General features: G+C 39.8%; 11 protein-coding genes across 30 annotated transcripts; 6 read left to right on the forward strand and 5 right to left on the reverse strand.

Moving 5' to 3' along the window:
* Window positions 1-826: 826 nt before the first annotated feature.
* On the forward strand, window positions 827-68566 carry arhgap24 (Rho GTPase activating protein 24). 4 transcript variants are annotated; one of them, XM_019253699.2, is made up of 10 exons: window positions 827-1309; window positions 10041-10265; window positions 25496-25583; window positions 55649-55771; window positions 60356-60563; window positions 63275-63407; window positions 64308-64381; window positions 64468-64589; window positions 64676-65861; window positions 66392-68566. In XM_019253699.2, the coding sequence occupies exons 2-10, from the start codon at window positions 10056-10058 to the stop codon at window positions 66654-66656; spliced, it is 2409 nt and encodes an 802-aa protein (XP_019109244.2). In that variant the 5' UTR covers window positions 827-1309; window positions 10041-10055; the 3' UTR covers window positions 66657-68566. The 4 variants fall into 4 exon arrangements, with proteins under 4 accessions (XP_019109244.2, XP_019109246.2, XP_019109245.2 ...); XM_019253701.2 differs by lacking the exons at window positions 827-1309; window positions 10041-10265; window positions 25496-25583 and adding an exon at window positions 39500-40007; XM_019253700.2 differs by lacking the exons at window positions 827-1309; window positions 10041-10265; window positions 25496-25583 and adding an exon at window positions 46646-46861.
* A 950-nt stretch (window positions 68567-69516) lies between these two features.
* On the reverse strand, window positions 69517-105094 carry mapk10 (mitogen-activated protein kinase 10). Of its 9 annotated transcripts, none has more exons than XM_019253705.2 (14): window positions 104727-105094; window positions 93507-93578; window positions 91586-91755; window positions 88030-88159; window positions 87608-87666; window positions 87105-87243; window positions 86299-86464; window positions 82024-82095; window positions 80844-81026; window positions 78897-79021; window positions 78014-78040; window positions 76942-77005; window positions 76699-76776; window positions 69517-74080 (listed from the first exon to the last, which is right to left on the reverse strand). In XM_019253705.2, the coding sequence occupies exons 1-14, from the start codon at window positions 104727-104729 to the stop codon at window positions 73938-73940; spliced, it is 1431 nt and encodes a 476-aa protein (XP_019109250.1). In that variant the 5' UTR covers window positions 104730-105094; the 3' UTR covers window positions 69517-73937. The 9 variants fall into 9 exon arrangements, with proteins under 9 accessions (XP_019109250.1, XP_010738644.1, XP_010738646.1 ...); XM_010740342.3 differs by lacking the exon at window positions 82024-82095 and adding an exon at window positions 85421-85492 and having other exon boundaries at window positions 104727-105091; XM_010740344.3 differs by lacking the exon at window positions 82024-82095 and adding an exon at window positions 85421-85492 and having other exon boundaries at window positions 93481-93578; window positions 104727-105090.
* A 5142-nt stretch (window positions 105095-110236) lies between these two features.
* ptpn13 (protein tyrosine phosphatase non-receptor type 13) lies at window positions 110237-153390 on the forward strand. Of its 4 annotated transcripts, none has more exons than XM_027282088.1 (50): window positions 110237-110798; window positions 116466-116585; window positions 119500-119666; window positions 121326-121391; window positions 122433-122618; window positions 122922-123009; window positions 125485-126117; window positions 131836-131928; window positions 133709-133808; window positions 134561-134771; window positions 135819-135893; window positions 135998-136169; window positions 136433-136583; window positions 136659-136718; window positions 136760-136838; window positions 136964-137116; window positions 137658-137840; window positions 137958-138120; window positions 139039-139474; window positions 140184-140290; window positions 140725-140778; window positions 141315-141404; window positions 141574-141681; window positions 141829-141960; window positions 142219-142706; window positions 143151-143282; window positions 144467-144560; window positions 144696-144781; window positions 144879-145047; window positions 146029-146243; window positions 146354-146452; window positions 146534-146916; window positions 147006-147165; window positions 147246-147401; window positions 147822-147993; window positions 148127-148337; window positions 148454-148539; window positions 148646-148707; window positions 149019-149174; window positions 149401-149566; window positions 149736-149825; window positions 149934-150040; window positions 150132-150187; window positions 150269-150366; window positions 150554-150702; window positions 150788-150878; window positions 150970-151307; window positions 151392-151607; window positions 151685-151747; window positions 151848-153390. In XM_027282088.1, exons 2-50 carry the CDS (start codon window positions 116471-116473, stop codon window positions 151923-151925), a joined length of 7743 nt encoding a protein of 2580 aa, XP_027137889.1. In that variant the 5' UTR covers window positions 110237-110798; window positions 116466-116470; the 3' UTR covers window positions 151926-153390. The 4 variants fall into 4 exon arrangements, with proteins under 4 accessions (XP_027137889.1, XP_027137890.1, XP_027137891.1 ...); XM_027282089.1 differs by having other exon boundaries at window positions 143151-143267; XM_027282090.1 differs by lacking the exon at window positions 143151-143282.
* Window positions 153391-154436: 1046 nt separating this feature from the next.
* On the forward strand, window positions 154437-160660 carry sdad1 (SDA1 domain containing 1). Its single transcript, XM_019253651.2, has 22 exons — window positions 154437-154643; window positions 154753-154857; window positions 154941-155039; window positions 155154-155264; window positions 155957-156028; window positions 156125-156225; window positions 156316-156373; window positions 156473-156547; window positions 156682-156783; window positions 156876-156945; window positions 157032-157135; window positions 157719-157776; window positions 157858-157916; window positions 158005-158081; window positions 158211-158308; window positions 158409-158485; window positions 158841-158970; window positions 159070-159161; window positions 159249-159439; window positions 159823-159907; window positions 160214-160375; window positions 160479-160660. Exons 1-22 carry the CDS (start codon window positions 154554-154556, stop codon window positions 160524-160526), a joined length of 2064 nt encoding a protein of 687 aa, XP_019109196.1. The 5' UTR covers window positions 154437-154553; the 3' UTR covers window positions 160527-160660.
* A 1400-nt stretch (window positions 160661-162060) lies between these two features.
* On the forward strand, window positions 162061-170415 carry klhl8 (kelch-like family member 8). 2 transcript variants are annotated; one of them, XM_010740337.3, is made up of 12 exons: window positions 162061-162180; window positions 164330-164549; window positions 164779-164840; window positions 165114-165279; window positions 165366-165686; window positions 165840-166026; window positions 166199-166342; window positions 166809-166920; window positions 167273-167441; window positions 167527-167686; window positions 168100-168301; window positions 168564-170415. In XM_010740337.3, the coding sequence occupies exons 2-12, from the start codon at window positions 164352-164354 to the stop codon at window positions 168685-168687; spliced, it is 1845 nt and encodes a 614-aa protein (XP_010738639.1). In that variant the 5' UTR covers window positions 162061-162180; window positions 164330-164351; the 3' UTR covers window positions 168688-170415. The 2 variants fall into 2 exon arrangements, with proteins under 2 accessions (XP_010738639.1, XP_010738640.1); XM_010740338.3 differs by lacking the exon at window positions 162061-162180 and adding an exon at window positions 162209-163596.
* A 1480-nt stretch (window positions 170416-171895) lies between these two features.
* Window positions 171896-188318, forward strand: LOC104926484 (macrophage mannose receptor 1). Of its 2 annotated transcripts, XM_027282134.1 has the most exons (50): window positions 171896-172053; window positions 173671-173816; window positions 173911-174023; window positions 174123-174262; window positions 174796-175019; window positions 175109-175215; window positions 175302-175420; window positions 175543-175678; window positions 175805-175887; window positions 175986-176105; window positions 176179-176280; window positions 176371-176529; window positions 176655-176737; window positions 176825-176969; window positions 177059-177103; window positions 177186-177353; window positions 177933-178052; window positions 178175-178285; window positions 178361-178393; window positions 178486-178620; window positions 178746-178892; window positions 179767-179901; window positions 180278-180435; window positions 180557-180701; window positions 180809-180863; window positions 180958-181024; window positions 181131-181264; window positions 181352-181395; window positions 181502-181675; window positions 181766-181920; window positions 182028-182141; window positions 182274-182389; window positions 182727-182878; window positions 182954-183159; window positions 183249-183426; window positions 183503-183727; window positions 183895-184064; window positions 184153-184223; window positions 184640-184740; window positions 184851-184970; window positions 185514-185651; window positions 185735-185889; window positions 186013-186112; window positions 186225-186463; window positions 186692-186875; window positions 186969-187217; window positions 187333-187515; window positions 187607-187672; window positions 187988-188130; window positions 188222-188318. In XM_027282134.1, the coding sequence occupies exons 1-50, from the start codon at window positions 171993-171995 to the stop codon at window positions 188264-188266; spliced, it is 6519 nt and encodes a 2172-aa protein (XP_027137935.1). In that variant the 5' UTR covers window positions 171896-171992; the 3' UTR covers window positions 188267-188318. The 2 variants fall into 2 exon arrangements, with proteins under 2 accessions (XP_027137935.1, XP_027137934.1); XM_027282133.1 differs by having other exon boundaries at window positions 181502-181920.
* A 346-nt stretch (window positions 188319-188664) lies between these two features.
* Window positions 188665-207950, reverse strand: aff1 (AF4/FMR2 family, member 1). Of its 2 annotated transcripts, none has more exons than XM_027282135.1 (20): window positions 207572-207950; window positions 203900-204020; window positions 202080-202925; window positions 199467-199508; window positions 198177-198263; window positions 197637-197670; window positions 196319-196376; window positions 195488-195629; window positions 194331-195356; window positions 194153-194241; window positions 193823-194051; window positions 193562-193656; window positions 192625-192688; window positions 192394-192530; window positions 192212-192283; window positions 191833-191926; window positions 191647-191690; window positions 191314-191552; window positions 191053-191168; window positions 188665-188875 (listed from the first exon to the last, which is right to left on the reverse strand). In XM_027282135.1, the coding sequence occupies exons 1-20, from the start codon at window positions 207622-207624 to the stop codon at window positions 188807-188809; spliced, it is 3657 nt and encodes a 1218-aa protein (XP_027137936.1). In that variant the 5' UTR covers window positions 207625-207950; the 3' UTR covers window positions 188665-188806. The 2 variants fall into 2 exon arrangements, 1 of the variants encoding a protein (XP_027137936.1); XR_003462865.1 differs by having other exon boundaries at window positions 188763-188875; window positions 190908-191168; window positions 207572-207949.
* Window positions 207951-210577: 2627 nt separating this feature from the next.
* gsdf (gonadal somatic cell derived factor) lies at window positions 210578-217342 on the reverse strand. The gene is made up of 6 exons (XM_010740333.3): window positions 216992-217342; window positions 215949-216106; window positions 215734-215826; window positions 215542-215654; window positions 212310-214472; window positions 210578-212142 (listed from the first exon to the last, which is right to left on the reverse strand). Exons 1-5 carry the CDS (start codon window positions 217099-217101, stop codon window positions 214329-214331), a joined length of 618 nt encoding a protein of 205 aa, XP_010738635.3. The 5' UTR covers window positions 217102-217342; the 3' UTR covers window positions 210578-212142; window positions 212310-214328.
* Window positions 217343-219379: 2037 nt separating this feature from the next.
* On the forward strand, window positions 219380-224849 carry ppef2b (protein phosphatase with EF-hand domain 2b). The gene is made up of 18 exons (XM_010740351.3): window positions 219380-219419; window positions 219522-219539; window positions 219674-219682; window positions 219794-219921; window positions 220285-220339; window positions 220477-220652; window positions 220770-220884; window positions 221013-221059; window positions 221137-221303; window positions 221459-221495; window positions 221959-222108; window positions 222237-222581; window positions 222661-222846; window positions 223360-223502; window positions 223595-223701; window positions 223825-223988; window positions 224085-224172; window positions 224665-224849. The coding sequence occupies exons 1-18, from the start codon at window positions 219380-219382 to the stop codon at window positions 224847-224849; spliced, it is 2160 nt and encodes a 719-aa protein (XP_010738653.2).
* A 1090-nt stretch (window positions 224850-225939) lies between these two features.
* On the reverse strand, window positions 225940-235212 carry nup54 (nucleoporin 54). Of its 2 annotated transcripts, XM_019253696.2 has the most exons (14): window positions 235075-235212; window positions 234575-234688; window positions 233343-233426; window positions 232556-232642; window positions 231715-231873; window positions 231202-231428; window positions 230924-231111; window positions 230597-230793; window positions 230454-230508; window positions 229946-230039; window positions 229347-229454; window positions 229004-229123; window positions 226777-226887; window positions 225940-226235 (listed from the first exon to the last, which is right to left on the reverse strand). In XM_019253696.2, the coding sequence occupies exons 1-14, from the start codon at window positions 235163-235165 to the stop codon at window positions 226107-226109; spliced, it is 1764 nt and encodes a 587-aa protein (XP_019109241.2). In that variant the 5' UTR covers window positions 235166-235212; the 3' UTR covers window positions 225940-226106. The 2 variants fall into 2 exon arrangements, with proteins under 2 accessions (XP_019109241.2, XP_019109243.2); XM_019253698.2 differs by lacking the exon at window positions 234575-234688 and having other exon boundaries at window positions 235075-235208.
* Window positions 235213-237345: 2133 nt separating this feature from the next.
* Window positions 237346-253664, reverse strand: LOC104926482 (lysosome membrane protein 2). Of its 2 annotated transcripts, XM_019253683.2 has the most exons (14): window positions 253411-253664; window positions 253140-253273; window positions 248762-248919; window positions 247842-247989; window positions 247450-247641; window positions 247149-247240; window positions 246814-246933; window positions 243042-243220; window positions 241149-241267; window positions 240657-240730; window positions 240501-240552; window positions 240082-240234; window positions 239884-239925; window positions 237346-239603 (listed from the first exon to the last, which is right to left on the reverse strand). In XM_019253683.2, exons 2-14 carry the CDS (start codon window positions 253260-253262, stop codon window positions 239493-239495), a joined length of 1563 nt encoding a protein of 520 aa, XP_019109228.2. In that variant the 5' UTR covers window positions 253263-253273; window positions 253411-253664; the 3' UTR covers window positions 237346-239492. The 2 variants fall into 2 exon arrangements, with proteins under 2 accessions (XP_019109228.2, XP_019109229.2); XM_019253684.2 differs by lacking the exon at window positions 239884-239925.
* Window positions 253665-276227: the final 22563 nt, after the last annotated feature.

Here is a 276227-nt window from a genome sequence, read left to right on the forward strand (position 1 = left end):
AGGGTTTGCATGATAACCATACATTGGAATGTATAAGAGAGTACCATCTTTTCACTTCATTTTGCCTGTTATCTTGTCATAAATCAATAGTCCGTGTCAGAAGATGAAGCTGAGCACAAGAAGATCAGCGACAGCATGATCGAGCTCAGGAATGTACCGTACATGTCAAACTTCTTTAGTTTGTAAATGCATAGCAGACACAGCAATTTACTGAAACCCTGAATGCCTCACATATATAACTAGGCTTTCCCTGTCATGTCCATTTATTATACACATTTCACAAATAAAAAATGCTCTTCTTTACTCAGATAGACAAGTTCTTCAGAAAGAACCACTGCGACTGTGGAATAGGATTACATTTTCCTCTCCCACAGTAAACAAGATGCACTTTTCACTGGTGTGTATACAGCTGGGCTTGCACCAAAGTGAGGATAGTGTCACTGAATAAATGTTTGTCGAGCTGTGCGCACGCAGTCATTTGTATATGTCATCTTGAAGACACCTTAAAACTGAGGCAGCTTTCTGTGTTTGTATGCTGCATTACTCACACATGATATGTGGGAAATTCAGGATTTACATTTCACTTTATGAACCTTTAGAAAGTTGAGTTTAAAAGCACAGAATCTGAAAATACAAGAAAAAGTCAGTTTCTCTGCTGGAGCACCGCTCAGTCGGAGCTCCCATCTTGAGACTTCCTAAAACATGCTGTCTCTCTCTCCCACACACACACACACACACACACACAAACACACTCCCCCCTCCCTCTGTCCTCCCTCCTCCTCTCTGTGACCAACATACACACACACACACACACACACACGGTCTTCTCAGACAGAGTGTGAGCGTCTCACCAGAAAGGATGACTGGAGGAGTTAGGACTGCATAGGCTGCAGTGCTGGGAGAAAGAGAGAGAGAGAGAGTGTGTGTGTTTGTGTGTGAGTGCATGTGGGAGTGCATGTGTTTGGGCGGACTCCCGCTGTAATGGTGCCCCATGTGTGACTGTGCTGACCACGACAGCCATCCTGTCCACAGCGGAGACTTTCTCAGCATGCAGATGGTGTGAGCAGTCAGGGGAAAAGTTTATAACAGCTCGTCTGAGCCTCAGCTAACTCAATCCACTCTGTACACACTGAGTTCGTTCTGGAGGGAAACAGCAGCTGAGCTGGACTACAACTTCAGCTTGTCTGAGCTCAGGATTTCTGTTGATGTGATTGATGTGACCTGGTTACCTGTCACTGGATTGGATACAATAGTTGTGCATCACCACACGTCAGAGCTGAGGGATTGAACAAGGCTGTTTATTGGAAAGGTGAGTCTGCTTATATGGTATTTTGTACAATGTTGTTACATGTTGGTGATTTTGTGGCAATGTCCCTATTGTTCTTGAGCCACACTTTGGTAACAGGAATACGAAGATGCTGTGGGCAAATGTTCTGAATCTGTTTGAGTGACACTTTAAGTTATGTAATTTATATTTTAGGCAGGTATCCCTGAAGCTGAACGTTTATATAAGATTGCAGCAGTAACACCACGTTTAAGTAACACCAGCACAGAGGGATGTGGAAGTAGCTGTGACATTTGGGGGTTCCTGGATCTGCTTAATATTTTGCATGTGTTTCTTGTATTTTGCAGAGGAGGTGAGCAAGTGGCTTCAATTTACTGAACAATGAACAAACCTCCGTTTCTTATGGGTTTGATCACTAAGTTAGTGGTTCATTAATTGGGTATATTGCCATTGTGTTACTAGTGAGACAACTCATCCAGCTGTAACCATCATAGTGAGATTGGCACAGCAAAGCATGTGTGGAAATTAGTGTGCATAGATTATATATAGATGTGTCATACCTGGGTGTGCCTGTAAGGAATCTGTGAAAAATATTGCAAAAATGACTAAGAGCTACAACATTTATCTAAAGCATATTTCTGTGTTAGCCTACACAGCAAAACTGAGATACCGACTCACTGTAACTAGCAATGATTTTTTGGACAGCTGGAGAACATCAATTTTCTGTACTTTTCAGGTAGGTTTTAGTCATGTCATTAAAATACAGCGCTGTACTTTTTTACTGTACTATCTCTGTCGCTGGAACAGCATTTTGCGAGGTCTTGCTAATTCTGGTGCAGGACATGCAGATGGCGAGACCGTTGCATATGCCATCCAAAACCCTGACCCCCTGCCTGGCTGTTGGCTGGCCAAATTGAAAACTAAATCATGTCTGGATTAATGTGGTACATGTGTGCGGTCTGTCGCTGTTATGCTTTTGACTGCATACTAACAATGGAAAAAGTTGAAATTAGAAAAGATTATAAAGAATGTGAATTAAAGGTCGAGGGAAAATGATAAGGAGGGTAATTGTTGATAAAAAAAATGGCAGGGATGACAAAAAAATGTATCTCTGACAACTTGTTTCACCTAGTGTGTTAATGGAAAAGGAAGATGTGAAAGCAAACAGGGCACGAGCTGAGGTAGAAGAGGGGGGGGAAGATATGATGACCCCCATGTGCCAGGAATGTCTGCAGTGCACAAGCTGTGCTGCTGGAAAACCTAGGGATCAGGTTCCCAGTGTCAGCTGCCGCACTCGACTGTTCCCAGGTCTAACTCTGTGATATCTGTTTATTGTGAGTCAGGAAGGGATGGAGATGAGGAGGACTGGAACTGCAGGAAAACTGGGATCATGATCAAAATGGAAAATCCCTCTAGGTAAAAGAAAGAGTTGAGTTGGGAAATACTCTTAATTGCTTTCTGGCAGACAGATAATATTGATACCACTCTAATTTCTGCATGTTAAATATACCATGCCTACCAGCACTTCTGAAGCTCAATTATGAACGTGTTTTATCTCATTTGATTAATCTGTACAAAAACTGAAATGTAAAGAACAACAATTGACCATTTCTCCGATTATGTGCCAGTCTATGCCTGGCAAGAGGCAGGAATAGACTGGCACATGAGGATTAGATGATGATTAGATGTTTTTACACTTTGTATGAATTAAACAAACAGGATATTACTGAGCTTTAGAGGTGTTGGTAGGTGCATTGCGTAGAGAAAGTGGTAACAATCCATTTTAATCAAGTGTTAAAATTACTCCTTCAACATCTGCTAAATTGACTTGACACAGGCCAGTTCACCCAAATCATCTATAGTAAGGTGACATTTATGAAGGTTAAAATGCAGAGTCAGCTTTCCGCAAACTGCTAGAGCAAACGACATCTCTGGGGGAAACGATCACCAGGTGTGATTTTCAGCTCGCCCCTCTCACTTTGTGACCATAGCATCTTGTTTTATCTGGAAAATATCTCCTTTGCGTCCACATGCATTACAAAACGATAGCCACATCAACGGTATCATTCATTCAGTTGTAACACTGCGTCAAACATGTGGAATGAGTCAGCGGTCAGTTTGAAGTCTTTACCCTCGTTTCTCCACCAAGGCTGCCGTTCAGTTCCCAGATATAACGTGACACATGGCACAGGGGAAAATTGAGAGGGAGGGGCGGCAAGTGGGTTATGAGTGTATCATACCAAAAGCTTTGCATTGTAGACTATGAAGGGGGTCACATATGGTACTCTAAATTGGTGCACAGACAAAATAGACACTGACTCATCACATTGAATCATACAAGAAAGCCAGAGAGTTTATATGGCATTTCAGCAGCGGGATCAAAAAGAAAATTTATCTCCAAGAAGAAATCCTTCAACGTTCGTGATACGTTAACACCCCTCCCTCACCTCTCTACTTCTCTTCCTGCTCCCATCTGCGTATACACCTATCTCTCTGTGACTCATGGAGGATTGTGTAGGTGTAATGAAGGATAGCTTCCTTTCGGCGTTAAATCACGATAGACTTGACTTGTGCGTGTGCAGCTGGATGGAGTTAGGGTGTGAATATTTCCATCTGCGACCTTCCTCTTTCACATCCTCTCTAACGATTAGCACAGCAAGAAACATGCCCTCCTCTCACCTCTGTGACTTTTCAGCAGGAGTTTAACAGAAACAGACTGCTCTCGAGGTAGCAGCTTTGGTAGCGAAGGGTTATATTTGTCTTTAACACATGTGGGTCATGGAGGCCCTACTGTGCAGACTTTAAGGGGGAAGGTTACTTAGGGATATTTAAAGGGTCGACAGCATTGACTGGCAATGTGAAGTTCGTGTTTCCTCTTTTGCATGGTTTGTGGTGTTTTGCTACTAGCAGGGTACAAAGGTTGTTTCAGGGTTTCGATAACGTATCAAATGCTTTTATCTGAATTAGTCTCGGAGAGATGGTTGCTAATGAAACACAGACAGGCACAGTTGGCAGTTACCGAGTTTGTGTCATTGCCAGGTGGATTGAATCAGCTGTCAAACATTCTGACTCGCAGACACAATGAGGTTTTCACATTCTGTAACTTACTGGTGTTGTGGCGGTGCATTGGAGAAGAGGGTAATCATGCCAATCAAGTTGATTTTTATACAGAATAGAACGCCAGGCATCAAGAGATTAGATAAGATGAGATCAAATTAAATGGTAGCACTGTTTTGACCCCACCATAGTGACTTATCTGTTTAACGCATCATTGACCTTAGCATCATCCAAGGAAAGTTGGCACAGGCTTTATTGGCAAGCACTGAGGCCAACGTGGTGTGCAGCAGCTGCTAAAAATGCAAAACTGAGGACTGAAAAGAGACAGATGGTAATAGCACTGTGGGCCACATGTTAAAGGACACAAATAAAGATTCATGTTTTCTATTCAGCATTGAATCATTATGGCTTCAAGATTATTTGCATCACTGTCACCACTGCTAACCAATATCAACACAAAATGCATGTGACTACTATATGAGTTTTCATCAACAGCATCACCACTCTCCTAAAAAGTTGCAGTTGAACTGCTGCTTAGCCAGCATAAGTCGTGGCATATTGAAGTGCATGGGGCTGTAGCCCAGCAGTGATACTCTTTAACAGAGTTTGCAGGGTAGTGTTTGTTTTTCCTACCAAAATCAATTAGTCAAAAGCAAAAATATAACAAGTGGATAAAACTGTGTTCATCCACTCTAAAATAAGCTGCAAGATGCTTGTTAGGATGTCAAGCTAACTAGTTAACTAGCTCCAGTTGCCACAAAACCTTCCAAAATCCACATCATTAACTACCTTGGTTTGTGGCATTATAGGTTATGTTACGTAGGTTATCATCCCTGTAAACTGTAGTGTGAAAACAGACAGCTTCACAACACGTGTCAACAGTGAAAAACAAAGCTTAGCACATAAAATATGCCATAAGATGTCTGTAAAATGCACTTGGTACACTATTGGTACATCAATTTTGGCCTGCGTTGCTTTATAGCGACCACAGGATGGGAAAGGCAGTAGATCTAAGTTTGTTGAGTCCAATTTTCTCTCGACAGAGTACTCCCTTGCCGAGTGACCAGTCACTTCCTGTGGTCACAGAAGATTTCCTGCCACTGTCCCTTTCCGACACCAACATTTTTGACATTTAAGCAACAGCCTGTAAAGTCTCAGTTAGGAGAATTGAATACTCTTCTTTTTGTTGCCCATATGATTTAGGTTACTTTAGGTTACCCCCCAAAAGTCTTCCCAAACACATGTTTAATTTCCCAAAGGATGAGCCAGACTGTGAAGAGAGGCCTCATTACTCTTTCCTCCAAACCAGTTCAGTTCAAACAAAGATGTGTCAAAGACCAATTCAGCCTTTCTGTGTGCTGTTAGCTTCAGTACTTTCCCATATGGGGAACAAAACCTGTGTAAGCACTGAAAACTAGCTGCCTCCCAATGCTGTGAAAGGTGTCTTGTATGAACACGAAGGTCTACAATCACATTTCAGGGATTTCACATTCTCATCAAACTTCCTTTCTTGTTTAGACCTCTATGCCCTTATTTCCTCTGTGTATGGGTATAATGTTATTCATGTCATCCATATGGTGCTTCTGCTTCATTTACACATTAAAAAAACTATTTCACAGATGTGTAAAGGTTGCTATCACTATATCTAAGCCTTCATGCATGCTGAATTATCATCCCATAGCGCTCGACAAAACACAGGACCCCTTTTTATCATGCATAGGTTCATCATAATAAGTATCTGTTTACATCAAATGGTTTTGTCCCAGGCAACACATGATTTATTGAGCAATTCAGTCTTGTTCTTGGCTGCTCTGTATTTTATGATTTAACAGATGCACATTTTGAAACCAACAACAAAGCGACCATGATCCTGAGTTAGGCTGGCTCAGTATCCATTTTACTGATAGATACAGACAGTGAATACTAATACCTCGGTGCCATTAATGGTGACAAACACTAATGGATGGTTTGAAAGATTTGTACCCCTCATAGAAAAGTCAGTCCATCCCATCTTTTCTCTTTTATATGTGGAGTTTGAATTTATTCATTTTTATTCCAGTGCCACAGAGCCCTCAAGATATGTTGCAGCCTGTTAAGAAATTATAGCCTGTGCCAGTAATTCGTAAGGGGCAGATTTATGACTATCCTGTGTTGTTCTTTTAAGTGTACAGTGTGTGTGGCTATCTGTGCTGCATACTGAGCTGTTGTTGTTTAGAGGGAAGGTCAGGGTGTCTCTTCCCACTGACTGGTCAAAGTTCTCAGACACACTGTGAGAACATTCTTCAGCTCAAGATGTCTTGAATGTTACTTGACAGTTTAGACAGAAGGAAGTGTTACAAGACAGGGGCAGATGGTAATGTAGAGCTTTAATTGCCGCTTTGGAAATGAAATCCTCCATCATACTGTCAAGTCCATTATTCTAGAGATCAGACTTGATGTCATCACCAAACTTAAAAAGGAATACAGGGATTCATATCAATCACTGTTTCTGTCTAATATGTACAAACGTGTTCTCCTTTAGCAATTTGATTTATCCTTTTTCCATCCTCAGTATTATTGTATTACGTCATGATCAATATTACATATCTAGTTCCACTGCTTATTTTGGAGACTGACGCCCAAATAACATTCATACTGCTGCCACACATAAAGATACAAAATAGACACGTGCACGTGCAAACACAGGTGCTTTACAAGGACATTGAACACACCTCTGGGAGGCTGTTTTCAACGTGCTGAATGGACAAAACAGTGAGGTAGTAATGTGTTAAGGCAGAGGCACTGCATTTACATCATAAATGTGCTTACAACCACATATGGCACCATCAGGGAGTTCATTGGTGTAGTGTATTCAAAAAGAATGGCTACATATGAATAGATGTAGGTTTTAAAAACAGATAAACTTGCTTTTAACCCATGTTGGGTTTGTTGCTTTACAGAAATCTGGTATATTAACCGCAACAAATGAAAAATCATTGGCCTGGGTAAAGCACTCATGATTTATTTTACAAGCACATGTTATAGCTTTTGTTCGAGTGAGTTCATAAGAAGACTGTGATAGTTGTGCTTCCTACCAAACAGTCTAAAGTAGGCAAAAAAGGGGAGTGAGTCAGTGAGAAAGTACCCAGTTCCCTCTTAGATACAGCGAATATTTCCTGAGTCATCAGCTTTTCAAACCACAGCAACTAAGAATCCATAAGTGTGAATTCAGTATCATGGTAATGATAAACATGGTAAACAAAAAGGTAACTTAAATGATTGAAGGAAGGTGGCTGAGAGTCCACCATTGAGCAAGACTAGCAGGAATATGGGGAGGCTGCACAAGGACTGAGGAAGAGACACTAATCTGGGGAAGAGAATACAGAAGAGTTTACACAGGACTAGGGAACAGAACACAGGACTCAATACTTGAAACTCACGCAGGGACTAAATACAAAAGACAGGCCAAGAAGACACAGGTGAAACTTATAAAGCTGGAACAAATAATCAAACAGGAGGTAAAGTAACACGTAACAGAAGGAGAAAGGATGATTACCAAAATAAAACAGGAAACCATAAAGCATGACAATGCAAAGTGTTTTGGAAAAAAAGGTGATATTCTGTTTCAGGCTGTTTTTTCAGCAGACTTCAGGCTCAAATAGTCTACAGACATCCATTTTCATCCAGTAGTTGTTAGATAGATATTTCACTTATGACCATAAATGTTAACTTCATGGTAGCACTACAGCGAAAAGTTATGAGATCACTAAAGTCATTAGGGTATCTGTGTGGAATTAATGGTACGACATTTCAGTCTGGACCAAACTGGTGGAACAAACCATGAAAACAGTAATATTTAAATTAACATTAAAAAAAGTGTTTCATCTTTCGCACTGTGCACAGATTATATGAATTTTTAATTTATCCATGACTGTTACATATGTCACAACCCACAAACTGGCCTTGAGCAGGAACATAAATATTAAAATGAGTAACCTTCTAAAGGTCATAATTCATCATGCTTTCCTGCACAGGCTATAGAACTTTTCCACTAATCTCACTCCATTTGTCTGCTAATTTATAGATTTAGTCATGATTATTCTTTTTATCCCTGTATGGCGATTTATTACCTCTAGACTAGACCACAGTGTAATGTTAATTTTAAATAGTGTTCCTGCTCTCAGCCAGCAGCAAGTTTCTCACGTTAAGAAACCCCTGATGTTATTTACCATTTCAATTCGGAGGAGTACAAGCCAGTCCCAGCAGTGCTGTTAACTAGGCCCTGTGCAGGAGCCATGAAATTGTGAAGGGGCTGTGGCACCAGACTGGCAACACAGCAGGTGACTCCGTCAACAGATGGGTGTACCCACGCTAGACTGTGATTTATGCTGTGTGTGTGTGTGTGTGTGTGTGTGTGTGTGTGTGTGTGTGCTAAGAGAATCAAGTGTGTAGGAGGCAGTAAGGATAGAGATTATTATCTTCAATATTAGTGTTAAATGATCTCACACAATGAAGAATTTTCTCTTGAACTCATAGCTTTTATCGCTGTTGAAGTATGAGCGCTGCCCACTTTTCTCAAACATGAATATAGCCTGACAGTAGAGCAAAGATGGACAAAAGATAATAAGTAAGTTATGGCCACCACAAAAAAAATTTTTATTTTGTCAGAGGGTTGTCGAGAAGTGAGCAAGTCTGTGCTTGCTTAGGACACACGTTCTTGGGCTGAACACCCTTACTGCACTTGCTCCCCTGCTGCACGGAAAAGTGTTGGTCTGCATCTGGTCCTCATCTGGACCTGTGGGCTGTTTGGACTTTTACCAAGGCAAGCTTAACCAGAGCCACTGATAACATGGCAATGTTTAAAGCTCACGGCAGCAGTCTTCAAGTGCTAGCATATGTCACTAAATGATGCAAAGGTTTAAATAATCTATTATACCTGTGGAAACAATATGCACAGAGTGATTTATAGCATATATTTTGTTTGTGACTGCATGTATGTACTGTGTTGACGCATTTTAGTTTGCATTTGATCAGAGGTCATAATATGAGTTTTGTCATATTACAGCTTCAAAACAGTTAAAAGGTTGAGGGTTCAAATAGACAGAGAGACAAAATGTAGGTGGGTGATGCAAAACTAGTTAAAAGAGATTAGAGGTTTGGTCTTATTATCTGGTTTATGAATTCTTCCTCCCACGTTTTCCCCTATGCCTTTGTCTCTTTGCAACTCTCAACTCTGCCCCAAATTCCGCAATGTTCCATGATTCGACTCCAAATCACATAAAAGTAGCGAATAGCTGCACAGATACTGCAGTATGCCAGGTGATGCGTTTTGTTAGAACTGAAATTTGGAAAAACTTAATTCGGAATAATCCACAGACTGTACTGGAGGAAAAAGTTTTCCATTAAATGGACTGAGTGAATAGTTTAAAAGAACACAGGCCACATTGGTGCTGTGAATACAATTATTACTTTATTATTACACTCTCCATACAAGTACATTCCTCTATTGGTAAAACTGCCGCAGAATGGGAAGTTAAGTTTGGAGTCATTGGACTTCTTTATAATTTCTGGTCTAAAAACCTACACTGAGTTTGAAAGGAGAGCATTTATGGATTCTGCATCATCTGTTTGTAATCTGTTTGCTGTTTACCTTTACCTATTTGCCTACTTGGAACTTGCAACTTCTGTGAATCTAAACAGATTTAAACTGTTTTTGCAGATTAGAGTTGCTGTAATGGACGACCAGTGTGTGTCCCACAGCAGTCCCCAGCGCAGCGGAGGTCAGGCCAGCACAGAGATCCAGAAGCAGGGACGGCCGAGTGTCATCAGGTGTGGGTGGCTCAGGAAGCAAGGAGGTTTTGTCAAGACTTGGCACAGTCGCTGGTTTGTTCTGCGAGGGGACCAGCTTTACTATTACAAAGATGAAGAGGAGACCAAAGCTCTGGTAAGGGTGCAAACACACCGGAAGACTACTCAACAACACATAAAATGATGGCATAACACACACCAGATATTATAGACTGACACTTGGTGACAACTTATCAAAGGCCAAGTCCTTAACTATGCCTGAAATTGCATAATGGAGCATGTATTAATATGATGAATATTCATATCAATATGTTGTGCATTGTTAAATACAAATTTTTTGTTTGTTTGTTTTTGTGGGCTGCTATACAACTGTCTACTGTTGTCAGCTAAGTCAATAAATCAGTGTAATCCCTTCTGAGCTGATCAAACTGGCAGATTAATTTCAGTGGAAATATTTGGTCCATATGCACTGCACCAGCTGCTGTACCCGGTCAGTCAGGTTAATTGATTTAGAGCCCATGTGGCAACCTCTGTTGCTCTGAAGTGAAGCCAATGTGAAAGTGTCAAGACTGCAGTTCCTTAAACAACCACTTAACACGTTCAGGACTGCATGGAGTCATGAACTCATACAAATTATAATAAGGCTTAAAGTTATGCATTATTAAAAGTTAAAAACTTAAAAGTTAACACAGACGCACATACTGTTTGCCTTTTAAGTATTATAATCCTCTTTGTCACCAGCCATGGTCAGCCTCTCCTACATATACATACACATTCTCTATAACCTGAATTTAACGAGAAAATAACACACTAAAAATAAGTATGATTGCCATAAGACAAACATGGTTAAACACTATTAAAGATCTGTGTTTTATGTGTATTTTGAGAAGATAGATACACACACACTGCACTGACCTTTAAGTTTCTAACTAATGTAAATGAAGGAAATGGGATGGGATGGGACATGTTTATTTACAAAGCTTGAAGGTTTTATATGTCTTATTCAAATTGCTTGCCAAAGCCCTGAATGCATGAAGGCATAGCGGAGCGGGTAGGCTAATGTCCTACTTTCCTGACATATGTGAATGTGAAATTACTCTGCTGTACATAAGGGCCATATGTCTCTATCGAAAGCTTCAGTTCCTATAATTATGTTATTTTGTGCAATTCTTTTAAAATAGTTGCTACTGGTTTTAAAAATACACACACAGCAAATGTGAGAAGGTTTGTGCACATGTTTGGTCCAGCACACAAAATAAATCAAAAAACCAAATGTCTCTGAAACAATGGACACCTGGGGTCTACACCACAGATGGATCTTAAAGCCAAATGAGATGACAAGATTCAAATGAGCCAGGCTGTTTTGACTGTTTGACAAAGTAAACTGTTGTGAGTAAAAACAACAGTGAAGCCAATGCAGAGAGCTACTCTGAAAGAAGAGGAGACAATGAGTGATGCAGACAATAAGGCCGTCTCTAACGTTACTGTAACCAGGCAGCCTCTCTCACTGAGCATGTGAACAAAGAAGGAGAAGCAGACGTTTGATTCTCATTACAGAGAAAAATCAGACATGGAAATGTGCAAGAGAAGGGATAAATTATTCATTTCACCAGGTTATTTTGGAAAGGCTCTGCGGATGAAGTTGAACTGACAGCGGGGAGAGAAATTAGAATCTGTTCTCATTGATTTACTTCTGTTTTAAGGCTGCTCAGGGATCAGTTTGTTTTTGCGATTGACTGTCAGAGAGCCAGGGACAACTGAATACAGATTTCATGGAAAAGAGGAAACAGAAATGTTATTAAAACAGTAGTTTTACATCTTGGGAAATATTATTCACTTTCATATTAGTCAGATATCAAAATGGTCAGTCTGTTAAATATGAAACTTTAGCCAGGAGACAATTACTACCTTATGTTACTATAAAGATTTGAACTGAGGGGAAACAGCCTTCTTTTAAAAAAAGAAACCTACCAGAGCATCTAACATTTAATACAACATGTTAATTAGTGAGCTTTAAATGTGCTGGTGTGTGTTTTTGAACTTCAAACAGAGCCACAAAGACTAGCTCTGTTTCTGCTCTTGTTTAAAGCAACATTATGTAAGATTTGGTACATAGCACTCCCAGTTTCAGAGTGCAAAACCCTAGCCATAATTATGGACAGTTGTACATGTGTATTTGTTATGTTTTATTACTTATGATCCAAAATTAGCAAGTCAGCAAATTTGCTTACAGCTGAACATCAAACATGTGCAGCCAGCTAATATTACTCACTAGCCTTTTATTACACAAAGTTTTTGCCAATGACTAAAAGTCAGTCCCAGATTTACTTTTGCTTAGTCAATCTTTTTTTTCTGTTCTTACTTCCCTCCATCAACATCCTCTTCATTTTCTTTACCTCTGCCCTGCTCTGCCTTTGTTGGGCCTCCTCGTCTGGCTCTGAAAACCTCCTCTTTCTGGTGGTCCAAAATGGCTGTGGTACAAACACTAACACTCCCCTGGTGCTCTGAGCTCACAGTTTGGGCAGCACGGCTAACAAACTGAGCTGACATTAGAGAACAGCAGCTATAATTTGTAGCAGTTTACTTCACTGTCAATGAGGAAACTCTGTAAAACACAGAGAATAGATGCAGAGCAGCCAGAGGACATCAGAGTTAAAAACAGAAAGCATCATAAAATATGATCCAATTACTGAAATAGTTGGTGGTGTGACTTAAGGTATTACGTACTTCTCTCAGGTAATCATACTGGGAGCAGTGCAAGAAAAGGCATACAAGTCAGTGTAGCATCGAAGTTACATAATGTTAATGTTAAGCTAAGACCTGAGACGTGATTATGACTCATTATGTAGATTCACAGATATAGATAGGTACTAATCAATAGGTAGTTCATTAGGAGTCTGTTTACATGCACGTATGTAGTATAATCACTGATTCTGAGTTATTTAAAGTAATTCAGTTAATTATCAGTTCCCTTGTTCACTCATTCATCAGTGTATTATGGAGTTTTACCATTTTGCATTTCTTGAAGTCTGATGTTTCACACCAGAACCTCTGTTCTTTGTGTGGACAAAAAATAAAAAAAAATACACAAAGAACTACAACTGTTTCTAATATCTGTTCCACCCAAACAATATCCTCTTTTTCCAGAGGAAACTTGAACACTTGAGCACAATTGAAATCCTCATTCTACTCATCTACCCACACTCGTTTATCTGGCTGATTTCCCAGCCAAGTTCAGCTCAGCCAAACCCAAGCCACATCAGCAGCAGCAGTCTCTGAAGGTTAAAGCTCCAGACCTGAAGGTGGGCCGCTGGCCAGACAGACGGAGAGGAGGTATTCTTCACTGCTATTTCTGGGTAGCTCTGGTTCTGTTGCATTAGTGTGGTCTTATATCAGGAGCAGCAACAGTTTTGCTTTAGTTCTTGGTGCTGTGAATATCCCGAGGGAATGATGCATATTCTGTGGAGAAGTTTTTCATAATCATTTACAGAAAATGACAAGAAACTATTTATTTCCCACTAAAATACTCTTGCCATCTATATATATCCACCCAGAAATGTTGTTCATTAATGTCCCTACGACTTCAGCGACCTATTCTTTCCTGCTTCTAAAACTGCTACTTTTTGCACAGAATGGGAAATTTCAATAAAACTAGGTCAGGCACAGAGCAGCGCATTCAAAGTCCTTAAATCTCCATGACCTCCGAAGCAGAGCAGCATGGAATAGCACAAAAACAACACCCAAACATGACACAGTACCCAACAGAATACAAGATAACTAGTGTAGAGAATGTCCCGAAAGAATGAACACAAGTAGGGCAAAGAGGAGAGAGGGAAAGTTCTTCCTAGCGTCAAACAATGATGTTCAAGATCAAGGCAAACACGCACACACAAGCACACTAACACACCAAGATGTGTCTTAACGTGCAGTGGAGTTAAATCTCCCCATCCTGAGCTGTGAACCACAAAACGCAGAGGTGTGAAACCATATTTAGATCAGCGATTAATTAATGCTCTGACGTGCTGTGAAGTCTCCATTTGTTACCTGTCACATTTGCCTAATTGCTACCTCCTTAGTGGGAGCAGAAACATCTGCCCCTCTCTGTCGCCTATGGAAACGCAGACGCCAACATAGCCTGACATGTCACATATTTAAACACAAAGCCTGCATCAGAGAAATGTCTTTTTCTTATAACTCCACTTACAACAACACTGCAATGCTTCACCTTTGGTCCATGTGTAAATGACAGTTATACAACTGATGGCAAAATATTCATATTGCTAACTTTCGAGTAACAATGAATGTCTATTATATACTGAAAAAAAAATAGGTCACTGACCTCCTTTTTACATTTTCCTGTAAGCTCCCTCTTGTCGTCATGCAAATAATTACTATTGCCTCCTAGAAGCAAAGGCAGAAAAAGTGTGTTATTGTTGTAGCTCCAAAAAAAAATTAGCATAGAGGAGGTTAGGGTGGAGAGGTTGGCATACAATGTGTCCAACTTTGATACTAAGGCCACTGTTCCCTTTCAATTTTCTGCTTAGATATAGAAAAGACATTTTATTTCAAAGTTGTATTTAGCTAGTTGTTCAAAGTTTGTGAAGATTCTCAGTCATCCAAGTCATCTTTCTTCTTTCTTTCTTAAATCTGGGGCAACTGGACTTGATTGTAGATCTTTGAGAAGTTTCAACTCATAAGAGGCTTCTTCAGTTCTGACTGCTGGGTAGATCCAAGTATTGATGAGTACCTTGAAGGGATTGTTGCCATTTTGTTAGTGCTCCCTGATGTTGCAGTTGTAAGTAAGTTCGCAAGTAGCATACAATGAATTTTAGTGTTTCAAAATATGCTCTGAGAGTGCTGAGGGGTGAACCAAGACAGTAAACGGACAGATCATACACCTGAATCAATGAGCTGAGAGCAGTTATGAACCTAAGAGGACCTGCAGAGTCAGATGGTAACTCTGTGGGTTCGTCAAGTGATGAACTGGGGCGCTAGATCAGCAAACACTCAAAGAACACAATACTGGTTATAGTGGGAAGTTAAGTAATAATTAAGTATTCCATTGAACCGATTGATATTATTTGATACGGGACTGTTTTATTGTTTGTACGCGCAGTGCACATTACATACATACATAGTGTACTGAATTAATCCTAAGAAAATAAAGGTTTTACAAAATCAAGATGAAATTTAATTTATTGCCGCTAAAACAAATTCTGTTTATAGACAACTTTATTAGAAAGAGCATACAGTATTATTATTATTGTCAATACAGGGGACCATGTTGTGTCTTATACAGTAGGGCCAAACCTCTCTGAGCAACGTGTGGAATCTGAGGAATGGGAGTCAGATGGAGGTGAAGGGTCACCGAAACGCATGCATAGGGCACGGCACGTGTGGGCTTAGCATCAACATGCCATCTGCCTGCCCTTACTCGTCCATGGAGATGTAGGCACGCACAAGCATGCATGTACTCACTCACATTCTCTCTCTCTCTCTCTCACACACACTCAGATTTCATCTGGCTGAGCCGTAAACAAAGACAGTATTCATTCAGTGGTTGAAATAGTATGATTATTGTAATTTAAACCACTTAGCATTGCATCTGTATTCAAGTGAAGTAAGTGAGGTAGCATTATGAATGAATGAGAGAATTGCGAATGAATACATTGAACTAATTTGATTTTATTATAATGTTTTAAGAAAAGAAAGACATATAAAAATTGAATTATGATGTTATGAGTCTGGTCCCTTCAAGCCTTACAAGTTAGTTTATTAATATTCATACCACGAGGGGGTCGTGTCCGAACTCAGACAAAATGATCTGAAGAAAAGTAGTTGGCTTTAATGAGAAATTGCATTGAATCAATAATGCAACAGTGCAATAATGCCCTGAAAACTCTTTGTTTTCCCAGCTCGAGCTGTTTGACCTTGGCATTTAACAGAAGTAAATAAAATGCCACTGCAGCTCTGTAATTATTCATACTGCAAGACTGTGTCGTCTTACTGCTGGTTTGATGAAACATTAACACTGTACCATTTGTCTGACCTCCACTGCTACAGTAACTCACGCACAAACAAAGACAATGGTCGCACTTCTGATCTTTACAATACCATCCGATTGTAGCAGAACGTACGCTTGTGAAGTGTGAAGAATCCAGAGAGTCACATCCCATTCAGACGTGATCTGACTCGCATTGTATTTGAATGTCAGAGGAATGAGGACAATCATTTGGACGTTACCCAAACACCCTCTTGTCTACGTCAATAAATGCATGTCTGACATCATCTTCTGATTACAGATCAACACACAGGCTTTGTGTGGACATGGTCGGGCGCATGACTAGAAGACAATTACTGCATCTTCTTTTATTTCTGACATTATTTCTCCAGCAGGCACAATAACGACAATAACAACGAATGATAAATGGGAGACAGTTCTGGTTGTCAGTATTCCTCATAGGCACTCTAAATACAGAGACTATACCCTCTGACTCCTCTATGGTGACTGCATGTCTAATAAGCTCTGTATTGATGGATGGAAAAGTCAATGAACTCTCGCTGGACTTGCAACAAGTTCCTGCAAGTTGTGTTTTACAGGCACTTTCTCTCTATCCAGTACATCAGTTGGTAACCAGGTACTACTATGTTGATCATTTTAGGTATGTGCAGGTGTAGTGGTATTTGTACAAGTGGGGGAGTACATTCCCTGAGTATGCAGCTGGTGCAGGAGCTGAATCACATCAAAATTCCTCATACACAACAACAGGGTTTAAGTTGGTATCCTCTGCAAAAGAAAAAGACCCTGTCTATTTCCCATGGCATCATGTACTAGCCTGGGTATTGTCCCACATAATAGACTTACAGGTCTTGGTTGATGCCTGCAACTTTGCTAATTCAACTTAAAGTGGCTATATTTATTGTTTGCTATTTGATTGTTTTGGTTTTGTCTTGCCTGAAACATTTTTGTTCAGCCTTGACATCAATCTCAACCATAGCGGGCACCTGTTTTAAACAAGATCTAAAAACACAATGTACCCACTACCTGCTCAGCACACACGTGTAGCATGATATTTCCTCAGGAGTTGTTGGAGACCAAAACATAAATAAAATATTAGTCAGTATAATAAAACTACTATAATAAACTTCTACATGAATGCTAAGTTTCTGTTAACATAACACGGTCACCATATAAACTTTAAAAGTCTTAGAAGTTACTATCCTAGTGTTATGAGAGTTGCAAATGAGAACAAGCTAACAGAGACATTTTAAGGCACTACATGCAAACTAGGTGCTTCTTATTTTGCGTGGCGGGTCACTGCTCAGTTAGTCCCCAGTCAGCAACAGAGGTGACCTGTCAGACAAAAATGTGAATCAGCAGTATCAGTTCATAATCCACTCCACAGTGTCCTCTAAGGCGCCCTGAAGGGAGGTCTGAGAGCATGAATCGGATATCAGAAATACACAAAAGATGTCTGTTTAAATATGTTTTCATGCTGCCCTGTGGCTAAGTATATTTATGTTCACTCAGTCCTGATTGGTAATATTCATTCTGGACCTCAGGGAGCCCTTTAGCCCCCTCTAAGCATCAACATCACTACTCAGACCACGTTATGTAAAAAAATAGTAACTGCCCTTTAAGATTTCTCTGTCTTTGGCTGTTTGTGGAAGTCATCCACTAATGTCATATTGCTATCTTGTATATCTAAAAATCTGATTCTATATCGTAATAATATAATGTTAGGTTTGAAGCTAGAGATGATGCAATAGCTGGAGTGATCTGTTTTTCTATGTGGTTGTAAAAATACATGCAACTGGTTGCGGTGGTAGCATGCCCTCTTCACCAAATTTCTATCTTGATATCTCATCACATGGGTAACATAGGTAGTCCATAAGTTTATTTCATTATTCATTTCCGTTGGCAAAGTGTGTGGTGATGTAAGGGACCAATAAATCAAAGCCATGCTTGAGGTTTGGTATTATAGTATAGAATGTCTCAGTAAGGTACTCCACATCATCAGCTTCAGAAAGACCTCAATGGATAGCAGGAAGGAAAGAGTTTAAATTACCACTAAGGGTACATCAGGGTAGAGCACGTGTGCATAGGGACATATCAATGCACACAGACGCAGAAACAATACTAAAATGTAATGGATTTCTTTAAACTTGACTCAAACAACCTTTTATTGCTTTGTTGCAATACACTGTTATACTGTTTAGCAAAAGGTACTGGGTCATAAAGCTTTTATTTTTGTCACATGTTGTCTGACATCTCTGTTGTTGTACTCTGTAAACAAATGACCACATTTGGTGGGTAAACTGTATAGATATTCGTATGGCGTACACTGTAGGATATCTACTGATATGAAGCACTGTACAAAATGAATACAGTATTTTTCTATGATTTTGTTGTTTCCATGTTTTATTTACAAGGTTTGGTGTCTTAAAAAGACGCAATGTGAAAAAAACTGTTATTAAAACTATAAATCTCACTATTTTGCAAATGGAGTCATACATTTTTTTATGTTTCTGTCAAATGAACATAGATATTCATCTTGACCCCAGAAAATGAATGGTCAGATTGAATTCCTTGTGGGTATTCATGCCCTCCACAGGAAGAAATATCTCATACTGTTGGCGGACTGACGGAAATTTTCTGAGCATGTTCATGCTTGTATATTCACATACTGTACTCATCTGTATTTCTGTCTACCTTGTATCCACATGACCATGATAGTGGTATAAACATTTATTATTAATGTTTTTAATGAATTTACTGTATTTTTTTTTCTTGAAACATCATCTCTATGTGCTGATGGGAATAATATGAGTTACAAAGCATTCTTAAAATCTACTAACTTTGTTTCAGTCTGTGTCATTAATTTCCTTTGGTATAGCCAAACTAAATGTCATCATATTATAACTTATGAAGATATGCTGTATACCAAGGCTTAATTCTAGGATACTCCCCCCCACTTTGGTAGCCCGTTGTCTTCAAGTCACAAGGATGTTTATCATCTAAGATGAGAAGTCTGCTTTTTAGATGTCTCACTTTACTCCGTCCCCCTGCCTTTCTCTCTGGCTTAATAAAATAAAGCTGTGATAGTCAAGTTTCATTTGTGGACTGTGAACCATTTTATTTATCGTAGACTCAATTTAAAGTCACTGCAGCTAAAGTGTTCAGGGAGGTTTCACAGTATTTGTTGTGTATTACTGAAAGTACATTCAGTCTAGGGCTGTATAGGACACAAAATACAGTGCAAGAATAGTTAAATATAAACAGGGATATCGTTTCTCTCTCTCTGTTCTGTGGATGGTGCAGCTGTGCTCTAGATTTGAAGGTGGGACTATGCTGTAACAGAGCGTCCAGCTGAACTAGCTGCGAAACTAATTGGAAAATACATTGGAAAATAGTTGATGATCAGGAATATGCCTCCTGCCTGTCCTGTGGTTGGTTATTTGTATACTTTGCAAGCCAAAGTAGTGATGCCTCCTGCAGCTGTGCTCCAGTTTTAAAGGTGTAGATATACTGGAGTTGTGAGTTCAGCTGAATAAGCTATAAACAAAATTCAGGAACCTTGAAATAGGTGAAACTCAGTATGCCCATAATATATCCATACGCATCCACATCTATAATAGTATTTTTTTAATAGAAACCTCTTATTATGTTGGTCACAGATTATACCACAACTTAAAAATTGTAAGGACAACATAAGACTAATCAGCATCAGCATGCAGCACGAGACAGTGTGATAGTGTGTGCCCTTAATGGCAAGATAAATCCATACAACACACAATGTCAAAGGAACATGCTGACTTTAGTAAGGTTAAATAAAGACTGCACTGCAGAGGACAAACCCTTATAAGTGAGATAATCAGAGTGTACATTTTGTGATACTTGCCCATACATATACAGTTTGTTTCTTTGAACGTGGTTTTATTGTAACATGCATGTTGTGTAATGACAAAAAATATGGTCACAAGGTCAAAAATCATCACATTTTCACAGACGGCTTTGTAGCTTTCAATCTCGCTCCTTTTATTTTTAGGTGATTTCACAGTAATTGCTTTGGCTTTATATTCTCTTTCCTTACATTTCGTGATTTGAGACTCATTTCTTTTTTCAGAAAGCAGTCTCAGTTTCGGCAGAGGACATTTTATGAAACTTTATATATGGGAGTTCTTGGATGAATATAAAAGGTTTTTGGCAGGCAGCAACAGCAACAGCAGCGGTGATAGGTATTCCTGCAAGAAAGTGACAGGACACTGTGCGTTTTCCAGCTGCTTGCACATAAATCACTGGGGCGCTTTCTTGTTTTTTTGTCTTAGGGATCTTGCAATTTTAGATGGATTTATTATGTGTGTGGGTGACAAAGAAGCATGCTTTAGACCATTCCTGGCCTTGTTGTCTACTTCTACAGCTCTCTGTCCCAGTTATTGTTGCACATTGCACATTTATTTGCTAGAAGGTCGAGTGTTGTGTTTGTATTTCGTGCCTGGTTTTAAAATCACGTCTCTCTGCCATTCACTGTTTTTAGCAAACAGCGCACATACTGTGTTTAATGGTTACAGCCTTGTTTTGTCATTTCCCCAACTTTTTAATTCCTTCCTCTTCCACGTATCATCTTCTCCTGTTTTATCATGGATAACTTCTCACATCGTTCTCCCACAGTTAATCCACCGGGTAAATAAAGATTAATGGAGAAGGCCTCTATTTTTTCCACCCCATTACATTTGACTGGCATATTAATATTTTAGTAAACGTTATATAGTCGCAGCTGTGGATTTACTGTGCATTTTACAGTGGCTTTTGAAAGAGGCTCAGCCAGTCAGCGTTAAAGACCAGAACTACCTGTTATAATGATGAAATAATGATGACATTTATTGCAGTGATGGACTCAGTGGAGCGATAAGATGAGGAGAAACTGTTAGTAACACTTTGCCACTTGAATAGACAGGTCATATAGCAGGCACACAGGCTATAATAGAGACGAAGACAGGCTTACGATAGTCCACACAGGAAAAAAGCATACATACCGTCTCCAGGTCTCCCACTGAGTGTCACTTCCTGCATCTGAGAGGTCACTGAAGCTGGAGAACAGTAATTATTGGATAAAAGGAGCACTGATCAACCAGACATAGTTTAATGAGCACTTAAATGACCTGTTAGACCAATAATTTCCAGTTAATTGACTTCACTGTGAGCATTTATCTGCTGTTTGCAATCTGAAATCAATTTCTACAACATAATATATTGCCCTATTCTTTATTATGTTGCCAGATGTTCTGTCTTCTACGCTCACTCATCAAACCAGATCATTATTTAAGAAACTAAGGTAACTTAAACTTCACACTTGATGTTCTACTTGCCTTGAACACATTTTGCTCATGCCAGGGACACAGTCTCCAATGGTGTAACCATTTTCATTTACATACAACATATTTACACATTTAGAAGTATATTTGGAAGCACGTAAACCAAGGAAAATTACAAAATCTGAGCAAGTTAACAAAATCTGGTGGGCTGTCTTCTTCAGACCAAAACAGTGTTGCGGCCCCGACGTGACAGAGATGTGCCTGGAGGGGTTTTGAATTAAGTAGCTCCTAGCGAGCAAGTTTGACTTATAGCTTGTTTTTGTGGGCCCCAAGTGGTAAGAAGAAGAATGTTTATTGCAGATTGAAAAAAAATTGCATTGCCATTCATAGGTTATGCCATCTCACCACCTCTGTTGTTGACAATTACTCCGGAAAAACAAGGTCTGTATATTGGTTTAAGCAGCAGACACCTTATAACCCTTTTCCAAATAAAGGTTGGATGGATTCTCCATTTTCTTTATCATGTAGAGGACACACTTTTAATGGTCATCATCTTAAATGTTAACACTGTGTAGCCTATCATAAGCCATTGTGTACAAGCTGGTCCCATAGTGTCTTCTTGTCATTTTAAAAAGCTTATATGACCTAAGGGACGACAAATGAAACATCCAAGGCTGCAGGCCAGACATCCCACAACTGTCAATATGCTCAAAACAAACCTGAATGTTCACAGAGGTAAAATGTTTCATGCCCAAAAAGAACATCACATATGGATTTAATTGCTGCAGTGAGTGCAGGCTGGTCCAACTAGTGTGGATGCCATTAAATGAACAGAGCTGGAGTCGCAGTCAGTATTCTGGTATTTGCTTGCAGTCTGAGAAAACACACAAAGTTTGATTTCATTTTGGAGCATACTGTTGGACACTGCCTCAAAATCAGACCCCTGACAGGCTGGGCTGCTGCTTAAAAGCCTGAGCCTCCTGCTGTCGCTTTTCTCAAAAAGATTTATCTGAGACTTTTCTGTCCCATGTGTGTGTGTGTGTGTGTGTGTGTAGCTTTTTGGTTGAGAACAAAAGATAATTGGGTTTATGTCATTACACGCTTCCAAAAAATGACCTCATTCTAGTTAACGATGATATAAAAATGCAGAAAACACCCCAAAATAGGTTGGGTTTTTTTGCCCCCGTCGGGTTGGGCCCGGCTACCGTACTCGTTGCTGGGTAAATATCACTGTGTCTGTGGTTGGGTTTGTCTGGAGGAGAGAAATGTCAGTGGTGTTGTGGTTTTACAGTATGGAGGGACTACACAGGTCCTTTCATTCTTTTTTTTTAATATACACAGTTCAAACAGCACGGATTTATGAAGTCTACCTCACCCACACACCATTCATTTAAGTCATCTTCTGTTTCCCTGGAATCAGTACAACGTGCATAACAAATAGATCTGTGTTCACCAAAAGAAAAGTTCTCAAAGAAGCCTTCCAATCCCGTGATTCTCATGCTGACAGTCACATCAAACAAGCTCTTTCTCCCCCTCATTCCTCCACTTTGGAGCATGTCTGTCCCATCTTTATAACCCCCTTTAAAACACTTCATCTGGGGCCTCAGGTAGAGTTTCCCCTTCCTGGTTGTCACAGTTATGGCTCATTAAAGAGCTCTCTCTCTCAGCAGGAAGGAAACTGACTCTCCTCAGATCCTCTTAATGTGTGTGGGTTAATAATACTGATACTGTCACCGCTGCACATCTTGTCTGCATTAACATTAACTCAGATAGAGCGCGCTATAATGGCTCTCAGATGCTGCATTGTGGAACTGATGTCCAAGTTGTAAATCAAGTGAAAAGGCACTGTTTGAGTGCATGAGGGATCAACCTGCAGATGGTCGTGTTGTGATCCTTTTTTATAGTCACTCTAAGTAGGAGAAAACAAAAGTAGTTAACTAATTTGTGATTTTCATACGATTACCAAGTGGTTGGTAATTTACTTTGTCAAGTTACAAATTGCTGTTGTTTTTTCGAATGATTCAGTTTATTGTTTTGCCTGTAAAATGACATTTTTCACAGTTTTGCAAAATCCAAAGATATTCAGTTTGTGACCAAATATTCAAATTGGAGCAATCAGTGTGTGTTTTGGCAATTTTGCTAAAATAAATGCATTAAAGGTGCAGTGTGTGTCATTTAGTGGGCTCTATATACAGATTGAATTATAATATGCATAATTATGTTTTCGTTAGTGTATATTCACCTGAAAGAGTCTTTGAGTTGCATTAGAATAAACCTTTTCTATCTACAGACACCAACAGGTCTTCTTCTATGAAGTCTGCCATGTTGAGCTGCCATGTTGAACTACACACTGGTTGCAGACAGCGCATGTTTTTGTGGCCACCAGTTTCTCCTTTAGACTAGAAAGGAGAGGATGAGATGAGGGGTGATGAAACTACACTGCCACTAAAGCCTACACATGGGTCCTTGAAAAATGTCATCAGGTTATTTTCTATTCGTTGTTTTGACAGTCAATTGGTTCATTGTGCTTATAAAAAGCAGTAAAACAACAATGCAGTTGCAGATACAAGTCCAGCTTTCCTAAATTTACTGTGCATAAAGTGCATAAATATTATCAGCAGATGTACAGCTGAATGTCCCCTGTGACACTAATATGACCCACAAAGACTTTTCCAAATCCAGCAACATTAGAGGTGAATGAATCCTGCGTCATCACTGGTAATGGTATCACTGGTTTAGTTAATGAGCGTGTTCGTCTCTCATGATGCACTGTGAAGACCCAAAAATCTGCCCCACAGCCTTTCTAACAGACAGTACGTCTCGACAGACTGCTTGTTGAGTGGTCGACTGTGGAAAAAGCTGATGCTGATGCTCCTGCTATTTAAAGCAGAGTATCTCTGGCCTTTGGTGTCACACAGATGATGTATCATTATAGACAGAGTTGAGCTGGAGAGATGGTGATCCTCTATACTGCTGCCACTTTGCCACATTTTATAACAGCTCAGCTCCATCATTCAGACCTGTCCCTGGGGTCCTATACGCCATCTTCTCAGAGCAGCAGAGATGCTGATGCACATGATGACGCAAAATCCTCTGACAAACATGTCAGTACTTTTTCATGCTGCTGAGCTCAGGAGTGCTGCTGTTGCAAGAGAAGCGTAGGAAAGGTCGTCGTATAAAGCGGACTATAAAATCAAAAGGTTACAGTTTTAAAAATTGTGTGGCCTTAAAGCAACATTATGTAGAAATTAAAACTTCTTCATCCTTGAACTTCCCCTTTGGTCTTTTACCCTCTGTTGTTATGTCCATAGAGGTTGCTGAGCCCAGTTACATTGCCCGCATGCCCAGCTCCTGTTCTGGCATGTTCCCTCCCCTTCAGCACTCCCTGAACTGAGTGAAAAACTCGTCTTCCCATGGTCCACTCCCCTGGAACTCTGAGCTCACAGTCCAGGTAGTCCGACTAACAAACTGAAACATTAGCTAGCATTAACTAACAGCAGCTAGAGTTTGCTGCAGTTTACTTTACTGTCCATTAAAATCAAGAAACTCTGTAAATCACAAGTTGATGCAGAGCAGCCAGAGGACATCAGGGGGAAAACCAGAAAACATTTTCTCCATAAATTAATGATCCAGTTTCACCAAAAACCAGTGAAACAGTTGGTGGTGTGTGACTTAGTGCTGTAAAGTGTTATGTGCTTGTGAGTACGGAATACAAAGTTACATAGTTCAAGAACAGATGACGGGCATGGTGAGGGCGAAGGGGAATGACAGAGACACCATTCACCTCATTAACCATCAGTGGCTTCAACTGCTGATACTGTGACTATAAGGCATTAAAAAAGTGTTGATATGTTTAAAAATGTTTGTTGGATATCATAAAAAATCATTGCGAGAACACAGAACTATACGCACAGAGGAAACAAAGCATTTTGATCTATTCAGAATAAATACTCCTTCCTTTAGCAACAAAACTAACATTTAGTCACAAATGTTTGAATCAAAATACTGTTTGGAATAATAACTGATCAGTCTGTTCTTTTTTCCTCACAGGGAACCATTTTCCTACCTGGAAACAAAGTTACAGAGCATCCAACCAGTGGCGATGATGGGGGGAAATTTCTTTTCGAGGTCATTCCAGGTAAGAAAAGATTAAATCAATTTCATCACTTTTTATATTTTGCTGAGCACAACATGGTGATTGCAATGTTGACTGGAGGGCGTGCAGAAACAAAAACATCAGGTTTTGATCACTCTTGTCGGCAGTAAATCATCCATGGGAGAATTTTGCCATTTCCTGATTTTATACTGACTGATTCCTCTGTTAACCCTTTGTCTGCCTGCAGTTTGCTGGGATTGTATTACTGACTTTATTATATAAATATATATGCTTTATGAGCATATAGGATCTGACAATGGGTTTAAATGTTTGATAGATGACCCCAAAAGATGTAGTTCAACATATAATATATTTTTAAAATGTATAAGAGAGATGAAATAGGCAGTGAGGGTTGTAGAACCGTTTGAAAGCACATCATTAAACAAAATGGATTATGTATTAGGCTGTCGATGCACTATTTGCCCAGGAGGCCCTCACAAAACACACTGAGTGCGAAATGTCACAGTGAAATGTCACTGGAAAGGGAGTAAAGAGGGAAGTCATGTTGTGAAATTGTGCTCATCGTGATTTTACAACATTCTTTCTCTCCTCCAGCACTGTCACTTTGTTTTTATTCCACTGAAATGAAACTTTTTGTTTCCGAGTGTAAACCCTTTTGCTCGATTGTGGCACTGACGGAAGTAGAAATGTTTAATTTTTCTTTAGAGAAAAAGTTTGGTTTGTTTTCTTGCCAAGACTTGGATGAGCTTAGCTTAGCATACAGACTGGAAGCTTATTTTCCAATCACATTAAATCCATATCTTACAGGAAAATAGCCACAGTTTATGTTAAGCTAAGCTAATTAACCACTGGCTGCAGCCTTATATTCAATGGACAGATATGAGAGTGGTATTGATCTCCTCATCTCTCTCTGCAAGAAAGCAAAAAAAAAATAAAAAAGTTGAACTATTCTTTTAATTCAGATTTCAGGAGCTTGACTCAGAAGCTGTGACCACTGGCCACACACACACACAAACATGCTGTACTCCCACACATAAGCTCAAAGACGAACACATGCACAGACGCCACAAGACTGTATGGAAACACGGTGGAATACAACACAAAGGAATAGTGGGGTATTTTCCCAAGCAGAGCAATGCCAGGAATGTGAGTCTATGGAATAGATATTTAAAACACACATGCACACTGGGGAAATAGAGACAGCTGGTAAAAGATACAGTAGCAGAGTGCATCAACAGAAACAGTTGATCCATGTTCAAGCAAAACCCTGTAGAAAACACAGGATGTGTGCAGTGACTTCTTGCATTTTATTTATCCTTATCTTTTCCCTGGTGTGTATCCACCACAGTTTTTCTCACATGGTTTGTAGCTCCCACATAAACAATGTGACCCAGCAGATAATGGAGCAACTTTGGCCCCAACATTTGTCAGCAAAAGGTCGATTAAAGGCTACCCAGACCGAGCCAAAGTTAAAGAAGTAATTTGGGCAGTTGGCCAGAAGCTGACAGATGAAAAGACCAGGTGTGTCACAGGTTCACATGAAAGATGCTTTATGTTGTTTTTGGATGCTAATGACCTTGTTGTTTATCAGTTTCCACATTAGATGAGGCTTAACAGTTCCCTGCAGAGATCGTTTCAGGCACTTTCAGTTGCAGCCGTATCATTTTACATTGAAATGAGTCAACTTGTCAAGTTTTGATTAATAGTTCTCATAGCTGGAAGTGGTTGTGTTATAGGAGGAACAATGCTTGTGTGCCTATGCTGTGGTACAGTAAATTTTTATGTGTCAGCACACATGTTTTCTCAATATAAGGCAGCATTTGGTGTCTAAAATAATTAGATTATTAGATAATTATTATGAAGTATTTTAACGCTTTTTTGATGCTATTTCATCATCCTATGTTGCATAATTGGTTGAGACATTTTGACAGAGAGATGTAGATAGTAATTCACAGATTGGCTGCTGTGAGTTTTCAAATCTCCGACATATCAGTCATGGAATTACTGCTCTAAAACCATGATGACAACCTGATTTCAATCATATGGACCAAGAAAGTGTCCATTTTGTCACCACTTGGCTAGATAAAGCACCAAAAAGCTAATTTGTCTAGCAGAAGGAAGAAAAGGGGAAGTTTCAAAAACAAAACTTTTTTTTTTTTTTTTTTGCTTCTCTTTTCTTTTTTATTTCCGTGCGCTTCAGCTGAAAAATGCCCACAATACAAATAAAATGAGTTGTCTGTTTTTAGAAAGGTATTTTTATGCCGTTGACGGGACACAGAGCTGAGGTCCCACACCCAACAAAACTTAGAGAAATGCACAACAAATGGTTTAAAGTCGCAGAGGACTGGTGACATCTCAGACAGTCAGTGTTGAGATCCATTTTAACTTTAACAACTTTTATCTGGAAAAATGAAGATGTTGAAATAGTTCCAGTTGCCGAAGACACTGCTGAATGTGATCTTTGATCACTTTATATATTTCGATCAGTCTATTTATCATGTAATTTACATTTTGTAGTACACAGTACTTTAAAATCACATGCCTCACTGACTCATCGTGCCCCCTTTCAGTTTTTCAGTTCCCCCTTCCCAGGTGTTACAGCACATGCTCTTCGAAATACATCATCGACTGTCAAGCTGTTTTGCAACATATAGCCTGGTGTGTGGTTAGTGTGTGGTGCGTTGACAGATTTTCATTTTCTCTTTGCATATAAGGCTTAGTGTTTGTGTTTTCCATTCTTTATCACTGCAAACAGTTGTCATCTATTTCCCCCATAGTGCAAAAAAAATCTAGTGACTCAATTTTCTCTACCTGCAATAGAGGTCATAACATAATTTTCACAATTTACAGGGTGCTGTTCACAGCTGCTGTATTCCAATTGAGTCACCTTAAAGGGCGTCAGCTGCTGGAGTATTGTTATCAATGTTGGATTTGAAGGTTTTTTTGAAACAGACTTGTGTCTTTGTGGCGCTTAGTGATGGTGAATGTGGTTAGATATCTGTCAGGGAGCAGCTTCGACCTATCATTGGTTCACAGGTATAATATACTACTACTTAATAAAGACAGAGTAAATCAAACGTTGATATATTGATATAGTGTCATATGATGCATTTTCAGTGCAATGTTTGAAATAGCTTAGTTAATGCAGAGAAATGTGATTGAAGTTCAAATTATTGGAAAAAAGTCATAACACTTTGAGGGAAGTGCTAACGCAGTTGTAGTTTAAAAAAGAAGTGGAAAGCAGAGAGTTTATCCTCATTTTGTCCCTAATAGATGAAGAATATGAAACGTATGGTAATATATTAGTTAGAATTAAGAAATAAATAAGGACAAATGTTATTCCACTAGCTAGTTTCCTAAAATGTTTGCGCAGTGTTCAAGTTCAAAATTCAGGAGCGGTTACCAGTAGGAAGCCCAAAATAATTAATGACTTCACCTTTAGATCTCTGTTTTTTGAAACCAAGGTTACCATTGATTGATGAGGCTTTCTTTATTGCATGTGTAACATTTTCATTGTTTTGTCCTCATCTATGTGTTGTTTAACTGTATTGTTTTAATAAAAAGCTCTTATGAAATAGGATTTAGATGTTAGAGGTGGAAAGCCTTTGGCATTGTATGCCCCAAAGTGCATATAGCAGCAAGTAGAGAGGAGTCATAAATACAGTGTTACAGCAATATTTAGCTACATAAGGCTGAGGCAGCCAATCCTGAGTGTACATTTTACTGCTGAAGAATGCGTTTGTTGCTTATTCTTTCAAAACTGACCTACTAAAAAAAACATTTTGGAAAACTCAGTCGAGACCGTTCTCATGTCTAAAGGATGTTACAGCTAGCAGCTGGTTAGCTTATAGTGATGTGTCGGTTGCGAACGAGCCGGTTCAAAGAGCCGACTCTTTTAAGTGAACGATGGGAGCCGGCTACCGTCCGTCCGTGAGCCACACAGGAGTGTGGTGCAAAGATCTATTATTTTTTACACTATACCAAAAACATTTTGGTTTTATTTGTCCAGATGTCAGTGGTGTCAGTGGTGGGCATTAACAAAGCACATTGTGTGTGTGTGTGTGTGTGTGTGTGTGTGTGTGTGTGTGTGTGTGTGTGTTTATATAAATATAAAAAAATAAAATGTCAATAGCTGTCCTTTTTTAAAATTTCTATGCTTAGGTTTTTATAGGCGTTTCTATCTGCTTTGTGTAGCAGAGTGGTTCTTCAAGCAAGTTAGTGCATTCATTGGGTGGTTTCAGCGAGTTACAAGGGATTTTACAACTGTAAATGCAGTTGGCTAGAGCAAATTATTGAAATTCAAGTGATATATGCGTTCAAATACAAATCACAAGTAAAAAGAGCGCTAAATTTGCCTCAATTATAAAAGGTAAAATGAAGAGCCGAAAGAGCCGGCTCACTAAAAAGAGCTGGAATTCCCATCACTATTAGCTTAGCATAAAGGCCGAAAAGCCTGCCTGCCTCTGTTAGAAGATAAAATCCAACACTTGTAAAGCTCAATAATTATGACATAACACATTGTGACTCATTATTTCATCTGTACAAAGGTTTTGCTTTATGATATTTAATTCCTGTGTAACTCTTCTTTCTAGTTTGTTTCTGTTAGCCTTTTTATAATCAGATACAGTAATCTCAGCGTGAGATATTCATCTAACTCTTTCTAGTAAAGCAAATTATTCAAAATACTGTTCATAGTATTATTGTGTAGTTCCAGTACAGAGTGTTTATTCACACACGATTTCTCTGGTTTACACACATGCCGTAGGCTCACACTCACTCCACTGACCACAGTGTCTGTAGTAAACTTTATTCTTTAAACTATCAAAGGCAGTGTTTGTTATGGCTGTCCCAGATACTGTAAAATTACTCACACAGACCAAAACTCGTGGATTAGAATATGACTACCCGCATGCTCACTACAAGGATCTCGTTGGGCTGTTAAAACACATCACGGCAGATTTGACGAGAGTTTCGGCCGAGTATACCACCACTGAACATCCACCACTCCCTCACGCTGATGGAAAACAAGAACATGGCTTGTTATGAGGCAGCAAATAAAGAGGTCTAAGAGAAGCAGAGAGAGAAAATGAAAGGAAAACACAACACATATATTCCACTGGTCTAAATGGGGCTCTGCAGTTTGAACACAACACATGGACAGTCTTTGGCTGACAGACAGACGGGAAGTAATGAGGAGGAGAGGGGGGGTGGAAGTCAGAGTTGTACAGAGATGTCCGTTGTCTAAGGGTGGTGGTGAGGTCTGAACACAAGCTGGCTATCTGGTGACTGCCAGAGGCTTGAATAGCATCATCAGGACATCTATACAGGGAGGGAGACCCTGCTCTCAGATGAACAACTCTGTATTTTTAGCTTTTCTGGAAAGTTTTACTTCATTACTCTGTGCCTTGAAAAATGTGCAAAACAGTTTAAAAAACATCTCTACAACTTTCCGTGCACGCTCTGATGCTTTTCACTTTTCTCTCTCCTGATGTTCTCACCCACCTCTTGCCTTTGTCTCTTTCACTGTGCACATCCACATCTGGATGATGTGTGTTAAACCCACAGAAAGAGTCACTGACGAAGGGAGAGGGGGCTTAAGAAGCGGACTCACCGCATGGCTAACAGTATTTAGACTGGAATCATGGTTATGTCTTTATTGTAAACTCTGACAGAGGCACACAGGTACAGACACAATGGGGCTCTTGTTTTGCCTGCGCAAACCGAGACTTTAAGCACCAGTGACGTTGTCTTCTTCACACTGACATGTTGCAACATGTGCAAGCACACATGGACCTGAGCTAAAGGTAGGAGGAATAACAACAAGAAATGCATGAATACATGTGTCAAAATCTTTTGGATTTAACTCTTATTTTGAAGATTACCTGCAGGACATTTTCACAGTCAACTTGAGGATGACATTTTCTGTCCAGCCATGTTCGGATGTGCCTCCAACTATTCTGATACTTCTAAATTATCACAAATACACAGGAAGCAGTGACAACAAAAACTGCATTTCACATATCTGGAATAATCATCAGAACATCCTGCTGCTCAGGATTAGTGTTTAGTTTTATCTGATGTTGTTGAATCCTCCCAAGAATGTCAGGTATCTGTACGGTATAACACAACTTGCACTGGGGATCTGGGTTTTGAGACTTCAACACAGTGAGCGAGCAGAGCCTTTAGCAAATTATAATATCAGGCTAAATGGCACAGACTCTTCATTTTATTTAACCTGTCACTGTTGCATGAATACCTGCAGCTAAATGTCAATCCCCGTGGTCCAACTGTGATTAATCATCCCACCCCTATAAAACAAGAACCAACACAGGAAACACTCCCTGCTGTGTATTTGATGGAGAAACAGTGTGTTTCTCTATCCCCAAGCTCTAATAAATACAAGGCCTTGGCTCCAACATGAGTTCAGTATGTCAGTATCTCTCTCTCTCTTTGCCCTGGGCACAGTCTTGTGCTCTCTCTCTCTCTCTCTCTCTCTCTCTCTCTCTCTCTCTCTTTTTCTTTAATTTTCTCTTGGTAGCCTGGTTAAAGTAGCTGGTCAGGCCACAGCAAGTCATTATTATGGGAATATTTCCCTGCTCATCCCCTGAAGCCACCATCCTTTCATTCACGAGAGGACCTTTGGATCATGTTGCCATGAGCAGGTGGACGGCCTCAAGCATGAATGCTGTTTACAGAGCAAAGCCTGAGTCTATAATACTTGAATAAGTACAAGAGTTTCCTCTTCACTATCAAAGATTATGTTTGGCTTCAGCTTATTCTATAAGTTGAAGTAGTGTATAGACATTTCCTCATGAGTGAGATGACGTAGTGCATGTAGTGAATATATGTGAGCCTCTGTCTAAACAAAGGTGATAGTGCCCTCATGTGGTGTTTTAAGTCATTACAGTTCTGGAAAAATCCTCACATCCATTTCTGTTTAAAATCAGTCCTTCATACATTTTCATATTGTCACGACTGAACTTATGTTGTAAAATTGTGCTGAGAGTTAATGTCTATGATGACTATAGGAGAGCTGTCTTAAGCAAGCAGTTCTGTTTCTTTCAAACATACAGAGTTTGAATTAGTTCTGGTTTCACAATTGAAAAGTGCATATTTTGCTTATTTTGATCTAAATTTTAAATGTTTTGTAGAGCATTATAGCATCATTCCAATTGTTTTTCTTATATGTTGGGATTGTAGCAGTGTTATAGTCAAGACCACCTGAGCCTAGACCAAGTCATGACCAAGACCAGACTGTATCGAGACTGAGACAAGACCAAGACATTGAGGGGTTAAAACTGACTCAAGACCATACTAAGATCAGATAGTATTGGCCTACTCAGGTAGGTAGCTAAGACGTAATATCTGCTTAATCTATTTGGGTGAGGCACGTTCCCAGATGTCTCAGTAACCATCTTTGATTAAGACCAAGATACCATTCAGAAAGGGGTCTCAAAACTGGTCTTGAGACCACGACTGATCTTGAGCACTACAACACTGGATTAGAGTTTATCCCCCAGGATTTCGTTAAGATTGTTTGGTCAGATTTACTGACTGAAATGCTTGATACGTTTTAGTTTATTGCAGTTCTTGGTTTTATTCCTGCTTTGCCGTCAGCACAAATCCCCTCAGTGATAAACTTCAGTGAGTTTCATGTGTAAAGTTTTTTTTTTGATTCAGTGCACCTGTGATTAATGCTCTTGATGATCCTGTGACTGTTTGTTTGACATGCATGCCTGATGGGTCGCCATAGGTAGCCTTCTGTGTGACCTCTGCAATGACTTATGCGTGTCATATGTCACTGAGGTGCATGTCTGATTTACACAATGTGACTTGTGTGGTTGAGCTATGATAATCACATTATAAATATGAGTAGGCAGGAGAGGCAGAGTGACAGAAGACCCTTTTTATAGTTAATTAATCTGGCTAATGAGAAAATTGAATACAAACGATGATCATATGATCGGTCTAGGAATGTGCTTTATCAGGACAACATGATAATCTTACCTAAATCTCAATTGTTGCACTTCTTATTAAACAGTAATGACTGAATGATCACTATTGGAGAGTGAAGACAGACGTGTAATTATAAGACCACAGACGACTGTACTGTTCTTTATGAGGAAGCCAGAGGTTACTTATAAACCGGCCTGTAGAGTAGAGAAAGCAGCTGAAATGATGATGGATGGATGAATATAAAAAAAAAAAAAAAAGCCAAAGGGAGCAGGAGGGGCTTTAATAAACCAAACAATTATTCCACTTGTTCCTGGATGGTAATAAATATGGCAGGCTCAGAGTATTACCCCCTAGGCATCGGTGTTTAAGGTTAAAGAAGCCCCAGTAGAGTAATTGAGGAAGCATATCAATCTGTAGTGATGACATTTCGGTGTCAGGATGTATGGAGGTGGTTTTCAAATAGACCCCATGTCACATTAGTTATGAATAACTCCTGGTGCTGGCACTAGCTGTGCGTGTGTGCGCCCCTATTGCATAAACAGAGTTTCAGTAACCACTGGTGCTGCTATACTTTACTTTAATCATGTTTATTTAAGAGGGTTGGCTGAATAATCCATTTCTATCAGCTCTTGTTAACTGTATGCACATATTATAACAGTGTTTATTGAGTGTCTGAAAGACCGTGGATTATTTAATGCCACAACAGGCTCACAGCTTCACTCGCAGGTCTATTTCAAGGTTATGTTTCAAAAAGAAGCTCCACAAAATCGGAGTTTTCAAACATTTGATTTACTCTTTGTTGTGCATTCATTCCTTTGGCGAAACCAAATGTCACACACCATGGTCTTTTAAACATGTATGGCGAGGTTTATATTGTGCCTCTTGAGAGGAAAGAGAGGATGAATTAAGTTATGACTAAATAAAATGGATTAAACAGGAGAATATTAATTATAGCACCAGGGGAGAGAGAGCACCACCCTGAATTCATTGACTAAAAAGCTCCAGGAAATCAAATTCACACAAACACCACCTCCTACACACATCTCACTGTCATATATACAACATATATTAATCCATACACAAGTTTGATCAAATCAATCCAACAAGCAGCTCTCTGTTCTGTACATTTTTTTATATATATTGATTTCATTAGTGGTTGGATGTATGGCGCCCGCCCAGCGTCTAATGCATCATAAATCCAAGAGGAGTAGATCTACAGACTGAAGGCATGCATTAAGAGGGAAAGCAGTGGAATTGATGTTATGAATATCACTGTGGTAAAATGATGAAGCCCGGAGAGGCATGAGAGTCTGCTTTGCATATAAAAGTGTTGTCTGTGTCTGTGTGGTCAGCGCTTGTGGGATGTCAGTGTCCTTTCCCTCTCAAGACTTTGCTTTGTGATATGACATTTTCAGAAAGGTCAGAAGCTGAACTTCTCTTTCCTCTCTTCCTCAGTGTATGTTTGTATATGTGTGGGTGTGCAGACATGTTTACGCATATCCATGTTTTCCCACTGTGCATATAAAGTCAATAACCCGCTGTGTGTGACACAGCAGCATATGGCCTCCTGGAGGAGTTGTGGCCTGACAATCTGGTGCTGTTGACATTTCTCATATGGAGCTTCTGAGATTCACTTGCTGTTCTCTTGATAGCTGAATTTATGACCCCAAGCAATCAGCAATACAAAGGGGGAGAGGGCCATCTAAGAGACACGCACAGCATGAAGTAAGAAAATCCAGAAATGGTTCAGTACCATGCAAGAATTTCACGCCAAAGTGTGTCACTAAAATGTATGTGTGCTTGATGCTTAGAGATTTTCATGCATCACAGACATATTTCATCTTGAATTATCTCATGATATCAGACAGTTTTATATTCCTTAATATTCTAAACCCACAATCCAATAACTGAAGAGTTTTCTCCTCTGATGCAACATTCAGTGTTGGAAACAGCCACCCACTGGCTTCATTAGTGAGATTTTACTCAGGGAGGGATCGCAGGGAAGGATGTTTGTGTTTGAGATTGTGACAGTTTATTTGGAGCTCAGCACTGTGGAACAAATTTTGAAAAACATTTATTTCCCAATACAAGAGCAACCTTTTGAAACAGGAGGTTAAATGCAATGTGTTGACATTACAACAAACACACACTGTGTCTCTCTTTCAAATAGAGACATTTATAAGAAGAATTGCCAGGTATGAAGGAATTTGGTACATACTCCCTTCAGGATGATCTATGTTAACTTTGCTGCTCTTTCAACTTCTCCTCTAGCACCATCATCCGATCAAGCTTTAAAGGTCCCGTGTGTAAGATTTAGGAGTATCTATTGGCAGGAACTGAATATAATATTCAGTGGTATGTTTTCATTTCTGTATAATCAGCTGAAAATAAGAAAGAAGAGAAAATTTGTCATTTATATCTGCAGCAAGAGCAGGTCTTCTTTCATGTTGAACCGCCATTTTTTTTTACAGTAGCCCTGAGCAGACACTGATCTAGATATGGCCTTTTGCTTTTTATGTGATTTTTGCAGCCAGAGTTTTGTTTGAATTTAGTTTTGGGGCATGGGAGAGTATTCAATTTGCAACTTCACTGCTAGGTTCTGCTAAATCTTACACACCGAACCTTTAAAATTTGTGCAGTTCACTGGTTTATGACTAAATATGTGCTAAACATTCCCATTACACACAGCTTTACTTTATTTTGTGTATTTTGCCATGCCTACAGTGCAGCCTCACATGGCCATTAGCTTATCTAAAGGCTTTTAGTCTGGTTCACAGCCTTATCATACAAACTTTGAGTTCATTGCAAAGACCTGGATCGCCTGACACAGCTTTACAACAATGTTTGTTATGGCAAGCAACACAAGAGGCCAACAGCTTGTAAAGAAATCCACACTGCAACTGTATTATTCAAACAACAGACGGAGCTAGTAGCCAACTAAAATGTCTGTCACCATCCTTCCTGTTCAGATACCTCTGTCAGGAAAGTGGCAAATCGAAGTTGCTCAAAAGCTAGTTGCTGGTGGTAGCTCAAAGTCCTGCTGGTTGATGCCAGTGAAGACCAGTACCAGTCTAAAATAAGAGTCCCCCAGTTGGTACTCCTTACTCTGAAAGTTATTTGCAGGCCAGCAAATAGGCAAGGCTGCTTCAGCCAAGTTGCTAAAACAGAGGCTTGGGTTGGAAGCAGATAATAGAGGCATGGGAGAATGATTTTTACATATTCCTTATCGAGCTCTGGAAAACTATTCAATGTGCCAGAAGGCAGAGGCAGAACGTTGCTTAGTGTGTCTTTGTAGAAGCATGGAAATGCTGACATTGACGGGAGAAATAAGTTGGAAGGTGTAAGAAGCAGTTTGAGAAAGAAAGCCCTGTAGACACATCTTTTATTCAGGAGAAAAGGGAGGAAAATGTTGTACTCTGAGAATATTTCCTTGGCAGTGGTGGCTGAAATAGAAATCCATCAATGTCAAGGCAGTGGGCATGGATGCAACCTGTCTGGATAAGGTTGAGGTGCCGTGATTGAAAGGACTCTTCAGTGTCACACAGAATTTAGGAGCTGCTCCATTAGCAGATGTTGGAAGGAAAACATTTTGGTGATTTTGTGCTCAGACATATTGCTGACAACTCAAACTCCCTTCCTCTGAAAGCCCGTGACAAGGTGCTGGAAAGGAAACTCTGGCTGCCTGTCAAATAGATTTAAAAGTAACAACGTAGACTGTTGTTGGTTTTCAAAGCAGAGGCAACATCTTTTTACCCTTTCACAGTCTGTTGAAAGGTTTGAAGTTTGCTTGCTTTGTGGATTAGGAAAAAGGTCACTGACCAAGGATCCCAAGGTATCTTGCAGGAGGTGATGTGGGAGTCTGGACTCTTGGGGCTTCAGCAGCCAGCTGTTCAGTCATTGTGCACTCAGATATACTTATTATTAGTTATTATTATAAAATTATTAGTTTTATTAAGGGAGCCACTGGACTCTCTGACAAGGAGGCCTCCCTTCTGTGTGGGATTTACACATTGCTCATTAAGGAAGGAGGTCTGGAGAGTGTTCAGTTCAGTGATGAGTAAGGTGACGTAAGATATTATAAGATACTATTTTTGTGTGCTCAAATGAATTAAAAAAATGGTTGGTGATTTTTTTTTTTTTTTCGCTTTCTAGCCAGAGAGTTATATGAGAAGATATCTACTATCTGTTAAATATAAAGCCACAGCTTGCAGCCAGTTAACTCGGGTTACCATAAGGTTGTTGTTTTACAAGAAGTTTATGTGCTGGACTATTTCAGCAACTTCCTGGAGTCTTGTCATCACAGAGGTTGCCAGGCAACCAGCGGAAACCTGAGGAAGTCATTACAGCTGACAAGCTATAGTAAGCCTGTTACCTAGGACAGACCCGAGCCGGCTGATTCCCACTGTCTTCATGCTATGCTAAGCTAAGCTGGTGGTGGTATTGCTCTTCCCATCGAACTCAGGAAACCAAATAATATCCCAAAATATTAAAATATATCTTTATTTCCCCTCTCCTTTCCACAAGCACACAAACATTAAATATGATTTATGGTCAGTATCTTCAGCAGAAGTCTGATAAGTGGTTACAGTCCTCTTATATTTCACTGTAATAACACAAAGTGCAGTTTGTGTATTTTAGTGATGGGACCAAAGCCTGTGGGAGCAAACATAATGGCTCAAAAAGCTCCGTGAATGATGAAGCCCATTTTTCATCAAGCCATGATTGATCAAGCACTAAATGGGAAATGGCAGCTGCAATAACAACGCAAGAGGATAACGTGTGGGATGAGTGGACATGCAATGTTGCCTGCTATACTTTTTATATTGTACAGGAGAAGTGTTTCACTTAATGATGCATCCTCCACTAGCTCCAAACAAAGCTGTCATACCGTTGAAAGATGATAAACTAGTAACTTGCAGTGGTAAATGGTTTTGTCTCTGAGGTATGAAGGACAACGAAACACAACTTTGTAATCTTACACACTTATTTGACCCCATGTATCTCAAGCGGACACAGTCTTTTGTGTGATGAGCTGTGACGTGCTGATTCAGAAAAAAAAAGTACGTGACAAAACGCAGAGGAGTGGGGAACTCAGCATATCCAAACAATAAGCTGCATACCTTTTGTATGTGGTAGATGTTGTTTGAAATATCCGCCTCATTCTCATTTATGTTAAGAGAATCCCAGGCCTTCTCCTTCCTTTTCCTACGTGCGAGTCTGCGACAGTGAGATCCTCTGGAGGAAATGCACTGAGGCCTGCAAACAGGCCAAGTCTCAGGCCAAAGAGGGGGGACAGGACAGGAAGCTCAGATGCTTACATAACAGCCCTATTGAGGGGATTGGTATTTGACCTGTCACATAGCAATCTCTTCCATCAGCCTCTTACTCTCACCCCCGTCCACAACCTCTGCTCCTACATGTATCAGGTTGGCCATGCCTCGGCGAGAGCTGACTACAGTATGTTTGTCTGATGGGGACTCTAGACTTTAACGTTCAGACCAGTGGTATGTAAACTGATTTCTGTCTGCATAAATATTTAGATGTCTCCTCACTACCATTTTTTCCCCCCTCCGGAGTTAAATCCAACAGGTAGTGTCGGCCTTAAATTTGATCACCCTCCAAGCATGGGTTCAAAGGGGCGCTCTGCCATTTAATAGAAGCCAATGATGTGCGGTTCTCCTTTAAGTCTGGGTGAGATTGAAAAACGATAAGGAGGCTATTAAAGACCTTCCTCCAAGAGTGAGAAATCCCGGTGTCTCAGGGCTTCTTGGCTACCAGTAGCAGCAGCCTTGTCGACCCCGCACGGCTGTATTTATAGAGCGCTGCGGATGAGTCATTTGGCCGAGTGCCCACTCTTCGTTCGCCAGATTTACAGGTCCCCTCTTTGGGGAGGGCAGCTTGATTTACGAGGCACCCCCTCCCCCCTACACCTCCACCACCACCAGCTCCCACCCCACCCCTCTCACTTCCTTCAGAGACAAGCAGACACACCATCTTGCCTTCGGCTTGCTGTCTCACTCAGTTTCATTCGCTCTCGCTCTCTCCTACACTTCTTTTGTGTGTTTCTTAGAAATATGCTCTTTCAGCTCCTTTGTCAGAGGTGTGTGTAGAGGAAAAAGCTTCCTGAGAGGCAGACGGACCAGCCATAGACTAAAGTTGCCTAAGTGCGCCGGGTTGGTGTGTCACATTGACCTGCCTTTGACTTGACAGAATGAAGTTTTAGGGCGAAAGAGTTATATGAGGTGGAGGAAAGCGAGAAGCGAAGGAAGGAGGGGGAGAGTAGGAAGGACAGTAGAGAGAACAGTGGAGTGTGTTTTAGGAAAAACAGAAGGAGATAAATCTATCTGTGGCACAGATCAAGAACAGATGAAGAAGTGGCACTGGGGGGCCAGCGGTCAGCAGCGACAGCGTGGCTTTTGCTCCCTCCACCTCCAGCTGAGAAGGGAGCACGTCTTCCTCTGCACCCCATGGATCTTAACTCCAACCCAGGTTTGTCTCTTTGCATAACAGTAATGAATACTAACACGTTTGCATCTGGTTTGGACCGTTTCATCACGATGGCAGTGATATTCTTAGACTTTGCACTGTCTTTAGTTTCAGTTCCGACTGACGGAAGCAGTGGAAGGATTTCTCAGGCAGCTTTACTTGTCTTAAACTTAAGACACAAAGCTATTTGCAGATGAGTTGCAAATTACGCTCTCTTCTCTTCTCATTGAGAAAGTGTCTTTTCCATGCGCTGTCCATTTGTCATTTCAGCAGACGGATGTTTGACAAGTTACAGTTTATAAGCTTATGTTTATTGCTGCTGTGATTTCAGATGAGCAGTTTATGATGCTCACATTCCTGACTTTCCTACAGTCGTGGTGACATCTCTGCAGCTTCCTTTTTATTTGTCCTCTATACCAACATCTACAAACATGCTTGCAACAATATTGGAGTTATTATTTCTGACAGTATGTTTCATTTTATATGCATTAATGTTAACAGGCTTTGCTCTGTGCTAAATATCTTGATTTAGCTCGATGACGAACATGTCTTTATTTTAATTTTCAGTGCATTACATTTTCTACACACTGCTGTTCTACTTTTTATTAAGGAGATGGTGTCATTTGGTGTGGCTTATAACTAAAAAGAATGAGAATATGTTTTAGTTCTTAGGCTACCAGAAACTGCACGCAACATTAGGCGCATTAACAATGTCGGACACAGATTAGACATTTAGAAAACAGAGATATCAAGGCGTATTTATTCCACACATTCACTCTCAAAACCTGGCACCTGCTCAGTCAAAGATTGAGGTGTGCTAGTAGCGGAGAATGTAACCATGAACCGTTTGCCTAAAGCAGAGATGATGAGTGAGCTACAATCTTGTATCACTCAGGTCAATTTATTAGATTTCACGCAGCTCCCTCTGGAGACACAAAAGGCTTCATACGATTGTTTTCCCAAATATAGTAGCACTCTCTAAGACCTGTACACAGACTTAGATGTGTAAAATCAGCAGAGTTCCCAAAATTTTGTTAACCTGTTGGGTTAAGCATCTCCAACAGTACATAATCGGGATACTAAATACAAAGTTTAGCAATTCCTATACGCTAATAACCTGTAAATATTAAGTTATACTGTAGGGTTTTGTCCTGCACTGCACACTGTGGAAACACCACTGAAATGGTGTGAACAAGTTTTAACCATTGGAGCCTTTTGAATAACTTGTATGACAACACAAGCTTTTAGTTCCCCTGTAGTTTAAAGGCCACCCACATGTATTGTTCTGGATATGTAGCTTTTAGAAAAAAAAAAAATCTTGCCAGAGGAAGAAAAATCATGCTTAGCAAAAAAAAAGAAAAGAAAAGAAAAGAAAAAGCTGGGTCAAATTTCACTTTGCTTGGCTGCTTGGGGCAGATAACAGAACACACTCCTGAATTCATGGCTCCAAGCCTCCCTGTAAATCTAAAGCTGCTCTCATGCAAAACTTTGAAGCAACAGATGGGAGAGAAATCGGACAGAAGAAATACTGTATATGTCGAATGTTCAGGCAGGAATGAGACTTCAAGAAAGAGGAAAGACGAGAGGTGTTTGAAACATTGAAAACAGTTGGTAAGTATAACAAACCGATTCCTATTTAGTTTGAAATTGTTAAGCTAAGCAATTATTGTGAACACTGTCCAAGGATTTCCTAAGCCTCACATAGTTGTAACATCTAGACGAATCATTCTTGGCTGCATTTGAATATTGGCCTGCATATAACCAGTCTATGTGATGATTGAACGAGTAAAACATCCAGCAGCTTAGTCTCTGGAGTTTCACAGGAGATGTTTGTGAAACTCTCCACCCATTGTCTGGCAAAGCAAATGATTCGGAGGCCAGTTTGTCTCATACTGCAAAATCTACTGGTTGAATTCAACACGTCTCATTACTTGCCTGAGGCGGCAGCGAGTAATAAAACTAAGTGACAATAAGTGAGCATGCCTAACAGTATTAGCCAATGAAGCTTAGTTGTGCTAACTAAAAACAAAAGTATGTAGAAGAATGTTTGACTGGTATGATCTGACAATTTAGAGACTAAATGATTCATTAACTGAGGAAACAATCAGCAGATCAATCAATCATCAAAATAGTCGCAGAAGACCATTTCACTTTTGCTAAGGGCATCAAAACTATATTCTGTGATTCTGTGATGGATGTGCATTAGTAGTAGCCACACCAGAGACTGTAGTTAATGAAAGCTTTATTTATAGGACAGCTTTGAACCAGGAGAACTGACCGAACGACATCAGCAAAACTCCAGCGATGCGCTCTCAAACACACACACAAAGAGCCAACCTCGTCGTCAGCATTTCTCTGTCTCTCCACTTAGATCACCACCAATCTTTTTCTTTGACCCAGCTCCCCTGCACTCCGTCTGCACTGCGGCCCTCCCAAACCGGCAGTGCTTTGGCCAGCTTTGTCAGAGAAAACAACGAGGATGTGGAGCGGCAACGTAGACAGGATTGCTGCGATGGCCAAAATGAAAACACGCTTATCTTGCCGGAGCTGATGGGCGCTGTCCATTGGCTGTCCAAATAATTGGGCAGTGAGTCAACAGGAAGTTTTATAGTGCGTGCCTTCTGGGTTTGGCCAACAAGCAGATATGTGTGTAGAAACACACACCAAGAATAACTGGCACAGACAAGCCTGAGTTTATTACACACATGCTTCTGCTCAGGGAACACATTCACTATTTTTGCACTGAAAATGGTGTCATTCGTCCGTGTTCCACCTCATCAGTCACTAAGTGTAGATATGAAGTGATGGGAAAGGCTCATGCAGGGTGATGATTGATGAATGTCAGATTTATCTTTACTTTCTATCACAATAATGTTCACCTCTGGCAGCCCCTTCAATCTCCTGAAGCAATCTAGGAAATGAAAATGTTGATTAATGCTTCTGTGACACATAACCAGAGTGAATTCATTTTATAATGAAATTACTTCATGTGAATGAAAATCATGAGAAGCATTTTTCTTAAGGAGCTGTCAGCCTTTTTTCTTTCCTCCACATCTTTGTTGCATCTCTCTGCACCCCCCCCTTCCTTCTCTTTGGTTCTCATGGGGAAAGACAGAATAAGTAAGTTACTCTGCCTCAAGTAGTCACACACTAAACCAGAAGTCAGGTTTCTATAACCCTGTCTGAAAAGTTCAAAGGCCAGGCTGACTCAACCTGCCAATTTTGGCTGCGGGGAGTGCAGGTGTGCATCTGCCCTGAAGCCCTCATCAGTGCTGAAAGGTGATATTAGAAGGTATTAGTGAGCGGAGCAACAGCTACTTTGTGAAGTCCACTCCTTGTTTCATTCTTCACTGAGAAAGCCAGGATGTTTGTCGACATCTTTTCCTTCCAACATAATTGTCACTCGATGTTTTATCTTTTTCTTTATCGTAGCAATCAAGATGGAAGCTGTAATATCACAAACATTTGTAAACAAAGATGCTGATTGAGGTGAATGACATGTTACCCTGCAGAAAATCTCACCCTTTGATTTATGGAGCAGCAACCGTACATGCATCTGTGCACATATGAGCACTGACAACATCCTGCATCTTAATCAAAACAGATTCACATATCGCTCCAACTTTGTGAGAGATCATTCATTTTGGGTCGCAGAGTGCACGGCTGAGTATGAATTCCAGGCGTGCACAATAAACACACTCACAGTCTCACGGCTCTGAGTGCGTGATATATACTTGAATTGGTGATCTGTCATGGTGAGATATGTTTACACAACCTCACATGCATGTTACAGCACATACACACAGCGCAGAAACACTTACTCTGTCAAACACATTGCAGCCCAACAGAGAGTATAACTGTTTACTTTAAGTGCGTCTGGCTGTACCTGAATCATGGATTCTTTGACAATATGGTGATGACATGTGCATTAAAAGCTGGTGTCGGGTTGCCTTTAGAGAGCTCTCCTGCAGAGCCACTCAAGGTTTTTACTCTTGGATCTGAATGCACTGCACCTTTCCAAGAGCTTCCTCTGAAGTATCAGTCTGCCTGTATCACTGATGTAATGTTTCAGCCTTCCAGCATTGCGTGCAAGTGTTCAAGTGACAACAGCCGCCAGCCCTCACCAAAACTCAACACTCCTAACATTTTAATGGGATACTGATCCCCCCCACAGTCAGTAGTCGCTGAAGCTGTCAGTGGTCTAAACGGCTCACTCGTAAGGATTTTGGTATTTTAACAAACCTCAAAGTGTTGTCATGCATAGTTTAAAGATGTTTGGAATTAGTATAGAATTAATCTCACGTTATACTGCGAGTCACCACTGAAATAAATAGCTGGAACAAAATGTTTGTGGTTTCATGCCAATGGCTAAGAGCTTCCATAAATGTCATTTGTGATTTATACTTACAGTTGTCAGTTTTGGCTTTAAACAAATCAAATACACATTGTGTATGTATGTGTATTTACTACAGGTCACGTATACTAATGGCCATGACAATTTTCCAAAGCAAAACAGAGTTTATTTTAGATTGTTTGATTCAAATTTCCTGCCCTAAAGGCTGCCACTGGTTTCCATTTCAATGAAGTATGAACACCCCCTTTAGGAAACTAGCTCAAGATAATAATCCATCATAGCAAACATGATGTACTGTATTCTTTTCTTGTCAGAGTAACATTGGAAAAAGAAGGTGGCAGCATGATCAGTCTCAAGTCTTATCATATTAATTTATGTTCCAACACAAGTTCTGAACTATAAGTCAAGTCTGAAGTGTGTTTCCTTCGAGTTGAAGTTGAAATTGATTCCCCTTACATAATGGTATATTTACAGCAGGCTTGGCAGGACACACAGACATAGCTCTTAGCTTAGTTGGCATGAAATCAGAACAGAGACACTTGGCTTTTTGACAACCTTGTGACCTCCATGAACGGACTGACCCATTGCTTCCACGACTGCCCTCACAACAACTCATTATCTCGCTCATACTCAACAGCTGCCTTTGACCAGTGCAGTTCACTCCCTTGTGTTTGAGAACATGGAGTGACTGAATAATAATAATAATAATAATTTGTTTTTTTATTAAGGAGATTCTTTTGAAAGAGATTTAAAGGCATTGCGTTGAAGCTTTAGAACCAAAGTAGTAAAGGGCATCAGGTTTGCCTTTCAGTGCCAAAAATTATTACTGTTCTCCATTTTTTTTGGTGCCATGATTACCTTCTTCCCCATGGGCGCCTATAGAGGGACAGCCAAACAACCCTTATCCCCTTTGACCTCCCCACTCCTATTCACTCTGTTACTCACTCAGCATCAGATTGTAATCGATAGCCATAGTAACTCTATGGCGTCAGTGTTCTCCACCAGACAATGTCTTTGGGGACTCAGGTGGAGGCTAATGTTGTGGTGTCTGCCTTCAGATTATGTTGATTGACAGACAAGGACCACCGTGACACCAGGAAGAGAATTAGCCATCGATACCTTACAGGGGGTCAGGTGGAACCGGACACCTATCGATTCATGCAGAGTCTGTGCAGAAATGTAAAAATGTACAATGTAAAAGTTGTAATGACAGTTTTGGATATGAAAGAGTCAGATTTGGTATCATCATTTGAATTATTCTGTTTTTTTACATTTTCATATCATTATCAACCAAATATATTGTCATTTACAATTGCAGCTTACATCATTATCAGTTAATTTGTCAAATATTGTTCCGATCAAGTAATCCTTTATTATATAAAATGTCAAAAAATAGGTGACATCCACAGATTTTTTATTTTGTCTGACCAAAAGTCCAAAACATAAAGATATTAAATTAATGATTACATAAAATGGAGAAAGTAAAAATAGTGGTTATAGTAGTGGTGGTGAATGTAGTTACCTAATTTCATGTTTTCATATAATTATCAACCATCATAATATTCAGATGATGGAACTTTATTGTCATTGTAGAGCTGCAACTACCAATTATTTTTTCATTATTCATTCATTCATTCATTCATTCATTCATTAAATTATTATTATTGATTATATTTTTAATATTTCTTTCAACTAATTAAGTAATCATTTAGTCCTTTAAAAGCCAGAAATGTTGATTAATATGATTATTATAAGCCCAATTTATTCAATTTTAGTCAGTCAGATTATTTGATTATTTATTCAGTATTGTACATGATTCTTTCTGACCTTTTAAAGTCTGCACAAACAGTTAGTTTAGATTTGTTGATACAAAACAGTATAATACCATACCAATGTAACATACTATTCAGGTAATAATATTAATGATAATAATGTTGTGATGTAAACTGTTAATGTTGTCTATAACTCATATTAAGGCTTATTTGAGTCCACGTGCAAAAAGTCAATATTACATCATTACGCTCTGAATAGTTTGAGGTTGAGGATGTTCACAAAGCACTGCAGTGTGAATGGGACATCTCATGTTTGCTCACGGGGTCATGCCCTGTGTCAAACCAGTGGCCTTTTTAAACCCAAGCCTTCAGAGAGATCTGCCTATTGTTCCCATTACAGTGCTTAAGAGAAGTATGTGCGTGTGTGTGTGTGTGTGAGTGTGTGTGTGCGTGTGTCCTCCCCAACCCCCTCTTCAAACCTCACCTCCCTCCCCTTCTTCCCTTTCTCTTTCACACCCTCTCAGCTGTGCTCACTCACTCATTCTGAGCCAGGCCACAAACTGGCAGCGTACCTCCCCAGTCAGGAACTCCCGTCCTCAAGTTAACCTAGGTGGCCGGGACTTTGTAACTTCTTCTTTATCTGGACTGTGTAGGAGACATGGAGATGGTTCATCAGGCGAATTTTAGTTTACCACAGTACGGATTATCTGATTTGCTATCCTCACATCAAGGTAACAGTGCATTATTTGACTATTTCGAGCCTGTTGATAACCTTATATGTATCTCTTTACTGCAAGGCAATGGATGAATTTCTCCAAACGTACACTGACGTCTTTACTACAGACTTCTTTGTTGTAACAGCTGCACTTTGCAGAAGGATTAGATCATGAATGAAACTCTGTGAATCAGGGCACTGTCATTTGTAAAGCATAGATGAAAAAGGATGTAGATTTTGTCTCCACTTTAAATCCTCGTCATCATTGCGTATGAATGAACATTTTGCATTGTAGTCTGGTTTGTCGCTCGGTGAGTGACTTCCTGTTCTGTTGGAGGTATTTATGATGTGTGGACTTCTGAGAAGACTATCATTAGACACAATATTGAATCTCAACTTGCCCCTGCTTGCATGCAAACAAGAAGACTCATGCAGACAAGAGAGAACAGACACTGATGTATTCATTTAATCTCCCTCTGTACACACACACACACACACACACACACACACACACACACTCACACACTCACACACTGGGAGAATTATGACACATATTTTTGTCATTTAAAGCTAAACAAGGTAGTTACAGTGTCTGCATTGTTTTCTGGGCCAGCAGCAGCTGCTTCCTCCACTTGGCAAGCAACACAATCAAAGTCTGGAAGAACTTAACATTTTCACAACAAGTCTCCCAGAAAATGTATTCCACTTTTCAGTATACTGAATCATTTCAGGTCATTTTTACCACTTTAACACCCACTCCCTTTTTGGGTAATGTCTGCCGAAATGAAAACAAACCTACCATTTTTTTTTATTCTCAGACCCATGCAGTGAGGCGAAAACAGGTTTTTCATGGATTTGTCACATTGTTGGACTGTTTTAAAGGTAATCTCTAGTTTTTCATGCAACTGCTCTGTTGCCTTAAGAACTTTTTAGTTGTTGTCTATTTCTGTTTTTACTCTGCTCTGTGAAGCTCTTTGGGCTACAATTCTTTATGAAAGGTGCTACATAAATAAATAAAGTTGAGTTAATGCAATGGCATATTTTTAAGGTTTCAGTCGTATATTTTGTATCGTGCCTACATACTTTTGACAACCGTGCTTTCTTTTTTAAAAGTAACCACATTAGAGGAATCATTACAATTCAAAAATATGTTTATTCACTTCTTTTTCTTTACTTTAGATGAGGAGATCAAGACCAATTTTATATCTGTTTGTTTGATATAAAGCTACATCCAGGAGACAGTTAGCTTAGCTTAGCATAAAGACTGGAGGCAGGGGGAAACAGCTAGCCTAGCTTTGTCCAGAGGTGAAAAGTTGCAAGTTCAATTATTTTTCGGGTTTAAAAAACAACGGTTTATGTGCCAGACAATTTCTTTGTGCTAAGCTAGGGTAACCGTCTCTTGGCCATAGTTTTATATTTTACAGACAGATTTGAGATTTTCTCTTCTGGCAGTAAAGTGAATTTTCCAACTAGTCTAATCAATACATACACTTTATATGTCATGTTCTATTTTACAGTACTGGCAATCTGTGGCAGTTTTTCATACCGTGGCATCCTGTGATGGTGACAGTGGATGCTAAAAGATGAATTCACAAAATTGAACTATTATTTATACTGTCACCCAGTTCAGCGCTCTACATGTTGTGTTGTTTTACAGGACCTACTTACAGACGTACAGGTCAGAGTGAAGTGTATCGGGGCTCCAGGTATTTGTGAGCAATTACAGCACAGTGGGATCCTTTGTTGTCTCCCACCTGTTTTGAGCCATTTGTTAAAGACTGGTCTGCAGCTGGGTTTGGCCACTCATTAAGGCCGGTGGTCAAAACTGGAATGAACAGTTGTTAGCTGTTTGCACTCAACCCAACTCTCATAGTAATTATGACACACACACACACAGGGGGCAACTATAAATAATGGTAAAGTTAGAGATAATTTAATATGATGCAAGTGATAAGTTTTGTTTGAGGATAAGCTGTTATGTTATATTGTATGGAGAATATTGTAAATGGAATTACAGTTCAGAATTGAAAGGCATTGTTGCTTTTCCTGAACTTTTTCATGAAGTCTTAAGGTGAATAGAGAAACTTTTCTGTGTGTGCCTTCTTTATTAAAAGCTGTACCAGCTTGCACATCTCTGTGAAGCTGATTGTTCACCGCATAGCTCATAAAACTTTAGCGCAGTGCGCCGGTGCGTGGTGAATTGGGGGAATTGTGACAGCCGTCATGGTTGTCTCTTCAGGTACAGTCGTGCTATAAGTAAAGCTCTTCAACTGTCGCTGGCAGCGGACTCCTGCTAGGATTGGTCTCATTTAAGAAGAGATGATTGAGGGTTTTCTTTAGACACAGTGCCAGTCACACTACAAGCAGTCTGAGAATTGCGTGGTGGAGAATAATGCTTGCAGGCAGCTTAACCACAGCCGGTAAAGAATCTGTCAAAGACAAGCCTCTGGTCATTTTATTTAGAGGACAGACGTGGAGGATTTACCCACAGGCTCAGCTGGTTTTATCTTTCCACAGTTAATACTTAATTGGCTAAAATCTGAAGCTGTAAAAGTTGCAGACCAGGGATTGAAAAGCTAATATTTGCTCTTCACAGCGATGAGGTTTTTCCTGATTATCTCTTTGTCTGATGGTGGTTTTAACCTGGAGTCGAAGCATTGATTGACCTGTCTGAGATCAGGAGACAATGCTAAGTTATCTTGGAAGGCTGTGTGTTTGTGATTGAGCTCAACAAAAGTCTCCAAACGATTAACACTTGTGCACTCAAAGATTATTATTGCATTTGGCTATAAAAGAGGTCCCATTGAGAGCAAATAATGTTTGCCAAGTATGCAAATGGAACACTATTCATTGATGCCTGGAGCAGTTTACAGCACCTATGTCATTCACAAAGTCATGACTCAATCATTGCAGCTGCTAGATGTAAGTCTGTTTTTCATAGAAACCCCTTTGCTCTGTGTCACAAACAAAATGTAATGCACTTGGCTGGAAGCTTACTAACACATTTCTGCCATAAAGCAAAAGTAACACACAGTAATATCCACGCTAAGACAGCCAGTATTAGTTTATCCTCTAAAGTAAGTCTTGATTGATTGTTTATTGGGTCAACAGTCTGAAAATGGATGTCTATCCTTGTGCTGCTCCTGATATTTGTGGATTCATTTGATCTGAAAAGCAAATGTGTTCTGGCACTACATTTGCATAAGATTAATACTTCATATGGGTTCATAGGTAGCGAATGACTTTTGAGTTTTGTCCAGAAAGTTGTCCACGTGCTAAGTGAGTTTGACATATCGCCCATCTTCATAAACCAAGTGGTCATTTCAGCCACTGTGGAAGAACGCTGAGCATCAACAGGAAATGGCAGGAGGAACAGGAGTGTGTTGTAATAGCCATGGTATGCTGTATAATCCTGTTGCACGCTTGTTTAACAGCTTCACAAACGTTTCCAAAAGGAAATGCTGTCTTTCCATTCAAGTAGTGGAAACACAGACTCTATGTTAGGGGTTGATTGATTTTTAAATATGGACAAAAGCACTCACAGGGGCACTAGAAAAACACAATTACTTTGCATGACAATCAATGCAGACAATGCGGACAGGGTGGAAATGCCTGTGACTGAGATACGTGTGCGTGGAAAATTGGTCAGTGGAACTAATTGGTGTTGGTGAGGAAACCATCGGACAGATCCACTTCAGTGATCAAAACGTGAGCATCAGACTGATGGGGGTTGATTAATATGACATTTTGATAAAAGTGTACATAACTGAGCGTTCTAAACAAAAGGCAGGTCAAGCATTTGAAGGAGATATTGACAGTGGATTTTGCACTCAGACCACGTCAAAATCCGATTGATATGCAGATTTAATTGTTGTACGCTTGTATGATAACAATCAACTTGGTTGTGTTTGCGGCAGAACATTTTCTGAACAGGTTTTGAAGAATTTTACAAAGTGCATGTTTGACAGCAAAAATGTATTTTCCAACCTAATGCTGCAAAAAATGCCTGCACCTGCTGTGACGTGGTAACTTGAGATGTCACTTATATAGAAGACTTCCTTAAAGCTCCAATGTGTAGAGTTTAGCGGTTTCGGATTGCGACGCCTCACCTCCCCCTCCAAGTGTGTTCGAGAAACTACAGTGGTTGCGAACGTCACGGATAATGTAGAAAGCCCTTTTGTCAAAACTTGTCATTTTCAAAAACTTCTTAATGTGGCATGTGTATTACTTTGATAAAGTTGTGCACTTTCTACAACAAGGCAACTGCATTAAACAGTTAATGTTTTAAAATGTACATATTAGGGGGAAAAACCTTAAAGACGTTACCTAACTTAAAGGATAAATGTGGTGACTATTTTTCTTGTTGATGACCAAACCAACAAAACTACCAAAAATACTAATATTTACCTGCGTATACAAAGCTTGATGCAGCACACTGCACTGCGGGACATGTTACATCACTACATACCAATATATCTACCATATATCTTATTGTGCTGTCACATGATGTAAGACATAAGTAACTTCACAGTTGACAACATCAACATATTATCCAGTAATCTTCACTGTGTATCTGTATATGACAACTTAATCTACATTATTTTGTATAGTTTTTATATTTTATGCAGATTAAACATGTAATATTGTTATAGACAATGCCATGACAAAGATGGTTTTGTCTTTTTCAGGACATATACAGCACATGGCAGAGCTTGAAGAGTGTTAATCCACCGCTGAAAATAGTCCACAGTAAATGAACTATTTACTCCTGTTTGAGTTGCATTCACTAAAGTGAAGTGCAAAACTGTTTTCAAGGTTACTCCACCTTTTTTAAGAAAAGCCACTTTTATGTTTGGGAAGCATTTTTAAAGAGTTCCATGCTCAGTAAGCAACAGGAGGCTGGTTTGCTTCAGCCCCTGAAAATCCTTGGCACGGCCCTGTCGGTCTCACACAGTCTCCCTCTCACAGCGGACACACCAACACATCGATATCCTCGCTCTCTCTGAATGAAATCATTATTCTATCAGCCGCTGTGAACAGTTTATTACACGGAGGACTCCAAAACGTGAGCGAGTATATTTAATTTTCCAAAGCTCCTGAGGAAAAACTCGATGCGGATGAAGGTGAGCGGCACATTCACCGGTTAGTTCATCGTTTGTTGACAAACTGGGAATCTGTTGCGCGTCGCGGACAGAAATGACATCGTAGGTGTGAATCCTGCACATAAAGAGGTGAGCTGGAGGCTGAAGCTGCCTCATTTATTTATTTTTACTCATGAATGGACAAATAACAAACGTTTAAATATCAGTATTTGAATGCAGATGTAGCTCAATCATGAATGCTGCTTTGCATGTTCAGGTCTAAAGATGGGGGGGGGGGCTGTGATTGACAAAGTGAATCAATCGTGTCTGCTCCATGTGAAGTGAAATTAATGAGAGCTCTAAGGGGAAATCAATATCGGGTACTGACTAATGACTGGATCTGGAACAGAGGGACACTAAGCCTGCTGTTTAAAGGAAGAGCTTGTTTCCTGGAAAACTTCATTGATGGTCTGTGCAAGCTTTATTCATGCATCTTCACTGTTACTGCTCATATTGGCTGTTTAAAACTATATGCGCAACATTAATCTGCTTTATTATTATTATTATTATTATTATTATTATTATTATTATTATTATTATTATTATGATTATCTGCGACTTATTATCTTGAACCTGGGATATATGAACTGTCAATGTCATAGGTAACAAAAACAAGCATGTAGGACATGTAGTGGTGAAGTTGCATATTGCAACTAACTGGATACCCCTCACCTCACCCTCTCCTTTCAAGGAGGAGAACCTATAGTGGTCCCAAAATTTTGCGGACAATGCAAAAGGCTCTAGTGTTTAGAGTCTGTGTTTGGTTTATCCGTTCTGGGCTACTGTAATGGTGGACTGTGGACATGGTCCTGTGTTGTTAAAAGTATGTAGGCAAGATACAATTAAAAAAATATATGAAACCTTAAAAAATATGGCATTGCATTACCTTTACAATAATCCAACAATGTGACAAATCCATGAAAAACCTGTTTTCACCTCACTGCATGGGTCTGAGAATAAAAAAAAAATGCTAGGTTTGTTTTTCATTTCGGCAGACATTACCCAAAAAGGGAGTGGTAAAAATGACCTGAAATGATTCAGTATACTGAAAAGTTGAATACATTTTCTGGGAGACTTGTTGTGAAAACAGTGACTCCTAACTTAAAACCTCTTTTGACTCTCAGAGACGTATTGGCTGCATTAACTGTAGGTTCATTACTGTCACTTGAGTTTACATTGCCGGTGTTTGTAAAGGGAGCCTATAGTGGATAAACACTGTGAACATGTAGAATGCCGCACAGGGCAAACACTGGCATCTGCTCCCTGCTAATGAGATTTCATCAGGTCTGACAGGGAGCATCAATCGAACTACAGCAGCTGTCCAGGGCCTCATTCTTCATTCCTCAGATTTATCACATTTACCCAAACTTGCAAACGTGCAGGTTTATTGACAGGAAAACAAAAAAGGTTTTAGGGTGAAGCCATTACATTGCATTACATTATAATCACTTGGCAAGACGCTTTTGTTTGTAGTGGCCACTTAGGAGCATGAGATGGATGTCATCCAAAATTAGGAGCCTATTCCTTTTAAACAGATAACTAAAAGCATCTTCAGTGCTACAGTATCTGTGCAAGTGTTTTGAGATATATTTTTTAAAGAAACAAAACCATACATGAAGAAATGTGTGTGTGTGTGTATATATACAAATGGCTCACTTCTAGATTCATGATGAAAGAGTGTTGCACGCAGGTTGTTGCGAAATCACAGTGATTTGACGTAATTATCACAATTTAATTTTCTTTTCATAATGAAGAGTAACCAATACCTACTGTATTTGTAATAAAATATACAACAAAACTAAAATGAACCAAGCCTTATTTAAAGCTGGTGTGGGAGTCTGGTTTCTGTGGGGACATTACTGTTAGTGATACGTTTTACGTAAGCCGGCATTGATTGGTGGTTGAATTGGTGGAACAACCTTTGCACCGGAGTGGGTTACAGCAACAAGAGGTACAGCAGAATCCATGGCTGGTTCTCACTGCCAGAAGGGGGAGACAAAAGTTCGACACTGTAGGTTTAATTTAAAATACTGAGCAAAAAGACATAAACTCAACTAAGATATTCACACTGTTAACATACCAGTGGAGCCAGAACATAATGGATTTTAACCTGACATTAAAATGGGTTTTAGTATAGATTAGAAAGGTTTCTTCTTCATAGCAGGTGTCTGACTACCACTGTATAGTCTCCATTGGGAGCCACCAGTAGTCATGCACCATTCAGAAACAAAAATTAGACATATGTCCAGTGACATAGCGTGCGTGCATGTTCCCAACACACCACACACCAATACTGATCAGTGTTTTAATCTCTACTCATTCTGTCTGTATTTTCAAAATAAGAGCACACTGTTTTTAATGGTTCACCTAATCCAGGATTAACAAATAATCTTACTAACTAACTATTTGGACGAGAATAAACATTATATTAGCCTGATGACAACATGGTAAACTGTGCTCCTTACTAAAAATATTGATATATTTACCTTAATTACATAGTATTGACATTGTTAAATTAGTCTATAAATCTCAATAGTAGTAGTATTTTTCAAGAAGTTGTTGAATTCAATGAGAAATGTGTCTCTAGTATTATATTTAGTTTTTTTACCATCAGAGATGTGGTTATCTCATTTTAGCAATTTCAACTTTAACAAATGAATGACTCTTTTGGTTTGTGTCATAAAACAGTTTAAGTATAGATTTCTGCTTCATTAGAAGTCATTCGGGCTTCACGGTGGCAAACCTTTTCCCTTCGCTGGCCTTTCATGTTGCGTTGTAGCAGCTAGTCTATAAATATTTTTTGTATGCAGCACGCAGATCTGATCCTGTGGTGCAATCAATGGAACAGGATCCCTGGTGGTCAAAGTCATGAATAATTCAACCATTGTGTGACACATCATTTGTCTCTTAATAGCTCATCTCTTCCTATGATAGAGCAGGTGCATCGCTGTGAAATGCCACGAGTCCTTGTTTGTCTGTTTGTTTCATCTTCATGAAGCTGAGGTAGAGTGGTGCAAATTGTTCTGTTGTCATAGTAATCGCTGCAAGCGTATTCGTCATGTGATACAGGTCCAGACCCTCCACTCGGATCTGTCCGGTATCACATGGCAGCAGAGTGCTTGTGGCCATTATCCACAAGTTGAATCAGGATAGTTGAGACTGCCTCTAATGGAACACGTACTTCTGCCCAGAGATATAAACATTTCTTTTGATTTATTACAGCGGAGCAGTTAAAAGGGCAGTGTGTGTGCATGTGTGTCCAAAATTACCATTTTTAGAGACACCTAGTGGTTAGTTTCAAGTAAGTTATCTTGCCATTCAAGGACAGAAAGTCAGTGCTGTGTTGGTCACTGGAAGGTCAGACATTGTCTGAAATCTTATTATTGAACTTCACTTTTAGAGTATTGTATGCTCAGAGATGATAATCAAAGGATGTTTTTAGGAAGCAAGTCTCACTTTAAATCTGACTTTTATGATTTTGCTGATATCAGAACTAGTTTGTAAACCAGTCAGAGTCCAGTACACAACATGCACAAGTTCAATGTGAAGCCTCCAGCACACATACACTTAAAATGAACAATATTTTTATATTCAAAATTCTTGATCAGCTTAGCAGAAATGCTTTGTTTGTGATTTGTTTGATCCTCTGTGTATTTGAACAGGGGGAGACAAAGAGCGGATGACAGCCAACCATGAGACCTACCTCCTTATGGCCAGCACCCAGAATGACATGGAGGATTGGGTGAAGACGATCCGAAGGGTAATCTGGGCTCCTTTTGGTGGAGGTTAGTATACATGCAAGAATTTAGTGTTAACTTAAAGATGTGAATGAGATCTGATTCGGCGTTCATTTGGATGACTTTTAAAGTGTCCAGTAGTGGTGCTGGAGGATGGATGCGTGTGTTTATTCAATGTGTGAGCAAGCTGCTGATTTCGCCACCGTCTCGGCTCAAGGCTCAACCCCACCAAACTGCTGACTGCGTGCTCTGATCCCACTGACAAAATACTTCCTTTATGTGCCGAGACTGTGTTTAACTAAGCATTGAGAGTTGCTTTGTGCGCAATAATAATGGTGTAACCTAAATCCATTTGTGGGTGCATGATACAGATGGGACTAAGCAGTAGTTTCCAGTAGCTGAAGTACTGTATCTTCAAAGTTCTACTTACTTGTTTGCAGGTAAAACAACAGTTTGCCTTTTCTTCCTCCACATTTTACTTCACATGTTGTTTGCATTCACTTGTACTTCTAAAGCTATGATACTTTTCATATAGAGCAAGTCTAGACTGTACTTTTTATAATAATATTATTATTATTAGATTACTTGACGTCAACATGACATGATGTGTAAATAGCTTAAGTCATGGGAATACTTTCTTTAATATTTTCCTTTAAGTTGTGAAATGTTTGTGCTGCTTAAATCTCAACTTTCATATTTGTGTCATCATCCTGCATGTTTGTTTCCTCTTCCTATCCAGCCTGTTCATGCTTAAAAAAACAAAGGAAATTAAATAATGTGTAAAAATCAACACAAGTAACCAATTTAAAGTAAGGATGTAGTAATCATCAAAAACGCTGTGATTCACAGCCAAAGCGCATGATGTTCTCATGAAGTTGTCCCCGACTTTGCTGGGATCAGTGTGCTGATTACCGAGTCCCCTACTGCGCCGCTATGGTTTGTTATTGACTTTACTGGCAGACAGTGTCCTACATTGTGCATGAACAGGGCGCAAGCGCAGCGTTTGTAGCCGGACGGGCAGTTCAGGCAGCTCTCTGTGACAGTGAATAGATGAGGCTGAGCTGCCCCCTCTGTTTTCAGTGCAGGGAGTTTGATGTCTATTGCAGTTGACTGCTCTTCAAAAGGACGAGCCATTTGTCAAAGATGCCACAAGAAAGGTGGCTCCAAGTTGGAGCGGAGCCGGGATTTCCCTGTCCCCCCCGCTCTCTCTCTCTCACACTCACACACACACACACACACACTTTTTTATATTTTGCAGTAGCAGCAGAGACTAACTGAGCCCTGATTGGCTGGTCTGTGTCCATGAAGTGTGATTAAAAATTCTGTCCAAACAGTGACAGACAGGGAGGGAGCTCTCAAAACGAAGCCCCTGTGTTTGACCCGCAGAAGAGCACGGAGCCCCTGATGGGTTTGCTGTCATGTTGTGCTGAACACTTGCTATGATGTTGAATTAATTACTGGCTAGCTTGAACAAACAGTTGGACAAGAGGGAGTTTGAAGTCAGACCTTTTGAGACATGTGCAGCTGTGGCCTCTCCATCTGGATCTTTGGAGATTTACTTCATGGTAATTAAATGTTTATTTGTGAAGGCTTTGCAATTGAATTTGAACTTTTGTAACGACTGATGCTACACTAGAGACAGTTTTTATTGATTGAATCCATTTTTGTGTCATGGTTGTAGTGCAGTGACAGTGATAAAAGAGGTCATGATAACGTCAATTCAGCCACCAGAGACACATTTTTTTTTGTTGGTTTGGACTAAACACATGTTTCAGTCTGGCCTCAAAAACTTTTGACAACTAACTTTAGTTTAATCCTTTAGTTTTTTTGGTGTAACGTCACAGTTAAAGGTACTTACTAGTCAAATATTGTTTTACTGCCCTTTGGTTGTAGATCCGAGTTCTCCACACCAAACATGACCTCTACTGAAACTTAACTGATAGAGCTTGAAAGCTTCTGAAAGTCCTTTCGTCTTTCAGCGTTGAGCTGATATGATAGTTGACATCAGATCACTCATTATCTGTAATTTGTATTATGCCTCTAAGATCTACGTATTTTGACGCACATTTTGAGGTATCTCATTAGAAAAGTTCGATGGAAACGTCAAAAACCCGAAATAACTTTGCCTCAAAGTTGCAAAAAGTTTTTATACTTGCTTTTTCGAAAAATAGTTCAAACGCTTCATTGGAGATAGAAACACTTTTTCCAACTAAGTTCTGGCATGGAGAACCTTTAACTCGCATGGCTGATGTGATGTTTCAGTCTCCTCATTGCTCCCATGGCTCTATAATACATCCATGATTGCTCTGCCCAGATCTGATATAACCTTCCTCACAGAAATACACGAAACAAACAGAAATGTTTTCTGCATTGTTTTTCTCTGTTTGAGGTTCAACTTTAATTACGTGATCTTGTGTCGACCTCAGTTTCTGCAGTGGTCTGACTGGAGAATTGGCACCACCTACTGCTTATCTCAATGAAACAACTCCTAATAATGACAGTGTATGATATGGCATGTTGATTTGCATTTATTTTCTCTAAATTTGGTTGCAATTTGCGATACATTTGGATGGAAACACAGATGTTTGAGTTCATATACAGACGTGATGAAACATTGTGATAAAATTATGTAACATCCTTAGGAAAATAACATATTATTAAAGGCTGTCTGTGATATTGGATTGAAATATTTAGACATATCTGTCTTATTTTTAATGACATGTTGCAGATTTTATAACGTCATTCTAATACAAACTACAATTCATGCAAACATCAATGCAAAATAAAATATTTATTGTTTATTGTGAGCCTTTGAGGGTTTAGGCCTGCGTGAGTTTGCTTCATCTAATGTTTGAACATTGTATAAGGGCTTCCTCTGACTAATCATAGTCACATATTATATATTTTTGGAGGTGATTGATTTACATGAGATAGTAATATAAGATATGTATAAGCAATATAATTAGACTTGTTTGGGTCACTGTATAGTCTGCGCACAGTTGAGGTTTTGTTGCACTGTATATCTACAGTATATGGTGGGAGTAGCAAACAAACATATGAACACATGCACACATTCTTCATAAGCCGGTCCACACACGCAGCTACATGTGACCCCGGGAAAACATTCCTAGACTCATGACCAGAATGTCTGGAGGGATGACCTTGTTTTCAGTCACTTTTTCTTCATTTCGATACATGTGGATATTCATCACTTTTTACTCTGGGGGAGCTTTACTTATCTATATTTCCCTCTGATCTGTCTAAGATTTTGAAAATGGATACACAGCTTCAAATATATCTCAGGAATTTGTTTACTGTTTTCTTTTATTTGCTGTAAAGATTGAAGTGGAAGAGTCCCTAAAGCAATTTCAGCCAAAGGAGACAGAAAACGACTCCTGTGTTAACTTCTGAGCAGCTTTTTTTTTTTAATGAAAGATGATTTTCTGTGAGATGCAAGTTTGACTGACCTGCTGTCTGCTATCTTTTCTTTTCTATTTTTTTCCTTTTTGTCATGACTGCAAATTCTGAGGCTAGTTTTTGGAAAATGCTAAAATGTAAACACTTCAAATTCTGCGCCTCTGGTATGTTACCTTATCACAAATTTATTAATAGGCGTTTCTTCCAGAAGCTTACAAGTTGTATCAGTTTCAAGAGGGGTGAGTATGATAAAGTACTGCCATATTATTAAAAACACAACTGTTATTATTATTGCATCCACTTGCGTATAATGAATACTGTCCTGAAGTTTAGTAGAAAAGCCACTTTCTGGGTAATTGAACGCAGTGTAGTGATTTTCAACTACAATTTGTTCACATCAACACTCATTGTTTTGAAGCTAGATTTCTTGCTGTGTCAAATGTTGTCAAAAGCACGAGGATCCTGGTAAGCTCAGTCTAATTCAGTCACCGTGCGGTACCTTGTCGTACCACGTGTGTGCATTTGTGTGAGTAGCCTCTGTCTGTAGCTGGAGACCGGAAAAGTATGCAGATCCAAATCTCTCAGGAAGGCTGCCTTAATCCCCTCTTGTGTTGCATCCACATGAGACGGCTGCAAATGGAAATCGGTTTCATTTTTTTATTTTTTTTTTTCTATGTCCACTGCCTCAGACAAAGGGCAAGAGGTGCTCAGCAGGAAGTTAGAGATTTGATCATCAGACTAAAGCTTTGTGGGTGTACATATTTTTTTATTTAATTTTTTTTTTCAGCTCGGACTGCCTAGCCGACCTTATCAGAAACATTTTTTTTTCATTTGATTTAACTGCGCCCTTTGAAGTGCCTTAAGCTGTAGATGCAAGGCTAATGGAGTTTTTTCTTCTAATGCTTTGAAAAATCCTCCTTTCACTTTGGGAGAGAGAGTTTAAATAGTGCAGGATATTAAACATGATTAATATTTCAAAAGAAACTATAATTCATTCAAGAATCAAACCCCAAATATCATACCCGCAAACGCTGGTGACCTTTCTCTCATCTTCTTTGAGATGTTGAAATCCTTGTGGTTAACAGTTGTGATAAAATAAAAGCTTACCCGTTATAAATAAATGTTTCAAAAAAATGAAAACAGAATCATCCAGCGCGGATTTCTTGTAGATTTTCCATTTATCAATCTCAAACCATTAAACATTTTGTGTTTCAGGGATCTTCGGTCAGAAGTTGGAGGAAACTGTGCGCTATGAACGCCGGTTTGGGAACAAGCTTGCCCCTATGCTGGTAGAGCAGTGTGTGGATTTCATTCGGCAGTGGGGCCTTCGGGAGGAGGGTCTGTTCAGGCTGCCAGGACAGGCCAACCTGGTCAAAGAGCTGCAGGATGCCTTCGACTGTGGAGAGAAACCCTCTTTTGATTGGTAAGGAGCGTATGGCTGCTTAGATTTCCTCAGTGCATGTTAATGTGAAGGTGATATCTTCAGACTGGTCAAGTTCTACACCTCTGAAATCACATGGGCGCTCCCTGTTGGCCTGGAACAAATGTCCCAAGAAGTTTACAAAAAGAAACTCTTATCAAGACATTGTGTTAGGGTACATTCAGACAGAATACAGCACGGATCTCAAACCAAATGAAAACTTCTCCGTGTCACTATTTTTCAGCATAAATTCTGAGCCAGACACAGATTTAGAATCTGGGAACATGAAATAAACAAAACCAGAACATGACTGGTAGAGTATAATGGTATAGTCCATGAATCAACCTGGATAGCTTCTGTTTCAGTGACATTTCAGGCTGTCTGTGGAGGTTTGACCTGTCTGATTGTCTGATTGGCGGCTGCAGCGTGTTGTCGGGTTGCGTTTTTGTCTGTGGACAAACATACTACCCCCTTCTAATTGAATGGAAAAACAGTGCTGGATACCCTTAGTGCTATTATTCTCCTTTTGAACACGTTTTCTGTGGTTCACTGACAGATAGCTACGGATGTTTTGCCTTTTAATTTGAAATGATGTTTTGTAAAAACAAAAGAAAGTAAAATCTCATTTAATGGTGCTCCTTCTCATCCCAATTTTACTTCCTTAGTGCGGTGCAGCACTATAAGACACGGCAGTACAAAGTGGTGATCTAATGTCTTTTCACAGCAGACACTTTGATATGTCATAGCAGGAGAGTTGTAATTAATCAGGTTCACAACCAATGCGTTCCTTTTAACTGTGTTGTTTGCTGACTCACTGAGACACATGAAATTGATCGGCCGTTAATGTTATTAGCTCCACCTGTGCTTTTCCAGCCACGATAGAGCTGAGTTTGTTGAGAAAAAAAGCTTCTATAGTGTTAGATATTTCTGAATTACTAAAGAAAAATTAGTCATCTACATGAAAAGACAATCTTAAATCTTTCTTTTCTTAAATGATCATTTGTCTATGTAGTAAGTCCAACTTACTTACAAATTTAAGACCCTACAAACGTTTTGTCCACCCCGACAGGTGTTTTGCATTTGCTTCAATCGATCTTCTCTGGGTTGTGTGTGAAGATCATGTTTGATTTGCAAAATAGGCAGGAACATCCGCAGGCATGGTTGGCGAACGACTGCAACTGGCGAGTTAACGTGCTAGAAAGCCGGGAACACGAGTAAATCGTGATAGCTTTGCCACTTTCTATTTAATTCTGCTGGTCCAGTACAGAGGAAACATATGCGTCAGGACAGCATTTAAAAAAGTTTAAAAAATTTGTTTTATTTGTGAGGTTAGATTCCAACAGAGGGAGGTTAAAGGAGAAGCACAGATAATACATAAGTTGTGATTTCTTCCTCAACTTTGGACTGTTTGCTTTGATCAATGGTGTGAATTCAGTGTTCACCTCTTATCATTCTTATTAGTAGAAAATTAAAAAACTTGAGCAGAGGTCTAATCAGAAGTGAAGATACCTGTGTGAGTGGTCCAGGCTCCAAAAAATAATATTTGTCCAGATGTTAGTGGGAGAAAAAAGCTACATTGTTTGATAGAACTGTGAAGTGAAGGTGAATAAATTCAAATCCTAAACTCGCACGGTTATAATATATGTCTACAGACCAGAACAAACTGTCCACGGTCTTAAAACTCAGCTGGCAATTACATTTACAGTCCGCCTTCATATCATGCGCCGTGTAGGTGGCTGCACTGACAGACTGAGAGCCGTTTTTTAATGTGACAACCTTTATCCATAACTCAGGATGACAGAGGAATGCAGGAGTGATGGAACATACCACCTCTACATCTCTTCCTTTCTGCTCTTCCTCCCTCTTCTCCCACCATGTACTCTCATGACCATAAATAAAACTTGGATGAGCCTGTCATGGTCCAGGCTATACATCAACACCTTACCACTTCCTAGATACACAGGATAGAAAAATCACACTCAGATGTGGCACCATTATGTCAGTTGCACGGTGACTCATTTCTGCTTTAACAAAACTTGTGGCATCGGCTGTGCCCTCCTCTGTCTCTACCCATGTCTGTTTTTTGTTCCTAACCGCCCCTCGCCCTGCTGATTCCCTCATTAGCCCTTGTAACTTCCCGCCTGCCTCACCAGCTGCCCCTCATTGCCTTTTGGCAGATCATCTTAGCTACCGCAGTGTTGTTGTCGTCGTTCCCTCTGTTGCTTTTGTTGTTACCTGGATGTCTTTCATTTGCCCGATTCTCCTACGTGAAGTTCTTTCTAATAACTCCCCCATTACACTAGATGTTTGACTAGGTATTAAAAGTTTGTTTGGTCTTTGTTTTCTGGCTGAGAGTTAGACGAGAAAATCAATACCACACTCTGACTGTTTGTACAATATTGAACACTACACCCAGATCCTGGTTAAATTAACTTCCTGGCAAGAAATGTACCCGTGCAAAGGAGTAAAATTGTTGTTATATAGTTATTTTTCAAAAAAAGACCATATAGCAGGTTCTGGTGGATTTCATAGCATTAGCTGTAAGTGCTCTGTTTTCTCTCACTTCATAGTATCTACATTATTTTCCCCTCTGATGAACTGTCCTCCTGCTGCAGGAGTATTCATGATGATTTGTGTTTGCCTCCATACCATGTACCCTATAACCTCAACCCTCCCTCATAGCTGCCTCGCTCTGTCTCTTCTCTTTCACACAGTAACACAGATGTGCATACAGTAGCCTCTCTACTGAAGCTGTATCTCAGAGAGCTGCCCGAGCCGGTCATCCCCTTCCACAAGTATGATGAGTTCCTGGCCTGCGCCAAGCTTCTCGGCAAAGATGACGAAATGGTAAGAGTACTTGACCACCAATAAATCGACTTTCACAAACTATATATATATATATATATCGGCATATATATATCGGCAGAAGGCAGCACTTGAAAAGCTCTCACATAAATCATCTGCTCTGTGGCCTCCTGCCTGATCGTCAATGCTCTGCTTTGCTGTTTCTCACACAATGTTGTGGCTGTCTTGACTTCTAACATCTGAATAGGATTTCTCTCACATCATAAGGCATGAATCACAGCAGGGGATGAATCTTTCTGAGTTTCCTTCTTTCATTTTTGTGCCCAGGTTTGTGTGTATGCATGTGTACGGATCGCTTCAAGTCTAGATTTGAGGTTCCCAACATTTTTATCCAAGGACTTTGAACTAAAGAAGGACCGATGATTTAGAATTCACACACATACACACAAAAAAAAGTTGTTTTTCACTGGTCTGCCACAGGTTTCTGGTTGCAAATAATCGTGTTAGATAGAAAGTATATAAATCATCATATTGTTTAATAATATATTTTATCCGATTATAGAGAAAACATACTTTTCTATGCCTACAGCAGAGAATTATGGACATAATTTAGTATTTGTTTATGTAAAATGACAAAGGTTTAATGTTTTTATCAATATGTTTTGTTGCTCTCAGAAAAATCTTTTAATGAGCCTTCTGAATCACTGAGAAAAATGTGTTTTCTGACTTCCCTCTGTTGTCCACGCTGTGCTCAAAGTCTCTTTTTCACTGATTTGTTTTGTTCTCCATTGGGTCCGTGCTTGTAAATTTTGTATTGAATCTAATCTGTCTAATATAATCTAATATGCTGTAAATTGCCCATGATTGAATTGAGCTGATGAATCGATATGAATTATTGTTCTTGACTGAACACACGACCTAAAACGTGCCCGTCCTCTGCAGGGTTTGAAGGAGTTAAGAAGGCTTGTTGAATGTCTACCTCCAGTGAACTACAACCTTCTCAAATACATCTGCAGGTATTAATTGATTTGTCAAAGTGGATGATATTTTAAATAGTGACCATTATTGAACAGCAAAAGATTTATATTTTCCTGTTTGCCAGATTTCTAGATGAAGTCCAATCATATTCAGGAGTAAATAAAATGAGCGTCCAAAACTTGGCCACAGTCTTTGGGCCAAATATCTTGAGGCCCAAGGTTGAGGATCCAGTAGCTATTATGGAAGGTCAGTATTCATGCTAGTCACGTGTCATATTAAACTCAAATTAATTTCTAAAGTAAAGATAATGATATGTGCTCTCATGTTGTCAGGTACTGTTCTGGTCCAGCAGCTCATGGCCGTTTTGATTGGCCGTCATGATGTGCTGTTCCCTCGGGATGAGGACAGCCCTACAGCCCTCGAGCTTGTCAACAACAACAACATCGAAATACAACGGCGACAAGCCACCACAACTACCTCCGGCATCACTACGGTGTCTCAGAATGCCGAGAACAACAACACGCAAGTGGTGCGGCACTGTGTTTGGGAAGCGCCTGACTCTCCTTCACACCGCCAACATGTAGACAACAGTGGTTCTCCACGATCAGCCAGTCCTCGTAACGGTATCATAGGACGCTTTGACATCACCCGCAGCCCACCACTGACTGTTAAAAAGAACCCGGCTTTCAGTAAAGGCAGCGGGATCGTTACAAACGGCTCCTTCAGCTCTTCACCTTCTTCAGACCCCAGCCAGGAAAAGAGCCAGACTTTGACCGGAGGTGGGAGTTTACCGGTGCGGCGCAGTGGGACACTCAAAGGTTCCGGTACAAAAATGGGCACCAGTGGAGTGACGAGTGGAAGCAGCACTGGAGGGAACGGGACTGGAGTTGTGCGCATGGGCATTGCCGGGACTGATGTGGTCACAGGGAGTATGAACAGCCGCAATGGTCTTTGGGTACCGAATGGCTGCGTCACATTACGCGAGAACGGCAAAACACGTGACTGCTCGAATGGGGATCAAATAACCAATCAGAACCGCCTGTCCACATATGACAATGTCCAGTTAAACCATCAGAACCTGCAGCAGCAGAACCAGATCACCAACACGTGTCTGAACAGCAGCTGCGAGGACAAGCAGAGCGTCGACAGCGCCACCTGGTCCACCTCCTCCTGTGAAATCTCTCTTCCTGACAACTCCACTTCCTGTCGTTCCTCCACCACTACCTGCCCTGAACAGGACTTCTACGGAGGTCACTTTGAAGACCTGGACGGACCAACACAAGATAATGAGCCTCCACAGTCTGGTGGAGGAGGAGAGGGCGAGGGCAGAAACAGCAACAGGGAAGGAAGCGGAGATGGAGCAGGGAGGAGCAGTCGAGGCACCAGCAGTAGTGATAATAGTGATGGCTTCACTGTGGGTAATGGAGCCGGCAGTCACAGTGCTCTGCACAGTTTAGTGGCCAGTCTTAAACAGGAGATGCACAAGCAGAAGGCCGAGTACGAGGCCAGGATAAAGAGGTAGGGTCCCATCTGTAAAATATAGTGGTTTGCAGTGACATCAAAAAAATAGGCTAGCACAAAACTAATTGTTGTTTGGCTTTCATACAAATTACATTAATTAGATAACATCTTAATTAGTGAGCTTTAGAGGTGCTGGTAGGCAGATTACTTTTTAATTTTGAACAGAGTCAAGCAAGCAGTTTCCCCCTGTTTCCAGTCTATATATATATATATATATATATATATATGGCTCAAACTTCATATTTACCATACGGACGTAAAAAAGGAATCAATCTTTTCACCTAACTCTCAGCTAAAAATGGAAGTGTATAAATATTTAACTATTTCAGGAAAATGTAGCTCTTTAGCACTTTAATCTTTAAATACTACACAGATACACATCACTGCAATTGTTGCTGTGTGATGAACAGAGCATCCCATATGAAGCACAGGTTAAACAACCTGTGCTTTGTAATTCTTGAAGCTGTTTCCTTCTTGGTTTGTCACTGTCTTTTTCTTTCCTGACCCTGTGTTAACCTCCATTGCAGCTTAGAGCAGCGTAACCTGGAGCTGGAGACAGAAATGGTGAGCCTCCATGAAGAGCTGGACCAGGAGAGGAAGAAGTACACCATGGCGGAGATCAAACTGCGCAACGCTGAGCGCGCCAAGGACGACGCAGAGCGGCGGAATCAGATGCTGCAGAAAGAGATGGAACAGTTTTTCTCCACGTTTAGCGACCTCACTGCAACTGGCAACACCTCGGCCACGGACCCCCGGCGACCAGATCGTAACAACCCGATCTGGATACAGTGAAAGGAAGGCGGGGAACGTGGGCTGAAATTGCTAGTGAAGACTGGAAATGGTTTATTATATGATGTGAACATTATGAGGGCTCCAAACAGGATTTGGCCGCTGGTTGTAGAGGGCGAGCTGGGAAGTGACATTGCAAGAGGTTAATGGCATGTTTTAATTTAAGAAGTAGAAGGTGTAGGGCTAATGGTAGCTGCCTGTATAAATTAGACATCACCTGGAGTGATGCCAGACTGACATTATCTGTAAATACAGCATTATTTAAACAGCTCAAACACTCTCCATCCTACTCAGAAACCACAGTGGTAATCACTGATCTGACTGGGAAATGGAGTAAAGGCACAGTACACCATAATCTATTATTATATTATGTTAGCTCCTAGAGCCATACAGGAAGGAAGGCGAAACATTTAAAAAGGTTATATTCAGTAAAAGAAACAAAAAAACAAAACAACCTTTGACATATAAAGATGAAAAAAAAAACTCCTCCCTATCTTAATTCACCTTTTAAAATCTAACCAAAACCATCTTATTGTTCCATGTAATTCTGTATCTGCTCATGTACATAGAGGGAAAACCTGCGGAAAAAGTGTCATATGTATGTAAAAAGAAATTAAAGTTAATACTTAAATGTTTATCGGATATTTAAGCAAAGTTATCAATGTGTGATGTTTTATATTAAGACTTTTCCTTGCACTTACATGTTTGTTTTAGTCTCTGCAAGGTGGTACTGAATGTTCTGTCGGTCGATGTGTGTACCATTTAAATTGGACAATATACTGTATATGTGCCTGTGCTTCTGTGCTGTTTCATTTACCCCCATGACCAAAAAAAAGAGAGCCTGTACTGTAAATATTTTATAGATAATCGTAGACACTACTCGTTAGTCCGCACTGTGGTTTGACTCATCTTCAGATGGATATGGCACGTGTTAAGTTGATTCTGATTGAAGAATGTTTTGTAGCTTGTAAAAATTGATTTAAAGACTCGATGGGTCATTGGTAAAAATCCCAGATAAAATAAAAACATCTGTCATGAATTCCGAATTTCAGGTGACAAATTCGACTCTTCTCATCAACAGATGTGTAGCAGTTTACAGGCTGCCTCTGAGCATGAGAGGCCAGTTTTAAAAAAAAACACTCTCCCGTCGCCTTCTCACAATCTCTCCACCTGACACATCTAATTATCATCCTGACCTAGCACAGAATAACAAGCTACAGCAACAAAGTGCCGACAGAGTTGTGTTTGTGGCTCCTAACTGTGAAAAAAAAAAAATGGGATTACAGCATCATGTGCGTCAACATTGAGGACATTAAGAGCCTGGTTGCTAGATTCAGTAGCAAGTGGTGTGTGCATGATGGTGCATGGAGTCCATTAGGGCCGGTGTACAATAAGTGAATGTCTGTAAAGTGACTGCATATTGATGAAGTGTATTTATGTAGCTTTAAACCAAATGTCTACACCTGATGTGGATTTGCAAATGGGTACAAAACAGGACACATCTGTGCACAGACCTGAGTTGGACTTCTGTCAAAAGAAGTGCACACAGGCCTGCTGCTGGCTACTCTTCCTCTGAAGACCAGGTCCCATTTAAACCTGCTGCTGGTCAATGCAGGACATCTGGAATGTGCACGTGGAGTTAAAAAAAAAAGAAAAAAAGTGCCTGAACAACTGAAGGAGAGAGGGGGAGCCTGCGCTTCTCATTTTGCACCCTTCACCGGGAAGTAATAGGCTTAAGCCGAGCTGACAGTGGCACCTCGTTCTGTGAATTCCACACAAAAGAGCAGATTATGGACACAGGGCAAGATGGAGAGGAGGACTGGGATAGTGGAATATTTTCATGACATGATACTTGATACACAAAAGAATAAAAAAAAAAGACTTAATATGAATAAAAATGCATTTTCATGCGAGTCTCCCTTTGTCATTTACTTACTTTACTACTTTTGGAGTATTTGAAAGTCCCAACACAGAATCTGGTTGATTCCATTTGTAATGTGATTATTTTTCAATTGATAAATTAATAGTTTAATTTTGAATATGTTAAAAGTTATGAATAAATCTCATCAGTTCAACCAAAAAACAAAAGATATTCAGTTTGCAGGGATGTGAAACGGATAGAAAGCAGCAAATCATCACATTTGAGAGTCTTTGCTAAATTGTTGTGGAATAATTTACAGAGAGATTCATAGAAATATTTCATGTTGTGATCATTTATTACGGTGATCGGCCCGATTTTCCCCAAAGACCAAAACATTTTTATGACTAAAGCAGCTCATAAAAACTAAACAATATGTCTTAGGATCTGTTTTGACTTGATAAAAGTGACAGCCAATGTTGATAATAACACAACATCATGCATCATTTTATATTTAGATATTAATATACTCAAATAAGTACATTTACTCAGGTACAGGTACAAATTTGAGGTACTTGTGTTTCAGTATTTGAATTTTGCGCTACTTAATACTTCTACTCTGCTACATCTGAGGCACATATTGTTCTCTCTACTCCACTGCCTTTGTCAGTACCATGTATTCTTCAAATCTTAAGTCTAAATTAAAGTAACAAAACGAAAAAGAGCGGTGCACTTGCTTTCATCCTGCACCACCAGGCAACATTTCTGTGCTCATTCTGCCGGAGAACTTGAAAATGGACGGCAGCCTGTAGATTTTGTGTCCAGCAGAACTGAGAGAGCCTGAAATTGTGAGTCTGTGTAGGTGGGACTCAGCATCACTGTGACAGATTTGAACAGATGGTTCTTATTGAGGCGAAGGCGGGAAACAAACACTACAGGCGCACAGAAATCAAACTCATACTGAGTTATAAATCACTGCAGGTAAAAGAAAAATGTACACTGAAGTCCAAGATCAAAGGTTTTGTTTATTTTCAATCACATACATATACTATTTTTACATACACAGTTCCTTTAAAATGTTGTGTTTACAGTAACAGCTTTCAGTAATTTTTTTCTTTTTCTTTTGCATTTGACTTTATTTGAAACGCTATAGCCTGAAGCTTTGAGATCAGCGTGAAACAGATACAATTTCTTTTTTTTTTTTTCCTTTTTTTTTTCAACCTGACAATGTCAAAAGAATGATTCATTAAAACAGCACGGAGTAAAAGAAACGAGAGAGAAGGAATCATAAAAGAATCGAAGAACAACATCACCTGATTCAGATGAGCTATACAGGGTTTCATCATTGTAGTAGTTCCACATTTCCCGTCCACATTTAAGACTCTAAACATTTTAGCATCACCTGACCCTTGCAGTAGCTTGCCTCCCTATCTGAGTACAATAAAGTGTTTATTGCATTGTTGGATTGTTGTTATTTACAATATGACTTGAAAGAAAGAGGTGAAAATCAATAAGCTGGGGATCACAAGTACTGAGTCCAAAGATTTCATGTTGGCACAGCTGAGTACAAGATGTATCCTAACGTGTGACACATATTTCAAATTGGCAATAATTTTATGGCTGAATGAGTCAGACATAGTCAGACATAAATTTTGGCTAATCCTGGATCCACAAGAGATTTTTTTTTAAATCCCTTGTGGCAGAAATTAGGAGCAGGATTGGTAGTTGACACATTTCTATTTCTAAAGTTTAAGTGACTGAACATGAATACACACATGAACTACTTCCAAACACATGACTGTACCGACTTGCCAGCGAACATTCTTTGAAAAGCAATCCCACAAAAAGTCATGATCTTGTATTGAAAGAAAAAAAAGTCTGGAAAAAAAACGTGTGAAATTATCTGTCCGGATGCCAGATCACATCTTCCAATTTGACCTTACAGACAGTTTGTGTTCAATGCTGGTTAATTTGAAATCACACACGCACACACGCACTGATGACAAAGCAGCAGCCATGACACGAGTGTAACAATTCATTTCTACATTCAGTGCTGACAACCCAGCTGTTTCTGTGTTAGATTCATCTCTACTACTTCCAAAAGCACCTTTTTTTATTACAACAGAATTGTCTGGAGGGTTGTCTTATAAAAAAAGGATCCGAAGTTCACATTCAGAGACAGAAAAAAATATGTTTCAGTATTATATTCAGTATTGTACTCAGTGACCAGAACATGTAAGGATAGGAAAAGAATAGTGTAATTGGGATGGTTAAAAATGCCCTGTAGAATAACCACAAACAGTATTGTGAGTATTTGTGGTATAGGAGTTGACCCAAACATGATCTGAACATTTTTAAAACACAAAGATTTTTAAAGTTGTACCCTGTTTTGAAGGACTGCCCTGGCCAGACCCTGAACAGAAAGCCAAGCTTGCCGTAGCTTATTCTGGAGACACCGCCCTCAGTTACCCTCTTAGCTCTGTGAAGGTACTGTAAGTCTGTGTGTGGTTCACTGTACACAAGCCAGAATGGAGGCAGAAAGAGTGTTTTAGAAGTAACGTATATCATTTTGCGAAGGGATTTTGATACGTACGCACAGCGACAGGGTGTTTTAGGTAGACTCCATGCAAAAAGTAAACCACTGCGCTGTAGCAGAGATACAATTAGAGATGTTAAATGACATGTTAGGAAACATACGTAAACAGTGCAGTCACTACATCTCCTGAACGATGTTTTAACAATGCCATGACTGGGACTGAACACACTGTATGAGCCATGCAAATTCCAGAAGTAGGAAATATGGTGATATCCTTAGAAATTGTTGTAAATGGTGTTTTTTGACGTGCTCGAAAACAAACACAGATGTCCCCATTTGTTTCATGAAGGGACAGCGAAAGCATTCTTTGTCTAGAGACCTTATTTTTCTACATGAGTCATGACACCATGAGACAGGTAGTCCAATTTATTATGCATACCTAAAGTTTGTTTTGTTCGCACAGCTCGAAATACCTAAAATGTCTCTCCAACCGACAGTAGAATTATTACAACAGAAATTATTTCCTTGCTTGTTAATGATTCTTTTGTCCGTAAACCTGCATGAGAACATGAAATATGGCAGTGGAAACCAAATTAATGTGAATTCCTTTTTTCATTCATTACTAACTAAGTATAAATAGCATATACACAACTAATAAACAACTAACAGATCACCTACTTTGTTTCTAGTGTATTTAATCTAAAGCATGAAAAGTAAACTGTAGTAAAACCTAAACTGCAATCAACCACTGCATATTCACAACTGCAGCTAAAAATCTTTGAAAGGGATGGACATCAGATGGCTTAGGTTCTCTTGGTGCAATGTTTGTATGTAGGCAAGGACCGTGTCTCCCAAACATACTGTACATCTTCTTTTTTTTAAATCTAAAAGTGTGTGAGAGAGAGAAAGAACGTACTACAGCTGTCACGCCTTTGTCGAGTTCAATGCAAACAGTGCATGTAAGTGTGTATGCTAGTGTCCCAGATTGAGAAAATCTGGTCACACTGGTTTATGAAGAAATGAAATGAAATCAAGACGTAAAATGGCAGAAAACCTTTCATGTTGCGTAAAAAAAACTAGCATAAGCATTAAGTCATACAATCTGCGGAAAGTGATTTGATTCCACGCCACAAAAGTTCACTGTCACTGGTTAAAACCCAAAGTTAAAGCGCCAAACATCTGGCCAGCATCTGTCTTTTTTTTTTTCCCCACCAAATTTAGTGGCTTGGGGGGTTCTGATAGTTTTAAGGCAGAAAAAGAAGAAGCAGAGGAAAAAATACCAAAAAATAATATATCATCATATCTGCACTTGCAATGCTTCATTCCAAAAGGCACTTGCCATATTCAGGTTCCATCTATCAAAATAAATAAATCAATAAATAAATCTTCCAGCTAAGAAATAATGTGGTCAACATAACGGTTGGGGAGCCTCTATGCAGTTATCCTTCTTACGGCATGAGATGTTGTGTAGTGACACGATGTCGGTTTACTTTAGAACAAAATGATACATTGCTTTGAGGTTAAAACTCATCGCCCGCCTTTAAACCACCGACTGTATCATCTCTTTCTAAAAGCCTTCTATGTTTCAGTCAAATAAATAAGAATAGTCTCTGTGTGGTAACACCGCAGTGAAACAGACCAACCTCCTGTGCCTATGAGGGATTAATGGTACACAATGACATGCAGGGCTGTAGACCAGCCCGTGGGGGCGGAGGAGGGACCGATCATACGCTGCCAGGAGAAATAAAAGGGACATTACACACAAATCAGACTTTTGAAACTCCTCGAAGGTAGAAGTCTGAGCACAATCAAAATAATTCACTCTACTGAGTGTACTGACCCTTTAAGTCCCGAACTCAGCCCTGACATTTACTAATGTCTTAATGGCTTGCCTGTGGTTAACACACACACACATACACACACACACGCACACACACACACAAGCAGACACACACACACATTCACACAGTCCTATCCTGTGACCAGACCCCCCATGTCTGGAGTTAGTTTACATCGTATATAAACAAAAGTCCCTATACAGACTCATTTTAGCATACAGTGAGATTAGCATTGTTTTAAATCTAATCATGCAGAACTACAGCAATAGGCAGGGGGCAACTGAGGTGGAAAGCAGTGATGTGGCAAGGTGCGCTAGTCAGAAAAAAAGGAAAACTCCCAGTGTACTGGCCGTCAGTCCCACTCTGTGTGCCCTTCAGCTGTACAGAATTACATTATTTACAAGTAGTGCAGGGAGCGCCGCTCTGGGTAACAGCGACTACGTGTCCCTGCAGAATAACCACATAAAAACACACAAATCAGGCAACCTTACATTGGGGGATTGTGTTGGGTGGGTACGTCTAAGACCAAAGCCTAGAGGTTAAAATACAGCAGTGTTGTTACATAAGGGTTAAAGAGGGAGAGGGGGAAAAGGAGAATGACGTTTGTATTGTACAGTAGTGATTAGCAAAATGGCAGCCCACCTTGCCACAATGATTGGAGCATAAATGCTTTTCGTAAGGATTTGGGAGACCAGCAGCCAGCCAATATGCACTTTACAGGAGATGCAAGTCGAAGCATTTGGTCATTTTTGTTTGGATGCCATATACAAGATATGTGGGGTAATATAAGCAAAGCAACTAGAGGATCATTAACATATATCTCAGCTCATTAACTTCAGTTTAAATACCACTGCTGTTTTTGAATGACAATGCACAGGCTTTAGATTTCATCATTTCAGATTCTGTGTTTCCATAACTCATGTTTTTGTTCTTAATATATTCATTTTGATCTTTACTCTTTTTTTTTTTGTGTGTGTGTATTTTCAGTTGGACGTTTCAGGTTGGGTTCTTCACCTTCGGAAGAACATGGGGTTGCGCAGGCAGGCGGCTAGTCACCTGCAACACCCCAGGGGTCCTGCAGAGGTCTCCAGGCTGCTGTCAGTGTCTGATGCCAGGGTCTGGTCGGTGGACATGGAGGAGATGTCGTTTATGGAGGAGGAGGGAGGGAGGCTCTCGCTGCTGTTCACGGCTGCACCTGTGCTAAGGGAATCAACAGCAGCAGGGGGTTACAACGTAAAAGAGTCCTGGCGAAGACAGGTGCAGAAATACAACCAGATAAGATATTTTAAAGTGTCAAATATAGCCGAAATTTGTTCCATGACATTGTCAACAACATCAACAACACCTGTGGGACAAAACAATCACACTGTGTCTATGATGAGACAGGAGGAAGTGAGGTTTGGGTCCAATGGATTTCACAGGAAAGATCGTCAAAGGCTGCAGTGTTTCATCTGTAAGAGTGGATTCATAACGATTTAAACGCCTGCAAATAGCTACTTGATCCATTTCAGTATAAAGCCAGTCATGTTAGGATTTTATGGCATAAGTCAAGTTATTTAATAACAGTATTAATGATTTATTCCCCCTGAAAGAGGTCTGCTGGGCCATGTGGAAAGCATCCATCACTGATCCACTATCCTGTCATCCTTTTTTTTGCTTACCGCTTTTTAAATAATCTGATTTTCTCATATTGATCGTGTTTTGAAGTCAGAGGTGGACGCAGCCAGCAGTAAACATTTTCAGATTTCATTAAAGAACCCTTAATTCAGTCCACTCAGTCGCTATTTTGCTATTAGTAATGAGATTAACACTCCGTTAAAAACCTAAAGCAACCATTTTTTTTCATAAACTGACTTTTTTTACTCAGGACCTGGATGTGATCTGTCCACAAAGGTGTAAGGTTTTGAGTATTAATGGAGGTTTGGCGGTTCACACAACCCTTCAATGATGCATGGATCTGGGGGCGAACCATGAACAGGCAGACAAGGTGTTTATCTCTATTTTCAAAAAAAGAAGAAACAGAAAGCACCAATGAATCCCACTGTTCAGCCTCTACGGGTCTGGACAGCACTTCCATCAAATCCTCAGTGAGCAGATTCTGCTCTCTTTGATACAGTTATGACCGAATCACCAGGAGCGGCTGGCAGTCTGCTTTTACCCTGAAGTAAAACCTGATTAAAAAGGATAAGGATGAGAATATAAATGACTAATATGAACAGTAGTCTCTAATATCTACAGAGGACATGTATTTTGCAGCCAAACTAGAAATCTGCTGTTTGTGCCTGTTCCCCGTGGGTGGTAATCGCTTAATGGAGACTGGTGGCCACTTCAGCTGACCCAAAATAAAACAGAGAACAAAGCAGGATGAATGTCTGGCTCTAAATCCAGCGGCCACTTTACGTGTAAGTTTACTTACGTCAGAAATATCTGCTAAAAGTCACCATGCGGATGTAGTGTGATTTAAATCTTAAAAGATGACTTGAGCATAATCCGTACTAGTTTGCAGTTTTAAGAAAGATTACAAAACATGGAAGATTAATTAAGCTTTTAAATCATAAATTCATTCATCTTGGGGGAAACTCTGGCTGTGATGTGGGATTTTAACTCTCTTAATAAAGTCTAAACCATTTCTTAATCTTGCAATGCAGCCGCCCCCTGTGCACAGCAAACTAACTTTATCCATCTTTTGATGTTTCCAGAGATATGAAAGTGTGTGCTTGAAAGTAGTACAAACAAATCCTGTAGTGCTGGCCTTAGCAGCTGCATTAAAGATGTTCAAATCTCCAACACACATATGTAGCAGCCTAAGAAAGAGCCCCAGGACGTGCCTCATTCTGACTGAGTTACCATGACCGCTCTCAGCTCTTCTGTTTTCCTGCTGCAGTAAAACACTGCTGTGTGCAGCTCCTGCACTGCACCGTGTCTGCTCCACTCAGCATTAAAGACTATGCCAGCCCATCTGCTTAATTACTACTGGGTGGCAAAAAGGTGATGAATGTGTGAGACACCGTGAAGAAGAAGAAGAAGAAGCAGCTGTTGCAATTCATGTTAAATTCATTATATGAGCTCTTTACAGACTAAAATACCCGAAGTCTCATTTTGAGTATTTCAGTTTGAAGTGTTTCAAATAAAAGCTGTCTAAGATACTAATATTTGCTATTTCTTGGCCCAGCTGAGCAGAAGGCTCATGTGGAGGTTGTTGTTAGGGACAACGTCCAGACTTCATTGTATTTTGGATGCACATCTGCAAGTCTCCTGATTAACAGATGCTTTAGTCTCTGCAGGCTTTAGCTTCAGTTTGCTTTTCTGCAATGCATTTTTCCAATGAAAACGGCTGTTGTTTGTTGTTTCAATGAGCTATTTTTCCCAATCTATGACATTGGAGTTTGGATGGTTTTCTACCATGACTCCATACTGCCTCTCTGTGGCAAACTATAAGAACAGCACTTGATGTGCTTTGGTCCTTTGCAGAGAACAGAACAATGTGAAAGTGTCAGCTGCAGCTGAGGACTGAAATTTCCTGCGTTGGATCCCAAAGGACCCAAATCTTAAGTCATGACATGTTATACATATACACACACACACCATCTGCTATTAAATATTGTGCACTTAGAGGCAATCTTAGCATTTACTGATTAGCAGTCCTTTAGTTACACTTGTCACAACACTACACAACATTTAACTTTAACAGGAGATGCAAGAGACAAGAGACACATGGTCAACAACACGATGGGTTTATCTATTTACAAGTAACTCCAGTAAGGTTATAGTAAATTCACTTACAGAGCGATTAGGGTTATGCACTGAGAGTACCTGAAGGTGAAGGCTGTCCCTTCACAACGCCATTCTTCGTTCTCTCCTCAAAGTTCATCACCTCTTTGTAGATTAGTTCTGCAGAGGAGGAAAGTTAGGAGAGGCAAAAAGAGGAAAAGAAGACAGCAATGTGTCTTTTTTTTGTGTGAAAACACTGCATGATAACACACAAGAGGAAAAAAATAAACCTTTGCCAGCTCACACACTTTTGGTGCTCTCCTATTAACATACAGTAATTCTCACCTTTCCATTCATCAATGGAGTGTTCTCTTTCATCCAGCTGCTTGTCATAGATCTGAGGTGGAGGCTAAAGGAGGAAGAGCACAACCAATTTAGGAACGCTTTACTTTAACAGCCCTGTCAACAAGACACACTTAACATGACATTTATATGGCTGATATCACCGCATGTCTCCAGGTGGAATAAACAACTTAGATACACAATTTTGCAGGTTTACGTAATGAATGCATCAAATCTGTCAATATGCAACTGTCGACTAATAAATAAAAATATGGGGATGAAAAGAAATATTGTAACATGTGCAACACATTCGGCTATTAACGTAGTGTGACGCTTGTAGATGTGCTGTGTTTACACAAAAACATGCTGGGGTACAAAGTAGTAGCACGTGTGCATTATGAAGAACATAAACAATGTAAATGAAGGAAATAAAAGTGTATTTATCATTAATCACATAAAATGTTGATTGATTTGCAGAATTGAAATACATTGTTGGTCCTCAAGCACATACATTCAAATATTTCAGACCTTGAAAAACAACAGGCAGTGACATAAGAATAAATCTGTTGGGTCGTCCATCTTAAGTGCATGTCCTCCCATGTCCTTGGATTGTCATTTCAGGACACAAATATGCTGTCTGCCACCCAGTCAACCCCTTATCGCTCATTCATAGTGATCCTGCCCCCGGACTCTGACTCCATAATATCACTGCAGGTGACAGGACCACCCATAAACCTCTCTGATCAGACTTTGGAGGGACAGTTACAGGTCAGCAGAAGACCAAACTAATATTTATTCAATTCATTTTCTAGCACAGGAGTTATCACTTGTCAGCTTCTTGACATCCTATAGATGCTTTACATGCAGCCTTAGCTGCACCTCTTATGCCTGTAGCTACACACAAATGACATGTTAATGCATGTACAAACCCATATTCAGAATGTATTCTCTAAGACATGTATATTAAGGTTTAATGATTGACAGCGCTGACCCAAATATGTCTCCTTCAATCCACAGTCTTTATAAACAAATTTATTCAGTTCTTTTTCTTTGATGTAGGGCGGTTGTTATTTACCATGGATATTTGGATGAGATCTCTGGCCTTCATCAGCATGAGATGACATTAGAGAAAGGGAAAACAGCAGAGAATGTGTTGAAATGCCATTCACAGCCATATCATACATACCACATCAACTCTAACAACAGTATCATCATCAAAACCATCAGCAACTAGAAAACTTAGACAAGTGCACAGTCATGAAATCCTCTAAAAATGATTAATAACTACTAATGGAGGTGTGTCATGTGGCGTCTTACTACAAAATCTACTATTAACCAGTGGGATTATTATTTTGCGGAGTAAACAATAATGCTGAAATTCATCAGCTGGTCATGCACTCATTAGTGTATTGCTGCAAGCAGAAGTGGTATCTGTACAACTTTATGGAGCTGCAGATGGCTTTTTCCCAATCTCACTGTCACCTCATACTAATGAGGCGCTGATGAAGAAATTAGACTTCACCAAATCAACCAGAAACACCACCACTCTGACAGTAAAAAAAAAATAGAACAATGCACTAAGTCACTCGTTTGTAAGTAGCAGCAAAAATCAGGGGGGGTTGTTTTACTAAACCTAAAAACTATTAAAGTTCCAGACTCGGATTTAAAGTATAAAAACAGAAGTGAGAGAAAAATGAGATAATGGGATGTGAACCAAAAATTTAAAACACAATCATAAATGTACCGATGCAGCAATTTTCACTGATACAGCACAGACGTGTTCTAATCACTATGATTGCTTTTGATTATAAAAATAATAAAAATAAAATAAGAGGAGTCATTATTTGCTGTACGCCAATGCAAATACAAAGTAAACAGTGCTGACCATTCAAAGACAGGAGGAGAGGATTGAGCTCGGGATAATAATCAATATACAGCTCCGCCAAAGGCCTACTCACCGCCTCCACCTCAGCTGGATCATACCACACATTGATGTAGGGGTGCTGTAAGGCCTCGTCCACCGATATCCGTTTAGCGGGATCGATGATCAGCATCTTAGACAGCAGGTCTCTGGCCTGGCTAGCTGTGATTTGGAAAGAAAAAAAAAACATCTGGTTGAGATTGTGAGGCAAAAAATATTCTTCTGTCACTAATATGCCAAAAAGAAAATTATAACACGATAAGGCAGAGAGGGAGGAAGAGAGGGAGAGAAATGGCAGGGATTAAAGACAATAATAAACAACAGCAGCTTGTCAAAAGAAACCAGAATCTCACAAAGCCTCAATCACATGTGGGTTAGCAAATAAACAGACCATGTTTACAGAGTGAGAGCTCTGGATTTGTTGTCATAAATTATGTGGGCAAAACTGATGATTTGTATGTAGTACAGATAATCCTGCAATACTTCATCAACCATCCAGAGCTCGCTTCCTTTTTTTTTTTTTATTTGTCCCATATTTATATCCACTGTTTATCCCAAAATAATGCAGAATCCAGGTACCATTTGTCAAAGATAATTCACTCACCTTGATCTGAAATAATGTATGAAATCTTAGAAATGACTTACTCCCAAAAGTGTCTTTCTAAATGTAGTTTGAAAAGTGCATCAGCACTGTTTGTTTGAAAATATTTGCTTTCTTGACATACAGGAATGCTGTCAGCATCACCTCAGTCTCAGGCTCTCTACCCTCCGGCTGTCTTGGACTGATCTGAAATGGAGAACCCTTGAACCACACACCATCCTTCTCCTACATATACTGACCCCTCTATAAATAACTCTACAGCAGCAAAGGACTGAAGAAAATGAACTGAGAAAGACAGATGAGCCGGTCTGCATATTGCTTCAGGATCGGCACGTCGATAACAAAAGGCTGGTAAACCTGCAAAATGACTCCTCTATCGCTTTCCTCATTCCTTATCCATCTTTCTTCTGTTCACTTCATTCCTACAGTCTGTCTCTTCCTCCTACACGTCAAAAATACCAAAGCCCAAAGGACGTCGGCTTCAGTTTCTACCTCTGACAGTACAAAACATACAAAACAACAGCACTTCAACCCGGTCTCACACCCTTCCTAATATCTCTCCATGGGTGCTTTGCCTTTAACACTGTCACTCACAGCAGGAAGTAGTCGGAATATAAAAGTGATTCATGAGTATTTTACCAGACAGGAGCTTTGGTGTAGGATGTAGGGCAGCAGAAAAAAACATATTTTGATATATCTCATTTGAATTTTTTAAAACACTGAGAAGAGTTAATGCACTTCTCAACTGAGACAGACAGAAATGAATGATGTCTTGGTTAACCTTCTGCATAAGAATGGATTGAATTCACTGAGGCTCAACGAAATATATTTTAGTCAGTATATTTCATACATTTTGTGAGTCACAATGAAATGCAACGAAGCAGAGGTAGTTAAAAGAAAGAAGACCGGCCATATAATGTATTAAATCATTTAATGGACAGACATCATATTTCTGTTGTGATTTGTAGTCGGCATTAAAATTTTAGCAGCATCTCCCAGGTACTCAGTCATGTGGTTGTAAAAAAAGGTTTACAGCTGATCTGTCAGAAAATAGCTTAACTTAACTCACATAATTGTCTTGTGTGTAAATGTTATTATGTCCTACATGAGACTTGGCATCAAAAGTCACACGTTAGACACATTAGTATGTGTGTGTGTAAAAACACAGACGTGCAAAGGTTAGTAAGTAAGTAAGTAATCAATCAATAAAATGGAGGAGACATACAGTGGACAATAGAGGACAATCACAGCAGCCATTTTGACATGAAATATAAGCAATAAAACGCAAGTGTTTCCAGTGATACTAACTACGGTTGGGTTCCTGTTCGTGCTTTTACATGCATGAAAAAAAACTCATACAGTTCATACAGTTTAAGTTCTCACCTTTGAGTTTGTTGTGCTCAGAGTCAGCAGGGAAAAGGCAGTCGGGGAAGAGTTTAGGAAAGGTGAGGCCTGCATATTTTGGCCGGTTCTCCACATAGTTCCTCACTGTGGGCTGAAGCTTCTTCATAAACTCTGGAGACGGTGTGCCCAGCTGCTCGATCACCTTGTTCCACTGGTCGATGTCTGGTGTGGTGGGTAAGGATTAAGGGAAACAAACAGCATCTACTCCCACACATGTACTAAGTGTATTTAGATAACAAGTAATTATCTTTTGATACTTATAACTAGGTCAGACTAACGATAATGGTAATGTAAAAAATAAATAAAGAAATGTTTTAATCAAGAATACAAATGCATTATTATTAAACATGAGTACTGCTACAAGGTATAATCACCAAGTATTTTTGATCTCACAAACAGCTGAGTCACATCTAAACCCCTCAAAACCGCCTCAATATTTAGCTATTAACTGACAAAAACCTGTTTATATTTGACAAATTATAATAATTAATATTACGTCTTTTTGTATTTAAGCTTTTATTCTTTCTATTTCCAAAAGACACCCCCAGTTTTGTGGTCAATCTTTTTTTTTTTTTGTCTCCTGCAACACCAAAAAGCTAGAATTGGGTCATAAAAGAGTTGATCGACCTCCTGACTGAGAATATATCAAGATTTTAATTGACAAGAGTGTACATGTGCATGTGGTTGTGTGTGAAAATATGTTTGTGGAGTGTGTCAACTTGTTTCCTCTTCCTGTTGATGATAAATATTTCCTCTCTTACCCCTCCACACACTTCTCCCTCCATGTTCTCACAGAGGATGCCAGCTGAGGCAGTTAGCTGCCAGGGCCGCCAGAGAGCCCAATTACTTCATCTTGCTGGGACGCCACACACTTCCACCTTCTTTTTGTTTCCATTTCACACTGGCAATGATCCACACGGTGCTCAGTGGGGCTTTTTTTTTTCATTTACTAAAGTTCTTATCCATGGCTCTTTGGCAAGTTGTTGGATTCGCTCAGACAGCCAGAGGTGTTTTTCTACACTGTGTCAGTGCCAAAATGCTATTGTTGTCTTGAAACAGGGTATCATTGCACCCGGAACGCAACTGCTCTCAAAAAAACGCTGTGGGGTTTCTACATGTGAAACATAGTGTGGGAGAGGCGGGGGGGTCAGAAGGATACGGTCAGTCCCAGGGAACAGCACTGTCCCTCTTATCACCTCTCCAAAGATGCAGCCGACTGACCACATGTCCACTGCAGTCCCACACAGACACACATAGGCACATGCACAAACACACACTACCATTACCAACTATCAAAAATCACTATCACACAAGTACATATAAATAAATCTTCCCAGTCCTAATCTTGCCTCCCCGTGTTGATTGTTCATTTATTACGTTCATTTATATGTGTCAAAATCCTCTCTTTTCTTTTCCTGTAAAAATAATCAATGAGTCATCTTAAACTCGGGGGAAGTTATTTAAATTTATCCCATCAAATGTGCCACTGAGAGTATATGGTCCCAATACATGAGACGTGTCACTTCCTTTATGGTTCCCTTAGACGGGGTTTGTTTTTTCCTATTTATTTTAACCATCACATTTCTCTGCTCCAGAAAAGTAGGTAAGCATTTGAAAGAAATACCTGCTAAATGACCTAAAAAACATTACATTAAACCTCTCTTGTGTCGTTACAGACAGTTTGATTTCCATGATCCATCCATTTATTTTCCGTAACCGCTTATCCTTATCAGGGTCTAATTCAGAGTCACCAATTAACCTATTAACTGCATGTCTTTGGACTGTGGGAGGAAGCCAGAGTGCCCAGAGAGAACATGCAAAGTCCACACAGAAAGACCCCATCTGACTAGGGGATTCAAACCAGGAACCTTCTTGCTGTGAGGCGACAGTGCTTTCCATTGCAACCATTGTGCCGCCCCCTTCTATATATAAAACATAGAAATCAACAAATTATAGCAGCATCGTTAACTCCTTCTCACTCATGATAAAAACATGATGATACGCCTCATTGACATTACTGTACATTAAATCACCTAAGCTATTCATTAATAGCTAATCGTATAATGGTATTAAGTATTATGGTAATTTTCCACAGTGAATTACACACATCTTTATTAAAGACTGAAGATAAATTAATACCAGGCAAGTAATACCTGAACATTTCACTCTTTTTATGGTTTACTTGTTTTTTTTATTTCCTTTTGTTTGTAGTAGATACTGTTACAATCTCATTCTGAGCAAAACAGAGTAAAATTAAAAGTAGTAACTTATTTTACTGTATTTTATTTTTTCATACTTGTGTTTATAGCTATGTGGTAGAATAGGAAGTGACAAATCTCACCTATGGGAACACAAACATCTCTTACCTGGCCAGCACTTGACTGTTAGCAAGGTGTGTGTTTGGACTGCAGCTGACAAAGGTTTTGTTTACATTTGACCAATCAAAGTTTGTGGAATTTGATTGAAATCCTTCTCGTAACTAAACTTTGACCAAATACCTCGCTCCACTCAGGAATAAACCACATTACTGAAGGTAAAGATGCTCAAACATCTGTTTCACTGTGACGTGGCACTTTTTAATAACAAATAGCCTGACAAGGTGTGACACATTCCTTAGAACACTTAATACTTTGCAGCATCTACGAAATAATAATATGCATTACACAGTCTATATTACTGCCACAAATCGAATACAACTTCAACTCTGTTTGCATCACTCCATAACCACTTATTTAACACACTGCTGTACTAAATGGCCATCGAACACCAAGTCCACCAGTGCTGTGACCTGTGCAGACAGGATAGCAGCCTTCTATATCAACATTTGACAGACACTTAGGAAGGTGCAGATAACTTCAGCCAGGTCAATACTTCAGGTTGAAAAGTCTATGAAGTAAATGAAGATTAGCAACAACAGCGTACCGCTCCAGAACTGATCTATAAGCAGAAGATTAACAAAAGTGTGCATGACTATAGTTCACTGATCTACAGTGAGAAAAGGTTTGAAGCGTTAGATGATAAGAACTTCAGGTTGTTGTGAGAGCAGAGACAGAAAGAGAGAGATATTGCAGAGCTCATTGCAGGGGTTTTCTAGTTCTCCAGACCATTAATCTTTCAGAGACTGCATGATCAGGGATGTACAGACCAGAGCATTAGCCACAAGTACCTGCAAACACACCAGACTTGTGTTTCTCAATGCTTATCTGCCCCTAAACACATCGTTTGGAAGCATGAGGTTTGCGATATTTTATATTTTTGTTACTGTGAACAAATCTAATGAAAAGACCGAAACCAACACTGCATTCATCCATCCATAAATCTTCAAAAACGTGCTTAAAAAGCAGCTGGGCAGGAGTAAACATGCATTCGTTGAAGTTTATTTCCAGATGGGGATTTGGCTAACTAGTATACAGCATCAGGGCTGTGTATGTGGGTTTGACTCAATATAAACTACAGTACCCATGTTGATCATAATTATATACCCCAAGACTTATCCTCTAACATATGTAAATGATTTCTACCTTGCATTATCTCCATCATGGCTGCTGACTCATGATATCCACACCTTTAACCTTAAACACGTTACAAAGTATGTACGACTAAGCTGCTAGTAATAGATGCTCAAAATGAATACATTAATTATTCATTATTATTCACCAAATGCTAAGTAACTGCCTGACTCACACGTGTGATGACTCACTCTCAGATGGCAAACATGTGCACAAACTCAGCATCGGGACTGTTTATCCAATCAACCCTACTGGAAGAAGTCATCTTTGGGATGCAATTACAGCCCCATCACAGTAGGAAAACACATCAGGTAGCAATCCAGAAACACATATTTAAATATTTAGAGACAGAGAGAGAGAGAACTCCCTTTTGCCAAAACATGAGACTGCAAAAAGATTCAAACATACTCGATAATTTATGATGCTTGTTTTGTAATGTTATTGCAGCTTAAATTAAAAGTGTTAAAAGAGGATCAGCTGGAATTGATACGGACATGTGTTACAAAAACAGCCATATGTGAGTGTGGTTTAGTTCACCTCAGTAACGTACAGAGAACATCAGGCCAGGCAAAGAGTAACCTTGAAATGTAGCTTTGTAAAATAATGTAACTAAAAAAATATCATGTGAAAGGAGAGTTATTGTTATTACTGTTTGAAATAAACAATTATCAAGCAAGTCTCCAAACGCTTTTTCTCCCTTTAAAAAATGTTTTAAAAGGCTGTTGAATCCATCTTGAGTCTGACGATTGACACCCAACATGGATGGTGGCATTTAAAATACAACAGATTTATGAAATAATGCATGAATAATCAGGGAATCATGGGGATTAAATGATGCAACTACATACAACGGATTTTACGAACAAATTGCTACTTGTAGCTACATAGTTACCGTACCCGAGAGTGGTACTGATTAAGTCTTTAAGCGATATTTGTTGTACAGACTTGAAAATTGGCATTGATCGTCTCATATAAATATGTTATTATAAGCAGCAGCAGCATATAAACGTTCAAACAGATAACGTCACTGTGTTTTAACAAGGATACAGTCCCGCCCAGGGAAGAGGATTTTGTGGCGCACCATTTCTCCCATAATGCACCCCACCGACCATATATCCACTGCAAGCACAGAGGTGAGCAAAAGAAAAGAGAGGAAGGCAAAGGTTAGTGTTAGGGAGGAGAAGAGGAACGGTGATTAGAAACTAGCTGGTATTCAGTGAGGAGGGGAATAAGTAGCGGGGGGAGCATGTTATACAGAGATAAAGTGCAATGAAAAATATATAGAGAGAGGAGAGGCAGAGCAGGAAAAACAGAAAAGAGGGACTAACTAGCTGCAGGAAATTGAAAAGGACTATGGCTAATGAGTCATAACTCTTCAGCTGGCATTCAATCACATGTCTGATGTTCTGGGGGCTTTTAATCAGTGACTCATACCTCCAAAATTTCAATTCACTCTCCACTGATAACACTTTGAAGTCTGATCATTAATGCCAAACAACAGTTGCATCTTTTGCTGCAGTCAGAAGCTCCTGAGGTCTAATCTACTGTCGGTAAATCATCGGGTCCCACTGGTTTAACAATACATTACATACAGCTCACGCAGACATGCTGCTGTTTTAATGTAATTCACTTCTTAAAATGAGTTGTAATGCATTTGCTTCACAGGTTTTAAAGTTTGACTACAGCTAGATGTTTGCTCCCGCTCTGTATTAACTTCCCCTCCTCACTGCCACCGCGAAAAAGTAACTGAGTGAAGAAATAGGTCCAATAAACTCATTTAGTGACACATTATAAAAGCTGAGCTGTTTGAAATAACATCACATGTATGCAAAAATAAAGGGAGCAAACTTAAATGTCATCCTTTAAATGTGTCTGAATTTGATCCATGCAGGGCTGAAACACACTCAGTTATCATCAACTCTCACCATTCTCTTTGTATCCCATCCCCAGGATAACCTCCGGGGCTCTGTAGTATCTAGTCACCACATAAGGGGTCATCATGAAGCTGGTGCCTGCAGTCCTGGCCAGACCAAAGTCCAGGATCTTCAGGGTGCAGTCTGATTTCACCACTATATTGCTTGGTTTGAGGTCCTGGATAGATGGGAAAAGACATCAGTGCCTGTGTAAATTCAGGTAATTTACAAATCTTCTTTTCTGTCGAGGTTTCAGTAAACGGTCTCCTAATGGATGTGCTAATTTGATTTCTTTGCCAAGAGTTAGATGAGATGATCAATATCACTCTCAGTTGTGTCTGATAAATACTATATAGTTAGCTTTAGCTTAGCACAAAGACTGGAAACAGGGGGAAACAATTAGCCTAGTTTCTCCAATGAAACAGCTAGTGAGGATCTTCACTGAGAACACAAAACACATGCTACATCCCCAAGTTTCCTTTTGTGTAGCTGCTCTACCTGATCAGTTAAATCTGCTGGTGCATTGAAAAGGACATGATCCCTCACAGGCTTCCCACTCTGTGAACAGTGCCAACTGTGTTGGCTGGGACAGCCAGCAAAAGCCAGTTGGAAGCACCACGGATTAAGCTCTTATCAGTGCAGTGTTTTCTCCGTGCCACCTGGGTGCTCCTGATTGCCAAACTGGTGACCAAAGTGACGTCAAGGCAAGTCTACTGGCTCCAAAGTGCTACCCTGATATGAAGAGAACCCCACACAAAACCCAAACTACAGTATATTCAGTACTTAAACAGGAAAATTGAGATGTCTTGCTTTCCTACCCTGTGAATAATGCCGGCTGAGTGCAGATGTTTGATGCCACACAGCATCTGGTAGAGCAGGTAGGACATTCTCTCGTGGTCAAGCTCCATCTGAATCACCTGGCACAAGTTGGCATCCATCAGCTCCATCACTAGGTACCTAGGAAAAGGTTTTATTGATTCATGAGTATTGGTAATTTGCCATTTGATTAGCTAAAATAATCATAAACAAGAGCATGTGCTACAAAGACACATGCATCCCTCTCACAAACACACTCTCATTCATCATTCAGTATGAGAACAGGATACATCCAGAAGCCTCAGATTACACCTACAGTACTTTCACTGTCTACACTCCTGCTGCTGTGTTCTTACATATACGAAGGAGTAAAAAGCACATATCGTATAATACAATCAGTCCCCTTAAATTAAAACAATTAGTCTTTCTTTGCCTGTTACATGCGCTAAATTAATATTTTTTAGTGGCAATGTAATTATGCATAGGAAAGGTTTATTATACTCACACATCCTGGAATTCCTCTAATGATTTCTGTGGTGTGAAGACATTTAATAAACTGATAATCTGAAAGAGAGAAGAGCATGGAGAGGATCAACATATAGCAAGTAAATGTACACAGAAAATCTGAGTTACAGGACGGGAGAGGGACAAGTTTGTTAATGACCCTGATGAAGGACGCTGCTGAGAAGGAGAAGATGAAAAGAGAACAAACTGTGCACTGGAGATTACATTCATGCCTTTAAGTGCTCTCTGAATCCTCCTGCTAGTTCGGTACATTTCTGGAGGCATGGAATTTAGCACGGTCACAACATTGCAGTCACACGTCTCAGGGATTTATCGAGAACCAAAATTAGACAGTGACTGGGCTAAAACTACTTTTTTCCTTCTTCCTTCCGACCTCCGTTACTCCTCAGCTGAGTCACTTACATTTTTGTGATTGACACATTTCATGAGCACCAACTCCCGGTATGCCCTCTTGGCATGGGTCTGGTTCTGGAAGGGTCTGCTCAGCTTCTTGATGGCTACATTTCTGTCGAGGACAGCATCATAGCCCGCACTGCAGAAGAAAAAACAAAAAACACAGAGAACAGTGGAATAATTTAGTATTTATAGCTGGGTACTCTGTGTATGATTGCATGACATTGGGACAATCCACCCTGAAAGTCATAAAAAAACTGTTTTTCACATCTCCAAGCAAACAAAAATTCATGGTAATAGATGCCAGATGGCTTTGTTTTAAACGTTCTGGGAAATATGCTTATTTACTTTCTTGCTGAGATAAATAAAAAAGATATCTCTGGCAATCTGAATCTAATCCAGTAGCTTTACTTTTGGTTTCACCCAGAAAAAATAGCTCATTTAGGGTATTTAAATTATGCAACTACATACATCAGATCTTAGAAATAATGCATAAATAATTGAGGGGAGGGGGGTTCAGTTCTTCCCATTCTGCTGACGATGCAGCACAAGACACCAGGAAGTCACTGTGACCGACCAAGAAATAGTTGCAATAGTAGCAACTATAGTTTCCAGATTACAGATCGTGGTATAGCAATGACTGTTATTATAAAACTATTTATTTTTACACTTCGGTTTTTGTACAGAGTAACTTTGTTAATTGGCTAGCTGTAGAGGTGCTGGTAGGCAGATATATTTACCTTTGGATAGGAGCAAGTTCTGACCCTGTTTAAAAGTCTTAATGCTAAGCTAAGCCTCATATTTACTGTGCAGACATGAAACTGACTGTTTCATCTAACTCTTAGCAAGAAAGCAAATTTCCCAAAATGTCAAACTATTCGTATAATTTCACTTAAAACGCAGTGAAATGGAGGGGGATATAGATGGTTTCCTTTTCCACAAAGTGGTTCAACCCATTTTGGAGGTCATTACAGCAGAGTGACTTCCTTGCTGGCTCAACACAATCCCAACCCCTGAGAACCTTTGGGATTTAAGCTGTTTGTGTAGATTTATGTTTCCTTTCAATACAAACGCAGTACCTCACATTCTCAGCTTTATCTTAGACTGCCTTTTATGACAAATTCACCCTAAAAGATGCTATAAATTGAGTTTCAAGGCATCTATGCAGCCTTACTGCAACCTTAATCTAGACAATGCTGTGTGTGGGTTTGTGGATGGTTGGGTTGGAAACACTGTGGTTCGTCATGTCTCTGGAGACTGCGGGCCAGGGATGCTGTGTGACCATGGAAACAGTGGAGCCGTCATAAAAGCATTGATCCAATAGGGATTTGAGCCTGTCATCACTTTTCTAGCTGAGTGAAAGATGATGTCATGACCAGCTAAACTACTTAAAACCTTCATCCCTCCTAAGATGCATCTGAAAGCTCATCCTGACCGAGCACACGAGTCAAGAGGGCAGAGATGTGAACAGATTGGGATGTTTGTGGGCGACAAGATTGGCAGAGTGAGTCTTAGCTGCACCAGTGATTCACGTTTTGCTTCATTACTATGTTGCCAGGCTTTACCGGGGCAAAAGTCTCCTGATTGCATAAGAAAAGCAGAATGGATACTTCTGTATTCACTGTTGATAATCTTTTGGATTACTCCCTGCCTGTATGTAATTTGAATTTTCCTCTGTGTTCAGTCAGCTGTTGTGAGAGCACGTTATAAATGAGTAGTGCTGGAATGAGTCCTAAAAACCTGGAAATGTATTGGGATTTTTGCATTTCCGAATTTCTCCTCTCAAAATCTGTTTTTTTTGAAAGGTAAAGAGATTTTCACCTTTTGTTCTACAACATAAAATACATAATTAAATACCCCACTTGTGAATAACAAGACATTAAACATCATGACAGTAAATACCAGAGCTTAGCATTGTTGATGTTGAAGTCTTGCAACCGTGGTGTAGTACGTTTATAGCCTTACGTTTGCTTTTTATTTCCTTCAATTGCATTTAAGCTTTGTAAAGTGTTGAAGATCATTTTGCTGAACAAAACGTGTAAGCATCATAAACTTTTGTTTGCCATACAGCTTATTTTCTGCAAAGGTGCAGAGCTTATTTTCTGTCTTTTTGTCAAAGGAACCAGGGCGATGCTAACTTTCAGGTTGCCCTACAAAAACACGTCATCCCTGCAGCACTCTATTCAACTGTCTGTGCAAAATCAGACAAGTGTTTATGTGATTATGTCATCGATTTGGGAATTAGGCTGTAAATTATGCATGGTGAGCAAGTCACTCCAATTATTTCATCATCATAATGTGACAAAATCACTCTTCCAGTATAAATACACATTTCAATGTCTTGTGGAATATATTGATACACTTGTTATCTAAATGAGACTATTTCCATAATGTGTTCCATTTGATCAATAATCAGTAGGACATTACACAAGTCTTTGGGGTTTAATGTGGTGTGGTTGTGGTAATACCATCGCCGTATGACACCAGATGACAGCTGTGGGCAGAGCAAAGCGGCACACAGCAGAGCAGGTTAAATTAGATTTGCACTGTCTCCCTGCCATCCATCTCTACAATATCCGTCAAATGGGCACAATCCCAGCATTAGCCTGTCCAAGCTCCTTTGCAAATGCACAAAATTGTTTTGGAGCGGAAGGGGAGAAGGGCCAAGGGCATGGGAAGCAAAGGGAAGGACAATGAAGGAGGGAGAGTGGAGGGCAGGAGGTTTAGCGTATTGGGAGCCAGAGATTCTTCAAACACTATATAAGAAACTAAAACTCATCAACGTGGGTCATCCTAGGCAGAGTCTCTGAAGCATGTTTATTACCACAGTGACATGGCATTAACATAAATATAACTTATTGATCTGTTTGGTCTTTTGAGAAAGACTGTACGATGCATTCCTTTAAGTGGAGCGTTGGCAGTGGTTCCACTGCATTCTGACAGGGCAGGCATGAGATGAATTATAATGAATATGAGCTCCCTCTGCAATCCGGATTAAGGATTCACTTAAGTGCCCATGCTGTTAGGCCCTTATGGTCCGCACATCCATATTCTAAACAGACATGTCATCAGCTCATAGCATTGGAGAGGATATAGCCTCAAGTGGCCACATTCTCCACGTCTATGACAAAAATATTGTTTTTAATATTCCTTTAATATGATACTTGAAAATGAAATTCAGTGCATTTAGATAATCTATTCACTTTCATCACAACATTTCTGTAAAGATGAGTCACACGGCTGCATGCTGCGCCTTCAGATGTTGTGATTGGTCAGGCCTAATGGAAACAGATCATGAACTTTCCAAATGCCAAATTACACCATTATCATTCAGGGAAATGTCATACAGTTTTCTAGAATTACATTTTGCAGCCACATAACAGTGAAAACAATAAGCAGAGCCTCTCCTCCCTTAATAATCCTGCATAACAATAAACTACAGGACAATTAGAAAAAACAACAGCTAAATGAGTTGATTTCACATTAAATACTGCATAAAAACACATCAAATAGCACGATATGATGTAAAGCAGGACATCAAAGAAATCGACTGCTGAATACTTACCAGACAATTCCCTGAGCACCGGAGCCGATGGGCTTTAAATTCTGATAACGTTTTAAAACTGTGAAGGTGGAGTCTCCCACTTCCACACTGTAGAACTGGTTGTCTACTTTGCTTTTACTCATGTTGTAATGTTTGGCAATATATGACACATCCACTTGTTTTCCAAAACCCTGCATGAAACAAACACACCAGAAAAAAAAAAGATTTTAGTGATGACGAAGACAATTTGTTTGTTTACTTACCTGGCAAGTAATAAAAAATCTGGTCATCAGTTCACAAAATAACAGTAAACGATAACAGTGAATTTCATATTGTACAAGTTGTGTATTTAGCAGATGCTGCTTGTCTGCATTTAATCTAGTAATCTTAGACTATACTGGTACTTTTCTGCACATAAAAAATGTGTGTTAGGGGTTAACTGGTAAAACTGGAAGGGCAGCATAAACAGGGCAGGACATACAGTACAGCTGAGTTTACACTATTTCCATGCAAAAATATAAACTCTGTAATAGCAATAAAGACACTATTGTCTTTACTGTATTAACTAAAGACATTGTTCTTTTATGAACGTGCACACAATAATCAGGCTATAATTACTTCTAGTGGAGCATTCAAACAAATGGTTCCACAACAAAAAATATCCGTTGATTACAGAAGGAGTAATTACAACACAGCTCACAGACCAAACAAAGCTGTTTATTACTGAGGGGGACAAGTTTGAAACACTTCCCACAAACGACATGAAAAATTATTATATGTGATGTATTACATTTAAATCCAACATGGCTGGCATGTCATCCAAAACGATGATCTAATTATTTAAATCCATTGGACTGCAGCCTTTACTGTACAGCCAGCAGTACCTATAGTGGCTACTGAAGATCAAGCCTCAGATGCATGTGTAATGCAAGCATCCCATGCAAAGGCTCTTAATAATTTGAGCTACTGTGGAATAGCCTGTAACGAGCCAAACAATCCACACACACTTGTCATATAGACTGCACAGTTTATGAAATTTCAGCCCCACAGGTTGACAGATTTTCATTTACACTGTTACAACTCAAGAGGAGACAAGTAAGACAGCTTCAGCTCGGAAGTCACATCACTGTTTTGTCTCCAGTTGAGATCCCAGTGTCCAATAAACACTTGAGGCATTGACCTTAATGGGAAAATCAGGTCTACCTGAACTATTTTTAGCTTTGCATGAAATGAATTATCAACACAAGGCTAGAAACTCTTCACCTCCTGAAAAAATTTCTTTTCCGCAGGATATTTACACCGGAGCTCCTAAACACAGTGGAAACCAATTTGTATTAATAATCTAACAGGATTACGCTCCTTTTTTTACTTTTATATTTAAATAACACTTTATATTAAGGTGCTATTTATACGTTTATAGATAATAAGGGCCTTATAAGATGCTTATATCAATATATGTTATAAGACTTGTTATTAAGCATCATAAACACATTTATTCTTAAAGTATGAGACATTTATAAGCACTTATTAAGCTTAATAAACATTGTTCCTACTTTAGATTAAAAAATATCTAGATAAAAATATGAATATTTATAACCATTAATAAATGCACAGCTTAGTAAATGATTAACAGTGGCACTATAGGTTAAGTTAAGAAACTTTATTAACATTCTTAAGCATCTATATTAAAAATGTTTTACACTGTAACAAGAAAGTTGTTTATGATGCTATTGTCATCGTGTATATAGTATTTTTAGCATATATTAATCTTAACAAGCATCTTACCCTTATTACCTATTAACTAACTCTCAATAAAAGCACCTTAATTAATTGTCTCTCTTTTTACACACAGAAACACAACAACACCACAACATACAGAACAATGAAGGGGAAGTGGTAGTGAATGAATACTGTACCTTTTTTACCTGTAAGGAACACACACCTGACAAAAGGCTATCTTCACATCCAGGATTGGTTGGCTGCAGTTATATAAGAAATGTCTGCTCATAAATACCTGCGAGACACAAACAGAGGAGAGCCAGAGTGAGATGAGTGAGGCTGTGGACATCAGTAACAGGAGCTGCAATTTCTCGGATATCTGTGATAAGTAACAAAGTCAGAATATGTAAACTGTACTCTAGATGAACACATAATGGCACAGGGTTTATTTTGTAACACATATAATATACAGAGCAGTTTTTATCATGATCTTTTCCGAGAGGAAGTTGTCAACATGTGATGGAATAGTCGTTTAAACTATTGTATTTGCACCTCTGCCGGTGTGGGATTGAATTCTCCTAGAAAATTCACTGCTGTGCTCTTTTTACTCTGCCCTCATCTTTCTCAATAAAGGTGAACAACAAAAACAACCCACTCCTTTATACACAAGAACTGACCAATACATCGATTCTTCACAATAAAGCACGGCTACAATAACCAATTCCTTCATGTTTCAAGGTGCTGGTGTGACTTGGGATGAAAAATGACCTGAATATCTGATGCTATCAAGGCGTGAAAGACAATATGTTTGTTGATCACTTCCCGGCAAGCTACAGCATAATATTTCTCCTCCTCGTGCTTTTTTAAGGCCTGATTGTAATAGTGTGACATTTTTTGGAAACACTCCCAAATTCACAAGACTTAAGAAGCTTGATTTCATGTCTGTCTGTTAAAAATGAAGCCACCACTAGCAGCTGGTTAGCTCAATTCGTCTACTTTCATACTTACTTGCATGCTTATTTTGCTTATTGTGCATATTTTGAGTAAATAAGTGCATTCACATTTGTCATTTTATGGCAAAATGCAATGTACTGTGAGTACTTGGATGGTGCACTCATGATGGGCAAAATGTTGAGTGTGGAATGCTGGACACTTCTCGCCCTCAGCGGTTGCCATTTTGGTTATGTAGGCAGTCAAACATTGACACTAACTCTCTGCACATAAGAAGAAGAAAAGGAAGAAGTGGTAAGATTTTTTGATTTTTTGAGAATTTTTGATCCTGGTCTTTATGCTAAGCTGAGCTAACTGGCTGTACCATAAACATAATTCCAAAAAGTCCTTTAAAGAGCTTAAACATGTATCCTTGTGCGTCAGTGTCTACTGATTATTCAAAGTAATGGCACCTATATTATATTAGTTATGCAGCCCCAGGTGAATAACAATATAGTCAGTCAACAACCAAAAGAATAAACAATTCTTCATACGTCATCCGCTTTGACGTTGTATGCACTTATCCAAACTCACATTTTATCACTTTGACACTAAACTTATTAACCTCTTCAACCGTCAGGGGACCAATGAGTTATGTGTTTATTTAGACACTAAGAAGATGCATGCAGTTTCACAGGGTTATATTTAATATCGCGCTCCTACATAAAGTAAGCTTTCGACGAGCTTGTACCATCAGGAATTGCATTTGCATAAAGGTAGTGTAGTCATTTTTTGGCATAGTTTGGAGGCTTTTACTGTGAAGCAGCAGCTAATGGGTCTATTTTTTTGGTAGATCAGCTCAAAATATTACAAGGGAGGAATAAAGAGGAAAGAAAGAGTGGAACAATAGTGGCTCCAACATTAAACAGAAGCTAGATAGGCTGCAGCTATCGCCCACAATGACTCTGGCTTCAAGGATTTTCCAGGTAATGAAGCTCCAGATGTGCTAATGATCACATCTCCTGAATAAATTGATGTTTGGTGGTAACACTGGCAGTAAAACTAATAGAAAAAAAGGATTTTTGCAACAAATGTCCCAAGATCTAGAATTGTAATTTGATCTCGGGAGGTAAATCTAGGACTTTCTGGAAACACATACATCACTTAGCTTCACCAGTCCTCCAATAATGTCACAGTGAAAGCTTTAGTGTCTCTGCTAAGTGGAAACAGAGCAGGGCAGCATTAAAAAAGAGATGTGGGACACAAAGGTATGAGATTTCACAGTTTGGCCTATTTAGATTGACCTTTTACTCTAGACCCATGCAGTGTCACAGTACAAAGTGATGGCTGACATTCCTACTGTCTGACTTTTACCACTAGGTGTGCTGCATTTGTTTGGGCCATATGTTATAGCAGTGTGTGGCCTCAAATGTGAAGCATTTATGGACCAATTTACCATTGTACCTGTATTACTGGAAGAACTAGAACAATCATTCACCAACTGAAATGAGTATGAGGGAAGACGAGTGGAATAAAACAATGAGAAGGAGACATAACAAATGAAAACGTAAGAAATAATGCAAAGGGAAGGGATTATGTTAGCATTTTAAATCAACTTTTTGTTGCAGTTGCAATCCTTTAAACCGCAGCAGTTATTTCACATCACAGCTGTATGTTTGACATAACTGCCACCACATGAACCAACACAATATTTGCTATTAATCTGACAGGTCAACACTGAATAAACCCCAGCACCTAGGTAGCTACATCTGTGGCATTATAATCTTTAGCCATCTGTGTGCAGAAAATATTAAACCTCTCAGGTGGACAAAATATTTGTCGTCCAGCAGTAGTTCACTGCAATAATTCAAACACAACCTGGAACATCTCTGGAGATGATATTAGGCTGTTTGTGTGTGTAAACATATTGACAAGACATACAAGATTGTATATCTGTGAAACAACAAAATGAATGTAGAAACAGGTCATATTGTTCAATAAATGTCTGTTTTCTGATGGAATGTACTTTGATATTAGGTCAGCACAGGCCTTTCACCACCAACAAGACGAATATGGCGAATATATGGTTTCACCAGGATGAAGACTGCTTGGATGTCCTCTTATAATAGCATAATGCTGATAAAAAGACATTTCTTTAGTGAGAAAGAGAGAAAAACACTGATGAGAAGGAAATTATGTCAGATGTGATGTGACCATAAAATTACGCAACATCTTAACTAGATGACGACTATAAACAATTTACCTTGGCGATGTCATCTACACAGCTTAATGATAATGAGTTAGGAAGTGGCTCACTGTCATGTCATGCAAAAGGCAAACTGATTTGTGTAATTATCAGGAACAGCTAATCAGGAAGATGCGATGAAAATGCCAAATCAAATCACGCTACAGCTATTTGTTCCCTTTGTGAAGCCGACAGCGAGTGAAACAACAGCAGATTGTGAACCTGTTTGTTCAACCCTCCGACCAGATTCTGCTGATAGTGGTCATGGTTAAAATGCTGCTCTGGTAGCAGCTAAGACTACGTTCAGCACCATTCCTTAAAATGTCCCATCAGTGCAAACCAATGGCAGATGAATTAGCGAAAGCATAGGCAGTTTGACATCAACTAAATTCCAGTACATCTACCTAAATATACAAGATATGAGCATGGTTTGTCATGTTTGTAACCACATGATCAGCTGTACACATAGCCTTGTCCTGCCATGAAGACTGTGACTGACTGTCAAAGACTGTGAGTTAAGTGTTTAGTGGTGAGAATCAGTTAGTATCAGGGATCAACTTTAAGTTAATGATATAATTACAATTAATGAAAGCTGTAACAAAACGATATGATGCAATGCTGCAGTCGGTGCAGTTCAAGGTCTTTCTTAACTTCACAGGTCTTGCCAGTGCTCCTGCCCTGTTTGTTTGGTAACTGCATTAAAAATACGGCTGTGTATTGTTTTTATCCCAGTGCAAATATAGTGTCCAGCTGGGTCCAATACTAAAACAATACTTTTTTTTTTTAGCCAAATTACATCTGTACTTTTTTTTTTAAACCTGATTCCACAGATACCGTTATCTGATACCGTTGGTTATACACAAAAAGTTTTGACATTGAGCCCTAATTGAAAGTGGGAAAAGATTGTGGCTAATCATGCCATGTTAGTTTGTTCTGCAGTGAAAGAAGAGGATCAGGAGAAGATACCGGTATCAACTGCAATTTTTAGGTTTTCCCTCCTGCATACTGCTCTTAGGGCTTCTTCATGAGTGTTGCTTAGTGTTGCATCAGAGTTTAGAAAGCAACCTCTGCAGGAGCACTGGACTCTTTGCAGTACAGATTGTATACAATCGACAATTTGTAACAGTCACTAGGATGTAAGTAGTGCTGGTATGTCCTTCTTCTGGAATTGACGTTGATGTCTGTTTTTTGTCTGAGTTTCTACCAGTCTGTGATCACAAATTCAAACAACGGTGCCAAAGACAGTTCATGCAGGAGCAACATGTATCTGTATGAACATCTGGGTGTAATGTATAATTTATTTTGGTGATCAGATCGGTGATCGATACACTTGATTTAAGAGAATACACAGCAGCGATGAGAAACTGATTTTGTTTAAGCAGGCACGTGGGCATAGTGTACCACACTTAATGATGTTTCTCAAACTGATGATAGTCCTCTTACAAATACATGAAATGATGAGAAGAATCACGATCTGCACACATACATTTCAGCTCTATCACACACATTGACTGAAACAGACTAAAGACTCACCATAGTCTCTCAGAAACACCTTCAGACGCACACACACACAAATGTATTGCACAGTTACAAAAGGCCGGGTCTATTACACTGATGAGACAACTGTTAAGAAAGAAAAACCCAAGACTGAAAGGAAGAAAAAGACACAAGAGACAGAGACAGAAAAGACAGAGAGGAGGTTTTAATTATCTTGAATGGGCTAATGCATATTACTGATACAGCAGACCATTAATCTCCTGTGCTGGCCTTGCTGATTCTGAATTGTGCTGGTGTGTGTGCATGCGTGTGTGTGTGTGTGCTCTGCAGTTGTGGTTGGTCCTTGGTATTTGGATCCTAGGCATTCTGTTACATCCGTCCTCGTGAGCACAACAATGGCAAACCAGTGATCACTCTGCAGACTTGGGAGGCAGGGTCCTGATGTACAGCAGCAGCAGCAGCAGCAGCTCCTAATCACGGTATGATCAACTGCAGGATACTTTAGGGCTTTTTTGTTTTGTTTTACCACACCTGGTAGCCATGGGCGTCTGGTTGGACGGCTGCAGGGTCTAGGATTGAGAGCCACTACTATAAAAGTAAAATTGATGATCGTGTGATCAAATGTAATTAAACGGTTATGACCTGATGCACTAGTTTCCCAATGGTCTTGCAGTTTATGCTGCCAGATAAATTAGCTTCCCCTAATGCCGAAGTGCTGCCTTTCAGAAGATTTGTAGCAGGCTCTGTTTTAAAGCTAGAAGATACTGGTTTAAACTAGAGGGTGGAAGTTAGAAGACCTATGGCATCTACTAATCATATCAAATTTTGACGATTCAAAGGGGCCCCTTGACTTCTCACCTCAGATAGCTAAATGAAATTAGGTGCTATGGGTAGAGTCTCCTCTGACATACCCATTTTATGCTAATCCCATGTTACTGCAAGCCACAGCTGGGTTGCAGTAAAATGCGTTATTTTCGCCTACAGTATTTGCATATTTCTGCATACTGGGGTCCCTAAACAGTATTGGAATTGCATAAATTGAGTATGACTGGAAAGCTTAGTGTCAGCCTGGTTGCATTCATGTGTGATGATGTTAGTCTTCACGGTAGAGCCTAATTACAGATTTATGACGAAAAATTGAACACATAGAACTAAGCTGCATGTCAAATTAATGCTCAGGTTGTCAGCTATCAGAAGATATACACCTGATGCCTCGTGATTAATTTCCCTATAATAAAACAAAAATTTGTTTATTATAGGGAGGTGCGGAGTTGGCTACTTGTTGTGTACAGTGTTTATAGCAGTTATGAAGTGAAACGAGATATAAACAGTGAATTATTATGTTAGAGTTAATATTAAATTTTATTTACAAGTAGCCACCAGTGACGGTGGCCTTGCAGTCATATGTTTGTTAACACTTCTGTAGTTCTTTGCAATATGTGAGGGATATCACTGCTGTCAGGAAATCCCTACATCTTCGTATCTGAGGCCAAAAGGTAAAGAAAATCATCAGGCGAGAACATGCTTGTATTGGACACAGTTTGACTTACGGAACAGAGATGTAACTAATAACATCAATAGTGGCTGGATTTAATTTAGGTGTACCAGAGACAGAGGCCTGTGTAATTAATGGCATAAATGATGGCTCCATTCATTTTAATGCTCCTGTAAGACGTATCACTGAGTGAGGTTGCACAATACCAGGAATCTGATACCTGGTATATGATATGTGATCAAGGCTCACTGACACATCTAATGGAGCTAACTTTAATGTTATTAGTTACACCTGTGATATTTCTGTGTATGATTAAAATGTCTGCGGTGAAATCATATTTGTTGCTGATGGAACAGAGCTCACCTCTGTCTGATGAGTGAGAAGTTAAGAAGCAACACGCCCTACAATAAAATGCAAACCGCCCATATAAAATGTTTCTATGCCAGGTGTGCTAGCCAATGTTGCGGTTCTGTGTGTGTGATCAGCAGACACACTCAAACACACAAAAATATGACTATGGACTACACTATATGACTACGTTTCTTTGGCACAGCAGGTGTATGGACTATCTATAAACTATTTGTCTGGAGCTTTTCTGGTGGTATGGTTACAAACCTACACACTCTTATTAAAGGACAGAATATGAGATATATCCCGTGTGTCATGAGAGTCTGTTTCATTAAATGGTGGAGAAGTGCAGCCAGGGGACGTGTCATGCCGATATGTACTGAAACACTGGCAGTGAAATATCATTGCAACAAAAAAATATCTTGTCCTACTCTTAATAATAAATGACGCGTGGTTACAGCAGCAAGTGTTTGAAATATACATGTAATTATTATACAATAATGAGATGAATAATGAGACTCTGTTTCCAGTACGCACAGGGTGTTTCTGACTCAGCCTGGCTCGCATTATAACACAGGAAGACGTGTCAGTGTTGTGCTTATAACCACCAAGTTATAGCCGATGTTTTATATCGGCATTAAACAGGTTGATTGACTGCTATGGCACCATAGAGGGCTACTGATAAAACACAATGTGCCTGTCTATATGTCCACGCACACCAGTGTTATTGTTTCCCGTCGTATCCATCTTTGCTTCCTCTCCTCTCCTCCACTCTCCTTCGCTCTGTCACTCTCACTCTTTCAGCCTGTGAATGTCACAGAAAGCGCACCACGACGTTCTCCATGTGCATCTACGTCTTCATCCCCTCCCACCGCCATCCCCACAACGCTGACAAGAGCCTGCGTTCTCTCCCTTCCCTGCCTCTCTTTTGTCCCTCCCTTGCTCCCACCATTCCTGCTCCCAGGCTCCCAGCAGCCTCGCTGCAACCGTCTTCCCCTCCCCCTCCCTCCGAGCTCCATTGTGAGTGCTTGGTTCAGCAGCCTCAGCCTCTCCTGCAGTACGCAGCCTTGCCTTGCCTTTACTGTGCAGCCCCAGCCAAACGCAGTACAGCCTCCCATTTGGGCTCAGGGGAGGGGAAGGGAAGCACTTCAAACTGCAGATCTATCCAGGAAAACAAGACGGCACTGACTCCTCTGAGCTCATCTACAGGCTGTGAGAATCTGAATGTTCGCTGACATCTATCGATTTGTTTCTTTACAGCAGAAACACACTTATCCTCACTGTCTCTGCTCTCGCCTGTCGTCTCACTCACATCCCTTGATTCACTTTGAGTAAACAACAGACATGTTAGCTGCAAAACTGCTTACGCTGCAGTTTTCTGATACGCCGCATGGTAGCAACATGTAACAGCTTTGGCAGGTGCGCGTTTTACAGCATTTCTTACAGAACCTGAAACAAATTCAGTAGAGGAAGAGGACAGGACTGGAGCACTGTGCCTTCTGCAAAACAACCTCTTGAATACTCATCTATAGCACATAAGATGATAAAAATATTTCATGTGACATGATCACAGAGCTATTCTGATGCCATGGTTACGGTACATAAGGCTTTCTAAAATAGACCACTGCTGCAAAAGTATGCCTATTCTCTCAATAGCTTGTACCACACCTTGTGCTTGATGTCTTAACATTTTTCATATGGCCAAATCACTCATATGTACATAAAAACAAACAGGATTGTCTGCTTCCATTTAGCTTTAGCAGTTTTTAATCTTTAAGCAGAGAAAATGTGTTTATATAAAACATTCAGCACTGTCTTTAGTCTGGAATTAGTGACCCCTTTACAATCCTTTTGATGGCCTTTGTGTTTCTACAATTTGTGACCCTTAGTGACTCTTAATTCTCTTTACAGACGTGTGACGTGAATCTAACACAGCTTAAAGTCTTCCACTCGTCTATCTGCAAAAAGCAAATAAAAGCCGCATATTTGTCAGATCAAATCCAATTATGTAACTGTGCATCTCACTCTGCAGGCACATTTCTCTGTTTGTCTGTAGTGGCAAGCAATACCGCAGCCTGGGGGAATAAACTTTCATGCAGCAAGAATTTAATTTATAAGAATATGGTTAAAAAAAAAAAGAAGAAGTAAAAATAAAAATCTATCACTGAAAGATCATGTGAAAGAGTTTCCTTCATACAGATTTCAGCTCAGATCTAAATATGGTCAGGCGATATATTAAAACTGTATAAAATCATAAATCATAAAAGCATTAAGAAGCACAGCATCAGGCCAAACCTTAGAAAAAAAACATTAGAAACTCATTCCTGCTCATGCAAACTTAAGATGATATTATTCCTTTTGTCTCGCTCATGTCTAATTGTACAAAGCAAACTAGCAGGACACCTTCACAAAGCTGTTTTTGGGTCCTAACATACATTTATTTCTCCTATACAGCCTCCTTCATGACCAAATTATTGATTAATTAATCATCCTCTGTTGAATTTAACCACATGGAGGGATGGATTATTACAACCACAGTAATAGACAGCCAGGAACAATACTCAGCCAGGGTCATTGGGTGATGATAGACTATGCCAGTGTTTCTGAGTAATCCATCCTCTTCTAATGACGACTTTGACCTTCCATATAATCATGAGAACCACAGCAGAATGGCTGCCAAATGGCTGATGAGAACATTTATGTAACTGATGTTCAGTAAGAACTGTTTTGGAAAAAGAAAGTCCTGAACTTTTCACATTCAGCCTCTATTAACCTTCATACCAGCTATGCTAAATTACTTATTACTTTCCTCTGAAAACATTGTTGGCCTTATACAGTCCACACTGTTCTGATTCCTTTAGTTTAAATGAAGTGCTACAATACCAGAATTCATTCAAATCCTGTAGACCATTTCTTTCTGTTGTGTTTGTCCACTTCACTCTAGGGAATAAATTCATTTTAATCCATCTTCGATACATTTAATTCCTATAATTTTCTAATTTTTAGGCTCCTTTTCGAGCTGGAATAATTCTTGATTATTAAAGTCATCAATATATTTAGGTTTTAGACTGTTAAGTTGGACAAAACAAATTGAAACTAAGACAAACCATTGGACCAAACAAATAATTGATCAATCAGAAATATAGATGAATTGATGATGAAAAGAATCATTAGCTGACTGATTATTTGTGTCTGCAATCCCACCATTTACTCATCTTAAAACATTCCTGTATTTTATTACATAACAAAGGATTAGTATACTGACGCTCCCCAGTCTGCGAAACAAAGTGGAATTAAAATGCAAGCATCATCTACGGCAAGATAACATTAGTGTGCTGTTGGCTATTTCAATTGATGATTTTCCATTGGATAAACAAGCTGCCTACCTAGAAATCAATATCAGCGAGTCTCATTTGGTGTAGACCTGCAGTGTGTACTATCTCAGATAAAATAGTTTGTTTTATAAACTGAAACTAGTTTAGCATTTCAGCTGAAATGTCGAATAGAAAATAACTATTCAAGACATGTGATTTGCCACAAGCTGATGATGAGGAGGAGGAGGAGGAAGAGGAGTAACCTATTTATCTATTAAAAGAGAGTTGTCACTCTACTTCAGCCACTGCAGAAACACCCATAAAAAGCTTTGTTTAATTGTTAAGCGTGTTCCCTGCAGCACTTTCACAAAGCATGGAAGTCTAATCATGAATAATTTAGCACCCAAGGTCACAACGCTAAGAACCTCTCTTTTTCTGTCTTCAACGTGGGGTTTCGTTGTGACACCTTTAAATCTTCACTGACTCCCCCTGAACAGCAAAACACCAGCAATTAGTCTATGACGGTGGGCGTGCACCAAACGTACGTGGATGAATGTTAATTTTAAATAACCACTTGTTTGTGTTCACTAATTATCAAAAGCTTAGTGTGATATACGTGTATCTGTGTAATAAGTGTCTTTCCAATAAGCCATATGCAGAAGAATGCCCAAAACAAAGCAGATTCAGATCAGTTACCTTCCTCTAGCTTCATCTCTTTAAATCCCATGTGTCCTGCACAGAATGTAGCCCGACGTTAAGGTGAATAACATCCCATGTCCTCTGCATTATGATTGCTCGGAGTTTGGTGTTAATGACAAAGCCTCCACAGACACTTAACGCCACCACAAAGAAGAAAAAAAATACCTATAAATCAACCTGAAAACACTGAGCTAATCTGCTTTTCAAGCACTTCTGATGGATCTGAGGCTGGTCACATATCCCTGCTGAAGTAGTCATGGTCTGCATAATGCACAAGGTGCGCAGCTGACTTCTGAGGGGGAGGATGGACAAACTCTGCATGTAGGCCTATACAGTATGTAGCCCGTGTAAGCCTTGTGTTTTGAAGAGCACCCATCATCCATTTGCACCACTCCTGCTACTTCTAATCAAAAATGCATTACGTGCCACACGACAGTCAAGTGTGTTTATTCGAGATTAGTCACAATATGTGGACAGGAATAAACACATGATTGGATAAAGACAGATTTGATAAGTCAGAATATGAAATAACAAAGAGAAGTGATAACAGCCTTTTATGTGATGTTATCCTCTGTGTGTACTGAGGCACAAACTAATGATTAAGCTGTGATATTTCAGTTTGTATGGATGGAGATGAGAGTGGATGCACAATATTTTGTCAGGTCAACGCCATAATGAAATCCCCGCACAGTGATGCTATAGTTGTTACAAAACAACATCCGCGGCGCTCAGTGTATCAAGATGGGGTTTGATTTTTTTTATTTATTTATTTTGATCGCTGTCCCTTTTCCCACCGAGGTAGTGGACTTCATTAACCTTCCCTTCCAATCAATATTCATCATTACACCCTCCAAGGCAGCTGGAGTCCACAAGCATCGCATCCACATTAAACACAAACCCTTCACCCGGCCTTACCATTCCGTGCCAGCTGATGACGAGCCCAGTCCGGTGACAGTCCTTTTCAAAACATCCCGACGGGAAACACTGCGGTGACCATGGCTGAAGGCTTAAATTTAAACGTTCATAAAGATGGCGAAGGTGGTGTTGGTGGTGTTGGATGGGGCAGGGTGTCTGAAAAGAAACCCCCCCTTTTTTTTATAGAAGAAAAAAAAAAGAGTCGATGAGGAAAGGAAAAAAAGCAGAGGTGGACGGAACCGAGGATTTCTGATGCTGAATCACTCTCTCTCTCTCTTTCTCTCTCTCCCTCCCCTTCCCCAGTTCACCACCTTGCAACCATTGTGCTGCAAGATGCTGGCTGTACCATTGTGGACCTACCAGAGCAGAGAGAGAGAGAGGGAGGGAAGAGGAAGAGAGGGGGTATAGGGAAACATGTTGCCATAGCAACGGAACAGGAGCACGTCTGACGTCAAAGCCCGAGCAGAGAGAGAGAGAGAGAGAGAGAGAGAGAGAGAGAGAGAGAGATCACATGGAGGCTGTCTCTCTGGATGGGAGGGGAGCATCTCTCTGATCCCATCCTGTAAAACCGTCCCGCCAGTGCGATCATGAGGCTCAGTGAGGATATAGAGCTACTGGTGAGGTTTGTGTTACTATGCTGCACACATCTCAGAGCTCTTAACTCATTTTAGCCAACAGTGTCAAAGAAAACATTTGCTGAAAAAGAAAAAAGAAAAATACATTTTTTTTTAAATTTGTTTTTCTGTGGATTCAGTGTAAAAAAAAAAAAAAGAAGCAAACATTTAATTACAAGTAACATACAGAAATAAGTGACATATGCAACAGAACATAAAACTACTAAAATTACATGCATCTGTCCCTCTATGTACTCATTAGTGTATACCCACCTGTAAATACCCCTTTTGTATCCACAGAGGGAGCAGGTCCTTTTCCAATGGGGTCTGCCATGTTTGCATAGTGGAACAAACAGATTAATCAAACACTGGCTCTTGAGAGCTTTCTTTTCTGGTTTCATGGTCACCATAGAGTTGCCACACAGGAAGGTGAAGCCAGAGGTATTCGTTTGGTTACAATCTGCCCAGTCTGCCTCACCACTAGATGACAATAAATCCTAAACACTGCACCTTTAATTTCTTATTTTGTTCTATTTGTTTTTAGAATAATAAAGCGATACATGTTTTTGAGTTGTGTCCATACTGTGTAATATTATGTTTGTTGTAATGTTTATAGTATTACTTATTGCTATTTAGAGATGTGCTATTTGTTTTTTTAGAATGTCTGTCATTTAAAGCAAAAGCATTATCTATATCTGATAGATCTATATCTAAACCTTCATTTATTTGTTTTGTTTTTTTATATATTAGCATTGCTATTACAACTTGGCATATTGCTATGATTCCACTTTATTATCTTCTATTTTTGCAAACAAAACAATATTCAGAGGATAGGTAATTAAATCCTTTTGCCATCATTCATCCTATCCGTAAATGTGTCTGGATTAACAGCAGTGCGCACATGCCAATGACCCTTTAAGCCTCGAGTCACATCTGTACAGCTCAACAAGCTGGTAACCATGCAAACATTATTTTGAAAAGTATTTTGAAAAGCTATAATCTCTTTTTTTTGGCCACTTGAAGAAGGGAAACCTCCTAAATATACTAAATATACTTTACTCTGTTAAGCTTTGTTTTTACATTGCTTACTACAACGCTGGTAACATGAACATATTATTTATTGCTGCGATAAAGTTAGGCAGCACTGGTAGTATCCATGAATGAGAACTGTTAAAACTGTTAAAAATCCTGAAGAGGATTCAAACGTAGGTGGAATTATAATTTCCTAAAGTCAGGCTCTAAGGTTGACTGGTTGCTGTCAATTTGATATGCCCTGACCTCAGTTTCATTAAAGGATGATTAAAATTTATAACACTGTTGACCTCTACAGCAGTGAGAGGTAAATTCTCCTTCTCAGGCAACTACGGTCACAGTGTGTGTTTGAGTCTTGGTGCTGCTCAAATGACTTGTTTTCCAACATTAGTTGACTGTGTGCACGTCGAGAGTGAGGGCAATGCATGAAAAGTCTAAAGTTTTGACAGATTTATGAGATAAATATGACTCCTCAGAATGTTGTTAAATTTGGATCATGATGCATCTGCAGCCCAACACTTTGGGCTGATGATCCTGTTATAAAATGAGTAACTGAATACAGTGTGGAGGTTAATGCACCTTTAGTTTTTCCATCCAATTTGTATTTTCACCACCTCTAACAGCTAGAAATCCCTAACATGGTGTGCTAGGGTAAACGCCAGGAGCCCCAAGGCTATTAGGGATGTGAAGTACTCCCAGACTGGCTAAAATCAGTCCAGACACAACCCCTGACTAAGCAGAAAAGGTATTCAGACAGTCGAGGACCTCCTGCCAGGGGTTTTCTCAGACTTACACAAATCTGGGAGGTTAAAGGGAGCCCTGTCACTGTTGCAATAGGGGTTAAAAGCAAGGATCTATGTTCCTTAAGCTAGAATCTGAACAGTTATCAACTCATGATGTAAATGAGCTGAAGAGCCAATCTCTTATAACACAACTGCATTTTGCCAGAACCACAGAACTATCACTCCCAGACTGAGTTGATAAATGTTAACAGTCAGCATCTCCACAGGGTAACCTTACAGTGAATCAGAGCCAAAGGCTGCTCAATCCATTTCTAGACTCGTTCTCAAGTGAGGTAAGCTAGGGAAACAGTAGCCAATGAAGTCAGCTCACATAACACATTTTTATCAACACAGTAGGAGGATTTGTCAAGTGCAGAACATCGACTCATACGATTAGGTTAGACTGATTTGGATGCATAAAGTAGAGCCTTTGTCTGAAGAGGTCAAAACTTCAAGAATGCTTTTAGTTTAAGAAAAGCCAACACAGATCAACTTGTGGCCTTAATTAGGGTCATCCCCTCTGTGTGCACTATGGAAAAAAACAGAAACCCCTACTCAAACCAGACCAAAACCATGGTTACTTACATGTATAATGATGAGAGCTATAAAAATTTGCCTCCTCATAAGTACATTATTTCTGATGCCTCTGACACTTTATTGCCTTTTTTTGCATAGACCAAGGAACTAATTTTAAAGGGGGTGAAAAGGAGCTCCAGGAAAGTTTTTAATGCTCTCCAGCTGGACCCAAAAGCTAAACTCATAAGTCAGCAAACCACATGCCTTCAATCTCCCAGGTGCCCCACATTTCCAAGCCTGTCAGAACTGACATAGCCACTCTTTAGTGCAAATTGCCTTTGGGGCTCAGACCAGCATTGATGAGGAGGTATTAAGGACAGTACTGACAGAAATAGAAGGTGGTTACTCTTACTCTTGGTTACTCTTTATGATATATTACTTACCATGTTAACACTATCAGTCTCCTGGTGGGGCCTCGGGTAATGTACAGGGAGTAAGGTCAAAGGCAATTTTTTTTTTTTGGCATCATTTGCATATTTAAACATAACATTTCAGAAAACTTCTAAAAAATCCTATTCACCTGCGGTGTATTTTAAAAGCTTGCAGTAAAAGTAGACAGAGCACTAACAGATCACTCTGGCAGCAGTTTATCAGACACTAACAAGTTTCTACACTTGCTAGAAGTGGGAAAAATGCTGAACATTAAGACAGCTTACATACCAGGGAAAAGTTTCCTTCAACTACCCAGTGACTCAACTTAATCTTCTCCTCCTTTCCTTGGAAATGTCATGACCTAGAAATGAGGAGGTAGATCCACTTTCTTTACTGAAGCAAGAACATTCACTATATTTTAACCATTCACCCTGGACCAAAAGTGCAGTCGAGTGCGAGTCACACACTATCATTATCTACATTGCACAATCTCGAATAAGTCTAGCTTGAAGCCATTTATGGAGCTATTTCCTGTCTCTAGTCAGACAGGATAACTAAATGTCTCATAAGAGTTTTGGTTCATTACTTGAGACTATTGCGAGTATTTAACAGGGGTTAATGAATATCAGATGATGTTAAGAAGAGAAAAGTGATTGTTCCAAGCCAAAACTTGCTAGGATTTTTCTTGTTAGTGGTAAAGCAACAATCTAATTGAGCAATTAGATTTAAAGTGCAGTGTTATGATTAAAAGTGTCCTATTTTCTGGTTGTTAACCATTGTATAACAGTATGGATTACAAATCAAATATTAAGGTTTGTGATTAGATGAAAGTCAAAACTAACATTTGTCTATTAGATGAAATGTCAGGTGAGGTACCTGTCGAAGCAAACGTACAATTTACTGTGAAATATGGTTTTTAATGGGCGCTGCAGTGGGCATGGGACATCTGTACTTTAAAGCTCACAGTGGAATATTAATAAGACTCATATATTGCTTAACAATCCTATTTTTTAGGTCACATTAGAAACCAAGTAAGTCTAAAATAACTTTCTTCATGTAAAAATTGAAGGTATTATATATGTATCTTAAAACTTGACATTTCATTTAGAGAGATAATTAGACATGTTCAAATTTTGTTGTAATTTCTTTAATACATTTCTGTTTTCTTTTCAGTATAGTTTCAAAAATCATTAAACCCATATATTTTGGTACTGCCCAAAACTTAACAGCATTTTGTATTAATCCAGCACTTTTTATTTTTGGTATCCTTCCTGAGAACATACCGAATTATTTAATTATTTAAGGTGAAAAAATGACCACAGACACAGCCTTCAAATATTGTACCATGCATCCTCTGTGTTTGTGAGCTGTTCTGTTGGGTCTTCTTGGGCTGTGTCAGGTGCCAGTTAGTACAATTACAAAAGTTTGCAGTTAGACTGCATTCAGAAACATAACCCAAAAATGTTACATATATTACATCATGAATGCTGTATGCTTGTGCAAAAGCATGCACACACACATGCATGTAAACAAAAGGTAATATCAGAACCAAACAACCTCAGTGTACAATACGAGGCTGACATTGTGTGCTCTGTGCTTGTGCAATGTTCAAGAAGAGTCATATCAGCTGTCTCCATCTGAAGGGGTGTTAATCAAGCAATCCAGTCTTATCTCTCCAGCCCATGGTTGGTGATAATAATCATGCCTTTTAGCTATGACAAGCACAGCCAGGCAGAGATAACTCTTTCACAACAGCCACCATTTACATAAGGCAGCATGTAATGAGGACTAACAGCCACTAGATGGTAGAAGAAAGGGGATAAATGAGGCAGCTTTGAAGTGCACCATAGGAAGGAAGTACTCAGCAGTGAATTGCTTCCTGGCTGCTTAGATGACTCTCAAACAACTTTGATGTCGTGGGAAATACTGACATGAGGCTAACCTTGATTTTTATTGTAAAATGTCAGAGAGCATGTATAGTTGAGTATAAGTTGTGATCAAATAACATACAGCCTAATTTGTGAGTAACTTCAGAGCACAAAGGAGGATCAAATTTGGTCTAATTTACACCCACATCTGGACTCTTTTTACAACATGAGCAATATAAATGAGTGTAAAGAAAATGTTAAACAAACCTGCTTCAACTAACCTGCAGGATCCAAGCTCACTGTACATTTTCCTTCCAGTTGTGTGCGTTGCTATAGGGACGGTTAAATGACAGTCCCCCAGCACAGAGAGCCAATGGACGGCCGTGGTAAGGTGTCTGGTTACTCCCAGTGAGCCCACGCTAGCTCGGCTAAAGGAGGGGTTATTTTATTCCGCTCCTCAGCAGTAATGGTGACTTGGCTTCACTGGAAGGGAGCTCAATGCTGTGAAGTGGCCATCAGACACGACTTCTGAGCAATTTCCGAAGATATTTGTTTACTTTTTTTTTAAGGGAAGGAGTGGGCTTGTAAAGAAATACCTGCAGTATAGTGGAGTTTTTTTTTTTTTTTTTTTGTTTTTAAAGCGCTGTGGAAAGTTAAACCTGTTGCCTTGCCTTGCCTTGCCTGCCTCGCCGCATAGTCAACTACTATCCAAGATGTTGCTTTGTGGATGGGGTGGCCTGTGGTCCCGTTTGTGTGCGCACTCATAGCCTCGTCGAGGGAGTACGAACATTTCCCCCACTCAAGTGATTGTGTAGCTCTTCTCTCCTGGTGAGTTTTATATTTTTAAACACTTGTACAAAAAAAACTTTTTAAATTTTTGTTGGTTAGCTCAAGGCAGCTACAGTCCCCGGGAAAACTGGAGGAGTTGTGGCGAAGCTCAAACGCGGATGCTTTCATCTTAAAAACCAAAAAAACACACACACACAAAACGTTGACACTGTTTGTTTGTTGATATTTGTTATATCTCGACAGAAAGTGTTGTTATATGTCATATTAACACAACAATACTCCTCCTACTGTCATCTTTAACCACACCAGCAGTAACTGTGTTTTTAAGTTTCGGAGGGAGGAGGCACCACTGTAAGAAATAACAGGGTGAGACTACATGAAATGTGTTTTCTCCTGTTGTCAGTGCAGACTGAAGGTTTTATTGTGGAAGGCAGTGTGTGCCCCCTCCCCCTTCATTACCATAGAAAAGTAGTAAAGTTAACTCCAAGTCAAAGGTCATGAAGGTTTTTGAATATGTCATTCAAGACTAAAGAGGAAGGTGGAGGAGGAGGAGGAGGTGATTGAGCAAATGAACACCCCCCACCACCACCCCACTCCTTCTCCATCTAAAGTGGTTATGATGGGAGATGGTGTGAGCATCATCATAGGAAAAAAAATGGAGGAAAATAGTCAGTGGGTTGGGTTTATGTGTGTGTTGGGAAGAAGAAGAAGAAGAAGAAGAAGAGGTGGGGGGGGTGGTTGATGTGAGGTTTTGCAAAACCATGCTCTGCATGTCACGGTACTCATAGAAAGAAACCCTGTGATTAACAGAAATGGAGCGGATGAGGTCGAGACCAAAATGAGAAGTGAGGGCCGTCGGTCCAGAGCTGGGCTGATAATCATGGAATAGTCATGGCTCTCTTTTTTTTTTTCTGGCTGGTCCTGACCCTGCTTGAGTTGAAAAAAACTAAACATCCAGTGTGGCTTATTTGGTTTTAGAGAAAACCCGCTCCATGACTGGAAGGTACCAGGCTCTCAGTGCTGTAATGGCCAGCGTCCATCAGCAAACCCCTGTGCTGAACTCATTGCGAGATAATGTGGGGAAAAAAAGCATGTCGGCTAATTATGATTAATGAAAACCAACCATTGGGTTTTCCCTTTTTTTTAATTTAGGTGAGTCACTGCTTCTGATCCATTCCTGCTACTACTATCTCTCTATCCATGTCACAGTTTTGCGGTAAGGAAGAATAGACTCGATAGAGTACTATATGTTCTTTAATATTAATATATTAATATTCATCTTCATACAGTCTGGTTTTAGTTTGCTCTATTCATTTTGAAAACATCAATCCTTACATCATCAGTCATGTTAGTTCAAAAGATATTCAGATCCAGGCTTTCCTAGACACCGTGTGTGTGTGTATGTGTGTTTTGAGTTTGAATCATGTGCTTGCAGTCTTCATAATACTGTATGATTCTGGGAATAGAGGTTCACTCAGAGTTTGTTGTCGAATTTTCCTGGCCTGGATGACTTCAGGAAGATTTTCACCTCAATGTTGGCGCAGAGTGCCTCTTCTCACCGGCTTCTGTTCCAAATGTGTTTGCCAGCTGAGACCACAGTTCTGATGTTTGGAGGATATTAACAAATTCCTTCTCATATCTTGTGTTACGGGTTATGCTTTTGGAAATAGAAGTGGAATCTGGTGTTTTTTTTAATTTTCTTTTATGGGTGATTTCTTTGAAAGTGCAGCAGCAGCTCCCATTTTCAAAAAGATTTAGGATGAAAGAAAAGTTTGACGGAGAAGGATGTGCCGTGTTCTGATCTTTTTGTTCCTGGCAAATACAGGAGGGATGAGCACTGAAAGAAAGCAGCACAACCGCTGAAATGATTTGTACCTTTTTAGTTACTCGACTCAAAGTGCATTATTTCAAGGGATTGTTTTCAAATCCATTTCATGGGTTGTAGCTGTTTCACTGACAGGAAGGTGGGAGGAACAGAAAAGCTTCAACTAAGTGCAGAGTAAAGAGCACTATCACGTTTCCAGGATTATTTTTCTTTAAAATCCTTGTGACTGTGGCCAAGACTTTCAAACACTTAGTAGCAGCAGCAGCAGACTAAGCCTTGTTTAGGTTTTTTTCTTTCAAGCTATAGTGTGGGAATATGTGGGAATACCTGGGAACAAACATCCCCACTGTTTGAAAAAGAAAAAAGAGAATGAGGCGCTGGAATGGTTAAGGCTGTCTGCTCTCGCTGTTTTGGGCCGCTGCCTCCTAAGCCCCCTCAATAATGAGCAGGAACATGCAATCCAATGTGAGAGGAGCTGGCCTGTGCAGCAGCTTCAGTGCGGATAAAAAACATTCCACTGTAGGTCTCTGTTGAAATAACAAGGGCCGCAAAACAATCAGTCTTCACAGCACCCGCTCTCCCCATTCTCATGGGTAATGAGCAAGATGGGTAGTAACCCACTTCGCCTCAGACTTCACGCCTCCCATTGACTAGAATGGTTAACCTGCATTCCTGCATAAACATTTAGGCCTGTGACATGCTTACTCATTAACTCTCTTCTACAAATTTGGATTCATAGAAGAAAAAAAAAAGTTGTTTTGTGTGTTATTTTCAGAAAAAAAAGACCAGTGATGAGGCTGCTGACCCAGTTTGTGGTAAGAGTTTATGGATAAGTGATAAGATAAAATTTAGCCCATGGTGCTTTGCTTCTCTAAAACTTTGAGTCAAGTTTAAGACTTTCTAACCAGGCTAGCAACACAGCTCTAGGTCTAGAAATGTTTGTCTGTTGTTCAGGCAATCCACCACTTTGGTCTACACTGATTATAATTTAATACAGATACATTTCTAGACAATAGATCCCCTGATTTTTCACCAAAGTGATCATTTTAAACTCAGACTTTCTCACCTCCTCCCACCTGTGTGATCAATACATGACTGTCACTGTCGGTTTTGAGAAGTTACCTGTTACTGTTGCCAATTGTGAAACTTTTTTTTTTTTTGTATGAACACATAAGAATGAATCGAACGCCCAGTCAGCTAAGGCCGCAGGTGTCGGCCAAAACCACAGGTGCATCACCATTAGCAAAGTGCAATATAGTGAAATAATGACAAATGTCATTATGACTCATTGAGTTGGATGCTGATTTCTTTTGTGCCTGCTCACAAGTTTTGCCTCTGCCAATGATGACGTCTGCAGTTTTGACACACTGTGATTTGGCTTTGCTGTAAAAAATGTTTTCAAAGATCCCCTTAAGGCTTTTTTGAAGGACAGTGGTTCTGTAGAAGACAAATGGTAATGAAATGTGTTGTCATGTACTTTGGTAAACCTCCCAGAACATGAGTGATGTTTGGTTGATCTTGTTTGGGCATTATGCCTCATTTCCTGTTTGTGTGTGTTTTCATCATCTTTTGTTTTTGTGTTTTTGTTTATAACATTTAGTGCAAAAGCTTTGACCCAACCAGTCTAAATATACTCTGTGCTGTGTTTAGTGTCGGTTTACTAAAATTTCTGGCAAAATGTGAAAAATAGTCTAAAAAAGTTCAAAACATCAGACTGAAAATATAGATTTGTTTTCAGTCAAGGAACAATGGAGGAAGAATATCATTTTTCAGTTTCTTGTTATATTCTGCCAGAAATGTTTGTTGGTATCATATTTTGTGGCCAAGTATTGGAAAAACTGCACTTTAAATTTTGATTATTTGAGATTTAGATCATTGGGCAGGAGAATACAGTGGAGGCTATAACTAACAGCAGGTTTTCAGCAGTATTGCCAAATATAAACCTATAGTAAGAAGAAAAGTCTGCCTCTAAAATCAAGTCTGGTTTGGCAGTGAACCCACAAAAAAAGGTGGATTTGATAAACGTTTTTGTCTTCATGCCGATTATAGACTATAGCAGACAGATGACCTTAAATTGCTACGATACAAGCTCTAAGGACAATCAGTCTTTGCTTGAATTATCCTTTTCAGAGAACACAGGTCACTCATGTTTATCTTCTTCTCAAGGTAAGAGATACTCTTCAGACGCTCACGTGGCTGCTCTGCTATCACTTGTTTGTTGTTTTTATTTTTTTTGTTATTTGTGTGCTTCTTTTTGCCCCCGACTATCACACAAATTCTTCTGACTTCAGCATATGTCTGTATATCTTCAGCTGTGTCCAGCACATTGACCTCTGGATCCTTTCCTCTGCACATTTGCATATATTTGCACTTGAGCATGTGAAGAATTTTATTGTGGTTTTCTTTACAGCTATGACATATGTCATTATTTTACACTGAAAAACCGCATCACTCGCCCACACACCGGAACTATACCAGAATATAGGGGAAAAATAAGAATTAGAAATATAATGTCTAAGTATTGTTCTTTATTGCACGCTATAGCTGTTTTTTTTCACATATTATACTAGCATGTGACATAAAATCTTTGAATCATGCACCAGTTTTGGTTGATAGTGTAAACAAAACAAATGTATGGCTGTGCTGTCAAATCATGAGTTTCATGCCTTTTCTACACACGTCACTTGTAATACCCCGCACTCCTCACTTTCTCCACATTAAAAAACAAGTACTACTACTTCTGCAGTTGCCACCTTCTCACACCTCGACAGCAGCACCAGGAAGTAATGTGTGTGTGTCTGTGTGCGCGCCTTGAGTTGCAGCTCAATTAGAAGTAGTCTGTTCAAACAGGAGCTTCTTGTTTTACTCACATTTGCATCATGTCATGTCATGGTATGTGTTAGGAGGTTTAAACCTCATTATCACTGCAGCACTAGAGCTTTAGAGAAACCGTGATAAGAGAGAGATTAACTTAACATGTGTCATTTCTCTCATTCAAGGTCCCACACAGCTGATTTTGAGCTGGTTTATGGCATTTTAAGCCTGCAAATCCTCGTTCAGTTTGGACTGCGTGTTTAGTTTGTAGACATTTACAGCTGAGAAAGAACACCGAAACACATGCCTTATCTTTGTGACTTCATATTCCTTGAGTGAATTTAACATTTCTCCCTGAGGCCTAACATGTTGCAACATATGTGCAGTGTAAATCCATGTCAGGTGCTGGAGATGTGCTTTTGTGTGATATTATATAGTCTACACTAAAAGCTGAATTTGCTCATCCACACGATAACAAACTCCTTAGCATTAGCATTGTCCCTGTTATAGTTTTATGACATGTAATCAGGAAATGTGTTTTATTACCTATTTGTAGAGCAGCAAGCAGCTTTAAAAAAAAAAAAAGTATTTTGCTTTTTTATATTAGTGTCTTCTTCAATTAGAGGCTGTTTCTTAACTCTCAGAAGCTGGTAGAGGCTCCAAGTAATAAACTGCAACTTTGTTGAATGTAACTCAAGGAGAGCTGTGTGTGTGTGTACATCATGTGCTTGTGCTACCTCCTCTTGCAGAGAATGATAATACGGCTTACATTTAGAAGATGTTGGAGTTTGCCCAAGGGCAAGTACGATGTGAATTCTTAAAGGATTAGACTAGTGTTCGGATTATAATTCTCATCTTATTTTACAGACACAGTTGTAAAATTGAAGAAGTAGATATGTATTGCTCTGACTAGTATAGACCTTGTGCCAGAAGCTCATATCGTATAATGTAACAGGTCATAAAGATGTGCCCCTTTCTCCGAATTATGGTTAAAACTTATTTCTGTTTGTCCATTTTCTGGTGTAAATCAGCTTTTTTTCTTTTTTTTTTTTTTTAAATTTGCACAGGGAAGATGCATGTGTCTCTGGCAGAAGCCTTGGAGGTTCGAGGAGGTCCACTCCAGGAGGAAGAGGTCTGGGCAGTGCTCAGCCAGAGTGCTGAGAGCCTCCAAGAACTCTTTCACAAAGGTATGCACATGTGGAATTCAGCGTCAAAAAGATGTTTCCTAGAAGCAATTGTACATGCACACCACCAGCTCACATTTCTTTGTCTTGCATACTTTCTCATGTCCTTCCCACCCTAGTCTAGTACAGCCTACTCTCTAAATCTGTCCACAGCAGATTTTATATATTTTTTTTTAAATGAAGGGGATGAATGAAAATCTTCCATGAATTGCAGGTTCCATTTTGTGTTGACAAAATGATGGGATTGCTGACTGTCTTTCTCACTCTGAAATGCTCAATCCATCACATCAATGCAGAAATCTAAAGAAGCAACTCAAAACAAAATGAACAAGATCAGTGCTTTTATACTGGCTAATTTTTTATCTTTTTAAATGATGATTAAATGATTTAGTCACACTTGGACTCAAATCAGAACATTCATTTAGTGCACTCATTTAGTTGCCGTACTGTTTCTGCGTCATTAGTAAAACTGTTGACTCTACAGGTTTATTTCTTGTGTATTTTCGTCATTTCTCTGACTCATGTGTGCCCGTAGGTGTCTGTGATTGTCCTTGAAACCGATAGATAAAGCTGACAAATTCAGTGCGTTTTCAATCTGAAGTAAACTTTAAGTGACTAATGGAGGTTTTTCCTTGGAGACACTGGACAGGACATGAGTCAGCAGGCACTGCAGCGTTTGGGTGGTGCCTCGTCTCACACAAAACTCCAAGGCACCTGTTTATGTTGGAAGTAGTTGTGTCACCTAAATCGTTCACCATCAGCTGTGAATTTCCATGAAGCAGTAACCAAGATTTAGTAATGTGCATTTCTGCAGAAACAGATTCTGCTGACTGTTTCCATTGCAGACAATCCTGGCATGCTTTAGGTATTCTCTCTCATCAGTGTGGCCTTAAAATATGTCTTTTTATGCTGAGGTCACTTTTGCAATATAGGGATTGTCCTCTTGTATTTTAGCCATCAAGCCATCTGAACATAATAAGGACAAGATGCAAGTCTGGATACTTAAAAAGATTTCATTTTAATCTCTGCATGGTATCATGCTGTGATTGTGATTGTTAACACATCCTGCTTTTTCCTTCAACGTGTAGTTGTGTAGCTATATTGAGTAAATTGTGGCCTTTTGTATGTACAGTTTTAGACTGCTGAGTGAAGCTAAAATTTGAAGAGCAGATGTTGGAACCAGCTATTATAGAGTCACTGAGCTATGTAAAGAAGTATGTTTACCACGAGAGTGAATTAATAACAGCAACCAGGGTGCAAAATTTACTTTTGTTTTGTCCACTGGCTAAATGGCTTGTGATTTTACCCTCCAATATATTGCCACTGAGTTTTTCGGGGATTGTGAAGCAAATATAGTGGTATGTGCTCACTTTGTTGCCCTGACAGCAACAACTTAAACTTAAATTTGTTAGATGTCCTGGCCAACTGTAAAATATGTACGTATAAAAGCATAAAGAAAAGTGCATCTTTGTTTTGGTGAAGCAGATGAAATGTTTCAGTAAATTTTATACTTTAGATATATTTTGTTTCTTCTTGTCCAGGGTGCTGTGAAAATGAACGTCAGGATGTTTCCTATTGTATGGATGTGTACAGTTTACTTAGTAATCTTTTACATGACACTTCAGATATTGTGAATAGGTTCACGTTGTCAAACACGAAACCACAGGCACAGTTTTTTCCCCCCTGTGTGTAAACAGTAGCGGTTAGTTACTGTTTGTATAAGAATGATTTGTTTGAACTAGCAGTGTGTGAATATTTCTGATTGTTCGAGGAATCTCTCCTCATTGTTTGGTCTATAAAATATTCAGGATCAAGAGTGCAGTTTTTTGTCTCTCTACTGGTCTTGGGTACTCTTCTGAGGGCATCCACTGCTCTACATCTGCCAGCCTGTTGCTCTAACGGCACGTTTGCTGTGGGATTGAATGTATCACACACTGTATAGTTTGTGAGCATCTACTTTTAGAGGACAGAGTCTTTGTGTAATAATTCAGAATAATTCCCTGCTCTCAGCTTGGATAGCAGCTTATCAGACCGACAGACTACATTGTTAAGGGATAAAGAAGTTACAGTTGTACAATTTGCGGTCCTTTGAAGTGAACAGAGAATGAAATGGTGCATGCCCAAGCAATGCTTTTAAATTTTGGGTTTCTATTAGGTTGAACAGTCAGTTTCCATCTGGTATGGTTTCTGCTTATCAGCAGTTTAGTGAAACTGTTGATTGATTTCATTTGTGCTCTATCAAGAAACTCCTCTGCTCACACTGAGTCATGCACTTCTGCTCAGGTCTATTATAGCTTATCCAGAGAAAAAGTTTCTTGTGGAACACACCTAGCAACGTAGTCTACTTTTGAGTGAGATCTCCAAATGGACACGCGAGTTTTAAACAGGAAACTTATATTTACTTAGCAGATTCCAGCTTTTGAAAGCAGATATATGGTACCTCACATCCAGTTCCTCTGTTCCTCTCTGCTCCTCTCAGAGTATCAGTCAAAGAAAAGAATTTTGCAGCGCTGCTCAAACATTCCTTTGTATATTTTTAAAACGTTCTCTGACCATAGCGCTGGCTGTGGCTTTGTAGGAAAAGAGAATTACGCTGTGTAGCCATTCCTTTCTGCTTCTATGCCTCAACAGTTATTTTCTTGCAGGCTAAGAAAGCAACATGTGTTTTTGTTTACTTCAATCATCTTGAGTTTCCATAAACGCCAAAGCCTTAGCGAGAAACATCCACTGTGGTTGGATTTGTCTACAGTTGCTGCATTCAGGCTGTAAATGCTTAGATAAAATTTGATGCTAGTATCAAGACCGAAAACACAATACTTTATATGACTGTGTATGTGCATGTGAAACAATGGCCGGGTATTTAAATTATGTTGTTTTTGTTCCTGATCATGATCAAAGTGTCTGTTTCCCTCTCCAGACCCTTCAGCCATGGGCTTCATCATCTCTCCCTGGTCCCTCCTGCTCATGCCCTCTGGCAACATCTCGTTCACAGACGAGTATGTCACCCAGCAGGACTTACGAGCCTTCACAGCTCCAGAGGTCCTCGAAGGGGCCTCCTTGACTTCCGTCTCTGATATAGAGAAGGTATAAACCTTTACAGAACCTCAAAGATTGTTTAGTCTACGTCTTCTAATGCTTCACTGGTGTGATAACATTTAATTTAAAGCTCACATTCATTTCAAATCTTGACAGAGATGTTCACTCTAACCAGTCTTCTACTGCCCATTGAGTACCATAAAGGTACTCTGTGGAGGTCTCTATTAAACAAACACAACTTTTGGTTGTCTCAGTTCAGTGCAATCCTTGCTCCTAAAACATTTGCATAGCCAATAGTAACATTTTCATCTGAAAAGCTGTATTGTTTACATCTACGTTTGCTAGCGCGCTGCTTCCTAACTCAGCGCAGTACCACACATTATCATAATGTGAAACCACTGGCATGAGCGCGTACCCATGTGTGCGTGCACAAGACACAAACAAAGTGGGAACCCGCTCTACAAAACGTATCACGAAGCTGCTGTTGTTTCTTACTCTTGCTCTTTGTTTTATTCTGGTTTTAAAAATTGCTGCATTCTACAGTTTGGCAGTAGGAATAATCGAGAATTTGTGATAGCCTAAGTCCATTGCACGCAATTTCAAAGTCATTTGCCTTGTCTTTGAATTTTTGAACACTACAACGTTTTAAAGATGACAAATGCAACAGTTTTGTGTTCCAGTTGTTAATTACTGTGTATCTTTATATTCTCACACTTACAACAGCCTATAAATTTAGTCATTATGTTTTGAATGATGTCAAATGTTGCATGTAACAGGGTAATTAAATCCATCCAAGAATCCATCCTTACCTGAGCAACACAACAAAACTCAAACTGAAACTATGAATAACTGTTGTGCAGTTGCAACATTCAGAAGTTCAGAAGTTGTGTGAGCAGTGCAAGGCTTCTTTTACATATGCACAGAACCACGCCTCCTATTTGCCTCTGCCCCTCTGGTAGAAGAGCTAAAATCTTGCATGACTGGATTCCCGTCTCTGGCATGGACCCACAGACCTCAACAAGGTTTTGTGCTGAGTCAGTTTTCCAGCCCTAGCCCCGCCTCCCCAGCTGAGTTATTTCAGTGTAGAAAATAGAATCTGTTTCTCTCATTATCAGAGACTGTGGGTAAATATACGTCAGCTGCAAGCGCCACAATTTTCCTTTCACTTTTTCAACATTCGGGGTGGTGTTGTTGCTTTTAATGGGTGGCTTTTAAATTTCCACATCATCTGAGAGTGTGAGTGTGTTTGTACCCGAGCTCTGTTCCTGAAAGACCTTGAAGGCTATGTTGCATTCTTTGGCAATCCCTGAATTATTCTTTCCTCTACCAAGCCCAACATTCAAGGGAAGTGATTTCTCTCCCAAGCAATGAGTGCAGAGTAATAAGGAGAGGGAAATGGAAAAAGGTTTTTGGATTTAGGCTAAAAGCCCCTGTCTTTTTCCTTTCCAAATAAGAATGAATTCAACTTTTATTACACTCCAGCATTTATTGAGCTTTAGTCTGTCTGTTTCTGTCACTTACAGCAGTTCAACATAAAGTCCCGTGCTTAGTTTATCTGAATGAAACCTTTTACAGTGCTCCTATTTCTATGTACTCACTATTGCTTTACTATTTTGTTAAATATTGTACTTTTATTGAATGAAGTATAATGCCTCTAATGAAGCTTGAGTGATGTTTATGTTTTTTCTTTTTTTTTTATTTCCACAGATGCACATGTACTCTCTGGGGATGACCCTGTTCTGGGGAGCGGACTATGAGATCCCTCACAGTCAGGTAAATCATTACAGAGGATACTTCCTTCCAAATGGATAGGGGCTATAATAAGGGATCATATTTACACACAGTAAAGGCTTGTATTGTTGACTTAGATTTGTCTATTATTTTTAGTAAAGTTTTTTGCCTTTATGTTTACAAAAACACCACACTCAGCACGACGAAACACGATTCTAGCACGTCAGCATTAAATTATTATTGAAGATCCTGCCGTCTTACAGATTGATGCTCATGCATATGACATCACTTTTTTATATAGCCACGTGTAAAACACCATCCACATTCACATTTTTGAGTACCGCCCACAAGTTAGAGACGCCATCGCTCGCACATCCATTTCACTTCACTGAAAGGCTCCATCCACACATCACATCCTTTCCCTCATCTGTGTAGGAGGTGTTTTAGTAGCGCTTGTGGCAGCTGCAAAGTTCGTAATAAACATTAGGCCAAATACAGCATGTCATTTCTGATCCATGTCCAAGTGGACACATTGGCAGCGACCCTACACCCACCGTGCCATTTCTGCACCTATCGCTGTTTTCACATAATGTGGATTGAAATGGGGCATCAATGTGAAGAGAATACAGAAAATGCAATTACATACATGAATTTCCACATATTTATTCACTGCACTCTACAAGTGAAACCAAGTGAAATCTGAAAGTTATTTCGAGGACTAAAAAAATATTATCATACCTTAGTGGGTTAGTAACATGGTGGTGATACTGATTAAAACCGGTTTCATAGCAGAAACTGTTCCAAAAGTGCACCGACACTGATTTAACAGGTTTTACCATGCCTTTGTTTTGGATTTGGACAAAGCAAAGTATTTAACATCACTTTCAAGTTAAAAAAGGGGCAGACGGGCGCTTTAAAGTAGGTGATGTATTTGTGCCATGCTGGCAAGGCTTAGCTCTGCCTCATTATTTGAACACAATGGAAGTCAACAGATATCAGATTTAGAGATATGACTATAACTTAGCCGCACTGCTCTTGTCGCTGTTTGTGTGTTAACTGTCTTCGTTCTGTTTTGTTATGCAGCCCATGAAGTTGGGGGAACACCTAAACAGCCTGCTTCTCAACATGTGTGATGATGTTACACTGAGTCGAATGTCATTGCGCACGGTGCTGGACATCTGCAGCAAGCACATTAGAAACTCCAGTTGTGACCCTCCCTTCTCCTATATCAGAAAACTGGTCCGGTTGGTACTGGGCAGCCTTTCCCAGGTATGCAGTTTTTTGTATTTTTAATGTAGGTCAAATCCAACATTCCTGTCTGTTTTTCTACATTTTTATTCTGACGGCAGATTATTATCTGCTCTGTCAAAGCACAGTTGGTTTGTTGAATTATACAACAGATAATGTGGCTCATGCTGACAGAACATGATGTCAGGATGAATGACTCTCAGGAGGAATGATCCTCCTCTGTTTTTTTTTCTCTGTGTTCTGTCCTGATTTTTTTCTTTCCCTGCTCTTTGTTTTTCTTTCACTCTTTTACTTCCACTCTCACCATTTTTTGTTTTTTCTCAGCTGGATGGTCTGCTGACTGATAGAGAGTCTCTTCCGGAGCGGAGTAAAGAGATTCGGGAGAGGCTGAGGGGCAAAGGTTTGCCTTCAGGTAAGATAAGCTACACACACACGCACACACGCACACACACACACACGCGCACACACGTGCACGCACACACACACACACACACACACACACACACACACACACTAAACACAGAGCAGCTAGAGCTGTATTTGTTTGGTGTGTTGTCAAAGAAACTTTTCGGAGGTGCAGAAATAATGTTATTTATTTACACAGTGATTCATTTTTCTTGGCTGCCAACAGTTCATGATAAAGGGTCTGGTTTCTGTTATTCTTTAGAAACACTATGTTTTTGTTATGTGAGTATTCTTCATTTCAGCAATACAAAGTTTGTACCCAGGACAAATCACCAAAGATTAGTAGGTTCAGTTAAGATAATAATAATAATGATAATAATGAAAACAGTTCTTAAATTTAGGTCGAGAAGTACTTTATCTGTTCTTACTTTCTGATGATAAACTGAGGTTAGGGCTAAGTGTAGTTGGACATACAGTTTGAAAGTTATTTGCATTGATGTTACTTTTATTTTGAGAGACTTTGATGTAACGGCCTTCACTGGTTGTCAAGCTGTTCATAAGCTTGTGGGAGGAATCGAAAGTAGATGAGGAACAACACGCTGCAACCTCGCATCGGATTTAATTCAGGAAAATATGACCAAATCTTCCCAGTGGTTTCTGAGAGAATCCGGCATTTTTCCAGGCCATGGAAAGGAGGGCAGAGCACAAACATGGCTTCGCCGTCCCGATTATGTAAGCACGGCATGGCATTGATTACAGATGCATATTTCGGAGTCACCAGTGAAGCTGCCTGTCTGCTGTTTGTATCATTGCTTTGTTTCCCTGGTTGAGCACCAGCCAGCCCTAGGGAAAGTACATGCAAAGAGTATTACTCAGTTCTTAAGCGCCTTTCTTCTCAAGGAGCTGTTCTCTCCCTTCTGTATGCCAGTGGGTCCAAGTTCTAATTGCCGCAAGGGGAACTCAGTCATTGTCTCGTTTTTTTATGTTGGAGATTTTATATATCGCTGCTATAGTCGGTATGGCTACACTACACAGTATGTATATAGTATTCACCGAACTTGTGCCAACAATTGACTTCTTTGAAAATAAAAGACATCCTGTTGAGAATTTTTTTTTTTTTTTGTGCTCAATCTAGTCCTTGTGTGCCTCCCTGAGTTCCTGGAAGACAGCCTGTCCTTCTTTGATGCGTTTCCCTGTTAAGACCGAGCATATGCTTTGTAGATTAAACCACCACATGCAGCGTTTTTTACAGGACTTAACGTCTCCCCCTGCTCTCTCATTTCTGCGTCTCCTCCTCTTGTTTTTGCTCTTTTCATACACGTTTGCCTTCTGTTGGTTGTTGTTGTTCTCGTAGCGTTTTTATACGGCTTGTCTGGAAAGTCCAACTTGAAATTTATGGACAGTCAAAGAAAGCAACATTCATTATTCAGTTTTAAGACACCGTGATAGATGGAGCTGGATGCTTGTGCCACAAATTGTTTGTTGTTGTAGCACAGCATGCTCTGTTGTTTGTTTGTTTTTCAATAATGGGGGTAAAAAATAGCCATCGAACATGACAGAATCACAATCAGCAGAATCTGCATAAATCATTGTTAGCCCTTAAGGCCAAGAGCGACCATGCCATGTTTCTGAATTAACTTTTCCCTGCACTGTTGTTGTTACAAATTAATTAGTTTTATTTGCCATTAATGGATGCTACATTTCCACCTGCGGGGCTATATAACAGAAAACTCTTATAGTTGCTACTTATTCTAATTAAATGTCATCTAATCCAACCAATACTCGTGGAAAATTCATTTGGGGCCACATTAAAATTATGATTATAAGAAGGAAGCAAGTTTCTGTAAGGTGCCTGCTTTTAACTCATTCATAAACGTGCAGATGTGGCCCAGCACTAGTGTCAGAGTTGGCTGTCATAATACATTGTACTGTACATCTTTTATTATTACTGATTGGGGAATCTGAGCACCTACTGTTTGCCTATCCAATTATTCGTTTGCTGAAGCTGGCTGTCTGTGGCCATGAGAGGCCCACTGCAGGTGCTTAGCTTCTTGAAGCCAAACCAGGGCATCAGAGCAAAGTAGGGGGAAGCCTACAGTCGACAGTGCTGTGTTTAGTTATCATGTCATGCTGACGCTGTTAGAAATGGATGGTAGGTTGGATGGGCACTTGGGTATAATGAAGCATGCTGTATTTATTCAAGTCAAAATCCTACGCCCTTCTTTAGGTCTTCCTCTGATCATAAATACGACTTTATGTAATGCACGTAGTGTTAATAATGATGTGTATTTGAGATAATCTCTCACACTGTCTGTATTATAATATGATGAATAGTTAACTAAAAAAAAAAATAAATGCTTACTGTTTGCAATCATTTTTCTCGTGAATACTTGCCAGTATTCAAGATTTAGTGTGTTATTCTGTCTTCTGAGAGTTTTGGCAGCGTGAGCTTAATAAAACTTTGGTTCTCTCCTGTCCTCAGGGAGGAGTGCTGCCCCCAGGGTTCTGGAGCGCTACCGAGCCAGGACCCAGGAGCAGACGTCTCTTAACCGGGGCCTCAGTCGCTCCATGGGCTCTCTTCCAATCCAGGACCTGTTGAAGGGCGATGATGGGGCCGCCCTACAGTATTCCCTATCTGACTATCACCACAACTCTGAATCCCCCACAGAACTCTACCCCAGAGCCCCGTCACTCCCTCACCAGCACTCCTATCCCTATCTCCATCCCCTTCACCCTCAGCAAAAGGGCCGGCCCGTGGAACTGGACCGGAGGTCTTTACCCTTCCACGGTGGGGACCTGGCTATTAGTCAGGCCAGAAAGACCTGGGCTTCCTCTGTGGACTTGGCTTACATTGACCCAGAGGCTATTCGTTTTGGGGCCTTGGAGGATGCACGGAGGGGCAGCAGTGCAATAAGTACCCACTCTATAGGCAGGCGCAAATCGCCCTTGCGGGCATCCAGGGAGAGGGATTCTCGCTATCCTGATTTTGGTGGGCTGAAGAGCAGGAAGCCTCATCACCACTCAGACCTGTCGGTAGGCTCAGGCATCACCGGCGCCTATGACAGGATAAAGGAGAGGCAGAGGAAACTTCAGGTGCTAAGACAAGCAGTGGATGGTGAGTATACTTTTCTTAACACAAAGGTTTGATGTAAATCAAACTGAAATGTAGTTTTGCTTGTGTGCCTTTCGGAAAACCCTCTCCCTCCACACTGGTGTCTGATTCCTGTAACTCTTCGAAATCCACAATCTGACATTCACACCCACGTCATGTTGTGATTGGCTACGTGTGCAGAGGTGAAAAAGCAGTCAGATTTTAAACTCCTCTCAAGCTTTCCTTTGTCATCCTTTGCACAACGAATGAATTCAAGAGAGACTTGAAATGTGTGCCCTAATTTAAACAATATCATGTCTCCCTTCCTTTGTATCAAGGCCAGCCTTTCACGCTACATTTTGAATGTGGCTGTTCAACATTGAGGTCAGATAACACATTGTATAAAGTAGTTATTTTCTAGCACTACCTGACCTTTACTGTGCACAAGATATATTGTGGATATTTTTTTACTTTTAAGCTGACTACTACACTCATTTTGGCTCTCCTCAAATTTCACCATTAACAAAGAAGCATCTTCACCGATTTCTTTAGCTGTGTTTCCATTTACGTTTACATTCATTTAGCTTTTATGCAAAGTGACTTTCAGAGAAGTTTAGTATGAGGTGTGTCAGGATTAAACTTATAATGGTTGTCTGGTTTGTGTCTGAGTCACCGTTTGAACCTCAAAACAGCCTGTGAGAGACAAATTTTCATAATAATAAATGCACTGTATTTATGTCTTTTTTTTTTTTTTTTTTATTTATCCCAAAATCTTGCTCACCTATAACTCACTCTGCAAAAAAGTACAAACCTGTTTTTGCAGCTACTGATTCGTTCAGATCTTTTAGTTCTGCCTTTTTTTTTCTTTCTTTTCATTGCGAAACAACGCATAACAATCACCTGTTCATAAGTATTGCAGGATAATGGAATTTTGGTGACAGATCAAACTTGATCAGATGTCATTATTGTGTAATGTGTGATGCCAGTACTCTGTCAGAACATGTAGTGAGCAAGCTTGAACTTTTAAAGATACTACATTGATGTTATTTGTGAGGCGACCGCAATTTAAAAGGGGAAAGTCCCAGCTTAAGTCTGCTACTGAGACAATGAATAAATATTTTCAGTAAAATATAGCCTTTCAAGGTCCCAGCTGTGTCATAAAGAAATACAGGAATATTCAAACTGGGTGGTAAAATAAGTTTAGCAGTAAAAGCAGTAAAAAGGGTTGTACAGCAACTTGGGTGAAAGGGATGCAGGAAGCTCAGCTGATCTGAGAGGTGAAAACGTGACAGCGCTTGAATGACGTGAGCAGACAGACACCCGGACTAGTTACAGGTTGTGTGTCCATCTGTAACTACCATGTGGGATGAGAGCTGGGTGCTGGCTTGAATGAAGTATCGTTGGTGGTGGTGGTGGCTGTGCAGCAGTGTTTGGACAGAATGTATGAGTCACGGGTACAGAGGTTTCCAAATGGCTGATTCTAATTACAGGCCAGTTTAATTCTAGCCTGTTGCTGTCACACATGCTATATAGCCAAGTCCCTTACTCTCTTTTTTTCTTTTTTTTTAATGCCATGACTGTAAACACACACATACGTGCAAGGATTTTTAAAAAAAAGTATTTCTATAATCGCATGCTTAGACCTAGCACACACAACACAATTGTTTAACACCTCAGCAGTCAGCCCCAAGAGCTTTAAGTTTCCCTCTGGAGCTTATTGAATTCTTAGAGTCTCCATAGGTTGGCTAGTTTTATGCGGAGTCACATGTGGCTATACAGGGCCTACTGGCCATCTGGGGACAGTGGAGGAGCATGAAGGGGATGAATGGTTTCATATAATAAACCACTGTCTTCTACCTCTTCTTCCCTTTCCTCCTCCCGCTGGTTTCCCATACTCCCCGCTCTCCAGCTCCCTCCAACCTCCAGCCTCCCTGCGTTTCTGGCAGCTATTTTTAATGCTGCCTGAGCCACCAACCGACGGCATTCTTCTCCTCGATTGTGGCTTTTTTATCCCCAGCAAGTCTTGCCCTCCTTTCCTTCCCTCCCCTTTGCCTTTTTGCTGATTATAATCATAGGCACTTGGCTTTTTTTTTATTTCATATGATGGTGTGAAGAGGGGAACTGAGCTGCTTCGCCCAGCGGAGAGTCAAAAAAACAAAGACTGTGGGTAGCCCCGTCTACTCATAACACTGACTCACCTATTACACTGTGTGTGTGTGTAGAGGATTACCTTTGTGTATTTTTTGTGTCAATAGCTGATTAATAATAAATTATGGTTGATGTTAGATACCATGCTGACGCAAAGGAATGTTTACACCCATCAGAATGGACTGAGGTTGACTATGCAGGCTGAGCCAAAATATTTTTGTATTCCATCCCAGAGCTATTTCGCTATAGTATGAATGGGGCCTAATTGAGCACAGACCATTTGCAGGGCCTCGTGGATGTGTTACTTGGCAGGGACCTCCTTTCCTTTCCCTTTCTCTTACTTTTTTCTGTTCTTTTCTGCAGGAAAGTGATGGCGCAGCAGTGGTCAGTGCTCTCAGGTTTCACGCAGTTACACACTGCCTTTCTGCCCTTCTCTGTGTGTGCGCATCTGCAAACTGTGCTGAACTGAATGTGTATTACATCAACACAACTAAACAAAGTGTGTGTGCATGCATGTGTGTGCATGGGCATGTTTATACCTGGTCCCCGTATATATCTCACCCGGTGCCTTCGCAAACCTCTCCCCTCTGCCTCCTCCCTCTTTTTTTGGTGCCAAGGTGCTTCAATCAGTAGAAACTTTCCTTGCAGACCTAGAGGCTGTAATTGGAGTCATGCGTAGCGGATGAGGGAATTCCAAACATTATTGGACTTTTCCGGCACTTGGCAGCAGGTCATGTGGCTTTGGGCCCGGGTGGGTCCAGCTTGGACAGCAGTACAGAACACTGCTGCCTCAGGAGAGCAGGAGTTGTTCATAAATGTACGAAGCTCAAATGTTTCATCACTATATTACCTTTTGGTTTGTTGACTCGAAAGGCTGCAGCAGGAAAGCGTGTAGTGTTTTGACAGGATTCCATAAAACAGGTTAGGTTTATTTATGACCCATTTTAATCAACTGCCTGACTCATTTCCTCTTCACATTATACTTAATGTCCTAAAACAAATACTATAAAGGTTCGGCAGTGTAGAGGTTTTTTAGAAATAGACGTATTTTATTCACAATATGTATGTTTTTTTTTCTGAGTCATGTTAATTTGGTGTGGGGAGGTGGGCTCAAGGGTTTCTGTAAGCTATTATGCACACTTTAAAGGGAGTTCCGTCTTTCTCCTGGTACCACCAGACTTTAAATAACCCCAGAGGCTGAGTTTGTGTCTCTTCTCAGCTTGAACATCCCAAAAGGCGTGTGTATTAAAAAAAAAAAGCTTGTGCAGAAGTGTTAGTTCAGCAGGGAATCAGGGAGATGGGGAAGGAATTGAAAAGATAAAGGGAGCAGAGAGAAAAGTTAGCAGATAGATGTTAGTTGCACTAATTGTTTCCTGGAAACAATCTGATAGAGATGAGTAGGAAGTAAGTTGAAGCATTCAACTATGAATGGCTCATGAATGGTCCTTTTCCTCCTGAAGCCTCACATACACTATATAATTACTCCTAAAACATGCGGACATTTTTTTTTTTTTTTTTTTACTGAATTTATGTGTACGTGTGCTTCTGCATGCTTGCTACTTACCAACTGTACTCGTTTTAAGGTGAAAGATGAAGGGATTCAACTGTTTTAAGCAATAGATCTTTTGTCTTCATCTGTTTTGCAATATCTTCTGGGAAATAAACAATAACATTGAGTGGGCAGGAGCTCCAAGAAGCTATGCAGTCCATGTTTATCTGAGTCATCCTCTGACCAACCCTTCTGCTCTCTTGCTGACTTGAAACAGTAAGATATCACTGTTAATCTCTCTAACTAGCTATGATCTTCTCCATCTGTCTTTCCCCAATAAAATGTTGATCCTAGGTTTATTTGGGATTACTCTAAAGATGCCTTTTCACCCTCAGGTTAAGTGTGACCAACCAACGGCCACATTAGACACTTGTGGCCTGACCAGAAACTTGAATCTTGTACACAGATTGAAGTTTCTCCCCCAGTCACAGTCACTTTTCTTTTTTTACAGGGGTTACACTGATGGTTCTGTTGTGCTCAATATGTAAGATAATACCACTGCCATATGCGTTTTGAAGGGTAGGCTGGGTAGTTTAGCAGTGTTTATAACAAGATAATTACTTACAAGTACAAACTACAGCATCAAAATTATCATTAGATTAAAACAACACCTCAGATGACCTACAACAAAATAAACTCCAAATATTATTGTGGTCTTTTCTGGTGTTTTTACCACATGAGGACACTCACCTGACTTTGACTCTGGATGTTTATTTTTTCTTTTCAATGCTGAGGTTTATCTTCTTTTAATTCAACATATGTTGGTTTAATCTCAAATAAAATGACAAGTATTTAGAGCTTTAAGATTATTATTAGATCTGCGTGCATTTGTGGCTTAAATTAAATGTTGCTGTGTTGATATATTTTTTTTTACAAAAATAAGTAGCACATGAATAATTCCTGTCAAGCTGTAATCAGATCAAATTAGGATACAATGATTCAATTTCAGCCTATTATCCCAAATCCCGTTGATAGTGGTGGACCTTTCCACTTCCAAACAAACATTGTAGGACAGGTGACTGTGCACGTGTGTGGGTATCTGTGCATGTATGTGTCATTGTAGGTGTTTCGGTAAAAGTATTTTCACTTGCATTGGTAAAGCTAAGCTGGTAAATTACTGTAAATTACACACAAGAGATTCTTCTTCTTCTGCTCCTCTGTCTGCCATTTTAAAGCAGATGACGCTGTTCACTCATGACTCACTAACCACTGGAAGGTGGGAAACTATTTTGGGTGACAAGTTGGCCAGTCCTCCTCTTTTTTTCGTATTAATACTTTTTGGTTATGATGCATACATGAAACAGATGTAATTTCAAGCCTTTCAAGTCTGTTTTACTGTGAAAATCTTCTCAGCTAAACTGCCTGAGTAATGGCAAGGGAATGCCACTCATTTAAACTATGCAGCTGATACTGAAGAGCAGGACTTTCAAGTTCTGTTCACCAAGAGGCGAAACACATGATGCATTAAGTCATCGTTGAGACTATTTTGAGTATTGTTTATGGTGTTTTCCTGCGTTACCGCAGATTTTCAATTCAGCGCTGAGTTTACGAAGCATTGCTTTGAGAAGAGTAAATAATTGTGGCGAGCTGGTCTGTACTTGCTGTGGTTCACCCAGTCAAGCAAGACAAAAGATTACGCCCTCACCAAAAAAAGGAGGCATGTCTGCATATACTTGTGTAGAAGCTGCTATTGAGTGTAGTTACATATGACTTTTATTGGGAGTGTTTACCAACAGCATGACTAATACCTGTTTTGTGTGCCTCAGTCTACTGGTTGAGTCCTGTAAAAGAAAACAGTAGCTTGTGAGTTCACCTGCTGCTGGAGTGATACAACCTTTTGTAAAGTGTTGCGTGACATTGAACAAGAAACCGCTGTCTTTCCCATTGCTCACAAACAGCCCGTTTAACCATTTTTAAGTTGTCTCATGTGCATGATATTTATGTTTGATCCATTTTATCATTTCGCAGACGTCCTCTTACATCACTGCATGGTTCATATTCTAGTATTTTTATGGGACGTCCTGATTGTCTTTCTCTTCCCACAGACCCAGTGCACACCCACCAGAGGTACCACAGTGATTACAGTTCATCCAGCGAAAGCCCCTCAGTGACCTCCTCTGATCCAGATTACAGACAAGGTAAAAGATGCCTCTGAGGACCTCTTTATCATCGTTGTTACAGTCTCCATGGAGGCATATATGATGTATAGCAACAGGTGGCAGGTGCTCCAAACACATAACTCATCTTGGTTGTGTGCATGCAGCTGAAGTAAAAATGAAAACACTTTTAAATATCGAAAACCTTCCAGAGCAGGAATAAGAAGTCCATTAAAATTGGCTAAATTAACCATCCACAGCGGGGACTGCATGGTTCTAAGTCTGAAGCCCTGCTGGTTTTTACTTTAGCCATCTAATCTAGTCACTGATTTACACCTGAAAGGGGGGATGAATCATTTTAAGAAGAGAACCAGCAGTAGTCTGGGCTGCCAAGGCTGGGATTGTAAACTGCTGACACATCAATCATTCTTTGTCTCCACTGACTGTGTTCTGCCCTGCTCAAAGCCAGATTCCCTGCTGTCTTATTGCCAAACTTCACAGGCCATACTTTGTGAGCTAAACATGATGAGGTGTACTGCCCTCAATTTTGAGAGGCACAGGAAAGATCACTTTTGTTGTTTCCAGGTAACTGTCACATGAGCCACTGCCAATCACTTCCCTGATCCTGCTAATGAAAGGAAATAATCTATTTAGCTATGTATGTTTGTACAAGATGTACCGTCACGCCCTCGCCATTACTGCAAAGGAGATTGTGCAATAGACTTGAATATCGTGATACTTTGCGAAACTGGTTGGCCTACACTGGTAAACAAAACTATGGATGCAGTATTGAGCAAAACTCAAAAGATTTAAAGGTCCAGTGTCTAAGATTTAGAAGGATCTTTTGGCAGTATAACCTGGAATAAACAAACCAAACACTGGACCTAGGTGGGGCCTTTTGCTTGAGGGTGAGACTAGGGTTATGCAGTTGGTTGCAATTTGCAATTTCACTGCTAAATCCTACACACTGGACCCTTTTTAATATAAAAGCTGAATTACAAACTTCAATATGGACTTAAAGGTTACCATGACAGCAGGGTACAGGTTTAGAGATGTTGCACATGATTAGAGAAAGTATACATGTAACAGCTCACAGATTTAGACTTATGTAACAACACACATACATATCAAAATATATCACTTACTGCACTCAGGAAGTTTTGTGCGCCGTCTGGTTTCAGATGTTTTTGTTTTTATGATTTCAGAGGACTGGCTAATTAAGACTAATCTGCTCAAACTTGTCAGTGCAGTGGGAGACAGAGATACCAAAGGTCAAAAAGCAAATTTGTTCAAGATGACCTAACACTCATACTCCATTTAACGCTGTATTCACAGGCTGCACCGTTGCATGAAAGTTTGACTTTGAGCTCAGACAGCTGTGAAGAGTTTGGACATGCTTGTGGAAACAGTGCCAGTTTTATTTGGAAATGGCTAAAATATATTGAACATGTTCCAAGAAGAAAGGCTGTTTGAATTACTGAGAAGTACAATAAGTCTAAACCTCTAGACATGGAAAGACTCTAAACATGGCAACGCTTGCCTCTCTGTGTTAGTACAGTCTTTAACATACTGCTGCTGTAATGCAGTGGTGGGGTTTTGTACGCGGTTTGAACTCAAGACAACAAGGATCTCATTTGTGCTTCTGGTTTAACCTGATTTGAGAATTCTGTAACTACTCCACCTCCTCCAATGCATGTTCATGCAGGCACATTTGCACCACAGTGTGGGTGTCTGCTTATAGAAGGGTGTGTTTGATTGTGTACATTTAAAAACAAAATTTGCACCTGGTGTTTGAACAACAGTTCTCCCATGTCTCTTCCAGCTAAGAAACCAGGCGATGCGAGGAGGTTTGGCTCCCAGCTGGCACTTTCCTCTGAACACGATGCCCTGTCGCTGACTAGTCACAACACACACCGGCTCAGGTAACACACAAACATATATAACAGATAAACAAAAAAGATGGCACTGTTGTGTTTTCGAGTACTCCCATCCTCAAGTAATCCATCTTTATTCTGCCACTCCACTTGCTCGAGGCTAACTCATTTCCAAGCCAGTTTTATTTTACAAATTGTGGTATCACTGAACTCAGGAGCTGTGGGAAATGTTATTTCATGAATTTCACCACCTCCCCCTCTGCATAGGAGTGTGTATTACTTGAATCAAAAGTGTTTGTATGTGTTAGATCTTTTATTCCACTGAGGAACTGCTGCCTGCACTACAAACCATCCATAGAACAGCGAAGCCACTGATGTAGCCATCCTGTTTGGCCCTCTGGTGCACACAAAGCTAGTGTGGACAGGGTCAGCCCCATGCTTCGCTAGTGAGGTCATCCAATGTGACATCCACATTCAGCAATCTCTGTCTCTCTAATCTCTGGCATTTCAGAGAACTGCCTGCTGTTGCTATGCCTGCTAACAATCTGTACCACCGCACGGAGCACTTGTTTTCCCCTGATGCTAAAAGAAAACATATCAGCTTATGTAAACACATCGTGTCTGACATATCCCCTTATGTTTCCACTTTTAAATATTTCTTTTATAAAAGAAGCAAAAACGAAAGTCAGTAAATAAAGGACAAATCTCAAAACCGCAACACGCGTTGAACAGTCTTGTTTCCACTCAGCTTTTTGATAATATCAGACGTTTCGAACACAATCCCTCCTCTTCTCTTATAGGCAGTATGAGGGAGCAGCCGATGAAGGTCTGGTCGGAGCAGAGTTGCTCCTTCAGAAGCAAGAGGAGGAGGTGCAGCGGCTCCAGGCCCACCTGGCCAACAGGTTGTCCAGGGCATACCCCACAGATGATCCCCTGGCCCCATCTCGCACTTCCATGCTCGACCTTCGAGACCCCCTCTACTCCTCTTCTGTACCTCTTCGCAAACTCAAGGTTTTTGTTCTTTGTGGCTTAACAGACTCAAGAATATGCTTTAAGTGCCATTTCAGGTTTTTTTTAGATTTTCCATTACAAACATTCAATTTATTTACATAGAAAACTACCTTTATCACTATAGTGCTGTCAACCACATATCAATACACAAACAAGACAACCAGAAAGTAGATAAAAGACATAATTTCAACACGCTCACTGCAACGGAAACTCCCTCCGCCCAGGTCTTACTGTTTATATTGCGATATTTGATGATGGAGATACAATTTTAACACACATGAGCTCATTGGCAACTAATTTGTTGATGCTGTGCTCACTCCTTGTTCTGTAACTAAAAAGTGCTGACTGGAAAACATAACTCATGTTGGCCTCCCTCCGGTAATTACAAATATGTGGGATTGTGGGACATGTGGGATTTCTCGGGCACGGTCTGATTTATCCCACCTACTATCACAAATTGTGAAAATGTCTAAACACAAGTGAAAAAAACATAGCAACAAATCTGCTGACGTGGGCAGAAAACCTCAAATACTATGAATAAAACTGTCAGTTATATTCCTATTGGGTTAATTATACTTGCGAAGGCGAGGTATGTTCACCGTGGTGTGTTTACAGTAGGTTTTAAGTTAATGTCATTTCCAATGTGGGGGGTTTCCAGTCAGTAAAACAAAAAGCATTTGAGCTGAAGCAAGGAAATCTTGCTCTTCCACTTCTGGTGAGATATGAGTACAGCAGAACCAACAAGGAAGTAAGTGTGTGTGTGTACAACATATAAAAAAGCATCACATGAGTTGTCGTCATTGAAATCTCATGAATAGAGAATCCATTGAAACAGGTGTGAATCAGCAATGTAGAAAGGAAGAGGAAGTTTAAATGTTTTTTTAGAGTTGGTCATGGATGTGTTTTACAGATGTTTTGTAGATCATCACACACAACAAGGGTTTTTAAATGCAATTAGGTTTCACAACAGCCAAAAGAAACGTATCCTTTGACATGTTGATAAAATAGGTTCTGTTAATGAATTACTTTTTATTTTTATCCTGGCAGAACTTCCATGGGCCTGAGTTTGTGAAGATGGCCAGTGAGCCCTGTGTTGCCTTGTCTGTTCCCTCTTCAATAATGGTGAGGATTTAAATTTGTGCTACTTTTGAGCCAGTGTTCAAACTGCTTTATGTCCTACTTATAATCCATTACTCCTTTTTTGTTTTTCTTTTTCTGACCACAAGAAACGTGGCAAGGTGGAGGAAGTCCAGAGGAAGGTGGGTGTGGTGCTACTGAATGGCCAAAAGCTGGAGCTGAGCTGTGACATCAAGGCGGTGTGTAAAGACGTTCTTGATATGGTGGTCGCCCACATCGGGCTTGTGGAGCACCATCTCTTCGGCCTAGCATACCTCAGAGGTACAGTGTGTTGCTCCTGTCCAAGTCTGTGAGTCATGTATGTGCATGTGAGTGTCAGGTACATGTAGGGGACAATTTCTTAAATGCAAAGACCACATGTCAAGCATACTGGATGACGTTTGATTAGTTTTTAGTGCAGAGTGTAAATTCATTTTCTCCACCTGATGTCTCATTAAAGATGCATTGCTACATTACTCTCCTTCTGCCTCTGATGCCTCTCACCAACCCTCCAACCTTCTTCTTCTTAAAAATTCTACACACAGATAATGAGTTTTTCTTCGTTGATCCTGATGCCAAACTGTCCAAAGTGGCCCCGGAGGGATGGAAAGAGGATCCTAAAAAGAGGAAATCCGACGTGCCTTTTAATCTTTTCTTACGCATCAAATTCTTCCTTGATGACGTTAACCTCATACAGTAAGTGAATATTATCGTGAGAACCTGTTTTGGCATGTCACGTTCAAAACAACTAAAAATGTCTGTGTATAACAGGCATGCTATGACCAAACATCAGTACTACCTACAGCTGAGGAAAGATATCTTGGAGGAGAGGATGCGCTGTGATACAGAAAATGCCTTGTTGCTGGCTTGAGGATGCGCTGTGATACAGAAAATGCCTTGTTGCTGGCTTCCTTGGCACTGCAGGCTGAATTCAGTGACTACCAACCTGAGGTACCAACTCTTTAATAATAATAATAATAATAATTCATAATAATAAATAATAATTAATAATAATAATTTAAAATAAACAAATCTTGATCAGCTTAATGTTAATCCTATTAAATTCTGTGCCTCAGCTCCACGGGAAGACCTATTTTAGACTGGAGCACTACCTGCCCGCGACTGTCCTGGATAGGGTGAACCAGACGGCCATCAAGGAGGAGCTACCGAAACTTCACAGCAACTACTATGGAGCATCTGACTCTGAGGCAGAATTTGAGTTTCTCAAGGTCAGCAAGACCAGAGTGTATATAGGGAGTCACGATTTCAGACAGATGGACCACATTATTTTTTAGTTATTGCTACACTTTTGCTTTTGTCTGGTAGTAATTTGTAGCTAAAGTGTTTATTTTGTGACAAACATGATGAACATTTTGTTTGCACTAAATATCAGGTGTTCCAGGAAAAAGAAGTGCCAGGGAGTTTACTTTGGCAGAAGAAGTAATAGATTTGAGTTTATGTTTGACAGCAAACCACAGATTGCAGTGTAAACTACAAACAAAACAAAAGTAGTTGAGTCCCGAGTCCTGCCACTGCATTTTATTCTGTCTTTGTAATATTTCTTACTGTGTGGTCCACAGGCTACTAAAGCATCGCTGTTTTTTTCCATGCCATTGAACCAAATTGAATAAGATCATATTGTATGTAATCAGATCCGTGCACTCATTGATCGCTGACCCGAGAAAAGCCTCAAAACACATGTCATGTCTCTTTCTTTTATCTCAGTACTTTTTATTTTTGAGAATTTTCTCTGTCTTGATTGTCCTAAAGGTGAGCCAGAGGCTGACAGAGTATGGTGTCCATTTCCATCGGGTGCTTCCTGAGAAGAGATCCCAGACAGGCATCATGCTAGGTGTCTACTCCAAAGGAGTGCTCATCTTTGAGGTCCTTAACGGAAATCGTACGCCGGTGCTCAGGTTCCCCTGGAGGGAGACCAAAAAGATTTCCTTTACAGTATGTGCTTGCTTTCTTATTATCAGAAATAAAAGCATAAAAGTACAATTTATTCACTTTAATCCGGCACAGTTGGTCTTTGCTCCTCACTTAAATGTTTAATTTGTCATCCTGAAGAAAAAGAAGATTTGCCTTCAGAACACATCAGATGGGATTAAGCACCTGTTTCAGACAGACAGCAACAAAACCTGTCAGTATCTGCTACAGCTCTGCTCTGATCAGCACAAGTTCCACCTGCAGATGAAGGCTCGCCAAAACAACCAAGAGCTCCAAGACCTAGGTAGGAGAGAAGTGTGTGTGTGTGTGTGTGTGTGTGTGTGTGTGTGTGTGTGTGTGTGTGTGTGTGTGTGTGTGTGTGTGTGTGTGTGTGTGTGTGTGTGTGTGTGTGTGTGTATATGGGTAGGTAAGAAGAAGATTTGGCGAGCAAGAAGTTACATATATTTTCATGGAGAGGAAGCATAACAAAAGTGACCTATCAAAGCATCCAGAAAAAAGGCAAACTTCCCGCTGATGTCAACACTAACGTTACTGTTTCCAGCTGCAGCTGCATGTGTCGGCCATCCCACATATCCCCTCCAGATAAAGTTGCCCACTCAGTTTCCCTCTCTAAAATGGGAAAAGTCTGTTTTTAAAGACATGTCTCATTTGCAAAAAAAACAGCATTCATTATACCTGAATAAGCTCCATTGTTTTGAACACATACATGTCACTGTACAAATTTCAATTCTGCACAACTATTCCAATCATGAAACATGTCAATCAAACTTGTTTGGGCAAATTAAAGCTGTTGATTTATCTTTTTCGCGGTGCCTTGCTTGAGTTTGATTTGTTTCACTTGGCTGAGCAACAGAACAGCTTTGTCTACATCATGTCCCAAAGTCCCACCAGATTGTTGACATACAGTCACAACTAAGCCAATGACTGCCAAGAAGCCTGTTCTGACAATTAGTTATGTTGATTAAGATAAATATCTGTAGAGAAAATCGGTGCAGGAGACAGTACCTGCCGTCTAGACAATAATTACTTCAGACTGCTGAGGGATGCTGATGACACAGATCAACACTTTTTGGAATTTCCCATTTTTCTTATTTGTTTCAATTTTGTCTCCTGTCTTTTGTTATAGTAGTGAATGAACATGCCATTATTTATTATTTTTATTCTGTCGTTTTCTGTTTTGCCTGTCCTCTCTGGTAATCAGAGAACTGCCCCTTGAGCAACTTGCAGTATTCACTCGACCCTCGAAGTGGAGACTCAGTGGGGAGGACAGTGAGTTCAGGCAGCCTGGCCCCCAGCTTGTCGACACGCTCCAACCCAGACCACCTGAAGAGGATCTCCTATTCAGAAGTGGCACTCAACAAGGCACCGTCTGGCCCAATATTGGTCCAAGATGAGCTTCACTTTCCAGGTTTCAATCCAATGGCCTCCACGGTCCATTCCAATCCACGGATAATGAGCCGCTCCCACCACAACCTCGGACAGATGCCAGAGTCTCCAGAGCACAGAGTGGCGGAGTCGTATCGTGGCCAGTCGCACAGCGGACTGAGTCAGGCACTACCCAACCAAGTGGCCTCTCACTTCCAGCAACACCAGCGAGCCAGCTCAGACACAGACTCCATCTCACACCAACAGGACAAGTGAGTTGAAGGAAGTGAAATGTGAAGCAAAAGCCAGATTTGTACCCAAATGAACTAGTTTATGAGCAAAAGTATTTCAGAATTAAATCATAGTGGGTGCTGTAAATGCAGAGATTTATTCCTTCCTGCATTTCATTACTTTACCATCTATGAAACTATGCAGGATCTAGATTGTTTTATGCATTTTCAATCCTTTAATTAGTTGTTTAAAGTCATATTTTAAGCCCAGTTAAGGAAGTGGGAGCTTGTGTTTATTAGTTGGCCCTCTGTGAAGTCTTCGGTGTCTCCAAGCTCACTTCAGAACAGACTAAGGTTACTAAGTGAGGACTTGTTACTTGGACTCTAGCTCTGCCCAACACCACAGAGACACAGAAAGCTCTACCTCCAGCCTATAATTAACCCTCTGGGGGTCTGTGTGTGTGGGTGCACATGCGCCCTTGTGTCTGTGTTTTTGCGAAATTGTGCCAACCTGTGTTCGTGTTCCTATTTTAATTTGTAACAAACCTGTTTTTGTGCCAGCTGCTCCCTCTCGTGTCAGCTTTACACATGGCATGAGCGTATCTAAACCCAGTCAGCTTCTGTATGCATAAAAAAACTTACACTTACATATAAATGTAAGAATAAAAATAAGTGTTTAGTTCCTCTCCTTTTTATTCCTTTGATGAAAGTTGCCCTCTCGAGCTAAATCTTCTCCACTTCTCCTTTTCAGATCATTTGGCACAGTGACCCACAGCAGCCCGGCCTGGAGTCTCAGCAGGTCCAAAAAAGAATCTGACACTTCTTCCATAGAGGACTCTGGCCAAGCATATGTAGTAGGTAAGGACCTGTGAACGGTGATGCAGCTCTCTGGTGGAAAATGTGCATTTCTGCTTATAGAATCTAGTTTAGTTCATCAGAATATTTGATATATCTCACCAGCAGTTAAGATAGTAGTTGTCTGCAGCTTCAGCTCTCTTCCAAATCATGAGCGAATAGTTTGCTTGTTCCAGCACAAAGGCCTGAACAACAGATATAAAACTTATTTTTATTTTTATTCACAAGAGACGTTTGTTTTGTTGGCCTAATTTGAGGAAAGGGATAAAATCTTAATCGCTTCATGCTCTATTTTAGAAATGCATATGCTGATAATCCTCGTTTTGTCTCTTTTTAACATTTTTTAAAGTTTATTTTTTTGTTTACTTGATTAACTAGTACTCACATAAATCCATTGTTCTTTATAACGAACAGACCTGTTTGTGTTGTGTTACCAGGTGTCAGTATGCACAGTTCCTCTGGACCACCTTCAACCCCAGCCTCTGTTAATGGTATGTATCAACATTTCAATCTTTCATTTCCCCAAACACACACGCCATATGTCCATGCTTTGTGCATATGAAAATGTCAGTGCAGGAAAATACAGGACCGCTCTACATCACTGCTCTTTTTGTAACATTCTTAATCCTCCTCTTCAGTCTGTCGAACCATATGTTGACCGAGTACAGTTATACAAACCAAAAAAAAGTCTGTTCTCAATCAGAATGATGTATTGAAATAAGCCTGTGTCCTCTCAGTGCTCCCTGCCTCCCACTCCCACTGTCTAATATCTTCATGCTTAGCACTGAACTCATGACCTCGCCCTTTCATCCTAGCTTAACCCATCTTTTCTGGTCCATTAGCAAACAGTGCTAAAGTAGGGGCCTGTCAGCAGCACCTCCCAGGGCTGATTAATAGTTTCAGTCTAGACATACTGATCTGTGAAATTAATTTACCAAAATTAACCCAAAATGACAGTGGTGACACCATGTATCTACAGCATTTCCAGTAAATAAAACCAAATGCCATGTCTCCTTGTGCTGCACAGACTCACTTAAGAAAAAGCTCAGTGCTTTACCGTCTCCAGAGAGAGAAATCACAACTGTAAACCTGAAGAAAGATGTGAAATATGGCCTAGGTAAGAGTGTATACATGTATTTTCCTAAAATAACAACTCAATTACACACTACACTTTAGCTGTCAGAGTATTATAAATGTCATTTAAAGAGTGTGTCCCTTGATGTTTTGTGTTTGAATGTGTGTGTGTATATTTGTGTGTTTTATATGTACTTGTGTGTGTTCTCCAGGGTTCCAGGTTGTAGGAGGGGAGAACTCTGGTCGTTCGGACCTCGGCACCATCATTAGCTCCATCACTCCTGGGGGTCCTGCTGATGTCAACGGCTGCCTCAAACCTGGTAGGGTGGTGTTTTGCTTCATGCTTCCTCCTGTATGGGTGGATTATGATTCTTTTTTTGTTGTCTGCTATGATAATGGTTAGCCGTTCTCTGCCTTGCCACACCTGGTTGTCTTCCATGTGTGTAACAACTGTAATTGTGATGCAGGTGACCGGCTGATCTCAGTGAATGATGTGAAGCTACAGGGGCTCTCTCATGCCACCACGATAGACATCCTTCAAAATGCTCCTGATGATGTTAGTCTGGTGGTGTCACAGCCCAAAGAGAGGCTCTACAAAGGTAAAAGCTGGGATATGCTTGTTGTTGCTATGTGTAAAAATAGTGTTTTTTGTTTTTCTTTTGTTGTCATCGTGTATAGAGTGCATTATCTGTGTGGTGCTCTTACTTAAGATAACATATGACAGACTATTGTTCCAGTAGGATAATTGCCCTAGACATCACCGTGTCTGCAGTATAAATCAACAGCAAAACTACTGTTCATCATCAATTTCACTTGCTGGTTTAAACTAGATTTTTTCTTTTTCCTTGTTTTATCAGAATCTTCTGCAGGTTATGTTCCCTACCAACCCAAATCTGCATTGAAGGCACTTAACTCTGGCCAGAGACGAGAAATAGACTTTGATACCTCGTCAGAGGAGCAGGTGGGAACAGGAAGCCCCAGCCCTCCTCTCCACGTATCCGCTGGCACACCGTCATCCTCCTCCTCCCCAGTCCACCAGCATGCCAGCCTCAGTTCTCAGGACTCCAGGACAAGCAGTGTTGCTAAAATCAGCCAACCCCCCGCTAATGGAGTTCAGCAGTACCTAGAAAGAGCTACAGCTGGTGCCACTGTTTCATCAGTTGCCCAACATCACAGACCAGAACCTAACGTGGGATTGGAGCCTATGCCGCCGGCGCTGCCACCCAAAGTTAGGAAAGCTAAGGTGCCAGAAGTTCCCAAAGTTTCTGAGCATTCTGACTGGGGGGATTCAGACATGGATGAGGAAACTTATTCCAGTAGTCAAGAGAAACTCAAGGTCAAAAAGGTTTGTTTGTGGATTCATTAGTGTAAATAGCTTCTTTACTTTTACACATCATCCTACATAATAGGTGTCCGTTCAGGAAATCTGTGGATCAAAAGTCACAACATGTTTTTTTTTCACACTGGTGGAGCAAATATAAATCTTATATTTATATGTACGGGATAAGAATGGTTCTTCCACAAACAAGCATTACACGTTACCTTTCGGATGCTTGACAACTAACTGCCTGTTGTATGTAACGTTTGTCTATCATTGCATTTACAATGTCAATGCAACGCTGTTTGTTACCTGTACACTGCACGTCCCTCCTTGAATGTAATATCTGCTAATTTTTTCTCTTCGCACTCACAGTTCTTCAACTTCCTCGCTCTTCCTTCAGTCCTTTTTGTCTGTCTGCATGTTCCAGCTTGTGATAATTCAACTTAATACCCTGTTCTCTGTTTGCAGGATTACATCATGGAAAATTTAAATGGTAATGCCCCAGGGGTCAATAGTCTCCGTCCAGGAGAACTATTTGACGTTGAGCTGTCGAAAAAAGACAGCAGCCTGGGCATAAGTGTCACGGTACTGTTCGGCAAGGTTTTCACCATCTCTTTGTTTTGCCCCCATTCCCCTTCATCTTGTCACTGTTGTCCGTTTGGGTTTTTATGTTGCTTGGTTTGGTTTGCTTTCTTAACGCTGAATGTTGTCTCATCTGGAAGCTTGTGTGGAAATATTGTCCAACTAATACTTTTTGCATGCAGTATTTTTTTTTATACATCTTTTTTTTTTTATGCATTTATCTTTTAAATAAACCACACAGTGTCTTTAGTGCCTTCACAAGAACTAGAGTTGTTTAAACAAGACTGGTTAGTGAGCTTTCTTATAGCTTCCTACGTGTTTGCTGCTGACTCTAGAGTGACTCACTGAAGTGCCAATTAATATTGTTTCTCTCTGAAGAATTTTGAACATATTGATTAGCATGGATTCATTTTCTCCACTATAACATTCAGTAACAAAGCCGTGGACTGTGTGTCTGCAGACCAGAGCTGTGGTCAAATATTAGTGTTTGGAAGTGTTGTGTTACACTGAAATAACCATGAAATTCACGTTAACAATAAACCCATTATCAAGACCATCATAACAAAATAGGCATTGAATAGAAATTCACTTCATCTCTGATCATTTAGATTTAACCATGAGGTAACATTGTAAATAACATCACAGTGGTGGATTTTTTTCATTTTCAACAAATTCATAATTGTGATATGATAAATGCTTTGTCTAAAACATTTTTGAAAATCCAGCCAAAGCACAATTTAATATGAAGAACATTATTGGGACACAGCCATGTTGCTTATCAATAAGATGAAAAGGGAGCATTATACTCTAAAGCTATAAAGTTATTCTAAGGATGAATTATTTGAAGAATCCTTAACAATGTATTTATGTTTTGAGACATAATTTCACTTCTGTGTAACGTGATTGAGCTAAGGAAAGAAAAGTAACTGCTGGAAGACTTTGGTCTGCAGTGATTTGCTTTCAGATACTTCTCTTGTGAACTTTGGTATTTTTGTCATAATAAGTAAATATAGTTCGTAATGTATCAAAACTATTCATCTCTGAAGCCTCAGTAAAGACAGCGCATTTATCATTAAACAATTACACTGAAAATGGGAAAAAAAAGACATCCACGCCTGCCATCAACCCCCATTGAAAATACATGATGAGATTTTTTTTTTCTTCTCTGGCTGATTAGACTAAGAGGTGTGTTCATTTCCTAGGGGGGAGTCAACACAACTGTTCGACATGGAGGCATCTACGTCAAAGCTGTCCTTCCTAAAGGAGCTGCAGAGCTCGATGGAAGGATAAAGAAAGGTAACGGCCTAAACAGTGATGTTACAAATAATGACAGGAAACAGAAAGATTTTTATTCTAACTAAATCAGACAAACAAAACTGTATTTTTCTGTATTTGTATTGTTCCTAAACACTTTGTTTGTCCTATGCACAGGAGATCGCGTGGTTGCCGTCAATGGAAAAAGTCTGGAGGGAGCCACTCATCAGCAGGCAGTCGAGGCTCTAAGAGACACTGGGCAGGTGAGGGATGACATTTACCACGGGCACCCCGCCGACAAGCTGTTTGGTTGCTACCCAGCTGGTCGCTAACACTAAGTAAATCAATTTGCTCTCTCAGACAGTGCGCTTGCTGCTGGAGAAGGGTCATCTGCCTGCAGACAGTGTCCATGCTCCCCTCACTCCTCAGGGCACTCCACCATGTGCTGACAGTGACCAAGACCAGCCCAGGAACAAAGAGCAGCCAGCCGAGGTCAAAGAAAAACCAGAGTACAGCTTTATTAAACCAGGTGAGGTGACAACATTCAACAACAACATGCAACATTCAACACGCTCTGTCCTGAGACACAGGGTGTTGAATAGATTGTAAAGCCCCCCTGAGGCAAATTGTAATTTTGGGTTATATAAATAAAACTTGACTTAACTTGACCTCTCAAATGCTGACAGTCTACAGTGATGATTTAAGCAGGAAATACTGATAATTTAGGTGATCTATTCATTAAGAGTGTTACACTAAGACACCTTGTTCTCTCTAAGCAAAGTAACTTGCTGTTGGTAATCGCATTTGAAAGAAAACGAGCATGTGTGCACAACCCATTAGCTGCGCACCGCTGCCTATTTAGAGCTCAATAGCTGGTTTGAATAAGATAAAGCAACAACAACTATAATTAACTGAACTACAGTCCATTTTATTTTGTGCCTGGTGTACATGTGGTATACTTTGTCTATTTCTGAATTTGTATTTTAGTGTCAACAGTCACAGACAGCATTTCCTTGCTGAGAAGTGGGAGTTAGGTACTTATAAGACGGTAATTTTGGAAGATACCCTCTTAATTTGTCATAACTCAGACAGCTGCAGCCTCACATTGACTTTAGCAGAACCATTTTAACCCAGGATAAGGACCAGTGGAGACATGGTGTATAAATATAGGCATCTATAATGCAATAATACACACTATGAGCAAGTGTGGATTATTGTGTGTTTTTGAGGGAAATACATGTGCTTTTGAGTTTCCCATATTCTGACATCAAAATCTATCTTGAGCTCAAACAGGTGCTGCTCTGCCCCCTATGGAAGCCTTCCTGAATAGTTATGTTGTACTATCTGTAATAGTCAATCCTCCATGGACGTGTATTTCATCTCAGATTACGTTACCACCATACAGGGTCAGCATTATATCTGTTGGCCGAGAGGCAGGGTACACCTGGACATCACATTTAGCAAATAAAGAGCGTCCAGTTCACTACATGCATGTCTTTGTCCTCCCCAGATAACGTGTTTGACGTGCGCCTGCTGAAGAACACATCAGGGCTGGGCTTCAGTTTTAGTCGAGAGGAAAACATCCCAGACGAACCCCATGGCTCCAGCATGGTGAGGGTTAAAAAGCTGTTTCCCGGCCAACCTGCTGCTGAGAGCGGTCGCATCAACGTGGGCGACGTCATCATGCGGGTCAATCAAACCTCTTTGAAAGGACTCTCACAACATGTAAGTAGAGTATCTCTCCCTGCTGGGGTCACGCCTGGAAATCAAGCTGGAAGATGGTAAAGTTTAAAAGCATAATTTATTTTGACTTGTGTGTCTATTTATTTACACAGGAGGTGATTTCAGCTTTGCGAGGAACAGGACAGGAGGTAACCTTGCTTCTCTGTAGACCTGAGCATGGGGTTCTTCCTGAAATGGATGCTTCAGCTTTGGTGAGTCACTTAATAGTTGCTCTTTTGCCCCTTTCCCTACACTTAGTACTTAGAACTTAATTTAAATATATGTCTTCCCAGACACCGATGTCATCACCCCGAAAAGAACCCGTGACCCAGGCAGAGTCCAGCCTGAGCTACAGCAGGACAACCTCACCTCCGGGTACACAAAGCAAAAGGAGTCAGGGTGCCGTGGAGGAGGCCCTGGAGAGGCTGCTGCTCAAAACCCCCGGCCGACACAACAGCTACAGTGACAGCACTGATGGAGATGAAGAGGTGGAAGAAGCCTTCAGCCCGAGCGCTGCGGAGCACAGCAGGCAAACATGGGATCGGAGTGTCTACCACACCCCCAGCAGCAACCTGGCACTGGGTCGCTACGATGGCACCGGTCAGCTGGACAACACCACCCACTCAGCCTTCTACTCCCCAAACCTGTCAATGACAAGATCTGACCTCAGCAAGAGGTACCTGATCAGTGTTAAAATAATGGTCATAAAACTGCATTAATTCTAATCTTTGATATCTCATATTGTCTTTGTTGTTGTTTGGACAGGTGTCCTTCATCCCCAGTGACGGCTGATCTGGAGTCATCCCCTCTGCCTATGGTGTCCTCCCCCACTGCTCCAAGCCCTGATCCACTGCCTCCTCCACTGCCTCTGCCGTTAAACCTCACCTTGTCGGGCAATGGACAGGACATGGAGGAATTTGTCCCGGTAAGGACTGAGGGAAGAGAGTTCTAAAGATAAAAAGTTCCCAAGTCTAAATCATAACTGTGATGCATCTCTGCTGTTAGGAAGTCGAGCTAAAGGTCTCCTTGGTGAAGTCAGAAAAGGGCAGCCTGGGCTTCACCCTCACCAAAGGTAATGATCACGGATGCTACATCCATGACATCGTCCAGGATCCAGCCAAAGGAGATGGAAGGCTCAGGCCTGGAGACCGAATGATTATGGTACATATTCATCCCTAATCCCTTACTCTACAGTACGTTTCAGCCTACACTGTTGGTGCATTAGTACTGCTTCTCAACGATTTTGATAAATAGGTTTTTTTCTCTTTCTTACCATGAGTTGGATAACAAGATCAATGCTGCTCTGATGTCTGTGCATGAACTATAGAGCCAGAGCCAGAAGCTGATTAGCTTAGCTTCCATAAAGACTGGAAGCAGGGGGAAACGGCTTGTCTGTCACTGTCTGTCTGTTTTTACTCTGGACAGAGCCAGGCTAACTGTTCACCCCTGCTTCCAGTCTTTATGCTAAGCTAAGCTAATCATCTGCATATAGTGATCTCCTCGTCTAACTCGCCACAACAAAGTTTTCGAAATTGCCAAACTATTCATTTTAAATCCATTTATTTTATTTTCTGTCTCTAGGTGAACAACACAGATGTGAGTAACATGGGCCATACCGAGGTGGTTAATCTTGTGCGTGCTGCCCCCCGTGTGGTTGACTTGGTTGTCGGGAGGGTCCTTGAGGCTCCCAAGCCCCCCATAGAAGCCCACCTGCTGCCTGACATTTGTTTTAAGGGCAGTCAAGAACCACTGGGTAAGAAACAGCTCTCATTAACAAAACCGAACATCCCTGGCACATCTGTATGTGCTGTGTTCAGAGGTCCTGCAGGCTCAAGGCAGAAATAAGTCATTCAAGTCTGTTGTTTTGCTCTTTGTTGTCTCACCAGGTTTGGTACTGGACGGCGGTGGTGACAGTGTATATGGTGTCTTATTTGTGAAAGACATCCTGCCAGATTCAATGGCCTTTTCGGAGGGCAGTCTGAAGCCACTTGATCTAATCCACTACATCAATGGTGCTCCCACCCAGGACCTGACCCTCAGTGAAAGCACCAGACTGTTGGAGTTCTCCCTCCATGACCTCACTCTCAAGGCCACTAGGTAGACTAACAAAGAATGTCTGTTTCGAGTTGGTGTTGCTCTTTTATCTACAAAGGGTTATTTTTAGCTCGAGATACTTCACGTGGCATCATTTCAGTAACTTTATTTTCTCCCAGGGATGGAAAACCTGTGTCTCCTGGGCAGAAAAGTGTCTCTTTTCTTAACAACAACATTAGTCCCAAGGTTTCATCCAGCATGAATGGTATGTTGTACATCTTAAAGGTGTCACCTGTAAAATCTTTTTACGATTTCTATTATTTTGTATATAATTGCATTTTTAAAAACAATTGCTTTCTCTCTTGTTTAAGGGTTTCTTAAAGGAGAAGATCCAACAGATACAGAGTGTCTTGCAGCACTTTGTCCTTTAGAGGTAATATTTTCTTTATTTTCTATATTCCATAGATGAGTGAAACTTCTTATGTTGCTTTTATTATCTTTCAAGAAAAATGTTCATGCGTTAATGGAAAAATGGTTACAGTGATGACCAAGATGAATACATTTTGTACAAATATTCTTACAATAACATTTTCACTGCTACAATCAAAAGCTTGACTGTTGCTGTGAAGCTGAAGTCTGATTACATTCGTTAAAGTTAATAGCTACTGTTCCAGAAAACAGTTTAGTCCGTGTGATTAAATTTTCAATCACAAATCGATGATGATGAAATGTTTGTATACGCAGGAAGAGATCATAAAGCTGGATCTGGAGAAGCCGCACTCAGGAGGTCTGGGTTTCTCTGTGATTGGAGGGGAGAGGGGGATCTTTGTAAAGTCTGTCACACCTGGAGGAATAGCCGAGTCCTCAGGACAACTGCAAGTGGGAGACAGGCTGCTGAAAGTGAGTGATTTTGTTTGCTGCTCAGAGCTTAAGGTCGTATTAATAAATGTATTTGTGCCCACACTATGAACTTAAAAAATATTACAAAATGTTAATCTGCTATTACATGTGTATCCTTTGTTTTTGTGGCTCACATGTATTTGTATATTGTGATTTTTGTATTAATCTAACTTTAATACACAGTCCTTTCTCAAGTATTTAAATTGCGTCCATCTTTTTCTTGTAGGTAAATGAAGAACTAATGACAGGTGTATCCCACACTAAAGCTGTCACCACCATCCGTAAAGCTAAAGGCCTGGTACATCTTGTAGTGTCCAGACCACCAGACCAGAACCCAAACACGTACCTGGCCTATCTGCCCATCAACTCTGACAAATGCAATGGAAACACAGGTCAGTCAGCGACACACAATATGGGATTTCTCTACATTTTAATCAGGTTTTGTTTGATAGTTTCTTTTTTCTTGTTTTAATGATTTTCTCTTTAAAACAGTGACTAGTATCATTAGTTTCGTAATAACATGATTTTTTGTCTCTGCACTCTACTTCATGTCGTTTTTAGATCTGAGTGAGGACAGTGGAGCGAAGACTAAACTGAGTACTCTGCATGATGAGCTGAAATCTGGCGGTTTCCCTGAAATACCACCAATAGGTAATAAGAAACAGGCTAGAAAACATACTGAAAATCTCTTTAATTTCTTAATCAAATAATACATTTGTTACCTTCACAAACTGGACTACATCTCTCCATGTTTCACAGACTATGACGATGGTCCACTAGAACAGAAAAGAGAGACGGAGCACAGTGCAGAGCTCTCAGAGGATACGGACTGTGATGGTTCTTCTTTACCTGAAGACTCCCCTGAGGTACAAATCAAATCTAACATCAGACTTGATAAAACATGGAACCATATGAGTGTTATATCTGATTTTTTGGTTTATGTTTGTTTAATAATAGAGCTCCCGGAAAGTGGAATGGCAAGAGGAGAGTGTCGACGATCCGAGGAACGAAAAGTAAGATTTGAAATTTAAGGACGGTGAATTTTTTCACATCTCTCTTTCCACATCTCACAATTGATGTTTTTGAATAAACAGCTATCTACAAATGAGTGCTGGACAGCCAGAGGAAGATGAAATCACATGGGGAAGTGATGAGCTACCTATCGAAAACATGAACTCCAAATCGAGAGATGGTAAGTCTGACTTTGGATTTGAAATTTTACTCATTCTTTATGTCCAAATTATGTAAAAGAGTAGTTTCCAATTGGGGTTCGGGGGGCAGATTAGATCTAAATTCCAGTATGTGTTCAGCAGTCCAAGACAGTCCGCGTTTTCCTTCTTGGTGTCAGTGTTTAACTGTTTTGTTGCCTTTTCTTCCAGATGGGCCGATCATCACGGAGGATGAGCTGACCTCTTTGCCGCTCGTCAAAGTGGTCCCTGATGGCCAGTACACGGGACCAAAGCTCAACACTGTGGTCCGCATGATGAGGGGGCTTCTAGAGCAGAAGGTCCCGCTGCAGGAGTTTGAAGTGAGACTCTTCTTTTAATTTCAATGACTGTGAATTCTTTACAAATCAGTACATTCGTATGAACATCTCTTTTCTTTCCTGGCAGAATCTTCAGAATCTCCAACCTCTGGATGACTGTTTAATAGGTCAGACGAAGGAGAACAAGAAGAAGAATCGCTACAAGAATATTGTCCCCTGTAAGAAAAGTCACACATTTGTTGGCCCAATTTTTTTTATATCATAACAGAAGGAAAACTTGAAGGATTTTTATGTACGCGTCTCTTCTAGTTGACACAACTCGAGTGGTGCTGGGCAAAGACGGCGGCTACATCAATGCCAACTTCATCAAGATGTCAGTAAAAGATGAGAACTATATGTACATCGCGTGTCAGGGTCCCTTACCCACCACTCTGGGTGACTTTTGGCAAATGGTCTGGGAGCAGAAGTCTAACGTGATCGCCATGATGACCCAGGAAGTAGAGGGAGGGAAAGTGAAATGTCAACGGTACTGGCCAGACACACCAAGGACAGCAGAGATGGTGGACGACAGGTTACAGATCACGCTGATCAAAGACCAGTATCTTGACAACTTTGTCATCCGACTCATCGAGGTCAAAGATGTCCAGGTTAGTTCATTTTTTTATGATGATTTAATGATGATCTATACTGTTTATAGACACATTAACACAAGAGTCCTTCTTCCTCCCCAGACCAATGAAATACAACGTGTGACTCATCTGAACTATACGGGATGGCCCGACCACGGAACGCCCTCACAACCAGAGCAGCTGCTCACATTTATTTCCTACATGAGGCACGTTCATCGATCCGGGCCTATTATCACACACTGCAGTGCAGGCATTGGTCGATCAGGGACCCTCATCTGTATAGATGTGGTTCTGGGTCTCATCAGTAAAGATGCTGATGTAAGTTTCCGATCTTATATATTGTATTTGTTTTTTTGTTTACAATGATCACGATCTAATAAACCTTCTTTTTGTAGTTTGATATTTCAGATGTCGTAAGGAACATGAGACTTCAGAGACAGGGAATGGTCCAGACAGAGGTGAGTTTTTAGTACTAAGTAGCTTCAATCTTAATTGTTTTGATCTGACACCTTCTTTGGTTCTTGTTTTACTCACACATTTTTCTATTTTTCCTCACAGGACCAATATATTTTCTGCTATCAAGTGATCCTTTATGTTCTCAGATGCCTTCAAGCTGAAGAAAACATCTCAGGATAGTAGAAATCACATATCGTCGTCATGTAGAGGTTGGGTGACTGTTTCACAGGACAAGCGAAACAAAAATGGAGGAGAGTTGACACAGGCAGAAAGTTGCCAAATTACACTACATGTTTTTAAAATGCCTTAAAATATTCAGTTCCTTGAGAGTAAATCCTTTAAAGAAGTCTATATTTTTATGTTTGCTTTTTCAGTTCTCTCTCTTTGGCTGCTACTCCCTTTCGATGCATATATGAGAACTGCTGATTGTATTTCTTATCGTCACCTACAAGAGAACACTTGTGTTTTTTTGTTGTTTTTTTTCTTGGGTATTCTAAAATAATTATGAAAGTGATCAATGATTTCATATTTTATGTGGAACAAAATTGTACTTGTGTATTTTGAATCCTATTTTAATGCTGGAACATGCCTTGACAGAATACTATGTCAGTATTTGCTTTGTAAATCTATTATACAGTAATTGCTCACTGCCTGAGGGTAAATGATGAAATTAAAAGTGTACATATTCATCTCCTGAAAATTAAACTGGATACATTTTAAATGTTACGTAGCGGAACGTTCCATTTTTTAAAAAACAAAATCAGAAATATGTCCCTTGATTTTGTCATTTTAGTGCGTTTTGCCTTTTCATGTTTTGTTTTTTTTTAAACGACAAACTTTGTCAGCCTTCTTATTCGCATTGACGCTGTGTAAGAAGGCTGCCATCACATTCCAAACTTCATCTAAAGAAACATTAATTTAATCCAGCTTTTCAAAGCTTGCTAACTAACAAAACCACTGAAAAGTTTGAGGGAGAGAAGCTACAACGTGTGTACCACAAAAGGGTTGATGACTTGAAAATGACTTCATATACAAGTTACTAGCATAGAAGTTACTGCACAGCTTTGCAAAAATTAATCTTATAATGTTACATAATATGCTGAGGCTGTCGGGGAAGTGTTAACGTGAGCTACGTGATGATATGCATTATATTAGTGTTAACCTGTAAACCCAGTGATCAAACATCTTTGACTGTAATGTCAGAAAATCACAAAACTGGCCTCAAAAATGATTCAGTGAGTCTGTACAAAGATTGAACATTGGAGAATTCGTATTTGTTTCTGTTTTTTATTTTGCTTGGCTGTTTCATTGGAACACTTTTTTTTTTTTGCAGGTGCTCATGTTACTGTCTTTTCCCTATTTGTACTCGCATACATCTCTTAAATGAACGAACACCCCTGAACTATCAGATGAAACAATGTCAGTTTCTACAAAGACGTTCACAGAAAGCAGGAGAGGCATTGCTGCACGGATAGGTTGTCTGATACCAGTTTCGCCACCATGTGGTGACAGAATTCATTATCATATCACTGTAAATTAATTGTGGTAACATTGCCATGTGTCCAAAAATCTTTAATGATAGTTTTTTGGGCCTGACTGGCTGTTCAGTTGCCCTTTGAAACAAAATAAAGCTCATATTGCTCAATGTTGTTGGGAAGACATTTTTCTTTGCAGGCCTGATTTGAGACAGTTCACTGTCCTGGTTTTAACTAAATTAATGACTAAAAATATTTTGTAAGTTAAAAGATGAAACAGAATATCTAAAGACAAATGGTGTTATATTTGATAATATCTGACCAGTTAAAATTCATTCAGTAAATTCATGTGCACACAGCCACCACATAATAGAGAGTGCTCATGATGTCATATCATGACACAAAGGAGGGTTTGATGAAGGTTTTATAAATTATTTGACTGGAAAACTTTTCCATGCCTCACTTTTTGACAGCTGGTTTTGTTAATGAGAACTATAAAACAGTGCAGTTTAAATGATTGTTGACTTCTTGACAGCTGTAATATCAAAAACAAAACCTTTAGCCCCTTTTTCTCCATTCTTTCAAATTCTTGAACTCCATAAATTCAAACTTTTTGCTTAATGGTACGAGCAATTGTTACAAAGTTATTCTTTTTTTATAAAGCCAGGTTTCAGCAGGAGCCTCACATGAAAGGGTTTTTTGTGGGCAGGTTTTTCCTCACTCGAACCGAGGGTCTAAGGACAGAGGGTGTCACTCCCTGTACAGGTTGTAAAGCCCTCCGAGGCAAATGTACCTTGTGACTTTGGGCTATACAAATAAAATTTGATCTGATGAAAGAAAACATTGCACTGGGCAACCAAAATGCTCCCAGCATTTATTATTGTAATGCAACTAAACTGTGATTGATCTTCTCCACTGAACCTGAATGACATCTCAGTGAAAAGACACACTGTGTGCTCTATTGTGAGAGATAATGAGAAATAAACAAGAAGTGTGAATTTCAACATTTAATCACATTTTACAAGATAAATAACTTCACAATACGAGTGCTGGGTCCAATATAACATGAACTAAGAAGGTAAGTTAAAAAATAAATAAATAAAATAAAATCAATGTAGATTAGTTAAACGTGTGTAAAAGTTATTAAGTTTAAATTAATAATAACACGTCTCCTTTAAGAAAAGCAGTTTGAGACGTCGGCGGATGTGACGTCTGAGCTTTCCGCTGCTGGTTAAATGGCAGCCTGCATGTTGGCCACGCTTCCCGTGTAAAAAAAAAATCTTGCTGGATCATTTTTTCTCTCGATCGAGTCTTAAAAAAATAATTTGAAATCATGTCCGGGCGACAAAGTAACAAGCTGCCGAACAATCTGCCGCAGCTGCAGAACCTCATCAAGAGAGATCCACAGTCCTACGTGGAGGAGGTGAGTGTTGTTAGCCAGCATGGCTTCAGCTTGTTGTGTGTACGTGTAGACACAGGAGAGCTGTCAGTGTGCTGGATCAACAGTGTTGTTGTTGTTGTTGTGCCTCCAGTTTCTGCAGCAGTACCGACACTATCAGTCCAATGTGCAGATCTTCAGACTGCAGCCCGACAAGCCGAACAAGGAGCTGGCAGAGCTCGTCATGTTTCTTGCTCAGGTATTGCACCGTGTGTGTTTCTGTGTAATACTCACCTGTCATCTATGAGTTGTTTGTACTTAAGCTCTCCTTGTTCCTCCAAGGTTGGTCACTGCTACCTGCAGCACCTGTCCACCTTTCCACAAGAGCTGTCTGAGTTGTTACTGAGTCACCACACAGTCCTGGAGCCAGACCTGAGAATGGTGAGATCATCCGTCCATGTTAAATAATCATTCAGGCTTGTAAACACAGGAGTTGTTGTTGTTGTTGTTGTCTCTTAGCGCTGACGTGATTTTCCTGTTTGTTGTTTGTGTCAGACCTTCTGCAAAGCGCTCATTCTTCTCAGGAATAAAGATCTGATCGACCCCTCCGGTCTCCTGGAGCTCTTCTTCGAGCTGCTGCGATGTCACGACAAACTCCTCAGAAAGGTTGGCACACTCACACGTAGTCCGTCTATCCATCTGTTTGTTTTCTTCCGCTTATCTGGGGTTGAGTTGCGGTGGCAGCAGGTTTAGCTGGGCGTTCGACAGTAACATATTCCAGCACCTCCACCGGGATCCTGAGGCTGGTTCTGTGTCTAGGTCTCCTTGTAGTCATTGAAGATGAAGATATACTTTATTAACGGGGAAATTCTTTTTACATTCTATTTTTATTCACATGCATTTTAACCCAGATACACACATGCAGTACAAGGCATAAACATGCAATTTTTTTGGAGAGAGATGGTGGAGTGATGAGAAACGCCCAGCGAGCAGTTGGGGCGGATCGGTGCCTTGCTTAAGGGCACCTCAGCAGTGTCCAGCTACCAGTCCGCCTTCCATATTTGGTCCATGTGGGACTTGAACCGGCCACCCTCTGGTTCCCAAGCCAAGTCCCTATGGACTGAGCTACTGCCGCCCCATTGGATAGTGTTCAATTTGTCATTATTTCAATAGATTTTTGCATAGGAAGGATATTTTTAGTGTTTTATTGCAACTAAGAAGAGAGGGTAGTTTTGTTCACGTGTTTAATTAACTTTCTCATTTTGTTTCAGTTTTGTTCACGTGTTTAATTAACTTTCTCATTTTGTTTCCCCATCCAGAAGTACATTCACATAACGTTTGCCTTTCTCTCTCCACAGACACTGTACACACACATCGTAACAGACATCAAAAACATCAACGCCAAGCACAAAAACAACAAGGTCAACACGGTAAGTACACATACTCGCATGTGTTACGCACTCGCCGCGTTTGACTTTGTTTCACATCACTCACTCGCTGTGTTGTCCTGTTGTTGTGTGTTCCAGACGTTACAGAACTTCATGTACACCATGCTGAGGGACAGTAACCCCATCGCAGCAAAGATCTCTTTAGATGTGATGACGGAGCTTTACAAAAGGAACATCTGGTGGGTTTTACTTTGAGCTGCAACTTGTAAAGCTCTTAATTCTTAAAAATATTTCTTTGACATGATTTTTTTTTTTTATTCGTGTCACAGGAATGATGCCAAAACAGTTAATGTCATTACAACAGCATGCTTCTCCAAGGTGACAAAGGTAAGTGTTTTTCATGTTGAAAACAATGCTTTGTTTATTATTATTTATATTGTATGAGTGGCAGCCCTGCACATCCTCACCTGCCTCTCCTCCTGTCAGGTCCTTGTTGCAGGTCTGAAATTCTTTCTGGGCAAAGATGAAGATGAGAAAAATGACAGCGACTCAGAATCAGAGGCGAGTACCAAACATATAAAGTAGTTAGAGAAAAAATGATACTTTCTCTATTAGGAGTGATTTTGTTTGTATGATGCATATATGAGACGTACAAATGTGGTTTAGATTTGTTAAGAATCAGTCTTTTATTTCAGGCAGAGGGACCTACAGCCCGAGACATTAAAGTGAAATACGCCACTGGCAAGAAAACCACCAAAAACAAGAAGAAGCTGGAAAAGATGATGAAAGTCCTCAAGGTACTGCTGCTGTAACAACTACAGAGGCACGACTCATGTTGTTACGTTTGTGTTCAGATGAATTGAGTTCATTGTTTTCACTTTTTGGACAGAAACACAAGAATAAGAGGAAAGCAGAAGTCTTCAATTTCTCTGCTATTCACCTAATTCACGATCCTCAAGGTAGGCTCGCCTGTCACCTCTGCAATGACTGTGTGCTACGATTTGTAGATCTCTAAACCGTCAAATATCTCTATTTTATTATTAAGATTTCTCAGAGAAACTCCTGAAGCAGTTGGAAGACTCTAAAGAGCGCTTCGAGGTGAAGATCATGATGATGGAGCTCATATCCAGACTGGTTGGAATCCATGAGGTAAGTGATGTGCGGCTAGTTTATACACACCCTGTTAGATTACTAGAAGAAGACCAGCGAAAACTACTACAGTAGGTTATTCATAATATTAGTTGTTGCTTTTATACAGCGCAGCTTTTTAATAATAATCTTATGAAATGAGCTATGATTACCTCAAGGTATTTGAAGTGGCTATGATCAATATTTTACAGTACAATAGTTTATTTCACTACTTTTATATGAAAGGAGTCACTTGTAATTGTTTTTGTGCCCAACACCAAACAGCCGATAACCACAATTAGCAACTAGCTGGTAAAAAAAGGAGCAGCTAAAGAGACCAATATGTCCTTCAGGGGTTGGTAGAGACCAAAAACGGACCTAAAAGGAGAGTGAATATATTCTGAAAAATATGTCCACATCATGTTGTGTGTTTGTGTGTGTGCTGGAATTACACCTGTTGTCTTATTTCTACCAGATATTGATGTGGGAGCATTAATTAATGATAGCCAATGTGCAGAATGAGCATTTTTTACGGGTAGTACTAGTCAATAATATAATTCTTACTGAAAATATTAAGTATGAAAAATGTTCTGTTCTTTTTCAGCTGTTCCTCTTCAATTTTTATCCCTTCGTCCAGAGGTTTTTACAGCCCCATCAAAGAGGTAAGTAACTCATAATTAAGTCAATGAAAGTTGTCTGACCTCTGTTTAGGAGATGTTTTAATCAAACCATTGTCTTTTTAGAAGTGACAAAGATTCTCCTGTGTGCTGCCCAGGCTTCCCATCAACTCGTCCCACCGGAGGTACGTTCAGATCTGCACGTTTAAATCTGTCAGTCAACACGTGAACTTGCAGCAGTCTAACAGCTTTCATATATTTCCACCCGTGCAGGTCATCGAACCTGTAATCATGACCATCGCGAACAACTTTGTGACAGATAGAAACTCCGGGGAGGTCATGACTGTGGGGTAAGTCGCAGCCTCGTCGGCTTACTGGTTTCTGTTTTTAAAAATGTTGCCACCAAATATACAAATCCATATAGAACGTAAAGTTTTACTGCACACTATCAAAGTACATTTGTCCCTTTCGTATTCAAGTATCAATGCCATCAAGGAAGTGGCAGCCCGCTGCCCCCTCGCCATCAATGAAGACTTGCTGCAGGACCTCGCTCAGTACAAGATCCACAAAGACAAGAGTGAGTGACTGCCTGTTTTTCTTCTCTCTATTCTATGTGCCAATTAAAGGAGGCTCTCTCACACAATGACTTATTTTTGTCTGTATTTTTCCCCTTTTAGATGTGATGATGTCTGCCAGAGGACTGATCCAGCTGTTCAGGAACCTTAATCCACAGATGTTGCAAAAGAGAGACAGGGTGAGTCGATGAAACACTTCTGAAAACTAAAAAAGAGTCAAAAACAGTGAGTGTAGTTTGAATAGTATACTGCAGCAGAAAAAAAGACACATCTTATGATATATAATGAGTAATGTTGTAGGAGCATTATCCTTTTAAAATGAGTCACAGTTAGTTATCCCTCAGTTTTTTTTCTTTTATATGGGCCTGTATGCCTGAGAGTTTGATCTAGAATGGGGTCTTAATAATAAATTATGTTGCAGTTACAGAAGCACAAATAAACAGAAGTTAAGTTCACTATGTTCACAAATAGAGCTTTACTTTGCTATGTATGTTAGACAGTAGGTAACTGTAAATCCTGCCTCTTGTTATCCAGGGGAGACCCACGGAGGCGTCATCAGAGGCCAAGATTAAAGACTACGGAGAGCTGGAGGCTAAAGACTATATCCCTGGAGCTGAAGTCCTGGAGGTGGATGTGGAGAACAAAGAGGGAAAGGAGGATGAAGGTGAGCAGTTGTAGTATTATTGAGTAGATGCAGATTTATCTGTCAAACAGAATCCAGTTTCATACAGCGCTTGTGCATATTTTTCACATTGTACAACAGATGGCTGGGAGAGTGCTAGTATCAGTGATGATGATGAAGATGGGGAGTGGGTGGATGTTCACCACTCGTCCGATGAAGACACAGGAGAAGTGGTAAGTTTGAAACTAGACATCTCGTTAAACCACTGTTGGTTAATTACGTGTTGTTTTAACCGAAGAGTCGTGTGTGTTTTGTGTAAGGCGGAGAAGCTTCAGAGTATACCCATCGAGGAGAGAAAAGCCATAGCGGCGGCGGTCAGCGGCAGCAGACTCCTCACTCAAGATGACTTCAAGAAGATCCGTATGGCTCAGATTGCCAAGGAGGTCAACGCTGTACCGGGCAAGGGCCAGAAGAGGAAGACTGTGGACAGTGATGACGAGGGCGACAGCAGGTTAGAAAGCTTTTTCTACCTAGACCCATTCCATCGTCTGCAAAGACGAATCTGTCTTTGTGGAACACAGTAATCACTGTATGTAGATAAATATAGGTGATCATTGTAATGATGGGTTTTTGTAGCCGATGCGTCAAGGAAGAGATTCCAGGTGTCCAAGATCTGAAGTTCAAGGAACTTTAAAACAAGCTTGGATCCATCCTTACATGCGATAGGAATGAACAGAGAATATGCTTTCCTAAGATTATGCCATGACATATCTATATCCTAAAGGTCATAGGTTGCATGGTTTATAGAAAGGCTACATCCTATATTAAGATAGAAAAACATTCTAACAATCATGAGTTTTTTTTTCTTATTTAATTTTTTTCCAAATCTTTCAGAGGGGAGCTGCTGACCTTGAGGAATATTGAGAAACTGCATAAGAAACCAAAAGCAGACAAAGAAACGCGCCTGGCAACAGCAATGGTAAAACCTTACACTAACTGACAGATGATTTGAATTATTCTTAGTTATTTTGTTTGTATATTTTGTAGGTCTGTAACTAACAGTTAATTCCGTTATCTTTTAGCTTGCTAATTATTTTCTCGATTAGTCCCGTTTGGACTATAAAAATTTCTGTTTCATTTTACTATGATCCAAGACTTAAGAAATATTTACATTTATGAAGCTGTAAGCAGATCATGTCTTTCAGCGTTTTTGATTATACTATAGTTTTTAAAATTTTCTGTCCACTAGTCACTTGAGCTTTGACAATGCGTTTGATTTTTCTAGGCAGGACGGACTGACCGGAAGGAGTTTGTCAGGAAGAAGACCAAGTTGAACCCACACGCCAGCACCAGCAACAAGGAGAAGAGGAAGACAAAGAACTTCATGATGATGAGACACAGTCAGAACGTCAGAACGAAAGGCAAACGCTCCTTCAGAGAGAAACAGGTAAGTCACACCTGTCAGAACGAGCTCTGGTATTTGATCGTGGATAAATAGATTTTTCTTTGCATTTCAACTGACAGTATTGTATTCTGCTTTTCTTGTCCAGATTGCTCTACGGGACGCACTGCTGAAGAGGAAGAAGCATTACAAGTAGCCTTTTCGATCTTTGACGAATAATGTCGTTCTTTATTCGAGTTGCCTGTAAAACAGTTTATTAATGTATTATTTCCAGATAATGAATTGTATACATTTCCATAGTTCTGAAATAAACAATCTTTGATAATTGTGTGAAGGATTCTGTCTTTTCTTCTGGGTGTCATTGTTATATTTTGGTCTGTTTACACTCCCGTCCACAAAAGCTGACTGATTCCTTCCACCTGACAAATGGCTTCTCATTGGTCGGTTTTTAAATTTAAAGTAAATGTTATATCTCTGTATTTAAAGTTTAATATTCTGGGTATTATTTGGACACTTTTAGTTTCTCTTTCTAAAGTTTAATAGACACAATATCTGAGAATACACTCCTCACAGGTATCACATAAAACAGCTTTAGTTATTAAAACAAAAAAAACATTAATATTGACAAGAGGTTCTAACAGAGTGTAAAACTTTATACTTTTGAAATTATTTTCATGCTGCTCTGATCCCATTCAAGAAAAATTATAAAATACATTATTTTTAAGATTTGAACACTGCCATTGTGATGGTAGCAAATTGTGATATTTCAGGAATCTCTGTTTTATGTCTATGGGCCTGGACCTCACCAACACTATTTTATGAACATACTAGTTTTTAATATATGTGAGAATTTTAACATAAGATAGAGTTTAATGATCACAACACAGCCTCACTTGTCACAGCAGCTCGTATACACAAGGTTAATAAGAAATTATTCATACATGAATAATAATATATGTTGGTGTTAGAGTCTGCAGCTGGTAGTGCTCCTTCATACATGGTGGCAGTAGCAGTCTGTTGCTGAAGGACTGCTTTAAGGCCCCACAGTGTCATGCAGGAGCCTCTCCTATACTTCCTTATTGGAGTCTAGTGGTCAGTCCGGGACAGAGCTGGCCTTCTTGACCAGTTTATAAAATCTGTTTTCAATAACTTCTGTTGGGTGTTAGGCGTACAGTAAAAATATGCAGACGCTGCACTGATAAATAGAAGTCAATGGCAGTGCGAAGGCGTTGTTAATGTATAATTTTTTGAAAAGATTTAATTGGCCAATATAGTTATATAACAGTTGTAATTACACTCTAACATTTCCTTACTTTGCACATCACTCTCTAGTTTAGTGCCTTTTTTTTTGTTGGTTACAGGAACAGTGAAGCAGAAGTTAACTCAACATAATCTCAAATGTAGTCACGAATTAAGGAAAGTGTTTGTTGTAACTATGTTTTTCACAGAAATTGTAACAACTCTTTATGTGGATGTTTCAGAACAACAAAAAAACTAAAGTTACAGTGAAATGATGATGTGCTGTGTAAATCAACTTTCACACTGACACTCTGAGAGCAGGGACAGGTGTTTGTTGATCATTTATTTATTTATTTTTGCTTTGAATTGGAGACAAACATAGTAAGTAAGTTGCCTAGACTCTTCTTGACATTACTGTCTGCACATGTTATATTCAAGCTTAATTTGCACGGGGGGAGCTTCTGATGAGCAGCATTTAATCACTCAGCTGTTGTCCAGGTGTCGCCTGTAAAACTACACTACCCATGAAGCACCTGGAATCACAACAAACGTGCTAATGCCAAACATTCCACTCAATGAAGCCGGCATTTTAATTCTCGCTGCGACATGAGGTATCTAAATTGAACATTTCTGACTCTAGACTGAACGACTGCGCAGTGTTTGACGCCGCCGTGTGACATTATGTTTGAGTACTTTCGTTAAAATCTCCGTTAAATCATTTCCGCTGCCTGCTGCCTGCTAACGTTAGCTCTCGCGCGGATGCTAGTTGCTGTTAGCGACGAGCTAACGCTCATGTTTGTGTTTTTTTAAGTGTCGTATCTTCACAACATTTGATCCATTCAAAGAGATAAACCTCTCTGTGGCTTAACGCTACACATATTATATTAAAACGCGGCAATATGGACTATCATAACCATCCGTTTGCCCTTCTTGATGACCGATAACCTGAGCTCATCTCCTCAAACTGTTGACGTGTGTTTGATGTTACACATTTCACTGTTATGATACTTTGCACTGACCGAGCTGCCACATACACGAGTCAAATATGATTTTTAAATGACATCTGGTCGCTTACATTAAACAGCTGGCTGGAGCTTGACTCGTTTGCATCCTTTACATCTCCTCCAGGTATCATCTTGTAGCTGCATGTATCTGTATGTACATGGCTCACCTTGTTGTAGGTTATATTCTGAAAGTGGCCTGCACACTTTTGAATGAATGAAATGTTTGGTACATAGTAGGAATAGGACTTGTGCAAGATATACTTCTTTTAAGTAGCAAGAAGCTTCCACTACATACATAGATGTTACTGGGTGCTACAGTCTGCTCATGTTGATGTGATTAAACAAAGGATTTGATAGATAGGAATGATCAAGAGGTGCACATGTGATCAGAAGACATACAATGACTGGATGAAGATCAAATAGATCCCAGCTGACTGGATATCCACTAGTATCCTTGACATTTAGTTCCCTTTTTTTTTGTTTGTTTACATCCTAAACCTCTTTAAAAGGTGGCAGGGAGCTGTTACCGTGGAGCGTCTTTGTGCACCATTTGGATATCATGTGATATGCTGGTCGCACAGTGGGAGACAGGACGTGGATTTAAAAACTGATACTGGAGTGGAGTTGAGCAATACATCTGTCGTGTCGTTTAAATTATTGACTATCTCGCTCCCTCATAAATAATCCAACATGTTATCATCGTAAGGCCGTGAGAGCTGAGTCTTTTGAATTAAATGGATACAAAGTCCCCGCACGAGATAAAGCCAAAGTAGAAACAGAAGTGGGGAGAGCCTTTGATCACTTTGCACGTATGATGGGACTTGATGTTTCTGCTCTTATAGCTGAGAGGACTAGTGATGAGGGGGCGACACACTGAGTCTATTCAGAGTGAGGGACTCAGCTTAAAAGAGAGACAGAGCTTCATCTGTAAGGTGTGGGTGGAGCTCTGCCCTCTGGCTTTTCTACTCTCAGTTTCTCTGTGACAGCCGAGCCGTGGAGGTTTTTCATCAGATTCAGCAATAGGTATGAATTTTTATGGGTTTGATTGTTTTGTTTGTGGTTTGTTAGCTGCTTGTCTTTTTTTTTTACATTTGGCGTAGTATCTGCTGAATGAGTAAAGGGGAAGTGACACTAAAACAAGAGGAATACTGACTTAACTTGTTCAGCTGGCAGGCAACGTCCCCCACCACGAATTTCTCTTCTGTTTCCTCCATTGAAGCCTGTAGACGGTTATTTACGTTCTGTTTCTGTTTCAGACTTAAAGGTACTCCCACATCATGCCACTGCCAGTGTTGGCATGCTTACTATCATGATTATTATGTTATCTACTATTGTTTACAGCCTTTCTCAATTACTGCATTGGGTTGAGCAGGGCTGCAGCTAACAATAAATGTGTTTTCTCAGTTATTAGTTTCTAAAATGGTGAAAAATGTCAATCACAAGTTCTTAAAAATTCTTGTTTTTGTGCCCAACAGTCACAAGCCAACAATATCAAGACTAAAACGATATAAAACTGAGAAAATCTTCATGTTTGAGATGCCGGAACCAGATAATGTTTGTCATTTTTACTTAAAAAAAACTAGATTTATGAATCAAACACTAATGTTGCTGTTTAATTTTCTGTTGTTTTTATCAATTCATCAACTAATCAATTCAGCATCAGTGACAAAAGTATTGTGGGTCACAGTTCTCATGACTGAAATGAAGCCGATCATTATTGTAATCAGTCTTTCAAACTCTCTCGTCTGTCTCGTAGGTGTTGTTTCCTGTAGCCAGCTATGGCACCCGGGGATGTGGTGCCAGACCATGCCAAGCAGCTGAAGTCCAAGGAGAAGCGACCTGGAAACAGGGCCTCGAAAGCAGACTGTGAACCTGATGGGTCCTTTGTCTTTGAGGCTCACGAGGCTTGGAAGGACTTCCATAACTCCCTCAGGCATTTCTACGAAGTCGGAGAGCTCTGCGACGTCACGCTGAAGGCAGGTCACTCGAATGGAGAGAGAGATTTCATCTGATCTTTGTTTATGTTTCAAGTAGTGTCACAGTTAAGCTTTTATGAAGAATATTTCATATTCTATATAATTCATCTAAATTGGTTGTTTTATTTATTTCCAAATACTAATTAGCTGCCAAGATCACAGCACACAAGCTTATTAATACTGCATGTAGACAGCGTGTCATGTGTTTTGTGTTTGTCTTTTTTTGTAGGTTGGCAGTAGGTTGATACCATGTCACAAGCTAGTGCTGGCTTGTGTGATCCCTTACTTCAGGTACGTTCCATTATTTCCTTTTATATTTTGTCTTAATCTTGACCTACAATAACAATTTTCAGTACACAAACCTACTTAGCGGACACTTAATCGCCTTGATGATTTAGTGGAGCCTGTTGGTCTATAGCTGAGTTTTCTTAAAGCCAAATATTAAATACTAGACAAACTTTTTTCACTGATTTAAGATACAAAAGTTAAGCACCAGCCACTGGAGTAGTCTTTAGAAAACTTTAAGGCAAAACATTAATATTTTGGTGCTCTTTCTTCCCTCAGGGCCATGTTCCTGTCCGAGATGTCTGAGGCTAAACAGGAACTAATAGAGATCAAGGACTTTGATGGTGATGCCATCCAGGACTTGGTGCATTTCGCCTACTCCTCCAAGCTCACATTAACTGTAGACAATGTCCAACCACTGCTTTATGCTGCCTGCATCCTTCAGGTAAAGAAACACAATCAGTCAACACGGCGTGCAGGCATTTTTGTCCTCTCTCTAAAAATTGTCTCGTCATTGCCTGAATCTGTCAGGTGGAGTTGGTGGCGCGAGCCTGCTGCGAGTACATGAAGGCCCACTTTCACCCCACCAACTGCCTGGCGGTTCGCACTTTCGCCGAGAGCCACAATCGCGTGGATCTGATGGACATGGCCGACCGCTACGCCTGCGAACACTTCACCGAGGTAGTGGAGTGCGAGGACTTTACATGCGTGTCCCCCCAGCACTTGCGCACTTTATTGTCCTCCAGCGACCTCAACATCCACTCGGAGACACAGGTGTACAATGCGGCGGTGAAGTGGCTGAAAGCAAACCCGCAGCACCACGAGGCCTGGCTGGACCAGATCATGTCTCAGGTTAGAGGATGCGTAGTTAGACTTTATGAGCTATTTTACTGATTTCCTGAAGGTGTAGCTACATGTACAATTAATGTTACATATACTTCATGTTCACAGCTTTATGTAATCACCTTTACAACACTACAATGTGCGTTCTGGTCTCTCCTTCAGGTGCGCCTCCCCCTGCTCCCTGTCGAGTTCCTGACTGGAACTGTGGCTAAAGACGAGATGATCAAAGGTAACCTGAGTTGTCGTGACCTGATGGATGAAGCCAGGAACTACCACCTGCACCTCAGCAACAAGGTGGTGCTGGACTTTGAGTATTCAGTCCGTACAATACAGCGGAAACACACTGCAGGTAGTACTTGTATACAGCTTTGAACCTGTAACTGTTGTCATGGCACTGTAGTAACATTAACTTCATCCTATACTGCTACATTCATGAAGTGCCATTCTGGGTGTTTATCCTGAGGTCCTGTGCTCTGTCACTCTGCCACTCACTCTTTTGTTCTTCCCAACCACTTCTTCAGGGGTTTTGTTCTGCGTGGGTGGCCGGGGGGGTTCTGGTGACCCATTTCGCAGCATCGAGTGCTACTCCATCACAAAGAACAGCTGGTTCTTTGGCCCTGAAATGAACAGCAGACGCCGTCACGTGGGTGTGATATCCGTAGGCGGTAAGAGGACTTATACATCATAACGCTACAGATAGTAAGAGACAGGGCAGCTGGGAAAGTTTGGAGCACAGCGAGACATTATGATCTATTATACACTCAGTTGCCAGTTTATTGGGTGCACCTGGCTAAAAATAATGCAGTGTAATACAATAAATTGTACCTTTGTGAAGGTTATAATGTTCAGCTTTTGTTGAAATCTATTTCAAATATTATGTAAATGTTTAATCAACTTTACGACTGCACTTTGTGGTGCTGCATTATACACAGAGGGTTTTTTATTCTTTCCATAAGCTGACAGCAGAATGTATGTTTTTACACATTCAACTCAAATACAATAACCCAATGTGTAAGCTATGATAAGATCATTTAGAAAGTCAACACAGTGTGTACCTGAATCTAACTGAAGACAGATTGTAATCACTGCCCAGGTCACATGATCGTAAAGATTTCTGTTTGATTTCTTCAGGTAAAGTTTACGCTGTCGGGGGCCACGATGGCAACGAACATTTAGGCAACATGGAGATGTTTGACCCTCTCACCAACAAGTGGATGATGAAAGCCTCCATGAACACCAAGAGGTACACTGTCACTGTAATATACTGAAAAAAATGCTACTTTCCTTCTCCACTTTGGCAAGCTTCGCACAAAAAATGGCTTTATCCACTAGTTACATCCCTGTGTTATTGTAATTTTCAGCCTTAACACTCTTTTACTGCTAGCTCCACTTTTGCTGTTGAAAGAGTGAGATCACAATGCTGAGTGGCCATGGCATCAAAATCTGCTGAAATCATTTGAAAAATATCCTGAAATTCCTTTTTTCAGCCGCTGCATGTATGCACAACATGCATTTATTTTGATCTGCTGTATTTACTATACTAGCAGAGGTAAGTAGTACGTAAATCTTACTTCAAACACGTGTGTGTTTCTCAGGAGGGGCATAGCCCTGGCAGCTCTCGGTGGTCCTATCTATGCTATCGGAGGTCTGGATGACAACTCCTGCTTCAACGACGTGGAGCGCTACGACATCGAAAGCGACTGCTGGAGCGCTGTGGCTCCGATGAACACCCCCAGAGGAGGAGTGGGATCTGTAGCACTGGGGGTAAGACTGCAGAAGACTGTAGTTGTGACTGATAAACGACAGCTACTCTGGACTTCACGGCTTTAATCCACATCTCCTTTGCCAGAGTTTTGTGTACGCGGTGGGAGGCAACGACGGCGTGGCGTCGCTGTCCAGTGTGGAGCGCTTCAACCCACACCTCAACAAGTGGGCGGAGGTCAGCGAAATGGGCCAGCGTCGGGCTGGAAATGGAGTCAGCAAACTCAACGGCTGCCTCTATGTAGTTGGTGAGAGGAATTAATATAAGCAGTACAGTAAGCTCCTGACTGTAACCGACAACGCTTGCAGACTCCTTTTTTTGATACACCCAGGTCACATGCCTGTTACATACACACCCTACAATTTTATACACAAATGTTTGAATCAGGAAAGACAAAAGTTCATGTTTTGTAAAAGCTATCAGGTAACTGATTTACAGAGTGTAAGGATGAGACTTTTATTGTACCACTTGAATTTGAAGAGTCACTCAAGTGTCATTACAACTTCTGCAGCTGCAGCTTAGTATGGATCCATAAAATCTTCCTGTGTTGTGTCCGCTCTAGTAGCAACAACATAATCCTACGCAAAACAACATGAGTGTTACATGTGTCCTACATTTCTTGTCATTTTTAATAATCGCCTCGTCTCATCTCTCCTAAAGGTGGTTTTGATGACAATTCACCTCTGAGTTCGGTCGAGCGCTTTGACCCGCGAATGCACCGCTGGGAGTACGTGTCCGAGCTGACCACCCCCCGCGGTGGAGTCGGCGTGGCGACTGTGATGGGAAGAGTGTTCGCAGTCGGGGGTCACAACGGGAACATCTACCTGAACACAGTGGAGGCTTTCGAGCCTCGAATGAACAGGTGAGGATGAGGGATGAGAACTCTGTGATGTGATGTGTTTCTGAGTTATTGTGGTCAGGATTTGGGATGACTTAAATAGTAGCATATCCTTTATTGCTCTAAGGATGCTTTAGATCTTCTAGCTTCATATAATAGCAGTATCTTTGATCTAACGTTAGCCCACTACAGCCTCTGAAAGACAGTAATGTCGGACAACAAGTCCAGTCGATTTTCTGCTTGTATCTTTTCTTCATCTTGTGATTTCTATCTGTTTTCTGCTCAGATGGGAGCTGGTGGGTTCAGTGTCTCACTGCCGTGCCGGAGCAGGAGTGGCTGTCTGTTCGTCTCACGTCAGCCAGATAAGGGACGTCGGCCAGGGCTCCAGCAACGTGGCCAATTGCATGTGACCTCCAACCCTTTTAATGCCAGGCGACCGGCTGCCCAGGTCACCATCAGATCTGATCACCGCACAAGCACACGACACGAAGCACACAGACAGCGACAGAGTGACGTCGCCCAGCAGCTTTTTTTACTGTCGCCACTGTCTCAACATCAGCTTGAAACACGTTCAGGCAGAGGTTCAGTTTGCACACAGTGATTGAGGGAGGAGCTTTTAATGACTTGAAGTACACATCTGACAAATCTGAAGTCTTCTCTGACAAAATGACACGTTCAAGATGTTTCTTGACTCCTGCTGGTGTTATTTGCAATCAGTGATGTAGTATTTTGTACTGTATTTTCTTCTGTTTGACTGCCTTGCCATAGTTTTGACTTTTTTTTTTAAGGGAAAATATTAGCTGAGCCTTGTATTTAATACTATCGCCTTGAGACTGAGAGATGAGTTTTGGTTCAGGACTACTAGATTAACTGCACATGAGCATGGACTTTTATCATGGGCCAGTATGAAATCATTTCAGAGAGTGTCTCTGTTTTTTAGCTCTGCAGTTGTTTCCAATTTTCCAGAGAGAGACGTGCTCATACTGGATTCAACCCCTTGTTTGCAGTGCAGCGTGTGCAGTCGAGATGCAAGTATTCTCATCAGCCTCTCCGAAATATGATGTTAAGATGTCAAATACATTTCCGAGATTTCTGCAATCTCATGCCAAGCGAAAGCATCCGTTAGACTTTTTAAAAGAGCTTTTCAGAAATATTCCATTAGCAGCTCCAGCTGCAGTAAGCTGGATCGTAATCCCGGCTGTTCTAGTTTTTTTAGGGATTTGCCTGTAATCGTGTTTGAACAATCATTTTAAGGCTAACTGGGACAAATCAGTCACTGGTCAGGAGGTGACGGGTCTGAGGAATTTTAACCACTGCAAGTGCCAAAAAACGCAAAACGAGCGTGGTTCAACCGCCTGCTGAATCCTGAGTCGTCACCTTCACCTCGACCTCAGAGAGTTTTGATGACGATAAACCTGAGTGTCGATGACTGATCAGAGCAATATGACGCGCCTCTCCAGTTCTTCTTCAGTTTCACATTATTGTATAGAAATCTGTTCAAACGGGACAGATTTACAAATTCGAGATTTGTGTTTGACGATAGCTGGACTGTCAGAAATCCTAATCAGAGTGCTTTCAGATGTGTGTGAGATTCAGCCGAGGTTCGTCTCTGCAGAAGGTTACGTTATATTTTAATATATGGACATTTTGTATAATAAGATAGGTGTATCTTTGGTATTCTTCTTTACTAGACTATCTAATCCATTGCTGTGCACTATTTTCCTAGAATAGATGTGAAGTCTGAGTATATTTTTGTCCTCAATGGAGAATTTCATGTTGTTCATGTTTGAAGATGTTTATTTAACATTCATGCCTGTTTCTAAGAAAAATGTAATAATTTCTGGCAAGAGTTTTAAGAATAGGCTGACAGAGTTTAAAACACAAATGCTATATACTGTTTATACTAGAAATATACATACTGCACACTTTGTGTCCTGCCGGTATTAATACTAATGCATATTATCAACAAAATATGATCAATATTGTTGCCCGACTTTGTTAGTAAATGAGCCAGACACCGAGTCTTTTGTAAACTTTACTGTACTTTGTGTTCTTCCTCCTTTTGACTGCTTCCATATTTTGCTTTTTATTTACATGTTATTGGTATAAATTGGTACAATAAAGTTATGTGTAAAGTTCATTGGTGGGATTCTTTTTTTTTTTGTCAGGGCTGGGTCTAAAACAAAAACCCTAAGTCTAATAATAAGTTTGTGGTAATGCACCTTTATATCTTTCTTTTATTATTTAAAACATCTTTGTATTCTGTAACAATAACCAGCACTAAATATCCTCATCCCCTCCTGCCAACCCCGAGAAATAAAGAGACAATACTAATACAAAACAAACACACAAAGTAAAAAGACAATGTACTTCTGGTATATAAATTCAGCCCCTTACATGCAAGCATACAAGTATACGAGAAACACAACAACAGCAACAGAGTTGTAGGTAACAGCAACATATGTCCATAATTCATGTTGTTTAAAGGCTCAAGGACAGAGGCACGTCCATCATGGACGTCATGTGGTTTTCATGTTAGAAAAATAATGGAAGCCAAAGATCTGGAAAAATAAGTCCACGGATATGTTTTATTTTAGAGTTACTTGGTCTAAGTAACAGCTTAATGTTATAGTAATCAGTATTCTGCATGTATTTGTTTGTTTTTTAATTAGGCATGTTAATTCATAAAAAGAAGCAAGGTTCAGGTTTCCAAAATTGACTCTGTGAAGGAATTAATTGAATCCCAGAATCTGCTCATCAGACTGCTCCAAACTAAAGACTTGTTGTGATCATGGTTCATTTTTCTGCACATGACTTTCCTCTGTGAAGATTCGTGAATTCATACCTTTTTTTTTTAAAAGTAGGTACGCTCATATCAGATTGCTAATCTCTCGCTGAGCAATATAACGTGTAAATGAGGATTTGATTCAAAATTTTCTGCGTTTATCGTTTTGTAACGTCCTAATAAAGCAGGTTAAAAAGTAACACTTTGAGGCAGAGCAGTTTGGCAGTATAACGTTTATTGACATGAGTTGACATGTGGTTGTTATAAACTGTTTTCTGGACTTTGTGATTTCGCTGCGTTAAATGTTATGCATGCACTTCCATAATCAGTGTGTCAATACGTCTATTAAAGAAGCTTTAAGTTTAAAAATGGATTACACAGCCTGATAGTTTGTGTGAGCCGCATTCAGTCAGACGTAAACTCAAAGTGCTTTACATTAAAATACACTCAGCAAACAGTGATGTGGAGAAAATAATTCTTGAAATCTAAAAATAATATATAAATGTTAATATATGTTGCAATGATAGATAAATAAAGATTACAGTTTTTTTAAAACCTTAGAAAACGTTAATTTTGCATTGTGTTTATCACTGGTAATTGCTGTTTCTGGTTAGATTCAATTCAAATATTTTATCTCTAAGATACCAAACTTTATTCTCAGTCATTTAAGTTTTATACTGTAGCAAACTACTGTAGGCTGTAATGTAGAAAATGAGTCAAGAGTTCAAGTCATCTGTGTTTTACTGCTTTCACTCTTTGGACCCTGGACGGATGCTGAAAAGAGGTGAATTAAAGACGAAGATGCTCAGAGGTCTGATAGAATCAGAGCACATCACACACATCGCGCACACACACTGCCGGACAAAGCGGAGTAAAGATATTAGGATGTGTAGAAACACACCTTAAAGAGGTGAACACAGAAAAATAAACATGGACAGGAGACAGAGAATGCTTCTGCAGCTGCTCAGTTTTGCTGCTCTTCTTGCTTGCGGTAAGATCAAATGTTTTTGGTGTTTTGTTTTTTGTTGTTACACTTATTATTATTAAATTAATTCTATGAATTTCTGCTGTAGTGTGGAAGAAATTATACTGAAGTGCAACAAGACTTCTCTGGTTCTTAAAATCTCCTTAAAGGAGATAAAAGAAAATACATTTCCACAGTGGCTTTTAAAATGAATATATCATTCAACAGTAATAAAATCAGGATGCTCACTCGTGGATAACATTGAAGAAACTTTACTTTTTAACTTTACGTTTTTTTGTTATTTTTACTTGAACTTCACAGTTAATGGTCTTGTGATTATCAGAGCTTAGTAATTAGAAATGTATCTGACTACTTTGTTATTCTGTCATGAACTCTCAAAATGAACTGGGTATCTTACAAATGTGAAGGAAATGCCTCCAGACATTATTTTATTGCCAAATCTTTAGTCCACCAGTTGTTTTTAGGAAAAAGTGGATGTGTTACTGGCAGAGGATTTAGGTATATTTTGTATTCCAAAATATGTTGTATCAGTGGGTAATGGTTTTGGTCTTTTAGGCACAGATAGCAGGTTTTTAGTCTCTGATGTTTAATGATCTTAAAGCCACGTACTGCATGTTCCTGATGAGGTGAAAAAACATTTGATATGTGGCTTCAACTCTGATGATTTGCATTAAGTGGTTTTCTTGAGGTCTTTAAACTGTGTGCAAAACATGTGATTCTAAAAGTTGTTAAAGTCAAACATTACCCTGAAGATCTGTGTGGAGGTGCTGAGAGGTGATTGACATGGCTGAACTGTTGATCTGTCATGGGATTTTTATGACTGATGGGCATTCAAATGATTCACTATCTCGTGAAAGGTCACATCAACCATGAAAAGTACTTTTACTCTGACTTTATTCCATTATGTCCTGTAATCTTCATAATGGTGCAGCAACTCTACATGTACATCGTCATGCATGTCCAGTGATGTATTAAATCCTTTAAAACAATGTAAAAACAGATAATAGCAGAGGAAAATCCTTTAAAACAATGTAAAAACAGATAATAGCAGAGGAAATGTTCAATATTCAAATATTTTTTTTAAATAAAAGTACTAGTGCAACCACACAGTAAAAGTCAAGTTAAGATAAAAGTAAGTAATATTCAGGAAAATGTAATTTATTAATTAAAAACTTAAAGTAAAATGGCACCTGTAACAAACATATTATTTAATAATATATTATTATTATTACTTTTATTAACTCATGTATGTGTAAGCAGCTTTACTGTGGTAGTTGTTTGAGGTGAAGCTAATTTATAATTTATATTATATTATTATGCACTGATCCCTTAATTATATCCTCAATTAATTAAAGATTTTGTTTGTGAAGATTCAGTAAGTCATGAGAAATTATATTGTACTTTTGAATTAGTGAAATTTAAATGCATACTTTTAATAGTAATTGAGTATTTCTATCGTGTGGTATTGATACAAAGCTTTACGTATTCTTGAGCAGTGCCTCGGCCTCTTTGTGGAGTTTTATATATAGTATGACGACAACAGAAAAAGAACTATAACCTGAGAGTAGGACAGTGTTTTTGATGTATTATTTCACACATTATGTTGTGTCGTTGTGTTTTCAGCCCATTGCCAGTGTCAGCAAGGCTGGAGAGAGAATGAGGGTAAATGTTACTACTTTTCACTTGATACAAAGTCATGGATGGAGGCGAACGCATTTTGTTTGGAGCAGAACAGCAACCTGATGAGCATTCAGGACATTCATGAGAGGGTGAGACACACACACATAACACTCCTAAAATGACATCTGCTGAACGTACTCTTGTCATTTCCGGGATCATGTATTTTTTAAATCTTATTTCTAGTTGTGGGTGAGCACACAAATCAGCTCAGAAATCTACTGGATCGGCCTGAATGATCAAAACACAGAAGGTGTCTATGAGTGGAGCGATGGGAGTCCTTTTATTGAATACTTATCGTATGTAATTCTGTTACTTCTTTAAAATCAGAAAAAAAAAGTTATACATGAATAAAAGTGTGATAACTGCACACTCAAATGATCTCTCTCCTGTTTCAGGTTCTGGATGAATGGTCAGCCTGATAACTGGGGTGATGAGCCCGGGGAGGACTGTGGTCAGGTGGTAGGATATAGCTTTGGACAGTGGAATGATGAAAACTGCAATGTTAAGAGGAAATACATCTGCAAGCACATCAACGGTAAATCCACTATCTTCAATCTATCTCTGTGCTAGGGGTGCAGGGGTATGCTCAGGGTGGCCTCAGCGTGTCATCGAGCCACCCTTTAGGACCGCCCACAAAATCCTGGACTGAAAACTGATGAAAAACACATTTCAGTAATATAAAGTCTTTTTACGTGTTTTCAGCAACTATTTTCCAACATATTTCATGTATTTTGAAGGAATCTACACAGACTTTAAATGCTTTGATGCTACAGCGACTGAAACATATATTTCAGATTCCACATAGTTCTTTTTTCTAATAAGTTCGAGACATTTTAGTTGTTTGTTCGTTTGTTTTTGTTATGGAATTTTCTCTCAAGCATCAATAAATAATACAGCATAAGACATCAGAGGCTCCTGAACACTTTCTTCCTTCCTGACCTCACCATTGACCTTTGACTTCAGCAATTTCTCCTCAACAGTTTTCTTGGCATTTGTGATTTTTTTCTGGTCAGGTACCACTTCCATACACATAGGGAGCTAACTACATTTCAAACATATTTTTTACAGAGAACCCCAGTCCACAGTGCGACTTAGCCAACGGTTGGAGACAATACGGCTCTAACTGCTACAAGCTGAAGGCCGAGACCAGGAAGAGTTGGTCAGAAGCCAGAAATGACTGCGTACAGGAAGGAGCAGACCTGGTGTCCGTTACTTCAGCGCCAGAAGAGCAATATGTCACAGGAATACTGGACTCATCATATATAGACCTCTGGATCGGGTTTTCCACACTGGTGAGAGGAACATATTAAGAAACTTTACTATTTAATATTGGTTATGAATATTTTGTACAACAATGTGAAGATAAGCTTTGTTTCTCCAGAAATGCACCAAGATTTCATGTCAAGTCGAAGCAGGAAACAGTCAGTTCACTTGGTCCGATGCTACCCAAGTGGGGTACACAAACTGGGGTAGCGGTGAACCTGTAGTGTAAGATGTCATATTATATACCTATCATTTAAACTTAAAGATTAATAATCTGTGCAATCAAAGTTTAAACACATGTTTTCCAACAGTGATGCTCAGACCGGCTCATGTGTTGGAATCATGAAAGATGAAACGGAAGAATTTGGGAAATGGAAAACCCATGTGTGCAGATATGAGCGTCCTTACATGTGTAAACGAGGACTGAACAGTAAGTTAGACTGAAGTGTGATCTGTGATTTCCGGTCTAAAACTATAATATTGTTGAACAGGCTGCATTATTTCTTTATTCTTCTAACCATTTCCTGCTCTTCCTCCAAAACTCACCACCAGCTATCTGCCCTCCCGGCTGGCAGAGCTTTGCTGGCAGTTGTTACTGGTTGGTCAGTAATGTCGATCTTCTGACCACCTGGCACGAGGCCTTCACCGCTTGTTCTAGTATGGGGTCCCACCTGCTGATTATAAACAGGTATGGAAGAAGTACACACAGGTCCAATAAGTCCAGATTGAACTCTTCATAAAATTCAATAAATAAAATGAATGCTGCATTTAATTACTAATTACTACTCTTAATTGTCCTGTTCCTCGTGTGCAGTCAAGAAGAACAGTACTTCATTAATGGGAACCTTCCAGATTTTCACCAAGTGGATGTTCCTGACATCTGGATTGGTCTATCAGGTACTCTCCACACACATAATGCTTTAAAGTGCACTGTGAAACAATAATAAAAATGTCTCTTTACAATCTATGTATCATTTTCTGCTGTGTAATACCAGATAAAGACCAGGATGGGGATTTCAAGTGGGTGGATAAATCCCCGATTCAATTTTCTAACTACGGTCCTGGTTGGCCCAGAAACACTGCAAACTTTTGGGACTGTGGACAAATCTTTACAGGTAGAATCAACAGTGACATTTTCATATCTTCTCGGTTGAGGTTGGCATCAGCTCAGTTCATGTTCTCTTCCAGGAAATTATGATGGCAAGTGGGAAACAACCAACTGCTTCAAGAGCCTGGGTTACATTTGTGAGATGACAGGTGGACAGAACCCTAAACCAACTTCAGCTCCAGGTGCGTCAGACTTCATGATCCCTCGTTACCTTCGGTCTAACTAAAGCTATAAGTTAATAACGTCGTGATAACTGTATCGTTCTGCTTCAGATTCCCATTGTGACGCTGGGTATTTGTTGTATGGGGACTTCTGCTATCAGTTTAATACTGAGTCGGTGAAAAACTGGCAAGATGCTGAGGCTCACTGTGTCAGTGAGCAGGGTCACCTGGTCAGCTTCCACTCAGAGGAAGAGCTGAGTTTTATTATAGGTGAGCAGCTAAGAAAGCACTCTAGTTCATTTAGCTGTCATGAACTAATTAATCTAGAAATGATATGAATGTTGTGGATGTAAATAAACTGACATTTGAATTCACCTCTTGTCTCTTACCTGCAGCTCACATGCCAGCGCAAGCCTGGGTGGGATTGAATGACATCAATGTTGAAAACCAGTTTGTGTACACCGATGGAACCCCTGCTGTACGTGATGAAGCTGTGAACATATTGTGTGATGCATATAACTGTAAAATGATCTCAGTTTGAGTGATGTTTGTATTTGGATCTCAGGACTTTCTCCCATGGGCACCCAACCAGCCAGACAACTGGCAGAACAACGAGGATTGTGCGCACCTCAGAGGAATGAATCACCACGAACCTGGCAAACTCAATGATGATTTTTGCACTTCCACAAAGGAATTTATCTGCAAAAAAGGTCTGATACACTGTATTATGTATTCATGTCTCTCTTGTGTTGTATTCATAGTATATTTTGTAGTTATTTTTTGCCTTGTCGCCTCATAGGCAAAGGACAAGGACCTCCTCCACAGCCCCCGACATCTGGACCAGGTTAACTTCAAGCATGACCTGATAATATACGTGTGTGTTTATGTGTGTATATATGAACTCTTTTGCGTTGTGTTTGTTGCAGGGTGGAATGAGAAATGCGGAGCTTGGATGTCTGACCCTTTTAACGACTACTGCTACCTGTTCAACTACCTGTCGATGAGGACGTGGTCGGAAGCTCGAGCCGACTGTGTGAACCAGGGAGGAGACCTCGTCAGTATCACTGATCCGTACGAACAGGCCTTCATACACGGTGTGACTTTAAAATCTTTTAAGTTCTGATGTGTGATTTTTCTCTTTTTTTCTGCACTGATTTTATTTATTTATTTATGTTGTTTATTTATTATTATTCTATAAAGTTTCATAAAGCGTAGTGTTAAAAAGCAAAGTGTATCCACGGGTGAACGCATAACAGTAGAATATACTACATATGCATGCTGATATTACATTGTGCTGTTTGTACCAGTTTTTACTCAACTAAGGCTTGTAAATTATTTATTTGCTTTATTTTTTTTTATCAATAATTTTGAAATCTCTGCTTGTGACATATATATTATGTCATACTAATAATAATCCAATTTAAACTTTGATTACTTTTTTTGGCAGAGTATTAACAGCCACTAAAAATCTTGTTTTCACTGACCCCTAGTGGTTTCACTTCCCACTTTGCTGCCATGATGTAGAGGTGTACTTTAGGACACCATGACATCATTATTGGAGGCTTATTTTCAGGCCTGTGTTAAGTTACTCTTTAAGATATAGTCTTCCATTTGTATATTTTTTCCCACATATTGTCTGTTTCAAACTTGTGTATTTTGTTGTTTCCTCTCAGGTGTGATCCAGCAGGCTCCCACAGGGATCTCTCTGTGGATGGGCGGGCATGACTCCATCACTGAAGGCGGCTGGGAGTGGATGGATGGTTCTCCTTTCAGATACATCCACTGGAATGCAGGTTAATTTAAAACCGAATAAATTCTTAATGATTTCCATGAGACTGCATGCGGAAACAAAATCTAAAAGGATTGTTGTCTTGCAAAGCTTCATTCTTACTCTTGGCCTCATCTTTCTTTACAGGTAACCCAGATGACTATTACGGTGAAGACTGCCTCTCTATTCTTATTAACAACGGCTACTGGAACGACGACAACTGTGAATACAACAGAGGATATATCTGCAAGCGCAGAGGTGAGATATATTGCCTTAAGTGTTGTTAACACGCAGAAATACTTAAGGCATTCATTCTCATGTTCCCTCTTTCAGGAAACACACCTGAGCCTCCTCCACCTCATGACGGTAACAATACCTCACCATTTGACCCGGCATCCTGCATAATTATATTGTTATTGTTATTATCATATTTGACGTGTGAATCCTTCCTGCTTCAGGATTCATGACGGCGCTGGTGTGCCAGGACTCCTCTGCTGTCCTTCACTGTCCAGAGGAAAGTGTAATTAACATCCAGTCAGCTTTCTATGGGCGAAACAGTGATGACATCTGTCCACATCTGGGTGGATCAGGAGGTGGTACTGCACAGTAGTTTCTCAAAAAAAAAACACACAAAAAAAGGGATTGAAATGGAGCAATTGTCTTAATCTATTCTATTAATCAGTAAATACTGATGTATCCTTTGATTTATGTCCCGTAGCGAGCTGCACAGTGGAAGGAGTCCTTCCTTACTTCAGGAAGGCATGTGACAACCGTCCCTTCTGTTTTGCATACGCTCATGTGGACGAGGACCCGTGCCCCACTGTTTCGAAATATCTTGAGATCGTCTACAGTTGTGAACAAAAGGGTGGGCTCTTCTTCTTGTTCTTCGATTCATTTTAGTAGTTTAAAGCAACACTGCGTAGAAATCTGTATTTCTGCGATTTAGCACCGTCCAGTTTCAGAGTGCAATACCACTGTAGTAAACATAGACAGCTGTATACATGTATTTGTGATGTACAGCTCGGTGTCTGTCTTTCAGTCTTTATTTCACAAAGCTCTCGCCAACAACTAAAAGTCAGCCCCCGATTTACTCTTGCCTGTCAATGCCATTACGTCCATAGAGCCTGGTTACAACACCTGCTGGCACAGCTCCGGTTCTGGCATGACAGATCCTGGTTCTGCTCCCAATAACATTCACCAATGGCCCAGGCCTGAAACCTCTTCCCTCAGGTCCAGAACACCTGTGGTACAAACAGGAACACTTCTGCAGCGCTCTGAGCTCACAGTCCAGGCAGCATAACTAACAAACTGAGTTAACATTAGCTAACAGCAGCTGTAGTTCACAACAGTTTATTTTACTGTACATTAGGAAACTGTAAATCACAGCGAGTGGAGGTGGAGCAGCTTAAGGACATCAAAGGGAAAAGCAAAAAAAAATTTCTTCGTAAAATATGACTCGCCAAAATCTGCAAAAGAGTTGGTGGTGTGCGAATTAGTACCGTGAAGCGTCATGTTCTTCTTGTGGGAGATCATACTGGAAAAACAAACTTACATAGTGCAAGAACAGATGTGTAGGGCCCAGAGTTGCAATGGCAAAGAGGCCATTCACCTGATTATACATCAATGTATCAAAATGATTCTTTTATTTTATGGTAGGAAAAGATTTTGCTTTAAAATTCAATCTCCATGTTTCCTGGAGTCACCTGAAGGGTAACGGTTTGTTTTGTGATTTGTGACAGTGTGTCTGCAGGGCCTGGGCGTCGAGGACGGGAACATCACAGACTCTCAGCTCACTGCTTCCTCCTCCACTGGTTCCTCCACTCCCAACAGAGCCCGTCTGAATGGAAATTCCTGCTGGATGCCTTCAGGAAGCCGTACGTACCAAGCCAACAGTCACACATACAAACTAGGATACAACTAAGGACAATAAGTAGCTATAGTAGCTATATATTATAATATACATATTATATATATAGATATATATATACATATATATATATATATATATATAGATATATAATATATATATATATATATATATATATATATATATATATATATATATATTACATATATATCCACCACACACACCCACACACACACAAACACACACACACATATATAACACACACATATATATATGTATGGAATAATCCATGATAACAGCACAATGGTTGAAGGTGAAGATTTAATGTTTAATTTATATCCTCACTTTAATCTTATCCTATATCTAATGTCTCCCTCCTTCAGCGGCCTCAAGCTGGATCCAGGTAAACCTGGGCCAGACCAGAAAAGTAACAGGAGTCGTGATCCAAGGTTGTCCTCAGAATGACCACTGGCTCACCAAATTTAACCTCCAGCACAGTATGGATGGACTTACCTGGACTGACTACAAAGCCGACGGGGTGGTGAGTAAGAAGAGTCGGCTAAACATCTTGAACATCACCAAGAGGTTGCGAACTTCCTGGTTGAAACCCGAACTGTGAAGACAGAAAACGTTGGTTGTCATTTATTTTTCTTGATTTGCAGTTTTTTCCAGGCTCAACAGACAGATCCACTCCTGAAATTCAGCTGCTTGGTACACCTGTGTCGGCTCAGTATGTCCGCATCCTCCCAGTGGAGTGGAACATTATGGCAGGCCTTCGCTTCGACATCTTGGGATGCACACCAGACTGTGAGAAAACCACTTCACCGGTGTCCACTTCCAGTTTTCAGTAACACAATCTGCTGTGATGCTGTTCTGTGAATGATGCTCAATAATATAAACCTGTGGTTCAACAGATGCAGTCACATGCGCCAACAGGCCCAACTTCAACTTTGCCAATGATAAAATGACGTGAGTGAAACCTGAAATATGATTCTCTTTATGCATCTTACATGTAGTATTTGTTTTCTGTTCTGTGCCATAATGTTATTTCTGTGCTTTTCAGTGTCCACTGTCCAGCAGGCTGTGCCAACGAAGGTTACATAGTGTACGGCACTACAGAATATCGCGGGGTATGTGCATGTATTGTCTTATCTGTGCCTTAACTTCTGCACGTGTTGACATTGTTTTTCAAACTGCATATATAAAAATATCTCTCTGCTCTGTCTCCTCTAACAGGACTCGAACATCTGCGCTGCAGCTATTCATGCTGGAGTGGTATTAAATGCGAATGGAGGGGATTGTACTTTATTGAAAACTGCTGGAAAGAACTTCTATCCCGGCTCCACAAGGAATGGCATCACCACAAGACAGTAAGTGGTCGAGTTTCAGACTAAATCCTTTTTGTTTGTGCGACAGTCTTGGGAGGCTAATTCAATAACAAATGTATTTTCCTACAGATATGATGAGAGCTATCCTGTCTCCTATACTTTTTCAGATGGAGGTAAGTTGGGATGGATTTATAATCCCTTCAATAAATCTCTTTTCTTACTTGTTTAATTTTTTTTGTTTTATTCATGATAATTGCAGTGATTCCCTTTCTCTTACAGAGCTGAGGTGTTCAGGGCTTGACTGGTATGAGTTTGGAGACTTCTGCTACAAACCTTTTCAAGACAAAAAGACGTGGCGTGATGCCCAGAGCACCTGCAGGGGTCTTGGTGCCGAACTCGTATCCATCCGATCGATGACAGAGCAGAGCTGGCTGGAAAGCTACCTGTACATGGGTATGGATTTAAAAAAATCACAAGGTGAAAGCCAGTTTAAAGTTTCTAATAAGATGTATGAACAGAATAAACTTTATTTGTCCTTCACAGCCACCAGTGACGTGTGGACTGGTCTGAACGACCTGTTTATGCCTGGTATGTTCATGTGGTCAGACCATCACATGGTGACCTTCACTTACTGGGCTCCAGGGGAACCCAACAACCACGATGGGTTCAGTGAAGACTGTGTTGAGATGTTACACCAGGTAGAGAGGATGGAAAAAGTCTTACATGCCATTAAAATTATATTTTATGATACAGAATCAAAGCGAAAATTTGACCATCATTCATTTGAATTTAATCTCTGTTCCAGACTGGACGATGGAACGACGTTACCTGTTCAGAACTTAACACCTTCATATGCAAAATGCCCAAAGCTCATTACCCATTGCCCTCTGTACAGCCCACAGCGTACGGATGCCCTCAGGTATCTCTTCTTTAGACTTTTTAAGCTTAGCTTAAGCTTAGTTAAGTTGCGTTCCCTGTTGAAAGAGAGCCAAACTGTAAGTTGTGTTATGAGATAATACCGCCATAGCCTCACCTCTGTAATATGTGTCAGGGCTGGACGGCATACGGTTACTCCTGCTACTTCATGGAGGAGACGCCCAGGAGCTGGTCGGATGCAAAGGAATTCTGTAAGCTGGAGGACAGCTCCTTGCTGCACATCGGAGACATGTGAGTTAGACCGCATAGCAGGGGAGATGTGGTATTAGATCTGGTTATAGTCTCCAGTGTTACACACTCGCATAGCTTTGAATTTAACCTCTCTTCAATTTTTAAACCAAAGTTGTTACAATCTTTAAAACAACATTTTTTTATGGATTCTTCCTGATCTTGTTTCTTTATTTTTGACTTTTCTGGTAGCATCACATATTCGCACAATTGTATTTGTTACATTTTTTGGCAATATGCTATGACTTTCACCCTTGTGTTTGATGGAGGAGCTGAAAAAAAAAAAAGGCTGGCTGGCCAGAAGGCTTCATTCACTTGTCTTATCTGTGTTTTTCCGCAGTTATGAACAGTCACATTTCACAGTGGCACTGACAGGAAAGACTGGATTTTGGTGGATTGGCCTCCGTGCGCATGGAACAGGTGGAGGGGTGGACTACGTCTGGGACAATGGCTTACCTCTCACCTTCACACACTGGGACAAAGACCAGCCAGGTACAGATCAAACACTTACCCTGATATCAGCTGTACAGGATGGTATATACATGCAAATGTCCTTTTTGTCTTTAGATAGCGGGGAGGGTACTTGTGTGGCGATGACAACGGGCCTGATTGGTGGTTTCTGGGATGACAAGCAGTGCTTAGACAATAACGCCTTCATCTGTGAGAAACCCAGGCCCGATATCACCCCACCCACCAAAGCTCCGACTCCTCCTGATGCACATGGCTGTTATGAGAGCTGGACGGCTCTTCCTCACTTCAGAAACTGTTACAGGGTAAATAAGGCGCCTACAACTATGATTGCAAGGGCAATTTTGTGTATTGTGTATTTTCCAGTGCTGATTCATCAGCCGATTTATTGCAGCTCTTCCACAATGTGGACTGGTCCATGAAGAAGAGCTGGGGTGCAGCACATGAGGACTGTGTCTCCAGAGGAGCTGATCTGGTCAGCATCCACAGTCAGGAGGAGGAAGAGTTCCTGGCTCTGTACAGCAAAGCCAGCAGCAAGTGGATCGGCCTCAAGCACAACCCTGCAGAAGGCGGTGAGTGTTTTAAAGAGGGGATCCAGCTGGAAACTAACAAGACTAAAAATAAACTCTCATTATATTCATCATGTAGGCTATTCATGGAGCGATGGCACACCTCTCTCTCACACCAACTGGGGTCACGGGGAGCCCAACAACCACGAGGGGCGCGAGGACTGCGTAGAGATGGTGAGCAGCACCAATGGGAGCCACTCCTGGTGGAACGATCTCAACTGTGACGCTCACCAGGACTGGATATGTATGATTGCTAAAGGAAAGGACCCCATCGTGCCACCGGTGCCTCCACCTCCCGTCCCAGGTAATCAGCCCCCACAATGCACCTGCAGCAGAGATTCATTTGGGCAGTGGGTCTGTCTTTATAGATGTGAAAATTACAGTTGAGCTTGCAAACTGAAATATGATTTGTACTATGTAGCTCAGTGTAAGTGTGTAAGTCATGAGCTGATCTTACCAATCGTTTCTCAGCTCCTGACTGCGGCACTAACCCCGGCTGGAGGAAGAATGACGACATCTGCTACTACTACAACGACACCGACATAGTGGACTTCCACACGGCTATGATGCGCTGCTACAAAGAAAAAGCCTTGCTCGTGTCCATCCTGAACACAAAGGAGCAGGCATACGTGAACACCATGGTGTGCCTTTCTTTTGTTTTCTTCTACTTTACAGAAGAATATGTTGTCATATGCTACAGTGAGATATGTTTGTGTCCTGCTCATCCAGGTGGGGACGGGTGAGGTTGCTGCAGCTTGGATCGGGATGAGGATGTTCGGGATTGCAAGTGGACAATACATGTATGTGTGTTTTTAAGTGACTGGAATTTAAAGAGAAAATAAGAATATTCAGCTCAGTTTTTCCTAAATCTGAGCAGCAGATGTCGTTAGAGACAAATCCCAGAGCTGCTCAACACACAGCGCGAAATGAAACAAGTGCCAAGACTTTATGACAGCACTCACAATGATTTAGTTTACATTTTCAGATTCAAACCTATAGGATTTACATTTAAATAAAACTTTTTTTGATCGGAGTCTCTAAATAAATATCAATAAAACAATAAATAACTTCTAAGTCTTGATGCTCTGAAACTGCTGTTCTTCCTGTCCAAATCATTGCTACAGCACAATGTAAATTCAGCTCCATAGAGGATTTTTTTCTTCATGATGTGCACACAAAAGGTCAGTGACAAGATTTCTCTGTTTTACCTGCACAGGTGGGTGGACTTCTCCCCTGTGATTTACACTCACTGGGGTTCAGGTGAACCCAACAACGCCAACGGGGAGGAGCAGTGTGTTCAGATGAACAGACATCAAGGTACTGAAATTCCACATCCGATCTATTTATTATTATTTTGATCTTTCTGCATGTTTATTGAACTCTCACACTCTCTGATGGTGATATATTATGAACTGTGGCTTGTTAAGGTGGATGGAACGATGCCAACTGTGGTCGGGCTTCGGCAGGTTATGTCTGTAAGAAGTTCCCTGGAGATGTCCACACCCCTGCTCCACCCACACAGCCCTGGGAGGGCAACTGCCCTGAAGGTAACACATATATCTATCTACTTATAACCTGCATGTTTTAAATAGACATGCAGGTTATATGTTGGTAGAACATTTTAGTGAACATGTCTGGCGATATTCTCACTATACAGCTCACTCCTCTGTGTGGTTGTCCAAAAACTATTAAAACCGTGGAAATGAGCTTCACTGTTACACCAGCTGACATTAACACACACACACACTCATTTATTTTGAGTTAATCCCACACACCCCATCCTGCTGCTGGAAATACTCACTAGAGCATCAAATGTGTGTTAATCTGCGGTATATCTTCGGTTGGAACAAATGGATTTGGGGCTGAGAGCCACAGACAGTGGAGAGTGTTTTATTAGTATAATACATTGTATATGGTGTTTATTGTCTCTACAGCTGGGCAACATGCCAGTATATATCCTGACACAATATAAATCTTGATTCAGTCAGAGTTTAGACCTTACTGGTTATCACTTTAATATCCAAAGTGTATTATGCCATTGTTACAAATTATTGTAATTTTGATATCATTTATACCTCCCTTCCCTTCAGGTTGGCTGCGTTTCAAGAACAAGTGCTTCATGTTTAAAGGGAAGAAAGGCGACATGAAAGCAAACTGGTTTGATGCTCAGGATTGGTGCAAAGCCCAACAAGGAAATCTGGCAATTATTGATGACCAGTACGAGAATGGTAAGCTAAATCTATGAAAATTAATCCAGTCTATTTTAAAAAAGGGACTACTCTCTATATTTTGATCCACTCCTCTCCTTCAGACTTTGTTTCTAGTTACCTGAGAGATCTTGAGCTCCCAACATGGATTGGCCTGTCAGACATCCTTATGGAGAATCAGTACGCCTGGAGTGACGGAGTCAGCCCCGTGTTGTACACCAACTGGAACACCAATGAGCCCAACAACGCACAAGGAGCGGTGAGAATACCTTACTTACCCTACAGAGTTATGTCTGATTAGTGGAGCAGGCAGGACAAACTTTGCTTAAAACCCTCACGTTTAGGGTTTGACAGCCCGAGGCTTTCTTGTTGTTCTCAACAGGAACATTGTGTGGCGATGACTCACAGTCACCTGGTGAGCGGCAAGTGGAACGATGACGTCTGTGGTAGGAATCACAGCTTCGTCTGCTCCAGGATGAAATGTCAGTACAAACTCCATTTGTTCTTCTTCTAGTAACAGAAGCATTCAGACATATAGCAGTCAAGCCCTTGTTCTTACTTAAAAAGACATTTCTCCATCTGCCTCCACATCAGCAAGCAGCGTCGCTCCTCCACCCCCAACCAAGAGCCCTTGCCCGGATGGCTACATCTCCTGGTATCTGAACTGCTACAAGCTGGTGGTGGACGAGCCATTGCCCTGGGACAAGGCTCAGGCAGCCTGTATGCAGCAGGGAGGCAACTTGGCCAGTATTGACATGAGCTATGACCAGGCCTTCGTCGCTGGAGCGGTGCTGCAGGGCAAAGCGGACGCCTGGATTGGACTCAGGCGCAAGGTAGTTAACCATTAACCTGAAGTATCTAAAAACAAACACACATTAAAGACATGAAAACTTGGGTTCAAATTAAAACTATTAATATATTAAGTGTGTATTTTAAGTGTTAAAATTTTAACACTTAACAAAAAGATAAATGCCTCAAATCATTACAGAACAGGCTCTATATTTTTGGATGAATTGACCCTTTTACCATTGAACCCAAGCTCGTATTTTCTTGTAACGCAGGATGATGGCAGGTACACGTGGACTGATGGCTGGCCAGTTTTCTTCACTCAGTGGGGACCAGGAGAGCCTAGCAACATCAAGGATGAGGGCTGCGTGAGTATGCACGGTTCACCATTCTTCCACGGGACCTGGAACGACACCAGGTGTGACCAAGCTAAGCCCTATATCTGCAAGATCAGCTCAGGTAGATAACACAAACTGTTTTTCCTCACTTTTATCCCTGAGTCTTTTAGACCCATAATGAGAAACTGATTATATAACTTATGCTGCTTCTCAGAGAGCCCGCCACCGACTCCCAGGCCCGGTGATGGGCAATGTCTACCATTTTGGGTGCCCTACGGCCGCTACTGTTACTATGTGTACGACGGGAAGGAGGGTTTCTCTTGGCCAGACTCCCAACACTACTGCCAGTCACACAGGACAGAGCTGGTGTCCATCCACGAGAGAGCAGATGTGGAGTTCATCAGGAACATGAACTACACCAAATATCACCACATCTGGATCGGCCTCACGAGGGACAACAACTGTGAGTGTAGAAATGGACAAGAGAACAGTCATAGAAATGTTGTTTTCTATTTGTACCTGACGGTTGAAATACACATGAAGTATCTGGATATGTGCCTTTACATTTGATTTTCTAGTCGGCTGGGCCTGGACAGACAAGACCGCTGTGGGTTTCCTCAACTGGGCTCCCGGAGAGCCAAATGCAGCTTTCCACCCCGGCCAAGTGGCCGAAGAGAACTGCGTGGAGATGTACCACGATGGACGCTGGAATGACAACAACTGCATGCAGAAGAGAGGTTTTGCATGCCGCCACCGTCAGTGTGAGTTTATTTTAATTGATATACCGATGAGGACTGCATTTGCTCATTTCATAGCAGATTAACAGCTTCTCTATGTAAAACTCTCTTTCAGACTATGTAACAGATGATGGTGGAAATCCAGTTTTTCCCACTGATCCTCCAAATCCAGGTGGCAACGGTAAGTGTGACAAAGTGCCAAATATAATTTGTCTCCCTCTGGCATCATTTCATCACACGCCTAGCATGGCTAATGATGGTCGACATATTGCTGTTAAATTTCATTCAGACATTCTTGGTCACCATGAGATGAATCCTACTCACTTTGGTGTTCCCCTTGACTTTACCTCCATCACAAACATTTTTCTGAAATGCATTTACTTTGCCCAAGTACAGCCACACAGAGCCAAATCAAAACACACATGTAGAAGTTTGGACTCAATTTAAAAACGTGTTTAACATCCACAGTAACACTTCTGTATCTCTCTTTGTACAGGAGGAGTGATCGCTGGCGCTATCATTGGAGCCATTGTGTTTCTTGCCTTGATAGCTGGATTGCTGTTCTATGTCTTCAGCGTACGGGGGTATAAACTGAGCAGCCTGAGCCTGCCAGCAAGACAAACCAGTCGGGTTGATGTGGTAAGTTATTGATATGCTTGTTATGGTTTGTTGTGGAAACAAGTTTTTAAATGGGAGTTTGAATACTAAGTTTTGTGTTCTTTTGTTACAGCCTGCTTTCAACAACCCCAACTTCGCAGGAGAATCAGACACATAAACTTCATCATTTTGTACAGTACACTGAATTTGATACAAATCAGCTATAATGTAGTTTTTAGGTCTTCAACTCTATTGTTATTATTTCAATAATGATAATACAAAAAAAAAAAAAAAAAAAAAAAAACAAAAAAACAAAAAAAAAAAAAACAAAAACTAAAAAAAAAAAAAATAATTAATAACACCAATAATAATAATAATAATAATAATATCTAATCTTATATCTCTGTGTTGAACTCAGATTTATGAATTAAAGTTATTTTTTAACATCCGCATTTTCTGACAAATGTAATTTACAAATGTTAATTCCCAACATTCACCACCAAATATCAAATTGTTTAATTCATGTCTTTTTTTTTCTTTTTTTTTTTGATAAAAATGAGAATAAACAACCAAAAACTCATTTCCAGTGTTTATTCATCTCTGTACACTGCAACACAAATTCTTTACATATTTCACAAAAAGGAAAAAAAAAGCATCCTTCAAATTTTTCCACTAAATAATTATTTGGACAAGAGGTGTAAACTTGCTGCGAAGAAATTCATAGATGAAGCACCAACAGTCGAGGATGATGGGAAAAAAAAGCCACAGGTTTGAAAAGACAAGGACACTGAAAAAAAAAACAACAACTGTTGCACAATTTCTGAATGTCGAATGCCAAAATGAGCTCGTGCAGTGTAGACATCTGCAGTAAGAAACTCTTTCGATCATTTCTACAGCAGCCTGCTGATGATCCGTACATAAAAAATAATCCCAAACGCCATGGCACCAGTGTACTCACTCCTTACTTAAAAAAATATCATCATTTATGTGAGAAAATAAAGTTAGGAGCACTTTGTGATCCTTGTTTAGCCCTTTTATCGTGTAACTGCACAGACACACCAAATGAATTAACAAGCGAAACATGCCAAAAGCAGATGGTATTCATTATCAACATTTTATACTGATCATTTTTGTGTCCTCCTGTGTACCAATAAGAATTTGTGATGTCAACACCTCACCAACAAGCCAACAAAACTCATGATTTATTGCTCAGAATCAAAGTTACAATAAACAAGAGTAAAGACAAGCACAGTCTGTCTTTTTGTCCAATAACACACTGAAATTTACTACAAATACTCAAAAAAGTGCATTCTTTAGTAAGCTATCATTTGGCCATTTTATTCTACCCCACAGATCTGGTAAACATTTTGCAACTCAACATTTGCCACTCAACAAAAGTGTGGGAAACAGAGGAAAGCAGCTTACAGGTGCAAAAACAAATAGAGGGGACACTACTGTAGTTTCATATCTGGTGAAAATCTGTGGTAGTTCCATTATACGTCAAGGGAAACTCAAACTGACAGCCAACGTGAAGCACAACATCCACCACTTTACACTAAAAGGAAAAATCGGGGATGTCAAATTATTCCCCCTTTTTTCTGTTCTTGCAAGTATTTGTGGACAAGAATCCTCTAGAATAAGATGTTTACTTTGATACTTGTATAATTTCCATTAGAAGGAAAATTGTATTTCTAAAATCTCATTTTGATCTGACAAACTAGTCACTGCTTGCCATTACGCTGCAGCCTCCAACCATCATAACAACAACAAAAAAGAACAATTCAATCACTTTCCAATCAGCATCGACTGCGACACAGAGCGGCGCCTTACAGGAGCAGACAGGTAAGACCTTCGAAGGAAATGGTTTTTCCCTTATACACGATGACTTCTTGGACTTCACCGCTTTCACACAAAATGCATCTTTATTTTATCATGATCCGAATTTGTCTTTGCTGTGGGCAACACACATAATTCAACCTACATTCAATATGTATTTTGTTCTGAGAGGACAGATGTCTAATTAACGGTATGCCACGTGTTGGTTTTTAATTCATCCTTATAAATGCACTTATTATTGCACAAGAAGTGGAGAGCTGGCAACATCTATTGAAAAAAACCCAACTAAAAATACAGATGGGGATTAGCTCGACTTCCCACATAGTCAAAATTATACTGTGTCACAAGTGTTACAAGAAATGACTTCATCCAGGTGGGACCTGCATGCTTGAACTATCACCTGGCCGATTTGTGGGAGAAATACAATGCAGTATTTTAAAAAATACAAAATCCCTGAATCCAAATCAAACCAATATTTCTGAGTGAAACAGGGAAACTGAATCTCTTTTTAAGAGAAATGAAATAAAATCAATTAGAAAAAACTGTTCGGTGAAGTTTAAACATGATACGCTTGAAAAATGATTTAAGTGCCTTCAGTTTTACTGATCATAATAGTAACATTAATAACAAAAGTTGTGATAATAAATAAGATTTGTGTCAGTACTTGCGCCACAACCACGTAATAAGGCTGTGTAAAAGACACGGAGCCACCAAATGGAGCTTTTGGTTCTATTTGATGTTTCCATCCAGAGATGATTCACATGTGACTCCATGATATCAGCTGACACGAGGGACAGGAAGGTACAAAGCAGGTGCTAAACATGAAATGTGTGGATTACAACAGATGTAACCAAAGTTCATAAAAGTGCCAGAGAGACAGACAGACACACCATTGTGGACATGAGAGAAAAAGAAAATGAATAAACAAGTGCAATGATCAGTGTGGTATCCTTGAAGACACGCACGAGATGATATCAGTCTACCTTTTTCATGAGATGAGTTTAACGTCCGTGTGAAGTCAAGAAAAAGACGGCTGGTACAAAGTCTGAGGGACAGGCCAGGAGCGAGAGGCAGCTGGAAGGGTTTGCAGACATCGAGTAGCAGGAGCAGGATTGTTGGTCACTTTACCTTTTGGCTGCCAAGCCTCAGCCAGTAGACCCCCTGTCTCGTATAACGGACCATAGCGCTCATACTAGACGCCAGGCTGAGTGGACCCATAACTGTGTCCAGCTCTGTCAGCATACCTGAAACATAAACATGAAAAAACATAATAAATATAAAAGGGTTTTGTCCTTTATAGCCAATTTCCCCATACATGACAACTGTACTGAAGTTATGCATAAATAACCTCTTTGACTGACAGGTAGGTGCCATTCCATCCATTCTTACCGCTGCCTTTGTGTGCCAGCTCCTCCGCCTGCTCCCAGATGTCATGGGCGCTCAAGAATAACGTAGTGATGTTGACATATGTGAATGCCACCCGTTCAATGGCCTGGGGAACCACCACGGTGCTGGCGACAGGGTCCACAACCAACCCGCTGCTGCTGTGGTTGGAGCCTGGACCTGAGCTGGTGGATGTGATGACTGGAGACGGCATGTTGGGCATGGGGGACGGGGTGTTTGTGACCCTGTAAGACACAGGTAAAAAGTCGTCTTATACTTATTACCACATGGTGCATTAGGCAAAAACAGTGAAGGTTAATGTGCAAAGTACAGACTTACTTTGATGTTAAGAAAGAAGGATCGTGTGTTTTCTGAGCAGAGTTCTGAAAGAAGCAAAACAAAATATTAACTGTAACTGCTACTTTTCCACCTGATTACTTAAGTAGTGAATTCAATTATGTCAATTATTACCTAAATAATTACAAAACAATTCCAATGGCAGAGTGGTCATTTTTTTGTACTTACATTGAAGTGATCAGTGAGGGTCTTTGAATGCTTGAGTGCAGTTTTGTGTTTGTGACGAAACATGGCCATCTGCAGGAGAGACTGGCACTTCAAACTACAGGACACAGTTAGATGTTACTGGATTATTCACATGATTCATCGAAGAACACACTGGTTTGTTGCATTGTGTAGCTGTATCTTGTTTGTGAAGCGAAGCCTGAGATCAATGATGCATTCAATTAACACACAGGCTCTATATTTTACATGTAAGGCATGAGCAATAAGGCATTGAGCTGGAAAATAATTTCAAGATTGTACAAATGCATACAGCTAAGCTACCAGTAGTAATGTTAGGAAGCTCTCATGCAACAAAACACATAAAACATCATCTACACCTTACCATAAAGCTAAAAAGTCCCTTTCTGAGGGTGGAGCAGAGGGATCCACTGAGTTCTTAAGTTTTAGTACAAACCTGTGAGAGTGGAGAACGTATCGGTAAAACTAATGCAAAATCTTTCATTTGAACTTGCAGCAAGCATCTGATAGTGCAGATAATCAATGATAATAAAAATAGGTTCGAACTTGAGCAGCTCCACGGTCTCTGCAAACATGGTGTGGGAAGACATTGAAATCTGTGGATCTTTTTCCATGGCAATGCCACTCTCAACAAAGTACATGGCCGCATCCAGGTAGTTAAAAGCTTTACTGAGCTTATCTGACTACAAAGAGGAAGAAAGAGCAGAAACAAACACAATTTGGTTATTAGTTTACATGTATTACTAGGCTGCAGTCATTTTTAGTAAATTAACTTACCTCTGCATCTGCTTTGTGTTTCAGTTTTTTGGCCTCCTTTATGTAATGCTTCACTGGATACTGCCTACAGGTGAAAGATTCATTATAAGAGAAGTAATAACACAAGAAAGGTCATCATTGATGGGAACACTTTAAATACCAATCCAGAAATGTTGCAGGTTTCTCTGGTCCTGCCTACTGTTACTGAAATACTATTCTGAGTATAAATGTCCTGAATGATACGTAACTTGTCTCAAGACCTCCCACGTTTTAGACCCAATGTAAGCATATCAGTAAAATCTTTAATTGCGACCATGAACACGAGGAGCTTCACCAGGAATTAAACTTGATGACAATCAGTCACTGAAAAATAAACTTGATTCATTTATGACATTACAGGTTAGATTCATATTAGCTATATGTAATATATTTTACATTACAGAAGGCAAAAATCTAGCAACAGAAAATGATGACCAGCTTGCACACGCGTAACACGTACTGCCTTGAGTCTGGTTATACAGGTGTGCTGTTCAGAGTTAACTACAGACAGAGGCCACACAGGAGAAAGAAAGCATCTGGAGAACTGGTGCTCTAATCTACAATGGTCACACTTTGAAAACAAATTTAACAGCAGCAGAGCTGTCGTCTCCTTAGTTGTAACGTCTATACTGTCTTGTTACTGTAGTTACCATATGTGCGTGGCTTCATTTTAAAAAGGTTCTAGTTCACAGATTAGACCAACATCATCTCTGGGGTTGAGATCTTACAACTGCCTCTTGCATTTACATTTTCTTTCCTCATAGAAAAACTCATGCAACCAGATTGATAATAGAGGAGATATCACTATTTGGGGAGTACATCCAGCTATGTGAAAACACAGACTGGAAACATATCAAACATATCAAATATAAAACTGTATTTTAGAACAACATAACAGCCCAGTAGAAAGGATTTTTACCTCTCGTCGAATCTAAGCAAAGGCCTGTTGGTCAAAGATTCCCTGGCTGGCTGTGAAGATGATGATGGGACGGAGAGGCTGCTCTTTGGGGGCTTCTGCTCAGATCACAGGGCAGACATTTGGTTACATTTTTACATGTTAACCTTCTCATATAAAAAAATTATTAATAACCAACAATCATTAAATCTATAAGAACTTGCAGAAGCTTGTTTAGTAAATGCACTAACTTCATAAGCTAGGTGGTTTTATGCTGACAGTTACCTTTTCAGAGTGTGGGTGCTCTGTGTGCTTTCCACTGCTCTTCTTGTGCTTGCAGGAGTCTTTGCTCTTTACGGCGGCCTCTTTACTGGACTCCCGCATCTCCCCAGAACGACGTTTGTGTAACTTTGACTCTTTCGCTGTGTCTTTGGGTGTCACAGGCTGCTGCAAAGGAACAGGATTTTTCTTGGCCTTCTTTCGCTCATGGTCTTCTGTTGAATTGTTGGAGCTCCTGCAGGTGATAAGATGAAAGAGCTTGAGTGATCTGACTTGACTCACATACATACCCACAATGGAAACAAGTACGGGATGCCTCTGATTTAGGGGACCTACTCCAGTTTGATAGAAGTTTGAGTCGCTGAGGTATTCTTGTTATCCAGCCTTGGTTTCTTTCTGGGAATAGTTTTATTGTCTACCTCAACCTAGAAGACAACACATCACGCATTAAAGTAAAAACAGACTTTCATTATGTACACGTACTCTAACTAGAGCAACCTTTCTTATTACTTACATTTTGAGGTATACTCTTCTTGCTGGTTTTGGTGAGTTTCTGTGCTGTTGAAGCATTGCTGCCTCCTCCATCTTGCTCTGTGACCAGTGCTGATCTCTTTATATTGCCAGGTATCTCCTGGTGGTTGCCGGAGGTCTGGGGGGCTCTTGAGAGCAGACTTAGATCAATCTTCACCAGTAGAGATCTGGGAGGCCTGTGGGGCTCCCGAGAACTCTTGGCTGTATGCCCAGTCTTCTCTGGGTGTTTGTGGGTTGTTTTGTGAGGGATCTTGGTACCCTCCGTACAGACAGTCTTGGACTTTGGTTTGCTACAACTGACTCTGACTGAAGGGGCAGAAGACAGCTGTTCGGGCTGAGCAGGACTTTGGGTGGGGCAGGAGCAGGGGTTTGGATATTGTACACCACATGATGGACAATGATCATACACACCCAGCTTGACGTCAGGCTCTGATCCAGCCTTACGCTTGTCAAGTGACGTGTGTTTAGAAGTCCTCTTACGGTCTCTTTTAGTGTCACTGCCGTTCTTGCTTTTCTTACTATGTCCCGTTTTCGTCTTTACCTTGGGTCTATCTATGAAACACGGGTCTTTGTCTCGCGTGGCTACAACTTCCTCACACTTCACTCCATGCGCTGCTACAGTGCGATCCAAGCAACCAGCTTTCCCTGGTTTTGAGGAGTACGTGTTGCATGAAAGTTTCCTGCTACAGCTGCTCAAATCAGCAGAAGGGGATTTTTGGCTACTTTGCTGGTTATACTTGTCCTGAGGGCCTTCACTGTACTGCTGAGGTTTTCCAAGGTTATCAGTGAACTCTTTCTGGTGAGAAGAAAGCTGAGGTTTAGACTCCCTGCTGGGGTCAACCACCTCTACACTGGAGAGCTTGGAGCTTTGAGTGGGTGGTGGCAGTTTGCGAGAGGGGCTCTCGGAGGCATGTGCGCCGCTTTGACATTCAGTGCTGGAGTTCTGCTGGCTGGACCTGATCCAGTTTCCCAACTGCCAATCAACATGGGTCACAACTGGAGCATCAGGCTATAAAAAGACAGAAACATTGGAAAGAATGAGAAGTTAAGAGAATGCACGTTTGCGTGTCATTCATTCAATATAGTAGTATAGTAATAAGTATATAGTAATAAGTACAATAATGACAAGCGGTAAATTACCTCGGTTTTCACGGGATTGCTCACTGGGTGCTCAGGTGGCTCCTCTGTGTTGCTTTCACTGTCCGACTCTGACCTTGAGCTACTCTCTGAGTCGCTGGAGCTGGCGGACTCTACCCCTCTGGAATGTGCTGCTTCAAATGAACTACAGCACACACACACACGCACACACACACACACACCACAATAATATGACACAGCAGTGTTATAGTTATAATTAAATGACAAGCATGCCATGCTGGTAAATAGTGCGTTTAGCAAAACATTACGTGCGAGAAAGAGAGTGATAGGAAACGTGTTTTTACTACTTTAAAATTCTACAAAATTAGTTGAACTACAAACTGATTAACATTAACATGCTATCTTGGTAGTTGATTATTCCTTTTACTAACATCTTTTTAGTTTTTTTTTCATGTTTCCAGCTGATTTCCTTTGTTATTTCTGTGGTCAAATAAAACAAATTACTTCAATTATTTAAAATATTTTATCACTATCGAATACATAAAAAGATTAAGAAAATAATCTGCAGAAATAATCATTAGTTTCTAATATTATTATTTATTTGCAAAGTCTTATACAGTTTGTAAAATGCTTCTTTGATGTGAACTGTAGTCACGTTTAATTCACAGCAAACTGAAACCAACTGATTCTGTCTGTCTGTCTGTAAAGCTTTGGCAGAAACGCTGATGAAGCCGACTGGTAAAGACACTGTTTTGAATAAACTGCATGAAATCACTGATTCTCTTTGAGGCACAGTAACATACAACAGTACTCTCAGCCATGTGTCATCTTTGGAAAATAACAAAAAAATGTTTTTTTTGAGAAGTCACTTACGATGAGGAGGTCTGCTGGATGAGCTGGGGTGGATCAGCAAGAGATGAGTCATATTTTTCTGGAAAGGAAAAAAACTTGGATCATGTGAAATGTAGCTGAGCTTTCCTTAAACTAAAGATCTCCAGCAGCAAAGATTATTTGACTTTTGCTACACTTCATTAGAGTCTTAAATCAGGATACCCACACCATTTATGTCAAGAAGAGGGTTTTCAGGCTTTCATCATCATGCAGCAACACAGAAACCTGTTCCTAAAATGTTTTATTAGTATTTCCCACACCTTCCTAAATTCCACATCTGTTGCACAAAAACTCAGTGTAATGTTAGGTAGGACACACAGAACACACACACACACACACACACACACACACACACACACACACACACACACTACTGGGAATAAAAGTTTAATATCTGACTGACTGAACAACTGTCTCATACTGAGCAACAATTGTCACAACTTATGATGACTAATACATTAACAATCAGATGCTTTTGTACTGACTGGACGGATCTGGTCACATTATGTATTTACTGTCAATGTAAACTTCAACAGCTGGGAGACTAATGACAGTACAGCTGACTGATCCTCTAATGAGTCACTTGGAAATTAATAGTTAAACAAAATCACACAAGAAAAAAGGAACAAACAGAAATAGGTGCAGTAAATGATGGAGATCAGTAAGACACAAAAACAAGGCCGACTAGAAATAAGTAAAAGATATAACAACACTAATATTTGACATCAATAAAAGAGAAGGCCTGAGAATAGTGAGAGATTAATCCTCCTCTCTTCTACATGACTGCCTCTTTATCTCAGTGGAGGCTAATTTGAGATTAAATTGTAGGGTTGTTTCTCTCCTCTGGTATTTTGTGGCCAGCACTGGGCACTGTGGTTGTACAAGATGCCATTGAAACAGAAAACAGTAGAAAGACAGTAGAGAAGAAGAAGAGATGGAAAAGAGGGGGAAGAGACGACTAAAGAAAGAGAAGAGTAGTTTTTTACAATCCCTTTATTGAACTACTTCAAGGGGAAACTATAACATCTTCACTTGAAGGCAGAAAAAAGAAAATATTCCTAAAACACAAAATACGAGGAAGAGGAGAACAAAAAACAGAAGCAGAAAAGAAAAGGAAAAAAAGAGATAAAAAGAGAAGAACAAAGAAAAGTAAAGAAGAGAAGAAGAGGAGCTGATGAGAGATCAATCACAGAAATAACACATTAACCCTACGATGATGCATTAACATCACGTCTACATCACTGTTCATCATTGTTCTGAGCCTAAAATATATATATAGCTTAATTCGGCCATTACTCACTTTGTTCTGGACATGAAGAGACATGCTCAGCTTCCTGTGGAGATGGAAAAAAGCTTTAATCTGGGTCAAACATTTGATTTAGATTTGCACATTTGTCAAGGCGAATCATCCTCTGTGTACCATGAATATACATAACATGTTGAATCAAAATTCACCCCCATGTGAGTTGTGAGTACCGAATGGAAACTATAAACCCCTGGGACACATGCACATGTTTGGTAAATTATCTGATAATGGGTAGGCCATTACACAGCTGCAGTGTTTCTAGCATACTGGTTCAGGCAGCAGAGCCAATCTGTGACTTTCAATGAGTATCCCTCCACCACACCACAGAAATTACCTTAATTTGGCAAAATCAAAGAGCTTTAAATTACTGAACATTCAGTTAAACAATTTTCTGCATCACTAGGATTTTGTCCTCTCTCCTCTTACTTCATGTAAAAAGGTGATGCAGGATTACTTTCCTCTTGTGCACAGAGCAGAGCCAGTAAGCATAAAATCAAGACAGATTTCATTAAGTCTCAACCTTTAAACTCTTACCTTGACTGGGAACGGGGAACTGGAGGGTTCACCTGTACGAGGTGTGTCAATATCCGTCAGGAGAGGGGGCCATGAGTGGGTCATTTCCTGTGGGGCGGAATACAAAGAGTGTGATATGTCAGGAGCAACACAACACAAAACATGCAGTGTTGTAATCCATGCGGGCGTACTCTCTCTTCTTTCCTTCCCAGTATCTGATTCAAACTTTCCCCCCTGTGTATTAGAATATAGTGACAGTCACATGATAGTAACTGATTGCTGACCGATTTACTTTGCAGCCAAATTACAACATTTTACATTTAAATTAAAACTCATCAACTTTGTTATTAGGAAAAGTTGATTTTTTCCTATAACTGTACTGGAAAGAAAAGAAGATAAAAAGGAAGGAAAAACAAAAACTTCTTTCAAAGCTCATCACAGCTCATCAACACCAGCAAAAATTCAAGGAATGTGTGGCCTTGTCAGAGGAATCCAGCTCAAATTACAGCAGTCCAGGTAACAATGCTTTTTGGTGCCAAACAATACAGGCCACTGGTGGCAGTGTGATGGTGTGGAGAAAAAGTTCCTTTCACACATTAGAGCCTCTGATAACCAGTCGAAAATGTCCGAACAGAACACTAATGACACAACATGCTAATACAGTAAATATATATATTCAATTAAACTCTGACACAAATCAGTTAAGGCTGTTGCAAAGCATTGATGTTCTGCAAGATGTCATGGACAAGATTCAGAACATTTTTATTCAGAAAACAATCAGGGAATAAAAATGTTATTTTAAAATCTCACATTACTGAACATGCTGATGTTTGGGAGGTAGAGCTGTGAGGTGAATGAACAATTGAAAAATACACAGAAACGCAATGATAAAAAAAACAAAACAGCGTAGACGCAGAGCAGGAGACTGTTGCAAGAGAGCTAAAGAAAAGCTTATCAGCAGTTGCTTAAGTCCGTAGAGGTTGTTGAGCAACTAGAAACGTGTGTTTGTGCAGTCAACTTTTCTTACAGCTACATCATCTCAACATAATAGCCCGATGCTCTAATACCACAGCACCAGGTAACACGGTTTGTAAAAATATGTCAATCCACATAAACAATCGGACAACATGACTTGTGCAGTCTCATTTCGTGTGGTATCAGCACACATCGTGCTGCTGCTTTAAGTGAAAAAAGCCTTTCAACAACAAATCACTGGAATGCTTTTATTGTGACGCAGCCAGCAGCCACAGTTCTCATATCAACATGTTGTATGGAAAAATTACCATAATTGGATTGGATAAATGGACTTACCCTCAAGATGTCCTCAACACACTGTGCTTCATTTGTCCTTGTCTGTAGAAACAAAAGGAATTATGAGTTATTATTTTATTTACAACGCGAATGAAATTATAACATGAACATAGAAAGGATTGTTAAGGAGCTGTTTCTTTTTACAGGGCAAATCATTTATGGTATTTGACAGGCTGAGATAATAAAACTGCCTTTATCCTACCCATATTTTCATCTCAGATTGTTTACTCCTTGTTGTCGATATGCTGCATGTGGTCATTGCAACTATATCTCACCCACAAAGCAGCATATCCATCTCTAGTAGCCTTGTAATACAAGAGCTGACATTTATCTTACTGCACTGTGGCAAATCATCTGTGTGTGTAACATGAAAACACATAAAATATAGCAGAAGGAAATCGAAGAAAAGTGAAAACCATTGTTTTTCATATATACATTAATGTGTCACAATCAAATAAAAAAAAGGGATAATTGTTCAGACTTTCTGTCTCAATTAAAAAACAACTAACTGTCCAATCACAGCTTGACGGGCATGATTTGATTTTAATTACGTCACGCTAAAAACTCTATTTATTCACTTATTAGAGACAGAAAGCTAAACAACTGTCCTTTCATCATATGTTCTGCATTTAGTCATGGGATAATAGATACATGCATAAAAAAAAGAAATATGTGTGTATTGTATTTGTTTTAATTTAGGCATTTCAAAGCTTCCACAGAACACAGACAAATTATTTGTAATAGCAAATATTGAAAATAGGCCTACAAGCAAGTGTGTGTCCTGAGAGGGAAAAAGAACAGACCGACCTAAAAGATAGATATTCTGTCTCACTGATATATAAAATGGAGGTGGGGATTTATTACAAACATAAATCAGTATCAGAGTCCTATACCACATCCTAACTAACTCCAGCCTCAGTAACTAGATGATTGACAGCATACCCCGTATCAGGCAGCAGCTTAGGCCAACCCAAACATCAGATAAATACTGCGTGAGTGAATGAGTCAACAGGCTGCATTTCAGTTTGTTTTCAGTCCCGTCTTTCAGTTTTTCCTTCTGAATGGACAGTGTTTGAGATAAGGTCAGACTGAATGGGCCCCCAGAGCAGTTATGTAAGTTGGTGACAAAGCTCATTTATTGTACTGCTGAAGCCCAGGGGAGAAGTTATCAGAGGCAGTTGAGTGTGCTGCAGACAAACACGCACACACTCTCTCTCTTTTTCTGAAATGTCTAAAGTTTTATTTATAAAAAGCTTATTGGAGATGTGCGATTTAACTGAGGAGTGAAAGGTTGGTGCGAAATGAGGGAATGAGTAACTGCAAAGCTATCCTGCCCTGGACAAGTCCCAGCAGTGAGAACAGCAGCATATTCAGCTGTGTTGTTTTGCTGCAGGAGGGTAAGGGGGGGAGGTGTGAAGTGTTGCAGGTGCAAGGGTTGTGTGTGTAAATGTGTGTGAAAGAACAGATAAATGGAGTTGAACTGGAGTTCAGCCAAATTCTCCCAAACAAAGCAAGTCCTACCTGAACGAATGAACAGTCAAACAAGAAAAGCAAAACTATGGAGAGGTTTTAGAGAACATCCTGAAATCAGCAGACACACAATCCTCTTGGCCTGTATAGTATATCAAAGTCCAGACAACAGCAATAAAAAGTATAGTAAGAAGACTTTGCTCCTGCTATCACCTCCCCCACACTTACTCGAAGCACTAAATGAGATTCTGCAGTGTAATGATGGCAAGACATGCATGTATATATCATGTATGATATAATATTTTGTTACTGAAGAGGAAAATTGTCTCGTAAAATAGCTGAATTATTTTTTCCAAAAGGCATCAATCAATCATATACTACTAGAACTAAATTATAATTATTATTTACACCACACTGCACTTTATGTCCTGTCTTTATAAAAACAAGTTATTTGTTTATTGAAAGCTAAAGTAAAACTGGAACTTCTAGCTTCTTCACCAAGATGCAATTCAGAAATCACACTCACATCTGCAGTAGTGAATATCACAACAGAATCCAGCCCGGCGACATAACCTTGTTCACCACTACGCCCTGTGGTTCACTCCATTTGTCTATCAAGGGATAGTAATTTCTTTGTATAATCACTGTTTATTAAGGATTTAGGTAATAGCAGCCTTTATGAAACACCACTTCCCACAAGCCCATGACCACTGTGGGTTTGACGTCATCAGCCTGACAGACTGAGGCCGCTGCCGACCTGGTAATGGCAGCAGGATTTCAGCTCTGCTACTACTACTATTGCTATAAAAAGGAGTTGTTCAACATTTTGAGATACACACTTATTTGCTTTCTTGTTGAGGGTTAGATGCGAAGATCAATATCAGTCTGAATATAAAATGCATAGCTGGTTAGCTTAGCTTAGCATAAAGACTGAAAACACGGGGAGGGAACAGCTAGCCTATCAAAAACTACCTACCAGCACCTGTAAAGCTCAACAATCAAGGATTCATCTTGTTTGTTTGATCTATACAAAAAACAGTGTTTCTTCTGTTTCCATTTGTTATGCTAAGCTAACCTGGAATATTACATTTAAAAAAACATATCATCATATTACAGGTATGAGATTAAAGACAATAAACTCACCTCCAAAAATTGTGGCAATAACTTTGCTTTGCCCAGGTTTGATTTGTTGATTAACTCCGGTAGAGGCACATATGGCTCTGGTGAAGGCTTTAGCTCAGGTGACTCACTGACCACCTGGTCCTGACCATCCATGGGCCGCACGTACGCTGTTGGCTTTTGGGTCATGACTACGCTGGGCTGCTTAGACGACAGGAGTGAAGGGAAGGTCTGGGTAGGAAGTGCATTGCCCTTGTTGGCTTGAGGCAGAGATGCATCTTTGGGGGACTGTTTTATGCTAAATGTGGAAACATCTCCGCTGCTGACACACTCAGAGGGGTGATCTGTGGACCCTTGAAGGTGATGTCTGTCATAGGTGTCCTTAGTGTCCATGTCGGTGGTATCTTGGTCACTGGAACCCAGGAAATGTAGTGGCTTAGCATCAGGAGACTGAGAACTCATTTCCTGTGGAAGGCTGACACGCTCCCTGAGATCTGAGTGGGTTTCAGTCTTCTTTTGTTGATGTGCTGAGTGGCTGAGCTGACTGTGGTTCAAAGACACATTTGAGAAAGTGGATGGATGTCCATGGTGGTTAGGAGAAGAAGAGGCGGTGGACGTCCTTGTGGGCTGGGAGCAGTAACCGTTACTAGAGGGGGCTTTCTGACTTTGAGTGGACATGAAATGGGCCTGGTTATGGAATGGAGGTTTGGTTGGTTTATCTGTGTTTGCCTGACCCTGATCTGACTGCGAGAAGGTTACATAATTAGGAATGGGTAAAGACTCAATGGCAAAGGGATAGGGATTATTCACATTTTCATAACTGCCCAGCATCCTCTGGATTCGATTGGAAAGTTCATCCCCTTTGTTTGTCTACAAAAAGAAGAGATAAACACGTTTTAATGTTAACGGAGGACAAATATCACAGTTTACAAATGTTCTTAATCTTATGAACACAGAACCAAATGTCTTATGCCCTTGGTTATGTTTAGTCCACAAAAAAAATATATTGCATCACGCTGCAGAAAAAATACATTTTTCATGCCTTAAGTTACTGTGATGTGCTCACAACAGTTGCACTTAATGCAAGTAATCAGGCTTTACAAACAGTTGTGCGTGATTCACTGACCTTTCAGGTTACATAGAGGCTGCTCTATCTTATTTACTGAACAAAGGTTATTCAAGCCATTTGCAGTCTCAGAGAAAGAGTGCAGACACCACTCAAGGCTGAAAACATTTCTGCCATCTCGACTTGTTTGAATAAAAAACGTCATCTTTTGTGGTCAGTATTCTGATAAAAGATGCCGCAAAGTGTCAACAATAACAGATAAAGCAGCTCTTTGTAGCAAAGATTAATTAATAATGTGACAATTTACGTTATTTTTATTGAAAGAATTATTATTATTGAAAGCATGATAACCAATTTCGTCACAGTTTTACACATTAGATGCTGAAAGTGGACATTAGTGATGCAGCAGTCAGTCTTCTGACTGACCATTATAACTAAACCTATAAGCCTTTGTCGGCAAATGCAGGTTAATTTTTTCTGTTTAAATCATTTTTCCCCTTCACTGTTTTCCAATGTTTACTACTTTTACTTGTCAAGTGATGTCAGTTCATTTGTACAGCATACTATAAACCCCACCCACAGTTGATCAAAAGGCTTTACAGTTATAAAAAGGGGGAAAAAACAACTAAAATTTAAAAAATTCAATCTGTACTTTGTTGAGATTTCTTTTTATTTATACAACTACAGTAGAACCCCTGTTAGAGGCTGCACTGCCAAGAGGTTAACTGTCTGACAGTGTCATCACTTCACGCCTGCTGTGTCCGCTGTGTGTCTTTACCTTGAACGGTTCCCCAAAGAGTGGCACATTCTCCGGGTTGAGTTCTTTGGCTTGGCTTGTTTCTTGGTTCCTCTGTTCCCATGCTCGGAGGCGAAGAAGGTTCCTTTCTTCGTTGTGTACACTGTGGAACATTACAAAAATAAGACAGGTCTTTAATCAGCATTGCATTTTCAAAAGTGCATCGTTCATCTCTAATGCTAAATATATTTACCCAGTTAGATGCCAGAGGTAAAGAGGCAGTAGGTGCCTTAAATATTAAAACTGGAATCCCACCAGCAAACTAAAATTGAAGACACGCTCTACTACTTAATGAGTGAGATTACAATACAGCCTGTTGTTTACATCTCCATCTTCTACGATTTTGTACACGTCTAAACCCCAGAACAAAAAATAATGCATCAATCCTTTTCAGTTTTGATGAAAGAAAATTTAGAGACTGCAAATATATGGCATCTTGTCACAGACCTATCTACCCTGGGGGCAGAGCTGCAGAGTGTAAGAGGAGAAGACAGTGCCCATCATATCTACAGACGAGTGTAATTAGACTCACAGACGCCATGAGGATTTACCGCAACATTCACATCTGTTCTCTCTAGTCCCTTAAGATGACGTGCAGCCCACCTACACATCAAATGGATGATTACGGCTACTAGCTACCTACTATGATGCCAGTGGCAGAAAGAGCTACTCTACTATAGTAAATTACATTGTGGAACAACAGCAGGCCCCAGAGCATCAGGCCTTCTTTAACACTTTTAATAAACTAAAGTGTACTGAATGTTTATCTACATTTAAAAATTAGCTAGTTTTCTTCCCAAAATGCAGTGTTGATCACCCACAGGAACCCCAATGGGATACTTCCATGGCAACAAGTGGAGCCACACAGATTTGGGACTCAGCCAAACAGATGAGCACTCACTCATTAATTTAACAGAGAGACTGGCCAAATGACTGGTACAGAACAAACTGGCACTTCTCAGTCACAGGCCACACGCCCAGTAACACCCAGGCCTAAAACAACATACCGTGTCTGTATTAAACTCTCACATTAAACCTCATAAACAAACATGAAACATACATTTTGTTGCTGACCGTAAATGTTGATGATGCAGCACAAGTTCCTTACAGAAATGATTCGAAACGGCTGCTGAGGACAATATCAGGGGCTGAATTATTGATGAAGCCAGAGCATTAACTGTCCAGAATTAGCACTAACACGGTGATTTAATCTTAACATTGGGTCAACCTCTAATCATTTAATAATTTGTTACATCTGCATGAATACTCTATTTAACAGGCGAGCTCATCATTAACCAATTTGGACCAATGTCAGCCATTCTGAGTGGTATGGTTACCCCTGCTTCCTGTCCTTAAAACAGAATATAATAATTTGCTGTTGCTCGTGCCCGAAGTCGAGAACCTTTCATCAAGACAAAAGTGAGCTCTGAGTGTACCAGTTTACAAATGACAGATGCCAGAAACTGATGTTTCAATGTTGAGTAAAAAAGGTGAATAACCTGTCCCCACGTTACAGAATAAGCCACAACAGAAATTATACTGAAATAAATGCATCAAATATACAACGCACAAAACTATTTTCCTTTGTTCAACAAAGTAGCTATGCACCTCTTGTTTTCTAAATAACAAGTGTTACCTTTGTTTCAGGGTCCCTATTCATACGCAAAAAGTAGGCTACACGAAAATGTATATGCAACGTTCAACACACCCGAGCGTAACAAAACAGCCAAAAGACCTCAAGAAACAAACAATCCAAAACAAAAGGCCACACACACACCTGTGCCTGGTTCAGCATCTCCTCTTTGACCAGACGTGACCACTGAGGGCCACTAAAGACAGGGAGGCAACCTGGGAATGAGTGAGTGACCTACTGGTGTTTTTTTCAGTTTATAAATGTAGGAAAAATAATCGCTTTGACCAGAACTGCAACATTCCCACGTTCAAGCTTCTCAGTTGTGAAACAGATCATGATAAATTATTAATGGGTGTCACAGTTCACCAAAGCCACGATTAAGCTGACTTTCGGGTTGACAAAAATAAAATGATACTTTATAGTTCAACTGCAAAAAATTTTTTTTTGATTTTGACAGTCAAAACTGAAATAAAATGAATATAAGATCAATTTTCTGACACCCCAATAAACTATAGATATGATAGTGAACTGAATCAACTTTGAAAATATAAGCAATTCGGACATGAAAAAAATAAAGCAAATTAAACAATCCATAGTTGCAGCTATAAATGTTACTTTTCCTTCCTGCATCAACAAGCTAAAAGCCCACAATGATGCTAAACAGAGGATTTAGTCTGAATACTACTTCATTAGTTCATGAGTGACAGAAAACTGACAAAAATGAAAGTCAGATTTTATAGTAAGTAAGTCGTAGATTTAACATTTTAGACACTAAATATCACTTTTGTCATCTCTTGACTTTGTTCTCTTCAGTCTTCATGTTTCTTTCATGCTGCTTAAGAGATCAGTCATATCTTTGAATATTTCCTCTGTAATGATTTTCCTTCTGGAGGATATTTTAAAAGCTCCCTCATTGCTACAATTTTTGACAATTTTGCTGCAAGTGCACCCTTTCCCCGTGGCCGTGCAGACGGCACTAGTTTGCAAGAAGAGACTATAAAGAAATCACAATCTGCTTTTCTCTGCTCTTACTGGCATATAACATGAAATGCATGATCAACAACCACTATAAAGCTATTTTAAGTCTACTTTTATTTGCCTTTAAAAGGGTAACACTCCCAGACTCTGTTTTTTTAATTAGTCGCATTAGAAGACCAGGTTTTTCTATCCTGACTGTCTACTGTAATATTACCCTCTCTCTATATTTTTTTAATTTTATTTAACCTTCATTCAACCAGAAAGGGTCCCACTGGGATTAAAAACCTCTTTTTCCAAGGGTTTCCTTGCCAAGACAGGCAGCACTTACTAAGAACAAGTCAGACAATATTACAACATGTAGCAATCTATAAAAATACTAAAAGTACAGAACAAGCCATGAATTCAACAACATTAGTGAAAACAAATCTGTCACAGCCACATCATGTTATATGTAAATAATGATGGGGATCATAATAGGTGCTCTTAAATTGAAAGGCAGAAAAAAAAAGGTGTCAACATGGACTGGAAAACTTTTGTCTTCTTCTCAGATGATCATATGCAGAGTTATTTGTTGTGGTTGAATCTGACTTGTCTTTGTGATTTTTTTGGGGTTATTCAAACTTGTTATCCCAAATCCAAGTCAATCAAACACAACAGACATACATACGCATATAAACGGGCTTTAAAACCCAAACGTAAACGCTAACTTAGACAGGACAGCTGGTATAAACACAGCAGCTCCCCTTTAACCTGAAAATCACATCAGCTCTTTCCAGCTGATTCCACCTCCTCCTCGACCTGCTTATCGAGCTAAAAAAAAAACACACACACACACAAAAAACAAAACAACAACCCTGCGTGTCAGTTTTAAATCAACTACACAAAACTACCAAACGCACACGACCTCCCTTGTGACGCTTTTCACGGGACTCACAGGCTGAAACTTTCCTTAAAGACTCAAAGTGCTGCCTAACCCAGACCGAGCTAATTAACCCAGGCTAGCGGCCAGCAGCTAGCGGCTAGCCGCCGCTGCGTCTACCTACCTCGGCTGAGATGCCATGGTGCGTCTCTCACAACAACCAAAGTTGGTTGTCATGTGTTTCTGACAGTCCTCACCACGGTGTCCTTCTCACTTGGTCACATTGTTTACCGGTGGGGATGATTTTGTTGGTTTAAATGGCTGTCAGGCCGCCGTTGTTTGATAGTTGTCTGCTAACAGACCGTGTTTGGGTTGTCCACTCTCTCTGCCTTACTGGATTGTTCTACTCTATTCAGCCATCCGGGGACCAACCTCTGTTTTATACACTCAATGCAGTAAAAGCCCGTCGGAAAACACCTCAAAAGCAATTCAATCACTGTCATAAGTGTAAATACAAAGTAAGTATAGCGAACGAGTCCATTAAGAGCTATATTATGTGCTGTTTTTGTTTCTTCATTACAGTTGGACCAAACTTTACACTGTTACCCCTGCGTGACAGACATGGTACAGTCATCTGTGTTAAGTTCACCACAGAGTTGTGTTATGAGTCCTCACTAAAGCTTTTTTTATTTTTTTAATGCATGACAGCTGATTTTAAAGCTACTGCAACGTTTGAAAGTCACTCTGTTGACAAGCAGATTTATTAATCAATAGAGAGATTGATAAAGCCACAAATATAATATAATAAAAGCTGAGACTTGAGCCTAAAAGTGGCAGTAAAGGGTGCTTTTTAACCACCTGGCTCCTGCGTTAGAATGACAGTAGCAGACAGATCAGACCAATTTAAAAAAAAAGATATATTAGTTCATTAAAAATCAATTAAAACACTAATAATATGCTTTGATTTAAGCAGTAATTTGTCTTCTGTTTTGTTAAGTCAACCGTATACACAGTACACAGTGAAATCAGACAGTGTTTCGCCAAGGGCTACGTGAAACATAAAACCTAGTGCAGACAGGACTACATTAATGTGCACACACATTACAACACAAAATACAAAAGGGCTGCATAAAGTGCAGACAAAACAACAGACAGACTGTGTAAAAACATATGCTACATGAGGATATATGACTATAGCAGGTTTATACAGTAGTGAGGTAGATCCTATCAGGATTGCTCCTTAATTAGAGTGAGTACATTGTATTTAAAGCCTAATTTATACCTGACAGAAATACCCTTCTTTCTTCAAAGCCAGTTTATGTTATTCTTTAGTTTTTTTGTTGGACTTTTATCAGATGTTTTAAGACTAACAAAACAATTAGATCCCACTTACAGCTTATCATAAGGTGAATAAACACCACTTATATAGACAACAGATTTAAAATGAGGAAGGATAATCTTTTCAAATGCATCGCACAATGTGAAAAACACAATGACCACTTGTTCAGTAATGCAGCTCTCACTAATATAACTAAATTCTACAATTATGGAAATAATTTGCTCTTGTTTTATGTGATATGTTAATACCTGAATCTAATTTAAAGAATAATGATGGAGAGATAAGACAAAAAGTGATTTTAATACAGCACAACACACTTAAAGCACACACAAAGCACTGATGTTTTAATAAACACCTGCGACTCCCTTTCGTGATTGTGCTGGTTGATGTCATACCATACCTGTTTACAGCTAAAAAAAATGCATGAACTCTGGATCTGGCAGGGATTCACTCTTGTGCCCAGAAACACAGAAGCACATGTAAAAGTCTTCTGACTCACTCTGTCACCTTGGTGCCAGTTTTGGTGAGCGAGTTCGGGATTCGATGACACAGGGGCGAAACTGGCAGTGTTCCTCATGCAGGTTTCAGCGCATAGCTTGCAGCAGAAACCAGATGAATCACATGTTATAGATTTCAACAAGACAAGTAGGATGGATATGCTGATTAAGTGCATTAGAGAAGAGTTAAATAAAGCAGCATGTGTAAGAAAATGTGATGCAGCACACTATAAGGTGCCCTTAAATGGTGAAAATGTGATGCAGTGCTCTCTAGGGTGCTCTTTCAGTGGAGAGAAGGTCATAAGTGCACTAAGGGGCATTATTAAAATGGAGAAAATGTGATTCGGTGCCATCTAAGACGCCCTTCCAGTGGAGAAAATGTGATGCAGTGCCTTGTAGCCATGCCATACATACTGCCTGAGTCTGTGACTCTGCGTGTTGCTGTTCTTAAAGCATGGACACAGTGTATGATTTAATGCTGGTTTGAGCACAGGCTGTTCAGGAAAGGTCTGTTATTGGACACTCACCCTGGGTGGTTATGTTATGCTGGTACTGGCCGTCTGCCAACGGAGCACACCAACATCATCCTCCTTCATTTAGACCTAACAGGCAGCTCAGGACAGCTAAATGGACCATGGCACTTTAAGACTGTAGATATATGCCAGCATAAAGATGTAACAGGAGCCTAATGATCACGATATACAGTCTGCAATACAATAAAATTATTCAGCACTAAAAGAGCATTCAAAAAACTAACTTGGAGTTTGAATTTAGTATGTTTAAGGTGATGTTTGAACTATTTCCACTTTTTGTCTGGCATACTTCTGGGAGGGACTTCAACACCTAATTTTGCCCTGTAACAAGTGTGCCATCCAGAGGCTGGATGGTGTGAAATCTGACATTTCTATTTGTTTACCAGGAGGTGGCACTACCTTATTTCTTTTGTGTAGAACAGAATGCTCACCAGAGCAGAGCACACTGACATACTCTTTACAGTATAGGTAGTACATTAAATCTTTTATACTGTATAGTACGGTAAGTGTATACTGTAAGATATTATTGCAATAAAATAAACTGCACAACAGAAGTGTGCAGTTTATTTTATTGCAATAATATCTTCTTGTTTACAAGTTTTATACTGTACTGATTTATTACGTAGTGACAGCTGTAGAGATAGACAGGAAATTTAGGGGAGAAAGAGGATGACAGGATGACATGCTGTGAAGGATCCAGGCTGAAATTAAACCCGGGTCACTGCACTAAGGACTCTAGCCTTAATACATGCTCTACCAGGTGAGCTAACGGGATGCCCCCTATCTATTAATCTTTCTCAGTAGACAAAGGACTGACAAAGGAAAATATAATGTTTTATTATTGCTTTAAACACTTATAATCATTACCATCTCATATTTACATTCTTCATTTAACTGTGAGCTTTTGCATTACTCTGGTTGCCTTCAAATAAATCCAGCAGGATTTTCTAATAAGCATCTCTCAGTGTTGGACACGTACATGTGATTCACATCGCCTTTTTATGCTCAAATACATTCACAACTACAAGAAACAAACGTTACATAAAGCCTGAACATAGATTATGATTTATTCTAAGTACAAAATCATGTTATATCATGAGGAATTAATGTTCACTATATACTGTAGTAAGTATTTACCTTAGTATGTTAATAATTGGTCATTTCTAACATAAGTGCAGAGACTCCACTCCACTTAAGCCACTAGTTTGGCAATAAAAGCTGAGAGAGTCTAAATCAACATGAATATATAAGTTTAAATGTGTATGTGAGTAAATAGGCTTTTGTCAATTGTTAGAAGAGAGTCCAGATACAAAACCAAACAGAAGAATAGACAATCACTCACGCAAATGGCTGCAGAGTTGGCCACACGGTGATGCAGTGGTTAGCACTGTGGCCTCACAACAAGAAGGTTCTGCTTTCCCCATGTCTGTGTAAGTTCTCTCTGCGTGCTCTGACGTCTTCCCACAGTGCAAAGAAAGTCATTGTCTGTTCACTCTGGTAATAGAGTTACATATGAAAGCCAATACAGAACAGAACTTTTTTTTTTTGTACTTGAGCACAAATTTAAGGTATGTGTATTTCTATTTCCTGCTAAACATACTTTATACTTCTATCCCACCGCAGTGCAAAAAATGTACTTTTTTACTTGACTACATTTTTTTTTTTACATCTATTTGGTTGGACAAAACATGCATTGTGAAGTTGAACTGACTAGTGGCATTTCTCACTATTTTCAGATTTTTCACAAACCAAACAAACAATTGGTAATCAAGAAAATAATCAGCAGATTAATCCATAATAAAAAAGAATCATTAGTGCAATCCTATGCAAAATAGTTAAAAACTAGCTCCACCTCAACCGACTACAGCAGAAAATCATACTTTTACATGAATGCAGAAGTAATAATAATCTAATAATGTAATATGTAATAGTCAAAGTACAAGACTTTTACTATCAATGCATGACTTCTAATGGAGTAATTTTACAACTTAGTATTAATACTTGAGTATTAGTAATTGAGATCTTTATCCGCCCCCTCCTTGGTTGGACTGTTTTGGACTTCTTTGCCAGAAAGTGACCAGAAATGGAGGACATTTAAGAACATTGTCCCCCAGGACATGTTCTTCAGTGACCACTTGTATGCAGAATGAAGTCCCTGTCTCCACTGTGCTCCTGAAGTGCTGTGTGACGTCGTAACGGAGGCCACAGCTCTCTGTGATTGTGGTGGGGCTGTTGTGTCCATGCAGCGTGGTGGCAGTGGTTTTGACTTCCAGCATCTCATGTCTAACTGAAGATATATCCACAGGCAACACCACGTAGGCAAGATGAAAGCTCTCTCCAATGGTGCACTTGAGCTCTGTAGACCAACAGTATTCTCCGAGGTCTCCTAGAAAAAGAAACTATGTTAAGGCCTGCACATAGCAGATCTGGTATATATCAGTCAGACAGGGCTGGAATGACATACAGAAATAACTTAATCTCTCAACATTTAGTTTAGTTTTTTTATTTAGATCTTAAAGCACAAATTTTAAATGCTATTCAGTGGCTCCTTACCTTCTGAGGAATCTTGGAATCTTATATTATGATTGTCCTGAAGTTGCAGTTTTTTGATGTAGGTCATCCCAGTGCACTCCATCAAACACTCCGTTACTTGTGTCACAGTGCTGGGGATCCGTCTCAGCAATGTTTCCCTCTCTAAACACTCAATTGCCCCTACAGCCAGCAGAAGGGGGGAGAGTATGCCAAAAGAGACCCACACAGTGAAATATCTTGACATTCTGTCCAGTACTAATAAACGATAACAATGTTGGTTGTGTTGATCTATAGCCAGATCTCGTTGTCCTTTTGCAGAATTGTTCTTGTTGAACTCTGGGATCAGTGTCTTGCATGCACAACTTGAGAATCAAAAAGTAAGATTCGACTGCAGCCAGGTTTTATAATCACCCTGAGTGTGGATGCACACCAACTGTGTGGATGCACACCAACTAAACCCCCCTTCCTCTGGTCCTCCCTCTTATCATGTAACAGTCTGGCAGACATATAAAAGAAAACAATGCTCTTTTGAAAGAATCATACTAATTTTGGTATAAAATAAACATTGCCAGGAAAAACTAATGAAAGCAAAAAAAATGTTGATAAATCATCTTTATTCAGATAACCGTGTGCAAGAAATCAGTCACAATCAGTACAAATGATTAGGGTGTTATATCAGGGTCATAAGCACAATGAGACATTTTGCATCTGGTCCAAATGTAAAATGAGGTGATATAAACTCATCCCATTTGAAAGGTATCTGAAAAAAATTAACAGTGAAGTAATTTTAAGTGAGAGCACATAACAAAAAGGTGACAAAATATATGTTAAAGCAATAAAAAAAACCTTAAAAAAACACCACTGTAACCAATCATGTTAATGGTTAAAGACACAAAAGCAAAAAAATACAAACGATCTGCTGTTAAACATGGATATAAAAGCACACATTATGTAAATCAAACAAAATGTTTTGGATCCATGCATGATTAAGTCATTTGGATTACTTAAATATGCTATTTCATTTGGATTATATTTTGTCTACCAGGCTTTGATGTTTCTAATTAGATATTTAATCAAATAATTTCAAAGTAGTCAAAGTAACACACCACAGTAAAGAAATAAAATGTGAGACAAATACAAAGTATGCCAACAGAAAGTACTATGATTTTTTTTTTTTACTTTTTTTTGTCACACCTTGTTACAATTAATTTCACTTATTTATTTATTTTTAACAGATTTTGTGTCTTTCATATAAACAATAAGCAGTTTTATTGTCCAGTATTGCATGCCCTGCCCCGAGTTTGCAGGGCAGCATTGTCCTCTTTTTCTTATCTATATCTACAAGTTGAAACATAAAAACAGAGCACGGCCAGTGGACCTTGGTGGAAAAACACAGCACAGATGTTATTCAGACCCAGGGGAAACTGATACTTTAACAAGTTTTAGATGTAGGGAGTTTATGCTGGTGAACATAATCTTCTCCTATTACTCCGCCTGCAAGAAATGCTTAACCCTCACAATGGCAAGCTTAAACTTAATTTACAATTGCACTTCAAGAATTATGTATTTTATTTGACCTCAGTTTTGAAATTAAATTGACTTCTTGCCCAGTTGTTCTGCAGGTCAGACAAGAGATAACTGGCCAGTGAGAGGATTTGGCTTTCGACAGTCTCACATTTTTGGAGGGAACACTCAGTAACGGTTAGCAGCTTTAAATAGGGCTCTGTACTCAAGAGATTTATTTAAAGATAAACTCGCAGCATGTATCACGAGCCAGCTGCATCTCATGTCCAGCCCTCTTCAGCTCTTGGTGTGAGAGAAATACTCAAATTTGTTGACAGAAATTCACTTTTTATTGCTTATTTTTAGGCTTAATAATAATAATACATAAATGTAGATTGAAAGTTAAGATCAGTAATGTGTGATTGAGCTCAATAAACTCATCAGTTTTACCACTGAAATAACAACTGATCAGTTTTATGTTGGTGAGAGACAACAGATCTTTATATAATGTATTTATATATATATATAAAACAAACTTTACTCTTCGCTGGGCTGCTGGATGTTGCCGTATCCACAGCCGCAGCTGTTGGTCAGCTGCATGGAGGAAATGGTGAGTGTGGCCAATTCATCCATGTAGAGGACAGGCACCATTTTCTGGGAGGTGGGCTGACAACATGTCACCTGAAGAAGGACAAAGAGGAGGTGTGGTAAACGGTGAATCCTCGTCTTTATAAATAATTTCCCTCTTAGTTATGTACACTCATTCTGCCATACCATCTTCTGTTTTCACATCAATACACATCATTCCTGTCTGTCTGTGTCTCAGCTTGTATTACATCACACTTCTGTTCTATTTTGAACTTTTCACTTATAATGGATTCTTTTTATAATATACTTCAATGCAGGGGTCATCAAGCAGGGGTCATCAACCAGGGGTCCATGCAGAGGTACTGCAGGGGGTCTGCAAATTTTTGTCATAATAATTGACCATTTCACCAAAATAATGGTGAATATGAGGGTGCAGATAACTGAGAAACTACAAACAGCAGAGGCATTTGCACTCCAATTGGATGAATCAGTGGACATGTCCAAAGACGCACAGCTCATGGTATTTAGTAACCAATAATAATTATGCATGAACTTTTTATCAATCATAAACACATAGAGGCTAATAACTCTGTATATAAATAGGTTAATAAGGTGAAATAAAAGTTAAACAAAGTGAATACAAAAGTTATTTTAGGCCAGGCTTTACATGTGGGGGTCCCTGTTCTGTCTCTCGTCAAGGGCTGAAAAAGGTTGATGACCCCTGCTTTAATGCATCTGACAGATGGCAGATTTCATTCCATCAGGGCACTAACACCACCACTCACACACAGCTATGGGAATTTCCCTCAATGTCTGTGGCTCTGGTGGTAGAGCGGGTCATCCGCTAATCAGATGAGTGGCGGATTGATCCCCGGCTTCTCCGGTCTGCATGTTGAAGCGTTTGGCAAGATACTGAATCCCAAAATGCTCCTAAAGGCTGCGCCATTGGTGTGTGAATGCGTATGAATGGTTATCTCCTCAAACTGATGAGCAGTTGGCACCTTGCATGGCAACTAATGCCATCAGTGTATGATTGTGTGTGAATGGATGAAAAACATATTTAGGAGAGCATCATAAAGGAATGTAAATGTATTGTCGTACAATGTGAGGTAATTGGGGTGTGCAGACATTTATTTTACTGTATAAATGTCTTGAATCATACCTGTGCGTCAGGATTCTGCACACACTGCACTGTGTTTACTTCTGGGTTGCAGAGTGCACACTGAACGACAGTCAGGCTGACAGGGTGGATCATCCAGGTGTCCCATCCCAGATCTGAGGAACATAAGACTGAATATAAATGCATGTCAATATGCACAAACACACACACATACACACACACATTGTTGCATACCTTTCATGGGGATCTCAGAGGCCATGGAACAGCACTTGAGGCTCGTACTGTTTCCACCATCAGGTGACGCGGAGTAGCCAGAGACTGCTGGAACTGGAAGGACACAATAGAAGGAGGGTGAGTTGAACTGGGCTGGACTTAGCTAGACACCAAGGCTTGGGCTGTAAAAGTTTGGGATCTACAGTAATTCCTATGAATTGTGACGTTCCACTTACCTGCAGTGTCCTTGGCTTTGCGATCAGCGTCGATGAAGTTTCCTGACCATTGCTCTCTAAATCTATCCAGCCCACTAGCTGGTAGCTGTGGCTCAACCTGCAAGTTGAGAGCCCTGAGGAGAACCTTCCTGATGGACTGCAGTGACTCAACCTGGCACCTAGACATCACATAGCACATAGACAAAGATCACGTCATCATGGATGTTCAAATATACGCTCTCTTGATGAACTGTTGGGGGCACTTGAGAAATGTTGCTGATTGCACAGATTTAAGAGAGCAGTGTTTGGAAAAATCTATTTCATTTCTTTATTACATCTAACATAAAAACCAAACAGCTTCTAAGGCAACAACCATGCAGGAGGCAATGTGGTCAAACAGGTGCAAATCATGCACATATTTTGGAGTTGCCCATGGAGCCATTTGTGGCAGAGTGAATGCAGTATTGCATGAGGTATTAAGGTATATAATACCTCATAACCCTAATTTCAAAAGTAGAAAATGGTTTGAAATGGACCCATCCACACATAGGCAGTGGTTGGATATAGTACAGGAAATATTCATAATGGAAAAATTACTTTTTCTCTAAGAATGAAAAAAGATGTTTCACAGAAAATCGGAAAATGTATTAGGTTTAGAAATAGACTTCTGCAATGTATCATTTTATTGAAAATAATGTAGATTATTATATGAATGTATGAAGTCAGTAGTATTGTAAAATGCATAACTCATTGTAAACTGTTACCTCCTGCTTTGCAGTTGTATGTTTTTGTTTTTTAAAGGGAATAAAGACTGAAAGTGTAGTGACCCTGAATCATACGCAGAGTTTCCCCCATGTGGTAAGGCCTCAGTCTGCATCAACAGACCATGACATGTAATCTGATTTCATGTAATCTGATCTGAGTCTAGAGCATGTAGGTTATTTTAAAATATAATAACTCTCTTTGACCTAACAAGATGTTTCAGGATTATTTGAACAATCTTGAGGAAACTTGTTCACTAAATATAAAGAAAAGTCTTTTCTAATACAAAGTTAAATACTAACCTGTGATTGTTTGGAGAGTTTACAGGTTCTTCCTTGGATGGCTGCAAGATGAAGGCAATCGCCATTGGAGAGCCCAGAAGCACAGTCATGACAATGAACGTAAAGGACATGTTGTATGAGCCAAATGATCAATCTATGGATCAACTGCTTTTAAATCATGTAGACTTGCGACGGTTGGAGGCTGCGGCTGAATCCTTTACTCTGGTTTGACGAGAAGATAGGAGCGACCAGACAGTGATGGTCCAGGTGCACAAGGTATTGTTTGTCAGGGCCTGGGAATGTTTATCTTCCTGTGGAAGCTTGGCCTTGAGATACTTAACATTGTTGTCATCTCCCGTGTGAACGAGTACAAGAGGATGATCATGCAGACAGAGACTAACAGAATGGAATGAAAGGTGGAAGAGAAGCAAAAACAAAACAAAAAGGAATGATATAGTCCATAGGCAAAAACCATTATGAAATGTATATAATTTCAGTTTCTCACTTCAGCACTGGTGAAAATCAGAAGGTGCTTAACAAGAGATCCACAAAGGAATCATAAAGCATCAGCCAGGTGTCAAACAACCAGAAATAACAGATTTTTGCAGAATTTCTTTCTTCCTAACTGTTTTCCCTTTCTGATGCTCCTTATGAAGCTTAAACGTTGTTCAAATTATCTCATTCCACGTTACCAGACACATTTAGTAGTCACTTTAATGAGTACACCTGCACAATCTAATGAAATCCAACACAACAACCCTGCCATACAATCTATCTTTACAACACTCACAATGTTGAGTTTTTGTTGACATTGTTAGAAATGTGTAAATTCAACTATATGTTTATTAGAGAGGTCACATTTTACAGTCCAAGTCTATTATTTTGTTCTACTTATTTATATGCACGAGGTGGGGAAGAGTAAATGAACATTTCAAATTATATAATGCAGTCATGTACAACGCGACGGACACTAATTGTGATCTCAGAAATGTCAGTGTCAGTAAAACGTATAATTGAATTAACAAAAAAAATGTAAACAAATCATTGTAGGCAATCTAAAAGTAGACACTGTAACAGAACAGATGTATTATATTGTATTAGAGGACACTGAGTGTATATTCTGTACCAGCTTGCTCCAGCTCCTAACTGAAGCTTCACAAAGTTTACACAAAGCTAAATATTCAAACCCAAGACTTTTGTGCTGCACTGTAACTCAAAATGAGCTTTAGTGTGCGATACTTCATGTCATACATATGTCCCCAGAATTCATCCTGACATATTTGGAAGCTGCTATTATAAGCTGTTATGTACAAACATTAGTGTGTTTTCTGTTTTACTTGTACTCACTTGTAATGAAATATTTTCACAGTCTGTATTTACTGAATCTGAATAGGTCTTCCATCACTGTCAAATTATCCCTCTGTCCTTCATAACAGACTTTCTGGGCAAGACAACAGGTATTCTGATCTTGCATAAGATGTTGTATCCTATATATTTTTTTCATAAAGAACCTGAATGTTGTTGCAAATAAGTTTGTCTATATGGCTCTGTAGCTCATATAGCTTATTCCTAAAGTACCATAGACTTTAAATGTTGTCCAAAAAACGTACACATAAATACTCTGAAACTCTGCACGTAAATCAATCTGTATTTGTAAGTTCATTTAGAAATATATCTGTACTCATCGAGAACAGACACGTCAAGACAAGCCAGAGGTCAATCAAGTGCTGGATGGAAACACAGAGAGAATATTGACGTTAATTGCTGAGTCACAGCGATGACACAGGTCTTGAACCTCCCTTCAAAACAGTTGCTGCCCTTTATCAGAGCCCTCATCCGTTTATTTGCCGTAGATGGCAGCTGTAGTAAGGTTTAATCCTAATCCACTTTCATCTTGTTTTGTTTGGCCTGTCCAAGACACTCGGCTCTGCTGCTCACAAGCCTTTAGCCAGAGTGTGTTTATGATGACTGAGAGTGTGTAGCTGCAGAGAGGGGACATCTAATTACGCCATTGCAACCACTGGGAGCTGTGCTGCTGCTGTGCTGTGGGAAATGGAAAAGTCTAAGAGATATTTCATTTCTGTTTAAATTGTAACAGTGTGGCTAGCAAGTTTGTAGAGGAAAAGGGAGGGTGCTGAAGAAGTGAGGGGAGGTAATGACAGAAAAGGTAACGTGGCCAGGTAAGGTTCTGTTTGGCCAATCCGGTGCTTTGTTTTCATTTTGCTGTGCGATTGTAGCCTTTACTTTTAATAGACATTGGAATAATAATAATAGAATAATAAGATAGTGTGTTTAACTGTTACATTATAGTTCACAGGTTGCAAAACACAAGGTAAGATATTCAAAACTCTCACATGAAAGTATCTTTGTCTTCGACAGTGAAAACAACAAAGGGTCATGGGATGCGGCATGGGAAAATCAAAGGTACAGCTGAAGAAATGTGACAGAGGTGCGGCCTTTATCAAAATCATTCTAGTGAAAAGTTTTCAAACAGATTTTTGTCTTTATTGCAATAATTTAACACCAGTGTCATTGTTGTTTGTCATTTTAGTGTGCATCTCAGTTCCAGGTAAATATGTGTTTCATTCTATCACATCTTTACAAGCCTGTGTTCAAAACTAGATGTGGAAAAAAAAAAAGTCTCAGTTAGCAGTGTTTGATACTTTTTTGCAATCTCCACTCATTTTTATGCATTCTGTGAAGCTGCCACTGGTAAGACTTTCAATCGGAATCTGACATAGTAAATGAGTGTCTTTGTAATGGAAAAAGAAGATTACCTCAGCATGATTATGACCAAGTACTTCCTTTTTTCTCTCCTATCAGCAATCAGAGCGGCTCTGCTGATCCAGCGCTGGTACCGTCAGTATGTTGCACGGCTGGAGATGAGACGCAGGTGCACGTGGAACATCTTCCAATCTATTGAATATGCAGGAGAGCAAGACCAGATCAAGGTGAGGTCACAGTTTTGAGTCCTTTAGTACTTGGACATTAGTATTAATTAATATCCACCACTTTGGACCAGACTGAAAAATCTCAACAACTATTGGACATTAAAGTTTAAATCAAGTCCAAATTGCACCACTAATATGACATTCCCATCAGCCTCAGCTGTACTTTCATTAGAACCAATCAGCACTTTGAATAATCGGGGAAAACATCATACCTGCAATTGTCATTGGGGGCATTGTCTTAGCATGCTTATGTTAACATTTGGCTCTGACGTACAGCATCACAGAGCTGCTAGCATCGCCATAGATTCTGATTCATTATTTTTTTTGCATTTGGTCATTTTCTAATCCTTTTTCTTCCTGCAGCTCTACAATTTTTTTGGTTTCTTAATGGACCACTTCACCCCAGCCAGCAGTGAAAGTAAGACTGACTCTCGACTTGTAGGTTTCACTAGATTATTGACGCAGAGATAATCTGAGCTCACCTAAAACGTCATGTGGCTTTCCCTCACCGCACTGATCCAATTCCCTTTCTATCCCTGTCTGCATTTAATGTAGGAAACCTAATATGTCACATCTTTCGTAAGAATGAAATCTGTCGTGACATCGACTGGGAGAGGTATTTTTGCTACAGGAGCATTGAGGTACCCGACAGCTACACTGGCCCCCATCTGACCTTCCCCATGACTTTCTGTGGGGTGTCGAAGTTGGTGGAGGCCTTTAAGCACAAACAAGTAGGTACACATGCACATAAACCACATATAAACCTCACTCAAAGCTGACAAAAAGACAAAATTATCTCATGGTGGCTTTTTTCCCTCCGTTTATTCATACTTGTTTTTTCCCAGTAGCAGCTCCATGCTCGATATGTTCTGCAACTTCTTGGAGAGACTTGGAGACTTCTAAGAATACTTCCAAATATCAATCAAGTGTCCGCCTGCCACACCAAGGAGATTACCATATGTGGTATGCAGGCCTTTCCTGGGCACATTTTACTCTTTATATTTTCTCATCTATTTGTTTTGTTGCTCTTGAAACATTCAGCGTGCACTCCAGCTGTCACAAATATTAAAGCATTATTCATCCCTCCACAGGAGATTTACATGGGCACCTTGAAGATCTGCTGTTGATATTCTATAAGGTATTCACAACATTCAAATCATCATATTGTCAGACAAAGATGCTCATTTAATTAACGTGTTAACTTAACTTGTCCAGAATGGTTTGCCGTCCTCGGACAAACCTTATGTCTTTAATGGAGACTATGTGGATCGTGGGAAAAACTCCTTAGAGATCCTGCTCATTCTCTTTGGCTTCCTGCTGGTCTATCCCAATGATGTCCATCTGAACAGAGGGAACCATGAGGACCACATTGTTAACCTGAGGTAAGCTAGTCTATGCACTACTTCAATCATTTTAAACTCAAACAATCAGTGGTTTGTCCTGCATGTTTTTTTGCATGAATGTTTCAGTGAAGTATGTTTATGGAATTAAAATAGTGATTTACCTATATTCAACCTGTTTACTGTGTTTTCTCCAGATATGGTTTCACTAAAGAAGTTTTGGGAAAATATAGGGTAGGTGTATTTTGCTTTAACCTTAATATTATATTGATTCTCAGCCAAATTTAACTCAGTGGTTGACAAAAAATTCAGATCCTTTACTTAAACATACTACAAGGATTTTTTGACTGGTTATGAAACAGCTTCAGTGTAATACTGATGAATTTATATGACCTCCTTAAACAAATAAAAGTGAGAGCATTGGGAATTTCTATATAGTCTATATAGTTCTTAATGTTTTCCACTGGGTCGGATTTGGTTGAATTACCCATGACACAGATGAAACAAAAAAAAAAGAATACAAAATATAACATATGCTCATGTAAGGGTTTTGCTGTTATGCATTACATTGGGTCTTTTAACCAATAGCATCATATCATATTTTAAAAGCTGATCAAATGTTTAAACATCAAGCTAAACATTGCCCAAGTAAACATGATGAGTTCATAATGATAACTGTATAAAAATTCACCATAAGGTGCATGGCAAGAAGATCCTAAAGCTTCTGCAGAAGATTTTCAGCTGGCTGCCTCTGGCTACAGTCATTGACCAGAAGGTGCTGATTGTGCATGGTGGGATCTCTGACACGACAGATCTTGACACGATAGGCAGAGTGGATAGACACAAAGTAAGAGTGGCCTTCAGCATTGATTTAATGAATGTATGTTGCGTCATTTTACAGGTAGAAAGTTCAGAAATTTTACCACAATCGTGATATTATGTATATTTAATCTGTGTATATTTGAATGTGCGCAGTATGTGTCAGCTCTCAAGGCTCCCAAGCATCATGCAGTCAACGGCAGTACAACTCAGACGATGAACAGGAATCGGGAGGCCAATCTACCAGAGGAAGGCCGGCGTCGAGTGTATTCCATGAATCACTGCAGCTCAGCCTCGGCTTACAGATACAACCTCCAACACCGCTCACTTCACAGCCAGTCCATAAGCAGCCACCTCAACTGTTCAGTGGAAGAAGAGCTAAAAATGAGGCGCAGAATGGCTGGGTTTGACCAGTCTTACAGAAAACTGTCTCAGTCTGACTCTGACTCAGACCCGGAGTCTGGTGAAACAACAGAAACTGATGAGCATCAGTGGAAACAAGTAAGTGACAGGACAGATATGTAAAGTCGTTTGGTGTTAAGAGTATAGACATTTAACTCTGATTGATTTGGCCACCCAGATAGTGGATATGTTGTGGAGTGACCCAATGGCTCAAAATGGCTGCGTTCCCAATGAGGTGCGAGGCGGAGGCTGCTACTGGGGTCCAGATGTTACTGAGGAAGTGCTGGGAAGACACAACCTTCAGCTCCTCATCCGCTCACATGAGTGCAAACAGGAAGGCTACGAGTTCTGCCATAACCGCAGGGTGAGCACAAACATGGGGTAGAGATTCAAGCTGGAAGTATGGAAACAAGTACTTTTTGCTTTTGAGTGATGTTATCAAGACATACTGATGATGGTAAGAATGTGAACCATGTTACTGTTGTGAACACAAAGATGTGCACTCAAAAGCAGAACTCGGAGGTAAGATGAGTTGAAAGCAATCAATCGTTTACTTGGTACAAATTCAAAGCGGAGTTTGGCAACAGTGAGTGAGGGCAAGCTAGGTAGGCAGGCAAAACTGGAAACAGGTTGTGGTCAAGACTAGGCAAGAAACAGGAATGAAGGCTGGAACACTAACATGGGGTACTATATTAGACGATCTGGCAAAAAATTGGAGAAAAAGGGATTGGGTAATGGAAAACAGGTGACTAGGATTAGACGGACCACATTGACACTGACAACTACAGGGCAGGTGACAGATGGTAATGACGGAAAAGAAAAAACAAGGAAAAAGAGCAAATATAGCTGTATACTAACCATTTTCTTTTGCATCCAGGTGCTGACTATATTTTCAGCATCCAACTACTATGAGGTGGGCAGCAACAGAGGAGCCTACATCAGAATGGGCTCCGATCTGGTTCCTCATTTCATCCAGTATCAGGCCAGCAGGACATGCATGGAGCTCACCCTGAGACAAAGGTACGTATACCAGGCTGCAGAAAATCTTTAGCAGTGACTTTTATTTCTTTAGTAGAAATAAAAATGTTTGTTCTCTCTCTGTTCTTTGTCAGTGTTGGGTGGACGGAGAGATCAGCCCTACGAGCTCTGAGGGAACAACTGTTTGTACATAAGTCAGATCTCATCAGTGCCTTCCAGGAGTTCGATCCTCACAACACAGGTACTAAGGCAACACCCAGAAGGTCTAGGGTCACCACCGTCTAGGGGTAGTTAATCAGAATGTCAATGATGATACAGAATTCATAAAGAATACCTCCACTATGTATTTATATTTATGCCTCAGGGAAGATCTCTCTAAGAAACTGGGCCAGTGCCACAGAGAAAGTACTAAATCTGGGTCTGCCCTGGAGGGTGCTGCGGCCTCAGCTTGTCAACAGGACCCAGTATGGCATGGTGGACTACCAGCAGTGGATAAGGGAGCTCTCCATTACTGAGCCCAAACTAGAGGTCAGCCTTGTACAACTAGTGTCAGTCTGTGTTTTGTTTATACGTTTCCCCTATCTGACGCAATAAATCTTGATCGATTTGTCTCTTCCATTTCAGGTGTCAGACAACAGTATCTTGGAGACGATGTACAAAAACCACTCTAATCTGGAAACCATCTTCCGAATCATAGACACCGATCACTCAGGTGAGTGAGCAGAGTGAGCAGCTTAGCCTGGATCCCAGACACTCCATGTCTTTCTTTTCTGTTTAGCCAAACTGGCAGCATGGCTTTATGGATATCAATCAGTCTGACTTGTCTGAGCCACTGACTTCATTTAGTGCCACAGCAGGCCAAAGTTTTAAATTATCCAGTGAATTATCTCTATGTCTACTCTGTGGATTGCTATGAACATCTTAAACTCAGAAGGTGAACATCCATCCTTTAAACCCTTATCTGTTTTCCTGCTCCTCCTGGGGATCCTGAGGCATTTCCAGTCCAGATAGGGTATCTAAATTCTAGGTTTGCTCTGGGTCTTCTAGTTGGACCTGTCTGGAAAACATCCAAAAGAACACACCTAAGAGGCATCTTAGATGCCTGAACCACCTGAGCTGCCTCTTTTCAACACAAAATGCACGGTTCTAACACAGATTTTGGAAATGGTATAACTAAAACCTTCCCCTCTGTGGTTCCTTTTAGGTTTGATCTCTTTCGAGGAGTTTCATCAGACCTGGAAACTCCTGAGTACACATCTTAAGATGGAGATAAGTGACAAGGCCATCGCAGACCTGGCCCAGAGCATTGACTTCAACAAGGACGGGAGCATCGATATCAATGAGTTCATGGAGGCTTTCCGGCTGGTGGACCTCTCTGCACACTCCTGAGAGCCTGGACCAGGAGCTGTAGCTGTACCTGCTGATCTGATGCATAGAAAACACCAAGAACTGTTTTGGGAAAAAAACTTTTGTGGATGCAGGTCTGTGGAAAGTCAAAGGTTTAGTAGAACCTCATCTCTATCTGACCTGTGTGGGTTGCATTCTTATTTATCCATGTGCAACCTAGATCTTTTCTACCTCTTAGATATATATTTTTTTACTTTTTTAATTGAAGTTTTATTACTATTATAGTTGTATTTTAATATTTTGTGTGTAGCTTAATGGCCTCCTGTTTAGTTATGCATAAAAAAACACCTCATATTGTCTTTGCCTTTCATGTTGAGTGCACAGTTACAGTACTTAGAAGTTTATGGATTAAAGGAATCCCACCAACTTTACACATCAAACAAGCAACAATTGAGCCCGTATCAATCTGCAGCTAAAGATAGGACTGGAGACCTGACTTGCTATGTTTTTAAATTTTGTCTACATCACGTACAACAGACGTGCATAATTTGTTCTGCCTATCGTTTGCATGTAACAAAACTATTGACTTCAGTCATCGATCACTACTTCCACACAGATGGAAGCAAGTACCTGAAAAACCCTTTGGATGTGGGTGACTCCACAGCACGAGGGGTTGTAATCTGTGTAAAAGCTGCTTAATCAGTTCAACTGCCAATCAGTCTTTCATCCTTATGGGGATATGAATCCAGGACATGAATCCTATCAACTCAAGACCTACTTTGATGAGAAGTTGGAAATGGCTTGTCTGAAGGTAAACACCCGTGTTTGGTGAGTTGGTAACAACTCTGAAAATAAGGTTATTTTTTTCAGTATGTAAGAAAAGACATGTTGTGAAGATTTAAATGAAATTTATTAATATTTAAACAACAGAATAAAAAAGAAATACAAAGATGTATTTACAATGTATTCAATTACAGCACACAATCCTCACAGCACTCAATCCCCAGACTTGTTTACATGCCAGTCTCATATCCATAATCTGATTTAACATAAGAGAAGCCAGCTATTATTAGACAATGATGAGTCTTTCCATTAAGCTCTCTATATCAATCCAGACAGCACAGATTAACCAGTCATTGTTTTGGTGGTACAGACATAGAGGCATAGATAAACCTTCCAACACCGTGATGAAGAAAGCAGATACTGTGAATCCAATACCATGACAAAAAGGTCTGCCACTTTCCAGAGGATTTATATCGAGTGTGAGAGCATATGTATGTGTGTGTTGGTAGGACAGACTCAGCTCAGGATGCCTCCTCTCATGTGTCCACTGTCACTCAGCCCATGCTCTATGAGTTTGATGTCCTCTAGGTCGTCTTTGATGACGCTGATCAAATGACTTAAACCCTCCTGCTGCTGTTTCAAGTGCTAAAAGTTAGAGATGAAGACAAGTGTTTCAGTTAATGCCACATCATGATCTACTGAAACCTAAACAAATACAGTCAGGTCCATAAATATTGGGACATCGACACAATTCTAATCTTTTTGGCTCTATACACCACCACAATAGATTTGAAATAAAGCAAACAAGATGTACTGCAGACTTTCAGCTTTCATTTGAGGGTATTTACATCCAAATCAGGTGAACAGTGTAGGAATTACAACAGTTTGTATATGAGCCTCCCACTTTTTAAGGGACCAAAAGTAATGGGACAATAGGCTGCTCAGCTGTTTCATGGCCAGGTGTGTGTTATTCCCTCATTATCCCATTTACAAGAAGCAGATAAAAGGTCTAGAGTTCATTTCAAGTGTGCTACTTGCATTTGGAATCTGTTGCTGTCAACTCTCAATATGAGATCTAAAGAGCTGTCACCAATATTTATGGACCTAACTGTATGTATTCAGAAGTCTAGCACAACAATAGCACAAATATGAACATAAGATGCACTGTGTAAATGTGTTGCCTCACTTGTTTGATTTCTCTGAGAAGGTCTGCGTCAACACTGTAGCGCTCTTCTGATCTCACGGCTCCAAAATGATTCTGCATCCGGATTTGGGACATTAATTCATTCAACCGACCCTTTAAGAAAAGACAACACATACTGTGAATTTTCCTTTAAAGACTTTGTCTCAAGTAGTGGTTTGACCTCTAAAAAACAAAAACACTAATTATGTTTACTCATAAATACAATCAGAACATAATGAAGCTTAAAAGTGACCTGTGGAGAGTCATTTAATATAAATAAAGTACTCAATCCAGTTAAAAAGGTGGAACATTTTATCAAAATTAAAGAAAGATAAAATTCAAATAGCTCTTTTCCAGGAGACACACCTCAATGACTCCAAACATGCTAAATTGAATAAATCAGGATTTAAACATGTTTACTTTTCCTCACATGGGTCGGGGAGGCGGAGAGGAGTGGCGATTTTGATATCCAGTGCGGTAAATTATGAACATATATCAGAACATAAGGATGGTAGATTTGTTATGGTTACAGGGAAAATAGAAGGTACTGGGATAAGTCTCCTTAACGTGTATACAATGTTATTCCCTTTTTAAGTTTAATTTCTCGGATAGACTCAATCAGGATGAACATTCTTCCACGTATGTTGTACCTTTTTCAATGTTTACCTGTTCAAATACCATCTAAACAGTTCTTAGAGTGGGACAGAACAATAGCGAGATACCTGTGGCAAGGGAAAAGGGCCAGAATCAAATTCAAAACATTACAATTAAGAAAAGAAAAAGGGGGAATGGGGCTTCCATGCTTACAGGACTCAATTGAGGCCTTTAGTCTGCCTATGCTTGCCTACATACACTGCGGCATGGAAGGAAATTGAAGGAACGATGGTAAAGGGAATTCCAATAACAGCTTTATTAAGTGACAATAAACTACAAGCGGAACTGGTGACCCTGGAGGACTCTATAACAAGCACTTTACGGCAAATAAAACCGATGGCAGATTTAAGACATGGGCCAGAAAAGGTTTAACTACCTATTATTCTTTTATCCACAAGGGGGCATTTCAAAGTTTTGAGGCCCTACAGAAGGATCATGGCCTAGGGAAAGAAGACTTTTATAGGTATCTGCAGGCAAGACACTATTATAACAAAAATATTAAAGAGGCATTAAGAAAAGATGAGTCGGGATTTATTGAGGTATTCTTATCATTAATTAAGTCCAGATCTTGCAACAAAATCATCTCAAAATTATATAATGCCATACAATTGTCCAAACCAGAAAATACAGAATATATAAAGAAGAAATGGGAAACGGAAATAAGGATAAATATTACACGGGAGAGCTGGGAGAAAATATGTCAACTACAATGGATCTCAACCGGGTCAAACACTTGGCGGGAGTTCTGTTGGAAAAGCATAACAAGATTTTTTATCACACCCATTTAGAAACGTCATCAGGGTAGCGTGGATGCTTGTTAGAGACTCTGTGGGTCAAATGGAGCCAACCACTACCATATTTTTTGGGACTGCCAAGTAATAAAATCCTACTGGGAAGAGATCCACAAACATATTAAAAATATATTTAATGTGAACATTCCATTAGAATGTGAAACCATGTTTTTGGGAAATAAAATGTTTGAAACATGGACCATAAAGGACAAAAAACTGCTGACCATATTGCTGGCTGCAAGTAAAAAATGTATCACTAAGAAATGGTTAAAAGTGGAACCTCCCACCATTGATGAATGGATCGATATTGTCTATGAAATTTATGTCATGGAGAAGATTTCTTTCTCCCTCAAGGTAGAGAGAGAAAATTTCTATAAGATCTGGAACAAATGGGCTGAGTACGTAAAACCAATCAGAGCTGATTTTATCTGACTGTACTTATGCTTTGGGTAAACCTACCCTCTTTTATTTTATTTTTTTAATTTTTTTTGTGAACAGAGTGTCTATTATACGTAGGGGTGCGCTCCCCGGTTTGATTGTTTTTGTGTTATTATTTCCATCTGGAATAGTTTGGATCCAGGGGAGAAAGCTCTAGAAGGGCAGTATGTTCAACATCACTGTATTTGTGACAAACTGAGTTAATGTATGTATGAAAAGTTGTATGTGATGGGGGTCTGCCTTTCTGAATAAAAAGATAATTTAAAAAAAAAAAGTGACCTGTGGAGCATGCTGAGTAAATGAGAACATGACCACTGTCGACATACACTTAGTTTAGACACACTTACCTTGAACTGTGTAGGGGCATTGAGTTCAGACTGAATGGTGTCCAGTTGCACCCGGAGATGCTCTTCATCCACTTGGATAGCATAACCGCTTTTTCTCTGAATCTCCTGTTTGATCAGTACCTGCCAGGAAAATTTGGACAGAGCACAGGGAGTAATAAATATAACAAAAAACACTGAAGCAGAAACAATAAAGCAGAGAACACCACAGACAGTGCCAGGACATTTATTCAAATTCTATGAAAGATACAGATGGTATTTCTCAGAAGTCTTTTCACTGTTCTTGGAATAGGAGAGCTAGAAACCCCTAACACATTTGTGAAAGTTAGAAAGGTGAGGCAGCTACCTGCAGCACTCTGTGAGAGAGATCCATCAGCTTCCTCTTGTACTGAGCTATCTTGGCCACTGTGGTCGCCTGGTTCTTCTGCAGTTCACTGATATCACTGGAGATAATCTGCAAGTCCAAATGTGTGAGTGAGTGAAAACAGTTCACGTGTTTTGCATTTCTAAGACAATTTAAATGTTTTTCTTTCAAACCCATCAAGCTAAAAAACAATCACTGCCCTGTCATGTTTTATGTTCGGGCCTTTTTGGATATTTTGCTCAATAATAAAACAGATCAAGATGTTGCATTGTATGGTAATATCAATTAATTGCTTTTGATATTGACCCAAATTAGAGGTTTATATGTTTTGCCGTAGTCATACACACATTTCCTCTGAGTATCGTTAGTGGTGATTATTAGCCTCTATCTCACATGATATATCTGGTGGAAATGTTCTCAGACAAACCAGGCTTAATTAAGCTACATAAAGCAGACTGGTTTTTAAACACTGACAGTTGCAGCTGCGGTTACAATGATAATTTCAGCTGTAAACAGCCTGTTGGCAGCAAGCATGAATTAGACATCTGTGTCCTTGAAACAGCAAAATGCGTTTCACTTACGTCCACTCTGGTCTGGTGCTGTTTGGTCATCTGCTCCTGGATCTGCAGCCTGCGAAGCAGCTCCTTAAAACCCACCATGGGAACTGGGATTAATCTGAAGAAGAATATTTCAAATAAAAACATTAACGACAATGTGCCATACCACAGAAAACAGCAGAAGCTGTGGCATAGTGTGTGTGTTGGTCAGGGAACCATTACTGCAATCTTTAGTGTCATGTGGTCAAACTTCGACATCAGTTGAGAAAATAAAATGTACTACACTTAACTTTAAAAATGCATATTATATTCCACTTATGCAATATGGCTGATTAGATATGGTCTCAACTCTGGATGGATGAGCAGTCATTCTTTTGCTTTGGCCACCATGTGCACACAGCTTATATGAGGCGATTTAAAACATACAAAAATCATTTCAATGGATAGTTTCATGGATATAAATGTACAGTTGTATTTTGTTTTGTGGAAAAACTAAAATATAACATATAACAGATGTTCTTAACCAACGTACTTTTCTGGGTCAGGGTTGTCCACTTTAGCCTGTTCCCAGATGATGGGGTCCACTCCTAATGGAAACGGGCAACATCCTCAGTTACAATTCAAGACAATGAAATTACAAACCAACAATTAGTTGGATTTATTGAGAGGATTTACCTGCAGGTGCATTTTGCAGCAGGTGTTTGAGCTGTGCTGGGGACAGCTCTGTGCGTGTGACGGACATCGCCACTCCAATCTGTGTGAGCTGGGCCTTGATGTTGGCCTGCTCCAGGTAACTGAAGAGTGTGGTGGCAGGGATTCGCTTGGAGGTGCCATTAGGAGAGCGCTCCACCACATAAACGATCACCTCTGTCCTGAGAGGCAGAAGACACATGAATAAGACCATGCATTTGTTTTCAGTGAATTTGTTATGTAACTTCTGACAGCTAAAAATCTCTTTTAAAAAAAACATGTGCAGTAATATTAGTCCTATATGACACTTACTGGTCATTAGGCAGGGCTTTGACACCATCTACATTGACAGTGAGTGTCTGGTTGCTTCCCAGGATCTTGTGGAGGGACTCCACAAGCTGCTGCTGCTGAGCCCGCACATCAGCTTCCTTTTTAACAAGAACCAAGACCACTAAACCATCTTCATCCTTACTCACTGGGACGCAGCTGTAGCCCACCGCCTAGGAAACAAAACACAAACATTTGAAATTCAAACTCATATATACTCAATAACACATTTTCCACCACTCGACTGAACTATCTGTCATCACCTTGAACCTGCAGAATGGGTTCTCTTGGGTAAAGTCGGCAGGCGGGTTGTTGTTGCTGTAGTACCCCTTTCCAGTGCCCCAGTAAGCCTGCAGCTGGTTCCATTTGGCTAAAATGGAGTCGCGCTCGTCTCCCAGCAAGGTGGGTGCTGAGAGAGCAGTGACCTGCTGGTAAAGCTGTGTGGGTTGAGCCTGACCCAGTTGCTGGGCCTGCTGGCTAAACAAACCTCCTGGTAGGGGGACAGAAGTAAAATGAGGTCAGTACAGGTTGGTTAAGGTTTCTCCAGCCATGATAAATCTGCTTGTGTGTGTGTGTGTGCTCTTTCTGTTGTGTCTCTAACTAGTCATTTTGTGTGTGTGTGCTCTTTCTGTTGTGTCTCTAACTAGTCATTTAATAATTTAGAAACAAAATAACATCAGCTTTAATTTTCTGTAAACTCTGCCTTGTTTGGGTCATATTTTTTCTGATTTTCACATGAAACACTAAAACTATTCTTTGGAAATATGGGCTCTCACCTTGCTGCTGCTGTGTTGGTTGGATATTAAAGCCTCCAAACCCACCCAGGCCAGTTGTTCCTAATCCAGTTCCAAATCCTGCTGTCCCTGTAGCGGTTCCAGTGCCAAGCCCAGAGGAAAACCCAAACCCTTTGTTCTGTGTGTTACCAAAGAGGCCTCCTAAAATAGAAGAATGTGCAAACACAGTGAGAAAGCACAGACTACATAAATGCTCCTGAATGTCAGATAAGTCTACAGTGTTTGGGAAATATTCTGCAGGAGTGACGGGAAGGACTTATGTACAGCATATAGTGAGTGAGACATCTCGTGGCAGTGATTTGTCAGGAGTTAAACACAAGGATGATTGAACAGCAGTATATGCAACAGGACAGTTTAAGAGTAATGTTAAGTAAAGGTTATTGAAATGTGAAATCAGTATTCCTAACCCTCCACTAATTGAGCTTTTCTAGTTTTTAAATCTGAAACATTATGACACTAAAACATTAACCTTGTTGGTCTACATTAGGCTCCTGTAGGACTCATCTTACATCTGCACTTTAAACGTGCCAACAATCACAACGAAACACACAACAGAACACTGAGAAAATAATTTTCTTTCTTTCTCTTTCTTTTATTTCCCTGCATTGAGCCTCAGGAGCAGAAATGGTATTTACAAGTTAATAAAAAAGCACATCCATCATAGAAGAATAAATATCAGCTGGTTTAAATCTGCCTCTGACTGTTGCCTCAGCTGGGCAAAACAGCTGGATGCCGTCTTTTTAAAAACCAATCATCATTTTAAGTACTGCACGTAAATATAAATGTCTTTGTTAAGACTGAATGCAACTATAGTGCTGCTGACCTGTGGTGTTGGCGGGAGCAGCGAAGCTAAAAGTGGATCCAGGTGCAGTGGCAGCTGTTGTAGTCGTCCCAAAGCCACCGAACGTGCCTGAGATACAAAGCAAATCATGACAAATGAGAAAAAGGAGGTGGCACAGAAAGAGTTAAAAGATGGATAGATAAAGAAACAAGAATAAAATTACTGACTATTTGACACAGTAGAGGAGAGGAAATAATTATGACGTGATTAATACATGAAAAACTAAATTTAGCATTGTTCTTCTATCTTACAAAGAAGGTGTAAATGTACTGAGCTTCTACAGGAATCAAATGGGATGAGTTCAATTCAACATTTTGTCCCTTCATGCAAATGGAAACAAAAATGATTTACATTATAGGATGAGATGGAAAATCACTGCACCACATAAAGATGTGAAAATGAATGAAAATGTGTGTTTACAGACAGACTGTACTGATTAATCAATCACAAAGGTCATCTACCTGTGCTAGCCAGGCTATTACCAAAATTGAAAACAGTGCCAGTGGTGGTTGCTGTACCAAAGCACCCCACATTAAAGCTGACTGCTGCTGGGTTGGTATTTAAACCAAACCCCCCAAAACTAAACCCACCAGCCGTGGTGTTTCCAGCTCCCAGCCCCCCAAATCCTGCAGCCAGCAGAGGCGGGCAGCGAGAAAGAGAGAATGACATGGAGGAGTTAAATGACAAAGGGCCAGGCCTAGTACGGGCTCAGGACTTTAAAAAAACAATACAAAGCTACATGGTTTTGTACATAATGTGTGTATCTTACCAGTGTTTGTGGAGCCAAAACTAAATCCTGTGGCTGGTGCAGCAGCAGTGGTGGTGGCTGCCCCAAAACCAGGAGCTGTGAGAGCTACGAAGACAAGGTAGACACAAAAAAGGGACTCGGTTAAAGTGGCAACAACAACAATAACAAGGAAACCTAAAATGGACAACACAAATTATTTCCCCCTGAAGCAGCCGCTCTTCATACAGTTTATGGTAATCTTTCTCTGATACTACGTTCATGGGCTCTTCTTGGTCTTTGTGATTTACTATTACAGTACTACCAACAACAGCCAATAATATATTCAAGTGTGAGACGAGGACACTAATGTTCTGTTTTCATTTACGCTCTTTTTGAGCTCACAGGGCCATCAGGCACACACCACGACTTTAGAAAGCCAACACAGTAATCTGGTTTTCACACTTTTAAGCCTAAACGCATGTTTAATTATATAAGATGGTGTATGATTATCTCTATTTGTAGTTCTATTTCTTATTTCTAGAAATAATGTTATTTTTCTATTTTTGCTTTTATATAGTTTTCTATTTGTAAACATCCTAATTTCTTCTTTTGCACGTCACATTACTATGCACATATTTAACTTCTTTGCACAGGTTTAATTTAAATGATATCTTTCTACGATTAATTCTATCGCTGTAACTTATTCTAAAAAAAATAAAAATAAAGCCAAACACAAAATAACTGTAAATAAATATTGCAAACCCTACATCATTACAGCGTTAAGTAGGGATGTAACGGTACACTCAACTCACGACTTGAGTCACGATTTTTTGTTCACGATACGATTTTTTTTCTTCCTTATATAATAATATTCCTACTATATACTTATATAGTCTTGAGTTGAGTGTATCGTTACATCCCTACTCCTGACTAGAACATAACTCCAGGCGGTGCTGAGGAAACCTAATGAGGGGGAAAAAAGACTTAGACACAAGAGGTTAGTCCCGCTGTGGGTGTCTCGTCCAATGTATGGGAGACATTCCCGGTTGCTTCCAATATGGAAAAGCTCGGGCTGTGTGCTGCTGCTACAGTACATCTACCAAAACAACCAGTTCATCTTCATCCTTGAGACCTTCTCTCCACCACACAGCTGGATGAGACAGTCCCAAACGGGGCTAAACCAGTGTTTGTAAATCGGTGCACCTCTGACCAACAACACCAGCTGCGGGTCACGAGTGAGGAGGAGAGGAGGAGGATCATCACTCTGGACTTACTGCCGAATCCGGACGAGGAGGCGGCGGTGGTGGTGGTGGCTGCGGCGCCAAAGCCAAATGCTGTGGATGCTGTGGTTTTGGCACCAAATGAACCGAATGTAAACCCGGACGTGTCTTCACAAGAACACAGAGAGCGCGTATGAGTGTTGGGTGTCGTTACAGTAACGTTTCAGCTGCAGTTATTGTACACAAGCTGTCGTTAAGGAGCGCTACATGTGTAATCACTGACTTAACGACAGCGTTAACCAGCAACTCCTATAACATGTATGTAATATTATATGTGGCTAAATAGAAAGCTATGTGCCTCAGATATAAAGAGTATGCCAGACTAAAGTCAAGTTAGCCGGTAGCTCGCCGCCATGGCTGCTAACGTTACAGAGGCTCAGTGTGCTCGTTTATATGTATTCCTCATGTATACACATAGCATTGTTCTCACGATAAACAACAGCACAATGACGACCTCGTTAAAATGCTCAAATGTTAAATTAAAAGGCTCTTACTTGCTGCTGTGTTACTCGTGGCGCCGCCAAAACTGAACGCCATGTTGACCGTTAGCGCTTCTTCTTCCTCTCGAGACTCAGCCGTTATCATCCAACATGGCGGCGCATTACCGCCAACTAGAGTCAGGCGGAGACACGACGAGACATTTTTAGTGAAATCATCATTTTCTTTGCTTTCGTGAGCTGGTTTGGCTCCCTCAAAACAAAAAACAGGCGGCAACATATGCATATACATACGCCAAGGTGCAAGGAAAAATTGCCCACAACCCCTCTCACTGATTTAAATACTTTATACGAGACTAGGACCCAGACATGGGACCAAGTCACACATGTGCAAGTCTCAAGTCTTAACCTTCAAGTCACAAGTATTTTTTTCTAAGTCAAGTCAAGTCACAGGCTATGGCAAGTCAAGTCAAGTCACAGGCTATGGCAAGTCACAGGCTATGGCAAGTCAAGTCACAGGCTATGTCAAGTCAAGTCAAGTTCTGTAACAGGTCAAGTCAAGTCCAAGTCAGGTCAACTTTGGCGTATTGTTGTAATTTTAGCTGCAGAATCTGATCTTAATAAAGTGAAAGGCAATATATAAGTAAGTATAAGTAAACATCACTGGCAAATGTGCCCAACCTGTTGTAAATACTCATGTTCAGTAAAATACATAATGGAATCAAACAAAACAGTGATAATATAATTATTAGTTATTTATTAATGGCAAAAGTGATAATAAATGGAAAAAAATAATAATAATAAATACATTTTATATTCACACTGAAAACATGATGTGAATAACACTCAAGTCATTCAAGTCATCGTGTCTCAAGTCAAGTCCAGAGTCTTCAACTTCCAAGTCCGAGTCAAGTCTCAAGTATTCCATTTTTTGTCAAGTCAAGTCACAAGTCATAAAAACTGCGACTCGAGTCGACTCGAGTCCAATTCACTAAGTCATAAGTCTGCTAGGACCCTGCTAGGACCCTTAGTTCACCCCCTGAACAGCTGCTTCTTGTTGTTGCCTAAATGCAGAACAAGTAGACACACAAACTCTTTTGTTCCTGCTGTAGGCTTTTTTAATAACACAATGTGAGATATGGAGACTTTATGTAGTATATATTTATTTTGTCTTTTATTGGTTGTTGTTGCCTTTTTTGTATCTGTCTTACTTATGTTACGTTTGCTGCTACACAACAAATAAAGATATAAAGATTCCTTGAACCAGCTGCCCCACAGGAATCAGACCAAATACTGTAAAAATACATCTTTAATCACATTTATAAATGCAGCTACAATAGTGGGTCATGTATAGTCATTTATTAATGATTGTATATTATTTATAAAAGAGGCCTGCAAATCCAACTTTCATTTATGAGTTTTCAATGCAACACAAGGTAAATAATAGACATTTGTTCAAATATATAAATAAAAATATGTATAATATATTTATAATAAGCAAATGTAGGGTAATACAGGGGTTTGAGGCTGATTTTTTATTTTAGTGTAATCAAAATCAGTCAGGTTTATTGCCATGTTTTCATGTACAAGGAATTTTCCTTTTGTTGTTTTGGTGCATAACATAGCAAGAGAGAAGAAATCAGAAGTACTGTAGAGGTCAAGGATCATAAATAGAAAACAACTAATTTTACAATAAAAATATGTTTTCAAAATAAGCTAATGCTTGGTGTTTGAAACAAAGATTATGTAATGTGCAAACAGTAATAATAAGAATTATTCTTAGCACTTGCCACCTTATCTCACAAATACCAGCAGAATTTCCGCCTTTACTGTAAAACCAAGACTAAGAGCCTAATCCTAAACCAGAACCTAACCACATGGACTTAGTGCTTTAGGCTTGTATGAGATAGATGCTGTACGCCTGAAACTTTTGCCTTTTCTTTCTTCGACCATAAACAATGAATACATGAAGATTCAGTCTTCTATGGCATCACAGTGTGCCTGCTGATGTGGAACAATGCTGTTCAGAGTATGTCTTTGTTTCTCCTTTCATTCAGATGGTGCTATATTTTCACCCTCTGGTGGATGATGGATTTAAAAGTCAAATAGGGGAATGTTTTTTTTTTTATGTCAAACATGTCATCCCTACATCCAACCATGCTCAGTCAGAGGTGCTGGAATTTGAGAAGTCTAAGTTTACTTGATAAGCAACTATATTATATATGCTATACTCTAATCTGGGTAGCACTTGTGTAGTTTTCTGACTTCTACTTCCCTAAAATTAAAAAGAAACACTGACAAAAGAGGCAGAAATTATGAAAAGACACATTTACTGAAGCTACTTTTATTTTTGTGTACACAGTAGAAACAGTATTAACAGTCAACATTTCAAAATAAGATGACTATCAGAAGAATATGTGGTTCTAGCAGTAACAATAACTTCAGAAAGTACAATCTGTAATCAAAGTATGGCACAGAGTAGCTCAGTGTACAGTCCATGTTAGGCCTTCGGACTTTTGGTTTAACCAACGTAATAAAATAATTTATCCTCTTCACCACAATACTAATATTGTGTAATACTGTGTTCTGCAATACAATGATTTACTTCATTCATTCACTTTCCTACGGATTTGTGACACTAGATTACGCACTCTTCATTAATTTCTTCTATTTTCATTTTCTTATGGTATTTAACTGAATTATAGTATACATCAAGCACAAACAGTAAAATCAAAAACCTCTAAATGAAACATTTTACAGCTTCTCCACTATTGTATGATAGTCGTAGCCATCGCTGATTATTAGAGTGCTTTTAATGATGAGGTGTTACGAAGCAACTCATTCAACAACTAAAAATAAAAGCGGTTATAAAAGCAGGGTTCATCACAGTTCAAATGAAGTCATTCTGCAGCTTAAATTACATTAAATGGCACCTGAAATCGTAACATCTTCACCAGAGTTGAGTGACAAAGCTGTAGCATTGTACAACAATCTATAATTTAAGCAGTGTTTGACCCTGCCGTCTCTATAAAAACTATAAAAATAGTGTCAAGCTCAGTTTTGTTTGGTATCTGGAAGAAAGCGATATGCACTTGAGAGTAGATTTGTAGGTATGACATATCTTCTTTTCACAAAATACCTGACAACTAAAAGGCAAAAACAGATCCAGTAACATTGATTCATTTAAAAGACGCAGCTACAATGTGTCATCATATTGAACCTACACAAGTTCTGACTTGCGATGGCTGGAAACCTGGCATGAAACCTCCTGAAGTCTTTCAACACTAAAAAAACAAAGGTTGGCTAGGTGTCACATTCAGCATCAATAATGCTAAGGCCTTCAACAACAGCATCACAAAAGCACATTTTGAAGCGATAATAGGATTAATTACATTTTGCTATGGCCATGTTAGATAGCGTAAGCAGTTATACAGGGCAAAAATACTGTCAACACATAAATTCAGTCATGTATGAATCATTGTTTCAACCATAAAATTCTGTCATCTTCAGGGCTTAAATGAAAAGTGTCACTAATTATGGCACTTAAAGACATTTGTGAAGCTCTACTTCAAGATGTTCACACATTTCTACATTAACATTTACAAAAAACAAAAATTAGGGTATCCAATATATACAGCAGTTCTGTCTGATATTATTCCCATCATGCACTGAGAGGAATGTAAACAGTCCAACACATCGCACACTGCATATATACAAGAATATGCCATTATCTATACGTTTTTTTAGGTACAGTGTTAATGACGTGCACAGGTATCCCTCTACAGCGCACAAATTGAAATGAGCCATCAAAATTAGTGTGTAACATTTAGTTTAGGGTGAAATGCAAGTGAAACATAGTAATACTGAATTGATTGAAACGTCTGACCTTGATATGCTAATCTTTGATCTTTGATAGTATCTAAGCAGAGCCCCCCTGAGCGTGACGTATGTTATCTAAAAAATTTAAAAAACTCACAGTTTGTGGACTTCTTCCCCCTGGTCCCGTCACCCTCTATGCCATGTTATATTAGCACTAAAATCTGAAGACTAATCGAGGAAAACAGAGAATGAGATGAGGCCACAGCACTAAGCATCTAATTCATCCCACATCTGGTACACACACTCCAGTATGTAAGGGTGTGTTTTGTTTGTTTTGGACCTCTAACAATGTGGGCTCACCATCTCTCTTCTCATAAGAGAATTGTAGCTTTTTTGTCAATATCTTTTTTTTCACACTATCAGCAAATGATTTATCAAACAGCAAATAATAGCCCTTGACACACAGCATTTTCAATTATTTTTGGGATTGAAAATATGTTCCCCATCTCTAGCCCTTCTGTCCCCCTGAGATTTCCAATTATAAAGGCAACATTGGCAATTTTTTTTTCTCCTGTAAAAACCCAAATCTGTATGTGTAATTGTGTGGGCTCTTAAAGTACTTAAAGTAAGCCCCCGTCTGACTATTCCTCCCCTTCTCAAGCTTGCGGGTCTTCTTTAGCTGTCAAAGCGATATAAGTTCCATTTTGAGGATCTTCCTTTTCCTTGTCACTGGCGGGAGTGTAAGAAGTTTCTTCCTCAGTGGACGTCTGTGGTGGGAGAGTGAGGATAAAAACAGTCTTAAAAACTCATCTTACTTCAGTTTAACTATAATAACTATAAAGTGGAGATGTCCTTGAACATGCAATGTTACACAGCTGGTGACATTTTTAGATCACACACAGTAGACATCAAATAATACTATATCATGTTAATGTGTTAAAACCATGTTTACTGTACAGCACCAGAATTATTTCAAGAGGAATGAAAATCTTACTGCATACAGAAAAATGTGATTGAAGATGCAAAACAAGCAAAACAACCACTTACAGCAAAGATAGGCTTGGTAAACACAACACGCTTAACTTCATTCTGCATAGGGACATACAGTGAATACAGTGAATGCAATGCAGTTAGTATGTGGTTAAGCAACAGAATGCTTTGCAATTATGCAAAAAAAAAAAAATAACGGTAATTATTTCTCAAAACATGCAAATGGTGAGCTGTTGGAAAAATGTGGCATCATACCTTCTGTTTGCGGGCCCTGATCAGAAGGACGATGAAGATTGCCAGCATAAGGGCGCCCAGTCCCACAATAATAAGTGGGAAGTTGGACACTAGAGTGACAATCAGCAGCAGCTTCTGTACTCTGGCTGCAGAGGCATCATCAATCACCACACTCTGCGTATTAAAAGACAGATACATTATGGAAATTTGGACATCATTAGTGACTGGCTTACCATCTTGTATAGAATACTTTCTAGTGGTTTAGTGCTGATTTGTGTTAATAAACAAAATAAAAGGCTTTCTTTTTGAACTGCTATATCGAACCTCAAAAAAACATCAACAATTTTCTTCTTTAAATAAAAAAAAAACTTCACGATTACCCACTAATGTAATGTCTTCGACCCTACTGTCAGCAATTACATAATGCAAGTGTGTCTTACCTCATTGAGGAACATGACGGGGAAGACGGTGTCATTGAGGCCTTTAGTTTTCCTGTTAACAACACAATGAAAAGAGCGTGAAGTGATCATATGCAGTACGAACACAGATGTACATCAGTGTTAGAATGACAAGTGTGTTTTTTTGCGGATGCTCACGGGAATCCAATGACCCTGCTGATCAATATGTTTATTTGTGCTCTCTTGTTTGCACGCACAATCACTCCTGTGGTCTGCATGAAGAAAACAAAACATAGTTTTAATAATGTGAAGTAAAGAATTGCCATTGTTTCATGAGTACAATAGGCATGTTTATGACACCAATGCAGGTGTCTGTACTACTTATGAAATGCCACTAGGTGGTGTAGCAGTACTTTTGTGTTCAATGAAATGAGCTGCGCCTACATATGGATTAGATTAGATTATACTTTATTTATCCCACAACAGGGAAATTCACATGTTACAGCAGCAAAGAAACGTGTATTATACACTACAGAAGCAAAATAAAATGAGCAAACACAACGAACAGACAGAAGTATCCTTATATTTCAGTCATTAATTTAAATGCTTGATGTGACGATCAGTCACAGCCTTGACATCGCTAATAACAGAATAAAAGTTGAGGCTGGTAAACTTGGCCCGGTGTCTTACCGGGTTAAGGTCTAGGAAGGTTTGGTGATCCTCCCATTGAGGTGACATTCCTTTAACGGCATCCACATATTTAGAGTCACCCAGGTGAAAATGAGGAAAAGAGGCGACCACTGGGGCACCTATTGTAAGGAGAGGAGAGGAGAGGAGAGGAGAGGAGAGGAGAGGAGAGGGTTCAATAAGGGAGGTGACAACATTATGCTGAGCAAAGCATGTTGTATATCTCTACTGTAAATAAAGGGATAAAGTTCCCCTTTCTTTACAATATTAAGTGGAACAAATGTCAATTATGAAAAATTGTTGCCACATGCCTCCATAACTAGGTCTAACTGGGCAATTCAGACATCAATTAAGGGAGTTGTAATATTTTTGTCTTTTCTTATTAATATGCAAACTCTTTGGCCCGAGAACATCTGCTCTGTCATAAAACTAGTATGCAGTTTCTAAAATGAAATCTACACGCAGGCTGATAACACCACGATGAACATGAACACCTTTCAACAGTCCAAAGGTTGAGATGCAAATCAAAACAGCAGCAAAGAAAACAGCATTTCCTGATGTTTGATGCATGATCTAATCGGGACATAAAAAAGGACATTGGACATTTGGGAAGAGTCCTCAAGAGACGGTGACGAGATATAATCTGACCTCCCTCCCAGGACACAGCACGATACTCGAGGTCAAACCTTCAAAACAAATAAACAATCTGTACACAAATGGACCACAGCCCAGTTTGTAAAACAAATTAAGTGTTGTACTTGATATCCAGATAAAGAATCTTGTAACTCTTTCTCCAAGTTCCTTCCTCATATTGTCAACACGAGACACTACATTACTACAAGCATAGCCAAGGTCGAGATAAGGAACGGCGCAGTTAACATTCTTGGTTCGGCTGTCTCTCGGCAGAAACAACAAAGTCAGATGATGGCAGTGTTAGAGGTGCTGATGAAGTGGGGCAGAGGTGACAGTTTTCCTGCTTATGTTTGGCAACAGACGTTCAAACATTGGACACCCGCAGTCACCTGAGAGGCTGTTTTCCGTGACAGCCCCTCAAGGTCACTCTAACACACACACACACACACACACACACATATTTGTGTTGGTATACTTACGAGTGCTAATAATCTGTTTATTCCTCACCTGACCTGACCTTAACCCTTGTAGAATGAAATGTGTATCGTTGGCTCATTTTGGGCCATGACCTCAAAATGAATGAGATTTCTTTAGGAAATATTACTGTGCATCTAGTTCCTGCAAGTCATGCCTCAGTATGCTATGAAAACCATCATGCGAATCCCTTCACAGCAAATAACATCATGACTTTTTTTTCTTCGTCAACATTATTCATAATGTTCCGCAAAGTGCGCAAAACAAACCATTCATATTGTTCTTTACAGGAAATGATCATCTTTAAGAAACTTAAATACATTTGGCAGTAGCCACAGGTACTGAGGTAATGTCTGGTCATATTCAAGGCCAGAATCAGGTGACAGGGCTTACTGCCCTTTCAGCTACTGGGCCAGTCATGGTCAGCTGGCGCCTGAGGTGTGGAGAGAGCTGGAGAGCTGTGTCACATGGGTCATTTAGAGGGTATTAGAGCTGGTGATAGTGGGAAGGGAAATAAAAGGAGGACTTGACTTATATAAGTGTATTATACGTTAGGCTCCTAAAAAAGTTCTTAGCAACAAAAGATCTCAGGTAGCTTTCAAATTAAATGTATGTGTTTGCTAGAAAGCCTAGAATGCAAGCACAGAGGCCTTTTGTAGGATACAGAAGGATTAAAGAAATGGAAGAGCGGAAAATGGAAAAACACTGACCTCATAGCAGGCACCATGACTTGTATTTTGAAAGCGGCATGTGAAAGAGCAAAGCGTATGTGAGAAATATGACATTTACCTCTCCGACAGGGACTGACTTTAAGAAGGCCAGTTCCCAAGCACTCTTGTGGGCTGACGCAGAAACCCTCATTAGCCGGGTTTTCCTCTTTGCTGGCAAGAACAGAGCGTGGTGGTGTGAAGCGGTAAGCTGGGATTCCTTTCACCTCTACGTCTTTCTCAAACTCCATGTAGATCGACCTGGAGAGAAAAACAACAACATTACAGGACGCGATGAAATAAAATTTTCTTTCTTACGTTATTTCATTTCTGGTTATCAGTGTGTTCCCATTTTATTGCTCAACATTTTATTACTGTACCACAAGATTCAACAAGAGTTTACACCCTGAACATTAGCATTCTGACATTAAAAACACTATACTTAAAAGGAATACAAAGGGAATTATACAGTGGATTCTCCACAGGTTGTAAGATGTTATTTCCTTGTCCATTAATATTAAAATAACTTCAGGTAGGAACATGCACTTGCTGCACAAAATAGATACATAAAAATAAACAAAATGCGTTTTACTGCTGTTGGCTCCTGCTCTACATGACTTGTAAATTAGTCGCTTCAACTGCCTATTTAGAGCTGAGACACCTCTTCACAAGCAAACACACTGTTTCCTCTTATTGTCTCCCTGATGAAATAATGAAATGGCCACTGAAGGCACGCAAGTGAAATTACTGTACAGAGGTTGAACCCATGATTTAGAGCAGAATTACGAGAAGCTGAAAGAGCTACACTGACGTCTCCATTATGCTGAAAACCTGCTGGATGTACTTCTTTCACTCTTTTAATTCCAAACACAAAAAAGAATAATACACTGTATTGTGGTGTTGACATTCTTTTTGTACTAGCACTCGAGAAATCGTACATCTTTAATTGCATCTTGTTGTCTGTTTTGTTTTTACAGCTTCCAAAAGAATTTCACTATTGTCAGCAGTCCCTCCTCCGTTCTTGTTCCACGTATCTGCAATTCTGTTTTGCTTTAGGGAATCCCGACAATTTTCACCGAGAACAAAGGAGTCCATACAGTGTCTCCCAAGTGCCAAGATGCAGCTCTTCACTGCGTGGCCCACCAATCGTGCAACAATACTGTTCAGACCTTTCCCTTGACCTCTGCGTGAGAGAGGCAAAGTAAAGAGCCTGATGTGTTTCCTCTAGTGTACTCTGAAAGCCTCTTGCCTTGTACTGCTGGACATGAGAGAATATTATCGTGTGAAAACAAACTAGGCTAACATATGCTTCTTTTGGATCCAAATCCTTTTATTGTGTGGGAGCCAACAATTTGAACAACTGAGGGGATGACTTGAGATACTTGTATTACAGATACACATTTGAAGGGAATGAAAAGAGGAGAGACGGGGGAATGAACATGCTTTAGGGTGGCCAGGACCACTATGGAAATAAGTTCAATTTTGTCTAATAACTCCTTTTTTTGTGTTACATACTTTATACACTTTGTTTAATCTTGTTGTTATACTTGCATATCCAGGTTCAGTGTTGAATTGAGTTTTTTTTTTTTTTGCTTTTTTGCTGCTTTGGTTTGTGAATATTCAGAAAAGTGTTGGTTGTTTATGACAAAATCTATTCTAAGTTCTTTGAACGAAGTATCATAGCTAGAGGAAAGATTAACGTATGGCAAAAGGCAAGTTGGTATTTGAACAATGACACCTGTCTGCAATTCGTCAAAATCTTGAAGTTTTTTGTGGCTCAGCTGCCAGTTAGTGGACCAAAGGGTCACAACCCTGTCAGGTCACAGATGAGAGGTGGAGGACCTTTTTTTTTTTATCCCACAGATCAGTCCCAGATGTCGTTTAACTACACAACACATGTTTGAACACAAGCTACTCTTGCATGGGGATTAAGGGTGAACTTTCTTTGTGAAAGTTGAACAAATATGAGTTAATGTGACATTTCCTTAACATATTATGGTAAAAAGTACAGGAAACGGGAAAGGGAGTCTTCCCTTCAGTCACAATGAAGCACCAGGCAATAAATTACTAGGTGAAAGTGTAAACGTCTGAGAGAGGACACGTTCAGCCATTGACGCCACCAGATTCTTTCCACACTCAACAAAAAGGGGGAGATGTCCACAGCAGCCTGTGTTTTTAGGGTGAAGGTTATTTTCTAAATTAGAAGCTCTCCAAAAGTACAGCGTTTCGTCAGTGTTGCACTAAGCATTTGGGAAATTAAACCCAAAGGAACTGTTTATCACTGTGTGGGAGTTAAAACATTTTTTTAATTTCAGTGTTGACATCCTGACTCTGAAATCCCCCAGATGATCTTCCGGAGATCAGAATGCCCTTACGAGCATCAGTGGGGAACAGTCTGGGAGACATTACTTCTCAGAAATGACTTGAAAAACTGGCCAGATGCATACACCCCAGCCCATTTCACATGGAAAGAATAATGAAAGTTGTTTGTTCCAGCAGGTCAGAAACAGAAACCTCGACAACCTTTCTTCCCAACTGCTGTGAATTAATGCTCAGCACAAAGCAATACAACGCTTTATGGGGTTTTTCTCTCTTTTTTTCCATTCACATTCCCACGGTTGTCCTTTCCTCTCACTCAGCCACCTTCCATCTCCATTACATTCCTCCTGAAGTATGCCTTCCCATAAAGTCTTTCCTGGAAACTACCATGTTAGTTTTTGTCACTGTATAGGCCGGTAGAAGAAAACAGACGTCACCTGCGGCGCTGTTTGTAAGTGATCAGGATATTATGATAACAATTCATGGGATCCAAGGCCCATTTCCAGACCAGATATGAAAGCCTAAGCCCTGCTGTGTGGCCTCGTTTTCAGGCCAGGTCATGTATCACAAGACAGACGTTGCATCATAGCCACGCCATAGTAAAATATATATGTTGTAGGTAAGACCTGCGGTGACGCATAACATAACCCATATCTAAGCAGTATCTTGTCTCCCCATTCTGAGCAACAATAAAACTTTTCATGTATGTGGTTGGATAACACATCGTACTTGATAACCCAACCTTTAGGTGTTGAGCCTGTTAGCATGCCAACATTTGCTCATTAACTGCACACACAGTACAGCTCAGGCTGATGGGAATGTTTTACAGGTATTAGACAAATAAATTTTTTTGACCTCTAGCACCGATAGAGGAAAAAACTAACCAACCTTGCCATCATATTGCTAGGCCAGTAGCCACTATTCAAATCACCATTATTTATGTAATGTGAATTAAAATGTTTTCACTCACTTGTAAGAAAATAGCGATGGTTAACCACGTCTTTGACCTGTCGTGGCAGCAACTCTGTTTTGGTCTATTCTCCACACAAGTTCAAACCCCACCAGGAGTGTTTCTGAAGCAAAGAGTGATTTGCCCACCTTGCTTAGGTGTCTTTTTTCTTGATTTATGAGCTTCTAAATATGCTGTGTAGTTAATTTGTTTCCCTTTTGGCTGTTTTTATGCTTTATTTTGAAAACTGATCAGATTCTCTATGTCTAGCTTTCGGGCCAGCTTGATCTGCACAGATTGTCACGAGCTGCTTGCGTTGTCCGTCAAAAATAGAACAGCCGCGAATTCTCAGCAGAGCAGAAAAGAACGGAGAGTGACTTCTGGGACACTCTGAAATGGACCAGGTGACTGGTGGGGTTACATTCATTGTCTAGAATGGCCACGATCAGCTCCGGCAGCCACTGAGCACACAGAATGTGTGGCATCTGACCGCGTGAAATTTGGCAGGAAGTGTGGTGATTTATGTATCTTTGAATGATGCCACATGAGAGCAGTAGGCTACGGGAAGCCTGTGGTGCTGAATTACCTGCAGAGGTCTGGAGTGAAAATGTAAATGCGTTCGTCCTTTTTCAGCAGAGGGTGGAAAGCACTACCATCTGACCCATTGATGCTGTTGCTTTGGTTAGACGTCCAGAAGGTCAGCCGGCTGCAAAAGAACACATTGTCACAAACATTTAATGTCTTTACAACACCGTAGCACCGAGAACATTTACGCAATCAAGAAAGCATAATGTTGAATTGGGGGAAGTAAGAGAATACAACTGATAAATCAGGTCACTGAAAAGCTATTATTAAGGCATTCCAAGTATGAGGATGTCCTGCCTTGTGCTTTGTTTTTGTGTGAGACTGCAACAGTGTTACCTTTGACCTTGCCATGTTTCAACACGGCCATAATCCAAGTAGTTCTCCTGCCCAGTGTGGTAGACAAATTCCCCATTGTGAGTTCCATTTTTCTAGATAGATCCAAAGAGTTAAGCCATTAAACTGTGTTCATGTTTTCAAAGACACTGAAATTAGTTGTCATCAGACAAACATGTGCTGCAGTGATCTTCAGAGGGACTAGATTTCATGGGGGAATTCATTAAAACTAATTAACAGATCCTCCAAGAAAAACATCAAGCTGAGGTTCGTCAGCTTTGGTAATCTGTAGAGCTGTACATGCCTTGTACATGAGGCCAAAGGTGGTCTCCACGTCTTTCTGGGAGCTAGCGACACGGGTCAGCAAGGGATCTTCGTAGCCCCACAGCAGTTCATCCACAGTCCGAGTAGTGAAGAGACCGCTCCCCAAAGAACTCATCCAAATGGACACCATGTTAGACCTCCAGAAACTCCCTTTCACCTTAGTCATTACAGCCTAGAGATGGGAAGTGGGGCAGAATTAAGAAGAGATGGAGGGGAACACAGGGTGAGGAAGAGGGTGGTGGTGATGGTGGTGGTGGGCATTGAGGAAACAATAAAGACAATGCAGAAGAAAGTTACAGGAAACACTCTACTTCCCCAAACCTGGATTTCCACTTTGCTCTACTTGTCTAAGACCTTTAGTCCATTACTCACCCAAGCAGGGATGTTGACAGTGGTGATGATATCCACAGTTGGGTCGCCCACAGACTTCTCTCTCACGAACACAAAGCTTTTGGTGTTGTATGCCACCACCTTTGAACCATTTTCCATCATGCTCACATTATCCTTATACCTGTACTCCCTGGACAAATACAACAAATTTATTATTTAAAAAAAAAATCATTAAGGTTTCTGGGATCATTCCTGTTAACAATATATGAGTGTGAGTTATGAGTATCAATTTCAGAACATCACTCCTTCCTTTCAACAAAACATCCGTTTGAGATTAGGTAACAGTCATTGGACTGGCGGCAGGGCGACATTATCTTGATGTGCACTGTGGCACATTTTGTAGTGCTTCACCAGTGAACCTTGATGTTTATTTAAGGCTTTCAGTGGGCGCATTAGAAGTGATTCCAAAGTTTCTACGCAAAGTTTCTTTTCACGGCTCACATGGACAACACACTGTATCTTACAAACAGCTAAAATTAACCTATCTGGCAAAGGTTTAAACTGACGTAATGTCATAACAGACCACAAGAGAGGAAGCTGACATCCTTTCAGCTTCTGCTTGTCTGCTTGTCTTCAGTTTGCATAGACGCTAAGCAAATAACGGACACGTTATGCGTAATGTGGTAAAAATACAGTACATATAGCAACAGTCTGGTCTTAGACAGATTTTTATAAAAGCTGCCCTCTAAAGTAGGATGACATTTTGTCAGTGCACATATTTAATAAACCATTTATTTACTACTTTAAATGTTTTGAAGGACTTCCTTCAGGCAAATTCAAACAAAGTTAATATCCGGCAGCTGACCTATGAGCAAGTCTGCATCAGCTGAGAAGCTTCATGTGAGACATAAGTGTGCTTTTTTTGTGCTATATATATATATATATGTTGTCTTGCATCCTACCTGTATGTGTAGGGTCCAACCTGCTCGACCTCTGGCTTGGCCCCTTGAAAGAACATATCCATATTGGTGAAGTTGAAGAAGAAGAACTCCATGTAGACAGGAGGGGGAGGTTTTTTCCATGACTCAAACACACGGCTGCCCTCCACCAAAACAATTTCCTGTTGAGACATAAAGTACACATCAGTTTAAATCATTATTAATTTATTAAGACATATAAATATGGTCGTAAAAGTTTCAAATAAACTCACAAACACTGCTAAAAAAAATGTATTTACATTTATTGTTTCATTTATTGCAGAAGTGTTATTCTTTTAAAGTGGTTTTGGTTTGAGGAAGAAAAGTTGAAAACTTTTGCAATAGTATGGTGAACACATGTTTCGCATTTGAGGTGTCCACAGTCTGTTCCGGGTAAAAACAAGCCAGAGAACAAAAACAACCTTGGGGGGTCGTGGAGGGGAGCTGCTGTCTGAGCGTCAGACATAAGCACTGGCTGCACACATGAATGGTATTAGGGGAGACCCTTCCACAGTTTCATTGTCAGTGGTTGCCAATGACAACGGGTGCTCAGGGAGAGCCCGCTGACATATCATGTGATGCAGAGGGCTGGATGCCCACTAGTTGCACAGGACTGTGGCCTTAATTAACTGAGCCACATTCCTCCTGACTGAGCCTTATGAGGCCCTGGAAGTGCAGCTCAGGCACAAACCTATATTGCCCTTTCCTCATTACACAATTTGCTAAAACACTGTCACAGCAGATGTCATTGCATCTGGACGAGGATAACCTGACTCACTGCGGGAGTCTTTTGAACTGAAAAACACAGGGTTAGACGAAGGAAGGCAAAGAGTTTAGCGGATTAGTAATTCTTGACAACGCATCAGGAGGAAATCTCGCTTTGGCCTAATTGTGTCAGATTTGTGCAAAAGTTAAAAGCGATACTTCAGTATGAAATAAGCCCAACAGAGCTGAATACACCAACGGATCCCATTATTTCAGGGAAGTTTAGACACCCCCTCATCTGGGGTCCCATCTGCTTGTTCAGAGACAAAAGTTTAGCTGAGTAGCCAAGGACAATAAAGCTGTCACCTTAGATTGAGGAAGGGAAAGCATGGTCTTTCTATGTCCTCCTTTCATGCTTCAAACAATCAATATGGTAACCCTCCCAGCATGCTCCATGAAATACTGTGTGGAAAACAGGAACAGAGAAACCCTCTTATCTCAGTACTACCACTGCTACTCTGACACCACTCCCTATTTGAAAACACATGTGGCAGGTGAACACACAAATACGCATACTGCTGGAGCTTTGATGTTGAGACAAGCAAATACATAGACGTCAATAACACTGGGCACGGCGAGAAGCTATTCATTAAATCCTTCAGTCGTGATACACAAGCTTTGCATACTCTAAATGGGTTTGCCTCAGCCGTGGCCAAACACCTAACAAAGCTCTACCAGCTGGTGGTTTAGTCTCACCCTGCTGTTACTGAACCATTAAAGTCAAAAACTTAACCTTCAATGCCTGAAGTGGCATGATTTGCACTCGCACAAGGTCGTTTTATTACTATAAAGATCTTAAACAGCATTATTATATTAATTCATGTAATTATCTAGGACAAAGAAGCTCTGCACATGGAAAGGAAAGTCTATTGGTCCACCCCTTTGGTCTAGGCTGAAATGTGTCAACTAAATAAATGAGGTCAAAGTTGTTGGCTCTCCTGAATACCATTTTGGGGGCTCTGGAGCTTCTGTAATAATCAACAGTGAATATGTGAGCTTCAGTGGGGGTTGGGGTGAAGAGCAGGCTGAGCATAATTTGGGAAAGACTCAGCCAGGCAGGCATATCTCCATTCTCAGCTGAGTAGAACGGCATTCTTTCACGTCCTTCAGTTTAATTAAAGGCATTTGTTTTCAAGGATTCTGTTATTCTATAGTATTTTTGGTTTTATTGTTGTTTAATAAAAAACAAAAAAGAGTTTGGTGTGTTTGTAATTCCAGGAGGTTTGGTTGAACAAGGTGCGATCTATGCACTTTCTGTGACGTGGTAACAGCTTGTGGATAATTTATAGACCTACGTGAATGCACATAATAATAGACTCCGAATCCGAGGCAACGCCTTACGAAGAGCTGTGAAACAGAAGTGTAAAAGCCACATCAAATATCCAGAACCAAAAATTAAAAACTGAGTAACTACCCAACGGATTTCCAAATAGTAGACTATTTGTGTCTAGCTAAATCTGACTTTTTGATCCTCTGACTTGTCTTTTTGTCATTTTTAGAGAAATGTCTTAATAACTAATGGATGGCTTGGCTTGAAATTTGGTACAGATACAGATCCATGTTTCCAATAGGAGAAATCTGATCCAGTGAGTTTTCATCTAGCACCACCATCAAGTTTAAATGCCTGTTTGTCCAATACTTTGTTTTATGACCAAATATCGACAAAACTAATCCCCATCAGCCTCAGTTGTATTATCTGTTAAGGTGCTAATGACCAAATATTAGTATGCTAACACTTTAAACTAAGATGGCAATCACGGTAAACATTATACGTAGACATTTTAATTTAGCATTTAGCAACAAGCACCTAGTAATGTATTTCGCTTGTGAGCCCTTGTTCAAGAGCCAGGTGTCTTAACAACTACTATCCATGACTTCTAGCCATGAATTTTGTAAGATTGTCCACAGAACATGATTTCAAAACTTGTTAATTTGTTTCACACAGTTGTGTCAACATTTTCCTTGGACACTGCTGTGATCTATGACAAGTACCACAATCGACAACAGCACTGTTTGTCTAATGTCACCATCTATGGTTTTATTTACATTGCTGGCAAAACCAAATCATTCAAATGTTATGTGGAACACTTAACCTTTTGGAGGTGGCTCAATAATTTTTGTTAAATTCACACAAAAAAAGCTATGTATTGTGTTAAAGCTGAAATTGTAAAGGAATCCCAACAAACGACCAGCAAAGAATTTTGCTAGCCTGCTATGACTTGTCTAATCTATGTAATTTTACCCCACCCCAGGCAAGTGCATGTTGACCTCACATGTTGACCTAGCAGTGTGAAAGAAGACGGTCTGCAGTTGGAAGGGTGTCTATGGGGTGTAACGCTTCATGCTGGTGCTGAGCCATGATATGGCTCAGATAAATCATACTGTCAAGTTGTATCACACCCACACACAATAAGAAATGCCCAGACCAACCAACTAACCCAGCATCACTCAACCATCGCCCAATTTTCTTGTAATTTTGTATTTTGTTTATTTACATCCCTGCTGGGTCCATCTTTATAAACTACAACACAAAAAAGCTATTAACTTAGCCTTAACACTCATAGAGTGACTGTCCTAAGGCTAAAGACTTTGAGTACAGTTTATCAATGTAACTGCCAAGTAAACATTGTATGTTAAAACAAGACTAAACTGAGTTGCATTCATTTTAACAGTTACTCCAGCTGCAGGCAAGTGTTGAAATGGTGTAATAAAATCATCCACTAACTTAACCAAAATAAACTCCAAACATCATTCCTGCGCAAACTGATGTTAAACTTTTAAATATTTGGGAACTTTTACCCAATTGCCAATTGCTTGAGAAACCTCTATAAATGACAAAGAAAGACAAATATTTAGCATTGGGCCCAAACAGAAAGCCTTGAAATTTGCATGCTGTCCTCTAAAGTCAATACAAAGTCTCGCTGATAAAAGCCATCTGATACAGGTTATGGAAATTAAGGTTCGATATGAAAATAGCGATGGAAGTATGCCACGTGATAACACTGAATGCCTGCAGTGTTATCAAACTAAAGTGAAGCTTCTGGGAACGCTTTAAACATCACTGACGGAAATCCAGGAAAATCTCTGGACTTTCTCAAGATAGGTAGGAGGAGCTCATTAATTGTAGCGATGTGACGGATGTTTACTGATGTTTTTTGAGCAAATACTTTCACGGATGCAACCAAACTCAAACATCCAAGAAAGTGAAAACAAAACAAATCAACCTTAAACATATGCAAAGCTGAACAAACCACCACACTTCCTCCCACAGACCAAACAATGTGAAGACGACTGAGAAAAAAACCTTATCTTTGCACTTTCCATTTACCACAGCATTTTTTTGCAATCTGCACAACTTTAAAACATCAGTCACAGCTGCTCCTCAAACTACAGTGTAATTACTGTTAATTATATACACTAAAGATTTGGGAGTGAGTATATCCAAATAAAGGATTGTAAACAGGAGCCAAGGGGCATGCAGTATTTTCCCATCAGTGTTGTAACAATGTTCAAATGAGTCAAATGAGGAAATGCATGAAAAGAGTCATTCAAACTCTGCATAATCACATGCTTTATAAAGTTTATTTATTTATTTTACCTTTTTGAGGCGCTCTTGCATGAGTGTGCGGAAAGCATGGGACAGGAGTAAACCAATCCCAGCGACCAGCAGGAGCGCAGCGATGATCCCGACGGCTGGGATCGCGCAGGATCTCCGTGTCATGTTTGCAGGTGCTGCAAAGACAGAAAGCCGACTCACGAGAATGAATGGAGATGTTAGATCCAGTACACACACACACACACACACACAAAAAAAATCCTTCAAAGATCTTCTCTCTAACAGCACAGGGTGTGATAATAAGAGCTCCAACCTTGTCTCCCACGCTGCTTCTCCCCCCTTTGTTTTTGCAGAGAAGTTTGCCGGCCGACGAGCAGCTCAGTAACAGTTGGAGATGTTTTAGTTTGTACTCCCGAGTTTGTTTCTCCCCCCACAAAAAAAAAGTTACAAAGAGCTGGATTAGAGGCTGTTTACTTATGGTTAATAATGAAGCTGACTCCGAGGACCATGAGGTTCCCCAAAGAAGACTGAAGTGCTGATCTAAATGCGCATACCATACCAAAAAAAAAAAAAAGCATTTGTAGCGCGCTGTGAAGTCTCTTCCTTCCCCCCCGCGTGAGCTGCACGCTGCTGATTGGTCGCGTTAGTTTGTGCCCCCTCGGGCTTAGCGCGCGCGTGAGTGTGCTTTCCTTACGCCTGCAGCGTAGGTGCGACTCACGGACTGCAAACTGAATTATTATGAGTGCTATATAAACTTTATAGCTCCGTTTTACAAGGCGGCTGACCTTTTTAGAGCGACTTCACTGTCACCAGTGGAACAGTGGAACAGTTATATGAATGAAAGTCATGCTCTCTAGTTCTAAAACATCTGACTACTTCCTCCATCAGTGATTATTTTCACTATATTGTTGTGCAGAAAGCACCTTATCTCAACGGAGATATCCATTTACGCCCTGGGAGAACTACCCCCACCATAATATTACTTTATTATATATAAAAGGTAACAAGAACACACAAAACACAAGATACATAAATGAAATACAGTACAGTTGCTTTCTTTACAGCGTACTGTACAGTATGAACGCGCATTGTGTTCTGCGTCATAAATTGACTAAGTGAGAACCGCACGTGTTCTGCGTCCTGTTTAAGGGAGTACTGTACAAAATGCGTGTTAAAATGTGTATAAAAGTGTGTGGTTAGGGGTTTTACGGCCTTAAAACATGTATAATAATTGTAAAACTTATGTAAAACTTTGTTTATTGCGGGTTATTTTTAGAACGTATCCCCCGCGATAAACGAGGGACTACTGTATATAAACACCGATGTAAACCGCTCCAGAATATTTCAGAAGTGCCCCTGAAATTAAGATGCAATGTGTAAGTTAGAGCACACTCACATCACACATGCACCAATTAAAATGACCATGATGCACATTTTAATAACATTTGTTAACATCCTATAAACTAAGCATAACATACTACAAATGATTTAAACAGCTATATCACATGTAGCTTACAAAATGCCATGTCAATGTATATTAGAAGTTGTTTAAGTTAGCATAAGTGTACAGTAATAAAACATTCCACAGTCAGGACGTCTGTGTGAATTTTCACTTGTTGTGTTGCAAACACAAACCAGACTAGGTTGCCTATGGGTGAAATTAGTTGCATGACATGATGCCAATTCTAATAGTTGCTAGTTCAGCAAAACTAAATACGACCAAATACAGCCATCTTCTTCTTCTTCTGCTGTCCCTCACGTCACTCACAGAAATCTGCATACCTTTATCTTTGGCCCGTTTCTCCTCTTCTTCTTTTCTTGGTTTTCTAAACTGGGCACCTGATGCCGACCCTGGCAATAGTAATACTAGCAATATGACTCACTTGATTGCATCAGATTTGAGTACTCAAGTAAAGTACAAGTACTGTACCTGAGTAAATGCACTTACTTTCCATCTCTTCAGCACATTCAGGCTGCACTCTACTTGAATACTGAATAGTTCACTTGCTTATATAAGTATTTAACCTATGCAAGGGGTATGTACCTGTGGTAGCCAAAAGTTGTCTTATGTACTCTTTTTTTCATGTTACATGCTCTCTAGTAATTTAACATCTACTACTACTACTATAACTATTTTCATGATATTGTTGGAGGTTTAGCTAGTCAGATAGATACTTTGTTGTGCTTACATGGAAACTTGTTGCTGCAGTCTGTACTGTAGTCTCATGTACATACACAGGTACAAAGAAACACCACAAGATAGCCACAGACAGGAAGCACCCTCAGGTCACATCTCTGCAGTAAGAAAAACTTTATTTACGGCAACGGATAGCCGTCACTATTAACAGCAATGTGACTCATGGCTCATTTGATTACATTACACATAACACATCATGATTTCTGAATTGGTTTGTGCTTTGTATTCATAATCTTAATTTCTAAAGTAGTAATTAATGTTGTCAAATGGTATAGAAAGTACAATGTTTGTCTCTGAAATGTAGTGGTGTAGAAATATAAAGTTGCATAAATTGGGAATATAAGTAAAGTGCAAGTACTTCAAAGTTGTACTTAACTACTGTACCTGAGTAAATGTACTTTAGTTACTTTCCACCTCTTCATTGCAAGGGGTACCTGTGGTAGCCAGCAGTTGTCTTATATACTCTTTTTTTCAAGTTGCATGCTCTCTTGAGTACTGAATAGTTCACTTGCTGTTTTTTGTATATAACTATTTAACCTATGCACATAAGGAGTACAAACCTAGCCAACAGTTTTTCTCTAGTAATGAAACATCTGACTACTTCCTCCATCTTTGAGTATTTTCATGACATGGTTGGAGGTTTGAGTGCGGAAACCACCTTCTTATCTGTGCAGGTCACATCTCTCCAGTAAATAAAGCTTTATTTACATCAACGGATATACGTTACTATCAGCGCCGGTCCTGGCCACATTTGCGCCCTGGGCCCTGCGCCCTAAATGTAGTGGTGCCTAAATGTACTGTGTTTCACCTCTTTATTGCACTCTCAAACAGTTTCAGTAGTGTAATCAGTAGTGGGATTTAAGTACATTTAGGCTGTACTATACTTGAGTACAGTTTTGAGGTGCTTGTACTTTACTTGAATATTGTTCACTTGTATGTTGTCATTGCCATTGTGACTTTTTATGTGTAATTATTTTAACCTACATACATAATAGTACTGTTTATTTTTACCTGTCTTTGTTCAGCTTTGTTGTCCTTGTTTTTGGCTGTATGTGTATTTCTATCTTCCTGTATATTGTTCTTGGAACAGTGTGTAAGAGAGCAGCTTAAAGGCAGCCTAAAGGGCGAGTCAGCTTTGTTGTATGTGTACACATACTTAACAACAAAAAAAAGCTGATTATGATTCACATTTAAGTTTTCTGCTACCACTACTACTATTTATCTGACAGCTAAAGTCACAAGCTGCTTTGCATAGCTTTGCAAAGTAGCTTGTGACTTTGCATATTTTGCATACAAAACTTTTTCTTTTTTTTTGTAATCAAAAGTGATAGCACAGGTCTCAGGAGTGGGATGACTGGGGGAAATCTTGAAGGGAAAAGATCCAGACTGGTAGGATTTCCTGCAAGACTGGACTGGATTCACAAAAAAAGAAGTTCTCAGAAATTCACAAGGTTGGCCTTTGTGCTGTTACCACGAAAGACACTGAATGATATGGCGGAGTCTGGGAGAGTGAGCTGGTCTTGTCTACAGCCCAGGGTGCATGATGAGCAGTAGGCGGTGGGGTGAGGATCAGGTGGCCACGCCCAGAACAAACACACAATAGAGGAAGACAGGCTGACACATCACTGACAGTTTAGGAACATGACAGTTAAATCAAGAACAGAAAATGCTTAATGATTCAAGCCTTTGAAACAGAAACTGTGGTAAATGCAGTTTATGATCGCCACGCCCACACAGTTTCCTCAAAATTTCAAAACTCATCATTTTGATAACTTTTCCTCAGGAAGTCTATGTGAACACACCTACCAAGTTTGAAGTGAATTGGATACAATCCCTAGGAGGAGTTCGTTCAAACATGACCCCTTGTCTACCAGCCCAGAACAGCAAAAATGACTATTTTCATAGAGCGCCATGTCCACACCGTTTCCTGAAAATGAATAATTTTGATAACTTTTACTCAGGAAGTCTATGTGAACACACCTACCAAGTTTGAAGTGAATTGGATACAATCCCTAGGTCCCTGGAGTTCGTTCAAACATGACCCCTTCTCAACCAGCTCGAAACAGCAAAAATGAAATATCTCGCTTCCTGTTCATTGTAGCCCATTGGTCCAAGAGAGTTTTTGTAGGTCTTGCCATGTTCTACAATTCGGCTGAGTTAGGTGACTCTGTGTCCAAAACTGTGGGGGCTGTTCCAAAGAAAAATTCCTGGGGGCGCTTTTGCTACGCCCCCTCATTAATTATGCAGCCGAATTGTGCATAATATTGGTTTGAATAACCACAAGAAGTTTCAAACAGCTCTGACAAAGTATATGATAGCCCCACACTTTTGCCCGAAAATCAGCCCAAAAGAGTCTTGTTTTTGTTTTTTTCGAAAAAATCGCAGCGTTGACTTCGACGCGCCGTCACGGCCACGCCCTCTGATAAAAAGTTGTGATTTTGATAACTTTTCATTGTCGAGGCCTTGAGAACACACACGCCAAGCACATCGGATTAAATCCCTAGGAGGAGGAGTTCAAATGCGACCCCTGGAAATGACCCCAAAACCTGAAAAGTCCAAATTTGACAAAAATTGGACGCCGTACGGTTCACTGTAGCCAAGGGCACCAAGAGACTTTTTTGTGCGTCTGGGCATGTTATATACTCCCACCGAGTTTCGTGCACGTGGGCGAAAACGTGGCGAGGGGCACCTCCAGAAACGCACACCTAGGTGGCGCTGTCGAGGCATATGCGTACGTCCATGTACACCTAGGTGGCGCTGTCGAGGCATATGCGTACGTCCATGTGTAAGACCCCCAAAATGCGAAATTTTACACCTGACATGGAGGGGATAGGCAAATTTTCAGGAGTTTTCGGGGGGATATGGGCCGTCGAAAATGCTATTTACTTTTAGGAAGAAAAATTAAAAAAAAATAAAATAAAAACAAAAAAAATAATAAACATACGAAATTCAATAGGGTCTCGCACCGCGTGCTCGGGCCCTAATTAAGGTTCCTCTAATATCAATACAGGTCTTGCAGTTTTAGAGGTCATGAGACATATGACCACAAATGCACTTCTGCAGAAGCCGCACATTGGCTGACTCATCTAGATGCTTTGAAACTTCTGCATTTGTCAATGAACACAAAGTATAGGACACAGAGCACTGCACTGAGGTGAACCAATGAAAGCACAGCATATCCGACATGCCATCAACTCTGACACACTCCCCTCCTAACACAGTATGGTCACAGTATGAGTAAGACACATCTAGTGGGTGTCTAAAGATACAGATACAGAACAACTCCTACTTTGTTTTCCTTTGCCACAGTTTAGAAATGAAACACTAGAAAACGCAATGAGGCAGTTTTTTACTTCAGGGACAATGAGCAACATGTCTGTTGTAAAAAAAATAACTGTTGAAGCCTTTTGAAACTTTTTTTGCCCCCTTGAGGACAGTGGAAACAAGTTGTGGACACAATACTGACATATTATCACCTTTTAAGTCAAACAGTTGCTTATTTACACATCCAGCAGTTATGAATCAACCTGATCGAACATTCAGTGTCATATTCTCTTCTAGCTCTGTTTTTGGTGTGCACCAACCACTGAGGGAGGTATCTGGCTCTTTAGCTGTTAGATGCTCCACTATGCTTGACAGCTTACTGCAAACTGTGTCTGTTTGATGTTGAGTAGGCGTTGAACAGTTTCAGTGTTTTTTTGAACTTTTGAACTTTTTCACTGAAAACAACTTCCTCTAGATGGAAAATAACAATGGTGAGAATTAACCAAAATAATGTAGTTGTGAGCCGGAGAGCTCTCAGAGACCCTTAGCTTTATTTCTAATCTCCAACTAACAACACATTAAGCAACTACAAGGAGCAAAGCTGAGAAAAATCTTGTATTGTAACTCATTCTCTTCAACATTGCAGAAGAGTGTCTCCCTCTCTCTTCCTGCACTGTTTTCCCAGGCAGCAGTAGATGTAATCTCGAAACTCATTGGATACAGTCTGACACCCATTTAGCCTCAGGGGGCAACAGGCGTGTTTCTGGGCTTCGGGTGTAGCCACCAGAACACTTACAGAGCTAAAGTCTTGGTTCATTGCCTCCAGACTTTGCATTCATATGCAAACATTTGACGTTACGATCATACGATGTGTTCCTGTGTGATTATATGTGACAAAAAATTACTCAAGCAAGAAGGTTGCTGGTTTGCGACTGGCGCCTTTCTGTGTGGAGCTCACATGAACTGGAGACTTGTCCAGGGTGGTTATGTGAAAATGAATAAATGAAAATTACCATCTGATAAACCTGGTTAATTTTCTTTAAGTTGCTTTCCATGCTAGTATATGTCATTACTACTTCAATTATGAAAATCACGTTGATGTTGAGGTTTTCATTGGGTAACTGCCTATTAAAACATTTTTACCTACAGTATGTGCAACTTAGGTAGGAAGAGGAGTTTCCAAAAGCTGAGATCTCAGTGTTTTTCTGGGGGCACATCAAGCCCTTCATCATGCAACTGTTGTCTTTTTAAGATTTTGGTATAAAAAATGTTGCCTGGGTTTGTCCCTCGCCTCTTGTTCTGGGTCACGATCAAAAGACAGGTGGTGCTTATTTATCTTGCATTTAGCTGGGTAATTGGCAGCCCTTGCTTACCCACCAACATTCTGCATTCCTCCATTTAGAGTACGAATATTGATTTTGTCCCTCAGTTTTTACGTTGTAATCACTAGGAGGTATCTTCAAGGTTGACATGGACAGGAGGAAAAATCACAGTGGTTCCATGTACATAAGGACTGGTGGACAGACTTGAAAAATGTGAACCCATCCTTTAATAAGGATATTAATAATATTACTTATCAATATTAGAATCTGTACATGTAGGAAACAATCCAGAGACCAGTATTATTATTATGTGATCACATGAAAACAAAACATTGTTATAATCATGGCTTTCTGGCTTTGTTGGTATATAGTGCATCAACTGGACTGAGAAAATAGAGATCATTTTTGCAATGAAGGTGAACCCCACACAGAGACGATGTTTGACGTGGCCTCTATTGATTTATAGAAACATTTGCTTAGCACACTTTCACTGCCCTGTCCCACATGTATACAGACAAACCTGGGAGTTGCCAATATGAGTTTGTTTTGCCACTGGGCAGCACAACTGGGGGCACCTTGAAAAGTTGACTTCATTAACTTCAAGTCTGAAGGTCACATGTGTTTGTCACTAACCATTGTTAGGCTACTACTTCCCTGTAGAAGCTCACAGTTGTTTTGTTTTGGTCACAGCAGCTTTGAGGGCACAAATAATGCAACAGGTAAACATATTTATATGCAAACAAAATTTAAATGTACTGTATCTTCAAAGAATAACTCTATTGAAGAACAAAATCAGGTGCCTTTTTCATCTGCTGTCCTAATTTCATAAATAGCTTCTAGGAAATATACCCATTGTCTCACGTTGTCCCCCTGTAGTTTGTAATGAATAGGCTATGGAGGCCCTGAAGTCCTATAAACATCAAGCATATGTTAAGGATAACAGGAAAAGGCATTTAGAAGTGCACTCAGTTTCAATGGGATACTATGCCTTGAATTGCCATTGTGTGAGGAAACAATGACAAAAGTAATACATATACATGCACAGTATAATAACAAATGTCTCAAGTTGTTCGACAGTATTTGTCTGATTTTAAGTGGCTGATTACAGCAAGACAAAATGTTCACTTGTCATATATGCTGAATAATAATTAGGAATGAGGAAGGATTACTCTGATGAAGCATGATGTGCCATTTGTATGTCATGTTTGTGCTGAACAAAAAGATGGTCATGGCTTACAGACATACCACCCTGAATACAATCTCGTCTGTTCTTGGAGGCTAAGGTCAGGGTCAGGCCTGGTTAATATTTGGATGGGAATACCAGGTGCTGTATTTCCTTTTGTAAGTCGCTTTGCATAAAAGCATCAGCTAAATTACTAAATGTAAATACTATGACACCTGCACAGAAGCTTCTCCTGACATTTAAAAATAGATATTTTGCAGAGTGTCTGCTATGAGTGCACTGTATATTGTATATTTATCCTCTGATTCTATGATAATTGGATTAAAAGCGTATGAAAGTGTTATGGGTTAAAAACACGGTCTATCAACTCACAACTACGAGATACAAGATTTATAAATAAGATATTCAAAGGAAAATATTGAGTGCATGCTGATAGATTTCATATTGTCACATAAATCATGATAACCATGAATAATACTTTTCATACATAATGCACAAGAGCAGTGGTGTAAGGTACAACGGGACCATACGCAGGTTATTATGATGGACCATAGCCACTGTGTATCATATCGTCATGCGATACAATACTATACAATACGTTACAAACAATATGATACAACACAAACTATATAATACGATACGATACTTTGCATATCTTTTCATGACAAAAACGCCAAAGAAAATAAGTACCGTAATTGTTTTTTATAGTGTGTAGAATAGCCATATCATTTAGTTTTAGATTGCTACAGACTATTTTACCAAAATTTGCATGGGCTGCCTTTTTCAGGGTACATAGTGTGGCACTATTTTTAATTTAACATAAGTTATTCTTTGAACACAGATTTTATATTAACAATCTGAATCACTCACAAGGGCCTGTTCCCACCCAGCCGGTCTGTTTTTTTACATGCGGAAAAACTAAAAACTTGATTTCATCACCTGACCTAAGAGAGTACCACCCTCACCACCACAGGTAGAGAAGAAAGATAAAATTTCCTTTAATAATTAAGTGACTAAAAAATTCAAAAACAAGAATTTTGCTTCAGTTTTTTTTATAATGCAACATGGACTTTTTTTTTTGTCCTTTCTGTTATGTCAATTCAGGTTGAGGTGTGTACACACAGACATTTTGGCATGGTTCTCACAGGGGCTGAACGTGTTAATTTAAGCCCACAGGACAGTTGAGCATCAGGGTGTACCGCCAAGGTAAGAATAGTTCAGTCATGGGGGAGGGTTTAGGCTGCTGCTGGTTACACTACTGTATACAGATAACATAAGAACCATTTGCCCTAATTGACGGTTATACATCTCAGTGATTTTTATTTTAGTTATCAACAAGTCATTATTGAGTGTAGTTGTAATTGTTTCTACAGTCTTGAGAGCACTGGATTTAGGTTAAGCTTAGCAGAATTAATGTTGCATGTATTTTCATGTTAAAAGATCTGAAATAAATATTGAGATGCACAGATTTGAGTACCAAGTCTTGGACTCTAAAGTTATTCTTCTCTCCCATTCCCACGTCTTCATGGGCACTTCTTCTTGGTTTTAGGGAGTGGGAGAACATTTGTAATGTATCAGTCAAAACATCATCAGCCTTGAAGAAGGCCATTATCAGCCTTGAACAGAACAAGAAAACAACTTCTCAAGGAAGACATGACGTGACAGGATCACGTTTAAATGAGGCTGTGTCCGCTCAAAGTTTTTATCTCAACATTGTTTGTTTTAGTCACATGTAGTCACAGTACTACTCTCCAAGAAGCTGCCAGGCAGATTGATATATAGTCCAACAATCAAGAGACAAGGGGAATATTCAAGGGAATGGAAATTGTTGTACTGATCTTTTTACGGTGCAGCAGGACCACCTGTGTTGTGAGCTTTGAGACCTTAATCCCCTGATCGCTCACTGCACAGGATGTATCATGTCCTTGGCAATGGTGTGTACGTATATCTCACTTCCCAATGTTTTTCCACACAGTTTGAGGATACAACTAAGGAAGCATCACAGGGGACTACAGTACACCACACCTACCACAAACAAAGGAGACAGTTGTTGAAGAGGTTGATATTGACACCAGTGCGACCCTTTAATGCAGATTTTGTTGTTTTTATAAAATTGGAGAAACATATAAATAATATGTATTACTCTTGTGTTTATATTGGTTCGTTTTTACACCATATTTAGTGACCGAAAGATATTTTCTTCAGGTGATCTTTGTCTGACTTGGCTGAGACAATATTGGAACTCCCTAAACAGCTGACACCATTGTTACAAGCTATTTTTTATTAATATGTTCCGGGGCCTGTTCTTTATCTATGCATGACCAATTGTTTTCTGTTTGCTTAAAACAATAACATGAGTGTATCAAAGTTGTAATCAGCTGATGTCATAATATTAAAAATAATAAAACCGTCACAACACCATAATTATAATGGTAGTCTGTGTACAGAACAGCTAATCAGTTTGACCACAAACAACAGCCCAGTTACCACATTGGATGTAACATTTTTAGAGACTGTATGTCCATATAATGTACTGGTGTTAGTATAATACAGGTTTAATGTCTAAGAGAACATTTGATCTTATACAATGGGTGTTTTGCTGAGGAGTGACTGACCATCATAATGCAACATGAGCATTTTTTATGTAGTTTTATGCAGAATCAAAACAAATCCAAGCTGATGAATCTTTGTTTTAATAAAAGTGCTTGTGCATGAGAAGTTTTTATAAATGTGGTTCTGTAAAGACACAAGGACTCACAGTATTCATTCACTACTAAATGTAAAATTAAAATAAAATGCTCATATACATACACACTATTTTATTTGTATTTCAAATGTTTGTCTGATTACAGTTAAAATAAACAGGAAGATAGTAGCGAGTAATTATTCCACATTACCAACCTATATGAGTAAAGCTACTGTTTGTGTTTGAGTAGTGAAATCAGTATTTGCTGAGGAGGTTGACAATAGTAGAGAAGGAGCTTATCACTGTATCACTGCCTGCAGTCATAGCGCAGATGCCTTGCAGCGACAGTAGAACATTCTTCCAGGTGAGTGATGTTAAGATGTAAATACAAACCTACAACGGCACTGTAAACATGAGCAACTTCCTACTCTAAACAACTGCTAGAGGATTAGTGGGATCATTTTAAGGTAACAAAAGGTTAAGGACTCGTGTTGGCAGATGATACACTCATGAAAACATAGTTATGCATTTTATATTCTGTAAATAAAACCCTCTAAATCTTACACACTGGACCTTTATTGGACTTTTATTTATTTTTAGCATTTTAGCATTTGTATTGTTTTTCAAGTTTGTAGATCTTGCTGAATTGGTCTTTGTTTTTTCACCCATTTTCTGTAACGTCTTATACTCATCAGGCTCGTGGGAGGCTGGAGTCTATTCCTGCTGATGTTTGGTGAAAGGTGGCGTAACCCTTGACAAGTCACAAGTTTTTCAAAGGGCACATAAAGACAAACAACCACTCACTTTTTTTTTTTACATTTTATTGTTTTACTGCAGCTAGTTTAGACTCCAGCCCCCAGTGACAGTGATAAGGACAAACAGTTACAGGAAATGGATGGATTGATGTTTTATTTTATTTTAAGTCTTAAAATTCTAATTGTATTATCTTTTTTAAAACATTTTTTTTAACTTGTCTCTCCTTGAAGTACTTGAGCTGCGTGTTTGTCCGAAAGTTATTATATTAAAAAAGTCGGAAAGAAAGAACAAGCTTAATAACTAACTAAAGATTTATAGCTTTTACTCTTTGATGTTGCCTTTTATTGTAGGACATCAGGGTTAGGGTTATTAGACTGATGTAAATCACTGTGATGATCACTGAGTCCAAAATAGAAAAGGTCCATCCTTTGCGGGGGCATACTGTAAAAATGTTCTAAAAAGTTCTGGGTAAACTACTGATTAGAATGGTATTTCTTATATTTTGTCCTCATTATGATGCTACAGGAAAAGGTCATCGAATCAGAAAACTGGACAGAAATCTGTTTGTATTGTGCTGGATATCTTGTTGTGGGCTAAAACGTTGACCATACAGGAAAGATCAGCAGGGTCACCAAGGGTCATTCATCCTTTGAGGGCAGATAGAAATTTTACTTTCAACCTAGTCCTTGTTGAGGTATCTCTTGACCAAAGGAGGACATTCTGGCATTGTCTTTTTCGAGGCAAAAAAAAAAATTCATACTGTAAATAAAAGAAATCTGAATTTGTTATTGCCTGCAGTCTTTGCTCTTGTTACTGCGGAACTTGTGTTTCATGTATGACATTTTATTTTTGGAGAACTGAAACAAGCAGGGACCTTTACACAGATATTTTTATGATGAGGTAGAAAGTATGACTAACCCTTTTTTTTTTTTTTTTTTTACAGTGCATGTAGTAAAAATGTAAAAATATATGTGACAACCCAATAAAAAACTTTCAATGTATGACCCAGTTTCCAAACTCTTCACTCTACATAAAATGATCTTCAAAAGATAACTGAAGATAACTATTTAAACAAAATAATTAAAAATCAAATTAAACATTATACAACATCAAATTATACATTACATACATCACGTCATTTACGCAGCCACTTCCTTACAGAAGCAAAACAGCTATACGTGTAGGCCAACAGGATATGTACAGGATTTCCTTCTCTTTTATTCCCTGGTCCAAATGTTGACATGGGTCATTACTGCAGCAGTAATGCAGTTATATGTTTACAAAGCGATTTAACATCCTTTCCTGAAACAGCCACGCTCAGACTTACAGAGCCCTGATATTCACAGTCTCTAAATATAACTACACAACACATTTTTGATATGGAACAAACTTTTAAATCCAATTACATTTTCTCTCTACAGACTGACATAAAGTAATTGGGTTTTGTATGTTTTCATGTATCGATGTGTTGACAGTGCTTACCTCTATAAATAGCTCACAAACAATTAATGAGCACAGGTCAAACCACATGCAAAGTGTGAATGTGAATCAATGTTTTCTCTTCAGACTGCCTGCAAATAAATGCATTGCACACTATGTGCATGATTTTCTTCCTATTTTTTACTGGAAAATACTGTATATGTGTTATGCACTAGTTTTTGTGGTACAAGTTTGACTGATTCATATTGATTGTTCATCAATAATATGTCCATAATACTATAATGCAATCTTATTTCCAACCCTGATTAAGACAAGACAGTTTGGATCTGTCACATGTGAGCACATTGAGGTGTTTTAGGCAGTTTAAAGAGTCCCACTGAATCAAAGTGACAATGTGTCATGGTTGATCAGACCATGATTTGCGTGTTTGATGGTTCTTCTTCTCTCCATTCCCAAAACCTCTACATTTAACCTCAGTGGCCATGCACCCTGCATTCCAGCTCTGCTTGTGGCAATGGATGACCATTTTTTTGTACTTTGTGCTCTTGTGGACCTCCTCCAGACAGTCCTTCCACAGCACTGTCTTTTCCATCATGACAATGTATAAGTTACCAGAGTTTATGTGGCCCCAGGGTGGTCATGGTGATGTGCTGGAAATTCAGCTGTTTCACCATGTCCACAGAGAGCTGCCAGCCCTTCACCGTTGCCAGGATTCCTAATGAAATCTTGGCCACTGTGGCTCTTGGCAGCCGTACTCCAGCCTTTACAGTTGCTGATTCCCATTCTGATGGCTTCTACTTGGGGTTCAGAACCAGGTTGTGGCGCCAGGTGTTCCAGCCCTGTTGTGCTCCAATATACCCTCGCCTGAGCACTGTGGCCAATCCGGAGATTCCACTTTGGCACAGATGAGGTTTGATGGGCTGGACCGTACACGGCACGAACCAGGAACTTGATATGGTGAGGTTTGGTGAGGGTGCACAAGAGCTGACTTTAATGACAATACAAAAGGGTAAGAGATAAACACAAAGAAAACCAGGCAAAAAACACAAAAGGGCAGAAGCAAAAGCAGGGTCAAAAACAGAAAAGATACAGTAATCATGAGGCACTAGAAAAAACACTAGGACACACAGAACACAGAGAGAACACAGGGAAACAAACAAACAATGGACAGACAAGGAAACAAAGGAAACTCAGGAACTAAACAGACAGGCAAGACTAATCAGGGACAGGTAAAACAAATCAGGGGAGGTGCCAAATCAAAAAAGGTGGGAAACAAAACAGGAAGTAGAATAAGACAAGACAGGCAGGGTGGAACTATAAAATAAAACAGGAAACACAGAAACAAAATCAAAACAGTAACAGGTTCTACCACTATACTTTTTATACCAGTTATAACATCCTGGAGTAATAGACACTTTTGCCTTTATGTCGTATAAACTTCATTTCATCTATGCCTTCCTCTGAAGACAGCACACTGTTAATAAAACGTCATGCCAGCAATTAACACATTAAATTACGTAATTGTTGCTGTGGCAGTTAATGACAAATACGGTTACCTAAGTTAGATATTGACATCCTGGATTATTACTTACCTGTGATTATCTGAAATTATTATGTAAAACAGATTCTTTCATGCACTGCATGTCACATACATACATACCTCTATAAATATCTAATAAGAAAATAATTAGTAGACCGAGCCACAGTGCAAAGTAACTTCAGGTGTTAATGAGGAGAAATAAAAATGTGCCAGTTACATTTTTCATTATTCTCAAAGTAAGTTACCTTATAAATTCCAAATACTTTATAAAGCATCTCCATGTTCTTCTTTTACAAGAAGGAACATTTCGATCTAGGCATAAAAAATCTTCCCATTATCACATTTCACTGTGAGCTTTGAAGTTTGAATACACACCTAAAGGTACTATAGAGGTAATTTCTCACAGGAAGACACACAAAGGTACACACACAGTCTACAGCACTACAGCACCAACAGTGTTTTACTCCAAGATCTCTCCAAAAAACAATGATCTGTGCAGCTTTGTTTCACAAACTGTGCAACTTATTAGGAAACACTGCCCAACAGGGGGCAGCAGCTCTCTGCAGCATCATTTCACTCGTCCTCCTCTTATCCTATCATCTACCTGCCACTCTCTGACTTCCAGGGTCATTGTCTAGCTACAGTCACTTTGATTTTGTTGTATTCTTTTGCAAGCCTCTTAGCAAGTGTCATTATTGAAAGCCTTTTAGCCTGTGCTCACGGCTGCTGTCACCGAACATGCCAGAGAAAATGTACCGTGTCACAGCTGTTGTTGAGCTCTTGTCAGATGGCTTGTGCAGAAACTAACTACTGTAGCTAATAAGTTTCTCACTCTCTTGCTATGTGAATATGTGGTGTGTGTGTGTGTGTGTGTCTGTGTGTGTTTGTAATTGGATGAATAGTCCTTTGGGCATTACATTCAACTAACCATATTATACTTCATATCCAAAGGGCAGCTTTTACCACAAAGGCTCTCACAGTGTCTTATTACTCAGTGCTCCCAACTGTAGCAAACTGACTTTTAACTCACTCAATATGATTTTTTTTTAAATGTGTGCTATTACTGCGCTGGGGAGACCCTTTAATTTAAATCTTAAAAGTCAGATGAATTGATTATTGTCTCATGTCTCAACACCTGAATACTTATTGGTTTCAAGGCAAAGTGAGTTTTGATTTAATTTTGACTTTAAAACTAATTCATATATATATATACACACACACACACACACACACACACACACACACACACAAGAACTGCACTGAATCCTTAACATGTACATCTTATGAGTATTGATGTTTTTCAGCCATGCGGCATGAAAAACAAAAGGATCTGGGAGGAGATGGAGGAATTTTACATGGGACATGCACTGAAATGTCAAAAAAAATCAATTAAGAGTTCATTTTAATCAATATTGTAAATTTATTCCACACTAAACATAGCAACAAAGGATTCAATCAAAGAGGAAACATGCTGCATTCTCAATATCTTTGACCTTTTCAGGAAAAGAAATATCCCTGTCACTTAACCGTTATATAACTTTCATGTTTCATGCATTGCGGGAATTCTGCTGTGATGTGCTGCAAATTATTTTTTTGTTGTTGTCAGCGAGTATGTCACCATCACTGCCAAAATGCTAGTCAGCTTAGGCAAAAGTGTTTGTAGTTGATGCCAGCTGCCACTCAAAGACAAGGTTACATTGGAGCGAGATGTGATAATTGTGTAAATACAGAAATGGCAGGACAGCCTCCATACAAACACTCATCTAACTTTGTGTCATCACTGTTGGGTCAGTTGCTTAATACAAAGTATATGTCATTTTTTTTCAATAGTCTGTTTTCTCCTTAAACATCTTCAATGCATTTTCAATGAAAATGCCTCCTGTGATTATTTATCCATCTTTCTGTTATGAAAACCGTTGTTGTTGTTGTTAGCATAGTTCTTTCCATTCCACTGGCAATCTCATGAAGCCTTGGGTTGAGTCTGTTGACCTTTCAGAGGCTGTGGCAGCTCTGATCTCAAATGCATTTCACAGGGGAATAACATAAGAATGAGCCTGTTTCTCCCTCAAGATCTACAGATCCCAGAGGGGTAATAGAGCACCACGCTAGCTAAATGTCACTGCCTTAAAAAGACTCATTAATATCTATCACAGTTAGTAATTCCCTGCATTTCTTGGAATTATAATTTCCTTCGATTAAACTCCTAGTGAGTCCTTGGGCGAAATTAGCCTTTTGGGCCCCTGTTAAAATACATCCTAGCTGCTGACGTGCTGTGTGGTAATTTCATTAAACATATTAATTTAGGGGCGGTGTTTAGCTCAGTTTGTAGAGCAGCTGCCCTATGTGCGAAGGCTCAGTCTTTGCTGCGGAAGCCCAGGGTTCGAACCCGACCTGTGGCTTTTTCCTGCATGTCATTCCCCGTCTCTCTCTCTCTCTCCCTGCATTCCTATCACTTTTCAGCTGTCTCTATCAAATAAAGCCTAAAAAGGCCAAAAAATCATCTTTAAAAAAAAAAAGACATATTAATTTAGAAATGTGGCACAAGAACAAAAATAACGAAGGTTAAGTTACTAGATTTTGACACAGAGACCCTCTTTATGACAGGGTTCCCAGATGAGATAATAAAGAAGGACTCACTGTCATACAATATTAAGTTTCAGGTCCTAATCCTAGAGTTGTTTGGCTCCTGGGATAGTTGCATGAGATGCCCTGTTGATACTACCTTAAGAAGGAAATTCTCCTCTGAGCTGTAGGGACCGTTTGGCTCTTGGCAGTTGAGAAATTGATATCTTCCTTCTCTTCTAAAAATAATGGCCTGCTCCAATATTGTGGAATATGGCTGAAAAAGATTTTTCACCCCAACATTTCTACTGTTTTATGAAGTTAGGGCAAGCTACATTAGAGCAGAAAAATAGGGGACAAAGTAATGGTTATACAAGACTTTTCAATGGCATTGACTGGATATTTATCTTTGAGACTGGCAGCTTCTTATGTCACCCCACAGGTCCATAATGCAACACATTAACCAGATGCAAGAACAGCTCGGTCAGGCACATGAACATAATAGGTACTAACAAAAGTTATCTAACTTCTAATGGCCTTAGTACACACCCCAGTGCGTACCAGCTTTTCCATTTTAAACCCTTGATGTCTCTAATAAATGTGATAAATGTTGCATGAGCCAGAACATTTCTTTTTTCTCTCAGCACTTTCAGGATTTCTCATCCAGAAAATTTTTGTTTAACCTTGAAATCAGCAGTTGACAAAACAGTCTCAGTCTAACTTGTATGTTTGCTTGGAGAGCAGCCCAACACTGTGCATATCAAGGTTTCTGATAGCACCAACAAGTGGTTCCATTGGGGATGTCGAGGAAGGATTGTTTTGTAAAAAGGACATTTGTTGATTTATTGCTCAATCTATTATGTCCCTCCACAGCAGCTGAATAATGCGTTATCGGCTTCAAGTGATTTACTTGTTTCTCATTCTTCAAGCATGTTCAGACTTTTAAAGAGATGGAGCGGTCATCAGCTGAAAGAAGAGCAACAACACAACTGTCCAGAAACTGTGTAGAGCATTGTGATATCCCAACTTCGGTTTAAGGACCCTCAAGGGGGATGCAAAATGGTTAGAGAGAACATACTGCTGCAAGCGGTGTGGAATAAGACACAGGAAGCAGCTCTCAGCAATGTCAACACTTTCAACAGAGGGGATGTAAAACTCAAAAACATTATGTACTCTGTTTTCATATATGTTACATACGTAAATATGTACTGCAATTATTATTGTTCTTTTAGGCCTAAAGCAGACATTTTGACTGTTGACTGCGAAGCTGACGTTAATTCAGTGTATCTAAAAACACTAATTAAAGCCTAAATCAAATTGGTTTCGCCTGTTGAGAAAGCAATGGTCCTCCTGTGAGAGTTTCAATGTGTTTTATTAACCTGCCTGTGCCAGAAGGTTTGTGACACAGGACCATCTGGGAAATCATCAAAAACTGGGCAGGCAGTTTCAAAAGAATACTTCTCTGCCTATCACACGTGGTACCCTTCGTGGCTGTGAAATGAATGCCAAAAACTGTAGTTCCTTGGATGGCCACCTGAAGGCTGTTGGCTGCAGAACAAGTCAATCTCCATAAGCCCCCATATTAAAATCTCAAACTTCACAACAGAAAAAAAAACCATGTTTACAGCCCGGTTTGGTCTCTACAGCTAATTTCCTCGTTCATGACAGCTATATTGAATTTTTATATAACTCACCTGTTATATTAACCCAGAATTAGGTCACTGTGATTGACAGGTGGGCGGCATTACAGAGACGACGTCCAGTCTTTACCATCTATCACCATCGATGGCTACAGACACACATACATAAGATCATCAATCGCAATGTTTTGCCTCCCTTTCACTTTCATTTTGGGCAGCCTCATCCTCGCCTATATTTGTGTTTGCCGTATGTTTTGACCATTGACCATATAACACTTTTATAGAGACACACTATATGACGTACTCAAGCTCTCAGGATATGAGCACAATATGTTCCATCAACACATGTTTGTCTTTGTTATAAAAGTTAGGAGTATACTGGGGTTCAGATATTTTGATCATATGATGTGTGTTTCCTGTTTTTTGCATGTCTCGTGCACTTCCCTTCTTTGAACTGTGTTTTGTTGAGGATGGCAGGGAGAGATATTAGTAGTTCAAGGACAGGAGAGATATGTTATGTATGTTATATGTTATCTATTATGTGGTTGCTGAATGTAGATAAGTGATTTTGCCCTTCGAGAATCAAGATGATCACAACATATTTTTCTTCTCTCTCCTCTTTTCTTTTTATAATGTGGAAAAATAAATGTCTGTAGGTTCATCTCTAGCTGACATTCAGTATGAACTGGCATTTATGAAATGATCCACACATCTTTTATAAACCTGAAGTCCATCTATTCTAGACTCCATCAAGGTTGCGTAAAAAGTTGACATTTCGTTGTAGGTACATTTGTTTCTTTGTTCCACAACAATTTCTAACTGGCCACGGGTCCTGCAGCAAATACAAGCCCAATCAATACAGACCAGACAGCCAATAAAGACAAGGTTACACAACCTGTGACATAATCAAGGCCAAATTATATTTTGCTCTTTTTTTAACGATACAGCCCAGTTGTAGAGCATGAGAAACAATACAACTGGATGAATAAATGTACTAAAACATTGTTTGTTCCAGCCAAATAAATCAACAAATATTGTAGTAGCCTCACAGATCTGCTGTAGAGTTTCACTATAGAAAACAACTCAGGTCATTCTTCATTACAAAGGTGGTGACCCTAAACATCTACCGACCTAACCGATCCAACGTTATCTAAGTGCTCACATTCAACAGAAATATAAATGCAAAAAAGCAAAAGATCTAAGACTTCCTCTGTGCACACAAATGTTTTTGTTCACAACTTTCTTAACACTTCTCTTTCGATTTATTGGCTTACCCTGATATTTCAACCAAACGACTTTCTCTTCAGGTAGCCCTGTGTAAAATACCTATAGTTCATAGTGCCTAATAACCGTGAACAGCAAGTAATTTAAATCTAGACAAACCTTAGCCAAAGTGTTATCAGATAATAAAACGTTCAGATCAGAGAACACTTGTTCAAACCGTGTTTTAAAGTGTAATCTGGAGGACTTGTTGGAACATTGCAATCTAAATTTTGATGCTGAATACCATCTTGTGTGCCATTGATGCCTTCTTCAGGTTACAGTCTACTTTTGAGGACCTACAGACTTCTTTAATTAATTCACAGCTCATTCTAAAATGTGCATTTCACTTTGATCCATGTTACAAATTACAAAAGTTTTTAGGGATTTCTTTAAATAGTAGATTGTTCTGCAAAACTCCTAAACACCTCGCTTATAAAAATATAGGATTTGTTCATGAGAACAGTGCTTCTTTTTTCTTCTAGATCCCTCCCTCTGGATCCCTCCTGTATTTAAACACACTGTGCAAATACATTATTGACAAAAGTTTTTCTGCACTCATTAAAACTGTACTTTTTGCTGAGTCAGGATGTATAAGCACAGTCATTGTCACAGAACATTAATGTATTTGGAACATCAGAAGCAGAAAGAAAATTAATCTATATCCTTGAAGAAATGTGTTGAAACAATATACTGGTGAGCACGGATTTAATTGAAAACAGTCTTTAATTGCTCTTTGGGGAGTTCTGTTAAAAAATAAAATATTTTTCTGTAATACCCAGCGGCTTCTCAGAGGTAATGGTCCGTTATTTCTCTCATCCTGGAAAGTTAATTTCTCTTACATTTGCTGAGGCACTAAAATGAGGTGGAATTAAATAATTAAAACTCCTTGTCAGCAGGATTGTTTAAAGCTAAATTAATTAGTTAGTTTCCTGATGGAAAGGCTTTGTCCGAATATTCAGGAAGAAAGTTTGACTTTTCTCACTTAGAAAGGGAAAAAACAAGGTTAAAGCTGTGCCATTTAGTCATGTCAGTATGTTTTACCCTGTGTGCCATTTCCCCAGGAATCCATTTATTGTCTATTTTACTTATTTATTTATTTTTGGCATTATTTGTGCAGAAATAGGACAAACTGTGTTTATTATGCATGATCCTTTGTATTTGTAGGAAATGTGCTGTTAAATTTTTAAACAGGTCAATAAACAAAACCTTTCTTCTTCATCCAGTTGATGTTTGATGTTTAAATTTCATATTCATAAATGCAAATGTACCTGAAAAAAATACATTTTGTTGGTCTGATCAGGGAAATGAAGTCACACGAGAACTCAGCAACTGAAACTATCACAACATTTGATGCTTTTATCCACTTTCTACAATAATATACTGGTTCATAGAGTTGCTGTTGATGTCAGGATTGTTTTTAAATATTATCTGAAAATGAAAGAAAATGCTTACACAATTTGATTCTAGGCCACTTGGAGCTTAAGCACAGAGTATTTCTGATGACATAAAATTGCTTCAGTGTCTGTATGGGGTATCTGACTAAGAACCGCTGAGAGTACATCACAGCTGGAGGACGCTTTGAGTGCAAGAGAGCCACTGCACATCACAAGCTCTTAGACTGCAAATGATTATTTTCTCTCTGATCTAGATTTGAAGGTTTAATATTGATGTGGCCATGAACTAGAGGGGTGCATGATCTTGCTTGAGAGGTAATTTATGATAATTGCAGGTGTTATATTGTAATTCATACAATTCAACAATTAATATTGCAGTTCACATGATTGTTTGTTTTGTTTTCAGTGCAATGAAGCTGTAAACAACAAGATGATTTGTGTCTAACCTATCCTGTTAAATTAATATTGTTTTTTTGGCGCACTCCAAAGAACATCAATCGATATCTTCCTCTTTTTTTTTTCTTTTTATTGTGCACAGGAAAATATCAATCAAACTTGTGTTGGTTTATTCACTTCACTCACAGAATGATGTTTATCCTCAAATGTTTTTGAGGCATTCATGATCCCCAGAGGAAGATGTCTGTGCCACTAGCAGTTTGAGATGTTTTACTCAACCTGCTCATGCATCAACAATTGATGGGTTAGCATGAAATTCATTGCAGACATTCATGGTCTTTGAGAGCTTCTGTGGACCCTTTAACTTTTCATCTAGCGCCATCATCAGGTCAAAATTAGATTTTCTTTTATGGTTTATGACTAAATATCATGCTGATCTGCAAAACAAACAAAACAAAACAAACAAACAAACAAACAAACAAAAAAAGCATGATGATGTTAAGTTGTTGAGCTTGGGCCTAAAAGTTCAGGGACAATACTGTAATATCTCCAGATCATGTTTCAAATCTTTGCTTACCCAGCACTTCATATAATACAATAGAAAATCTCACAACTAGCTTAACAGGATTACCATTCTGCTTGCACCATTCTGATAAACTATGCAATTCTGCCACCCTCTAGACAATTATGATCCGTACAAAAAAATCTAATATATTGGAATTTATTACAAAATATAGCCTTGAACTGTTTGGTTGTGTAATTCTTGTCTGTCCTTGAAATTTACTCAGTAAAGTCTTGCATAAGGTTATTTAAGAGTCTTATTTCACTTTTAGCTGCTTGAGTAACAGGGTTTTATCACAGAAGCACTTTCTATTCCCTGAAGATCACTTGGAGCTTTGCTTTCAGTCAGCACTCTGACCTGCATCCTGTTTGTGATATTGGTGAACGGGATATCTAGGTTCAGCCAAGATGTAGAGAATGTCCAGACCTGGTTATATTGTGTTAAGATATTTGTTTTGCAGCTGAGTGTGGTCAAGGGTCACAGATAAGGCTCCAAATATAAAGTCATGATGTTCCCACACAAGGAAGTGGCCTATCCCATCTATGTGAAGGGTAACACACCCAGTGTTGGATTTGACCTGCTGAGGCTGTGATGCATGTGTTGTTGTTACTAGCTGCAGTTGTAAGAGGAGAGCTCACATCTCAGCATCTAGGCTATAATATTCATACTCACCTAAAGTATCTGCATTTCAAATGTTCATTTAAGTGTTCAAGTCACACAAAGGCCATGAAATAGTAAAAAAAATAGAAATAAAAATGTTTTTTAATGTTTCTCTATGTATTTTATTTTGCCAAAATAAAAATGAAATACATTAAAAAAAAAACCCATATAAAGTATAATGCTCTTATTTTGTCTGTGGCATAGTGATAATAAAGAATGTGCCTATGACATCCAATCCACTAAGATTGTATTTTCAGTATAATGT

Source organism: Larimichthys crocea, chromosome IX (genome assembly GCF_000972845.2).
Source record: "Larimichthys crocea isolate SSNF chromosome IX, L_crocea_2.0, whole genome shotgun sequence".
In the NCBI taxonomy this organism is placed as follows: domain Eukaryota; kingdom Metazoa; phylum Chordata; class Actinopteri; family Sciaenidae; genus Larimichthys; species Larimichthys crocea.

What these genes read in the sequence shown, in the direction of transcription:
- arhgap24 (XM_019253699.2), top strand. Translation starts at nt 10,056, where the DNA reads ATGGACGACCAGTGTGTGTCCCACAGCAGTCCCCAGCGCAGCGGAGGT. An exon ending in TCCAGTAGCTATTATGGAAG is followed by an intron (nt 64,590 to 64,675) that starts GTCAGTATTCAT and finishes TCATGTTGTCAG; the next exon opens with GTACTGTTCTGGTCCAGCAG. An exon ending in TACGAGGCCAGGATAAAGAG is followed by an intron (nt 65,862 to 66,391) that starts GTAGGGTCCCAT and finishes CCTCCATTGCAG; the next exon opens with CTTAGAGCAGCGTAACCTGG.
- mapk10 (XM_019253705.2), bottom strand. An exon ending in GGTGCTCAGGGAATTGTCTG is followed by an intron (nt 88,160 to 91,585) that starts GTAAGTATTCAG and finishes TTTCTTCTGCAG; the next exon opens with TGCGGGCTATGATGCTGTCC. An exon ending in GATGGGATACAAAGAGAATG is followed by an intron (nt 82,096 to 86,298) that starts GTGAGAGTTGAT and finishes GTGGGACTGCAG; the next exon opens with TGGACATGTGGTCAGTCGGC.
- ptpn13 (XM_027282088.1), top strand. Translation starts at nt 116,471, where the DNA reads ATGCATGTGTCTCTGGCAGAAGCCTTGGAGGTTCGAGGAGGTCCACTC. An exon ending in CACAACACACACCGGCTCAG is followed by an intron (nt 133,809 to 134,560) that starts GTAACACACAAA and finishes CTTCTCTTATAG; the next exon opens with GCAGTATGAGGGAGCAGCCG. An exon ending in ACATGGAGGAATTTGTCCCG is followed by an intron (nt 147,166 to 147,245) that starts GTAAGGACTGAG and finishes CTCTGCTGTTAG; the next exon opens with GAAGTCGAGCTAAAGGTCTC.
- sdad1 (XM_019253651.2), top strand. Translation starts at nt 154,554, where the DNA reads ATGTCCGGGCGACAAAGTAACAAGCTGCCGAACAATCTGCCGCAGCTG. An exon ending in CCTAATTCACGATCCTCAAG is followed by an intron (nt 156,946 to 157,031) that starts GTAGGCTCGCCT and finishes TTTATTATTAAG; the next exon opens with ATTTCTCAGAGAAACTCCTG. An exon ending in ATCAACTCGTCCCACCGGAG is followed by an intron (nt 157,917 to 158,004) that starts GTACGTTCAGAT and finishes CCACCCGTGCAG; the next exon opens with GTCATCGAACCTGTAATCAT.
- klhl8 (XM_010740337.3), top strand. Translation starts at nt 164,352, where the DNA reads ATGGCACCCGGGGATGTGGTGCCAGACCATGCCAAGCAGCTGAAGTCC. An exon ending in ATGCTGCCTGCATCCTTCAG is followed by an intron (nt 165,280 to 165,365) that starts GTAAAGAAACAC and finishes TGAATCTGTCAG; the next exon opens with GTGGAGTTGGTGGCGCGAGC. An exon ending in TGGGATCTGTAGCACTGGGG is followed by an intron (nt 167,442 to 167,526) that starts GTAAGACTGCAG and finishes CTCCTTTGCCAG; the next exon opens with AGTTTTGTGTACGCGGTGGG.
- LOC104926484 (XM_027282133.1), top strand. Translation starts at nt 171,993, where the DNA reads ATGGACAGGAGACAGAGAATGCTTCTGCAGCTGCTCAGTTTTGCTGCT. An exon ending in TGCTGCTCTTCTTGCTTGCG is followed by an intron (nt 172,054 to 173,670) that starts GTAAGATCAAAT and finishes TTGTGTTTTCAG; the next exon opens with CCCATTGCCAGTGTCAGCAA. An exon ending in GTGTTGAGATGTTACACCAG is followed by an intron (nt 181,921 to 182,027) that starts GTAGAGAGGATG and finishes TCTCTGTTCCAG; the next exon opens with ACTGGACGATGGAACGACGT.
- aff1 (XM_027282135.1), bottom strand. Translation starts at nt 207,624, where the DNA reads ATGACAACCAACTTTGGTTGTTGTGAGAGACGCACCATGGCATCTCAG. An exon ending in AGCACCCACACTCTGAAAAG is followed by an intron (nt 193,657 to 193,822) that starts GTAACTGTCAGC and finishes TGATCTGAGCAG; the next exon opens with AAGCCCCCAAAGAGCAGCCT. An exon ending in GCTGGCACACAAAGGCAGCG is followed by an intron (nt 191,169 to 191,313) that starts GTAAGAATGGAT and finishes TTTATGTTTCAG; the next exon opens with GTATGCTGACAGAGCTGGAC.
- gsdf (XM_010740333.3), bottom strand. Translation starts at nt 217,101, where the DNA reads ATGTCCTTTACGTTCATTGTCATGACTGTGCTTCTGGGCTCTCCAATG. An exon ending in AACTCTCCAAACAATCACAG is followed by an intron (nt 216,107 to 216,991) that starts GTTAGTATTTAA and finishes TGTGATGTCTAG; the next exon opens with GTGCCAGGTTGAGTCACTGC. An exon ending in CTCTGAGATCCCCATGAAAG is followed by an intron (nt 215,655 to 215,733) that starts GTATGCAACAAT and finishes TATGTTCCTCAG; the next exon opens with ATCTGGGATGGGACACCTGG.
- ppef2b (XM_010740351.3), top strand. Translation starts at nt 219,380, where the DNA reads ATGGGAAAATCAAAGGTACAGCTGAAGAAATGTGACAGAG. An exon ending in GCAGAGTGGATAGACACAAA is followed by an intron (nt 222,109 to 222,236) that starts GTAAGAGTGGCC and finishes GAATGTGCGCAG; the next exon opens with TATGTGTCAGCTCTCAAGGC. An exon ending in CATAGACACCGATCACTCAG is followed by an intron (nt 224,173 to 224,664) that starts GTGAGTGAGCAG and finishes GGTTCCTTTTAG; the next exon opens with GTTTGATCTCTTTCGAGGAG.
- nup54 (XM_019253696.2), bottom strand. Translation starts at nt 235,165, where the DNA reads ATGATAACGGCTGAGTCTCGAGAGGAAGAAGAAGCGCTAACGGTCAAC. An exon ending in TGCTCCCGCCAACACCACAG is followed by an intron (nt 231,874 to 232,555) that starts GTCAGCAGCACT and finishes CTTCTATTTTAG; the next exon opens with GAGGCCTCTTTGGTAACACA. An exon ending in GCTGCAAAATGCACCTGCAG is followed by an intron (nt 230,509 to 230,596) that starts GTAAATCCTCTC and finishes CGTTTCCATTAG; the next exon opens with GAGTGGACCCCATCATCTGG.
- LOC104926482 (XM_019253683.2), bottom strand. Translation starts at nt 253,262, where the DNA reads ATGACACGGAGATCCTGCGCGATCCCAGCCGTCGGGATCATCGCTGCG. An exon ending in CCTTTGGCCTCATGTACAAG is followed by an intron (nt 247,241 to 247,449) that starts GCATGTACAGCT and finishes GGATCTATCTAG; the next exon opens with AAAAATGGAACTCACAATGG. An exon ending in AGTCAGTCCCTGTCGGAGAG is followed by an intron (nt 241,268 to 243,041) that starts GTAAATGTCATA and finishes TCCTTACAATAG; the next exon opens with GTGCCCCAGTGGTCGCCTCT.